Below are 281096 nucleotides of genomic sequence, written 5' to 3'. Positions count from 1 at the left end.
TGGGATGATGGTGCCAGTAGTGCTGCCTAAGAGGACAAGGAGGGACTCAGCGACGTCTGTTATAAAATGCCTGTTGTATAAGCATGTTGTCTCCCATCAGTGGCAGCTTTGATCATTTGGAAGGAATACAATAAACAGAATAAAAATGGTAAATAATTTTAATCATTGCGCTCAGAAAGATCTAGCGATATATTAAAAATAGGTGAAAAGAGATAAAAAGCAAAGGAAAGAAACAAAAAGCTATCTAAAATATGTTAGATGGGTTTTATGCCATCAACAAACTCAATTTTAGAGATCTTCAGAGCTAGAGAGAGATGGCTCAGCAGTTGGAGGCATGTACTGCTCTTTCAAAGAAACCAAGTCCATTCCCAGCACCCACACTGAATGACTCTCAACCACCTGTAACTTCAGCCCCAGAAAATCCTCTTCTGGTTTACTATGCACTCACATGTAGATACACAGACAGACACATAGACACAGACAAACACACACACACACACACACAGGCACACACACAGGCACACACATACGTATACACACATGTACATGCCAACACGCAGACTTTAAAACAATGCATTTAAAATAATAAAACTAAATATGTAAATATAAATTGGTGGCTTTAAAGTTAAACAATATTAACCCTAATAAAAAGAAAGCAAGGATAGATGCTTTAATATCTTTCATAACACACTTGAGAATGAGGATCATGAGGAGTAATGGCAGTTGATGAAGTGTCAACTCTTAGAATAAATAATGATGTTTAGTATATGTGCATCTCATGGCACAGTATCCAAGCTTGTAACTGGAAACTGGCAAAGGTGAAACAAAAAAATAAACAAATAATAACAACTAGATAAACCCACTAGCACATCTGGAACGATTTCAACATTACTATTTTGGCAACTGATAGAAGAACAGGCAAATATTCGATAAGGATAAGAAAACTCCTAAGCAAAACTGTATTATTCAGGGTTCTCTAGTGTCACAGAACTTATGGATAGTCTCTATATAGTAAGGAAATTTGTTATGCTGACATACAGTCTGTAGTCTAACTCCCCAACAATGGTCATGAATATGCCTAACATGATATTCCTCTTACAATAGCAAATGAGTTTGTAAATTTACAATGGGGCAATGTCCCTTGGGAACATCTTTTCGCATCTGAAAGTAAATTCCAATTGATGTTAAAGAAATTGGAAGACATCACAAATAGCTATTCAAATGTGTTCTTAACAAAATAAAACAGATTCATATTACTTTATAATCCTTGTTTCTGCAACTGGCTATGTGATGTGGCATTAGATGCTTTTCACAACTACCTTCCTCTACTACCCATTCTGCATTTCCTCCACCCTCTGCAAACACCTCAGCAGGTCTTGGCTTTTTTTTCCCTGGAAGAGTGACCCATATCTTCATTCCTGATGGGTCTGCGTCCTTTGTCATCCTGTTTGGATTAGGCCATTGTAGTTTCCCCTTGACTTTAATGACAGGTCATGGTAGCACTAAGAGATACCCTAAGGGATCTCATGCACTCAAGACATACTCCTTACCTCCATTGTGGAGAGGCAATTCAATTTCCCCATGGTCCTCTGGACCTATCACCCCTCCTAACACTGTTACCCCTTTCTTAAGTTGTTGGTTTAAGGGCATTAGAAGCTCACAATGACCAGGGGAAAGTCTGAGCTTCCAGTTCAGTGGAATGTTTGTTGTGACTCCTAGTAGGAGCATTCCCCACTCTGAAACCAAAACTTCTGGGTCAGCAGAACCTAGGACTGTGGGGACATGAAGCAAAAATTTTCCTAGATGGTCACTAGGGGTAAAAGTAAGTGGAATTTTCCTAGATGGTCACTAGGGCTAAAAGTAAGTGGAACTATTTCCTTTTCCACCCCTGGTTCCTGGACCTGTGGATTCTGGCTATGGGAGGAATTGATCAGATGCTGATTCAAAGCATATACTGCCTTCTGAAGGGCTCTTTCCCAACCCTCCATGCTGCTGCCACCTAATTGGTGGTGAAACTCTGCCTTCAAAAAGCCATTCCATCTTCATATCAGAGCAGCTGCTTCAGGATGATGGGTAACATGATAAGACCCCAGTGGATTCCATGATCCTGTGATCACTGTACTTCTCTTGCTATGAAATGAGTTCCTTGGAAAGAAGCAATATTGTGTGAAATATCATCACAATGGATAAAGCATTCTGTAAGTCCACATATCCTGGTTTGGGCAGAAGCATTATGTGCGGGAAAGGCAAATTCATAACAAGAATAAGTATCTATTCCTGTAAGAACACAATGTTGTTCTTTCCACGGAGGAAGGGTTCCAAAGTTGTCAATCTGCCACCAGGTTGCTGGCTGGTTACTTTGAGTAATGACATCATATCTGGAACTTAGTGATGGTCTCTTCTGTTGGCAAATCTGGCATTCAGGAGCAGCTATAGCCAGGTCAGATTTGGTGCATGTAAGTCTGTGCTGTTAAGCCAAAGCATAATTTCAAAAGTAAATTTAGACCAACTTCCAGCATCCCCATAGCATATAGCAGTCTCAACAATGTTAAAAGTTCAAAGTCTCTTTTGAGATTCATCCAATCACTTAACCCAAGGCAAGACAGGAAAGCAGCTGGGCAAACTCCAGACTCCAGACTGCATCTCCATAGCTGATGTCAAAGCAGTCTTCAGATCTCCAACTACTTTTTCATATTTGTTGACTGCAATAAAGTTCTTTCTCCTAGGCTGATTCTACTCCCTGTTAGCAGCTTTTCTCAGCAGATAGTCCACAGCTTTAGCATCTCAAACACCTTGGGGTCTCCAAGGCAACTTCAATGTTATAGCTTCTTGTTTCTATTTCTGGGATCTACACACGATCTCCTGGGTTCCTCCAAAAGTCTGACATCACTTCTCTATCCCTGCCCTCTGTAGCACTCTAGGCTCATGTTGATCCACTCCACTGCCATTGCTGTTCTTGGTGGTCATTCCATGGTGCTGGCATCTCCAATACACTGGGGTCTTCTGCTGAAAATAGGCTTCACCACCTTTCATAGACTCTCTTCATGGTGTCAAGCCTCAAATCCTTTGCATGACCCCTTCAGTCCTGGGTCATCAACTACAACTGAGGCTATACCTTCACCAATGGCCTTCCATGGCTTCTCACAGTGGCAAGTTCCAGCTGTTTATCATGACCCCTTCATGCCTTTAAAACCAATACCACCTACACATTACCAAGTACAGCTGCAGCATGATGTACAACTTTGGCTATTTCTGGAACACAGCTTCTCTGTGCTCTCAGAAAACACTTCCCAGAAGATTTCATCTCAATGATGCTGGTCTCTTCTTAATCACCACTAATTTCTTAGCTCCAGCTAACCAGCGTCAATTGTCCCAGTAGTCCCTTCTGTTTTTCACTCTAAAGCCAGAGCCATATGGTGGAAGTTGCCAAGTTCTGCTGTTTGCAGGAACTGGAACATGTTTTATTAAATTATCACTAGCTTTCTGTTTTCCAACTTCTTCACTGTCCTGGATCTTGTTCTGTAGATTGACCTTGAACTCAGAAGTCTGTATGCCTGTCTCCTGGGACTAAAGGTGTATACACCATGCCTGGATCTAAGATTAGCTGGGTAGGATCTTCCCTTAATTTGCTATCTCCTAGAACACAGGATTCAACTCCATGTCACTCCCCCATTCCTCTTTAATACTCAAACCATATATTTTATATTTTCCTTTCTAAGCTTACTATACTTATTCAAAATGCTCTTCATGAGACTTAAAACAGAGAAAGGAGTCTCTGATGGGCATTTCTGAGACTTCCTTTGTCAATGTAATTAATCTGAGTCTCTTTACCTTAGCCTCAGGCAGACTCTTCAGACAAGGGCAAAAAGCAGACATGTTCTTCATCAAAATACCACAAAAATAATCTCCAGGCCACATACTGCAGTTCTTCTCCACTAAAATGTCTTGGGCAAGGTCTGCACAATTTAAATCATTCTCAGTAACAAAGTCTTCCATATTCCTACTACGATGTCCCACTAAGCCCCATTTACAGCATTCCACTGCTTTCCAAATCCAAAGTCTCAAAATCCGTATTATTCCAAACAAAAGCATATTTAGGCCTCTCACAGCAATACCCCTTACTGGTACCAAGTTCTGTATTATTCAGGATTTTACTGCTGTCAACAGACACCATGACCAAGGCAACTCTTATAAGGACAACATTTAATTGGGGCTTGCTTACAGGTTCAGAGGTTCAGTCATTATCATCAAAGTGGGGAGCATGGCAACATCCAGGCAGGCATTGGTACAGGAGGAGCTGAGAGTTCTACATCTTCATCCGAAGGCTGCGAGCAGAATACTGACTTCTAGGCAGCTCGGATGAGGGTCTTAAAGCCCATACCCACAGTGCCATGCCTACTTCAACAAGGCCACTCCTCCTAATAGTGACACTCCCTGGGACAAGAATACACAACTATCACAAACACTGTCAATCAATGTGATCTAGCTGACTTTTAAGGAGTATGCTAACAGCAGCACAGTGCCTATACTTTGTTGTTTTGTATGAAATACTCACCAGGAAATATAACATTCTGAGCCATAAAAAGAACTTTTACAAATTTAAAGGAAAAAAAGGAATATGAAATCTGCTTTCTTAACTACATTAGAATTTTTAAAAGGTCACTTTGGACCTGATGGCTCAGGCATGTAATCAACACTCAGGACACTGAAACAAAAGGATCATGAGTTGAAGTTCTATCAGTTCCACACAGTACATTCCAGGTCAGCCTACTTTATTTAATACCAGGAGCCTATTTCAGAAAACAATCATAGAAACAGAGAAGAAGAATCTCCAAGCATTTGGAGATTAAACACCATATTTCTAAAAGAAGAACCATCTCAGGAAGAACTTCAAAACATTTTAAGTCAATGAAGATAAAAAGAAAACGTATCTAGGTGGAAGTTGAGTAAGGATCATGCTTGTAACACCATCATTTGGAAGGAGAAGGCTTGAATTTGGAGCTAGCCTCAGCTACAGAAGGCGTTCAAGGCACACTTAAGCTGCATAGCAAGATCTCGTCAACCAAAACAAACCTGTCAAGATTAGTAGACTGAAAAACACGCATTTCAGGGAAAATTTATACAATTTCATGCACATTTTAGAACACACATAAGATCTTGAATCAATAACTTTATCATCCAGACAAAACACAAGCTAATGAAAGAAAACTAGGGAAAGAAATGAAAGCAAACAGGTAATGTAAGAATAAAGCAGGAAGAAGCCAAAAATAAAAATGTGAAGAGTAGTCTGTGAGGCTGAAAATATGAATGAGATAGAAAAATATGACTAAATATTGATTTCACTGGAAAAGGCAACAAAATTGACAAACCTATAGCTTAGGAAAATAAAGAGATATGGAGAAGAGTTAGACTACATACAAGTCACCACCATGGGAAATGAAATAGAAGTCACTGTTGGACCCCAGGACATCAACAGGGCCATCATGAGATGCTATGGCTAACTTTGGTTAAACAGACAGATTTTATAACGTCATCTTACAAAACTCCTACAAAGGGAAGTAAATTTGTTAATGGGCTTGCTTAGTAAATAAATGAAGTCAATAAAAAGCTTCCATTAAAGTAACAATAAGCCACTGTGGCTTTAAATATTAAAGAATAAGTTATTTCAGTCCTCATTTATTTACTCCAAAACAGAAACAAATAGAATACCTGACAATTCATTCTATAAGGCAAATATGACTCTAATATCAAATCCTGGCAAAGGTAGCACACAGGAAGGAAGACTGCATGCCAAAACTTCATATGCCCTTGGCACAATATCTCAGAAAATTATGAGCAAATTAAATACAAGTATGTATAAAAATATTATATATGCCATCAACCAAGTGAGATTTATACCAGGTACACAATTATTGGTTAAACATTTATAAATCAATGTAATTTACACATCAGAAGACTGAGGGAAATAATTATAGTATTCAAGAAATGTATTTGATAAAAGCTAATATTCATTTATGAATCAAAAACAATAACCAAAGTGTACTCATATTAAACTCCTCATAGCCAAATATATGAGGAACTTTCTCAGCAGATAAAGAAGGTCTATACTCATGTTAATGGTTGAAAACTGGGGACTTCCCTTTAGATCAAAACTAGGCACAGATGTGCTCTGCCGCCATTGCTATTCAGAATTGTGCTGAAATGTTCTGACCAGTCTGAGGAGACATGAAAGAGGACTATCTAGCCTTGTCTTTGTTTCCAAAGGGATTATTTTGACAGAAGTTTCCATGTGCACCTGACGAATAATCCAGCAATGGACAAACTATCAGGCTACTAATCCAAACCCATTGCCTTTATGTGAACAAGCATTAAACATTGAAATCACAAAATAACACCATTTTATTAACACTAGAAAATCAAAACCCATATCAAAGCCAGGCGTGGCCATCCGTAATCCCAGTTTTGGGAGGGAAAAGCAGATTTATTCCAGGGCTTCCAGGGCATCCAGGGCTTCCAGGGCTTCCAAGGCTTTCTAGGCAGCCAGTTTAAGCAATATAGTGATCTCCAAGTTGAGTGAGAGACCCTGTGTGTAATAATGAGATTAAGTACAAAGGATGAAGATAACATTAATCCCCAGACTCCACAAGTGCACTCATGGGCAATCATAATTGAACAAATGTGCACATGCACACACACATGGGCAATCATAATTGAACAAAACATGCAAACATGTGCACACACACATACCGTACACGCACACTTTCCATCACATTAAAAACGAGTAAAGGATATGAGCATAAATGTCATCAAACAAGATGTACACCTTCTAAATAAACACATGAAAATCTCTTCAATAGCATTGGTTAGTGGAAATGTAGATCACTGCTTCACTTCCATTTGGCAAAATTAAAACAAGTACTGATGGTATTGCTGTTCCAATTAGAGCAAATGCATCATACAAGAGATTTCATGTCATTTCTCCTGGTAGCCCCAAAGTGTATACTCATTCTGGTATATAGTGTGTATTAGATCCTTATAACTCTAAACATATCTCTATAATACAGTAGTCATACCTAGGTTTATACCTAATTCATCTAGGAGTCAGAGGTACAATCCAATCTCCACATACATGTTCATAGCAACTTTATATTTGCCAATGCTGGAAGCTAATAATATGCAAAGGGAAGCACGGATTGTGATGCAGGATTGTCAACATACAAGGATCTAAAGTGTCACACATGGGTCTAATTTCACAGTTTCCAACGGTAAAAGTAAACAACTCCAGAATTTGTATAAAGGCAAAGATCCTTCAAAGACAAGATTGCAGAAATAATAAAAACTCAATGTTGTTTATTTAGCCATCAATAGAATTATAAATAAGCACTCCACACTGAACTGGCTCAGTGGGATGTGTTTATATGTTAGTTTATTATATACATATTATAAACATGTCTTTATGTTTGTTTATTATATACATACTTAGCAGCAATGGTAAAAGAAGAGGAGGCTGCTAAATTCTGGAGAAAGCATGGCAGAGGCAGAAGTGGGGAGGGTAGGAGGGAGTAGAAGAAGGTACATGACGTCTTCCATTTCCATTCATTTCAATCCATTGTTTCAAGAATGTGATTTTTAAAAAGCCAATGCAGGTTAGAACTAGAGAAGGCAGAAGATAAAAAAAAAAAATCAGTGAAGAGCTGTTGATCTTTAGAACATGGAAACTATTTTGCTGGGTCAATATGATAGGTACACCATATCCTGTGCTTATCAAACATACAGAACCTTCCAATCAACAAGATGAACCTTAATGCATGCTATGGTAAACTTCATTTATGTAGTTAGAGAATTGCAGAGGCTGTGAAGAGAATAAACTGTGTCACAAATGCATCAAATAATTTTACTGAAGTGGAATGCACTGAATGACCTTTGGGAAATACCTGAGTGTATAAAAGTAAAAGCAAGAGAAATGCTACACATTACATCTTAATCTATAAAGTGGCCAATGAGAGTAGGGCTGCATTCTGGTATTGTTAGATGTGTGTACTGGAATTGAGCAATTAAATAAGTAGGTTGTGGGCGTGGAAGCCAGTGCTTTAACTGGAGGAGTGGGAGTTCACAAGAAAGCAATGGAAGAAGGCTTTAATTATCCAGAGGCCAATCAAGAATATTTAAAGACACCAGTTCAAAATGTCTAGCTTAACTTATGGCTCAGGAAGTGTGTGAGTGAATGAGTGTGTGTGTGTGTGTGTGTGTGTGTGTATGTGTGTGTGTGTGGTGTGAATGTGTGTGTGGTGTGTGAGTGTGTGTATGTGTGTGTGTGTGTGTATGTGTGTGGTGTGAGTGTGTGTGTGTGTGTATATGTGTGTGTGTGTATGTGTGTGTGTGTGTGTGTGGTGTGAGTGTGTGTGCGGTATGTGAGTGTGTGTGTGATGTGTGTGTGTGTATTTATATATCTTCTGCTCTATGAACTGAGATCATGGACAATGCTCTTAAGTGATACAATTTATCAAAATTGAAACAAAAGAAACAGAGACTACCCCAAAAGACATTAATCTACTGGAGGAAATGAAATTGCAATTAAAAACCTTTACCTGTGTAAAGATCTGGTCTCACATTCATTAGTGAATTCCTCTTAATGTATATCTTTTTTTTCTTTGAATTTTTAAAGTGTTTTATAAAATTTAATATTTTTTGGAGAAATACAGTATTCTAGTTTTTTTCTTTTTTTCCTTTTTTCTTTTTTTATTCAATATATTTTTTATTTACATTTCAAATGATTTCCCCTTTTCTAGCAGCCAACTCCCACTCCATCCATTTGCCTAAGAATTTCATGTTTCTAATGACTGAATAGTACTCCATTGTGTATATATACCACATTTTTTTGCATCCACTCTTCTGTTGAGGATACCTGGGTTCTTTCCAGCTTCTGGCAATTATAAATAGGGATGCTATGAACATAGTGGATCATGTATCCTTATTACATGGTGTGGAATCCTCTGGGTATATGCCCAGAAGTGGTATAGCAGGATCTTCCGGAAGTGACGTGCCCGTTGTCCCTTGAGGACATCGCTACAGGGTAAAGTTTCTGAACAGATCACCAATGGCGTATGCTCTAAGATCAAGAATTGACAAATGGGACCTCATAAAATTACAAAGTTTCTGTAAGGCAAAGGACACCATCAAAAGAACAAATCGGCAACCAACAAATTGGGAAAAGATCTTCACCAATCCTACATCAGATAGAGGGCTAATATCCAGTACATATAAAGAACTCAAGAAGTTAGACTCCAGAAAACCAAATAATCCTATTAAAAAATGGGGTACAGAGTTAAACAAAGAATTTTCACCTGAAGAACTTCGGGTGGCGGAGAAGCATCTTAAAAAAATGCTCAACTTCATTAATCATTAGGGAAATGCAAATCAAAACAACCCTGAGATTTCACCTTATACCAGTCAGAATGGCTAAGATTAAAAATTGAGGAGACAGTAGGTGTTGGTGAGGATGTGGAGAAAGAGGAACTCTCCTCCACTGCTGGTGGGGTTGCAAATTGGCACAACCACTCTGGAAATCAGTCTGGTGGTTCCTTAATGTACATCTTAAAAAGTAAATTAAAAACCCTAGACAAAATCATAGATAAAATGCCACCTCATTTTAATGAAGCTTTAGGATTGTCCTCATATGAAATTATATGGGAATATTATAAAAAAAAAACTGGAAAGACAAACACTAACGAGAAAATTTTGCAAATATTCTATCAGTTTAGCAACTTGAACCCAGCACTATATAAAAACCACAAGATATCTTAACCAAATGCAGTTAATTCCAGGAATGTAAGAATGCAAGAATTCGACGCTTAATGAGTGGAAATTGTGACAGAAGCAGATAAATGAGAGAATTTTAACTTATTTTAATGTATAGTAAGCTGGAAAGATTCATCAATAAGAGTATCTACTGCTCTGTATAGGACCTGAAGAAGGTTCCCTTCACTCATGCAGGTGTCTCTCCACAGGCTTTAATTCCAGATCCAGAAGGATCTGACATCTCTGGCCTCCATGGACACCTGCTCTCACTTGCTCATATCCACACAGACACAAATACTCAGATAATTTTTAATATAGAAATAAGATTTGACAAGACCAGTAAGTACCAACTCATATCAACGTAATTTTGACCTCATCAAAGTAGGAATAGAAAATTTTAATTTGATGAAAAACCTTTAATAGATCAAAAGTTGACTTTACATACAATAGTGAAAGAGAATCTGACAAAATTATAGACTTGGGGCAGAGATTTGCAGTAATTAAGGTCATTTCTTTGATTAGGGCTTATTAACTGACAATAATTATACTCTTTGCCATGCCATATCAATTAAAGACTTTAATAGTTTTCATGGAAATATAAATTGGTGTAATGGTTTAGAAATTGGATTGAAAACAGATTCAAAGAACTTCAAAATGGTCATATCCTTTCACCTAGAGTTCTTATGTCCTAAAATCTACTAGGGAATCTTATCAACAGTATAGGTAAATATTTATGTGTAAGAAAGTTCACTGGACTTCTTTGTTTTTATTTGTTGAACTCTGAATTGGACTTGAACTTTAACATTGTGATAACAAAGACTCTCCCAACTTCCCTTCTTGAGTACACAATTTCTTTCCAGACCATCTAGGAGCTATGTTGTTCTCTACTTTTCTCTGAAAGAGAAAGGACAACTGTATGTTACTTGTCTTTAAAACAGTGAGAAAAACAGTCCACACTGTGTACAACACACATATGTATCTATATAGCAATGGTCAGTGTATATGCTGTTTTCCATCTGAACAGAAATACACATAAACATTTTACAGAATTGTCAGCTATACTCTCAGTGGAAATTTGGTATAAATGTATAAGAGGATTTTGTCTAATAGTTATGCTTATAAGCAAAGGCAGTAAGAGCATTTCAATACAGTGTCCAGTAGGTGATACATTTTACAAATTAATTCATATTTCATCTGTTGTCTAAATTTAGAAAATCATATATGTGCAGAAACTATCATTAAAATGTTGGTTCACCTTTGAACCAACACTTTGAAAGTACACTTAAATGACCTCATAATACTTTATTATATGTTAATAAACATATCAATTAATTATAAAAATATTTTAAATTTACCTCATGTTAGTGATAAATATTATCATAGGATGTGCTGGAGAGATGACCCATAGGTTGCAAGCACATATTTCTCTTCCAGAGGACTCTGAGCCTTCTTCTGACTTCTGCAAACACTAAGTATATATGTGATGCACAGACATATAAGCAGAAATGATATTCACACTCATAAAATAAAAATAATTTAAAATAGATTATCAGATAAATTGATTCTTCACTGATTGGTTTATACAATGATTATCTACAAAAAACAGACTCCCTGGAAACAAGACTTAGGTATAAGACCAGCAAAGAGAATTCATTGGATTAAATGTAACATTGTTCTTGCACCAAATAAATTAATTTATAAAGACATGTTACCTTGAACTCACCAAAAAAAAAAAAAGAAAATAATGGTTCTTCTGATAGGGCTTCTGAATCTTGTGTAAGAGTCATAGAAATTCAGATTAAAACTGCAACAGTGGACAATATAATTTGACAGTATCAGAATTGTGTCTATTGTATTGTCCTGTGCTTGATATAACCACTTTCTCCTGTTTCCTGCAATGAGAACACAGTCTATTAAACAGGAGCTGCTGCAACTGGAATCAGAACATGGACTGTTGACTTGATATAGTCAATAAACAGATAGAAGAAGATCTGCTTGCAACAACATATGAAGCATTTGCAGAAATTCAAATGAATAACACATGTAAGGAGGCTTCAAAAGTAGAGTTTGCTTCTGTGCCTTTTGGCCAAGATCCAGTGGTGAGTGATTTGGCCAACAATCATAAAATAAAGGAGAATTTACAAAATTAGCATGCCTGAACCTGATTTGTAAATTATAATGGAACCTGGGGACCTTTTAAAAAACATTGATTACTACATTTTAATATTTTTCAACATTTCCCAAGTGATTCAACTGTGCAGCCAAGTTTATGAACCAGGAGATTGAGTACATCCTTATATTTCCACCTTGGTAAAGACTCAGCTTCAGTAGACCAAGCCCAGATAAAATCGTGCTGTAAAGCCAATTCATTAGATTCTATGGAATCAACTCCACTCTCACCATAAATCAGTCATAGTTGATGATAGGCTAAGCAAAACTGCCAAGAGGACCATTTTCCTATTATCCTCTGACATGATTTCTTCTGTGTAGCAACTGGCCTTCACTTAAGGAAGTTGGCAACCAAATTAGAGGAGTCTCAGAAAACCAGCTGCCATACTGTACCTTGCCTTGGGGAATGATCAACCCTTCACTTCTGGGAAGAGTTAGTCATCAAGCATGTCATCAGCCTTAGCAAGCACTTAGTTCCTTTTCCCCTTGAGGTAAGACTGACTCACTTTTCCAGAATGACAGCCATAGATGGTAGAAAGACTAGATATGTTAACCAATGCAAGGATAGCTTATCTCACTTAATTTATTCAACGTACATGCCTCTGGGTAACATTAAGTCCAAAAAAACCATTAAGCCATCTGTGTACAAGTCTATATAGTGTCCTTTGCCTCATAAAAGATTCATTTGGGTATAAATGCAATCCCTTTTTTTCTGGTAGCGAACAGCAGGATTAGCCAAGAAATTCCATGTGGGGCGGGGGGAATGGAGTCAGGAGTTAAAATTCCAGGTGCACAAGTATAGGACCTGAGTTTAGATCCGCTGTATCCATATGTTCTGCTAATTCTACAACTGGGATTTAGAGTCAGGAGAGTGAGACATCTGATGGATTCTAGGTCAGTGAGAAGCCTTGTCTCAAAAGATATGGTGAATAATAAACGAGAGAAGAATATGGCTATATCAGACTTGGGCTTCTACAGGCAGTATGCTCACATTCACATGCACACACATACAAGACACACACAGGGCACATGTGCACATGCACACACATATGGGCTAACACATACAGGGCATACACACACAGGGCACACACATATAGGGCATACACATACAGGGCACACAGGGTATACACAGGACACACATACAGAGCACACATGCACATGAACACACATATGGGCACACACACAGGGCATACACATACAGAGAAAACACATACAGGGCACACATGCACATGCACACACATATAGGGCACACATACAGGACACACACATATAGGACACACATACAGGACACACACATGCACACACATACACACACATGCACACACATACACACACACACACACACACACAGAGAGAGAGAGAGAGAGAGAGAGAGAGAGAGAGAGAGAGAGAGAGAGAGAGAGAGAGAGAGAATAGGCCAGAAAGAAGGGAGGGTTTCACAAGGCTGAAGAAGCATTTGAACTAAAACCACTCTCTGGGACTCTATTCCCATCAACCTTCTGACATCTTCAAAAGTGCCTGCTATTTGCTGACTTGATATAATAAATAAAGGAGAGAAGCGGCTTTGCCTGGCCAATGTATTAAGGGCTTGTAGGGATTCAAATGGGTAATAGGTGCAAAAATGCTTTCCCAAGCCCTTTCTCATCTTCCTCATGACCTACCTGCTTCAGAATGTTAATCCTATTGATGCCTCCCCTTAGTATGTCCTAATGTGATAGTTTGGAATTGTCTGTAACACACCACTGCAACTCCCAACCCCACCAATAAGTCTCCCTCATATCATGGACACATTTTTCCCTCATGTAGCAGAATATGGCATTCTTCAAATTTCATTCGATGCCATAAACATGAAAAGGTATACATGCATATCACCTTTGTGTGTGTGTCCTGTATGTGTGCCCTATATGTGTGTCCACCAATGTCATTGTCAGTTGTTGGTGTGTCAGCATCCCTACTTACTCCATAAAAGTGCACTCAAAATTTCATCCTGCAAGGTCCTGGAAGATGTTAAGGTAGAGAAACAGGTTATGAAACAGTGGTTCTCAACTTGTGGACTGCAACCTCTTTGGGGGTCAAACAACTCTTTCACAAGGGTCACAGATCAGATATATGCATTATAATTTATAGCAATAAAAAAATTGCAGTCATAAAGTAGCAACAAAAATAATTTTATGAGTGAATGTTACCACAGCATGAGAAACTGTACTAAAAGCTTGCAGTGTTAGGATGGTTGAGAACCACTGTTCTAAACCATACTACTTGTTGGAGTAGCTCATACTGTTGGAAGTATTCAGATATGTTAATATATAGGCATGCTGTCTTGTGATGAGGTCCCAGTGTACCAGGACTATTGTGTATGATGCAGGGCAATGCAGAGTTCATAAACGGTGTGTCAGTGATGAGGGATCCTGATGTTACTGAACCAAGAGTCTGGCTTTCTCCTTGGCTTTGAAGACAGAGTCTACTATCTTCCCTGCCAATCTCTTCTTTTCTTGTGATAATTCTGACTCCTAGAAGTAATCTGTAATACAAAGTTCCATGTACACCCTTCTCTTCTACACAGTTTTATTAAAGAGGAACTCCTCCAATTTTAAAGTTTTGGCTAAGGTGAATTTATTGATATAAAATAATACAGGCCCATGGTTCTATACAAAACTTTAAAATTAGTGCCTTTAGCATTATTTATCTGCACTGCCAGTTCTATGATAACTAAATCCTCGTTAGACATCTCATAATATTCTCTGTCATTGCTAAACTGAGAACAGAAAAACAATTCTATTAATGGTTCCTGAACTCAAAATCTTTGCCTAACTCACTCAGCTCCTGATCTTCCCTGGGCTCATACAGGTTTCCTGACTCTAAACACATCTTTAACGAGTACCTGTCAAACCCCAACAATACTACATTCAGAATATTTCCTAAATGTACTTTTTCTTTTGTATTTCCCCTGAAAGAAGCTTAATTGATGCAGCCCTATCTCTCCCCCAGATGGTTGCACAAGTATGCTGATAGACTCCGCTGCTTCCAGAGGATTCATTTATACTATCCTATCCAATGTAGAATGTTCTAGACTGCTCTAGAAGGTCATCTTTGATGGGCTTGATTTCTAAGGCTCCATGTGTTGTCCCATCACTCTCATCTCTATATTTCACCTCATTCCTAGAACTTCCACCTTACCTAGAATTCTTCTCCCTCTCTTCCTGTGTCTGATGTCTAAATCTAGCTCCTTTGTCTTCACTAACACTTGGTTTATTCATTGAATCTCCAGGACCCTTCCAGACTCCTCCTACCTGGAAATAATCCTAGTATCATTAAGCTGTCAAGGGTTAACTGATTGTATAATATCTAATACCTTCTAGCCTACAGGCGTTTATGACTGTAGTTTGAGACTTCAGGGAAAAGGATCATGCCTGATGCATCTCTGATTCTCTTAAACATTTCTGTTATCATTAAAATGTTCATGGGCAGACACTTAACTAATTGGAAACTACAATATTAGATTTTCTCATCTTCAGAGTTAAGACCCTGTCTTGGTCTGAGCAATCTTACATGCTGCAAAATTTTCAATGTGTTTGCTGTTATTGTCCCCTCACTCCGCTCTGCCTGGAAACCATATTGTTTTGTTAACTATTGTTTGGTGATGTCTATGATATAACACGATTATAAAGATCACTGGCTCTAAGAACTGCAAAAGAAAATCACCCAATCAGAAAGTAAAACTTACCTAATTTTTTGATGGGAGAGATTTCATCTTGTGTGAAAAATCCTAAGGAAAACATTATTATTTATGGCTTATATTCCTAAGAATTTCCTTTATATTTGACTTAGAAAACTGCTTTATTTCTTTGTTAATTGCCTACTACAATTAATGATTAACTATTTTTGGTAGTTTCTGTGTATTTGTCCTCATATTCACATCCTTTAATTTTTATTATTGGCATGTTGCACTAGGAAATCTATTACATTTAACCAACTGAAATCACATCATTGTTCAAAGTGTATACTTTACATGAAGGTTCATTTCTTGTTTTTTTAAATCACATATTCTTTCATGGCACATAGTGATGTATCGCCATGATTTTCAGTACCCTGAGCAGCCTTGGTCTTACTCACCAAGTTTCTCTAACTGGTTAGGTTTAGGGTTAGGTTTAGGTTTAGGGTTAGGTTTAGGTTTAGGGTTAGGATTAGGGTTAGGGTTGGGGTTAGGGTTAGCCCCTGACAGTTATTTATCTTTCCATTCTCTCCATAAACTATCCTTTAAACTAAAGCATCTTTTTCTGGAATGAAATGTACCTAGGAAGATGCAGGAGTTAAGGCTTTCAAATTGATGGCTTTCATTTCAAAATGCATTTAGCACCTATTCATTATCCTTGTAGGTGGACACCCTGCTTTTAACATTCAGTAATATTCCATTGTAAAGGCCTTGCATGGTTTATTTGTTTTCCTATTGAAAGATATCTATTAAATATAGAAAATTATAAATTAAATGATTACAAATACTTATGTGTAGATGTTAGTATGGATATTTGTTTTCAATTTACTTAGTAAATTCTATGCTATATGATTTTTATCACTGGTGTCTTAGGGTTGTATTGTTGGGAACAGACACTGTGACCAAGGCAACTCTTATGAAGACAACATTTTATTGGGGCTGGCTTACAGGTTCAGATGTTCAGTCCATTATTAAGATGGGGAGCATGGCACCATCTAGGCAGGCATGCTGTATGAGGAGCTGAGAGTACTACATCTTGTTCCAAAGTCAAACAGGAGAACCTGTTTTCCAGGCAGCTAGGAGAAAGGTTTCTTAAAACCCACCCCCATCGTGACACACTTCCTCTAACAAGGTCACACTTCCTAATAGTGCCACTCTATGGGTCAAACATATACAATCACATGTTTGATAAGAGTGTAATTCTTTCTATAAAACACTTCCTAGATGTCTTTAATAGTACCACAGTATTCCAGAAATGATGAATGAGACTATATTTTGTCTTTTAGCAAAGTCTACTATTAGAGTTTTTGATTTTTATGTAGTCTACTAAACAGGTTGTGGTTGTTCCTTTGTTATTTGGAGTTTTGATTTCCTTGTGTAACTGATAATTTCTCCCTTCCAGTACAATTTTATAGCTCCATGATTGATTAGGTGTCTGTTCATAAATGTGTACTATCTTTTCTTGAATTTTTTGGCTCCTATAAGTTTTATCTATAATTTAAGATGCTATTTTATTATCTATTTTGTACAGATATTCACTTCAAGTCAGTGGTCTGTAGTTTCAGTCTCTGGACATGACTTTCATAGAGAAAATTTTATTATAATGAGCAACTTACCATTTTATTCTTTCATAGATTATACTTTGGATGTTGTACTTGAAAAACCACAATCAAAATCAAGGTAAAGTAGATTTCCTTTTACATTATTTTCCAGGAACTTTTTAATTTTTATTTTTAATTTATTTTAACTTTACATTTATTTTATGTCTTATTCCAAATTTATCTTAGTAAATTGCATATGACCCATGTGTAAAAATTTAGTAGGATGCATGAGTGTCCAGTGTTTTCAAAGACAATTATTGAAAAGAACATTCTTTCTCATCATCCTGTGTCTGCTCCACAGTTAAAGATGCATTGACTGTGTGTGTGTGTGTGAATTTACACTTTGGTCCTTTACTCTGTCTCTATAATTAAGTTTTCTTGGTCCACAGTCCATTGTCTTACCGACTGTAGCTTTACAATAATACCTCTTAAAGTTGGGTAATTCCAATGTTTCAACTCTGTTATTATCTTTCAATATTGTATTGCTATCCTAGAATACATTACCTATGGATTTGGAACTGCAAAAGAAACTATGTGATTATTCCATGTAATATATTTTGTGCTTATTTACCCACTAGACCAGTAGTTCTCAACTTCCCTAATCATATGGACCTTTAATACACTTACCCACGTTTTAGTGACCATACCCAATCATAAAATTATTTTGTTGCTACTTCAAGCCTATAATTTTGCTACTGATGTGTATCATAATGTAAATATCTATGTTTTCTGATGGTCTTAGGTAACTGCTATGAAAAGGTCAATTGATAATCAAAGAGGTTGTGACCCACAGGTTGAGAACTATTGCATGTACTAGACTGTGAGAGTAGTAACTGACATGTTTGTTTTGTATTATTTGAGAATGAAACAAATTGTGATATGGTGTTACATAAAGAAAAGCATTAATAAATCTCTTGTTTCATTGGTAAATTGAATTTTCAACCATGCAATAACTAAATACATATTTAAATTCTGTTCTGTGTTCTAATTAGGCCCAATACAAAGTTAGTAAACTTGGACTGTACTCTGATTAATAAAATACATCAGGACATTACTTGAGACACCTAATATATACATACATACATACATACATACATACATACATACATGCATGCATATATATTGCTAAAATAACCAACCAAGGTAGTCCTGACCCAACTCCAAAGTCTTTGGTTTGAGTACTAATTATCTGTAGGAAAATCTAAATTTCGTAGTAGATGTAGAAGGTATTCAAATATCTCAAGCGACCAGTAATACCTGTGGGCTGAGCAGACAAAATGAGATAAGGGTACAGATAATGAATATGAAATTCCTCCTAATCACTCAATTTAATTTCTTCCACCATGACCCTTCCCTCTGCTCTCTCTTTCACTTATCTCAACTCCCCAGTAGACATTGAAATGAATACTTAAGAGTGTGGCAGTGTGCTTGCAGATGTGGTGTTAGGCTAGGTATGTACTTTTCCACAGAAGTACAACACAGAAATTCATTGCAGGGATCTGAAGATGAGTGGAAGAAAGAAGGCAGGGTTTTTGTTTATTTTTGTACACATTTTTACATGTGTATGAGTGTTTGCCTGCATGTGTGTATGGACACCTTGTGTATGCAGTACCTGCAGAGGACTGAAGGGGGCATTGGATGTCCTGGAAATGGGGTTACCATTGTGAATGTTGAGTACTAAGTACTCTTTTTATTTTTTTACTTTTTTTTTATTTATTGAAAAGGGAAGTAGAGGGAAGTAAAAACACTTTGATAAAATTAAAGATTTACATAGAAAATATTTTAGATAAATACATTAAAATTGACAATTTTCATGGAAAATTAAGGAGTAAAGTAGTAGACATGTAATTGCTAAATTATTTGAAATATGGGATAGAAATATTTTATGATAGAATTGAAGATTTATGTGGAAAATATTAAGTACTCTTAATTGTTGCACCATTTCTCCAGCCCCAGAAGATTATTACTTAAGAGTTAACAGGATATTGGGAGGAATTAGTCATTTTGGAAATATACCTGCACATCCTTTTCTGAAGATGTGTTTGCAAAGTTCTTATTATGCTACGAGCACCATCCTGAGCATATCAGAGAACTCAGTTCCTTCAAGTGATATAGGGCCTCTGCAGAAATAAAATTCTTCCCTAGTCTCTATCATAGTGTATGTGTTGGAGGAAATTTACTGAAGCACAATTGATTTTAAGTATTTATTCAACTGTCAAACACTGTTCTAGGTGAGCAGCACATATAACTACACCAAACACACAATCCTAAGACTCCACTTTCAAGTTGTTTCTATCATAAAGGGAGAAAAGTTTTAATGGTACAGGGGAGTGGAGATCCAAATAGCTTAGTGGGAAGAAGACAAAATATTAGCACCTCCTGCTGAAGAACAACAGAGAGTTAGGTTGGATTATGAAGGATCAAAGCATATGTTAAGTTATATGCTTTTTCATATTAAGTGCAGCTCAGGAGAGAAAGACAGATGACTCACTTTCCCTAGTGATGATGGGATGAGTGTCACTACAGCATCCTGAAGTACTTTGCTGTGTTTGGGTATGTTGATGTACAGCTGGGGTTCCTAAGGTGTGGCACTGGCAGTTAGAGGAGCCTGTGAGCTCTTAATGAAGAGCTGAAGATATTTCAGTTATATGTTTGGAAAACTCAGGGGACCCAGAGGATTAAAAAGAGGTGGATAGCATCATTATAGTGAATGTTGTTTCTAGAATAGTAAGTCTGGCATTATCATGGATGCTAGAGGAAGGAATTGGAAGTAAAAGCCTCTTTCACTAGTCTAAGAGAACATATGCCTGGGAGTCTTCATAAACAGGAGATGAAGCTGGACCTCATACGGCATTCCTTATAGCTTGCAATCTTGCCTTTTGATGGGCACCAATATAGGGTTTGTCCCTCCTTATGTGCCTTCTGAGAATACTGTTAGTGTAGTAGAGGCAATAATAGAATACTTTGGAACTTAAACATCATGGTTCCTTCCCATGTATCTGTGCATTCCTGAGCTACAAAAAAAAAAAAATCAACTCAGAACAATGTGCTATCATGGGACATCTGACTCTCTCCTCTCACATGGTCTCCAGGAAAATGGAGACATATTGGCTCTCCACATCTAACTCCTTATCATCTCCATGGTTGATCATACACAGCTGTCCAATCACTGTGTGCTGAAGAAATGATCGTGGAGTAGGGAGATTATGAGGGGACACTGCAGCCTTGCTAGAGATGGCAGAGCTCTTTGGGGCAGTGAATTCTGGTAGAGTATAGGCAGCCATGACAAGGTAACATTCGACCTGTAACTATTCCCGGGTAATGTCAACCAGTAAAGTGTAGACTATTTTTTCACACTCAAGGTTGGGGGGGGGTGGCATTAGGAAACAAAAAAAGGCATAAACTGAAGAAAAGATAATGCATGCATTCAGCTGTAAGTGGTTCCCAGGCATCCAGTAAAAGATCTGTCAGGTATGAGAACTTTGGAGACTAAAGAAAAAGCCCCATCCAGAGCTGCCATTGAGCATTGGCTTCTTGTCTTGTTTTAGACTTTATATTCTTCAACTCCTGCTTTCCTTTTTGATGGGCTATTGTGTAGGTGTAGACAGGCTAGCTTCACTTATTTTCAATGGAGCAGTAATATTTGTACTGAAATTTCAGTGACATGGGCAAGAACTATGGGATATTCAGGAAATGATACGACCTTTGGGAGCTGTGTGGCTTACTCTGATTTACTTGCTCCCATTTTCTTACTTAGGGACCCTTGTCCTTCTCACTGGCTTGCTTTACACTACCTAACAGTTCTTATTTGTCTGCTAAGACCCAAAATAGAAGCCTGTGGTTTCCTCCTCAGGTTCTGTATTCTTTATCTTTTATTTATAGCAATTGCAAAGCTTTTTGTACTTTTAGGTTTCTGTTGTCTAGACCTATCGTTGAATTTCAGGGATGCATGATTCTTCCTTTTTTTTCTCCCTAGAAAATAATGTGGCCCTTGGTGCATTCAAAATAGGCACTGTATGAAGGGTGCAGACAAGACATACAATCAGGTAAACAAAGGAGTACATGAGATGCTTCCCCCTTCTTTGCTCTTCCTGGTTTCTTTGATATCTAGTGCTTTCTAGAACACCATAGGGTCTGTTGCTAACTTGACCTCACCTTTTGATGGCTCTGTGTGAATTTGCCTTTGCCATATAGGTCAGCCTTTTGTTGAATTGGAGAGTGATGCAGCCTGGGTGTTGGGAGACAGCTCCACCCCTGAGTCACAGTGCCTCTGGGTTCTGTGGTTCCACTCCGTGTGAAAGGTCTTTCTGTAGCATTCTTGCAAGGTGAGTTTTCTAATTAGCTTTCCCTTATAAGGTGCCAGAGGGGACGATTGGTCAGAAGTAAGGTCCATAGATAGGGTAACAGTGGCCAAGAGTTTTTTGCCTTAGGCTGCTGGGTGGGAAGAAGTCTTCCAGTTGACATCTGGTGAGAATTTAATGACTCAGAACTCTACTCTCCACCCCTGGTCTCTCACCCACCAGCTCTCTTCACTCAGCCAGGCCTGGACTTTGAGAGTATGAAATCATATACATCATGATTACACCTGCATGGTAGCTATACTCAGTGTTAGAGCACGTGTTCTTCAAATGGCCAAAAGAGGACGAGATGACTCCTGAATACCCTTTAGCCCCCACATCTCTGGGAGGAAGCTGCCTTCCAGTAAAAGCTGAGGCAAAACCAAAGAGTTTATAGAATGGTCAAGAGATTAAATAGTAAATAAACAGCAAGTACAAGCAGACATGGGTGGTTTTCAGCTATCTAATGGTTTAGATGCTATAGCATACAGGCATGTTTAACACATATATCTTTAGTATAGAGTCAATATTACAAGATATATTTGTGAAACAAAAATACTGAATGATAAATTTATTTATAATTATAACATGTAGCAATAACCTTTGTTTATTACTGGGCATTTTTCTTTTTTAATATGTCACTCAGAACTCTAAAGAGGACTATGATTTTTATTTTGCACAGTAATAATTAATGTGATAAAATATGTGGAGGAGTCATTCAGGAATGGAGGGATTCAAAGGTTCTTATCTTATGATCTTCGCAGGTTGCATACGGAGCGTCCAGTCATTCTTTTCTAATTTCCTGGTTCTTCAAGTTTCTCCCAGTCTTAAATTTCTGCATTCAGAGAGACAAATAGGATTCAGACCCAATGTTAATATAATCTCATTCCTTTTAGATGAACGCAGATCTTCGTATTAGTCTAGGTGTTGTTGTAAAAAAGGTTTGTGTATAGTCAGTGAGCAGAGACATCGAACTAACTCGGTTCCAAGTATGTGGCTAGGATTCTGGTAAATGAAGGACAGCTTTCTATGCTAGTTCTTTAACCTGATCTATTCTTTAATCTGATCACTCCAATCCAGGAACCAGGAAGAGAATTACAGCCTCCACATTGCCTATGCTAGTAGTTAAGTGTGGTGTAGAGACAATTTCAACATTCAAATTACATCACATCTTATGATTAGACACAAATTACCCATAGACCAATTCTTTTCCTACCATGCCCAGACACCAGGACAGGAAAAACCTTCCTATAATAGAAAAATATTGAAGAATATTTAAAAATGCCCTCATTTCCAGGAACAGATTTTATCATTTGAAACTACATGCACCTTCAGATTGGGAAAGCAAACCTGTAGGGAAGGAAAAGGATTTCTATGCTTTGCAGGTTTATTGCTGGCCTGTTATTTTGGTACTGTAGGTTACCCTTTGTCTAGGAGAGAACATTGCTTCAGTTGGACCAGAGGAATGGCTAAATGAACCCATGGAAAGGTGAATGGCTTCTGCCTTTTTGTTGACATGAAACTCTCCTCAGGAAGCTAAAGAAGAGTCTTTGGAACATGTGTACCATTTGGAAATAAGAATTTGGCACTGGTAGAAATATTCTCTGTGTTGGGTTTAATTGTGTTGTACTGTGGATTATCAGAGGCAGAGACTGGCTCATGCAGGTGACTGGTAAAAACACCCTTACAGTATTATTTAAAGCCTGCTGAGAAATGATGGCAGTTAAAATGGAAATGATTATAACTCCTGCTCTCGGCGCAACCTCTGCACTGCTCAAACTCCTTATTTTCTTCATAGCCCTGTAAAAGAGGTTTCATTTCTTCCATTCGATGCAGGTAAAATTGAGTTCACAAGAAGGCAAACAACTCTTCTAAAATCACTCAGCTAGTCATTAAGCCTACTAGAGTACAGCTTATGAAATTCTTTCTCTGCTCACTCTTTTGTGCTAGCATCTTGGGTTGGGTGCATTATGGAGACTACAGGACTCAAAGACTGAACTGTAGAATCTAGACTGCAGATCTGAAAGGCTCTCGAAGGCAGACCAGATGTTCTGGCTGACATGGCTGAATGTCCTCTTGCAGCTAAGGGTGGTGTTCTAACACAAGTTGTGTCCTCATGAATTATTCTTATCATATCCTCTAAGACAGACATTCTCAACCATTCTAATGCTATGACCCTTTAATACAGTTCCCTTGTGGGGATTCTTCTAGACATAAAATTATTTTTGTTGCTACTCCATAACTATAATTTTGGTACAGTTATGAATCATCTCTGTTTTCTTATGGTCTTAGGTGACCCCTGTAAAAGAATCATTCAACCTCCAAAGAGGTGGTGACCTACAAGTTGAGAACCACTGGTCTAAGCGATGCTGGTAGAAACTGGTATCCCAAGACCTGGGGTAGAATTAGGAGGACTGTACCTGTTTTCTGAATCTTTCAGGGCAGATCAGAAGTCACTTATCATTCCTCAGTCTCTAACAAGTCATTTTGTTTAGAAAAAGGGATTATCATTAGACAGAAATGGCACCAATATCCTGACACCTGATTAAAAGCAGAATGAAGATAAAGTGATTTCTAGCTCCTTCCTGGTCTGGGAAGCCAGCATCCCTCACCCCCAAACCCCCAGGGAAATGGCTCTGTCCCAGCGGCAGCCTGCTCTTCACTTTGAAGTTGCTTCTAAACCTGTTTGCATTTGGAGCTCCAAAAATGTTTGTGCTCGCTGCTGCAGGCTGGCCCAGCAAAGTTGCTCATGCTGAGACCATGGCTGGCTTCCCGGGTGAAAAAAAAAAACCCACGACAGTTAATTACATCAACCCAATTAGCAGAAGCACCCACCTTGTGCAAGCAAGGCTCACCTGCAGACTCACCCGTCTGGCAAAGGGCCCCCAGGCTTTAGTGTGGAAGCTGCTGAACTGAGAGACTAAGTGTTTACCAGTGACCTCCTTTCAGTACCCTCTTGTCTTACAGATAAGTAAAGGAACTGGAAAAAGACCAATCTCTTACACCATAGTCTGCTGTGCAGCCGGCAGATAGTAATGGCTTTCAGATTGTTCCACTGGGGAGGAACAGAGTCTTCCCTCAGCACCTACCAGTGATCAGAGGTGGAACACGATCAGATATTGCCTTTGGTAATGAGGTTGTTTGCTTGCCTCTAACAGAGCCCTGAAGAGACAGAGCCCTCTCTGAAAGGCAGGCTGGGGAACGTGACAGCTGTTTTCCTTGGCTCCAAGCTTACACTTTCCACCTTCACAAGGAATCCACAGTTCTGGGCTCAAAGATGAAATCCAGTCGTCTATCAGCTGCCTACCAGGAGCAAGTTGCTTAAACTCTTGGAGCCTTGATATTCTGTTTGCTCAAGTTGTGTGTGAGCACACTGTAGGTCTGAAGAACCATCCAGGGATTGTCATCAAGTAGGGAGAGAATATCTCCAAAGGGCAGAATTGGGGTAGAACTGTTCTGTGTTGTGATTGGACTGCTGGCTAAAGAACAATGCCTTTGTCAATGGCAAAGGGCTATATTTTGAGACATACAACTTTTGCAGAATGATCCCTTTACAAAGTTGGTGAAAATCCCTTTCAAAACTCAGTAACGAGAATAAGGATGACAATAGATTCAAAAGTACCAAGCAGAATGTATGGGCCGAGGATGTCGTATATATGTACCAAGGGCTTTCCTTTCTCCCCAAGCCTGCTTTCCTTATCTTTCAAATAGGAATTCAAATATTATTTCCTCTAAGCATAAAAATTCATCTTCTTTTTAATCATGTGATGGTAGTAGTGAGATTATTTGTGTAAATATTTTCTCTACGTTCATTAGTTGACATGTCTTGAATTCCCTTGTTGAACTGGGTTCTGTTTCCAGCCCTGCTGTAAAAGCATTGCGTAACCAGTGTCCCCCACCCCTCTTCGTGCAGCTCACAGCATAAGGACGGAGATAGACTAAACAGTAACTTCATCCAGATCATGAATACTACTGTGTGAAGTTCAGTGGCAATGGAAGGCACCTCTGTGCTGGGTAAGGGAAACCAAGAAGCCATCCTGGGAAAGAGGTTGTCCCAAATGAGAGTTGAGTGAAGGGAAGTAGCAGAGAGACCCACAGAGAAGGTGGAGAAGCAGTCACCGCAGGCTAATAGATGCTAGAGCAAGGGAGACTGGGAGACTATTTAGGAATATAGCATCTATCCATCTGCTTGAGGGCTCAGAGATTTATCTTTCTGGTTACCCAAGGTGGTTTGCCTTGACCCAAGACATGGGAGTGTCTTCTATTCCCATGTGTTTCAATTCTTCATTTTCCTTTACTGGGGCCTCCGTCCTTAGTGTCTGCTTGGAAATCTGGACAGAACTTAAGGGAAAGCTTCTCTATTGAAGATCAGGACCTTTTAGCTTTTTTTTCATTTGTTTTGCATAATCAATCACTCACCTGCAAACCTGGGGGTTTCCCTATCAGATGACAGGAGTCATGGAAGGGATTAAAATCCTCTAAGGTGGCTCAATGATGTCAACCCAATTACCCGAGACAGCTTATCTGCACAGCAATGGCCCTCAGGTGTCAGTACCTGTGTGGACTTGGATGGAATTCTTTGCTGGGACACTTGGCTGACAGCAAGTCTGATCATTCCTGCCTCTTTTCCTCCTCCTGAACAGAAAGCAGCAACATCTCCTAGCCAAAGCCCAGAGACCTTGCCTGAGTTCTAGAGAAAACAATATGCCCAGCAACTTTAATATGCTGCTAAAGAAAAGCCTCAAGGGCGGAGCTGATATTCCACAGTCCTGTACCGGGGTTAATCCACTGGTTAAGTAATTTCAGCATATTCCAAAAACAGTTGCTTCTCTTGCTGCCACCCCCCTGTTGCCTCACCCTTTCCTGCTTTGACTACCTCAGGTCTTTTCTAGAACTCACGTGGCTTCTTCACATCGCAGACTGAATGGATGAGGCCAAGCACAGAGGGTCTGTGCACTCTGCACTATGCTTTTATTTGTCTTGATAGAGTAGAATGTAGTGGTTGTTAGACATCACAGATAGCATCCCTTTGGAAGACAAGGGGCAATAACCATATGGATTTAGTGGGCTTGAACATTCCTAAAGGTGTTGTCTGCCTTTACCTGTCTGTGATCATGTAAATTCTGAGTCTGGATATAGGACGATCTGTTCAGGATCCTACGTCCATGGCTCATTAAACCAGGGTATAGTAGCATACGATACAGGAGATGTGCCACAGAACCACAGAAAGTTCTCCGAAGAAGAGGGGGTTCAGGAACTTCCTATCGTAAAATACCAAGTCCCCACTGCAGTTCTGTAAAGAATAAGGAAAATGATAAACACACACACACACACACACACACACACACACACACACACACACACACTCAAATCCTGCACATAGGGGGAACTTCCCAGAGGATATTTCAACAACAGCTATTACACTTGCAACAGTGGCCCTCTGCTGTGTTACCAAACTAGATGACAACAAAGTTCTATTCAAGCACACAGCAAGGAGGAGATTCATCTGATAACACAGCCACATTGTAGGTTGGTTACTGAAGAGGAAGGTGCTAACCTTACTGGGCTCCTTTGTCTTTACAGGGAATTAGACAGAGGAAGTGGAATAACCGGTTTAGGTCTTTGAGCTTGGGGTGTGGCAGCCTTAGCACTTAAAGCATCTCCTTTAAATTTACTGATTCATCTCTTTGTACCCTTTCCTCTTGTCTAAGATGGTGGAAGAAAAAAATTCCCCCCTGGAGACAGCATAGCAGTGGACAGAATATCATAGACATAATGGAGGGAGGAGAGACCACTTCCCTTTTCAGAAGGGATACTATTGTTTTCAATGAGACAGACTAGAACCCTTCCTCTGTCTTCTCTAAAGCTCCCTTGTCTTCATGACTAACTTGGGGTCCCTCTATTCTTAGGACCACTGGGCTGGTCCTAAGGAAGAAATCTCCCAGACACTTCCCTCACCATAAAGAGTATTGGTGTAGGGCTTTGATATCAGAGGTGAGGGCCTCCCTCTGTACCATTTTCCAGGATCTTGGGGCAATTTAGCCCTGGGCTGTGACTCGATTCCTGCCCTGTTATGAAATGCCTGGGCCAGCTTGGCACAGTCACCTGCCTCATTTGCATCTACATGTGGTGTTCTCATGCCTCTGTGCGCATTGCTCTCCTTAGCTGCAGCTTGTGCAATGCCTTCCTTCCCTGCATTAAGGTCTCTGGCTTTTGTCCTCCATTTAAGTTTAGCCAGATTCTGCCCTCTTATGTGCCATGGCCTCATGGACTATGAGAAGAATTCTGCTTGTAGCATCTTACTGAGTTTGGTGTGCTTTTTCCAATGTTTCTCAAGTCTCAAGTCACTGAATTAGAATGGGTAACCCTCAGTCCATCGCTTCACACAGCTTGCTCATGTCTTTCTTTAGTAGCATGTGCATGAGTTGAGGTATTCATTCAGCGAGCACTTCTGATTTCCCTCTGTGATATCTACCTCTTCATGCACTGAAAATAGAGTAGTGGTTATATTTCAATCCATCTCAAAAGAATACAGTCAGGAAATAAAGTGAATCAAGTCAATTCTATGCAGAGGGTTTGAGACAAAAGCAGGAAAATGTTAAGAAGAGAAAGGCTATGATACTGTTGACTGCAGAAGTTCAAATGGAAACAGATAACATGGCGAGGTGTTCCAGGAAGGTAGACTATGGTTGCCCACTTGCCACAGATGGGACACATGGAAACCTATGAGCATACTTCAGGTATAAGTAATAAAAATGTAAAGGCAGGAATATGCCAATACCAGGAACAGTAAGGAGACCAGCACCACTGATTGGCTATAAGGTACAGAGTATTGGAAACAAAATGGAGAGGTCACTGGCTCCAATGTCATGAGAAATTATAATTACTTGACTGGTGAGTAGGAAAAATAGGGAATGGTTTTGTAGAGTGACAGGGACTGACTTGCATTTTTTAAGTAGTACCCATTTCTTTTTTTTTCTTAAGATTTATTTATTATTATATCTAAGTACACTGTAGCTGTCTTCAGATACACCAGAAGAGGGTGTCAGATCTCTTTTTCGGATAGTTGTGAGCCACCGTGTGGTTGCTGGGATTTGAACTCAGGACCTTCAGGAAAGCAGTCAGTGCTCTTAACCACTGAGCCATCCCTCCAGTCTCAGCATTACCCATTTCTGTGCTTGAAACATATTGAATAGAGCCAAGAAAAGAAGCAAAAAGAAATGCTAATGGCTTACTTTCAGATAAGACATGTTGATTGTTCCTAACAAGGTGCTAAAAATTGTGATAACAGAAAGGTGGTGTCTGTGGAGAGCAGAGGTGGACACAGCTTGGGAATCATGGGTGAGGACGGGCATAGATAGGAGAAGGGTAGGGCAGCCTATTTAGGGGAGAATCTGGAGTTAGCATAGGGTGATAGGCAATCATAGAAGGCTTCCTAGAGGAAACAGAATATTATCCCAGAGTAAAGCAGATACATCAGGTAGAGTGACCCCACTGTCCATGCTCCCCCAGGACTGCGCTGCTTTTAACCCCCCCCGCCCCCCCCCATCCTGTGGAAATAAGGGTGGTGGAAAAGGGATGAGAATGTTCCAGAATCTATGGGTTGCCCAAGACAGTTGTCCTTTGTTCAATATGACTGGAGGAAGCCAAAAGGTTGGTCACCCTTGTCATCAAACAGAACAGAATAGAAACATCCCAGCAAAAATACCTGGAGATTCTAGGCAACAGAGAACAAAGGGATGTGAGCAGACAGCAGAATGGGTTGGGGAAGTAGGCCAAGGATCCAATATGCTGAGTTCTTTACACCAGACCAAAAATATCTGATGTGCTTTAACATCACTAGAAGTGTTCTAAGGAAAAAGTGAAAATAGAAGTAACTTAGAGAGGTCAATGGGACCCTCAATTTATTTATGTAGAAGTCTTTATTGAAGATCATATATAAAGGTATGAGGTAAGGTAAAAAAAAGCAAGAAGGATAAAATCAAGAATCAGAGGAGAAGCTATATTTGCAAAAACACTTTCCAATCAAATGTTCTGTAGCTACATGGATGTACACATGCCTAGTGGGGTCACATCCCTCCAGAGCAGCATCCCTTAACCCTCCTAATCCTGTGACCCTTTAATATAGTTCTACAAATTATAGTGACCCTCACTCATAAAATTAATTTTTTTGCTACTCCATAACTGTAATATTGCTACTGTTATGACTCATAATCTAAATATATGATATGCAAGAGATCTATTATGCAGCCCCTCTGAAAAGATAGTTCAACTCCCAGATGTGTCACGATTTGCAGGTTGAGAACCCACAGGCTCTAATGCCAAAGGAGTTGACCACTGTTGCCCTATTTGCAAGGATGGCATGAATGTTCTCATTGGCTCTCCATCAAGAACCCATTGTCTTTGTCTTTTTCTCCTTGGTGACCAGCCTCCAGACCATTTCTTTTTCTTTCAAATGTCTCCACATAGTCCTCAAGCCTGAAGTCTCTCTGTTGCAGTCTGATACAGGATAGTTGATACAAAGATGTGTATTGGGATCAGTAGGCATAAACTCAGTTGGGTGCAGGTGACAGTTTGGGAGAGGAGTGTCCTCATGGCAAATTTAAAAGCAATTTTTAATAAAAGTTTGTTTGCTCCATTATTTCTACCTGCCATCAATCATAGGTAATCACAATGGTAAATCTTCTTCCCACTGGGGCAGACTAATCAGGTTCCTATTCTCGGTCAGAGTCACTATAACAGATTCTTCATTGGTTTCCATAAGTCCTGTCTTTCTCCCTCAACACCACAAAAGCCATTTTTGCTAGTAGGTCAACTGAGACATAAGAGCGTGCATTTCTGACTTGCCCAAATCTCAGTCATCCCGTCATTAAAGCCCAAACATCTCATTCTAACCTGGTCAATGTCACAGTGCCCAGACAATAGCTTAATAGGTGAAACATGTTCCGTTTATTCAACATCCCAAACTCTAATTCCAAAGACTATGTGTGCCACAATATTCAGAGTTTCTGTCTGCATTAGTAAGAAGGAAAACTAGCTTTGATTCTGGCCCTATAAGGGATACCTTGGGTGACTTTAAGCAAGCCACTTTCCCTTCAAGAGGTTCAATTTCTCCTTAGTCAGATTAATCTAATACCTACAAAGCTGAGGTGGCAGGGTTGCCAGGGCTGGATGACATCATGGTTGTGAAAGCCACCACCCTTATAAGCCACAGTGGAGGCTATGAATGGTAGGTATAATATTCTTTCAAGATGTTTTGATTTTTGCTTGTATGTCTCATTATATCCACCGTGCCTTTTATCTTAGCTATGCTACATAATATGGTGAACAGCCATAGTCTTGCAAGGTTTAGCTCTCCTCTACAAGCATAGCCCAATTATACATCCTTAGTATTCGGGCAGGTACCAGCATATCATCTTATTTGTGCATGGTCATCTCTCTTGGTCTATGAGTGCTGCTACATCTTACATTTATTTAACATCCTACCTAATTGAAAACACACAAGGGATATTAAATCAAGTCTTGAGAAAGTGAATGTCCAAATGAACTAACGAATGTAGAGCCATCTCTTTTTTAACCCCTCAATGCAAAACATGCTAATAGTGCCCTCTGCTGCTGACCAGTGAGTTCATGTCTGCTGTGCAGTAGAAGAGAATACACTAGAATAATATCAGTAGAACAGTGGGAGAAATAGGTAAAAATTGCTGAGCCTTTCACAATGTATGTGGGGCTGAGTGGAACAGAAATAAAAGCTAGAATGTCACTGTTTTCATGAAGCTAGGGAGGGAGTCAAAGGGCACTGTGAGCTGGCTGTTGGAAAATCAAGTTTCTGCTTTCTAGATATGTGGCAGACATCCAGTGGGGAGAGAGACTACCCTTCAATTTTACGTAATGAGCATCTCTTTTCCTGTGTTTATACCAGGGCAACAAATATGTTCTTTATGGTTAGAGCTTATTTCTACACATTATTATATAAAAATTGTTTTGAATCTTCTGAAGTTGATCATGGACAATCAGCAGCAAGTCCAGCCATCTGTCAAAGTATCACTAGGGAACGAAGCTCCGGCCCTCCTCCCTTCCCTTGCTGCTTTGTCTTAGATAGTAAAAATGGCCCCTAGCCCCCACATTCTTGAGATCTCATGATAAATTCTGGGCATTTCCCATCTGCAATCTCAAATAAACCTCTTCGTAACTCCTGAGAGAGGGTTGACTAGCCTTTTCTTTCCACATAACCTGAGAAGAGTAGGAACATCTATTATTATTAAGAGCTGGTCCAAAGCACCAACAGGTGTCAAGGGAGACCTGGGTATGAGTTCGTGTTCCCCTGCCAACCTTTAGTTAACTTCAATACATTGTGAAATAGGGAGTGTGTTTACCCCGGCCTTCCTCTGCTGGTCTGTAAACACCAAGCATTGCCATGGTGATGAATCTTTCTTAGTGTCTCTATCATCCTATCCTGAGCTTGATAGTTCTCCCACTTGCCATAGAGAGACAAAGATTGGCTTAAGCTCAAGGACAGAAAACACTGTGACCAACACGGATGGCCAAGCATTCTCTTTTGTAACTTGTCCATCTTTCTGCACGCAGAAGCTTTATTCCACGGATGCTAGACTTATGTCTAGCTGATTCTGATACAGTCTCCGATGATTCTGAAGGCAGACTTGTTTAAAGTTTTCAACACAACAGTTAGTCACATGTGACAATTGGATCTTAGTGGGCAATGTGATCTGGTGGATAGGCACACCTCAGACCCTGCCAGGAAGCAACCCTTTCTGGTACTGAACCTTTTGAAGTGGCTCAACAGTGCTTCAAAGCAAAGTTCCCGGTACAGGGAGCACATCTGATGTGCTTTTATTACCCTTCGAGACAAAAAAACTTCACTCAGAAGCCAAATGTCTGGAAGGAAAAATCTGTACCCTGCACTCAGCCCTGCGGCCTGGAAGTTCAGAGCGGGCTGGGAGTACTCTGTGAGGAAACCAGGGCATGTCTGAACAGAAGCGCTATCGGAGGCCCCAAGCCAGGGCGGCTGCCATCTTGGGAGGAGTCGCCCTTTCAGGATCTCTACAGGAGTGTGTAGAAGTGGGTGAGGCCTAAGGTCAAATAACTCTGGGTTACTCCCCTGCCTCCTACTTATCCCAGTAGCTCAGAACTCTCAGAACTGCAACACATCCACTCTGTGCTTCTCCTGAAACTGACTTCAATCAGATTTTACCTGCCTCAGATTTCTTTTTCTCTTATGTGGAGTACTAATCTGTTGTACCTACGTGTTAGGAAAAACTCAGTAGTCCATTAAAGGAAGCAGGCGAGTGGAACATTGTCCCCAGAATATGCACTCTCTAGTCACAGGAACTCTGCATGGTAGCTCTTGATACACGGCTGAAGAGCAAAGTATTTTAAGACTGCTCAGAAGCCAATTGTGTAAAATGATGTGATGTCGTTTATGTTGAATACATAGAGGGAGGTGGGAAATACAGTTGTTATTTAATTACCAACATTAACTTCAAAGAAATATAAGTAATTAATCTTCATATTATCTCACAAGAAAAACATACCCTGAAACTCTGAGCTTTAAAAATAGGATGGGAAAGCAGGGGTATATTTAGTAGACGTTGCTAAATAGCACTGGATACCATGAGAAACCAAAACATTGTCCCGGTGACCAGAAGCCTTGAAGTCAGTTTCTGAGCCTCCGGCACTCTGTGATTTCTTCAAAATCTAAGGAATACTGTTGCCTAAGACCTTCAAAGGCACTTGTAAAGGTGAACAGACCAAAAACAGGCAGAGAGAAGAAACAAAATGGGTTGGACACTAGTTGTGTAATATTTGACCATTTGGTTTTAAATAAGGCAAATTGGCTCCATTAAGTCCCGTTGAAGATAATTTTCTGCTAATGTTTCCTAAGGACTCTGAAACCCTGTTGTCTGTAGATGCCAGGAAAGATGTCCTTAACAAGGCACACATGGCCCCGACCCTCTGAGTTTATCAAATGCTTTCAGCTTTTCAAACATTGTACTTCATGGCTAGAATGTCTTCCTTAATCTGCCGTGAAAGCGGAAGGGGTTGTGAGAGTAGACTTGCCCCAGGCTGTGTGGGGCAGAAAGATCTCTGGGATCCTAGGCAGAGGAAGCACTGCAGGTGAGGCCATGGGCTCCGGCTGTGTGAGGGCCTCTCTGAGCCACTTCTGACAGGAGCTTCTCCTCTCCTCTTGGATAGGAAGCATGCTCCCCCAGGGCTCCACTCCACCCACTTAAATAATATCTCTCTTGCCAGGGAATGAAATAAAACTTCCTCCTTACCTGGTATTTATTTGGATTTTCACAGCACTCATTAAAGTCTTTTTCCTAAGGCAATCTGCAGTACAGATCCTATTTCACCCCAACCCCTAACAACAACTTCAATTTGAACTCTCAAAGGCTCAGTGTTTTAGACTTCCAGGAGCTGCCCCATTCACACCTGGGACTTCTCCAGTGGGTACAGTGGTGCAGCGAGAGTTCGGGGCCCCATCAGCTTATATGTAACAGGTTGAGGCTCTCAACAAACAGTTCAGCTATCACCTCTGTAACCTGTTCACCAACTCCGCCTCCCACTTCTCTGAATTCATCTGGCCTTGCCTTCCTACATCTAGTATAACTCATGCTCTACACTATTTATTTTATGTTGCCAATTCATTGACATCGGGTTTCTTTCACCTCACTCTGGGTTCCTCCACTCATTCTGAGTATCCTCCTGGCCTTTTTTCTTAGCCACTCAAGACTATCTGAGAAATGAACTCAGTAATGATCAAAAGCTTTGTTCAACCCTCTTCCCTGAGACTGCCTCTACCCCCCTATCTACAAAATAAAGATTGTATTAAATGTCTCTCATAATTATGTACTTATATACGAATGCCAAGTGCTTCAAGACCATAAAATGTGTTATAAATGCCAACTGTGATTATAAGTCTTTGAAACAATGGGACATATGGTTAGTGAGTGGAAAAAGATGAGACATGGCCAGTAATTCTTGCCCGGTCCCTGTTTCTACCCCACCCACCAGTAGATGTAACTCAAGGGTGAAAACATAAATCTGCAAAGGAGAAGTCTACCTAAGGTCTATCGGACTTCTTGGACTTATGTCAGGGGTCTGCCTTCATGGGGGACAGCATTGAGTCTGAGAAGAGCCTAGGGAAGGGTTGCCATATATAAATTAGACTAATATCCAGTTTGAAGTGGACGTGGAGGCCATGGTGAAAAAGGCTCGTTCTTTTTTGTCACGGGCAGAGTGGGTTGAGCAAATGTCAGGGCCAGTTAGCAGAAATAGCCCCAAGCTTTCTCCTGGATGCTCTCTACTGTCCTAAGGAGGGAAGAGAAGCAGGCCATCTTCTTCTCTTGGTTTCTGCTTCCTTCAGATGTACAAATACCGTGGCCAGAGAAAGCTATGTTTTACAGTGAATAAACAGCCAGTCATACTCACCCGCACCTCACCCCCCACAGCCTAGTTTCAGGAAAGTGGAGAGCAGGAAAATATTCTTCAGTTATTGTGTTATGGCTTCTTAATAGGATTTCTGAAGAATGGGATGATTCACTAATTCAAGCACTTCACATGGCCTCGGCCATCCATTCTACAGCATACCAGGATCAAGCACTTCACATGGCCTTGGCCATCCATGGAATAGCAGAGCAGGATTAATGAACAGATTGTTCCATGCTTTATCATTGCTGGCTGTCAGAGGTCAGGGCAGCGGTGGGCACAGCGAGCATTGTGTTCTGCAGGGAGGAGATGAGGAAGAGGAGGAGAAAGAGAAGGAGGATGAGGAAGAGGAGGAAGGATTAGGATGAGGAGGGGAAGGCAACAGAGAGTTTGACAGTCTGACAGAGACTGTTCCAGTCCAGCAGTCAGCTCAAAGGTGGTTGACTTGTCTCGATGTGTCTGAAGCTATCAACCAGGTAAAACAAACAAACAAACCAGGCCCTCCATCTCTGATTGAAAGCATCAGATTGTCAAGGAGCAGAATATTTGTGGGTGGGCTGCTGGGACCCTGTGGGGAGGTCACTTCATTCCACAGGTTTCTTGGCAAAAAGTGGAAGAGAACCAGGTTTCAAATTTTTGCCAAATGGATTCTTTTTGCTCCCAAGAGCTCAGGGTGTGGAATCAGTCTACCTTTCCCCACTTTTCAGCTACAGCAATGTCAGCTTCCTCAGAATGCTTAATGCTTTGGCATGAGGAGCTGCTGAGGTGGCCCATTACTCCTTCCTTGACGTCAGTAAGGGAGTTGGTTCCCTGTGGCTGTCTTATGTGAAATAATTCAGCATTTGTACTTCAATTAAAATTCATAGGTATATATTATTAAATGGAACTGACTCATTCCGTGGCTCCTCTTCAGCTGAATACATGCCAAAGAAATGTTACATGGGTGCTAATGATGAAAAGCTAGGAAAATGGAGCGTTCCCTGTCAGTTGAAAGGCAGGCTGTGCAGAAAACTCTTCACATCCCAGGTCACACTGTCCTAGGTCAGTCCTTTCTAAATTTAAGTCAAAGACGATCTCTGCCTTTTAGGAGCAGGAAAAAAGACACCCATCCGTGACCCACCCATGATCCACCTGTGTCTTTCATGAGTGTTGCTGGGCACTAGGCACGTCTCATGAATGAACTGGAATCAAGTTAAATTAGGGACTTGTGTCCAATGCAGCTCATGGAACAGAAGGAGATGCATGTCTTCCCACAGCTGTTAGGAGGAAAAGAGAAAACGTTTACGTGCATCTATAAAATCAAACCTTCTCTGTTAGCAAATTAGTTTGGCCTGGGAAGATGGTGGAGGAAGCAATGGTTCTCATACTGTTTCTCTTCTCTCTGGAAAGATCTCGCTTCTTCCTTCAGCTTCATGCTCTTGAGCCAAGGAAGTGTCTAGAGGCTGTCCCTACACACACAGTGTTCAAGGCTCTCTCCATCCTCCCCTATTAGATGGGCATTGTATCCCATGCTTGGAACACGAATGGATTCCTTAGGTGTGAGCATTGTCTAGTGTTAGATCCGTTCAATACAGTATCATGGCGATGAAAACAAACCTTTGATGCATAGAACTTCGAAAAAGGAAGGGACAAATGGTCCTTAAGTAAGAAAAGTAGGACTTTGGTATCTAGTCTGCTTTGAGCAGTCCTTCTCTTGTGTAAGCAAGAGAAAAGGCGCCCCTGATGGAAGGATCCAGACCTGCAGAGGCATGGATGATGGAGCAAGTTCCACATTTTGCCAAAGAGATAAAGGTACCCATTCTCTAGGTAGAGGAAGCCCCGCATCCACATCTCAGCCCCACGGGCAAGGCATTCTTGCATCCCCTAGTCCATCAGCTCTGGTTATAGTTCTGCTCGGGTCTCTTCAAACTCAGTCATAGCAGGATCATGTCTGAGCCTCAGGTTTTGCCCAAAGTGAAAGAAGGAATTGGACTGTCATTTCTTTGGCTTTCTTCAGCCCTCATAACAACAAAAATTCGAATGGGATTTTCCACTTCTTAGCAAAAGGACTATTTAGCATATAGACTCTAATTTCTGAGTTTGGCTTTCCTAAGTCATCTGATGGCACTCCCTAAATATTTGAATGAAATTATGCATGGTTTGATGCGGAGCAGATTAAAAAAAATGAATGCTTTAGTGTATCTTCGATGATCCAGGTGTAAAGCAACATGGCCAACCAGCAGAACGGGAACAACCACTCCCTGCAGTCAGTGTGACACATGATGGGATGGCACACAACAGTGGCGGCATCTACTGAGGTGCTTGCCCTCTCTCTATGGGCTGGGTGGCACATTCTGTGCTGAAGCTGTTGCCTCTCCCAGGGCACGAGTGCACCCAGGAAACAAGAACTGTGCAGAGCCAAGGCCTAATGTCTTTGTTGATGTCTTGTAACCAGAAAACAGAAATTAGATCCTTGCCCAGATCTGTCTATCGTGGAGTCAGTGAGCCAGCAAGTGCTCTGCAGTGGAGAGCAAACACATCAACCTCTTCCCATATCACGAACTGCTAACCCTAAAGTCGGAGCAAAGGTTTCTTAGTTGCGTTACGCCTGTAGTGATGTCACTTGTCTCTCTCAGATGTTAGCAGAAAGAATTCTGCTTGTATTTTTCTATATTTCTAAAATTAGTCTTGCCATTGGTTTGTGTTTGGTTTGTATCTTGAGCAAGACATTGGGAAAAAAATGATAATGAATTACACCATTTTTGGAAAAGGAACTGGAGGCCAGAAAGCAAAAGGGAGATAGTTGCTCTGGGTCACCTGGGAATTGAGAGCTTTTCCCATTCTTCCATGGCAGAGATGCACCCAGAGTTCTGGTTTGGCAGTGATAGGCCAACGGCACACAGCACTGTAGTTACATTTCTCAGTTTTAGCGAACAAATGTTCTTAGCACTAACCCGATCACAAGCAGCAGAAAGTGAGCCTCACCTTTACTGGAGCACATTGCAAGAGTGGGTGTTGTTGGTTTCTGCACAAAAGGTCGGCCTGCCTACTCCTGCAGCACAGATTGCTTGTCTGCCCACCGCGTGTGCGGCCACGGGGATGTGGTAGAGACGTGGGCCGCAATGAGATACACCAGGCCAAACAGTTCCACGTGGGACTTTATTTAAGATGGAGAAAGGGGTAGCGGGCGGGAAGGAAGAAGAGAAAGAGAGAAAAGAGGGAGGGGGAGAAACGCTGCCCAGTTATATACGGGTGATGATGTAATTACAGGTAAAGGTGGGCCATGGAATTCTGGGTATACGGCGGCTGTTGCCTTGGCAACAGACCTATACATTGTCTTAATTGTCACTTGTATGACGTCACAAGCCTTGCAGGTCCCGGTACCTACAAGTGTGGTCTCCTGTAGGCTAGAGTAAGACAGAGCAGAGCCTTTGTAGTGAACCCCTCAGTCTTTAAGTTCTCTGAATTAACACTCCAATTTGCTGGCCAGTCCTGTTCCCTCCAAAGCAAGCTACCCACTTTCCTGCAGCCCACTGTCTGCTGGCAGAGTTGTCATGGTCCATTGCTTCCCGGTTGTCCTAAATAGTTACAAAGGCATCACTGGAAGATAAAATGGGTGTGCATCAGAAGACAAATGCTGTAACAAGGATTCCTTTATTAAACACCTCAGACACAGCATGCCTCTGTGAGCTGACAGCAGAGCAGAGAAAAGGCTGCCCACCAGAGGTAGCCTGTGAGAAACAGTTCTGAATTTACCCCAGCAGCAGCCCCTCTCCAGCAGCTTAGCAAAAGTGCCCGGGGCAGGGGAATTAAAGATGTCTCTTCTTCCATTATCACTGGTGTGCACCTACCCTGCCGGAACCTCTTTGTGCCTGTTTAAGGACAACTCAGAGGTGCCCTTGCAGAGCACTGTGGAGGGGAATCAGAACTTCTGCTGAAAATACCAATCTTTACATTCTACCCAAGGGGGTCTTATGTCACAGTCCTTATTCCAGTGGTGGCTTCCTCAAGCTTGAAAGATGCCACTCTCTGTGATTCTTGGGGCCTGGAAGATGGTGTACCAGGGGCTCCTCAGATACAAGGCAAGCTTGCTGTGAAGAGTCTGAACTCTCAGCCATCAGTACCATGAAAGGTGATGGGGGAAGGCAGCAAACCACAGAGGCCTGAGACCAATTCACAGTCCATCTTTAGACTCAGGGTGCACTCTAGCTGTGGGGGGCTGAGGACCAGCCTATTATGTTGAGTTTCTGAATACACAGCAGCAATTTAACTGTGTGTGTGTGTGTGTGTGTGTGTGTGTGTGGTGGGGGGAAAGAGAGAGGGAGAGGTAGAGGGAGAGGGAGAGAGAGACAGAGAGACAGAGAGACAGAGATGTAGTGTTTGTATATCTGGGGGGCATGTGTTTGGGTATGTTCATGTATGTGTGATGTGTTTTGGAGTTTGTGTTATGTGTAAATGGATGACTGTGCTTCTGTAGTAAATTTATGTTCTTCATTTACCTGTGTGGCATGTAGAGTATGTGTGTTGTGACTCGGTGTGGTGTGTGCTTGAAGGTGTGACTGGGCTCTGAATGATGAACTGAAGAAAATCAGTTAAGACCGAAAGACAGCAAAGCGAGCAAAGGTAGGAACAGAGGGGGAATCTAACGACTCTCAGTATCCTGTTAATTCATACCACGGCTCTGTACAAAAATAAAAAGGTTCTCATAAGATTATCTATTTCAATAAATAGTCAATAGAACACTCTCTTTTCTATAGCTCATCTTTGGGGTTAATATTCAGCCCATGCTTCCCGCGCTGTTCTTGATCCAAGATGGCAATCACTTCATCCGCCTGTATCCGCTCCTGCAAAAAGACAATTGACACATTTCTGGTACAAGCGAAATAACCAGCCCGGGCAGCAGATGCTTCTCCAACATTTTCAGCCAGCCATCTGTGCACAGATTGGTGCAACACCCTGTCTTGGATAAGCCTACTTCAGGCAAACCTGCTTCACACAGCCCCACGTTCTAAGCAATTACCTTCCGAGGTGACTCCTAAGGAAGACGTCTCATCCATTCATCGGCTTTCTACCCTTTCTGTCTCTCAGGCCCATCACCGTCTTGGCTTATCTCAGTGTCTCTCAGAAAAGACTACTCACCTTTTGCCAGAAAATCCTGGCCTTGGTCTCCCTCACTTGATAAGGTTTTTGGCCCTATCTTTCTATGTCCTGTTTCCGCCCTTGTCTTTTTATGAAGAATGAAGGTCAGAGTTTCTCAGACATGGCACTACTGGCATTTGAGGGAAAGAGAGACAGAGACAGAGGCAGAGACAGAAACAGAAAAGTCTTCCTGTATACTGTCCATGTTAACATCACTGGTCTGTAAGATACACCCTCATTGTGGGAACTAAAACTGTGTCTGGACATTGTGAAAGGTCCCGTCACTAGCTAAGTACTACATCTTAAGAGTAAGTGATTCAGATTCTTCTCACTCCTAGAAGGTTCCCAACAAGCTTGACTCCTTGCTCAGGCTCCTGGTGACCAGTCTCCCTTAAGTCTCACGGCAGCACGGTCCCACACAGGTCTCTCCATTCTTCAGTTGCTTCCTGGTTCTGTTTTCTTGGTGAGCTGTCAGGTTTTTAATATTTTTTTCATCCTCAGTTATATTGTGCACTGCCCCTCTCTGCCCACCTTTTACTGCAACGTTTGGTTACATCAAAGTCTTTGAGTAGTCATTCTTAAAATAGCTCCCCAGCCCTGATGTGAAATGCTCCCCAGGAGGCTTCCAGTTATATATAGCATGTTTTCTTTTACCCCTGTACCAGTCCAGCATATGACCATGAGGTCTTCCTTCAACTTCCAAGGCAACCTCCCCTTAAGGTTAAACCATTGTTTCCCTGTGATACTCCTCTAATCTAAGTCCACATGTTGGCTGACACCATCTTTTCCGTGTAGGTATTGCCCAGGACTAGGAGAGCTTACAAAGGTGTGAGGAGCGGAAGATGTCTGCAGTGACTTCTTCGCAGCTAGAAGAAAACCCACTAAATATGAACTGTGAAACATGACCCCTGGCTCCTTCTCACCAACACATCCAATGCTCACCTTTTAGAAAACATGCTGCTTTGACTACTTTGGTCTTCTTTCTGTGGGCTGTGTTTTCAGTTTATTTGTTTTCTTAGTGCTAGAGATTGGACCCGGAAGCTTGCATGTGCAAGGCGTGTGCTGCGACGCTGAGCTTTCTCCCTGGCCATTTTTGTTTCCTGACTACCCCACTCCAAACCTCTGCTCATCTCTGGTCTTCTGCAAGCCATCCTTAGCTCAGAATCCCTCTCTTCCAGTGTTCCTTTTAGTTGGCTCCTCCTGACACTCTGGTTGCAGCTCACATATCATGCATTTGTAGGTAGTTTGTCTACTATGCCCTGTTAATTCAGTTATGATATTCTATTTTCTATATATCACTTATTGCTGTTGAAATAAATCTTCTGATTATTTACATATTTTTGCTTATTTGCAATCTTTCTTCTTTTAGGTTGTAAAAAAGAGAGAGAAGGATCTCATCATCTTGGTCACTGATATATTTCCAGTGGCTATAAAACCTACTACCTCTTGTCAAGGGCCCTATTATAGTAAAAAAGAAGTATTTATGGGAATGAAGGCCTGACGTGTGTCTCCACAGGGATGCTCATCTTATAAAGTTTATTGCCAACATTGTCTCCAAATTAAACCATCCCTAACTCACTCTTGATGTCCCTAAGTGATCATTTGCTGCAGCAGACAATTCTTATAAAATTTGCCTAGTCTTTTGATAATATGGGTCCCTGTGATCATCCCTCTGGCTTGATGTTAAATTCCACGAAAGCATGAATTTTGTCCTGTCCAGTGTATATTGCCCTTTGCCAGGTCCCAGTACAGTTTCCTGCACACTAAATTATAAGAGTAACTATATTCTGCCTTGAAAACAAAGCTCTTGCCAGGCAGTAGCTGAGAGTTAGTAATGATGTCACATATAGGCAAAAATACTAAATAAGGGAAAACTACATTGTGGCATCCCAGGGCTCAGCAAGCTAACACGCATGCAAAGATTCAACATTTGATGGCCACAAGAAACTGTTAGCACATGCTTCTCTTAAAAGTGCTGGGACAGACGTCTACCGACAATCTAATAACTTATGTACGCATGTGACTGAATGCTTCCTGGAGATAAGACTTTTCTCTTTCTCTCTATCTCCTTTCCTTTCTTTCTTTTGATCTATCATCTATCAAATATATATCTTGTGTAGCCCTGGCTGTCCTGGAACTCACTCTGTAGACAAGGCTGGCCTCGAACTCAGAAATCTGCCTGCTTCTGCTCCTCATTGCTGGAAGTAAAGACATACACAACCATGAATATTCAATAAATGATATAGAGAATCTGTTTCTTACTTTCTTAGACAGGCTTTCTTTGTTCAGGAATCTGATTTAAGCTGGAGTTTAAACCAGGGATTCACAAACTTTGTTACATATTAGAATCACCTGGGAAGTTTTAAACTCCTGGAATTTAGAAAGCTCTATACATTGTTAGATCTGCACATCTGAAGGTGGGAATCAGGTGTTCTAGGCATCAAATTCTCAGGTGATTCCTGGAGTTTTTCCAGAAGAGGAAAATGTTCAATTAACCACATCGAGCTGCTTGTCATTTCCTACTGTGACCACTAGATGCCGCTCAAGCCTGAACAGTTGAGCCGTTTCTAAGTACTTTTCCATGAAGTGTGAACACTGGTGTTGAATTATCTTGAGCAGGAAGGAGCAGAGAACATGGTTTGCATTAATTATTTTAATAAAATGCTACAATGTATTGTGAGGGAGTGTAGGATATAAAATGGTTTTAAATTAATACTAAAGTGGTGTGCTGATTTTTCCACAATTTGCTGTCTAAGCCTTCATACAGGGACAATGGTGCTGGCATTTGTAGATTAAAAACCAAAGAAAGAGAAACTACAGGCTAAGGAGGATGCTGCACATCACACAACGTTTTCTGGGTTCTCACCATTGGTGCCTTTTTTGTCTTTCTGTACCAGGCTGTTGTCTTTGTGTCTGAGCTAACGCAAGCTGTCCTTACAGTGTGGTTTCAGATGCTCCTGGGGTGTGTTCCTTTCCTGGCTGCCAGACCCTTGTAGTCAGTGCCTATCTTCTGTTCACTACTGACGTAAAACCCTACCTAGCAGTGGAGAAAGTGCTTTGAGGGTGTAGACAAAAAGAAAATGTTTCTACAGTCCTGCTGCTGCTGCTGCTGCTGCTGTTGCGGCCACCGTCATTGGATTCAGTTTAGAAACTTAAAGGGAAAAATATGCACAACATTTTAAGACTAGAATTTCAGGCCCTGGGAGAGGATCTTGGTTAAGATGCATAGGGTTCTCACAGAGGCCTGCTTTTTCAGTCCCCAACTGCCATGTCTGGTGTCTCACTCTAACTCCAGGAGGACAGGTGGCCTCATAAGAACTCCACTTGCACTCATACATGCACGTGCACGCACGCGTGCACGCACGCGCGCGCGCGCACACCCCCCCCCACACACACACATAATTAAAAATCAAATCATCTTTAGCTGTATTTAGTGCATGCCTTTAATTCCAGCACTCTGGGGTGGGGTGGGGAGGAACAGAGGCAGGAGGATCCCTGTGAGTTCAAAAGTAGCCTGGTCTACATCGTGAGTTCCAGTACAACCAGTTCAACATAGAGAGATCCTGTCACAACCACTAGATACAAATCTTTAAAGGTGTAAAATAGTTTCACTTCTTCACATTCAGTCTTCAGTAGACTCTGAAGTCATCAGTAGACTTCTGTGTCGGCCTCAGATCTACCCTTAGGGACCATTACAATTAGTCTCTTGAGCTATGCTGAAGCTCTGATGGATATTTTTAAGCTGACGAGAGATATCACTGAGCTAAGAGGAGGACTTGGAAGTTACTCCCTAGAGAGAGCCTCACTGATTTCTCACTGGAGTTTCTATTCTGCCTGATAGTCTGAACTAGGACTCTTGACAGATGGAAACAGTAAAGTGACCCAGACACTCCGAATATAATATTATTTTAACTTTCAACTTAATAGTGTAACAAATAACAATGATCTTCCAGGTCTCTTTCTCCTTTCCCACACATGCTGCATGAACTAGTCAGAGATGTTCTGACGCTTTTCTCACCTTACTAGTGACCAGCAGAAAGTCGCTGGCTGCCAATGGTCTAGTGGTACAGTGGTGTCAGTGAGTTCTGTAGTCAACGTCTGTTGTGATAACCAAGGTGTGCTAATGGATCTATTTCTGCATGTGTCTTCATGGTTAGAACTCAACTGGGTAAATATTATCTTCACAGCCCCTCTTCTTTCCTCCAAATCTTACTACAGAAGCCACTACAGGCTTAGAAATGATGCAAAGGACTTCACAGAGTGGTCAATGCAGAGGGCAGGGTGTGGACTCACCAGTTCTCGGTAAAGAGGGTCTAGGGTAAACCACAGTGCCACAGCACAGCGCTGGCCTCTGGTGACTGCCTTCACCCCATGAGGGTTCTCGCCTCCAGAGGAGAAGCTGATCATTCGCCCACACTTTGGTTTTATAGAAGCCTGAGAACAAAATATAAATTAGACTTTCGGTTCCTGTACCACGTGACCTTCTATCGCTCCTTCTGCGCCATTACTCCTTTTGGTTAGAATTCGAAGCAAAGAACGATGGTATCTTCATGGTGAAATACAACACAGATCATCTCAAAAAGTTTTACCGGTAGAACATAAATAGTTTCAAAGTAACCTTTTCCTTATATAATAAGAACACTTAAGCAGCCCGTGTGGCACACCCCATGCACGCAAGGATCACGTGGCACGTGTTCTGGTGACAGCCCGCTCACTCAAGAACAAAAAACATCCACTTTACTGCACTATTTCAGCTCCTGGCGCTATCAGCTCATTGATACTTAATGTGGGTGTGCGTTCTGAGACCTGGAAAATTGGAAGGAAACTAGGACACGATGGATACCACAGAAGTTTTTACTGGTGGCCCAGGTCGCGGTCACGTGATTGTACACCCTTGGCAATTCTCCAGCCTACGGTTTATGTAGCTGTCACTGTATGAAGCGTTGACTTCACTTCCTTTACATACTTCTTGTCCGTGGGTCATACAGGCATCACGTGGTTTCCTCTAATGACGAGAGCACACCACCCCTTGAGCTGACCCACTCATGACTCCAGAGGTCTGAAACGACGACGGAATCCACAATTCAAAGCTCGCTCGCTGCTCAGCTGTCTGCTGGCAGTGCAGGCAGTGCGGTCAGCAAACTGCTGAGAGCCTTACGTCTGAGCAAGCATGGGCTGCGGAGTATTGGAGGCTGTGGTCCTATGTCTTACAGCGCATGGAATAGGATTAGACGCCATTTTGCATCCTTTAGGACATAATGAGAGCATACTCACTCCACTGAGGTTGGATAGGTGCAGATAGCACAGCAGCAGCCCTGGCCAGGGTGTGTGGGGGAATACAGGGGCATTCTACAGCTATTGGGCTGTTTCTTTCTAACCCTCTTAGGAACATATCTGAGTTTTTTCTAAAGTTCTTGAATGTTATGTAAGGTTAACTCTTATCCTGTGACTGTGCATGGGAAGCCAGAAGTTGGTGAAAATCAAAATTAAGAACCCAGTGTGTGTGAGTATCTGTGTGTGTGAGTGTGAGTGTGTTTGAGTGTGTGTGAGTGGGTATGTGTGAGTGTGGTTGTGTGTGTGTGAGTGAGTGTGTGTGCCTGTGTATGTGTGAGTTGTGTGCCTGTGTGTGTGTGTGTGTGTTTGGTTGTATGTGTGTGGGTCATACACATATGTGCTGGTGTCCATGAAATCCATAAGGAGGTCCTTGGAATCTGGAGTCTGAGCAGGTGTCAGCCACCTGATGTAGATGCTGGGAACAAAACGACCCTTCTGTATCCGATGCTGGGAAGGAAGAAAGGGCCCTGCCCACTTCTCTTGACATTGGGTTAGGTTTGTTAAGGGAAAGCAGATACATGAGAATTCCTAATTTTCAAGAATTCCTACCTGATAATTTCAATCATCTACAATAGCATTAAAACGCTATTGAATGAATGAACGTGAAGTGTTATTGAGCATTTTCATTAAAAAATTAACAATTTTTTTCATTCACTTTTTGGAAGGAAGTAGATTCTGAGTGTTTTGGTGGATGTCTCAGTTATTAGAACTGTAGAACTGTGTAAGGGGAACATCCCTCTGCCCTTTTGGCTTTCACACATAAAAACAGTAGGATGATATTTAACTTAACACTCAACAAAGACAGCACCAGTCCCTGTGCCATCAACCATGGGGCGCTTCCAAATATGGCCACTAGATGGAGTAGAAGCAAAGGAATCTTCAACCATCGGTCTGATTTTTTTTTTTTTTTCTTTCAAGTGATATAAAATAGGAGCCCTTTGCTTCTTCAGTTACCATGTTCCAAAGCTTGGAAATAAGGTGTTTTGTGCACAAAGCTCCTTCACAAGTGAGAATACTTTTCAAGGATTTAAAATCCAGCCCAGATCATCAATCCTGGTTTATACTCTCAGAGTCTGAAGCCGCAAACTACTTACTGATTTATCTTACTTTGGAGTGAGTCAGCACGTCTGTTTGAACATAGGTTATTGTGCTCAATTTCCTGAAATATTTTAAAATTATAACTGTGTTCCTGGGTTCTATTCCAACAACCCTCATAGGAATCCTCTTTAAGCCAATGATATATAGCCTGAGGTATCACTCACTTATACCACCACAGTGTTCCATGAATATTTCACCACGGAGGAAAATGGGCAAGCTAAGACTGAATGCACAAAACAAGGAGAGAGTTTAAATTTTCTTACCTGTGCCAAGACCTTTATGCACATGTCTTAGCTGCTTAGATTTTGCAGAAAGGAGACTTGCTAATCAATTTATAATTCATAAGTTCTTTTTTGTCATTTAATGTTCTTATAGTGAGTTTTCTTTGGCGTAATGATCAAAAGAGTCTAATTATATTGTCAGTTCGTGCTAAGGATGCTGGTTTCTGAGGGTATTTTTTTTTTTTGATTGTGAATAAAATGGTTGACTGTGAGGTTTGATTTAAACATTTGTGAATATAAATACCCATTTGGAGGTAAAGGTTCATGGCTTATACTTAATAGTATATACCATTTTGCATGCACATATGTGCTCATTTGGAAGTTCATGCTCAGTCTAAGCACTCTGGCTACTGGAAGCCATTGGTTTGTCCCTGATGTGGGTGACTTAGGGACGGAGGCTGGAAGATTCCCATCCCGTTACTTGACAGAACCTCCAGGCTTTGAATCCACTTCTAACATCCTTTAAATGACTGTGATGAAGTGCTTAAAAATCCATATATTTCAATTTTCTCATCTTTAAAATGGGTTAAATGGTGACTTATGCTTTAGTATTTTTATTATGTATAATCCATAGGAACCCTTTTTATTTCTTGAGCTCAAGAACTCTTTGAAATTCAGCAATCTGTAAGATCCTGGGAAAATGGTAATGCTGAATTAAAAATACTAAACCAATTTTAGGAAGAGGGTTACTTACAGTCACAGTTTTAGCATCCATTTCCGTGAAGATGAATTCTCCTCCTTCAAAGTCGTCATTCATATACAGGAGAGCACTGTAAGGGGGGGCGGGGCAGTCAGTGACAATACAGCCCTCAACAGCATCCCAGTAAAACATGAACGGATGACTAGGGATGAAGGGAGTGGTCTGAACCGGGAGCTATCTTTGATGTTGGCCCTCCAAACCCTTGAAATTACACCCAGGGGTGTCTGGGTTCTGCCCCTGGTGCTTACTGGTTCCATTTCCATATGGTTTTGTCCTCATTTCAGAGTCACTTGACACTGTCAACAGCTCATCAGGCTAGACTTCAGATAGCCCTATAAACCCAGCCACACTGCTTGTAACTCTCTTCTTGTGTATGAAAGGACCCCCAGGGGATGGTTTTTTCTTACCTTTAGCTTAGGTAAGGAATTGTTTGTGATCTAGCCTTGTCATGCAAATAGGGACTGCTCACTAAATGTTTTGAATAAAATACAATATAGCAACTGCCATGGTATTAAATACTAATAATCACTACATATTAAGATATATTGTTTCATGCTAGGATATCTCCTTTTACTGTACTAACATGCCTCCTCAAACTATACAGCAGTATTCCCTTTTGAGTTTCTATTTTCTTTTACTCTTCACAACACAATATTTTCATTGAATATCTGGGAATTTCACATCATGTACTCTGACCTCCCAGGTCTTCCCATCTCCAGCTTTTTGACCCGGAAAAAAGCAGGAAACAAAAAACAATTTGTGTGGCCCATATCCTGCTCACTGGAGACTGGTCACACTCCCAGTGGCCAGTCCCTTAAAGGAAATGGAGTTCTTTCCCAGCAGTTCTGCTTTCATAATATAAAAATGTAGGCACAGTTCTTGGTGAGTGTGAACAATACACATGCCTGTGATAATGTGTTAAGTATGTTCAGGGGTCATGCCTGTGTACTCTCGGGGTGGGAAACACATGCAAAATGATATGTCTTAGTGAAACAAAGCGAGTTAGAGAGTGGTTTGTCTAATTAAATGGAGGGAAATGTACATGATGCTTAATATAAAAATGAGACGGCTCCTCCTCCATTGTGGCTGCTCCAGGTGACTCCTGGAGAACTCTGCTTCGCGGGAATGAACAAGGAAGCAGGCAGAGCAAAGCAGCTTCCCAATCCCCACCAAAGCCTGCTTAGGAGCAGCCCCACCTGTAGTCCCGGAAGGTGTAGGCAGGAGGCTCCTTCCAGCACTCATTGGCTTCTGGATCCAGCAGGCAGTTGTCTGCATGGATGGGGTGACTGAGGTCATTTCTTCGATCCTGCTGCCCTGCCAGAAGAAGGAACAAAGGAAAATGAGATTAATCAGGATGGAGAACGGCAGAAGAATCACCGCAATGTGCAAGTTAAAAGCACAATTTGGCAGTCATCTTCCGTTTCTGCCTGTCCGTTGCAAAGCCTGAGAGACAGAAGGTAGTGGTGTTATATCAAAAAAGCCGTTGAGGGACTCCGGTGGCTCAGCATGACCCTGATATGGAACTTGGGCCAAGCCACACCTGTCTTTTCAGCTATAAAAGATGGACTGCATGTATCTGGGTAAACCCTGTGCACTCTGGCTTGCAGTGCCTGTGGGGTAGCAAAAGTTACAGAAGGACATGAAGATATAAACCAAGGGTTTTGGCTCACTCTCCTTGGGTGTAAAGTGCTCTGACAGCTAGTTCTTTTCACTCACACTGAGGTGGGTGAGGAGAAAAACCAAAACTATGAGGAGCAGGAGTGAGGGGCACCTGCCTGCAGAATGCTCCTCTGTGAGCATTCTACACACTGTCTACACAATAGGATTCTCCATTGACTTTTATTCTAGTCAGGGCTACTCTCCTAAGAACTAGACCAGTGAGAGTTTCAGATCATTCCAACCCAAAAGCTACAAAAGCACCCCACAGTTACTGTCTTCCACCTAAGCAAGTGAAATTCCAGCCCATTTCTTTAATACTACTCTATTTGTAGCCACAACTGTATTTTCCAGGTTCCAGTGTCCCTGAAACCCAAAGCAATGAGGCAGTTTTCTTCTGTCTTAGCAATTACGAGAAACGGATTTGAAGACAGAAAATACAGAATGAGAGTCTTCCAGAACTTTAAGAGTCAAAGGGGGAGAAAACGAGTTAGTAAATTTCTGTTGTTTTAGAAAGTTAGAGTCCTCCTAAGTGACCATTCTGGAATGCAATAGAGCTTTGTGGTGCATTGTTTTCTATCCTGTGGCATGCTAGGAAGAAGGTGACAAGTTCAGGTTCTGGAAACCTACCAGACAGGGCTGTTCTGCAGACCATGTGTGTATAGGAAAAATACAGGGTTGAGTTCAGCATGAAATAGGATTCCACAATCTTCCGAGCCTTCTCGCTGATGTCATAGAACAGCCTTGCACTCTTGAGTGGCACCCGGCCTTCATAACCAAACTGAAAGAACAAAAAGCCAAGGACATTGGGGGGACCGTGGGATTGACTGGAGGGCTTGAGACAAACAGGCTCTAGGTTTCATAAAGAGAATGCAGATGAGCCATCTCTGCACCGGCTAACAGGGAGAATAGCTTCTTCATGCTTGTGGGCTTAGAGGGAAGTGAAGCACTGAGGCAGGTCTTCCTGACTACAGCTCACTGCTCTCTCTCCCCAGCTCCTGCGATATAGTCTTCATTGTTCTCTAATATTATTTCCAGAGAAGAGAAGAACGACCGATTTTAGAACGTTTCCTTCATTAGCTCGTGAGCTCCTGGAGGATAGCGGCTGCATAGTTTTGGGGGAGATAGAAACATAGGAAGCACGAAGCTTGGTGAATGCATGCTGAAGGAAGGAGTTGCCTGAAACAGCAGCGTGGCCGGGCTGTAGCTCAGTGGTCATGCATCTGCCCAGAATGAACCCTCAGCACTGCAAGCAAACGATACAGCCACCAACCGTTTCATGTTGTGCCCTTTTAGAATCTTCTCTCTGAACCTGCCATTCGCAACGGCCGCTGCCATCCCCTAGGAACCCAAGCTAAAGGCAAACGAAGAATTTACTTTGAGTGCTTTCAAAACAGTTGCTCCTTCAAACTTCTCGTTGGGTGTGTGGGGTGACGTTTTCCCTCGGTATCCATCACCAACCAGCATGATTCCCTGAGAATAAAACGAATTAAAAGACTTCATTAGTGACAAGCAAGACAATCCAGCACTCAGCATCATTTAACAGCACCGTCCCCAACGGAGTTGACAAATGTGTTCTTGTATTTAGGGTAATTATTGTTCTTCATGTGAGTGTCTCTATATAACCAATTCTAACCAATGGGGCCAATTTTCTTTGATCATCAGTCCATTTTCATTGGAAAAAATTACTGCCTTTTCTTAAATAGAAATAATTCAAATTATTCACATACTAGTTAATTGCTGGTTAAAATAAAGAGAATTCTCCATTGACTTTTATGCTAGTCAGGGTATATGCAGCATGGCTACTCTCCTAAGAACTAGACCAGTGGGAGTTTCAGATCTTTCCAACCCAAAAGCCACAAAAGTACCTCCACAGTTACTGTCTTCTATCTAAGTAAGTGCAATTCCAACCCATTTCTCTAATACTGCCATCAAGACTCAGGACACTTGAACACAGGGGCTGCCTTCCTCCAGGAAACTGTCCTACAGGTTGAGGACCGAATGGCAAAGGGTCTTTTCCCCCTCTCGGTCACTGCCTCCAGGCTCAGGGTACACTAGCTTTAAGGGCTCCCCTTCTCTAGTCCTTACACTCGCCACACTGTGGAGCTCCCGGCACTGCTCTTCCGACAGGACGTTATCTAGAAGAACCCGTTGAGTCCCGTTCAGCTGTTCGGAGTTGTAGACGAAGGTGATGTTCTCATAGAGCAGAGGGCCACCTGGAGGGACAAAACAGAGTGTCCTCCTGCTATTTCCACTTTCTAAGAGGGAGCACAGAAAACCCAGTAGTCATTCTGCAATGTAGAGCACCGGAGAAGCAGTCTCCATAGGAACACAGAAAGCACAAGACAAATCACGTAGTATAAAGCTTGATAAATGTTTAGGTCTCAAACCTGAGGACAATCCGCTAGCTAATTACCACAGGTGCTGATTACCACATCAAAGTGGATGGTCTGTCAGCCAGTCTCAGGCATATATGTCCCCTGCTTTGAATTCTCCTGTGCAGGGACTAGGCTAGGTAACTCTTGTCCAAGCTTCCCTTTCTTATATAACCCAGCCATTTTAGCTAAGCTAGCCTCTTGCCCTCTGGGCTGACACTTATCATCCCACTGTCCTGGGGTTTCAGCCTCTAGCACTCTCATGCCTCTTTTCCTCCTCATGTGTCCGGTTTACTTTGTCATGTTCACTCTGGACTCTCCCAGAAGCCTCTGCCTATGCTTTCCCTTATATCTATAATAAACACCTCAACCCTTTAGGAAGGGTCACATCCTCCTTTTCCTTCTTTCTTTTTTTATTATTCAAAAAACAAGATAGGTTGAGGGGAAAGTAGATGTTTGGGTACCAGCTCTCCCCACAGGTCTATGAGCATTATATGTACAATGGTTAAGCTGTTTGTTTTTTATTCGATTCTGATCTTAGAAAGCAGAATTCCACATGCTTTGGCATGTCGTCCAGGAAGATGCCCTTCTTCACGGCCCCTGATCTGAAGCTCTGATACAGCATCACAGTCAACTCACTGCCTGCAGATTCCTGCGCTCTAAGAATAGTATGCATGCTTCAGATAGGGCATGTGGAATCCTTCCGCATGGGACTCAGTCATCAGGGAACACAACATCCCCTGGTGTCCCCAACATGGTTGACAACGAGCTCTTGTATTTGTGCTTACATGTGAGTATTGTTCTTCATGTGAGTGTCTCTTTTAGTGTTTAAAAAACATTAACCCCACATAGGCTCCTTGGAGAATGAGTGGGGTAGAGGGATACAGCCTCTGATGGTGAGAAAGATGAAGAAGAGACTGAAGAAGAAATTGAACAAAGAAAGAGAACAATTCCTGCCCCCATTACAGTCATGAACATAAGAACCTGATGCATTCCTGAAGGTACCACAACTCCCCGGAGCGAGGCCAGCTACAGAGGGCACAACAGTCAAAGGGCGCTGTCAGGGGAGTGAAAAGATATCCACTGAAGGAAGAGGAGATGCACGAATCAATGCTGATAAGAGCAGATTAAACTGGAGGATAACACTATTTGTTAGTCCAGTTTGGTTCTGAGCTCTGCCACAGTCATGGTCAATGGAACACTGAAAGAAAGAGGCAGAGCTCATCTGTCTTGAGCTGTGCATAGCTATTTGTTAGAGCTGTTGCTCCTGGAGGAACACCACTGCTGCCTAGCTATCTTGGATGCAATTTTTCTTGCATGTGTGCAAGTATGAAGCTATGCCTGTATTATCTATATTTATGTCTCATATAACTTAGTGCCAAGAATTATGAAATCAAAAGAAAGCAGGAATGCAAAAGTAACTGTGGCCAAATCAGCAATATTAGTGGAAAAGATTGATATTACTTTGCTTAAAATAAAATGCCAGATTCCACAAGAACATTCTCCTTAATGACTGAGACAAAGTTCTTTGGAACTTTCATTTCTTGCAGTATGTTGCTGTGTAATGCTGGGTTTTATCCCATGCTTTAAATATTGAAACTACTATGAAATCTTAGTGAATATGATGAATTTTACTTTTAATCAGGCTTGATCTGACCACACTATCTATTAGCTTATCAATTTGATTTATTGTTAATCTTTAATAATTAAATCAAGCAATCAGTGTGAATTGACCTTAAGTGCCCCCATCAGGATATACATTGATAGTAGGACTCAGCTAAAACACAGTCATTCAGATGACCTAATCATTGCCTCCATTAATTTAAAAATCTAGTATCAAAATTTGTAAATGTAGAATTTCTTGGATTCTGAGACTAAACCCCTAGGGTCCTAGTTTTCGGAATCACATATTTTATATAAGTAGAAAAGGAAGTAGTTTTCTTTATAAATTGATGCTTCTTAGAATTTGTTGTACCACTAACTTATAAGTGGATATTAGCCATAAAGTACACACTATGATTGTATCAACCACACTATGATTTACAGACCCAAAGAAGCCAAATAACAAGGAGGGCCAAAGAGAAGAGGCTTGAATAAATTAGACATCAGAGGTGGATTGAGGGAGGAAACTGGGTGGGAGAGGGAGTGAGGAAGGGGAACAAGGAGGGAGAAACAGGTATAAGGAGATGGAGGGAGAAGAGGATGGATATTAGCAGTGAGTAGGGGAGGGGGCAGATACCTGGGTCAGGGAGGCAGCACAGAGTCAATGGGGGGTGACACAAACTAGGACTTTTAGCACTGGGGTATATGGAGCCTGAAGTGGCCTGTAGTCTGTAACCAGACAGGACTCCCAGTGGAGGGATAAGGACACCAACCTACCCACAAAACCATTGACCAGAAATGTGTCCTGCCTGCCAAAAGTGCAGAGACAATGATGGAGCAGAGACTGAAGGGATGACCCACCAATGACTGGCCCAACTTGAGACCCATAACATGGGCAAGAATCGATCCCTGACACTATTAATGATTCTCTGTTATTGCTTGCAGAGCCTAGCACAACTGTCCTCTGAGGGGCTCTACACAGCAGCGAATGGTAACAGACGCAGAGACCCAGATCTCAGGGAATCTTGTGAAAGAGTTCGGGGAAGGACTGAGGGGCTTGAAGGGCATAGAGATACCACAGTAGGACCAACATGGACCCTTGGGGGCTCCCAGAGTCTGAACCATCAACCTAGCTCCCCATACATTCATAGCAGATGTGTAGCTTGGTCTTCAGTCAATCTATAAAACCTATTTTTATGGACAATGTCACATGCAACCAATCTGTAGAATCCATCTTTATGGAAGATGTAGTCACATCTGATCTTTATTTATTGTACTTTGTTCTTTCAGGAGATCATATAAGCAATTTGGTTCACATGGGATTGAGTTAATTATCACCTGGAAAGTTTTCAGTAAATTGTGCTGTGCTTAAATAAACGACTCAGGGTCAGACTCCCAACGCTTGAATAAATGCTGGCTACTTAGTTGTCCTGAACTGAACTGCCATCTTGCCTCCTGGGGATTGTGACTCTGCTGGCCTCGGTGGTGGCAGTGGTGACAGAGATCTCACACTCTGCTCTTAAGTCTGCCCTGTCTCCCTTCCATGACGGATGTGGTGGCAGAGATCTCGCACTCTGTTCTTGAGTCTCCCCTCTCTCCCTTCCATGATGGACTGTGAAATGTGATGTGAAACTACAAGCTGAAATAAAGCTTTTTCCCCACAAGTTGCCTTTAGTCATGGTGTTTTATCACAGCAAGATAAACCCTAACAAAGACACCAGCCAAGCCTCAACTGAGATGTTGGGATAAACTTTGTGGGAGACCATGAATTCCTGGCCATATCTACACTGTCACCAGATTGTGACCCACAGAAATGATGAGATAATAAATGGCTATTGTCTTAAGCAGATGAAATTAGATAAAACAAAGTAACAACTGCCCCTTCAGAAGCCTTTTTCATATCGTTTGGAAAAGATTTTCCAATCTATGTAACTAATTTGAATTAGAAATAAAGGAAGATACCTTTAAAATCAGAAAACTGCATATTTACTGTAACTTAGGAGTTAAAAAAATATTCTCTGAGCAAGAAATGCATAATAATTGTAGATTTATGAGAAAACATTTGATAATATGAAATTGAAATAGAAGTAGAACAGTTTAGTGAGCTACATTGCTTTGCAAATATTTATTAAATATTCATTATTTTTTAGTTTGAAATAATTTACTTGAATATAATAAGATTATTCTTAAAATATGAAATTTAAGATTATAATGCTAAAATATTTAGAAAAAAGTGTACCACTCAAATTCTGTATAAGTGTTTGCTGCTATTATCATTACACTGAATTAGTTAGCTATAATTAGAATACTAAATTAGATTCTGGTATTGATATTATTAAGCTTGCCATAATGGAGTATATTTAGAAGAGGGGTTTAAAATATTGGCAGCACTCTCAGTCCTGCAACAAGTAACATTCAAATACCACATGGTACCAGTATTAAATATGTATTAAATATGAAGTATTAAATATGTAGAATTGAAGACACGAGAAAAATTGGTATTTGAAACATGTTTTTCATGAGCTTATATAATTACCACAGATTTTGAACAGAAAGTTATAACACTTAGAAAACAAATGTGTAAGGGAGAGAGAGAGAGAGAGAGAGAGAGAGAGAGAGAGAGAGAGAGAGAGAGAGAGAAAGAGAGAGGGAACCTTGGCATTCATGAGAATTCAATCCATCCAAAGATGACTAACAGTAGCACACCAGACAGAGGAAGATGTGAAAATTATAATAAAAATGTACTCCAATAGGTTGTGGTTCCTAAGGCCTGGTTTGATGGCTGTAGCCAACTGTTAACCACCGTGCAGGGAGATTTAGTTAACCAACTTAATTCTTCTCTCATTCATAAAGTATGTGCCTGGCTCCAGCTCCCTGAATTTTACACAGATCATGTAGAGAAGTGCGCCCTTGTGCTCCCTGTTTGTGGTTCATGGCGAGGAGCAATGGTATTCCCATAAATATCACATGTCACTAGACATGGGGCAGGGTGCAAGATAATAACCCTGCCTTCACAGATGATGACTGCAGGGCACAGAGGGATTAAGCAGTGACAGTTTCATAGTGTGCTTCCTATTGTAACACACCCTGAAACCAAGGCTTCAGAGTCCAAGGGCAATATTATTTCTGCTGTGTCCCAGGTCACTCTGGAGTCATAAGTGAGTATGGTCTCTGGAAAATGGGTGTTAAAAGAATGTGTGACAGAGGTATCTTCAGAAAATCAGCATGAATGTTCCTTACTTGGGGGTAGTTTTAGGGTTGGCCCCCAAGTGACTGTTCTCTTGGTACTGAAGAGCTGTCCTGTGTGAAGATTATTTAACACTAACTCGAATAGATGATAGATTCTTTATTTTATGGCATGTTCCTCCTGTCTTTTCCCCTTGGCATCTGCTTTCTGCCAAGCCACTGGAGTGCTCTGGGATTGTTAATTTTATAGCTTGCCACTGTTCTCAGTTTGGATTCTATTCAAGTGTTGGGGACACTACAGTCATGGTGTAATAAGTAATGTATTTATATTTTGTTACCAGTTTCTAGTTCAACACATAAAACACTTAAGTTTCCCTAATAATAGAAGTATATTTTAATATTTATAGTCTTCCCAAAGCTCATGATTTATGCCAGTGAAGTACCTTATAGTGTTTCCCTTGTATAGACTCAGAATGGGTCTTGTCCTTGAAGGCCTAATGATCAGAGGGTTATAAGCACCAGGTTTATATAAACTTTCAGTGGAGATGCTGGGAAGATAGGAATGCAGAGAGTACAGGAAAGGTCTGTTTCCTGGTATCCTTAGATCAATCAGCATAGGTGACTGCCAGCTGTGACTTTTATCATCTCTAAAGTGAAGTGGGGACAAGACCTAAGCCGTTGGGATCTAAAGCAGTCTCCAGGTATAGACACTGGCGTTGAATCTATGATGTCATGTCGGTGGCTCCCAGATGTCTGCTCAGTGACAGTGATGGAATGCATCCCACGTACCTTCTCACAGACATAGTCTGTCTTCATGGCAACAGTAGATACAAAAAGGAATGCAGATTTATTTATCTTTCATATTGGCATATTTCCAGAAAACATCCTGAGATCCATTTGTTAGTTTAATCAAGAGAACTATAGAAATGGTAGCTGTGGCTAACCAACCAATCATTACAAAAATTCGCCCGTCCACCCTTCCTGCTAACCTTAGTTACCAGACATTGGATTCCTTGGTAGCTGAAAAGAGGAAAAAGCTTTGAAATCTGACAAGTGCCCTGGAGTTTCTGAAACATTTTCAGTAAAGTACTGGTACATTGGCATTCCCTTCCTGGGTGGCTTCTGAGTTTCAAAAGGAACTTGAACTCTGGGTGACTAGGAAGTTTTCAGCTTCTGGGTTCTGTGGCTACACGCTGAGGTCTAGGTCAGAGCAGGTGGGCCTATTATCCTGTTTACTGTTTCCAACCAACTTGATGAAAGTACAGGAAGGAAAGGGCTGGGAAATTCAGGACCAGCAAGGTCAGAAGTTTCAGAGAAGCCAGGGAGGTGCTAACCAGTTCTCCTGAGCACAGAAGGCCAGAACCCTGGATGTATGTGCTTTGGTCTCTTAGGGCTGTGCATAGGCAGCTCCACCTTTGTAGGTTCAACAAAACTTGAAACTGAAAGAGTTAAAAAGAAATTGTGGGTTCATTTCTGGAGGATTCCCCAGCATGCAATAAAGACACATGCTATGTTAACAGCAGCCTTATTTATAATAGCCGGAATCTAGAAAGAACCCAGATGTCCCTCAGTGGAGGAATGGATACAGAAAATGTGGTATAGTTACACAATGGAATACTACTCAGCAATTAGAAACAATGAATTCATGAAATTTTTAGGCAAATGGTTGGAACTAGCAAATATCATCCTAAGTGAGGTAACCCAATCACAAAAGAATACACATGGAATGCAGGCACTGATATTGTAATATATGTAATGTTGTAAGTGGATATTAATTAGCCCAGAAGCTCTGAATATTCAAGACACAATTAACATATCAAATGATTCCCAAGAAGGAAGGAAGGAGAGGTCCCTGGTCCTGGAAAGGCTCGATGCAGCATTGTAGGGGATTACCAGGACAGAGAAATGGGAGGGGGTGATTGGGAAATGGGCGGAGAAAAGGGCTTATGGGACTTATGGGGAGGGGGGAACCGGGAAAGGGGAAAGCATTTGGAATGTAAACAAAGAATATAGAAAAAAAAAAGCCAGGCAATGGTGGCACACACCTTTAATCCCAGCACTTGGGAGGCAGAAGCATGTAGATTTCTGAGTTTGAGGCCAGCCTGGTCTACAGAGTGAGTTCCAGGGCAGCCAGGGCTACACAGAGAAACCCTGTCTCAAAAAAACCAAAAAACCAAAAAAAAAACAAAACAAAACAAACAAACAAACAAAAAGAGAAAATAAAAAAAAAAAGAAATTGTTTCTGCAGCTGTGTTTTCTTACCTGTGTTCTTTAGAGAATACACTATGGCATATGTAAAATTGCAATATGTGCATAACACATTATATTAGATAGTATAAGTAGTTTATGGGTGATTTAAGGGATGCAGGAAGCTGCAAGGTGTTCTGTCAATCCTATGATATTTTATCTCAGGGTGTCGAGCATTCTTAGACTCCATTATCCTTAAGAAAGTGTCAGTCGTGGGATCAATCCTTGTACATACTTATACCTGTATTTTGTCCATATGGCTTATACTTTATGCTATACTTTAGGTACAATTATTTATAATCAATGAAGTAGGGATAGAAGAAAATATGATCATCCGGTTCAAGTGCTTCTGTGATGTCATGTGTTGTAAGACATTTGAGAAGTGACTAAATTGCCTCTTGTGAGAGACTGTTACTGTGAAAATGAAGGTTCATGGGTTTGCTTGAAAAATAACAGGTGTTAAGTACTGGTAATATTGTCAGTGGTACTCTTGCTATCATTACAACTATGCTTGACTATGTCAAAACTGCTTGGGGCAGTCCTCTGCAATTCTACTAATTCTGTCCTTCTGTGACCAGGTGTACGGCCTTCTGTTCTTCTTGTTCCTATGCCTGTGTCCCACTAGTTTTACCCACTAGACCAGCTCTCTACACACGTCTAATAAATCACTCTGAACTGTCTTTAGGCTGACATTGTAGATCAGTTTTAGGTTACTTACACAGCATGTGCAAGGCTCAGCACCAAATTTCCACCATATCCTACATATTTTAAAAGTGAAATTTATTTTGGTCCAAAGCCTCACTCAAATCTATATTATTTAAGGATTTTAGAAGCATATGCATGACTTACATCTTCTTCAAGATCCTTAGGTATGTAGACTACTCCGCACTATCTACTACTTACTCACTGGCTGAGCAACAGAAATAAATCTAGTGACCTCTCTATCCCTCAAGTATTCAGCGGAGAATGGGGAGGACCACACAGGTCCTGTCTAATCCAAATTATGGAAGGCGTATTTGGAAACATTCCTTCTCAATGACATAGAGATCTGATGCATTCTTATGTTTTAAGTATTGAGTTCAGATGTTGGCAGATGTAGTCATAATATTACAGAGAAATGGCTTAACTTCAATCTCTTAAAGGATTTCCCCATCTCATGTCCTTCCTTGATCATTATAGATGTAAAAGCTTACAAGGGCTTACCTTCTCTTAGATCTCGACCTATCTTGGGTGGTGACTTCTTTCCCATTGACAATCCATGAATTTCTGTCCCATCCATATTCACTCCTGAAGGGACTCTGTCCATTCAAAAAAGTTGAGACTTATTATTTCTCACTGAATAAAAATGTTCTAAGGCAGAGAATACTGTACTTAAATAGGGTTTGATTCTGAATTGCATACCATTCACCTATCTTCCTAAATCAAGTTCTATGCTATGCCTCTGTCTGGGTCTCTCAGCTTCCTCCAGATGCTGTGTTTTTAAGTCTTTTCTCTCAACTTTTATTACAATTAATTTTACTCCCTTCATATCAGCATATTTTTAAAAAAATAGATGATTGGGTGGACCCTTAATTCTCCACGTTGCATTGTTTCTTGAACATGAACTGCATCACTGAATAATGCTCTAGTAGAGATGAACCGTGTCCTAATGTAATAGTTGGTTCTTGGCTAGTCTGAGGAGAAAGACACAGTTTTTGTCAAGCTTTTCAAATGCACCAGTGATAGCAGAGAGCCTTTCAGACTACACAGACTTGGTATGTCCAAACACTCCTATATATCTTTGATTTTTCCCCAATCATATTATGTCATCCAGAAACTGATTGACTGCAAGATTCTAAGACATGAAACTTTCACTTTATTGAGGCAGAACCATAATCTAGTGCCATCTATAAACAGAGGTCCCTTCCACTGACAGGTGTCCTTTCCACTGACAGGTGTGCCTTCCATTGACACAGCCTTTCTCAATCCATTGACTGGACTATGTGATCCCAGACAGGCAACTCAAACCTGGATAAGTTTGACTTACTTAGAAACAGGTGAGTTGACTTCAATTATATTAAAAATGGGTTCTCTTAGTTTCAATTTGATTAGTAATAACACATAATTCACTATACAGAAACCTTTATGACCTTTATTTCAAATGAATAGAGTAAAGGAATTTACTGTCAACAGGCAAATTTTGAATATGATCAAAGTGTGTTGTATGAAAATCTCAAAGACCCAAAATCATCTTAAAGTGCAAATTTTATAATATCCATTAATAAAAATAACATCCAGCCTTATGCAATGAGTAATCACAGAAAATTAGCATTTGGAGAACTCTCAGGAAAGTTTCTTCTTTTAATAAAGAATCTCCACACACAGGAGAAAAGTAATCCCTCAAAATCATACAGAAGTGAGTGGGAGAGCTGGGGCCAGGACACATCTCCTAACATGCAACTCAAAGAATAATTCCATAGCTTTCTCTAATCTACTGGAGTTGAGTTCCGGGTACCATCTCCCTCCCTGAGCATCTCATCTCACCAATAGTCTGTTTTGAAAATAGAGGACTCACCTGTTCTCATCCTGCCGTCCTCCATAACTGACCCAGTAATTCTGTTTACAGTTGAAGAAAAGGTATACATTTATTACCAAAATGCCACCAAAATGGAATAAAAATTTTAAATACTCCTAATAAAATACTTAGAAGACCTGAAATATTCAGAAACTTTTACTGTGTATTGACAAAGAGAAGACTAATGGAATTTTGCCAAAGGCACCATGGTTACCAAGTACAGCAAAAGACCATATGGAATTAGGTGCTCTGGCCTCTGGTTCTGGATAGAGACTTGGAATCTGGTAACAGAAAGGGCTTCAAGGGTCCTTCAATGCAAGTGCTTTGTGGATCATGACTAAAACTTGAACAAAGAAACCAAGCTGGATTAATTATCTGAACAGAACCATGGAGTAAGTGTTATATGTTGGGGTCTCTTGCAATCCCAAAACATAATTCTTCAAAATACTAAGTAGGAACACATATATATACTACACCAGAAATAGTACCTTAAAATAACCTAATTTTAAAAAGTATTCTGTTGCCAATAAGCCATAATTAAGAACCAATTAGAAATATGCTATAATTAATGATTTCACCAACACATTAATATGAATACTGCATAAAATATTCAGTATTCAATAGGTAAGTGGAAAAACCTATACCTAGTTAAAGAGAAAAAAAACAATAGTATGTGAAAAGGAGAAAATAGTATAAACTGCCATCAGAAAAACAGAAGTTAAAATAGGAGTGATATAGCCAATTGGCACTTAATATATATGAGGAGCATGGATACTTTTCCTCTTGTAAGGTTGGTAAATTGGTACTTTCCTATGTCACTAGAAACAATGAAGTTATCAGAAACATTTTCCTTAGAAAAAAAGTTAAGATTCAAGAACTTCCAGACCTGTATTTATCATGCAACAGAGTCCACTCCTGACATTTATTTGAAATAATAATTTAATAACAGTGCTCCCTGGACTATGCATTTTCAAGAGAAATTGGAAATAATTGGAACATCAAAAGAATCAATCATATACTAATTCTATCTACATAGCCAAAATATTTTAAATCCTTAACAACATGAAGAACCAGGTAAGTATTTCATTAAATACAAACAAGAACTTGAATTTATCTACAGCATGGATTCCGTCTGCAAAGGGAGCTGTGAAACGGGCTAGTCAGAGGACAATACAGGAAGCAGAAAAGGACAGGACAGAGGCTCGCTCACCACTCAGCCAGTGTCTTCTGAAGATGTGGTATATTGTTTAAAGGATGGCATGTGTTAAAAACATGAAAACTTTTACATCTAAACGTTAGAAAACTGAAACAAGACAGACAAATGAATCGTGCACAAAATGTTTGCTTCGGACTTTGGACCCCAGCATTATGAGAATCTATCAAAATCTTTTCAAGTTCATCACCTGTATAACAACGTAATGACTTCTTTCAACTGGTTTATTTAGAGAGATTATTAGACTCTTCCACTAATGGGGGGGTAGGACATTAATAGCTAAATATCCACCAAAAAGATCTTTTAAATGGTAGCTTTATTATTTTCCAATATTTCATCATTATTTCCTAAATTAATTAATTTATTTACTCACTTTATATACCTACTATAACCCCCTTCCCTGCTCTTAATGGTTAAGAGCTCACTGTGTGCCCTTCCAATGGACCTGGGTTCGATTCCCAGCACCCACATGGCAACTCATAGCTGTCAATAATTTCAGTTTCAAGGGATCTGACACCCACACATCAATGCACATAAAACAAAATTAAAGAAGTCATTTTTAAAAAGATTTTATGTGACAGCTCATTTTCTCATTTTATTCTTACCGGTTCAGCGTATGAAAATCCCAGGCCTTCTGCAGCTGACTTGATGAGTTCAGCTTCAAGTTTATGACGTTTGACAAATGCTGTTAAATCCTAGAAGAAATAGAATTCATATTTAAATAACAACTAAGAAATGTGATAGATGATCAAGCGTAACTTTTTGTTATAATAGTCAGAACCAACCTAAAGATCAAAGTTGCAAATGTGGTCCCCTTGGCAACAGGTTTGTCACAAGGTAGCATCTATAAGAAATATGTGCTTCTGGCATAGAGAAACCGTTGAAAGAATTAAGATGTGGAGCAGCCACTGAATCTCTATGTGTCCTTAAGGACTGTGCTCATTTTTGTCATTGTTGTTTGTTTTTAATCAGTTCTCCCTGAAACACACTACAGTTTAAAGAGATTTCTCTCAGAACTCACCTCTCGGGCCTCAATGGATGCTGGGTCAGTGCTGTCATCCAGCAGACTCTCATAGAAGTCTACATTGTCCAGGACATCCTCGTCGTCGGGATGGAACATCAGGTAGGCTTTGGCACACTCCAAGGCTTTCACATATTCACCAACTGAAGAGACAAGGGGTGGACACATTCGAATCAGCCAGATCTGCCCAGATGATTTCAGAGGAAGACTTCAATGTGTCTCCTGATGTCAGCATTGATCACAATAAATGGGTGACAAACTAAGGTGGAACAAAAATGCCAGAAGCATTTACACAGAAGGTCAGACACTTTCAGGTCCTTAGATGGGAGGACCTTTTGTGGCTTTGGTGCTGGGCACTATGCAGAAATCCTCTAAAATCTCTATTAGAAAGTTCTTATTGGTAATTCCTGGAACACTACAGAAAAAAAATGTGTGAATTAACTGAGACTTGTTTTGTACTGTGTAGCCTATGTAAATATTCTGAGCTTGGGTTTCTAATATGTTGATGATAATAAGCAGCTGGCTTACCTACTTTGCATTCATTGGTCATGATGTACACATGTGTTATCACTGTCATAGTACCAGGACAAAGAGTAACACTTTACTCTTGGAAAAATCGGGAGTTTGCCAAAGCAATTTTAAATTATTGGTCTGTATCACCATCACCACCACCACCACCATCATCATCATCATCATCATTTTTTTAAAGGAAAAATATTTCTTTATGGCTGACCTCATAAAAGACATCGATGTTGAAGACAGGGAGAAATAACAAGAAGTGCATTGAGCCAAGCGATCATGGACTGTCAAGCAGCCAGTCACTTCTCCACAAAGTGAAGATGTGGACATCATAGTGACTTAGGTATTCTGAATACTACTAATTGCTTTTAAGTATAAGAGGGGATATTCAATATCTCCTCTTCAATAAAAAAGGAAACTACTTCTGGTGTGTGTATGAAGATAGCTACAGTGTACTCATACAAATAAAAATAGATAAGTAAATAATAAAACAACAACAACCTATTAAAAAAAGAAAACAAAAGCTATTTTGAATTACTAAACTTTACCTAGGGGGTTATGGGATATCTAAACTTTTTATAATGTATTCTGACGATGAACAGTGGAAAATACAGTCCATATGGGAGGAAAATTTGGCTTTGTGAATCAAAACTACAAATAAATAAACTATGTGACCCAGTAAATGAACCTCCAGATATTTATGATTAGAAATATGCATATAGATATGTACAGACATGTGTAAAGTATTATCCACTTGAAAGGTCACTGCAGTCACAAATGAATACAAATAACACACTGTCCCTCAATAAGAAGATGTATAAAATAAGTTCTAATACAATGGTATACAGGCATAAAGAAAGAGAGCAGAAAGCTCTCTCTGTACTCATCTATTAAAGTTAAACAAGAATATACTAGAATTTAAATTTGGCCTGTAAAATGATAATTTCCTATGTCTAACTTAGTAAAAGTCATCTGGCAAGTATTAGGTTAAAAAAATGATACAGAAAATAGTATAAATAATGCCATCTTCATATAGAAGAAGGAAAATTCTGCGATTGTCTTTATGTATAGAATTTTGGAAGTATAATAAACTATACAGAAAGGGAGGCATGTTTTAATTGCCTTGCCTTGGTTCTTTAACATAGTCCTACTAAAAAGGAGTTGAAAAAGCATCTTGGCTGAATGAGAAGATATGCAAGTTTTATGACATGAACACAGGAAATCCTGTGTTCCAGTACTAGGGTCCTTCTGCCTTGCTCTGAGCAAGCCCAATTTCATAGAGGAATAAAGAGTGCCTAAGCCTGCCTTACTTTGGTGATGAAATGAAAGAATGCAGGAGTCTGGATGGGGGCCACATGCATACAATGATGGAGAACCCACAAGGGTTTTTATGGATGACCCCCACACATTACCTCTGTAGTAGGCAAACTGGAGGTAGTCATAATGCAAGGGAAGAAAGTTCTCGATTGGTGAGAGGCGGCCTGGGCGGGTGGCGAGTTCCCTCACACACTCATGCTGACAGACAAGAACCTGCATGTAGTGATCTGGAAGGCAAGAGAGAGAGAGGTATCCTCTAGCTGCTAAGATCATACCTTAGTTGGGGTAGCACTTCTACAGGGCATGCTTTATTTACTGCACCATACTCGGAGAAAGAGAAAAGAGGACTCTCTCTGTATTATTTCCAAGCCTGAAAATCTCATATGGACGGCGACATCATTTTCTCAATGATCACTTGAAAGCACTTGGTCCCAAACCTTTGCAGTATACCAGGCTTTCTGGGCATAGAGCTGAATATGGACTGTCTCACTAGACATGTAGAGCTTCTTTTTGGATACTTCACAAGGTCTGAGGTGCCCTGGAACTGAGATCAGACTTTTACATCCTATGGATATTTAGAAGCCATTCAGAGACAGAACATCCAGCATGCAGAAAGTTCAGTAGGTGAAGGGGAGACCCAAACATCCTTTTTCAGGTCATATCTTTCTAAAGGAGGAAATAAAATATTTCCTGATACCTATTGCTCAGAACCTTATGCTACCTAATTATAGACTTGACTAATACTGCATATTTTAATACGTGGAACACTGTTTGGATAGACAGTGGCAAAATGGCAGAAAGCAAGACAGCTGAAGTATTAGAATCAACAAAGTCCTCCTTGTACCTGATCCTGTGGTTGCTATTCTCCTAATGAAGATGCAGAAGTGCAGATGACTCCATGCCCCTTAGCTCTCAGCTCTGTTTTGTCAAGGCAACAGCTAGAAAAACTAAATAGCTAATGACACGGGGGAAACTCTTCTTCCTCTTTGCCTAACTTTGAATTCTATCGAAAGATGGAGGCTCTATTTTCCAGGGAGAGAATGCTTCATTCATGCTTGGGCTGAGCGGGCTCCCTGAGGATTGAGAAAATCACTTGGACTTCACAGCTACATAATTTAATTGGCCACAACAGCTTCTTTCAAGAGGTTCTCTGTTTAGTCAGAGTTCTTCTTGGATCTGGGAAACCTTGCAGACTGAGGTCAGGACACAGGAAGGAAAAGGACATTTGGAGGGTGGAGGCAAACATTTTCTATAACCTGGCTAACTTGAGTCCACGTAGAACAGCTTACAGAATCAACACCAAAATCCACCATGTTTTAGCCCTGGTCGAGGCTGGTGAGAGATAACAAAGTCTGCATATACAATCAGCAGGTTGGGACTAAAACAAGAGCCATGTTTCATATTTTAGGGGAACAATGAACAGTCCATAGACCGAAATCTTCTTTGCCTTCAAACCTGTTTCCTCTAACATCAAGTGACAGAGAAAGGGAAGGATAACATCAACAACTCAAGATCTGAAGGAATATATTGTCAAGACAGTTATAAATAGCAAATACGAGCAACCGAAGTAGCTTTGGCTGCAGAGAAAGAGCCGATGATGGGAAAATCGGCACCAAGCAGCCTCCAACTTTAAGTCTCTCCTAAGTCAATTCAAGCATTATGGTTTTCCTAATACAGTCTTCACTGCAAGTGCCAACTTAACTCCAAATTGAGGTCACCTGAATCAAACAAGCATTTGCAGGGTGAAAATTGTCATATTAATTTTATTTGTTGTATTTTCCATTCATTATCATTGTGTAATTAATACATTTTTAATGCATTTGGGGTTAAGATCAATTGTGTGACAATACTTACAGGTTTTTGCTACAATAAATTGAGTATAAGATCTTACCACAACTGTGGATATTTGGCTGGGACTAGAGAGACTAAGACTTATTTTCATCACTTTTTTTTTCTGAGAGACAGAATGCTGGTTGTGGTAATTAAGAGCCAAAGATACTGAGTGTGGATTTGTCTTGTTCGTTCATCTGTCCTTTCCTAGCAGCCGATGGGTTATGGTAACTTGACGAACACTAAATACTAACCCACAGAAAGACTAATTTCTGTATAAGGTTCTAGGTCATTTGCTGAAACTGTCCCATGGCCACTGACAGCACAGGTGTTGAGACAATGCATCAGGGGCACGACACATCATCCCATTATAATACAGCATAGTAAACTGCTAAATATAACAAAGAAAAGGCTAGCTCATTACCCTTGCAAAAGAATATCTATTGAGAAGAAAATCAGTAATTACACAGTAAAAGACACACAAAATTGACTTTTAAATGAATTACCATTAAGGTTCACGGAAATACTGAGGAGTTAAAAATGTCAGCATGCAAGGAAACAAAACTTTTGGAAATAAATCCTCAAAATAACTGATACAAGTATATTGATTTTAGGCAACTTAAATTTATGTTGGGTAACAGGTCTCTTCAAAGGGTGATAATTTAATGTAATGATTTTGATCGTAATAGACATATTGATTCTAGTTTATACTTTGTAGCTCTTCTCTAATTAGCTTCTAAAAACAATCCACCTTTATTTATGGCTGACATTATCACAAGCACAAGGCATTACTAACACATTGATCTGTGCATAGTTATGGGAGTATATATCACATCCTTTATTTTAGACTTCACCAACACATTTGTTTAGCCAATATTCAGTAAGTAGCTCAGAGATTTGCTGAAGATTGAGCCCTGAACAAGTTAGGACACCAGCCAAGTGATACCGGAAGACATACTAAAGGTTTGCAAGGGGAAGGAGAGCGAGCTGCTCATCCAAGGGATTCAGAGTACTTATGAAAGCAAGAATGAAGAAAGAACGTGAATGTACACATTGAAGGCCCTTACACTGTATGGGCTTTATTCCAAGTGGAATGAAAGCCACCAGGGGAGGGAGTCTGTGGACAATAACTCCGTTAGTACAGAATGTAGGCTCTATATTAGAGCTCAGTCTACATTGCACACCATTGTACACCAGGAAGGAAGTAGTCACGGAGGCTTAGTTGAAACACAGTTGTGATTTAAGCCTTGGCAGATGGGGAGAGTCTGTAAGCATAATGTGCCATTTGAAAGATCCATTTGTCTAAGTTTGGCAACCAATAAGAGTTGAGGAAGATGTCAAATTGACAAGCAACTTCCGTGGATCTAGTTCTAGCTACTAGGTAGGTCCTTTGGGGGAAGATAAGGACACTTTAGGCAGGGATAACTGGCTATAGTAATTTCCAATTCAGCTGAACTTCGTTTTTCCTTATATATGTCTTGGAACATAATAGGTCATCAACACATATTTAAATAAAGGATTGTTATTAAATAAGTTACTGTTTACTTGTGTTTTGATTATGTTGACTTTCAAAGTACCAGATCTCCATTTTAAGAAGCCAGGGTCTGATTTTTAGATTGTTTCCAGCCACATCACATCAACCAATTCCTCACCAAAGGGGAACAGAATCCCCTCAGTGAGGTACCTGGGCAGCATAAAGAGGTGCAGATCTTTGTGAGAAAGATCAGCTCCCTTTAGGCCCTTGTGATATTGTATAGAACAGGAAAACCAGCCCTTGGCTGGGGGGACCACAAGCCCAGGTAGAACACCTACCACTGTTGAACCTACTATATTGCCATAATATTTGTTTGTCAAAGTGCCTTCTAAATACTGTTTCTATCCAAGGGTTAGTACTGCACCCAGCTTTCTTCACAGATCTTCTTATTATGGTGGGACAACAGTTAATGAAGGAGCCCATGAGTGGTCAAAATGCAGACAATGTATAATGATGGAGGGGGGGTTAGTCTATATGGGGCAGAATTCTATCATTCTTCCAAGGCTCAGGAAACATCATGGAGGGCATGGTAGATATCATAAATAATGTAAGAAACACAGGAGAGAAATGGAGTTTTTAAAAAAAGATGTCTTCAGGAAATAACATAGCCAATGTACTTATGAACTCACAGTAGCTGTGTTTATTCATACAAGATAAAAAACTGGGCTCCTCAAAATTTCCTCAAGGTTGCAGGAGGCATCTATGAGATCAGTGGAGGTTAATGATTATTGGGTTTGGAGGTCTCATATTAGTAAAGTCATTGGAAAGCTATTCTTCTCAAGTAACATTCCATTCATGTTCCAGCAAGAAACTCTAAACTCATTGGATCACACACACATTAAAAAGAAGTAGGATGGGATCCACTGAGAAGAAGGGTTTCAGTTATAGAAGGAAATGGATGGTGGATGGAATCAAAGGCAAAAATGGCTAAAAATCACTAGAAGTTTCAACAAATTAAACTAAAAACTGAATATAGAAATCAAAACTCAGCACAAGGTTTGTACCCCCTCCCCACCAAGCAGCATCTAATACCTGTATGCTGACCACTGGGGAATAGCTACACATGCTCAGACTCTGACATTCACTGAGAGTCTACTGTGTACATGGTACTTTACCTTTACAGAGGCCTCCTCAAGCCTTCTGCATCCTAGCTTCTAAAACTCAGTCATAGAAAACTATGCTATTGTACCTGTAGGCTTGCCTACACTGCTGTGGCCAACTGAGCCAAAGGAGGAGACACATCAAGAGCCCCATAGCTATAAAGACCTTCCAGGGGTCTCTACTTCCCAAGGTCTCTGCAATTCCCATGACCACGGGGCATCCAACTTTCCATTTCACTGACTGGAGATGTACGCAAAGAAAGAGTCATGGCCTGGTGCCCCCAACTCATCATCTCAGCTACCTGGGGGCCTGCTGTAGGAGGACTGTAGAATTGATGCCTGCTAAAAAGTGCTAGAGTGAGTTCAAGGCCAGCCTGGGCAATTTAGTGAAGCTTGAATCCCATGATAATAAGAAGAAGCCTGGGTAGAGTTTTAGCACAATGATATTATGGTTTCTTCTTGTTCCTGCCTTTGTGCTCTGTGAAAGCACTTCACATCTCCTGCACTGTAGAAACATACTCCTAAAGTTTCTCCCAAAAACCGTATTCTTAAATTTATATTGTTAACACATAGAAGTTCTTTTCAAATATAGTATATATAGAAAGCTCAGTTCTTCCAATAAAGGATTACTTACCCAGCATCAGCAACTCTTAAATATCACACATTACCTAGTTTTTTCAAAAACATTCTCAAGTATAATAAGCCAACTAATTGCACAAGAATGTATCGAAGGGTTTATTGCTAGATTACTTACAATAATGAGAAACTTCAACCCTTTCTGTTATGTTCGGTAAAGGCTAACATTTAAAATTATGGAGCCCCACATTATGGGTGTTATCTAGCCACTACATACAAAAATGTGAGTCCATGTGTACTTACATGAGAAGTCCACATTTTGTTGGCATGCATGAAATAAAAATAAAAAGCAATATGTTGAAAAGAAATACTTATAGTGCTTTCTTCTAATATCGATGAAACAAGTAAATATGCAATTGTTAATCAACTCAACTGAAGAAATTGGGAAGAAATAATCAACAAAATTTTAACTATAAAAATTAGCAGCAGAAGACAGGGTGGACTAAACTCATGAAAATCTTTAACATTTTACAATAGTTACTACTATGCACTGTATTGTCAGAATAGTCACATGCCTATAGCATTTTAGAGTAAACACTCAAAGAACAAAAGCAAGCCTTACCTGCGATTGCCTCATAAAGACCACCTTTATACCCTAAGTACTCATATTCCTCAAATCTCTGAGGCCCCTCACATAGAGCACGGCACTCCATATCTTCATTGAAATATTCTCTTAAAGCTTGTTCAAAGTACTTGATTGCTGCTTCAAAGTTATCAGCCTCATAATGTTTAACGCCAGCATTATAACTCTCCTGCAAAAACACAGACAAGATCTTGTTTGTGAAGAGTGGTATCTACACAGACCTAGGATCATTTAGGAAGGTAGGGGCAGCATTTTATACTGCAGAAGTATAAAACCAGGGTTTTGTTGGTCAATCCACTGTGACTATTCTATGACAAATAAATGTCAAAGTAAGGGAGACTTTAGCATAACTGGAATATGGTAGAAGTAATCAATCAACTTTCTTTCCGTAAATACATGGAGCATATCATATAGTCTCTCTACTATAAGGAAAGCACAGAAGAGTGGTGGCATATTAAATAGGGTTAGAAGTGCGATCACCTCAATATCTTTTCTCTCTTAAATCTTCCATATAAGATATTTCTCTATCATTCTTCTCAGCAGTGATATTGGAGGTCATACATTGAGAACATTGATATTAAAAAAACTAGGGGAGGGAGTCAAAAGTTTTTCCACATGTGATTTCAAATAATATTTTATTGTAAGAAAAATTCTGAGGCATTTTCAAATTCTAAATTGAATACTTCAAGTACACAGGGATCCTCGAGATTGGAAGCGGGGGACAATAGTGTAGCCATGAACCACTCACACTGGCTTCACTTCGAGGTGAACAGTGTGTTTAATGTCAGAGCTGACAGATGGCAACTGTTGAGGTTAGGTCTATTGCTACATGCTGAAAGGCTAAATACTGGCTGCCAAGGTCTGGCTGCCCTCGGGATAAAGAAGTCCTCATGTTCACCAAGTGATGCTATTTAACCTTGCTCCTTAATTTAAAACTATTGGTTGAATAAATACGCTGACAACCTATAGCTGAGCAGAAGAGCGGTAGGTGCAGTTTTAGGTCCTGAGCTTGGGATCTGTTGGAGAGACCATAAGAACGAGAGGAAACGAGAAAAAAGGAGAGGATTGGATGCCATATGGTAGGTGAATTGTGAGAACATGGCCAGAAGGACTGGCCAGTTGGAGTAGGAAAAACCCAGACCGAACATGGAAAGTTGTAATACAGGGTTATTGACAGGGAAGGGGACCTAATAGCATAGAGGGTTGATATCTGTCTAGCTTTAGTACTGTTGAGGCTTATTATAAATAAAAGGGGTTTGTGTCTTTTATTTGGAAAATAAATGATAAAAGGTGGGATAGAAACCCCCGTTAAATATTTACCACAACAGATACTTATAGTCCTAGATATTAAAAAGGCTGAGAGGCAGGATTACTTGAGAGTTTGCGGCCAACCACAGTAACATAGCAAGATGTGGCCACCTAAATACTAAAGAACACACTTTTTTTTAAGGTAACTCATAGAACTTTTATCAAAATAATATTTATAGTAGCATATAAAGAAAGCCTCTACAAATACAGGAAATTGAAAGAGCATTCTGAATTCTATCTGACCACCTAGAATAATGTTAGATAGCAACAACAACAAAAACAAATCAAGGCACAGAAAGTCACTGATATTAAATGACACACTAATAACATGTGGACCATTTATAGAGAACCTCCTTCCTGTAAGGCTCAAAGAATGTCAAGGAAGAGAGGACAGAAAGAACGTAAGGGACAGAAATCATGAAGGACTGGGATAAAGCAGTGTCTTATGTACATGATAAACTTGCTGTCCTCATGAGGTCAGCATCAGTGACTTGAAGTGGAAATTTCTGGTTTCTTTGAAAACTCAGTTGTGTCATGTGATGTATTTTCTGGAAGCTGTCTTATGAGAGGATGTTTTGCTGAAGCAGATATGTGAGAGGATGTTTTTCTGAAGCAGACTCTTGAGAGGGCACGTGATGTTTGGAAAGAGTATAAGTCAAACACCACAGACAGAGAAGGGACACTAATTGCTAGCTGTGCAACACTTGCTGGTCTTTGTTGGTCTTTGCTGGTCTTTGCTGGTCTTTGCTGGTCTTTACTGGTCTTCACATCATAGAGAGAAATTTGCCAAAGAATTTCTTGTGGTATTCCAGCTTATTCTTGCCACTTCCACTGACTTAGGCCAGTTTGGCAGAGCCTTGTAATTTCTCCTGGGTTGAGCGGCTGCTACTGATTTGGATTTGGTGTTTGCTATTGGACTGAACTGCTAGTATCATGACAATGAAAAGTGGAATCGCTCCAAAGAACTACTTCTAAACAGGTCCACAAAACCAAACCGTTACCTTATTAATTATTTTTCTTACTTCCCTTTGGTCAGTAGACTAGAAGGGAGGTTGAAGTGTTTATGAACCCTAAATAAAGTAGGCATTGAAAAATCTAAGCCTACAGTGGCTGATTTCACAAGACCTGCACAGAGATCAAGTGACTAAACATTCTACCATGAACTGGGGAGGGTATAATTGTACCCACATCGATAGTGGGGGAGTTATCAGGAGTCACTGGCTGCCAGGAGGGGGGAGGGGTAGAGAGTACCTTTTCTCTAGAGCAGTGGCTCTCAAACTTTACAATGCTATGAACTTTTAATACAGTTCCTCATGATGTAGAGAGCCCCAGCCATTAAATTATTTCCACTGTTACTTCATAACTATAATTTTCTACCTTTGTGAATTGTCATGTAAATACATGTGCTTTCTAGTCATCATCTTGGGTGATCCCTTTAAAAAGGTCATTCAATTGCCAAAGGGGCCACAAGCACTTAGAAGTACTGCTTTGGTCACTTATAGATGCTATAGTGGGTGCCCCATGTATGAGGGCACTAATTGTTCTCAATGGTTTATCCATTTATGTTTTTAGAAAAGTACATGACGATGGAAAGAGGAAGTTCAGGGAGGGTGATCAGGGGGTCCAAAAATGGCTGAAAGGAAGAAGTAAGAGTGAGTGTGATTTAAAAAAAAATAGTCTATGCATGTATGACATTCTTAAAGAAGTCATAAAATATTGCATTAAAGATAAAATACAGAACTAGACAGTCTCAAAATAAAAACAAAATGTCTAGAAAACACTTAAAAGCACGCTCATCATCTAGCAATCACAGAAATTCATAATAAACTAAGATTCCATCTTACCACAGTCAGAATGGCTATCACTAAGAGTCCCAACAACAGCAAATGCTCAGGTGGATGTACGAAAAGGGGAACTCATATGTTGAGGTTAGGAGTGTAAATTACTGTACCCACTCAGGAAATCAGTCTGGAGGTTTTTTCCAAAAACTAGGAATAAAACCACTATCTGGCCCAGGCATGAATTAGCAACAATTGACAGATTCTGGAATCAGGGAACCGTTGTCACCCATTGTATATCTAGTGTTCAGCCAATAGAAAGTTCTAAACCCTGGTCACACAGACTGACATGGTTAAACTCTGGTTCACAAAGCAGACATGAACATGAATGTGAGAAAGAGATTTGTAGGGAAGACGAGAGATACACAGGGCAGGAGGCAGACAGTAAAATCTGGGTAAAAGTGGTCAGTATGCATTATTTTTAGTTTACATTGTGTGAAGCTGTCAAAGAATAAATGAATAACTAAAACCCCTACACTGTTGCTGTCTCCAAGAGGCGCTTGCTGACAGGAACCTGGTGTGCCTGTTTCTTGGGAGGTTGTGTCAGCAACTGACCAATGCAGATGTGGATGCTTGGAGCCAATGATCAGACTGAGCTCAGGGACCCCTATTGGGGAGCTAGCAGAAGGACTGGAGGAGCAGAGGGGGATTACAATTTCATAAGAAAAACAGTGTCAACTGGTTGGACCACCCAGTGCTCCCGGGGACTAGACCACCAATCAAGGAGTGAACAGGGAGGGATCCACAGCTCCAGATACATAGGCAGCATCCGATGGCCTTGTCTGACATCAGTGAGAATGGAGGCTTTTAGTCCTGTGTAGGTTTGATGCCCCAGTGTAGGAGGATGCTGGAACGGTGGGGGTGGGAGAAGGTGGGTGGGTGGGGGAGCACCCATAGAGGCACAGGGGAGGGGAGAGGGCAGACGTAACATGGGAGATTTGTAGAAGGGTAAGGTGGAAGTGGGATATCATTTGAAATGTAAACAAATGGAATGATTAATTAAAAAAATTAGAGAGCCCCACAGGAAAAAAGACGTTTGGAGTGGAAAGTGCTGAACAGGAGCTGAAGCTTCACAGACGGACATAGATCCTTTCATGGGGCTCTAGGCTTTACCATATCCTTGTGTTTCTGAGTGAATTTTCATTTCCCTCAACTTCAATTTTTGCTTACTGAAATTTTAACTTAGAACATCAAAACTGCATGTACTTCTGGCTACAATACGTCGTCTGAGAGTTTTGATCATATCACAGTTAGTGCACACTGAGAGCGAGCTTGCTCTATCCACCATAGGATTGAGCTTGGACTCCATGAATCAAGTTTAGTTAGAGCCACAGGGCAGGAACAGGGTTCCCCAGGACTCACCAGGTGCGGCCTGGCTTCTCTGTCTACCAGGGGCGCTTCCACTCTTGCTGTCGCTTTGTAGTCCTCTATGCTCTGCTGCATTTCCATGTGCTCGGGGTTGGCCATGAAGAATGTGTGAGCCGCTTCCATGGCCTTTTCCAGTTGGTTGAGCTGTAGGCGAAAAGGACACAGCCAAGGAAATGCTTTGTAGACTTGGCTTTAGAAGACTAAAGATTCTAGTCGAAGGTCTCAAAGTAGAGAAGTAGTGAGAACAGAATTCCAGGTAAAACACACATGTGTGCACACATAGATCCACAGTCACACAATATATACAAAAATGTTTTCACTCTATTGTATTCAAACTCTGCATTTTTCAGGGCTGTTAATAAAAATGTTCATAAAATTGCATGTGTATATTTTGGTCCTAGTAAAAGAAAAAAGCCAAGTTTGTTCGAGTTTATTCTTTTTTACATATCCATGTTTTAAGGAAAGTGTATTTAGTTTATGGGTATCCGAAACAAACAGATTGGTAAGATTTTTGCCCTCTAGTTTACATTTCAACACTGAGGTTTATACTTCATGCTAATGATGGAGGTGAAATACAGCTGTGGTTTTCTGAGTGACTGAATTGAGTAAACTCTTCCTCCACTGTGTTTGTGTTTTAGCTTTAGAGAGTAAAGAATAGGACGGTAAAAAAGAGAATCTAGTCCAATTCAGGAAGAGGTTAACTTTGTACCTTTGATTTTCACTAATGCAAGACACTGGGTGGATGAATTTTAGTTACATGTGAACGTGCAGAAGTCCGTGGTGAAGGACTCCCTGGAGCCGGAATAATAGGCTGAGGGGGCAGTCTAACCTAGGTTCTGGAAACTAAACTCAGGTCCCCTACAAAAGCTGTCCATGTTCTTAGTCATGAGGCCATTTCTCCAAGAGTAGAAATGACAACTTTGGAATAATCACTTTGCTGACATGGCAAAGCCTTTTTGTGCAGTGTTTCATGATGAAAATAAAGAGGTGTTTTTTAACTAAGTGGAATTAAATCAACTTAATGTCAGCATGAGTTGGCAAATGCTTAAGTTACGGAGAATCCTTACAAACAGATTGATTTTCTTCATATTAGAAGAGGAAGCACTTATATTAGTAATCTTTTTTAAAATAGGAAAACCCAAAGATGTTTGATTTAGTGATTCAAAAAAAAAGCAAAAAACAAAAAAGCAGAGAAATAATGCTTTTCCAGGTTCCCAGCATGTGGAACAAAGAGGCACCACAGAAAACAAATACTGCGCTAATCTACGATGGGACAGCCTTACTTTTCCTATTCAGGCCAAAGCCTTTAATTTGTTCAGATCCCTTTCACAATGGACTTTCTCTTAGTTATTACCTGAAATTAGGTTTTGCCATCGTGGTATGCAACCAGAAATATTTTGGCTGCCCATGTGACTGGCATTGTATCTGCCCTCTTGTTCAATTCTAATTTTCTCCACTTCCCCAACCCTAGTACATAGAAATATAAAGTATGTGAATATTTACATGATGCTATTTATATGGGAACCAAGAAGATGTGTAAGTTCTAAATTGTGTAGAAATCCAAATGTATTGTTCAAGTTAATATGGAAAAAGTTATTTAAATGTTTATGCTTTGATCATGTAGTAAGCAAAGACGTATTCATTAAAAGCAAAGTTTTTATTCATTAAAAACTTCATAGGTGGGAGAACAGGGGGAGAGAAGGGGGCTTACGGGACTTTCGGGGAGTGGGGGGGCTAGAAAAGGGGAAATCATTTGAAATGTAAATAAAAAATATATCGAATAAAAAAACAAAAAACAAAAAAACAAAAAAACCCAACAACAACAAAAAACTTCATACCACAATAGACTGAGTGGGATTCAAATGGTTTAACTGTGTTGTATATGAATATGTTTCAGAAACAGTAGCTGTGGTGATTTAAATATGCTTGGCCCAGGGAGTGGCGCTATTAATAAGTGTGGCCTTGTTGGAGAAATTGTGTCACTGCGGGGCTGGGCTGGGAAATAACACCCTCCTCCTAACACCATGGAAGCCAGTCTACTTCGAACAACCTTCAGATGAAGATGTAGAACTCCCAGCTCCTCCTGCACCATGCCTGGCTGGATGCTGCCATGCTCCTTCTTTGATGGTAATGGTCTGAACCTCTGAACCTGTAAGTCAGTCTTAATTGAATGTTATTCTTATAAGAGTTGCCTTGGTCATGATGTCTTTTCATAGTAGTAAAAACCCTAAGATAGTGGCATATGATTTATGAATGATCTATCAAACAAGTGGTTTTGTTCCCACTATCACAGTGTAGTGGATAGTGTGCATGAACACATCATGTATAAAGATACAGTATGTATTTGAGCTACATGGAAACTGCCTCCAGTAATAGCCAAACTTCCAGTAATAAGTAAAACTGGTAAGCTCCAAAACACTGGACCGGTAACCTGAGGCATCAACACTGACAGAAAAGTTTGGTATTTATGTTCCTCACTTTCCCACCCTTCTGGCTTAACTCAGGCTGGTGCCCTGATACAGAGAGGATTTGTCCATTCATCTTTTCCTTTTGAAACCTAACTTGACTATAAGGCTAAGTGTGAATCCTGCCTGAGGAAATGTCTTTTTAAACCTATTGTGACAATAAAAGGTCCTCAACATCATCTTCTCTTTCTCTCCATACTTGAATGTACCATACACTATCCTATGATAGACAAGTTTATTTTCATCCCAGTTTTCTGTGGAAAGGAACCAATAACTTATGTATCTTTTGTATTATTTTCTACTTACATGCCACATACATGATTACCTGTGCAATGAAAAATAAGTATATGATATACTCATTAGCAATTAACTGAAAGATATACATGTGAGTGTCCCTTGTATGCTAAGCACTGCTAACAGCATGAGAATGTAATGAAGACATCTCTGACGTCCCTGAGCCCAGTCCAGTTCTCAGTGCAGTGGCTGTGTGCTTCCTTATTTTTCTTCCTTATAACCCAGGACAACACATCATTTTGAATATGTATAGGATGTATATGCATGTGTGATTCTGTGTTCTCAGCACTGAACCATAAAGTTTCTTCATGCACTGGTACTCGGCCTGGATTTTAAATTACAAACTAAAATTGTCTGCCAGTATATATAGACTCAAATACCATCTTAACTGTAGGTTCTATGTACTTGTACTTTTATTTTAGTGGTACAAGGTTATAAATGTCCAAGTGATAATGTATATACTATATAGAATGTCACTTATTGCATGAAGGTTATAACAAAGTGTCATAAACATCAGATTTTAGTTTAAGAATGAACTACCCACTAAAACAAAACTGCATTTACAGGCCCCATATGGGATTTCCTTTAAAATAGAATTGTAACAAACCACACAAAGAAAGAACTTTGATGAGGTCACTCTGTGGAGTAGAAACATGCACTCTGGGCCAAGGACAATTGAGGAACTGGTGTGACAAGAAGAGATTATCTAACATTTAACACCCACTGAGCTGAAAGAATGTAGGGAAAAATGTCCTTCTTAAAGTGCTGTATTTCCTCACTCACGTCAAAGATTGAGACCTGCCAGCCCAGAAGCCACACAGTATGGCCACTCATACCCATAAAAATGAGTGTTGATGTAGTCGGCACCCTGTGCACATTGAGAAGACACACTGTCATAGGCTAGCGAGGAAGTGCAGCCTCAACACAGCTCCTCCCCCACAGGGCATGCCCTGAACATGCACACACATAGAGGAACCATCAACTAGCTCCAGCGAGGCTTCAGATACAGCAATGTGACAGTCAAGAACTTGACTCTTTAGTTTAACTTCTCTGACTGTCATTTAGCAACCTTGCCCAGAGGAGCTGTATAATTTACATGTAAATCACTCATCTACAAGTTCTTTACTTCATCCATGCACATGTTTGGCAAATGTTCATTTTGCACACTCTGTCACAGACTCAGTGGATGAAAAACACTGGTGGCCTGAAGGGTAAAAAACACCCTGCTTTCCAGATACTTCCAGGAGGAGATAAATTTCAAGTGATAAAATAATTTTTGAGCTTTCTAAGTATTAAAAGGCAAAAGTGACTAACATTGTGAGCATGAGCATTTGGGGCTAAAATAGGAGTGCTGTGAATAAATTCTAGGAAGATTTCTCTGCAATCCAGCTTCTGAATTAAGAACTAAAAGTAGAGGATCCAGCCTGGTCTACAGAGTGGATTCCAGGACAAGCCAGGGCTACACAGAGAAACTCTGTCTGGAAAACCAAAGGTTTGGGGAAGAAGAGGAGGAGGAAGGAGAAGGAGGAGGAAGAGGCAGAAAAGGAGGAAGACCAGAAAGAGTTGAGTAATGGGTCCACATGGCTGATAGGTGCTAAGAGTAGCAGGAAGCTAACTATTAAAGAAATGTACGAAGGGCTGTAATGAGTGCTTATTCATATCTTTAAATGGTAACCAACTGTGGCTGCTATATGGAGAACAGTTTTTGTCACAGTCAGAAAAGCATTGGAGTAACAGGGTCAGGGTGGGGATTTTACAAAATCAACAAAGCAGCATAGGTGACTCCTCCCCCAACGCCTACATGGTCCTTTCCCCTCTCTTCCTCTCACATCCAGGTTTCAACTCTGGAACCAGATAGGTCAAAAGGAAACAAATATGCAAGCATAGGAAGCATCTGATTAGAAGAAGCATAAGTTTGTGTGTGTGCCTATGTGCCTGCCTGTGTGTTTGTGTGTGTATGTGTATGTGTATGCGTGGGTGAGTACATGTGTGTACATGTGTGCAGGACACTGGTTGTCCCTCCATTGCTCCGTGTCTTTTTTGAGACAGGTATCTCATTAAACCTCTGCTTACAGAAGAGCTATGCTAACTGTCCACTGAGTTCTGGGTTTCTGCCCATCTCTGCCTCACTAACACCAGACTTTGAGATCGGCATCACCTACCCAGGTTTTACACAGGTGCTGACATCAGATTTGTGTCCTTCTGCTTACTTGGTAAGTATTTACTGACTGAGTCACCATTCCAGCCCTAGCTGTCATCATTTATTTAATTTATGTACAAGATATAGATTGTGCCACAAGACATTTTTACTTAAAATTTTATTGATATAGGTTAATTTTTCTAGATCTTATAGGTAAATGCACAACTCAAAAATGATGAACATATTTAAAGAGAATTTGGAGAAAATATAAACTTTGAAATAAAATTTAGTAATTTGTTGGAGCTACTGAACTAAACTAACCTTATATGTTATAGTCTAGCAAATGTAAAAATTGAGTTATTTAGGAGAATTACATCTTATTTTATGAGAATTCTAAAGATTTAATAGAATAGAGTCAACCATTTAATGAAAAGGCAACCACATAAAAAACTTTGTATTTTATTTCCTAGTGATGAGATGTTAGTACATTAATTTAAAAAATATCCACATATGGAATTATTTTCATAATACAGTGCAGGAAATGATAGCTTCTGACAAATTTATAAAATTAATTTCAGCAAACCTTAGGAATACATATTAACTTGTGTGGTTCCTTTAGCTTTGACTTTAGGAATACTGAATTTTGTATCATTAACAATAGGTAGAATATATTGAATTTGCAGTAGAGCAGAATGCAAGCAGAGCATTCATCTTCAAGTTATTCAATTTTTCATTTTGAAATGTAACTATCAAGATAACTTCTCTTGAGCCAGGGAACTCAAAGACCTCTTGGGAACGGGAATTATTTCAATTTCTAGACATCATATTTCTTTCCTACATCACATGTTGAATGTTCAGAAATTTCTGGTGTTAAAGCTCTTACAGTAACTCAGAAAGTAGGTGCCTATGCTAGTATAGTAAATGAATTAGCATTGTATTTGTGGAATGTTAGCTTAGAATGTATCCATGGTTATGAGTAAATATTTATGACTTTCAAAATGCTATTTGGTGGGGATTAGGGGGAATGGGATTTCTGAAGAGTAGCATTCCCCTGTGAAATAAGCAAGAAAGGAATGAGCTGTTTAGAGAGCTTTTGCCTGCCAACTGCTTTCCTTCCGCTTCTTAATATGCAGAATCTGATTAGTCTGTTGTAGGCAGACTGTTGTAGGATGCCTGCTATTTTTACACTATGGAGATGTTCTAAGCTTACAGGGTAACATTAAATACTAATGATGATGGTGCCATGGAGCATAAGATAGCCTATGATCTCATTTGAACAACAGACTCGAACCATCACCTACATTTTCTGGGACATTCTTATATAAAGGAGACCCATGCTACCAGGAGATGCAAATGCTAAGAGGCACACCAAGAACTTTTTGATGTTAAAGAAAGTTAAACTTTTGAGCATTAGCTGAAATTAAGTCCATGCTTATTTGGACAACTTCCCTCAAGGCACTTGCAAGTATCTACATTCATATAGAAAACCCAGAACATTGCAAGACATCTGGGCATGTTGATCTGTCTCAGTACTTAGTGTGAACTTGTCATCCTGGCTTGACTACAGTAAAATCAGTTTGTGTGGTTTATTGGTATGAGGCTGTCAGTTTTGGTTCTAAACCCAAGGGCCTAGGTCAAATGAGCAATGCAGCAGGCATCCCAGTCTCTGTGGTGTTTGGCCAGCAGTCTCCCTTGAGGTGTCAGAGGCTGACTAAGGATTCCCGAAAAGACAGTTCAGGGCAACACCTCTCTGACACTTGTTTCCTGCTACTGTTCTTGGAAGCAAAGCTCTAATGGTCTCTGGAAATTTCTTCTGGAAGTATGTACTACACATTTTATAACACACTTTGGGCAGTGCTCTGTGAATGTTGTAGGATGCCTAGCTTAAACATACAAAGAACTTCCCCCTTGTTTATTTCTTTAAAAACACAATGTTAATCTGGTAATGCTCTCTACTATATCAATCCTGGACTCCTCTGATCATGAATAGTGACAGGGAGAATATAGTTATGAAGTTGTTAATAAGAAATGATCCTTGTGTATCATGGTGTAGTGTGCAACACATATTACGATGAAATTCAACGTGTCTACTTTGATAGACAATCACCTGTGGATTTCTTCTTCTGAAACATTCCTTACAAATCAACAGTGCAATAGCTTCACACAGACTTTGAACTGTTTTTTACTAGTCTTGAGACTATTTTAAAAATAATTCAAAAGTTTTTTGTTGTTGTTTGTTTGTTTGACTATGCCTGTGGGATTGACAGTCCCAGGCTTAATTCCTTTTCATAGGTAAGGGAGGAAGGGAAGCCGAGGAGTAGAAAGCAAAGTGTCCTGTTGGCTCATTGTCTCTATTTTCCCCTCAAAACCCGACTTGGGTTCTCCAAGAGTTTTTCAGAGAAAGGCCTGCAGGCCAGGGTAAGTAAATGACCAGTTGAAAGTTGGACCAGGAACCGCTGTCACCGTTCTAGGAACACACTGGGAATGTTTTTGTCAACATCATCATTGAAAGGTCCTTAAGGGTTTGTGAATACACAAATAAATACATCATCACAATTTCTAATGTGCTAGATTTCCTACGTCACAAAGAAAATTTAAGATTCCTTAACTATTCCCCACAGAAATGCAGGAAATGCAAGTCCATGATGCAAAATTTTTCCACTCATGACTTTAGATAAGACAAAGATGCCAAGTTCTTCTATGAAATATAAACCTTTGATCTTGAATGAAGGGAGAAATGGCCATCAAACCTTACTTATTTCCAAGCACTCATTTAAGCTTGCGAGAAGGAATGCACCATAGCTGACAGCCAAAGAGAGATTCACTTCCAGACTCCTCCTGGAGAAATCTTCTAGATCAGGCCAAGGTCCTTCTGAGAACTTAAATCATCCAGCTGCCTAGAGTTTGTTTCAACCCTGCTGGGCCATGTAGCCTCACTAATGAAATGATGTCCATGACAGAGTGTTTCAGTGGTTCCTGAGTGCCTCTGGCTTCACATCTACTGCTTCCTAAACATCCAGCCACGCCAATGAACTTTGAGGTGGAGAGCAAATGAAAGATCCCCACCATAGCTACAGGTTATATACAAATGAAATGCCCCAACCATACTTATAGGTAATACATAAATACACGTTTTCTCTGTTCTTTAGCCAAAAGCATCTATTAGAAAGAGAAAGTGGAAAAAAAAAAAAAACAGGTGCTGGCAAGGATGTGGAGAAAGAGGAACACTCCTCTACTGCTGGTGGGGTTTCAAGTTGGTATAACCACTCTGGAAATCAGTCTGATGGTTCCTCAGAAAACTGGGCATGATACTACCGGAGGGCCCCACTATACCACTCCTGGGCATATACCCAGAGGATTCCCCAGCATGTAATAAGGACATAAGCTCCACTATGTTCATAGCAGCCCTATTTATAATAGCCAGAACCTGGAAAGAACCTAGATGTCCCTCAATGGAGGAATGGTTACAGAAAATGTGGTATATTTATACTATGGAATACTACTCAGCTATTAAAAACAATGGATTCATGAAATTATTAGGCAAATGGTTGGATCTGGAGAATGTCATCCTGAGTGAGGTGACCCAATCACAAAAGAACACACATGATATGCACTCACTGATAAGTGGATATTAGCCCAGAAGCTTGGAATGCCCAAGAAGCAATTCACATATCAAATGATGCCCAAGAAGAAGGAAGGAGAGGCCCCTGGTCCTGGAGAGGCTCAATGCAACAGTGTAGGGAAATACCAGGACAGGGAAGCAGGAAGGGGTTGATTGAGGAACAGGGGGAGGGAAAAAGGCTTATGGAACATTGGGGGAGGGGGATCCAGGAAATGGGAAATCATTTGAAATGCAAATAAAGAATATAGCAAAAAAAAAGAAAGAAAGAAAGAAAGAAAATGCATATTATCTGAATTTCTGAGAATGTTATATTTTAGAAACTATACTTATGGTCTAAATGTTGAAGGTAGTGTTAATTCTCTTACTACTGTTACAGTGAATTCTAATAAGCCTAGATAAATTGGCCTGAAAGCATTTTTAATCATATAGTCTCATGGGCCCATTGGCAGGCAGTAGAAGATTTGTCCAGAAAATTGATGATAGGACCATAATTAGGTTGTACACATCTGGGCTAGCAAGAGGAGTCAGAGACTAAAGACATGGGCCACCAAGCCTAGACAACCTGAGGTCGATCCCTGTGACTCATATGGTAGCAGATGAGAATCAGCACCAGAAAGTTAGTTGTCCTCTGACTTCCATTTGCATACATGTCACAGCAAAATTGCCCCCACCACTTCCTTTACACACACAAAATAAACATGTGGGGAAAAATCTTTAAATAAGTACAAAAACATGAATTTATTTACTATGGTCTCAAACTCAAGGTGAATTAGTGCAAATTTCATCCATGTAGCAAGATGTTTCTCAACAAAAGAACTTAGATAGTTCTTTTGAATATAGATACTTTGGGGAATATGAAATAAATATGGCATGGTTTGATACATTACTTTTTAACGCTGCCATAAAATACCTTGGCCAAAGGTGACTTACAGTAAGACCAGTTTCTTTTGGTTTGCTATTGCCGAGGGAATGTTCAGAGTGGCCAGGAAGGCATGGTAGCAGGTAGCAGCCAGCAGGAAGAGCAGGCAGCAGCTGGTAGGAAGAGCAGGCAGCTGAGAGATTATACTTTATCACACATAGGAAGCAGGCAGCAAACAGTGAGATGAGGCTACAAATCCACAAAGGTGGCCCAAAGTGAACATTTCCCCCATCAAGGCTGCACTTCCAAAAGGTTCGATAAAGGCTGAAACAGTATTACCAGTTGGGCATCCAGGGCTCAAATAGAGGAGCCCCATTGGCAGCATTTTTTTTCATTCAAACCACAAAGATGGTCTTGGTTTCTTGTTAGATACAATCCCTCTGAGAAGACCTTGGGCTAGGCAAATGGCTCTGGAGACAAAGCGTTTACAGTTTAAGTGTTTCACACTAAAGCTCAAATTCCCATCATCCTTGTAAAAGCAGTGCAGCCATAGTGCCCATCTGTATCCTTATCACTCAGAGGCAGGGGAATGGGTCACAGGGGCAAGGGGTAGATTAGCTGAAACTGGTGAATTTTGAGTATAGGTAATGACTCCAGTTCAATAAATAAAGTGAAGAATGGTTGAGAAAGACATACAATGTCAACTTTGGGCAACATACACATTCACACAAGTTCACATGAACTTGGATACACATATATGCCCACACAAATGAGAAGATACACACACACACAGACACACACACACACACCACAAAAAGAAGGAAGGAAGAAAGAAAGGAAGGAAGGAAGGGAGGAAGGAAGGAAGGAAGGAAGGAAGGAAGGAAGGAAGGAAGGAAGGAAGGAAGGAAGGAAGGAGATAAGGTTGCCCAGCATCAGTAGCAAAGTGAATAATTGGCCACCAACACTATTATAGACAGAAATGTCAAGAAACAGTAACCTTCATGGAAAGGCCTCACTAGAATGTAGGACAGGTTGAGGATCTTGAAGAACAGATGTGTGTGTCCATGTGGGTAGATCAGCTACAGAAGGACATAAGGAAAAACAAACACATCAACAAATGTGTTGAAGTGATTTTTTTTGGTAGACTCAAAAAAATTTTGCGAGTTTGGAATACAGTTGAATAAAACTAGATAACTGGAATCACTGCACACAAAGCTGAGATATTTAATGTATCATTTCTGGAAAAGGGGAAGTGATTGGCCTATGTATGGGGGGGGAGTGTGTGTGTGTGCGCGCGCGCGTGCACACACACACACCCAAGCCCACACATGGTTACACATGAATGGGTGCACAAACATATCCTGTTTCATTTTTAAAAGGCTTTGAAAACAATAAAGTAATTGTGTTGGCTAGTTTTATGTCATCTTGACACACAAACTAGAATTATCTGAAAGGAGGGAACCTCCATTGAGAAAATGTATCTGAACGATTTGGTGATAAGGTATTTTTTTCAACTTGTGATTGATGAGGGAGGGGCCAGCCCATTCTCGGTGGTGCCTTCCCCAGGCTGCTGGTCCTGGGTTCTATAAGAGATCAGGCTGAGAAAGGCTTGGAGAGCAAGCCAGTAAGCAAGAATCCTTCATGTCATCTGCATCACTTCCTGCCCTGTTTGAGTTCCTATCCTGGCCCCCTTCAGTGATGAACAGTACTGTGGAAGTGTAAGCTGAATGAATCTTTTCCTCCCCTACTTCCATAGTCCTGGTATTTCCTCACACCAATAAGAGATCTAATTGATATATTAATATATCAGTGCCTGCTAAAGAAGGCTACATTACTCATCAGGTGAAGGGAGATAGATTGGGGTTATCTAATCAACTTTATGATATTCTTTGAGTTCTGGAAAGAGCCTGCATATCTTAGGATCAACTGAGAGAAGAGTCAATTTAGAGTAGATTAACTATTTTAGGAAAAGAACTGGAATTCACCTTTAAAAAATAAAAAAAAAAACAGGTTAACCAAAACAAATATAAAATCAAGGGTAGCTTTAAATTTTCAAAGGTAATCAACTAGGAATAGGGTGGAAATAGCAAAGAAATTAGATGGGATTTGTAGGGGTATATAGATTGTTAGTGGGTTAGAAAAATTCATTATTTCATTTTGAGAAAGGTTATGCTCGATACCACATGGAAATGTTCAAAGTCATCCTTTTTCTTAGCAGTTAATCTTAACCTTCATGTGGTCAGTTGAGTAGCAGCTAGTGTTCGCTTGAGACATATTTGAGGTTTTTGAACCAAAGGACTGCAGAAAGAAAATCTTCCAAGATGAGGACCTAACTAGTGATTACACATGTGATTATACTGAAACACAGGAAGTAAAAACAATTGCAGACTTACAGATAGCTCTTATCTTGCTAAATACACCCCCTGGATGATTAAAGACCTACAGAAACATGTTACCATTAAAAAAAAAGTGTAAGATAAACTGGTGAGTGAAACATATTACTTTAGGACAGGGTATCAGAGATTTCATTTTACTACTTTGTTGTGAATCTTCATAAGGGGAATAATGTATTCTATATTTTTTTCTAATGCCTTTGCCCAAGAACTCCTGTTTGCTTCAGAGTATATCAAAAGACTAATCAAATTTCTCAGTCTCTATTTGACTAAGATAAATGTCACTAAGTCTTAAGAATGACTTTAATTATATATTTGTCACAGAATTGTTACCTGAGTCCTAAAATGTGACCATTGGCAACCATCTGGTGAAAGACTGCCTCCCAGTCTATGGTAATGTGACTAAAGCAATCAAAGGTCTGATTAGGACAAGCCCTGTGGCCCTATGCATCCTAACACAGGAGATGGAACCCATCATCTTGCTTCTCATTCCAAAGTCAGTGACTTTTGTAGTATACCACAACATCTAAGGGGAAATGGACGGCCCACCTTTTTCATTGGGAAAGAGAGATCTACCATTTTAAAGCAATGAATATGTTAAAAAGTTATATCTAAAATATATCCCTTGAAAACTGACAGGCATAATAAGTCAAATTGAAGCTTCCCATATACCAACTAGAATAAGTGAAATTAAAGTTGCAAAGTGGTTGCAAATGAATACAGAAAAGGACTCTGGGAGTGTTCAAATGGGGAGGCTGGTTTGAATTATTTAAAAAAAAATAAGCCAGGAAAAAATTCATATCAAACAGACTGTGAAATTATATTCAGCAGTTAAAAAAAACTTAGGGTTTCTGATTTGATTTTGTGTACACTGTGGGCTGACATTGCTTCACTGCTGCCTTGAAATGTGACACTGTGGAAGAGGTCAGCTGTTGAATGTTTGGTTTTCGCTAATAAAAGTTTGCCACTCCAGAGTTCCAACTTTGTCTGTCCATGGTACTATTGACTGTGATTTCCAGATGTCCTGAGGTTCAGTCCCAACTTAGTCTTTGAATTCAAGCTGTTCTACAATTAAGAAAGGTCCTGTGTTGCAAATGGGAAAGTAGCCATGTGTAGTAATGCATTATGCTAAATTTTTTCCTTAAATGCTAAGAGATTGGAGCTTCGACCTGACCTCACAGACAATGATAATACATCTTGAGATTACTTAAGACTGAAGACTGACATCCTACTCTGTGTTCATCCTGTTTTATTTTTACCTTCTTATAAAAGACTAACAAAACAAACCAATGTTACTTGCCTTAAATTTCCTATGCAACCAAATCTTATAGCTTAAAAAATGCACAGCTCTAATTTTGATGGGTGTTCCATGCCCCTAACCCAAGACTAATCTGTGTGTATTTGTATTTGTGTTTTAATAATCATTTGCTAAAATCAAGCAAATTTAGGTCTAAAGCAATCTTATAAAATGGATCTCCAAGATAAATGTTGAAAGCATCATTTGGAAATTGCTTAATCATGGTTGCTTATTATCAAGTCAGTTTGGATGAGTAGGAGGCAGTGACTAAATCCATGGTAAAACTCTTGAAAATTTTTGGAACAAATCCCTTATTCCTTCTCCATGTGATGCTCTCCGTGTTGTTCAATAAAAGAGAGAAAGAAGCTCTTTGTTAGACACATTTACTCAGATACAGACAGATATAAACTCAGAAGACAGATACAGACTCAGAAATAAATTCACCAGACAGCCTCAGGTCCACACATACTCAGACCACACAACAGACAGACAGGGACAAGTAAAGGCACAGGAAACCTGAACACAAGAATTCAACTTCTCTCTTGGTCAAATGGTATGAAGAAAAATATACATTTTTTTAAAATTTACATTATTGACTCCTGTCCCAAATGTAACAGCAATACATTATTGGTGACTATAAGTTTATTATTAATGTGCTTAAACCAACACAGGATAATAGGAAGAAAACTGAAATAATCCCTACTTTCTATTAGATAATCTAGAGGATAGGATGAAAAAATAGTTACTATAATTTAAGGTTAACTAAATGCTCTTAAGAGAAGTAGAAACATTTACCATGAGGACTCAAAATGCAAAGTAGATTTGAAAGGTAGGGTTTGAATCTGGAGATCTGCAATGGATCATAAGGAAGATGACATTTCAACAGGTCTGGATTCTATAATGAGTTTACCATGCAAGAGAAGTAGGTAACGTCCTGGCTCCTAGTTAGGAGGAGTTTACTTGAAGTATATGTGAAGAACATACTAAAAAGAATACTGAAAACTTCTGTGTAGTCTAGGCCAAACTAGACTAGAATTTGAAAGTTAAGTATATATTACATTGTTTGTAGGCAAACATGAGAATTTTAGAACAAGAGGATCATTTGACTCTTTTTAAAATTCCTTTACAGAAACATTTGATTGCAGAGGACAGTCTAGAACACTAGTTTTCACCACAGCATAAGATGGTAGTGAGATAAATCACAATGAGTGGCTATTGGCTCCATCCAGATTTCACATCTAGTTCTGAACCCAGAGTATTCTAGAACAGGCCATATGATATCTCACTCAACAAGGAGCTACACTGACATATTTCCTTTTTCTAAAGCCCACTTTTGGTAAAAAATTTTACATTTACATCATGCCTGCCAGAAAACTAGGTAGGCTGCCTAAAGACATTTTCCTGTCTCTTTTTTCTCCCAGATTTAATCCCACAGTCTCATCCCTACTGCTGCAACAGAATCTAGCTCTGGTCTTTCCTCACCCCTGCCCACATCTCTTGAGAATCCTCCAGACCTTCCCTTCTAACCGCCCTCCCCCAACTCATCACTATATCCTAGACCGCAACTGTGGTAGACATCTCCAGCTAACTTAAACGTACTCCTACCAGGGCAAAAGTAGGCTGAAGTCAAATCCATACCTTTCCTATCTATTTCTTTTGAGATCCAATCACCACATTCCCCAATGGATCACAGATACACTCTCCTCCTACCTTCTTCCCCAATACATCTCAGTTATGCAGCTTTCAACATGAGCAGACATTCCCAGTGAGTACTTCAGTTGAACAGATTAGGAAAAGAGGCAATACACAGCCATCACACTCTCTGAAAATCCAGGGAGAAAACAGAAACCAAGGAACAAAATGCCAACCCAACAAAGACAAACCTATTGCATTAGCACCTAGACATTAAATAACCATCAACCCAAATCATGAGATGTTAGTATAAAAACACAATTGACAACATACATGACAATATGACTCCACTAGATTTCAGCTATCCTAGCACAACAGGTCCTGAATATTCTAACATAGTTAAAACACACACACACACACACATACACACACACACACACACACACTTAAAACAGTGTTAATGAATATGATAGAGGTCCTTAAAGAGGACATTAATAAAACCCTTAAGAAAATATAAGAAAAGAGTATAAGAAAATAAGTAAATTTGTTCAGGACATGACATTGGAATAGAATCAATAAAGAAAGCCTAAACTGAGAGAATTCTGAAAGTGAAAAATTTAGGAACATGAATAGGAACTATAGAGGGACGGATGCTTCCGCAGGAGAACATGGAAGTGGGAATCTCAGGCATTGAAGATACAAGAGAATAAATTAATATATTAATCAAAGAAAATGTTAAAACTAAATAACCTCTGACACAAAACATGCAAAAAATCTGGGACACTATGAAAAGACCAAACTAAGAACAGTGAGTATTATGAAAGGAGGAGAAACCCAGCTGAAAGGCCAAGATTATGTTTTCAACAAAATCACAGAAAAAAATCTTAGCCAAGGATATGCCAATAAAGGTTTAAGAAGCATACAGAACACAAAATAGATTAGACCAGAAAAGAAAGTTCCCTTGCCACATAATAATCAAAACATTAAACATATAGAACACAGAGAGAATAATGAAGCTAAGACAAAAAAGACCAAGTAACACATAAAGGCAGACTTATTAGAATTATACCCAGCTTCTCAGTAGAGACTCTAATAGTCCAGAGGGACTAGACAGATGTGCTGGAGACTCTAAAAGACAAAGATGCCATCCCTGACTACTATGCAATAAAACTTTCAATCACTATGGATGGAGAAAATAAGATATTCCATGACAAAGTCATATTTAAACAATATTTATCCACAAATCCAGCCAAACAGAAGGTACTAGAAGAACGCTAATGTAAGGAGCTTAACTGCACATATGAAAAGAAAAGATAGGACTAAGCACTAAATAATCTCATAGTAGTGAAATCAAAATACGGGAAACACACATCACCACCACCACAACTAACACCACCAACAACAACAAAGTAACATGTATCTATAACAATTATTGGTCATTGATAGCTCTCAGTACCAAAGAGACTCAGTTCCCCAATAAAAAGACACAGACTAACTGGAATGGATGTGAAAACTAGATTCATCTCACTCAAATTTGTGAAAGAAACACTACTACAAAAATCACATATTGACCCAAGACTGTGTCACCTTATTCTGAGACCCTATTCTCACCAATGGGCAAGTCATCCAGACAAAAGCAAAGAAATAGTGTAACTACCAGACACTATTAACCAAATGGACTCAACAGACCTTTATAGAACATTTCGCCCAAATACAAAAGAATATATATATGTTCTATTCTGCACCTCATGGAACTTTCTCTAAAACTGACCAAATACTTGGACATGCAGCAAGTCTCACCTTATACATAGAAATCGAAATAATTCCTTGGATCCTATCAGACCACTAAAGATAAAAGCTGAATATCATCAACAACAGGAACATCAGAAAGTTTGCAAACTTAAAGAAACTGGACAACTTTCTACTGAATAAAAAATGGGTCAAGTCTGAAAGAAAAACAAACAAACAAGCAAACTAAAGACTTCCCAAAATTCAATGAAAATGAATATCCAACATACCCTAACTTATGAGACACAGTGAAAATGGTGCTAAGAAGAAAGTTCATAAAACTTAGTGCCTAGAGAAATAAACTGAAGAGATCTCATACTCAACTTAACAGCACACTTTTACAGTCTAGAATAACAAGGAAAATCACACTCAAAAAGGGTAGATGGCAAGAAATAATCAAACTCAGGGCTAAAATCAATAATACAAGGGCAAACAAAGAATCAATGAAACAAAGAGTTATTTGCATGAGTAGAGACAAGGACTTAAATAACAAATCGCATTTAAAGACAAGCATAAGATATAAGACTACCATATAAAGAAAACAAAGTGGGTGTAGAATATGTAAATAAATAAAAGGATAAACCAATCATGCTTTTCTATATGAAAAAAAAATGTTTCAGGCATACTGAAGGAAAAGTGGTGTCTCAGAAGAAGGTCTCATTTAGTTTTGCCCATGTCATTCACTGAATCTGCTCTGAGTTTAAGTGTTTATTCTCTTGGAAAATATTCTTTCCAAATTTCAGCTTCGCATTTTCCACTTGCCTTTAGTGGTTACCTTTGACATTGTTTCTTTGGCTATGACTTGCACTAACATGTAAATGCTATCATCTATTTCCAAAGACCCCTAAAGATGGCCGATTCAGCAGGGATCCAACAATCATCTTCTACTTCCGAGTTTTCTACTGGTTCTCTTGGGATAAAGTTTTGAGGATACTGTTTACCAGCATTCAGAAGAAAATTAAAATTTTAGTAAGTTTAAAAAAAAATGAAGTCAGAATAGCACACACCCATAAGAACAGCACTCAACTATGCACGACTGGGAATTCTAAGTTTGGAGCCAGTTTGGGTTACAGAGTAAGACTACTTCTTACAATAACTTAAAAGAAACAAACAAGAAAATTAAAAGATTAAAAAAAAATGAAATGATGTGTGTGTGTCTCTGTATGTGTGAGTGTGTGTGTTTAAACGATATAGTAATGATCTGTTCAACTCAAAAGTCTCTGATTATTCCTTTCCAATGACTAATTCTCCTTGGCATAACTTGGAATTTATTGATGCAAAACACACACCTCTCACCTCAAAGGGAATAAGGACAGTTTATTCTAGAGCCAAGGATGAGTAGCCAGTGCCTGAGAAGACACTTAGGCCGCCCAAGGTCATGTTCTAATGGTGGAAGGAGTTTCATGAAGTTTTATGGTAGAAGAAAAAAAAACTGTCATAAGTCAAAGCTAGTTTAAGATATGTTGATGGCTTCCTCAGAGAATGCAGGCAGATAGGCCTCAGATGCTTTCTGACATTCTTTCCCATACGTGGAGAATAGGGTTTTGTTAAATGAACACATTGCACAGGTTTTTATCTGATTATTAGGCTGTTGGGTCTGACATGAGTGGTCAAGGAATAGCTATTTGGTAGGCGAAAGATCACCCAGACAAACGCTAATTTTCTCTCTGCAACTGTGAAATCCCAACCTCTCCTTGTTTACTGTACTTTTCGTCCATTCATCATTCAGTCTTGCATGTGTATTCACGGCTTCCAATAGGACGTTGATGAATATGCATACATCATGCGGTTGTGTTATATAAAGAATGTATAGGTGAAGATATGCCCTTGTCTCTGTCCTTAAGAGTTAGTCGAATTGGGTAGGTTAATTGCTTGACCAAGGGACCAACTGTTAGGATGTTGAGTTCACCTTAGGAAATGCTAAAGGGATATTAGGGGTAACTAGCCCTTTAATGAGATTATGTACTCTTCCTCCTGGAATTCCCATACTGGAGTTCAGTTTCTTACAAGGCTGCAGGCATCAAGCTTTATAAGTCTGCCCAGTTTGCCAAATTACTCAGAAAGGCTAACCTTTCCGTTTATTAATTCTATCTCTTTTCCAAGCATGCTTTCCCTAATACTTTAGGCTTTATTCTTTCACTAAAGCTCTCTTTCCTACTGTGTGGCAATGTGTCTGCCATTTAGCTGGCTTCTATGCCTAAAGCAATGGCTTTGTCACATCCTCTTCTCTATTTCCTTCCTCACAGCATCTGCTTAGGCTTACAGCTTGTCTCCTTTGAAGTGTTGTTGTTGTGTTGCTTTGTTTTGCTTTAATTCTGATGAAATTGTCTTAGAACTTCTCTTTGAGCCTGTTCTTAAATTCTTTTATTAACAATAATCCTCTAGAAGGGACCCTGATAGCCCCATATCACTTGTCCATTCATAAAACATTGAGAGCTGCTAGTATATTGAACTAGCCACCAATTATACATGATGGGGCATGGGACATGAATGTGTCTTTTAATCCAAATCAATATCAAGATAATAAGAGGACATTGCACAGCAAAGGCTTTAGTAAGAACATAACTATAGTCAGGTATGGCTAGTTAAATGGGAAGAAAGTGACAAGTGACTTGATAACATACTTCCAAATCAAGAAGCCTTTTGCTACATAAACAAATTATTTAAATTTGTATTTGGTTCAATCTTCTAATAGCTATTTAAAAATAATACAACCTACTTAAATTGGAACTAGTAGATCATTTTTGTGATTCTTAAAACATAAAAAATAAATCACTAAGGCTGAAGATTTATTTTCAGAGTTAGATTAATGCAAGAGAGTTCATATGAAAAGCTGCAAAGTTCGGTGAGCTACTGTAAGAGATAAGTCTGTAGAAGAGCAGGTGGGTCTGTGATTTGCCACGTGGGATAGACATGCAAGAAGAGGAAAATAGACAAATAAAACCTGTAAAGTCCAAAGAGAAAACAGATTTTCCTTGTAAATAGTTCCCTTGAGGACTTCTGACATCTTTTAGGGATATGATGATTTTAACAACCTTGGCTGTGCCGCCTGCTGGGTTTTCAAATCTCTTTTCCAGGACCAGAGAGTAATGGACAAGTCCTGGTTGCCACATACTAATGACTTGAAAATGCTCAACAAAGGAAGAAAATGAGACTAAAATTCAATTAAACAATCACCTCCTCCTTTAGGCAAATAAAATATTGCACTGAGACCAAGAATTAGAATTGAGAAGTTATCAGTAAATGTCGTTTGTTCATAATTTTAAAAAAAGAAAAGAAGTATGTGTTGGTATTTTTGTTGGTGTTTTTCTGAAATAAACTCACTGTTTTATTAAGAATGGCTCTGATGCTGAGTAGAGACAAACAGTCAATTTGTGAGGAGGACTCATTACTCCCAGGGAAGGGTCCACAGGAATTTATTATTTGCACTACCACCTGAAGAAAAACTGCTGCGCTAGATAGTTTTATGCCAACTTGACACAAGCTAGAGTCACTGGAGAAGAGGGAACTTCAGTTAAGAAAATGTCTCCTCTGTCTCTGACTCTGTTGCCTACCTGTGGATCCCTTTCCCCTAGCTGGGTTGCTTTGCCTGGCTTCAGTGGGAGAGGACATAACTGGCCCAACTATAGCTTTATAGGCCTGGAGAGGTTGATGTCCAGCGAAGGCCTCCCATTTTCTGGGGAGTGGGATAGAAAGCTGGAAGGGAGGAGTGGGAGGAGAGGATGGGTCCTGTGATCAGGCTGTACAATGAATAAATAGATTTCTTGACGAAATAAAAGAAAAAAATGAAGGAAAGGTGGGAGGGAAGGAAGGAGGAAGGGAAGGAGGGAGGGAGGGAGGGAGGGAGGGAGGAAGGAAGGAAGGAAGGAAGGAAGGAAGGAAGGAAGGAAGGAAGGAAAGAAGGAAGGAAGCTCGGGCTGTAGGCAAACTGTTGGACTTTTTTTAACTGGTGATTGATGGGGGAGGGTCCAGCCTATTGTGGGTGCAGCCATCACTGGGCTTGTGGTCCTGCTGAAGTTTTCCTCGGAGGAACTTTTCAATGATAGTCAGTAAACGTGTCTTTTCCTTTCTACCTCTGCAGTAGTGTTCCTATAAAGACTCATGTCTCCCTAGATAGGTGGATGCTACCCTTTGTAGATTACAGATACACAAGACTATTTATCTTATTTTATCTTTATTAGATTGAAAACTTATGCTGGCTAGTTTTATGTTAACTTGATATAAGCACGAATCATTGTAGAGGAGGGAGCCTCAACATTTAAAATGCCCCTATAAGACTGAGCGGTAGGGAAGCATGTAAGGCATTTTCTTAATTAGTCATTGACGGGGGAGGACCCAGCCATTATGGGTGGCATCACCCCTGGGCTGGTAATCCTGAGTTTTATTAGAAAACAGGCTGAGCTAGCCATGGTGAGCATGCCAGTAAGCAGCACTCCTCCATGGCCTCTGCATCAGCTCATGTCTCCAGGTCCCTGCCCTTTTTAAGTTCCTGTCCTGACTTCCTTTGATGATGAACACTAATATGGAAGGATAAGCCAAATAAACCCTTCCCTCCCCAATTTTCTTTGTGTTTCATCATAGGCAATAGAAACCATAACTAAGACAACGGTGGTGCAAAACTGAGGAGTGATGCTTATGGAAGGCTGGGTAAACTAAGGCCCGAATGAACAGCTGCTGTTAGCCTCTACTATAACATAGCAACAGGGTATTTCTAGCTGAAGATGGAGAGGACTGAAGTCTGGAATATCTGGCCAAAACTGTATGGAGCCAGAATGGAAGACTGCTCTAAGGCGGAGCTGCCATGGCTGAAGCTGACGCTGAAGACTGGGTAGCAATGGGTGCTGAGAAAGAAGGGAGAACTAAATCCCACATGTATCTAATCAGTGTCAGCACTGAGCACTCTCAAGGCTGGAGTCAAGCTAAGTATCTGAGGCTCTGGTTCACTACACCCAGGAGCCTTGTGGCTTTCCTAGGTATGTCACCTCAGCAAAGGAGCTTTCTCCAGTCTCTCATTCTCTTCTGTGTCGCTCTGTCTACAGTCACATTGACATCGACTTAGAATGAAGGAGGCAGAACTGGGAAAGTGAACGCATAAGACTAGGAGGAGTCCAAGGAGGAGGATCTGGCTCAACTGATGCCTTCGCAGTGGCCTTTGTAAGCCTCTCATTGCCTTTGGCCTGTGTATATCATGTGAACCCATGGTACTGGGCCAGTTATCTCTGTCACACATTCTAACTCCTAGGTACACACAGTGAATTTGTATAAATTTAAGAGAAAAGCATCTTTGGTATAACTGGCTTAATATATCCGCAAAACTAAACATAGATATTCAGAAAGACTGCCTCCCTATAATAATCTTTGCTTTGGGCCTCTGGGCCTTCTTCACTTACAGGAGAGCAGCTGGTGCCTATCTTTAAACCTTCCTCTGGAGCAGCAAATGTTGGGGTTCTATGTTAAAAATACAGACTTGGGGGATTTCATTAATTCTGTCTCTCTCACCCTCTCACTCTCATCTTGTCTTGGCTACATTATTTCTCAAGACAAAGAAGTCTATAAGAGAGAGGGTCCAGAACTACTGTTTTTTCTCAACCTGGCAATGAGAGAATCAAGATCAGTCAGCGACATTGCACCCTCCCCGGGCAGTGCCTACAAAGGTCGAGATCCTGACAATAATCTTTTTTTTAAAGGCTTATTTATTTTTTTGTATATGAGTGCTCTGTCATCATGTACACCTGTATGCCAGAAGAGGGCATCTGATCCCATTATAGATGTTTGGGAGCCACTGACTATAGTGTGTTAGGTATTCTCTTAACAAGATACTGGTGGGTCAGTGCTGTTTGAAACTGCTTTGGACAAGATCACACTTGTTGCACTCAGGCCTGCAACTGTTCTCTAAGAATGTATCTGGTAATGAAGGGCCCATGGTATAAGGTAGCATAGCAGGATTCTGTGAATAGACTCCTGCTCTTTAGTCGGCTCTTCTGTGTTCTGCTGCAGATCTCGGTCATTACATCTATGTCCCCTTGATGCTGGAGGACAAAAGAAATCCATTATTAGTGGTATTTCTTACTCTATTGTTGTCTGGAAGCTGTGAAACAATCTTAACCTTCTAGAACTGCATCTTAACTTTTATTATCTTTTCACTGTGGAATATAATTTTGAAGAGAATCATGTTTGTAGATTTAAAACCATCTATAAGTCGAAGAGATTCCCACACTACTTTCTCTATTTCAGTCTTAAAACTTCGTAGTCATCTGAACAAACACCACCCTCTACACAAATGTTTGAATCTTCTACAAAGATCTCTCAATTGTTCTGCAACTTCCTGAATACACCAACTGATATAAAATTTATTATCTTCTAAAATAGCACCTTCCAGCTTTGGAGAATCCAAACGTTCTGCTTAAAGTCTGCCTTCTTCAAGTTTCTGCCCATTGGTCTTCATATCAGAGTGTTAAAGATAAGTCTAAAAGAGCAATGTAAGTACATAAGTTGAGGTTTTTTTCTAAAAGAAACATTATATGCCGTATTGCACGTAGCTGAGTCTTAATCCAAACATATGGTGTGAATCTCTCTGCACCTGGCACTTACCATACCATGTCTGTGTCCATTGAATTTGCTCTCCAGTCACTCTCACAGCTGTCCTGTCAGAGAGGAGTGGTCTAATAACCCTCAAGGATTTTTGTTTAAGAAAGTTGTGATATATTATGCATAGGGTGATGTCATTGCATTTTTCCACAAGTCAGCTGTGACTGGAGCAATGAAATTCTATTTAGTAGTACAGGTTTAAGCCAGCTCAGCTGTTCTTGCAAGAAGAAAAATAAAACACCAAAACTATTTTGCTGGTAGTTCTCCAGTTACAAAAGTTTGGCAATCATCCCCCAAATATTTAAAAAAACAGATATTGTTTCCAGAGGCTAAATAGCACACACATGGGATGTGTAAGAACTGTTGATTCTAAGGAGCCAGCAACAGCACATTAAATATATCTGACTCCTGACAATAACCATGTCGAGTTCCAAAGAAACTTGGACAATGGGAAATAGATTTCTGAGGTCCTCTGGATTTCTCCTTAGCAAGTTCGATGCCAGCAGCACACAGCTTTGTGTTTACTTCTGAGCCACACCCCCCAAGCTCCAGTGCTTTTTTCATGTGGTCTGAAATGCAGAGCTGCTGATGCTACAATCCTCCTTAGAAATACGCTTTGTTTGTGGATTCACAAGAGAACAGATGAACATTAATTATCTCTTAATCCAATTCATTTTCTGAAAGGGTTTTCTTTTTAGCTTTCATGATCTTGTCTATGTCTCAGGATACCAGAATTTTGCAAATTGGCCCCAAGGGGGCAGAAAAGTTCTTTGAAGTTAGAGAAAATTTCCTAATGTCACAGGTAAAGGCAAGCTGCACACACACACACACACACACACACACACACACACACACGCATGCAGGCATGTGATCACACACACAAACTAAGTCTAATAACTCTGAATAGACTTAGTAAAAAATAATGTTTAGGTTATATATATATATATATATATATATATGTATATACATATATATATATACATATCTTTAATTGTTTGGTAATAGGTTCTTTGGTTTATTTTTATACTTTTTAAGTATATTAATATATTTCACCAAATATTACTCTGTGACAGGCTCTTTATAAGTAACAGAACAAAGACTTGTAATAGGTCCAGCAGACATAAACCATGCTACCAATTTGTGTAATGCAGACAGACTTAAGGAAGGAATGGGGTACAGGTGGTTGCTTATTATGTGTGTGTCACGTGGGATCTTTATTTCTCCTATCCAAATGACTCACTATGTCCAGGCAGAGACAATAGTTATGAGGTTTCCTCTAACACAGCCACCTGAGGCTCCTTCTAAGCAAAGACCCAAACTATTAGGAAAACACAAGCAGAAAGCTTGATGGGACTGTGGCACATATAGGATGAAAGTTATGAATTCTGCAGCATTCCTCCTTCTCCAAGACACAGAAGGAAGATTCAGCACCTTCACTTTTCTGACCTAGTATTAAGAGAAACTTACGGAACCAGCCAATAGGGAAATTACAAGAAGGAGAGGGATTCCCAGTGTCGTCACAGGCAATGGAGATTAATGGAACTATGTTTTTACACATTTCCTCCTGGAGTGAATGCCTCTTTTTATATCAAAGGGCAAGGTATTCCTTCCCATTACAGAAGTCCAGCATTAGAGCCTCATAACCAGGCATCTAAAGAAAGCAAGGTTGGTTTTCAGCTCTGAGAGGATGATACGCTCAGTAATCCAGGCTCAGTGAGACTTTCTTCTTCTTCCCTGAAAATCCTGCTTGCTTGATATAGCCAAGGATGCTTACACACATTTAGAACTTGATAATATGGCATTTTGTAAAAATATAAAAGACACATAGCCTGAGACTGTCTTACTTACAGAACTGTAGCCAAGTTGCCTCACTGCCTTCAAAATCTAGAGCAGCAGCCATGACCCCAGTAGAGTGCATTGAGGACTAGCTACAATGAACAGATGTGAAAATCCACGCTCTTACTCTAAAACTTAGCATACATATAAAATATGACAATAAAACATTTAGTAGACCCAGAAATGTCTCTGAGTTAACTCTTTATAAGCCTACCTCCTCTCTGACTGCAGCAGAAGGTCTCCTTATATGTTTCATGTTACTGTGATGATGTTGAGTAAGCATCCAATAGATATCTATCTTAATAAGAAAACAATGAGGAAAAAAAGTAGCATATCTTCCCAGGGGACCCTGATCTGACTATAGTCATAAACCACGGGCAGCAAAGAGGGGCACAGCATGAGATTTTGAGTAGGAAGTTATAGGACTGGAATACTTCCTCAATAAGATGGGAATTCATCAAGGCCTCTCAGTTTCTTCCATTGGCTTCTGTGGCTGTCACCACTCACAAAGGCTAAAAGGTATTCAAGACCAGGCTTCTAGTAAGAAATGCATAGCAAATAGCAAACCTACACCAGATATCCCAATAGCACTTCTCATAAAATTAGGGTTAAGCTTTAGCACATAAATATCTGCTGTTACAGATGTGAAATAGTGCAAAAGTCAATTTCCTTTTTAAAAAGTAAACCAGAATATCATTTTGGAAAGAGAGGATTTTAGCAGTTAAATTGGCTCCTTTTTTTTTCTATCTTAATGTAGACTATAAAAATATTCCTGTTTTTTGAAAATGCTAAGCAGTTGAGTGGTTGGATCCCCAAATATAGAATCAGTGGCAACTTCAAAGAAGCCACAAGGAGTGCTTCCAGGTCCGGCTCTTACAGTACCTGTGTTAGTCTCAACAGTCCTGACCTCCAGGTCTCCTCTTAAAAGCTAAAGCTTTCCTCTGTCATGAAAGCCTCCTATTTTAATCACCTCCCAGAGACACAGCAGCTACACAAGGTAATAGTGTGAGAGTCCAGGGTGAAGTCCTTCCAGGGGTGGGGTACTTTTTTGGTGCATGGTCTGGCTGGGTGGGTGCCACACATGCTGATTGCTTTAGCCTGCCTTAGTGTCCAAAGGCCAACTGGCTCTTTAGAAAGGCTTCCCAAGAAGCCACTTTCCAGGGAGGAGTGGATGCTCTCAAGATGTAGAGCAAACAGAATTCTAGTTACTATGCTAGGGGGAAACTGGGTGGTTACGGGATGTCTAAAGGCTTCAGGCAAATAAAAATCCAAGTCCCTTGACTTACTAAAAGGAGAAACTAAGAGCCAGAAAGGGAAAATGACAGTTACTTGAGAAGCATCAGTTACCAGGACCCTAAATGATCATCTCTGCCTCTCAACAGGCAAGCATCTTCCCAGTGCTTAGCTAAACAATACCAAACAACAGACATCTGGAAGCCTGGACTCAGTAACACCCAGTGGGAACTGCTTCCACACAGTCAGAAATTTGCTTTGAGAAGCTAATACGGCAGAATGCGTTTGGGAGATTTCCGAAACTTCATGCTATTTCTGCAGATGTTTGAGTCTGGCAGAAAAGAGACAGCACTGGGAAGAACAAACGCTGTCGCTGTCTTACTCACCACCATAACCACTGAAAATAATTTGCATTTGTCTCTGCCTAGTTTTTGGCATTCGTCTGAAGGCTAGATAGTTGGCCTGGCCTGAACCACTTTGTTTTGAAAGTCGTTCTGTACTTTTTTTTTTTTTTTTTGGTTTTTATAATATTTGAATTTTCAAAACTGTTTTAATCCACAAACTGAATCCCAGTATGTTTTTTCCTATCATTTTTAAAGGACTTTCTTTTCTCTCAATTATCTAACATTGTTCTCATCCAATTTTTAAAATTAACGTTCCTACTTTAGACATTTATAGAAATTTGTAACATTCCTTATAGTAAATAAGAAGGAATTCCAGGTGCTGCTAGGCATGACCTTATAAGGTAAAAGAAAGTTTACCCAGCTATGTGACCTCTTCTAGTGGAGCAAGGGTGGGGACAGGACTGTACCTGGGCTAGGACTGGCAGGCCCAGGGCATGGAAGGAGGAGTCCTATTCCTCCTGGTCTCAGAATGAGATTTCTGTGGTTTGGACACATCTCAGCCCCACTCTTGCTCCAGGCCTGCCTCTCATGGCATTATGGCTCCGTGGGCCCTACAGAACCTTAAAATTTATAATTAAACAATCACAATTCCAGCTCTCTGGAAATGACTTAAAGCGCATTAAGAAAGCAGTAGACTTGTCATTAAGCTGAGGTACAGAGATTCCCACAGAGAAGATGAATGGAGGAAGAGCACCCAGCCTCAATCCAATGGCTTTGCTTTCTAGACTTACAGGAAGTAATAAAGCTGACCTCTGCATTTGATATTTGTATCTCCTAAACTAAAATTAAATGTGGCAAAAATTTTACCTGAAGATTTTATACAAAAGAGCTAAATAGATATTTAACTCATTAGTCCCAAAGAAACTTAATTTTTTAAAAATTGGGTCGTGCCTGTGTATATTTCTCTGTCTGCAGAGCTGGGCTGTCGGAAGATCTCTTAGTAGCTCAAAACCCCAAATATCTGTAGTAGCAAGTCAGGTAATGTCAATATATAGGTGGTCACTTTGCCAAGCCATTCACCAATGCCTCTCAAACTTGTAGATGCCTCCAAAACACCTGAGTATTATATCCAAAGAGTTTGCTGATCCTAATGTTTCTGATGAAGTAGATAGAAGTTGGGACAAGAAAAACGGAACTTGTAACATATTCCCATGTAATGGTGTAGCAGCTGATCTCACGACTACCCTGCTATGTCTCTTAGGAGATGGCAGGGTCATAATGAATTTACAGTCTTAGCAACAAAGGCTGAGCTTCACAGGTGCTATAGTTTTTATAGAGGCAGCAAGAAGCGAGTTATATGTGCAAAACTCACTGACAAATACTAAAATGTGATGTTAAGTCTATATATGGTAATCAAAGAAACCATAGCTTACATATGCCATGAAGGCTACAGGGCTTCATGCTGGTAAACTGCGTGTGTTTTTTCAGGGCATGATAAAAAGTTTTATATGGTATTTTAAAAATAACATGATGGACAGAAAAATGTCAAGTCTAGTTGTTGTTGTTGTTGAGATATAAAGCAAGTGATTAAAGCTTTTATATATATATATATATATATATATATATATATATATATATATATATTCATATATATTATGTTCATTCTTAATTTAATGAACAAATTCTTTATCCAGTGATAAAGGGATCTGGTGCCTAACACCCTAGCAGACATTGAATATAGCTACACTACTTATTATAAAAGAAAACACGGTATAGATACTTTTAACTTTTAAATTATCTCCAACAGTGTTTGGTACCCAGAGCAGGCATCCACATATAAACTTTGGCAAATAAATGCTCTCTAGAGCTTGTCTTTTAGAACTGATGGTTTAAACACTGGAAACGTATTTGTCTCTTTCCTTTGCGCAGGGGGAACACTTGGGAGATCTGTTCTGTGCCTTCCACGACTTTAAGATTCTCTACTGGTGATTGTACCCACAGAGTTGTCAAATACACAGCAGTGCAGAAATATTTAGTTTTCCTAAACAAAAGAATTCCCAGAAGACAAAGGAAGATTTCAAACAAATGGGAAGAGAAAGAGGCAGGAATGGTATTTTTCCTAAAGGCGGTGCTAACTGAAGTCATTTAAGCAGGCCTGCACAAAGTCATTCACTGAAGCCATATGGCTCTGCCCTAACAGCTGCCACCAAGGGTGCCAAGTGTTTGTGCTTGATATCTAGGGGGGAAAAGCACAGCCAATAAACAGATGGACTCATCAAAGATGAGAAAAATCAAACACACAAACCAAAATCACTGTATAAAAAATTGTCGGGGCAGTGGTAGCGCATGCCTTTAATCCCAGCACTTGGGAAGCAAGACAGGCAGATTTCTGAGTTCGAGGCCAGCCTGGTCTACAGAGTGAGTTCCAGGACAGCCAGGGCTACACAGAGAAACTCTGTCTCGAAAAACCAAAACCAAAACCAAAAAAATAAAGGAAAGAAATCGTCTCTCCAAAAACAAAACACAAAACAAAAAATTCTCAGGGATACTGAGATGGCAGAGAACGTTAAGGCAAGTGTTGCAAAACTTGCCTACCTGGGTTCAATATGTGGGACCTGGATGGTGCATGAGGTGTCTTTTGACCTGTGCAAGTGTGTGTGTGTGTGTGTGTGTGTATGTGTGTGTGTGTGTATGTATGTGTGTGTATGTGTGTATATGTATGTGTGTGTATGTATATGTGTATGTGTGTGTGTATGTGTATGCATATGAATGTGTGTGTGTATGTGTGTGCGTGTGTGTGTGTGTGTGTGTGTGTGTGTGTGTGTGTGTCCCAGACACAAGCACACCAAGAAAAATAGAGATGACAGGGACTATATAATAGTCATTGTATCAAGCCTTCAATGTTTACTATCTTAGCAGTTTAAAAAGACCCGTGCATATGCAAAGCACAAAGCATGCTTGGTGAATCATTTTCTCTGCTGAACTTTTCATTGATAGTCACTAAAGTTTTTTTTTTCCCTTTCTGATTCTGCAGCAGTGTTCTTACAGAGTCAAGGTCTCCATAGACAGTTGGGTGTTGTGTTTTGTAGACCACAGACATATTAGGTTATCTCTCTTATTTATCTTTATTAGATTGGAAAATTTTTTTGAGTGCTTTTATGTCAACTTCACACAAGCTAGACTCATCTGAGAAGAGGGACTCTTAATTTAAAAAAAATTCTTCCATAAGGTTGGGTTGTAGGCAAACATGAAGAGCATATTCGTAATTAGTGATTGATGGGGGAGGGCCCAGCCATTATGGGTGGTGTCACCCCTGACATTGTGATTCTAAGTGAAAGGCTAATGCACCAAGGAAGGGGGCTAAAGAAGAGAGAATAGAGGTTAAGGGAGATGTGACACGGCGATGTGGGGAAGGGGGTGCCCAGGTGGGCCCTTGCCCAAGCACCTCTTTCCCCTGAGGGACCACATGCACACAGACATGGTATAGAATAGAGTTTATTCAAGGTAGAGGTTGGGAGTTAGTGGTATAGTGGAAGTAGAGAAAGGCAGAGAGAGAGAGAGAGAGAGAGAGAGAGAGAGAGAGAGAGAGAGAGTAGAGAGGAGTGGAGACGGGCCATGGCCATGTAAAGAAAGGGGGAGGGGAGGAGAGCCCAAGGGGCAGAGAGGTGAGAATAGAATGAGAGAGAGTGGAGAAAGAGGGGCAAGCAGCCCCTTTTATAGTGGGCCAGGTCTATGGGGCAGGGCATGACTGGCTATTGCCAGGTAAGTGTGGAGGGAGCTTAGACCGAATACCAACACTAGGTTCTATAAGAAAGTAGGCTGAGCAAGCCGCAGGAAGCAAGAGAATAAGAAGTACCCCTTTATTGTCTCTGTATCAGTTCCTGTCTCCATGTTTCTGCCCTGTTTGAGACCCTGTCCTGACTTCCTTTGTGGATGAACTGTGATATGGAAGTGTACTTGCTTTGGTCATGGTGTTTCCTCCCAGCAATAGTAACCCTAACTAGGACCAAGGTCAAACTGTCTTTTCCTCAGAGATCTTTATTCTTCATCTTTCAGTCAGTGATAGGAGGCTAGATAAATTCAGACCAAATATCTTTAACTAAATTGATTGAATTTCATCTTAAATCGTCAATTATCTCTGTTGCCTTGGGCATATTGGTAAGCTTTTCTGTCCCTCAGTTTCCACACTGGTGAAAAAAGAGGCAATATGTCTACTATGCCTAATAATTATTTGATAAATCAACCAATCCTTCCTCTTATCTATATCTCTTTTGCTTATAGCCATCAACTGAATAAGTACATTCATCAATGAAAAGATAATTGTGAATTCAAGCTTCACAAAGTTACATATGTAGAGACTGATGGATACATCTCCTCAGGGGGTCTGGGTTATCTTCTGGGTCTTTCAGTAAAAAGGAAGACTCTGTAAGACAGGAGCAAAACCCTGACCCCACACGAGAAAACAAACACTCTACTGAATATTTTCTTCAAAACCTAATTGTAGAAGTTCAGAACTGAATTTAAAGCACCGGAAAACAACAAAACAAAATAAAATACATATTTGTCTTCCCAGTAAGTGAATGGGCCATTTAGAGTAGCAATTTTTATTTGACTGTATTTTTGTTGCTATTCATTTGAATATTTGTCAGGCTCTTTAAGAGATTTTCATTAGACTTCATCTCAGCCCCTTGGTATAACTATGTAGATTTTATTTTATTCAATTGAAATTTAAAAGAGTTTTATCCCAGGTTTCCATGATGAGTATGAACTTTAGCACACTTATTTCTCAAAATCTTTTCACTCAGAATGGGGATTCCCAGAAACTCTTATGAGCTCTTACTAATAGACTGCTTCAGGGTCAAGCACAATTGACCCTAGATTATGAACTAATCCCACCATACAGGGTAAGGCTGTCTATATACCCAGAGGTTGCTTTCCCATCAGTGACATCCCACCATATGCCTCATCTGTGCTCAGTGAACTTGTATTTAGGATGTGAGATGACAAACTGAGAAGGACTGGTACAGGGGCGAGTCTCTCCTTTCATGTCCTGCATAGCAGACAGTGCATTATGTATGGAGAGTGTTTAAAATTCCTGTAGAAGAAAGACTATTCTTTTTTAAACGTTTAATTTGTTCATTAATTGTTTCATACAACATGATTGGGTCATCTTCACCCCTCCCCAAACTCCACACAGCTCTATCTGCCATTTCCTACTCTCCCAACTTCACCTCCCTTTTTATATCCATCAAGTTGAATTTGTGCTGCGCATGTCTACCCCCAGATATACGTGTACTGGAGCATCGCTAATTTGCCAGTGGTTGCACTCTCAAGGAAACCTGACTCTCCCTCTCTCTGCAGCTATCAACTGCCAATGTCTCCTTTGCTAGGTACGGGACTTTGTGCCCAACTAACTTCTCCATAAAGGCTATTCATATCAGGGTACCTGTAGCCACAAGCCATTTAAAAGAGTCTAAAAAAGTACATCCAACTTGAAATCCCAAATTGTTCATTGATTAAACCACAAATGAGTCATATCCACATTCTGTCATCTAAGTTTGAAAGTTCCTCTCCTTTCTTCAGCTTTTTCTTAGAGTCAAATAATGAAGGAATAGAAATTTGCCTACAATGTTTCCATTGGCAACCATCTGGGCTCATATATTTTCTGCTACTAAAAATAATTTTAATTTACGACGAGGGGTTTTGCTATAATTTCAAGCTCATGTAACAACATACTTTCTGCAGAGATATTCAAAGTCAACACAATGTTAGCAAACACTGTGGCTTTCTATTGAGGCAAATATAAAAAGTACACAAGAAGTAAAGGCATTTAAAACTTTTCATAGAATTTGTATACAAATAATGCTTAGCAGTCTAGATAAAAAAGGTAGTTGAAAGTCCTAACCATGTATTAATAATAATTCCTCAAAGAAAACCAGCTCCTGGTTTTGTTGATTCTTTGTATCATTCTCTTTGTTTCTACTTGATTGATTTTGGCCCTGAGTTTGATGATTTCCTGCCTTCTACTCCTCCTGGGTGAAATAGCTTCTTTTTGTTCCAGGGCTTTCAGGTGTGCCATTAAGCTGGTAATGTATGCTCTCTCCATTTTCTTTTTGGAGGCACTCAGGGCTATGAGTTTTCCTCTTAGCACTGCTTTCATTGTGTCCCATAGATTTGGGTATGTTGTGTCTTCATTTTCATTGTGTTCTAAAAAGTCTTTAATTTCTTTCTTTATTTCTTCCTTGACCAAGGTATCATTGAGTAGAATATTGTTCAGTTTCCACGTGTATGTGGGTTTTATGTTGTTTTTGTTGCTATTGAAGACCACTTTTACTCCATAGTGATCTGATAGGAGGCATGGGATTAGTTCTATCTTCTTATATTTGTTGAGGTCTGTCTTGTGACCAATTATATGGTCGATTTTGGAGAAAGTACCATGAGGTGCTGAGAAAAAGGTATATTCTTTTGCTTTAGGATAGAATGTTCTATATATATCTGTTACATCTAATTGGTCCAAAGCTTCAATTAGTTTCATTGTGTCCCTGTTTAGTTTCTGTTTTCCTGATCGGTCCATTGAGGAAAGTGCAGTGTTGAAGTCACCCACAATTATTGTGTTAGGCGCAATGTGTGCTTTGAGCTTTAATAAAGTTTCTTTTACGAAAGAGGGTGCCCTTGCATTTGGAGCATAGATGTTCAGGACAGGCAGGAGGATCAATGGAACAGGATTGAAGATCCAGAAATGAACCCACACACCTATGGGCACTAGATCCTCGACAAAGAGGCTGAAAACATCCAATGGAAAAAAGATAGCCTTTTCAACAAATGGTGCTGGTTCAAATCCAAATGGATCAAGGACCTCCACATAAAGCCAGACACTCTGAAGCTAATACAAAAGAAACTGGGGAAGACCCTTGAGGACATTGGTACAGGGAGAAAGTTTCTGAATAGAACACCAATAGCATAAGCTCTAAGATCAAGAATTGACAAATGGGACCTCATAAAATTACAAAGTTTCTGTAAGGCAAAGGACACCATCAAGAGGACAAATCGGCAACCAACAAACTGGGAAAAGATCTTCACCAATCCTACATCAGATAGAGGGCTAATATCCAATATATATAAAGAACTCAAGAAGTTAAACTCCAGAAAACCAAACAACCCTATTAAAAAATGGGGTACAGAGTTAAACAAAGAATTCTCAACTGAAGAACTTCGGATGGCGGAGAAGCATCTTTAAAAAATGTTCAACTTCATTAGTCATTAGGGAAATGCAAATCAAAACAACCCTGAGATTTCACCTTACACCAGTCAGAATGGCTAAGGTTAAAAATTCAGGAGACAGCAGGTGTTGGAGAGGGTGTGGAGAAAGAGGAACACTCCTCCACTGCTGGTGGGGTTGCAAATTGGTACAACCATTCTGGAAATCAGTCTGGCGGTTCCTCCGAAAACTGGGCACCTCACTTCCAGAAGATCCTGCTATACCACTCCTGGGCATATACCCAGAGGATTCCCCACCATGTAATAAGGATACATGCTCTACCATGTTCATAGCAGCCCTATTTATAATTGCCAGATGCTGGAAAGAACCCAGGTATCCCTCAACAGAAGAGTGGATGCAAAAAATGTGGTATATCTACACAATGGAATACTATTCAGCCATTAGAAACAATGAATTCATGAAATTCTTAGGCAAATGGATGGAGCTAGAGAACATCATACTAAGTGAGGTAACCCTGACTCAAAAGGTGAATCATGGTATGCACTCACTAATAAGTGGATATTAACCTAGAAAACTGGAATACCCAAAACATAATCCACACATCAAATGAGGTACAAGAAGAAAGGAGGAGTGGCCCCTTGTTCTGGAAAGACTCAGTGAAGCAGTATTCGGCAAAATCAGAACGGGGAAGTGGGAAGGAGTGGGTGGGAGGACAGGGGGAGAGAAGGGGGCTTGCGGGACTTTCGGGGAGTGGGGGGCTAGAAAAGGGGAAATCATTTGAAATGTAAATAAAAAATATTTGGAATAAAAAAAAGGAAAAAAAATAAGAATGTTCCTAAGCTAAAATAATAATAATAATTCCTGATAATTTCAAGCAAAAATGAGGTTCTGCCTCGATGACAAGACAGTAACTGATGGACTTATAGTGTATAGTCATCACTTGACTTGGTCTCTAAGTGATAGAATTTGCATTTTGCCTCAAAATTTGGATATCAGGTTTTCACAATAAACATGAGAATTCAGAAATTTCCATGGGACTGTTTCATTGGTGCATACAAGTTGAAAATATACTGAAAATTGTGGCATACTCTCCATGTTCTGTCATCAGAGAGACTCCTTAAATATGGGAAGAAGACAAGATTCCTCATTTACAGACATTTTAAAATATAGACATTTGAAATAAAGACTCCTTTGGGATATAAAATATGTCACAATTATCACAGACAGGAGTAGAGAAAAGAGGTATTTCTAAAAGAAAAGCATGTGGGGATTCTTTGCAATGAAATTTCCATATCTTTATGGCTAGTACATGAATATGTATCTTCTGAAGTGGTAGATGTGTACATTAATGATGAAAGAATGAATTTTAATGTTTTAGCATAAAAACAAAACAATCATATATACATGCAAATAACTAAGTAAAAGAGTCTCCTTACATTGCTGCTTTCATAGTTAGGGACAGTGGATAGGTCAAAGGACTTGAGATGAGATCTGCTTTGTTTCCAACAAAGCTTAGTTGTTGCATGGGGAAGGGAAAGGCCTTCATTTCCTTGGGTCCTCAAACTTCAAGGCTTTAGAGAAACCTGCACCCTAGTCCACATCATGTTTGGCAATTCAGCCAGCCATAAACTCACAGTAAAATTTTACATGAATTTAAAATCCATTTAAAAATGCCAAAACATTTCAAATTCTTTCACATCAAAGTTTCTTCCCTCCTGAAAAAGCGCTGCTCAGCGCCATTGAACAGTCCACCTGGTTTCTAAGAACATTCTGGCTGCCGCTTCCCTGTAATTGGCTAGCTTTGATTTCTATAGCAGGTTTCTGTTACCTCCAGGCTCCACTTGTGATACCCCATGCTGCTAATCTGCAGTACAGGACAAGGAAACAGGAACACTATTGACACCTCAAAGTTGTCTGCATTTATATACAATGCAAAGGCCAAACAACTCCTTGGAGCTCAAGGGAACTAGAGCTTCTAAAGCAACCCCACACTCTAATTGCAGCATCGTCAAGACTTCCTCCTTGGGAACACATTGTTGGTCAGCAGTCAGATTTGGACTCGGGGCAGGGGCACAGAAAGGGTGAACAGCATATGTGCATGGTTGCTAAGTATTATAACTCCAATACAAATGTAAACTGCAAGGGAGTTCCCGGAAGCCACGTGTGGGATGAGCCTCTGTGAGCAGTGCTTTTCTACTGTGACAATCTCCACTCTGCTACATCACCAAGCTTCCTTCCGGTTTCTTCCACATCCAGAATGACAGTTTCCAGAATGATACTTCCTTCTTAAAGTCCTAGTTGCCAATACCACTTCCTTCCTAGTCCCCTCGCTCCAGAAGACCAAGTAGCACTTTCTGACTTTTTTTAAAAACCACAAGATTCCTTTCCCTTAGTTTTTCTCATGTTTTACATACTCTCTGGTGTCTTAATGGAGAAATCTGTTTTCAATGAATGACATAATCCACTGCACTCTTGCATCTCCAAAATAAACAGTAACTTGTACATGTTTCACAGAATAGTACATACACACACATATATATGTATGTATATAAACATATATATTTGTATTTTGCCTATTTAAACATATATATATATATATATATACACACATATATATATATATAATCACTCTAAGGGAGTGTCAAATTGTTTTTTTCTATGCATTTGGTTGAAATAATTATTCCTCAATAATCAATAACTTTACAACTGGCATGTCACTCCACAATGAACAAACTGTATCCCACAGGCCCACAGACAGAATTATTTCAGATATAAGCTTGGAATACCCAAGACACATTTCACATATCAAATGATGCCCAAGAAGAAGGAACAATGAAGTATGGATCCTTAGGTCCTTTGTAGAAAGGGAAAAAAGTACTCTCAGAAGGAGATACAGAGACAAAAGGTGGAGCAGAGTCTGAGGGAAAGACCATCCAGAGACTACCACACCCAGGGATGCATCCTATATAGAGTTACAAAACCCAGACATTATTGTGAATGCCCACAAGCATTGGCTGGCTGGAGCCAGATATAGCTATCACCTAGAAGACTCTCCTAGTGCATGATAGATACAGAGGGGGACATTCCAGTCAGTCATTGAACTGAGCACAGGGTCCCTAATGGGGGAGCTAGAGAAAGGACCCAAGGAGCTGAAAGGGTTTGCAGCATCACAGGAGGAACAACAATATGAGTCACCCAGTACTCCCAGAGATCCCAGGGACAACACCATCAACCAAAGAGTATACATAGAGTTCCCTATGACACCAGACACCTAGGCAGTAGAGGATGGTCTTGTTAGACAACAAAAGGAAGAGAGGCCCTTGGTCCTGGAAAGACTTGATGGTCCTGGAAAGACTAAAGACTCCTTAGTGTAGAGGAATACCAGGACAGAGAATTGGGGGAGGGTTGATGGGGAAGGGGAGATGGCTTACGGGATTTTCGCAGGAGGGGGGAACCAGGAAAGGGGACAGCATTTGAAATGTAAATAAAGAATATATCTAATGAAAGAAAGTAAACAACAACAACAAAAAGAAAACAACAAAAATTAAAATCATCTCATGAAATCACTCTGTTTAATATCTATTCCAAAAACAAGAACTTTGAAATTTATAGGAAATAGGACTGTCTTAAGATTGGCAGCCGGGCAGTGGTGGCGCACAACTTTAATCCTAGCACTTGGGAGGCAGAGGCAGGTGGATTTCTGAGTTCGAGGCCAGCCTGGCCTGCAAAGATTGCCCTATGGTAAGGTAATGCGAAGACAAACATCCTCATTCTTTTCACTCTGTCCTCAACTCTGCTCCACTTTTCATTTTAACTCAAAGAAAATAAAGTTAGCTCCTCTAATGTCCATCAAACTGAGGCCAGGGGCGGGCAGCCTTGTTCTCTCCCTGAGTGGTGATCCCTCTAATCCACACTGATCTACATTAGAGCCCAGCCCTGAAAATTAGACACTTACACATGAAACAATGCAAGAGAATGCTGAACTGTTCGATATTCTTGGAAACACTAAGTGGAAGACACTGGCATGACATGAAGATATTTCAACTGGTTATGAAATAAAAACTATATTATTAGGTTCACATGTCCAAACAGCATTAATATCATCTGTTTAAAAACAGCTTATAATTTATTCTGATCATTTGTATAGCCTGTCTGATTTGGGTGTGAGAAAGGAAAGGCTTAGCTTGTTTGCTCATTTTATATATAAATACATTGTAGGTGAACTAGGTAGGTGATAAATATGAGCTAGTATTAATGGCTTTAATCCTCTTCTAGAATCTTGCCCCTAAACATGCTGTCTTCCCTACAACTCAAACAGGAATGATCATTAGTTAGTCTAACAGCATTATATTATCACTTCATAACCTGGACTAAGGCTGTAATTCTTTCCCAGAAAGATTTTCATGTGTGCAGAATTTTCCACAAACTTTATGGGTTTCATATACCACTAACTCTGAAATTGAAGCCCATGGAAGAACTGCTTCTTTACTATTCCAGATAGAGTCAGTGGAGGTGCACGCAAGCACACACACACACACACACACACACACACACACACACTAGCAAATACTTTGAATTAATAACTCCCCATCAATCTTTTTTTCTTAATCTCAATGGCTTAGTTCCCTGCAGCTATGCTTGTTACCTGAATGATATATCTTCATGTAATAATTAATGAATTTGTGTCTGCATATGTGTGAACATATGTGCAAGTCAGTGTATTGTATTTGAAGAAGGTCCTGGTTTCAATACCCAGATACATGTATTAGTGATGTACAATATAAATTTTGACTCTACAGTAGGGAAAGATAACTTGTAATTATTTCACTATTGAAACTATGTCTAATATGATTTGTTTTCCCTTAGTGCCACATACTTACTCCAAAACTCAATTTTTGTTCCATAAATTATTATTTATGACATGATAATTGATTATTTCTATAACAAGCTAATCAAAATATGGCTTCAAATAATATAATCTAAAATTCATTACCAACATTATTTTTGTAAGATTTCATTTTCTATCTTTACTAGGTTTAGATTTCTTTACTCAAAATTTGCATCATTTCCTAGGTGTACTGGTAAAATAGATGCCACTGGTGATAGAAAATGGGAAAAAATAAAGCTGAATTAGAAGGTTGCAGTCTTGTGATACAGCTAAATATATGGAAAAAATCTTGGCTAATTCCTATATAATCTTTTACATATTATTCTCATTGTTTCTAAGAAAACACATCAAATTAATCATTGTCCCCAAATCAAGAGCCTTCACTGGCCTCTAAGCTTCCTGGAGACTAATGATGTCATGGTGAGATGCTCAGGACCAGGATACTAGGGCAGCTGATGTCTCTCCTGAGATGCTCAGAATAAACTTGACCACCAGAGAATTAGCAGCAGCTATCTGTCACCAGCATCAGCTCCACACTCTCCTAAATTAAAAACACCTATATCTGGACAATGGATACTATCTATAGAGAGAAAAGAATGTGGGAAAAAAACATAGATGGGGAAGAGTCATCTAAAACAGAAGCTGGTGAATTCTGAGTCTAAAACTCACCTAAGACTTCAAGAGCAATACTGGCATTAAAGCTCAAACAACATTTTCCTCCAGGACAAATTAATCACTGAAACCCAGAATACAAACCACTACATGGGCCATTTACTTCTTCCTCTAAAGCAGACAGGAACATACCTTACAACTTTCCTCCAAAAATCCACTCAGATCTATCATGCCAGGAACAGAAGTATTTGCTGTAATAATTCATACTTTATAAACAAAATAGAAGCCAAAAGTTTAAAAAGAAATGAGGCGTTGTCTTTCATTACAGATGATCTTTTAGTTATTTTAGTCATTATCTTTAACAATTGGGCAATTTAACAACTTGACAACTGTCAAGAATTGAAAATTTAATAAATGTAACAATAAGCACAAAACCATTGGGATTTCCTAGTATCATTTATTGCTATAAAGCAGGTTGGGTGTTATTTCAGCTTACAGTTCTAGGATACAGTCTATCATTGTGGAAACATCAGAGCAAGAGTTTCAAATAGTTAAATCATATTACATCCATAGTTGAAAGCAGGCAGAGAGAAATGAATGTATGCAAGCTTCCTTGTTTGCCATGTCAACCTCATACTGAGATTCTTTTCCAGGGTGAGCTGAAGTGGAAATATCTGGCTTCTTTGAAGACTCAGTTATGTCATGGGATGCCTTTCTGGAAGCTGTCTTATGAGAGGATATTATGCTGAAGCAGACACAATGAGAGACTATTTTGCTGAAGCAGACACTTGAGAAGATGTGTGATGTTTGGAAAGACTCTAAGTAGAACCCAACAGACAGTGAATGCTGCTCTTGCGTTGGTTCACCTTGCAATGCTTTGCTGGTCTTCACTGATGATGATCTTGCATTGGTTCACCTTGCAACAGTTTACAGGTCTTCACTTGTGATGACTTCATAGAGAGAAACACACCAAAGAACTCGTGATATTCTGGGTGCTTTTTGCTACTTCATCAGACCTGTGCCAATTCTGTGGAGCCTCGGAATTTCTTCTGGATCAAGTAGTTGCTACTGATTCATGTATGATGCTGGCCAATTGGACTGGACTGCTGATATTCTGACAACAATGATAGGTATCACTCCAAAGAACTACTTCAAAACAGATCCACATCCCCCCTTATCCTATTAACAATCTTTCTCCACTACATTTGGTTTATGGGCTAGATAGAAGGTTGAATCATTTAAGAACCCTTATTAAAGTAGGTTTTGAAAAATCTAAGCCTTCAGTGACATTAGGTGGTGTCAACTTGACAGTTAAAAGCATAAGACAACAGGGGTGGGCATATGCTAACTGAGTTGTCTACTAATAATAAATTCCCACAGAACCCTTTAAACATAAACAATGGCAGTAAAGCATCAGAAAAAACTATCAATTAAATAAGAGTGACTTCATGGCTTAGTACATTGCTCACCAGTTTGCATATTTTCAGTTCTGTTATTTTAGTATCACATACTTATGAGAGGCAACAGTGTGTTATCCTTCCAATTGAAGAGACAGGCCCCAGTAACTACAAACCACCAATGAAATAAAGGTCTTATGGAATTTTAATTACAAACCCTTATATTACTCAATCAGTTCTTAAAACAAAACAACAACAAAAGGAACCCCGAAACACCGGTTAAGTACATAGTGTATCACAATAAATGTATTGGTAAGCAGGAAGTGAAGTGGAAACTTCTCATTTTTTGGAACGTTAGTTATGTCAAATGATGTTTTGCTGGGGCACACACATGAAAGGATGTTTTCCTGAAGCAGACACAGGTAAAAGGATGCCTGATAAGGGAATATAAATATAACCTCAAAGACTGTGTGGGATGAGCACTGATTACTGGTTTGGTTTGCTCTGCCTCAATATTCTTTGCTAATGACACACATGTATTGGTTTGCCTTAGATAGCATTGTTAAGCTCAACTTGTGATAATACTGCCATTGAGAGAAATTCACCTAAGAACTGCTTGTAAGGTTCGTGTGGCAGCTTGCCACTTTAGCAGCCTTGCCTCAGGCAATTTGTTAGTTTGGTAGTTTCTTCAGGATTGAACTACAGTTGCTGGTTTGTGCCTGGTGTCTGCCTGCCAAGAGGACTGAACTTTATCTGCCAGTTCATGTGTGGCATCTGCCGAGAGGACTGGTCTGCAGCTGCTAAGTTGTATTTGGTGAACAATTGCTGAACAGGTCTATTTCCCCCACATCCTAATAACTTTTATCTTCTATTACCTCTGTTGGGTGGTGGCCTGGAGGAGAGGTTGAACCCTTTTTAAAAGAAGGTTGTAAAAACTGTATGCCTGCAAGGGAAATAGACAAGGGAGATATCTTTTGCCTTTCACAAATTCAAAGTTTTCATGAGAGAATGTCAGAAACAATACACAAAACTGGAAGGTCACAGAGTATGGTAAACATCCCAAATAGCTTCTAATGTACATGGAGAGTCAAGGGAGCCAGATAAGGAAAGATTGCTGGCAATTAGTTTCTACTGACTGTAAAGATGGAAATGGTGATTAGGGGGTATATACATTCATACTGAGTCTCATAGGGTCACTTACACTTTTTTGGAGTTCAGCAAATATTGGTTAGGCAAAATGAATAAATGAATGCATTGGTTATCTGCTCCATATTTTTTCTTATGATATCCACTACTAAAACTATTATTTTATACTCTACAGGAAAACCATACAATGGAAACATATAAGATATAACAATGGTGGCCGTAGACAATTTAGCTACCTCCTGAGGTGCTTTGACTTTTCTTTTAACTGTGTGTCATGATGCATAGCAATGGACATAACAGAGATTTATTATGTTATTGAATGACACACAGAGCACAACCAGTTTGAAGACAACAGTTCATGGGGCAGGAGAGATTTTGGCAGATCTCTGAAACATCTGGTATAAACATTTGCAAAGCACTACTGGACATTTAAATAGTGTTTTATTACACCTATAAACCACTGTGCTACACATTTGGTTCACAATCCAGGTGTACAGAGAGGTTACCTGAGGCTCTGAAGGAAAAATGCCAACTGATGAATTATAGAATCTGCCATCTATCAAACAAGTCTGGAAACCCAGCCTGTTGTATCAGTCAGAATGAATTGTACCAGGCTCTCCAAGAGCATGATAGCTGATCTGCCTGGTCACCTGAAGATACCTCACTACAGTCTATAGCACATGCACTATGATGTTTTCCAGGAATGGTGATGATCTTGCTTTGAGTAATACACTCTTCTTGTTTTCTTTCTTTCTTTCTTTCTTTCTTTCTTTCTTTCTTTCTTTCTTTCTTTCTTTCTTTCTTTCTTTCTTTCTTTCTTTCTTTCTTCCTTCCTTCCTTCCTTCCTTCCTTCCTTCCTTCCTTCCTTTCTTTCTTTTTTGGCTTCACAGTTTCTCTAATAATGCAAACTTCATTACAATCCATGGGAAGGCTTTTGCACATTTAGATAGATTAAACAGATCTCTATTAAACTCTATACAAAAGGCTGAGTAATCAATATATGATCAAATCACCAAACATTCAAGGAACAGTTACCTGAAACAACACTAGAACGCAATAGCAAGTAATTAAGCTCAATATGGTGGAGTGTGGCTTTTCAGTAAGTCCTACATTCTGTGTTTAACATGAGTTCTTATCCAATTTCCTTTAAGTTTACACTGACTATTCACAAAGAATTTAGGAGGGAAAAGAAAAACAAAAACAAAAACTTTTTGCAAACTCAGCAAGACTTGAAACTCTCACTCCAGTAAGGAGGTCCCGAGAGAGGCTTACAGCTGGCTTCCACTACAGGCAGTTTCAGAATGCTACCCAGCTTACAGGTTTTCATGCCCGACTTTCAAAAGCTAACTACAGTACAAGCTACTCTGCAGACTGAAGGATCCTAAAGACAGGTCAACAACAGTTGACATCTGGTGTGGTCTTTAAGGCTCCTCTGTTATTGTGGTAAAAACCTAAGTGAAACAATTTCTCCCAAAACTTTACTTGTTCTCAGTTTAAGAAGTTTTCTTTCCCTTGAGAGCAATATATTTATGTTGTATCCACCCATCTATAGATATATTATGGTATGTGTCACAGACGATATTTACTTTGATGACAAACATCTAAGAAGTTCTTTATAGGAAAAGATGGAAAAAATTAAGTGTATCTTCTTCCTTTGGAACAGAGCTTAGCTTGTAAACACTGTACTTTCTGTTTGTATTCACATGTAGTCTTACACTAAGCCCTTGGCCTGAATTCAAATGGAGAGTTCCGTTTTGACACTAGCATGGTTATGTTCCCTTTTAAGGATAAGTGGGACTCGCACATGTTATCTGTTCCAAACAACAGGAGGTAAAAGAAGGCATTGAAAAATCTGTCCCCCGAGCACTGTTTTTTTTTTTCTGTCCCCTTAGAAACCAGATTAGTACTTCGATTTGCTTTTTACTCACCAAAGAGCATTAGGTAGGAATTCAGAGTAGGAGAGAAAATGAATTGGCTTGACTACTGTAAAGAGAAAAGCTGTAGATCTCCTTATCTGAACAGTAACTGTTAAAGATTATCCTTAACTCTTTCTCTGAAATAGCATCTGGTGGGAGAACATAAGTTAGATGCCCTCTTAGTGAAGAGTTGGAATGAATATGGGGAAGTACTTGGAAACACAAGAAATGAGAGTCACCAAAATTACTCTCACATCTTCACTGTCACAATAGTGATAGAATTGTGTGTGTGTGTGTGTGTGTGTGTGTGAGAGAGAGAGAGAGAGAGAGAGAGAGAGAGAGAGAGAGAGAGATGGCCTTCAGATTTTACACTGCTAGTTAGTTATCTTCAAAACCCCTTTTTAGTTGTACAGAAAGTTGAGAGTAATCCGGGGGAGCAGGCTTGACTGCACCCATGTTTTCTCATGTTCTTTCTGTGTCAGCAAACATACTCAAGAGCCACAGGAGGAAAGCAAAGGCAAGGAAAAACATTATCCCTTGAAACCACAGCCTAAGCTTCAAGAATGCTTTATTAAGGACAGAATGAAATACAATTCCTCTTTGGTCTTTACTCATGTAAAGTTCTTCTGGGATCCAATGGATGCATATAGTTTGTCTCTGATTTGTATAGATATAAATTTCACAGAGCAAGTGCTCAGTGAATGGCAGGAAGGAAAGAAGTGCAGGAAGAAAGTCTGTGGCTTTATAAACAGTCCAGCCAGTTTCTTTATATCTGTCCATTTGCTTACATGTTTACTGCACATGGCCTGTTCTAGCTTTGGGGGAAATCTTCAGAAATGACAAACTCAGTTCCCGTTGGGTTGGATCAGATTCTGTCCTTGGTACCCTATGGCTTTGGAAGAAATCTTCAGGAATGACAAACTCAGTACCCAATGAGTTGGATGGGTTCTGTCCCTGGGATCCTATGTTACCTTCCAATTTGCACTGCTTTTAACTTTCCCAGCCAGTCACGTATATCTTCCAATCTTTGGAGAACTAGTGGCAGGGCAGGGGAGATGATCTAGTTATTCTGTACTAGAATGAGAAGCTGAGTTCAGATCCCCGATCTCCTGCTAACACCCCTCTGCTGTGGCACATGACAGTAATCCCAGCACTGGAGAGTTAAAGAGAAGTGGATCCCTGGGGTTTGCTGACCAGCAATTCTAAATAAGATGAGTTCTGAGCTCAATCAGAAAGCCCCATCCCAAGAAAGAAATGGAAGCCACTAGAGATTTCTGACATTCACCTCTGGCCTCCACATGAATATCTACACACAGAAAATGTAAAATGAAAATAATAAACTAAAGAATATAACAACAGTTTTAGAGTTCTCCTCTAGGTTAAATTTTAGAGATTTTTTTTAAGTTCAATGAATCTTTTTGGCTTTCTAATTGGTAATTATTATAACTGACTTGACTTTATTGTAAAGCCTAAGGTTAGAGCATACTGCTAGCATGATTCATTATTTTATAGCCACCCAGTCAGGAGAGTTGGAAGAAAATTATTTGTTTGCTTTTTTGTTTTAAATCCTATTCATAGTTAATTCTCAATTGGTCTCCATAACACGATCCAATTTAGATCTCTCTGTGTAATATTTCTTTCCTATAGTCCTATAGGCTTGTAATTACCAAACCAGCCACAACCACAAAGGACACTCTTTTGGTAATTTATGAAGGTTGGCAAAGCTCCTGACCATGGGTTAAAGTCAGTCTCCTAGATACTAAAGGACCACATTGATGAATATCAGCTGATAGACAATCTGTGTAAAAGTCCCCCATAAGGAAGTGAGAACTAGTCACTAAATTATTGTATAATCAATAAGACTAGTGATATTGGTGGTCTTAGCACATTAGGTTACAGCCTGAAGGTGGGAGAAATGACTTGGTGGCTAAGAGCACCAGCTGTTAGTCCAGAAGATGAGGGTCCAGTTCCCAGCACCCTGATGGCAGCTCATACCTGTCTGTAACTCCAGTTCCAGGCCTGCTGACACCTTCATGCATGTACACATGCAGTTATATAAAACACCAATGAACACAAAACAAAAATAAATTATTCGTTAAGAAAATATCTTCCTTCTGCGACTGTAGAATTCATATCTGCAAAAAGCAATATATCGTAAGTATCATTTCTTGATAATTATTTTTGGAAGAACATCATTATCTTTTCAGAGTTTAATCATACATGGTACCTATGGCCTGCTGTATTGTACATCCTGTATGATCATGAGAGGAAGAGCTGGTGACATTCTGTGGAACTCCTTCACAAGTATGAATCCATAATTCATTGCTAAAATCTGCCCCAATGATCAACCATTCTCTATGCATGTCCATGCCTTCCCCAGACAGTAAAATAGACAACAGAGAAAATATTTAAGCCATTTTCATAGAATACATTGTATGTTAGCTATGATATCCAGATTCTAAATAAATAAATCCTGAATAGAAAAATAGCTATTTTTAATATCTGCATCTAACATAAGGAAATAGTGGCATAAATGATTTTCCTTTTTAAAGGAACTTTGAGAACAAATTACTGGCTTTAAAATACTTTTTTTTCTGAAGTAAGAGTTTAGGACAGTTATTTGGCTGAGTTCCATATGGAAATCAAGATAAGACAAACAATAAAAATATATTGCTTTCCCAAATTTCCTATGTAATAACGCACACTTGGCATATAAATATAAAATGAAAGCAAAGTTGTGACATCTTACTTCAATTTTAGTTTACATATCACACATCTGTTAAAGTACATGAAAGGTCAAATAAGCAGCTTATTAAATGAAAACCAAGCAAAAGCACAAACAAGGGTGTAACTAAGTGCCAACCCCTTTCCTGACACACTGAAAGCCATCATCTGGTATTGTTTGTTGCATGCGTTAGACGTTATTCCCAGGTGTTCAGCCTTCCCCACACTGCCTTAACACATGGCTCTAGCTTCAGCTAAACCAGATGCCAAATGGGAAACATTTTACAGTTCGGAGAAATCAGCACAATGGAATGATCCAGAAGGCTCCAGCCAAGGCACATCCCCTAGGCTCCCCGTCCCTTCACAGCTGGCTTGGGGCTTCCCAAGCTTAACTGCACACTGTACAGAACTCTCACATTTGCCTCCCTTGTGGTCTCCAGAAGAATTATTCGACACTGACAGATTATATTCCATTTAAAACTAGATTATGAAACTCTGCTCTAGGGACTGGATTGATTCCGCAAAAGACACATTTATCAATGGAGCACATGCCAACGATTTCCAAAAATAATATTTTAAGGACGCTTATAATAACATGTAGAGTCAGAAAACATAGAAGGGGCAACAGACGTGATGGGTTAGGTCTGGCAAATGAACCAGGATTCATCCACTTGGGACAAATGCAGGAACAGGCCGATTTGATAGCAGGTAAGATGGCCACTGGGCTTTAGAGAACAGAAGAGAGATTCTACTTTCAAAGATGTGGACAAAGTGAAGCTAACACCTGGCTGACCACTCAGCCAGAAGCCTAGGAAGGAGGGACCAGGACACAGGCATTCATGACAGAGAGACCCAGCACTTAGAAGACTCTGGGGGAGCTTGTAGTGTTGGAGGAGCTTGCAAAAGCTATGCATTCCTAGAGGAAAATAATCTGAAGTTAGAACGATTCAAATCCGGAAGGACAAAATCCAGATGTAGATAGGTTTTGCAAATTAATTTATCTTAGATTTTTTTGATACAGATCCTGGAATTCCAACATAAAATCTACAAATCAGAGCCTTCTGGAATGGGCTTTGAAAACAGTATATTCGTTAGAAAGTCTTACGAAGCCTGGGGTCTTCTATTTTACTTACTTGGGATGAAATGATAAAGTGAAAAAGAAAACACATGATGACTATAGTATTATTTTAAAAAGAGGTAATTTTTTCATGTGAGACAGTGTTTATTCTAGATTTTTCTATTTCATCGGAGAAACCTCATCTTACCCTGTATAACATGGAGAGACCTTCTGTATTCCTAGGTCCCAGTGCAGTCTCCCCTGAGTTCCCAGTAGTGGGGTGGAGGCATCATGATGAAGAGACTGCACCCTAGCATCTCTCCTTATTCCTTTCCACAGTGTTCTCTCTTTAAAAAAAAATCACAGTAACTCAAGGATGCCAGTTTCAAAAAGACTTCTGGTAATAAAAATTGTTCAAGAAGGCCTAGATATTTTTTTCTTTGTGGTAAGTTACTATCATATCAATAGCCAATTCATTAATAAAGAACACATGTAAACAAAAACCAAACCAAAACAAAAAACCAGAGCAATAAAAAAGACAAATAAAAATGTAGTCATAAACTTGACATGTTTACATTAAGTCTGGCTACAGAAACAGCATTTGCTCTAGCCGGATCATTTTGAAAACATAACTTTCTTGTCTTGGGTTAAATCTACTGTGATATATTATTTTAAATAAAGAGGGTTGTCAGAACTGAAGTGACCTAGTGTCTTTTGGAGTCTAACAGAGAGAGAATCTATAGCAAGACTCAAAGCAGTGAAAAAGAAGGGATGGGCAAGATAAAGGACCCTGCCTTCCATCTTGCTCTAAATCTTCAAGCGGGTGTGGCGGGGAGGGGGACAGTTTCACAGGTGTGTGTGAATGTGAGCAGATAGCATTTTAAGAAGAGAACCAGCTGTCTGTGACAGCTGTGCTGGGATATATGTCAGGCCCAGCCTTCGCATTACAGAAGACGTGAGCTAGGGCAGGTCTGTGACTCAGTCCTCCACCCTTGCCAAAGTAGTAGTTCTCCAGATAGCAAACCTATCTGGAGATAGGAAAAGCAGAGAGCCAAGAGAGAGACTAGGAAGAGAAACTGCACACACAGCGAGCCCCGTTGGTCACTGAATGGTGACGTGTGCTAAGAAGAACTGCTGTGCTCAGGAGGGTAAAAAGCATACACCTAACATTTCAACAGACACGTGGTTGTTTTCAGTCACACTAATTACGTCCCCCACATGGTGCTCACGGATAATTAAATCCAGATGTTTAAGATGTGGCTCAACCATTACCCTGTATCCTCTCACATGCCCCTCGGCCTTCCTGTACCACTCTTAAGAAACTGGCAGTTTGCCTAAATGTAAAGGAGGGGTAGATGAAAGAAAAACTAGTTATAGGCTGTAGCATTCCTCTCCTGCTGATGAGTGGCTGCTGATGTGTGGTGAATACAGCTGGCTTTAAAGACCTCTCTCAGGGAGAGTTAAAAATCGCAGGGTTTTGGAGGCAGTTATGATTCTTAAAGGATTATTTATTCAATGTGCTATCAATTTATAATTTTTTTCAGGAAATTCTTTCAAAATTGTCAGCTACATATTAAAAAAAAAAAAACCTCGATACCCATTCTCTGTAACACATGTGTGTGCCTGAGTGCCTGTAAAAAAATACACTCTGACATACAGAGAGAAGTGTTTCTTGGAACCCACTTGATCTGGCCTGCTTCCCGTGGCTGCCTTCTCCAGTGTGTGTGCTGAAGTTTGCTTGTTCCACAATATGGGGAAAACTTCTGGAGTTTAAACAAACGTGGGAAATGCAGGCTCACATAATATCAAACAGGTTTCTCCTTAGACTCTTCAATATGCTGGTATTCTAGACACTATAAAATATCTCTCAAAGTTAGCTGACCCAGAGTCTTGCAAATTACCTTAAGAGAGGAAGGATCTGCAGGTATCAAATGCTGATCTACATTAACCCATGGTGTCCCTGCAGTCCCTGTTTAAATGTTCCCTGTGTGAAGGAAAAAACACTACTTCTTAAGACTTCATTGCCATATGATAGATCTCAATCAAAATGTATGTTTTTGTGTCCTCACGCAGAACCCTGACCCACCTCATTCCCAACTTTGTGCTTTTAGGAGAGGAGAACCAAGAGTGATTTAATTCATTTTTACTGTTATAGCTTCTCAAATATCTGAGAGCAGCACTCATCTCCACAAACTTCCCTTGCTCTCATAATCAGAGATGTCATCCCAGCAGCAGCATACCTGTTCCACCCTGTCCTCTTTCAAATATGTCACTAGGAATTGACTTCACATTTATAGATGTGGCCTTGGACCTTACTCATTTGTTTGTTCCTTGAGAACACTACGTGGCCTAAATTTTAAATGAATGATTAAAACTTGAGTTCTAATTCTCGAAATAATTCTGAGTTCTAATTGTATCTAATTCTTTGTAGTTGTTGGTCCCTATCACTGTTTGCACAGACAGGATTGTTTTAAGACTCTTGCCTGAACAGGAACCCACTGTTCTTTACTGGAATTCCTTAGCTGATAGTCTACCGTTGGATCAATTGTTCTATCTTTCCTTAGATGCCTCCTCATAGAAAATTACCTCAGTTCCATGTAGATTTTATAACTCAGGAAATGTGGGAAAGTTCCTTATACAGATCTCCTCCAGGCAGACATGACATCATGATTTGGGTCTTCCAACCCACACCATATCAGTCAGAAACATTATTCTAGACTGGTAATGGATATCCAAATAGAATGGAAGACATCCTCAAGTTCTTTCTGTAATTAAGACACTAATACGACCTGCAAATTGAGATACCCTATGTCTCCTCTATAAGGGCATCCACGGCGCAGTGATGTCACTGTACATGGTGAATTTGGAATGGTAGTGGAGTAGGTACAGGCTAGGCTCTGAAGAGAACAGACTATCCACAGCAGGGAGGTAATGTTCCATCACAGGAGAGTCTAGAGGTTACTAAGGAAAAAAATCACCACTGCCATGCTCAGGGGGGCATGGGCTCATTTTATTTTGGTTTCATTTCCATAAAATGTGTGAGTTGTGGGGAAATGACCTAGCTGCTTACGTCATGGAGATGATCCAATGGTCATTTTTAACCTGTGCCTAACTGGAGTGACTTAACATGGAATAGATGAGGTGAGCGTTTCAAATCTCTGCAGCACAGAACTCCTGTTAAAAAGCAAACCGTGCATTCCGCACAGTTAGTGGCTTTTCTGGGAGGAGCTTGTTTAAAGAAGAAATGACCTTTAAAACTGTAGTTCAGTTCATTTCTATTTAAAAAAATTTTTTTTAAAAAAAGAAACAAAAGTCCCTACCATTTGGCAAGTCAAAATGTCTTGACTAATTTTCAAAATCCCTAACAATTTAATTGGAACACAGAAGAGAACAGAAGCCCTCGGAGCTTGTCGTTTTAGGAACAAATATTACTTTCAAATTGCTTTTCCTCCCTCGGCTCTGACCTGCCAGATTTCAGCCCACAGTGAATTCTTGCAGCTGAGCTGATGCAGCAGAAAGGGTGCATGTGCTCAGGGAGACCCTTCACTGTGGGCATGAAGAACAGGACAGGAGGACATAGGACAGCTTCCCTGAAGGGAGGGAGAGCATTTCAGAGCACTGAATCACCCATGGCTCTAGTCTCTTCCAGAGGCACCAGATCTTGGAAAGACAATAAAAGAAGGTGAAGTAGGAGATGGTTCTTGAAAGTGCACAGTGTCATCCTAAGGTAACAGTTTGGAAAGTGAAAGTGGATCGGGGCAACAAGATAAATAAGTGAGGCTTGAGGGAAGTGGTTCACCACAACAGCCCAAGTGTCAAGTGTTGCTGATCTGCTCACAGTCTTGTTCTCCATGACATGGTGGACAACCCTTGTACATGCAAACTGAGGATAGAAAAGTCACTAACTTATCTAAGAATATACATCTCTGCAGGTGCACACACATGTGCATGCAGGTAAATATGCACATGTAAGTGTCTTTACTGTTCACTAGTTAAGTGAAGACCAGTGAGCTGTTCATGCTAAAACAAAACTTGGGGAGTACGGACATATGTGTGTCATCACCCACAAACTCAAAGCACAAGATGATGAGCATATCCATTATGGATACAGGTTCATTTCAGAGTGGTTCTCATTCATCTCTGAAATGAACCTGTATCCATAATGGATATGCTCTCTCTCTCTCTCCATCTTCCATGTTCTTCATCCCAAGGCAACCATTGATTATTAATCCCAAATTTAGAAAGTCCCATTTAAGGAATCTCATGGCATGTACTTTTTGTCTGTCTAACTTTTTAGTTCACCAAAAGACCTGTTTGAGAATCAATCAGGTTACAGGTTATCAGTTTCTTACTACTTAGCAAGGAAAATGTAAACCTAAACACATTTGAGTTGTTCTGTGATGTGGGGTCAGTACTTTCCTTTGCATGGGTCTATCCAATGTTTTCAGGGTCATTTGTGGAAACGATCATTCCTTATTACACTAATTGGAAATCATAATAGACATGCATGGGGTTGTGTGTAGATGTTCTTGTCATGTCTGTAGACACTGTACTTTCCACAGCCACTGGTGAAAAGCTGACTATTGTCTAATCAGAAGGTCACAACTCCACAACTATACCTTAGTTCCATTAGGCCTAATTTGTTCCCAATAAAACAATTCAAGCAACGAAATAATTTAGCTTATATAATTATACTGACCATAGTCTTAGGTACATTGAATAACCTACAGTGAGCTGCCTTATCACTGGGTATATAGTGAAGGACTATGCCCTGTCAGATTTACCTGACAACCCACCTTGGAGGACACTTAGTTTTATGTTATCTTTGGAATGTAAGTCTTATTATTTCTGTCTGGGAATGGTATTTTTGGCTTGAGGTTAAACTCCTTGGACCTGGAATCCTACTTATCATCTAAATAGCCATCCTCTGACAGCAAGCTCTGACTGGATCTTGAAGAGACAGGTCCCATCTTCTCTTGCTACTCAAGACCCCCCAGTGAACCCTGAGAGTCCTCGCTTAAAGTTCTCTCACATGTGTCTCCTATCATTCTAAAGCCAGCTTTTCTAAATCCACATGGAATCTATCTGTCTAACCTCCTAACACCCATGCACTAACCCAGTATTCCCAGTCTAGCCACTACTGCAGATAGAAACAATGAGAACTATGCTTAAAAGAAGCTCTTATCCACACTGCTGAAGCCCTTATTCATACCTTGCCAACCTCTTTTCTGTTTCTTTATTTTTTTTAAAAAAAAAACTGGATATCCTATGCCCTTCTTAAAATATCAGTATCAAAATAAACACAAAGTTCTGTAAAATTTATTTTGCAGTAAGAGGAAAGTTTGCTACTGTTATTAGCCCTGCTCAGGCCCTGATTCACACATCAGTACCTGAGGTGGATGCACACTTACTTGTTCTCCATGGAGAGTCCCAGTCCATCATGAAACTCACCCACTTTCCCAAGCAAACCCAGTGCTATTTAACCCTGACCTCTGTGCTTCAGAATGAACTTTAATGATGCATTTCAGGGTTTCAAATCACAATGTCATGAGCAGGCCTATGATCAATAGCCTCTTTATTCCCTCGTGTTTATTTTGGTTTGCAAACTTCTACAAATTTCCCAAACTGAGTTTTGTCTGCCAGAGTCTTCAACTTGGATCATATTATATTTACTTGAGGACATGCTATATGAAAAGAGCAATCCACACTTGTACATTCTTTTGTGTAAATCACAGGCACAATCATGAGCCACTTCAGTTCTGTATAAGAACATTTTGATGATAAACGAAACACAAATGCAATCCTAAGAAATGAATGTTTGCCAAATGCAGAACATCATTTCCCCTTTCTCTGGTTTTACTGAGTACCAGCAAACCCCATCCTCACATATACGGTATCTAGTGATTTCATCTCCAGAAAGAGTAATAGCTATAATTGAGGTTCCAGGGATGATCATACACTTTCAAAGGAAGTCAAAGATTATTGTGTGGGTGCTGAGACAACGCATAATCAAATAGGGTTCAATTTACTGGCTCTTCTGATTTCTATTTTTAATGAATAGTGGGAATTTTTAAAAACAATTCAAGGGGAATTCATCTCTACAAAGAGTACTCATCTTTGCATACTTTCTAACTGGGTTTTATTTGTGCACTGACCTTAGTTAATGGCTGAAGATCTGTCTACTCAATAGATATGTTAAAGTCATTCGACAACATAGCTTTATTGAGAGAGGTGATCTCTAGGAAAGTAAGTGTGCTCAAAATGAGGTCATGCAGAGAAGGCTCTGACATGATTATTACTGTAAGAGACACATTAGAGATGCCTTCTTACTGCGCAGTGCCTCTGTCTCAGAGAGGAAGAGACTATTTGCAAGCCAAGATTCTCCTTATCAGAAACCAGAGCCTTGGACTCTTAGCTCTGGGATGTAAGAAAAATACATGGAGGCTGTTGAAGTGAGCCAATCCCTGTGACTTTTGCTATGGCAGCAGGAGTGTCTTGTCATGGCCGAGGGCCGTGAAAGTAGCTGCCCCCCCTCCCCGCAACCTCCAACCCCCCACAGCTCCCATACTTTGGATCAACAATGCATTCTCCTGGACTCAACAGAAGGGACATAGTGTTGAATAAGCATCCTATGGATCGACGTGGACTTTAAAACTGAGTCTTTAAAAATGAATTAGGTAAGCATTAGTATTTTTCATTGACTTCAGAATATATAATATTGAAAGTCTCTCTGAAAACCCTTATCTATGAAAGACAAAAGCTTTAGAAGTCATGAGCATTAATCAGGTTAACTATCCATCTTCAAAAGTACTAACTGTACTACTGAAGCTTTGAGGACAGACTGAAACAGTGGAGCCTTTCCCAGCAGCAGCCTGGGATGCCCTAGAGTCTGAATTATAAATGCACACTCTGCTGCTAAGGGCCTCCCCATTTCCTCTGCCTGGGGAATGTCCTCAAATCGGGCTTGGCCCAGATTCTTGTCTGTCTTAGGAAGGACATGCTTCCCTGTCCTCAACTGTTCAAACAGAGCCTCCCCTTCACCACAGACTAAAAACACGTTTTTGGAAAATGTGACCTCATCCCGGGGTAAGTTAGGTTCATTTATAGCAATGAAGACCCAGGAGCTGTTGCCAGCCCTGCAGACATGGGAGGAGAAGGGGGAAATCTGAGAATAAGGATTGGGTATATATGGGGTATCTGTACTACCTACAAATTAATTTTGAAAAATTTGTATGTATTAACTTCAGACTTCTGCTTGGCTTTGAGAAGACACCAGTCGGGAACTGGCTATCAATCCTGTTCTAAAACTCCATCCCAGAGCTACTGGAGGTGATTTGCAGGCACATGACTGCTGAAAAGCACAGGTTTTCTTTAAGAGTGAGGTCATAAGATGTTGAGTCATAACCCTATCTGTGGCCACTGGTTCTGAGCCCCACTGGGACCTGGGATGACCTTCTCTCCATCTCAGTCCTCTACCCTGCCTCCCTACTGCTTAGGGATATTTTCCTCTCCTACTCTTAGAAAACAAAGTCCTCCTGCATATGAAGCCATGGGGTCCTGTTACATCCCCATGCCTGTCTATGGGGATGATGGGGTGGCCCGGGTAACACTGTAGCTCTCAGTTCACTCTTGAGGCCATAAGGGCAGAGAATGCAAAGGTGCTTTATATTTTAAAGAAAGAAAATATTGGCAGCTGGAAGCATTCTTCCACAGAAAAGAAGGAGCAATGAGAAAGACAAGAAGGGGGGATTTAGGGCAGAAGCCTACTTTCTGAACAGGAGAAAGATGGGGTGAGGATCACTCCTAGAAATTCCCTTCCCATTTTGCTCTCACAGGTACTCCCAACAAGGATATAGAGCTTCTATTCAAACTGGGATTGCCATAAAGAAGAAAATGTAAGTCTAGCAGAGGAAGATGGCATTAATAGAGAGAACAGAAACAGCTGAGGCAGATCATAAGGAGGCTGAAGGTCTTTACCCTTCTGCCCCATACATCCAAAAAGAATATATAGAAGACAAGGTCTGGAAGTTTCCAGAATCACCCTGCAACCACACTTGGTCTAATTCTGAAGAGGACATATTGCTTTAGGTGGTCTCTCAAGGGGCCAACCAAATGCCTTGAGGATTTTAATCCCTGGTGGTCTATTAGCTTGCTGAAGAAGCCTTTCTCCAAGGAGGCAGGGATGAAGGTTGATGACTCTCCCATGACTGGTCAGCAGAGCCCATTGTATGACTTCCTTGTCACACTTCTAATCTCCCCATGAAGACAATGGGTTCTGATGACCTCACTGCCCACCAAGGAAGTAAAATGTCAGCAAGATGGAAGAGAGCCATGCTCTTTTGGAGATGAAAACAAAGGTCAAAGTTCAGAGATGGAATGGGGAGGAGGACAGAGTCCCAGGAATGCTAACAGCAACTTGGCAGTAGTAAGAGAGTGAGCAGGGCAGAGGGGAGTGGGAAGGGATCAATGCGTGTGACTTAAAGGAGTAATTGTCTTGACAGGTTCAACAGCGTGCCTGGAGGCAGAGGGGAGCAGGGCCCCTGAGCTTTGCTGAGGCAGACAGTAAGTTATAGCTGGTACATAAACAGTCAGCACAATCCAGCCTTTCCCTTGGGCTACTGCTGTTATTTTAACCCTGTGCAAAGGGTCATGGTGTTCTTGCTCTGATAATAAAAGGATGCTGGGAAAGGACAAGAGAAGTCACAAAACCAAAGGAAATTCTCCAAACAAAGGCCAGATTTAGTTCAGGGAGAAAACAGCCGACTCTTGCCAACGAGTCTTTACAGTGATACTGTGGCTTCCTCCTCCCCCTCCGTCCTCTTGCTTAATGGATGGGGAGCCACTGCTAACAACAACGGACAGCTGCATGGACATTCTGCTTTCATACCTACATTTTGGGATCCCTTTCTGCTGCATAGAACTAGCCTTAGACATAGACTGAGCCTCAGGGAGGAAATCAGGTCTGACAGGCAGCAGATACTTCATAGCAAACGACAAAACTGTACTTACTGGCTTCCTACTCGGTTTCTACAGTCCTGTGGCATGTATCTATTATACTAACTGGTGCTGCACTGGCATAGTTGTCTTCGATCTGTCATCGGTATTGATTGTGAGAGCCTCACAGTTCTCTGCAACATCCACACTTGGACTTAGGAGGTGTATGGTATGCGTTTGACTAACACAGCTAGCTTTCTTTGGTTGCACTAGGTAGCATAGAAAGTGGGTAACCACTCTCTGACAGTAGGGTGGGACACTGAATGGTCATTGGTTTAAGACGCAATTCCTTCACTACAGCTCTAGCCACAGTGTTACACTGAAGGAAACAGGGGCCAAAGAGATGAGAAAGAGAGAGAGCAATGTCTCGCCAGAACTAGAACAAGTGACGCTTTCCAATATATCATTCCACACATCACTGCTCTCTGGGGTCTCCACTATCAGAGTCCTCCACTCTGTCTACTGGCCACCCTGTCTGCTTCCCTCACTGATTCTCACTGAGGTCAGAGTCTTCATTCTGGGATCATCATTTGGTGGGAAAGAAGAACGAAATGCCAGCTAAGGGATAACAGCAAAGGGATTCTGGCCATTTCTGTGGTACCAGGCAAAGACCCTAACCATGCTGACATCTACCCTTTGTTTCCACATGGTGTGAGGCTGCAAGGATTCTACTAGTAATCTGAGATTTGGCAACACAGGGTACCATCCAGACGCTGTGTAAATTATATTTGGGGAACCCTAAAAGTGGGAAAAATAATAAATTTTTTCAGGTAGAAGAGGATCATGAGAGGGAAACTCAGAGGAATTTTAGTTTCCTGGGATACTAAGACTGGGAACAAAATTAAGAATTTTCTTCTGGGGACTGGAGAGATGGCTCAGCGGATAAGAGCACTGACTGTTCTTCTGAAGGTCCTGAGTTCAAATCCCAGCATCCACATGGTGGCTCACAACCATCTGTAATGAGATCTGATGCCTTCTTCTGGTGTCTCTGAAGACAGATACAGTGAACTTACATACAATAATAAATAAATCTTTAAAAAACAAAGAACTTTCTTCTGAAACAGTGGCTTTATCTAAGTCACTTAAACTTCAAAAATTTGAACATCTTTGCTTAAGGCTCATCTAATCTCTGAGAAACACCTGGGTTCTGTAACCAAAATCTGGAAATGGTTGGACAAAACAAAAAATGGTTTCACCTTTCTAACTACCACGTTTTTGTTGCAACACACAACTTTGAGATACTTACGCCTCCTGGAGGTGAAGGGAACTATGGCGCAAGCACACAGCATCTTCCACTGTGGGTGAAGGATCAGGTAACCCAAGGTCTGTATTTGAAAAGGAGGCTTAAGATTTATAAGGCTTGAGTTGTGCCACTCCTTCACGGGTCAATGTTGCCAAGTTTCTGAAAGTCAGAAGTGAACCTGGAACTGTTTAAATTCACATACCAATTTTGTGGGAATTAGAGGAACCATGAAGGCCAAATCTGAATTGCGGGATCTTTCCTGGCTAACGATCAGCGAGGCACAGACACATTTCTCTCCCAGTTGTTCTAACTTCCAGTGCTCTATGGCTGCCTCTGCTGAGTCAAGTCCAGGCTCATTTGCTGATGTACTATATCTTAGGCACAATGACCTAATTTTGGCCTATGCTTTCTGCTTCCTTGGACTATTCTCCCTGCGGACAAAGAAATGATTTCACATCATACTACAATGCAGTGCTATTTTTATTTCATCAACGGGTGAGCATTCTCATAAAAGCTTCAGACAGTGGAGCAAAGGGGTGTAAAACAGTCTGTCCACTGACATACTGTAGTTGTCAGATAGCAAGCAGTAGGGAGGGCAAGGATGACTGAACTGTGTGTTCTCCTTTGACCTCCCTTGTACAACACTAGCAGCCTGCTTCATCCTTGGAGAAATGCTCATAACTATCCCAAGGCTACTGTTCCTAAAACTAAGACACACACAAAGTAAGCCTGAGCTGTACTTAAAACATAAACATAAAATGTCTTCTCATGCTATCTTCTCTTTTTATTCATCCATGATGTCCTGGGACTCCCACCTCCATTTTATTTTCTCCATATATCTGGATAATATGTACCTATGTACATGAACGAGTCTGAACATGGGAGAACAGCCATCTGTAAAGACATACAGTCCAGTTAACTACGAAGCCTGCTCATACGGGTACATTTGGTCTAGTATAACCGTGTTCTGTGCTCTTAAAGTGAATCCCTCACAGAAAGCTAGGAGTAGGGATGGCCACCAATGAAAAGCTAAGAATTACACAGAGCAACATCAGGATGCTAGGGATATGGAATCACACACACATGTGTTTACAAATGCCTCCTACTGTACTTCGCAAACGTTGAAGCAACATTATCCTGGGAGCATTTAATTCCAGGGACTTTTGTGAGCTCAGTGAGTTTATTTCTGCATTGTTCTACCAACCATGTTTTTACTCTCCTTTCCACGTGTCTGTCCACTCATTAAGATATCAGATCCTGTTGGCCGTGCCTGCTCGAACTCTTAGGCACCCAGGTGTATGCATACCTTCCCTCAGAAATCTTTAATGGCGCCTTATGCCTCCAAAAGAAGGATACTGCAAGGAGCTGGAAAGAATATATGTTAGGACCCAACCACACTTGCATTCTCCCTTGTGTATTACTAACTGACCTTGAGAAAGTCTCTCTCTTCAAGTGTGTCCTTTCTCTCCTGGTGATATGGGAAACACAGGATTATGAAAATTCCATGAAGAAACCATGTGGTGTGCCTGGCATTTATCTGGGACTCAGCACATGTGAGCTGCATTGTCTTTCTCCCCAAGGACCTCTGATATGCTTGCTTCCTGTTTCCATCGCAGTCTGCACACCACAAATAGAACTATACTCTTTCTTTGAAACATTAACTCCCGTTGCCATACTACCCTTCAGCCCTCACTCCGGCCCATCTTATGCCACTTATAGGTTGTCCCCTTCGAACTTAGATTAAAACACTATCACTGCCCGCAAGCCCTCTCTGCTTCCCTCTGCCTTCACCTTTCTCTCTGTGTCCCTTGTGTCTGCTTTCAGCTTGTTCTGATTCTACCCCCAAAGGGTTTAACCCACGAAGCAAATGTCATTTATTTCACTATCTACAAAATGCCTTACACACGATATTCCCATTTAGTAAATTCAAATTGAAGGAATGGCCATGATTCAGCTCTACTGGGAAAGGCAAGTTGTTGCATATACATCATCACACTGCACAATGACTGTAGAATTTTCATGCATGTAAGCCATGGCTTAGTAGATGTGTAATGAGTACATGCTGATTATTAATTACATCACTATTTTAAGTGTTAGCACTGTATCATCCTTTTATAAGAAACACAATCCTGTATAGCCAAGACCAGGTGGCCTTGAAATTCACAATCCTCCTTAATACAGAAAGATGCTGTAACTCTCAAATACACCTCTCACTTCCTATGATGGAACTTCAGCTTTGTAGCTCATTTGCTATGTGATCTTGGGCAGTAGCTTAATCTCTGTCTTTTATTTTTATCATCTGTGAAATAGGGCTGGTAATACTATGTTGCTTCTGTGTGGGTGCTTTTCTTCCATATATATAATGCATTGTATCTGAAGATCTCATTTCAATAACCATCAAGCACTTAAGAGACTGAAATCCCAACATACTATTCAGCCATTAGAAACAATGAATTCATGAAATTCTTAGGCAAATGGATGGAGCTAGAGAACATCATACTAAGTGAGGTAACCCAGACTCAAAAGGTGAATCATGGTATGCACTCACTAATAAGTGGTTATTAACCTAGAAAACTGGAATACCCAAAACATAATCCACACATCAAATGAGATACAAGAAGAAAGCAGGAGTGGTCCCTGGTTCTGGAAAGACTCAGTGAAACAGTATTTGGCAAAACCAGAACGGGGAACTGGGAAGGGGTGGGAGGGAGGACAGGGGAAGAGAAGGGGGCTTACGGGACTTTTGGGGAGTGGGGGGGGCTAGAAAAGGGGAAATAATTTGAAATGTAAATAAATTATATCGAATAAAAAAAATAACAATTAAAAAAAACACTTATTGCTAAAAAAAAAAAAAAAAAAAAAAAAAAAAAAAAAAATCCCACTCCTGGCGGGAGAATAGACAAAAGTAGTAAACAGAGCCTTGTACAAGTTCCAATGGACTGTGGCATATCTATTTAGTTCAAGCTGTCATTGAGAATTTTAGACCCATAAAATGGTGAAACTGGGCCAGAGACATAGTAATTGTTGCTCTCAGAGAGAACCAGGGTTTGGTTTCCAACACCCACACAATGTCTCAGAATTACCTTTAACTCCAGAGGATGCAGTCAACTTCCTCCAGCCCCATGGGTACCACATGCACATAATATAGACAAACAGTTAAAATACCCATACATGTAAGATACAATAAATAAATCTTTTAAAAAGTCAGACCATGCTTTTGTTGAAATAAAGCACTTGGTCTTGAACTGCATCTGCCTCCAACCTGCTGCTAAGATGTTTTTATTTTACATGTTCATATATGTATCTGCATGTGAGTCTAGTTGTTCTGTAGAGGCCAGAAAAAAGGGATTGGATCCTCTGAAGCTGGACTTATAAGCATTTGTGAGGAGCCTGGCATAGATCCTGGGAATCAAACTAGTGTCCTCTGAAAAAGCAGTACATTCTCTTAACCACTGAGTCATCTCTCCTTCTCCTTCCTGAGATGTTTTGCTATCAAGTTAGGCATTTTCCTTTACAAATCGATTCTTTTTTTAATAGAACGTAAGTATTTTTTTAGATACATTATTTTTTAATTAGGTATATTCTTTATTTACACTTCAAATGTTGTCCCCTTTCCTGTTTCCTCCCTCCCCCCAAAATCCCATAAGCCATCTCCTCTTTCCCAATCAACCCACCCCCACTTCCCTGTCCTGGTATTCCTCTGCACTACCTTGTCAAGTCTTTCCAGGACCAAGGGCCTTTCCCTCATTTGGTGTTCAACAAGATCATCTTCTGCTACCGACGTGTGTGGGGCCATAGGTAACTTCAAGTGTACTCTTTGGTTAATGGTTTTGCCCCTGGGAGCTCTGGGAGTACTTGGTTGCTCATATTGTTGTTCCTCCTGTGGTGATACAAACTCCTTCACCTCCTTTGGTCCTTTCTCTATCTCATCCATTGGGGACCCTGTGCTCAGTTCAATGGCTGGTTGAGAGTGTCCGCCTCTGTATTTGTCATGCATTAGCAGAGCCTCCCAGGTGACAGCTATATCTGGCTCCAGTCAGCAAGCACTTGTGGGCACCCACAATAATGTCTGGGTTTTGTAATTGTATATGGGATGGATTCCTAGGTGGGGTAGTATCTGGAATGTCTTTCCTTCAGACTCTGTTCCTCACTTTGTCTCTGTATACAAATTGATTCGTAATCTATGAAAAACCTGCCCATGGTGGAATGTAGCCACTAATAAAACTCAAGCATCCTCCAGTTTGTCTGTAGTAAATAGTTAGGAGATAGCATGAAGTATAGATGGTTTGCAGATAGCATGGGCTGTAATGGGGTCTAGATGGTTAGAACATAAACAGGCAGGCTGACATGAAGAGACAGAATTAATCATTTCCATGTCTGGGCAGATCATTCTACTTCCCAGGATGCCAAAGACAGAAATGAGTGCTCAGGGAAGTTTGCTAGTCCATGTCTGGATAAAGCATTTGGCCGTTGCATTCGGGACAGGATTAATGGTCCTCATTGAATAGGACAACCACAGCAGACACTTTTTGCTCCTAAAGTTGTTTTTCTAAAGTAATTTCTGCAGTTGCTTCCAGGCTCCTGTTTTATGTTTTTGCAAGATTGGAAGGTTCTGTTTGAATGTTAAGCTCACTAGTAAGCATGTGTTTCTCATGTGATTCAATAGTCTCCCAAAAACTTTGTAACTGTGATGTTCTGTGATACATACATGTGCCCATATCCCCTCACCTGTTCTAGGCATTATTGGTATTAGAACTAATTTTATTCTTGGAGTGAAGCCTGAAGGAACTATTAGAGACCCTTTGACCTAGCGTTGGATCTTAAGTTGTCTCTTCCCAGGATCTGCAGAATAAGAACCAGGAATGGAAAAGGAAAAGCTTTAGTGGGTATCTAGTTTCTTCTCTTCAGCAAGAAAAGAATTCAGGGAATTCTATCAGAACATGAGAGTGTTTACATTTAACTACATAATGACAGGCTTAAGTTTAAATAGACCTTAGATGAAAACCAAAACAAAATAGTTTGGGCTATATAGTCTTAATAACAAAATTCTAGGATACACTTAGGTAATATTGTTCTGATTCCTTTTGTTAAATGTGTCAGCAGAAGAAGCAAGGCTGACAGATGCTACTCAAGTACCATCAAGCCATGAATATTGATAAGGGTGAACTTGGCAGATTGAAGCAGGCTGCACTTCATAACTTGATATAGAGACAATGAACATCTCATATACATCTCAGGTTTTAAGTCTACACACTTGTATTCCTGAGCCTATTTTTACTAAGACTGGGTAGTGTCCCAGGAATACCTAAGGTTCTAGAAACAGGTCAGTGCCAGGTTTTGTAAATTAATAGATTCATAAAAGCAAAGATGTTTTCATGCAAAGAGGTAAATCTGCCCATGGTGCCTTAAGCATGCTATGAACAGAAGATGTTAAGTGGAGAGGCACCAATCAGAGAAATTAGATAAGTCTTTCTTGTTCTGTGCCATTGAATCTTCAGATACAGAATAAAATCAAAATACAGAGGAGATCATTCAGCTCAGCAAGTTATTGTCTTTCACCCTTCACTGCTTCACAGTTCACTTTGTAAACCTTCCAGCCTAGACACCACAACATGGAAGCCAAAACCACAGATATTATTAGAATATCTAATAATTAGAATGTTCAAATACAAAGAAGAATAAATGAGAAAAAAGGGAGGGAAAAGAACAAACATTTGGGTCTGTAATGATCAACTCTGTCTGTCTATCTGTCTGTCTCTCTGTCTCTTTCTGTCTCTCTTTCTCTGTCTATTTGTTTATCTCTTTGTCTGTCTCTCTCTGTCTCTCTGTCTCTCTGTCTGTCTCTCTGTGTCTCTCTGTCTCTGTCTCTCTGTCTCTCTCTCAAATACACACACCAACTACCACCACCACCATCACTACCATCACCACCACCACACCACCACTACCCTATGCACAGTACTATACTAAAACCATGAAAAAACACTTCTTTAAGTGAGTATTTGATTAAGTAGCATCTTCCCTGGCCCAGTAAAATTCTATTTTCTAGAATAGATAATTATTCAAATCAACCTCCTGTATAATGTGCAAGATTATTTAATTAATGTGTAATTTATTAATATGCTATTGAGAAATATCACTAGCTTCCATGTATGTGGTTTCCCTTCCAAGACATGGTTAAGATTTGTATTTTAATAAAATCAATTGCCATATTCAATACGAGGTCTTACTGACTGACTTAGCATCACCAATTTAAGAATTAGAAACTAGAGATGCAGACATGAAAATCTTCCTCAGCTCAATTAAATATAAACTATCTATTTAATATGACATGTTAAACCCCTTCTATAAATGAACCTCCTCATCACTATCTAGTCAAAGAGAAGTTCCCTGTAGCATTTAAAGCATGTTAACTTAATGAATTCACCTCTCCCTTGTTTGTTTTCATCCCTGAGTGTTACAATCCCACCAATCTCTTCAAGAAAAGAGATACTCAAGCCTATGACTCAAAGAAGAAATAGAGTCAGCAAAAGAAAGGTATGAGCTTTTTGCATGGAAGGAAACTTAGCAAGAACAGGGTAACTGATTCCTAAGAAAAGGTGGGGTCTCGTGATGAAATATCAGAGGAGAAAAATGTTACTACAAATACAAAAGCACTGCAAATACTTTTGTAGCTGACAGTGGACCTCTGGTTCTAGCAGAGTGTGGATAATCAGGATAGAATGAATGACATTTCAGTGCAGAGGTAAAGAAAGGAATAAAATTAGCATGAGCTCTGGGAAAAACTGATGAGAAGGGGGAGTATCAAACACAGACAAGCATTTTAAGATGGAAGAATATGGTAGTGTGATAAGATATGGTTTCTTGTGATAAAAATGGGCGATAGGGATACATTTGTATACTGACTGGCACTACAGAAGCTACTAATGCCCTGGAAGAAAAAAGATATTTCGAGTACTGGTCTTGGGATTCAGGTCAGCTGCAACATGTTTCCTTAACATGTGCAAGGCCCTTAGCTTAATCCAGAGTACCACACACTCACAAGTAAATGTTATTCTTAAAAAGAACATTACTAGCATTACAGGTGTTACAAGGTTAAAGGAGAAAGGCTAGGACCAGAGATCAGTCAAAGCTTATGAACCTCAGAGCTCATAGACAGACCTGACATGCCCCAAGCTGTGCCCTCTATAAGAGTCCAAAACCTTCTCAATAATCCTGCCTCCCTTCTCTGCCTTCATGGTGCCCTCCAGAAGAATCTCCCTATGGAAGGGGGTGGGGCCACAGCCAGAAATCAGGAGCTTATAAGATGCGGAAATTTAACTATTTGTGTATGTGAAGCCATTTTCTTACATTATAATTCCTTATTACTATTGATCCATAAAGAAACCTCTGCTTAAGAGAAAGAGGTTGTCCGATGAAGTGAGAGTTATGTTGCCTCAAACTTGCCTCAAATCCCAGCCTCTGGCTACAGCTCCAATCCTCATGTTCACATACTGCCTCTCTTCCTCAACTCATGTTAGGAGTCAACAATGTCCATCTCTATATTGACCAGAACATAATGATAACATGTAGAATGCAAAAAGGATATGTAAGTGATTTTAAAGCAGAATAAAATAAATTGAGAAAAAAAAGTGGCATCTTGGAGAACTTTCACTAAGAAAATGTTGGCTCTAATTCTGGATTTTAAAATATTTTTCCAGTAGCTTCCAAAAGATTGATCAAGTCTGCAGGTCCAGATTTCCCCAGTGACTGCCAGCATGCTCTGCAGTGATGCATTTCCCCTGACAGTGAAGTAGAGCCCCTGGCAGGACTCAAATGCTCGCTGGCTTTATAAATGCAGAGCATATCGGAACACTTACATTCGCACTGCAGTCTCTCAGAAGTCACAGTAGGCAGGCATCCCAATGCCAGTCCCTAAAAGGAAAATGTTACTTGGAATAAACACTGACTTAATTTTGGCCGCTTAGTGAGGTTTTTTTGTTTTTGTTTTTTTTTTGTTTTGTTTTGTTTTGTTTTTTTGTTTTTTTGTTTTTGTTTTTTTTTTTTTTTGTGGTAGTTGAACCCACTTTCAGCACTAGAGGTAAATGAAACATTAGTCAACACACATTGGTTGGTAGTCAGCCAGCGTGAACTTGAGTTAAAGAGTTAAAAAAAAAGGATGCTTGTATTTGTTTCATGTTATCTAAATGAGAATTTTAGAAGGTTCATTAAATTATTTTATTACCATCTACATCCATGCTTCATGGATTTTTCTAGTAACTCACATTTGAAATGAGAAAGAACATAATGTAAGCAAGGGGGCATGACCTAATAGTGGAGAGAGAGAGAGAGAGAGAGAGAGAGAGAGAGAGAGAGAGAGAGAGAGAGAGAGAGAGAATAATATTCTTTAAACAACCATTCCTAGCACTACATGTAGAGAAAGAGAGAATTTTTTTCTAGTATTCTAGTATGTAGAATTTCTTTGCCATTAGTTCTAAGTAAATCTGCTAACCATATGTCAGCCTTGGTGTATAAACAATTCAAAGGACAGTAATGAGCCAAGGAGCTCTGTATATGTTTGGCCCTAACATAAATCTCACACATCAGTAAAGGATGTCAGTAGTGCACTAAGATGGACAGATACTGTGGGTGGTAAGTCTTAAGTGCATATAAGGAATACTTGGTAAAATACATAGTAATACCAATTAATATTTCCATTGTTTAAAATGTAATCCAGGAAGTCAACAGTGATTCAAGAAATCTGGTGGACCAACTTTTTAAAGGCGATTTAGCAATAGGCATATGATATACTGTAAATTAGATATACTATTTGATCCAGCAATTCTGCTTCTAGGGGGCAGCTTTTCAGAAATAATGTGATTCCTATTTAAATGTAATAAGGATATCAAGAATATTCATGAGTATGTAAATTATGAATAACTATAGTAGTAATGTGTTAAATAGATGCCAATTATACACATAGAAATTACACTTCATCTATTTAATGAACTAAAAGTATGTTTTTGTAGATCTTAATAATAAAAGATACAGAAAACCATAAACAATGTGATTCAGAGTATATTTAAACACAGATGCACATACCGCTTGAGGGAACAAACAGGCACACAGCCAGATGGTATCAGTGGTTAGACGACGATGAACATTCATTTGATAGACTCTTATCTCCACTTTGCTTCTTGTATTTTGCAAGCTATTAGTATTTATTATTTCAGAAAAAGTCCATAATTTTACACTATTATAAAAGTCTCCATATTATAATTAGCATGTCTTACATTGTTACCATCATACTTAAGTCACTTTGCAAATAGCAAAATAAAAACCATAGGATACATACAGAAATAACAGAAGCAGTGGCTTGGCCACTACCAAGCAGGTAGAAATATTTAGCATCAACAGCTGGAGAAATGGATCAATCAGGAAAGGGGCCTGCTGTGCAAATGTGAGGCCATGTTTCCTAGAACCCATGTAAAAACTGGACACACTGATGCCTGGCTGTAATCCTAACACTGAAAGGTAGAGATAGCCAGGTCACTGACTGCCAGCAACCAGTGAGCCCCACGTTCTGCTAGAGACTCTGTTTCATAAAATGAGATGGAAAGTGAAAGCTTATTATGGGTTCGCTGGGAGCAGGAAGGAAACTGGAAGGTCCTTTACTTTAGCATCCCTCCACACTTCCTAAGTGCACAGATAAGCGCTATCAGAGGCCACTCCCATACCATGTGACAGTGACAAAGCCCTCCTTCTCATAGCTAACCTCCTACAGCCTGCTTCCTTAGAACCTGGAAGCCAGTCTGCCTTAATCTGCAAAGACATGCCTAAGTACAGACGGTGAAAGGAACACCCATGAGCCTAGACAGAGAACCCTGTTGTTGAGTCAGGTGGCTGTGGCTACCATGGCATGTCTGGGAGGTGTGACTGAGAAATGATGACAGCATGTGCCTTTGGACTGTTCTGTGGGCAAGTGAAGTAGGGACTTCCAAGGCTCAGCTCACAACGAGTGGAATCTCATCTTCAAAACCAGCAGTGTGGAAATGCCCAATTGATGTGTCCTGAAGAAGGGTGCCAAGCACAACCAAAAAAGTTTGCTCTTTTTGCACTAAAGCCATACCTCAAATAAGCTACAAATAGGGTAGCTTGGTGAGTCATGTCTGCATCTGCACGGACTTTGCCAGAAGTTCCTAAGTGATAAACGGGACTTACAAAGAATGCTTCTGATGAGAGACCACTCCTTTTGAGAAAAGTCCAACTACAGAAGCAGAACATGTAATTAGATGAAAAAGCACCACATGGGTAGGGGACAAAACACTTAATATGGAAGTCAGAACCCTGGTTTTACTCTTGAGTCTCTATGGAACAGCTACGTGATTGTAAGTCACTCAATGTAGTGCCAATTTAGTTTCTTAATTAGGAAAATGTAATTAGATCACTGAATCTTATGATGTCATTCATTAAAGCACTGGGAACTAAAATGAAAAACACTCTGTTTATAAGCACACACTGAAAGCATCATTGTAAATAGAAAATCTACCTTTTGAACTACAGAATACAGGAGACGACCAAGGAAAGACCAAAGGAGAGATTAAAGGACATGGACAAACGAACAGCTTAGAGGCTCCTTAGCCAGTTTCTCCTCCGATTTTCAAGTTTTCATTTCATAACTCTGGTTTTCAATCTTGCGTATACCTTAGTTGACTTTAATACATTATGCAACAAAGTTCAATTGGAAAGAGATCTTAAAGCACCAATAAAGAGAGAGAACTCATACTCAGTCAGATCCTTGGAGAAATAGAATTCTTCTGTTTAGAGTCACCTTTAAAATCCTTATTTTATTTTTGATGATATGTTTGTAAGGGGAGGTGTGTGAGCAAGAGTGAGACACTTAAAGGTCAGGAGAGTCAGATCTCTCTGAGAACTGGGCCTGGAGGTCATTGTTAGCAACCCAACGAAGGTGCTACGAACCAAACTCCATTCCTCTGTAAGAACTACATATGCTCCTAACTGCTGGCTACAAATGCATCCACTGCTGTCATGTTGTGAAGCCTCTCTTGCTTAGGGTCTTGTCTTCTCCTTCTGCACAGTGAAATCAGCACTGGATCTGCATTTGAGTCCTGATATCCTTTTCTTCCTGCAGAAATCTGTCCTCCATGCCACTCCACCCAATTCCACTCTAATCCACCGCACTCCACAAAACTCCACTCCTTACTGAACGTAGTAAACAGTGCAGCACTGGTGCTCAGTAAATCAGAGGCCTTGTTCTCAAGGAGTTCATCGTCCAGTGGCAAAGTCAAGGGTATAGAAAACAACTGCCATTCAAACCCCAAAACACAATTGGGCAAGATGTTAGGGGTGCACACAGAGAATCGTATGGGTCTTCTGGGGAGGGAAGCCTTTCTTTCTAAATTGTAAGGGTCAAAGAAAGCTTCCTGGAAAATTTAGAACACCATTGGAAAATATCTATGATTTGGATATGTGGACTATTTAGAACACCATTGGAAAATATCTACAATTTGGATATGTGGACATATAGACATGTAAACATAAAGGGAAGGAAAAACCGAGAAAGAAAGAAATTAGAGAGATATCTGTTGGTGTGTAAGATACTAGAATAGAATAGTGGGAGATCAGAGCTAAAGAGATCTAGAAAGATGCTTAGAGGTAGAGGTCTCAGGTACGTGCCATCAGATTCTGCTTATGTAAGAATTACTGCAGACTTATGGAGGGGCTCCATCACACAGTCCGTATGTTAGCATAATTTACATTTCTTTTTCATGTGCATCAGTTATCTTTCAGGGACAATCCTCTGAGGAAATCTGGAAACAGATTTCTGCATCTTGAGCTGCTCACAACACTGAAGTCCTTCTCTTTGCAGGCTATGGGATATGAACTGAGGCATGCCTTATCTCATCTCTTCAGTTCATATCTCTTGGACAACTTTGTTCACTCCTGGGTTCAACCTTCAAAGTCAGCAATGATGGTTTCCAAGCCCTTTAAGATAAACAAATATCTAATAGAGAGAGACATGCTGAAACAATTAAAAATGGGGATATTCATGGCTTTGAAGGGAGCACACTCTGAATATAGAGGGCCACGTGTTCCCTGCTCTCTGGAATTTTGACAAGAAAATATGCTTGACCATAAACTATCAGAAGTCAAACCAGTCCCTAACATTCTTTCCGGGCTTTAGAGAGTGGAATGCTGGGCAAATCTTCCATATAGGAAGTGGATCACCTAACCACACAAACATGAGGCAGCTGTCAGTATAGCTTCAGCAAAACAAACAAACAAACAAACAAACAAACAAGGCCTAGTCACTCTCCAGACATCTCTTTCCACATCTGCCTGTGACCCACATACACACGCTGTGAGATAAACATAAGCTAGTGAATATGAAGCCAAATGTTTCACAAGATTTTATAATCTGCAGCCCTGGCCTTACTCATATGAAGAAACTGAGATCTAAAGGAAAATATAACATGCTAGTTTACACATGGAATATTAATAACAAAAACATGAAGTCATAAAGTTTTCAAGTAAACTGATGGAATTAGAAAAAAACCATCCAGAATGAGGTAACTCTGACCTAGAAAAACAACTATGGTATATATTGTCTTATATGGGGATGTACACTGTCAAGTCATTGATAAGAAGATGACAATCCTTCTAATCACACACTTAGGACAAGAGTAAGGACTGGTAGGGAGCAACTGATAAGAAAGATAAAATAGTTATGGGTGGAGAGAAAGAGACTGGAACAAGAAGATCAAACAGGGAGGAGAAGAAGGAAGAGGGATATAGGGAGGAAACACATAGATAGCTAAAACTGAGGCATCAGTTGAGGGTCAGTAAGGGTTACAGTAGAAGCTTCCTAAAATATATATAAATATACAAAGTCAATCTAAATGAAATCACCAAATAACGGGAGAAACAGAGGCCTAACTGGACATTTCTTATCCACAAATGAAGTTTTTCCAACACTGGAAGTGAATTACATCGAACTGAGTTGTGAGCCAAAGGGGTCCCATGGGAACCCCCAACAACTAGACTAAGACTATAGATTGCTTTCTAAAAACTAAGAGCAAGGTCCTATTACTGCTACAACACCTACACAGTTCATTGAACATGAAAAGAAAAATGAGCTGACACCTACCTAATTCTTTCACCCACTATGGACTACTCTTACTATTCCTGGAAGGTACTATACACACTACCAAAGGAGAACTGTAGACACCAGCTACAAACCCTGCAGTCTACTATGGCGTCCTACCTTCAAGGTATGTTGGTCTAATAATGGCACAACACTTCCAAGAGTAATCAACAAATATTTGATTTAAGGCTCACTCCATGAGATGGAACTCATAACCAACATTGCTTGGGTAGCCAAAAACCAGAGACTAAATAGCCCAGGGACCTCCAATAGAACCAAATACTGATAAAGGAAATATAGCAATAAAATGACCCTCCTAAGGATAGTTGCTATACTCATAGATCAGTGCCTCACTCACCCATCATCAGAGATCCTCCTCCGCCAGAAGATGAGAACAAATACAGAGACCCACAGCCAGACAAAATGTAGAGTAAGGTAAAGAAGAACTTATAATGATCACCTATCAATAAAACAGCAGATGGCCAATGAGCTGAGGCAGGAAAAAGAAGGTGGGACACGGACAAGAAGAGAGGGGATTCTGAAAACTAGTAAGAGTTAAAGGTGAGACAGGAGAGAGGTTAAGAGAGATGGACTGAGGAGGCACACAAGTTCCTCTAGCAGGTAGATGAACTTAGAGAGATGGTGAGGGAGACACTGAGGAAACAGAAGGAAGAAGAGGGCCTGGACTGAAGGAGAGGTAACTAACCACATGCTAGATATGCAGTAGTTTAAATGGGTTAAATAAGTTAAGAGCTAGTCAGGGAATGACAAAGCATAGGTATTTTGTATACATATTATGGCTTCCGGTTTTGTGTTTTTATGAGATTCCTGTGTGCACAAATGTATTTTATCTCTGCATCTATATGCATTTCTTGGATTTTTGTTCTCTTCTTATTTGGTCCTATTCTGTATTCTGATTTGTTTCTTTTTGTTTTACTTTATTTTTTATTATTCTTTAGATGTCTGTTTTCTCGGGAGAGACAGAAAGGGTGTGGATTCGATGAGAAGGGAGGTTGGGAGGGACTGGGAGGAGTTGGGGAAAGGGAAACCATCATCAGAACATATTGCACGAAAAAAATCTATTTTCAAAAAAAGAAAACAAATGAACAATAAGAGGAAAAACTTTCCACAGGATTAGCAAAGAAAGGTACATCTGAAGATGAACTTATGTTTGGAAGTTGCAGAGTCCATAGGGCCCAGCACACTAGATTACCTTGTAAAGAACTTTATTCTTAAATAATGGTTCATTGGATCAGTTTCTGTCTCCTCAGATACCAAGCAGGTTAAACCTACCTTTGCTTACTATTTTGAGGAAAGGATGTCCATTCTGAATGGAAACTTAAGAGCGGTTATCATCTAGCTCAGGGCACCCCTAAAAATGTTCCATGGATCTGGCTTGTAGTGTGGGCTCTTCAATTAGGAGCTAGTGAAACAAAGAGAAAAAACGTAAAAGGAGGTGGGAAAGCTTTCCCTGTGCTTGGCCCTGACTCCGCTGCCCTGGCTTGTGTGGTTCATGTCTGACAGATTCCACTCCAGTGCCCCCCTCTCAGCATGCTCTCATCCCAGAGAGGACAGCTGTCCTCATCTCCTAGCAACACTGACCATTTTCTCTGCCTATCATAGGCAGCAAGTGGCTCCTTTTCAGGCGTGTTCTCTCCTCATCCTCAGGCGAGACATACCCAAACCTGCCACAACCCCCAAGGATGTCTGAGGCCTATGGGTGTCTGAGGTCTAAGATCTGGATTCAGAGCTGGAAAATCAATTGGAATTATTTTTTTTCTTTTCCTTCCTGGTGCTCTCCCTCTCCCCTTTCCCCCTCCCCCCACCTCCCCTCCACTGAAATAATCTTTTCTGTGTTATACTAAATTACACTATCTGTTGTGTGCAATTTTAAAAACAGGCTGGCTCCTTTGCTTGGAACTGCAGCCTGTACTGGCCTCGCTCCTAGATGGCTGCCACCTCCAGCCTCATTCCCAATTTGCCCATTCCTCCCAGTTTACTTCACCAAGGCGCCAGCTATCACCAGGCCTACTCTCTATGTCAGCCCACCATTGCTCAAAGATTGGAAATCAATAACTGGTGATGTATTGGATCTCAAAAGATGAGAACCATGGTTGAACATTGGATTAATCTCTAGTAAACACTGAGAAAGTAATAAAGTCAATATGCACAAGAGTGGTGGGCAGTGAGGATAGAAGATTCAGATCATAGAAGATGCCTTGTAAAGGGCCTTGGGAGTCACAATATCTCATTGTCCCCAGATGGCCACCCAACTTGTAATCTTACTTTAAGGAAAGGAGAGCAAAACTTCTATAGTCCCCACAATGGCTGGCCTTATGACATGCAAATTAAAACTAGCAACAGCAACAAGCACTTAACAAAAAACAAAGAAGTAATAAAGTGTAAACAGTAATTAATGGCCTTCCCATTTTTAGTATTAGGAAATCTAAATAGGCATATCCAACCTTTTGACCTTATCATATGGTACTGTCATTTAAAAAGTTCACTCTTGAGAAACACGCTACAAAAAAGAATCACAAAAAGAATCGAATGATTTAGCTAAGTTTATAATTATTTTTTGTTGGGCTGCATTCAGAGTTCTCCTGGAATTTTTGCAGATCAAGACCTGCAAGTTGGGCATACCTTTTAAAACCTCTTAGTTTAAAAAGATGTTTCTTTTCTGCACAGCCAATGATTTGCTAAAATGAAATTCATGGCTTATATCGCCATGCTGATATGAACAGCTATGGGTGATATACACACCAGTCATGGTTATCTGATGCTTAGGTTAAAACCATTGGCAGACTCAGCTTGTCCATCTGCAAAGCAGAGAAAGCACAAATGTCCAGGTCTTTTAATAAACCTAAAAAATTATCAAGTTATCTGAATCAAGTTCCTATCAACTAGAGAGACTATATGTTTTGTGATAAAATGTATTATTATTATAAGCAGAAACAGACTTTTATACATGAAATTTTAAAAACTCATACAGAATTATATAATTAACCAGGTACACACATTTAAGATTTTCTTGCATTAATTTTCTTACTTTGATATATTATTAGGATGCAAAATATCGACCTTCACATATAGAACAATTAGGCAAATCTAATATACCACTTGGTTTGGGCTAGACACATTTTATAATAATGCACTATGTAGAATGACACTCTCTCTATATATACACACACACACATACACACACACATGTATAAACAAGAATCTCATTTTCTGCAATTTAGAATAAGAGAATGAAACTCTTATCTGCCTAAAGTATGCATGTACGCACCCCACTCCAAATGATGTACCTATCAATGTCTTAGCAATGCAGCACACACACACACACACACACACACACACACACACGTGCACCAAGCTGCATGAACACCACACTCTGAACAATGAAATAAGCTTCTCTTCTCCTTAAGAACTGTAAACGTGTAAACATACGACCCTGAAGCTAATCGTGGTTCTCATTATCACTGATGCCAAATTAAGTGTCTATAATGGAAAAACTTGCTACATTCACATGTATATCTTTACCAAACTTGAAATTGAATAAAAACAGAAGAAAAAAAATGATTTGGAAAAAAGAAAAGGGCCTTCAGTACTTTTCAAGGAAATGAATCATCTCTAAAGTAAAATACCATTCAGTCTGAACAAGTGACTCTTTCAAGGCAACCATTTTGGTCCAGCCAAGGACATGACGACAAACCTGCTATCCTCTGCAGTTTCCATGGCAGCCCTACAGGATTTTTCTATGTGCTCCATTATCATCCTTTAAAATATTTAATGGAAAGAATTTTAAGCCACTTCTGGTTAGGCCGCTTCCATGTTTTAGAACATGAAATGACTTATATGTAATCAGGTAGAGCTGAAGCTGTAGAACACTGTAGGGCTTGGGAAGGGGGAACTCTCAGCCACCTACTCTAACACAATTATAATTCATGAACTGCAGAAGTGCTCAGAATTGCTAAAGCTTTCAAAGACACCAACTAATGTTAACCACAGCTTTTAGCTGAAACGGATAAATGTGGTAAAAACCTTGACCTTGTTTTAAGAGGAACCTGGACACATGTCCTCAGTTACCTAATTGTGTGAGTGTGCTCAATGCAGTCCAGGTTTCCACAGCGGTAAAACTAGAGACACCCATCTCAGAATTTGTACCAGGAATTTGTAAGTCTATGAAGATGCTATCCTTAGCAGAATGTTTACATGGGGCAATGGTCAAGAAGGATTAACCACCACCCTTACAACTGCAAAAGAAAGACCATCACTTTTGTGAAAATGTTATTACACACTTATTTTTTTAAAAACCTAGAATTTTTTTTCGGGGGGGGGGGGGGCGGTTTCGAGACAGGGTTTCTCTGTATAGCCCTGGCTGTCCTGGAACTCACTCTGTAGACCAGGCTGGCCTCGAACTCAGAAATCCACCTGCCTCTGCCTCCCAAGTGCTGGGATTACAGGCATGCGCCACCACTGCCTGGCTATTTTTTTTTAAAAACCCTAGAATTTTATAATCTATTTTGCTGAAGAAATGTACACAGGGAAGGTAAGGGAAGGTAAATATTTGCATTTATTTGTTAGAATAATCAACCCACACAGAGACCATCACCACCACCACTACCACCACAGGAAGAAGCCGATGAGTGTGTCATGTCTTTTCCTTCTAATGACATTAATTCTATAAAATTGTGAAAATTCAATTATGAAAATAACTGGCAGTTCTTCTACATCAGCAACACTTTATCCAAGCACACACGGGGCTGAGGAAATGAAAAACAGCTTATGTATTTCATTGGAAAGACCAGAAAAAGGGACTGGATGCACCCCTGAAGTCCAAGAAAAAGAAACACTGGAGCCCTCAGAATTGAAGCCTGAACCTCATGCCCAGCCAAGGAGGTGCCCATACACCTTTTGTATTTTGACTAAGAGGCTCAGATCCCCAGTACTGTGCTCTTCACCAGACACTCCAGCTATACAAATCTCCCAAGATTTCTCAGCTTCTTCAATACAGAAAGAATCACAGCATTTTCAAAACTGTCCTAAAGGGTGATCTTTTAATTGGGTTGAAAATGAAGGGTTAGAAATTACACATATCACCAAACAATCCTCCCTTCTGAAACTGTGTCCTAGTGGTGTGACCCACCCCATCTCAGACACAAGGACAGCTCTACAAAAAAACGTTCTTTCTAAAATTCACCAACGATAATAATTTCCCAGACACCCAGAGACATCTAATCTGCCTTGACATGCTATGATACCTCTCACAGTCAGTTCAGATGAACACATTTTCTATTCCTTCCTTCCATCCTTCCCTCTCCTCACTTGCTTCCTTCCTTCTTTCCTTTTTTCCTCCTTCCATAAATCTTTCTTCCTCCTTCACTAAATCCTCCTTCTTTCCTCCCTCCCTCCTCCCATCCTTCCTTCCTTCCTTCCTTCCTTCCTTTCTTTCTTTCTTTCCTTCTTTCTTTCTTTCTTTCTTTCTTTCTTTCTTCTTTCTTCCTTTCTTTCTTTCTCTCTCTCTCCTGCTTTCCTCCCTCCCTCTTTCTTTCTCTCTTTCTCTCTCTTTCTTTCTTTCTTTCTTTCTTTCTTTCTTTCTTTCTTTCTTTCTTCCTTCCTTCCTTCCTTCCTTCCTTTTTTCTTTCTTTCTTTCTTTCTTTCTTTCTTTCTTTCTTTCTTTCTTTCTTTCTTTCTTTCTTTCTTTCTTTCTTTCTTTCTGTTGCTAAGTGTACTGAACATCAGCACTCATTTTTCCAGCTCTGTTGGGCACTTCGCTATGTTTAAAATAACACTTATTGAAAATGAACAAGCAAACAAGAAGCACAAACTTGATTAGATTTTTAAGAAATGAAGGATCCTTTTATTTTATAACAATTTCCACATTACACGTCTAATGTTCTCTATGTACAATCTTCTGGGGGAAAAAAACATCAAACCAAACATTTCCCAAAGTAACTGGCATGGGAAAAGGGTTGGGGAATGTAGCCCTGGGGGGTTGGGGTGGGGAATGTAGCCCTGGGGGTGGGGAATGTGGGGGTAAGGGGGGTGAAGTTGGGGGTGGGAGTAATGAGGTCCTGGGGGGTGGGGAATGATGCATATTTAATGATAGTTAACTTCTTGAAATGCTTCAAGCTGTTGAATATATGTGTTATGTATAGAAGCTAAATGAAAATAGACTTCTTGCCAGCAAGAAAAGATTGATTTCCTAATTGCTTGACAAGTAATTACACAAGTTACATAAGCATCTGCTGCTTGTCAGTCTAAACAATTAAAGATGCTCCTTGGTAAAGAATTCATTATTTAAAACTGTTTTTTCTATTATAATGACTATTTATGCTTTCGTTTATAGTACTTTCTTATTTTTCAATAGTAATTTTGTTTAATTTTTTTGTTTGAAAGATTGGAAGGCACACAAGGGAAAATGCCAATATTTGTATATAAAATGTCCTTAAATATCATTGTCATGTTTAATGATTTTATGATTTTTCATCTACTTATAAACATATTTCATGAAATATTAGTTGACTTTGTTTTGGAGATAACATCTTTCTCAACTTATTGTATCTCAAATTTTAAAATCCACATATTTTTGTATTAGAAATAGTTTTACAGAAGTAAAATCATGTAGTAACTTTGAGTTAGCAAATCTCTGGGATAACACTTTTTATTGGCCTGTTAAAGGTGAGATAAGAAAATGCATTAAACACAGACAGCTTTACTAAAAGGATCTTTTTGTTTGTTTGCTTGCTTGCTTTTTGTTTTGTTTTTCGAGACAGGGTTTCTCTGGTAGCCCTGGCTGTCCTGGAACTCACTCTGTAGACCAGGCTGGACTCAAACGCAGAAATCCACCTGCCTCTGCCTCCCAAGTGCTGGGATTAAAGGCGTGCACCACCACTGCCTGGCTACTAAAAGGATCTTATTAAGGTTTACTCTTTATTACTCAAACTGGCCTTTGCTAAATTCCCTCCAAAAGTATTATTTTGACTCATGATATCACTAGCTGCTCCATCGAGAAAGGAACAGATATTGCAGTTATCTTGAATTATCCAGCCTTCACCTAACTCCAAACTTAATTTGTATGATCCTATTCTTCTTGCTTACATCTTGTATCAATGGATCTTGGGTATTCTTTATTCTCCAAAGTCAATGTCCTGTTTTTGCATATTAATCTCTATTTGGAAGACTCTCCTAAGTGGTGCACTATAGCAGAATTTTCCCCAATTAATTTCAATATTAATACAACAATAAGCCTGTGATTGGATAGGGAAAGGGGAGGCAAAGCTTTTCAGAGACAGAGGTGGAGACAGGTAGAGAGGAAGGAAGGAAGGTGGAGGAAGAACAGGATAATCCAGATTCCCTGTGGCTTTAAATAGCCACAGTAAATTTTGATTATCTAATAAGGGATGAAAAATTATAAGATAACTTGTCTTACTTAGGCGGGCAATTTATATCAATATTAATTATTGATTATTGTGTGGGAATCTTCCCAATTAAGAATGTATTGATATATAAATCTGACTAGTCATAAGCTTCTAGAGTTTTGATTTTACCTGGTTACTGGGGTTTGGGCCCGCTGACCACAGCGGGTGGATGGCTGGGAATGGGAACAGAATCTGCAGCAAGAGAACCAAGATCAGTCTCTTCATGGGGCTAGCCTAGAGGCAGAGGTAGCAAGACTGAGGGCGGGCAGGGAGTAGCATGGAATAGCGTGAGATAGTGCCTATTTCTTCAATATTTCCCGCAACAGTACCCCACAATGGCCCCTCCCATGAGAGCAAGGAAGATGAAGAACCCTGTGGAACTTCTATAGAAAACAAAAAACCCAGCGCTCTGTAAAAGTACTTTAGTACTGCATACAGAAGTGTCTGCTTCCTTGGCTTTCTCCCAGGGCCACTGCTGGCTTCCACAAGCCCAGATCTGCTTTCCTTCACATCTTGCAGCTGTCCTCAGGGACCGCCCAGCTTGTGCGCAGCTGCAAGGAGATCCTGGAGTTGTCTATAAAGGAGTCATCTCAGAACTCATATGATTGGGAACAGCAGACATCCAAAGCCGTGTAGTCATGTAGTAAGATTTCAGTGTATACAAATAAGGCCACAGAAAGGCTGGACTACAAAATCCTGAACCCCAGGCCTTAGAGGTCAAGAGAGACCTCATAATTCAGAAATCAAAACAAACTAGTGCTAGAACAAGAGCTACAGGACAGCACACAGAGCAGCATGAATCTGATTGCTAGTTAGTCATACAAGATTGAGACACTATCCTAGAAAGGAACACATAAACAGAGGAGAAAGCTGAGAGAATTGAGTATTTTCTCTGAAAGATTTAAAACAGTTTAAGAAAAAGAGCAATGGCTAGTTATTAATAAGCCCAAAGCCCTGTACTTTGCTCAGCCAAGGGACAGCTCACCTCAGCCAATGGAAGAGAAAGAGGTAAGGGAGATGAGATGTTTTACAGAGGATAAGCTTCAAACTATTTGCATATATGAACACTAGTAAAGACTCTATAAATGGCATTTACTTCGTCTCAAAAATGCTGCAAACTCATGCACTGTGTGGGTCCAGACCCAGTTAAGAGCAACTGAAAACAAAACAAAACAAAGCAAACAAAACACCCGTGTCACCACATAGAGCTGATGCTACCTGCGCATCCTGCAGTATTATAACTTTACTGGGCATCCTGCAGTATTATAAGCCCCATCATTTCTGAATTAAATATTACTTCCAAGAAAGGCTCTGTGTCATCGGTTCCGGAGTTCCTCAATGCATACCCAAAAATTTGGTCCTCTATAGGAACTAACATTTGGTAAAAAGTAAATTATAGATGCTAAATTCAGACACACAATATTCCATGATGAGCCAACATAGGCTACTTTTTATCTGAAGCCTATTTTTGATCATGATTGCAGAAAGAAAGCTCAAGAAAGAAAGAGGAAAATTGAAGACAAAACTTATCTTCTTATAAATTAAAAGCAGAATTGACAGCCTATTAGACAACTAATATGAAAGATGCCTTGCTAATATTCACATGATGACATATTTTATAAAAGGAATGAATAAATGCAAGAGTTTTCAACAATTTCTGAAAAGCAATTGCTTTCTGGTCTCTCAACAGATGAAAAATGTCATTTATAGATTCTTTAATAGTGTTCATATATGCAAATAGTTTGAAGCTTATTCTCCATAACAAATCTAATCTCCCTTACCAGTTCCTTTTCCATCATGAAAGTATTCAAAATTCCTATGAAGGTATTTTGATTAATCTTACAGGATAGATTTTTAATTTGACTTTCATGGCAAGGCTAACAGAGACCATCTATGCAATTGTACAGAGAACATCTGAATATGATCTTTATTTCAAAAGATGCAGGATCACTTTTTGATAATTTATAAAACTTAATTCCATTTTTAAACATTCACTCTTTTGCACTTTAAATTAACACAAGTTTATAAAACCTCTGTACACTCCATCTCTTCCTCAGTCTAGAAACAAGTATAATAGTATGCATCTAGATGAGTGTATGGTACAGTATAAGTTTCTATACAGTAATGAGTGAAATAGCTAGACCAGACCGGTCTAGAATCATTCAAGACAATATCAGTCATCTCAAAGGTTGTCTTTTACAGGAACACAAGGCAAGTTTAGGCTCTTTTCTGCATCTCTGACGATTAAAGAAAGCACATGAAGCTGGGCATGGCGGCACAAGCCTTTAATCCGTGCAGTTGAGAGGCAGAGGCTAGCAGAGCTCTGATTTCAAGGCCAACGTGGTCTACAAAGAGTTTGAGGACAGCCAGGGCTACATAGTGAGACCTCCTCTCTAAAGAACCAGTGACAACAAAGAAACCATGTGCATGTCTCTTGAGACAAGACTGAACACCACTACAGCAAGTCACAGTTGTTGGGTGGGAAGATCAAAATTGAAAGCAAGCACCAGACTCTGCTCTCTGTGTGCACCAGATCGCTTCTGTGTTCCAGGCAAATTAGCTGAAAGTGGATGGATAGATTAGAAGGAACAGAAACTGAGTGTAGTTTTTTCTTTTTCTTTCCAGAATAGCTGTAGACTTAACAGCACTGAGTTCAAATGAATTCTCTTTTGAAAATTCTCTCTGTCTGTCTGTCTGTCTGTCTGTCTGTCTGTCTGTCTCTCTGTCTCTCTGTCTCTCTCTGTCTCTCTCTGTCTGTCTCTCTCTGTCTTTGTCTGTGTGTGTCTCTCTCTCTTTCTCTCTCTCCTAAAAATAAGCAAACTGGGGGCTAGAACTCATCAGTAGAGTAAGTAGAGCATTTACTCAGCATGGAGGAACCTCTGGATTCAATCACCAGAAACCCCTGACCCCCACCAAAAAAAATTTAAGATTCTTTTTGATTTAAATATATATTTGAGTCAGGGTCTCTTTGTCTATCCCATCCTGGTCTCAAACACATTCCTCTTGCCTCAACCTCTGAGGATTAGTGATAAAATTTAGAACTTTTAGATTGTATTTTTAGACACACTATGACCATAGAAAGCATTTCTGTAGTTGTTGGGCTATGGGGACCTTGCAAATCTCTCCCCATGGAACGAAGGGGCCTTTGACATCTGTGTCACCCTGGAACTTTCCCACCCTTTGCCCTGCTGAGTATGTAATGTATAGCAGAGCCGGGGGGAAAAGACAAGCAATCCCTGCAGAAGACACGGTGACATTCCACACCATCGAATCCTGCTTTAGCTTTTGATTTGATCTCCCAGGCCTGCTGCCAGCTCCATTCACACAAGATGACTGACGATGCTTCCAGCTGACTGAACCGTGGGATGAAGTTAATTAAAACTGCCAAAGTCATCCTTTGAAACATGTGAGGCACAGGATGGCCTCTAGGTCCTTAAGCTAAATTATTAAGGACTGTTTAATCTCCCCTTTCCTGTGACCTTCCGCTCCTACTCTCCAAGCAGGAGGGAGATCTGGGTGGTCTGTCCTGTCTACAGAGAATAGTCACAAATGCTGACCACGTCTCTCACCCTCCAGTCTGCTCCTTCTGTGCTCTGCCGGCACAGGAATGCAGCCTTGGTGGGGAGAGGCCATGGGGGTATCTGTGATACGTGTGAAGACACATGTCAGAAACTGAGAAACAAGTGCTGCTTGTCATGTTGGGGTTTCCTAAGCCCACTGAGTCATCACAGTATGGGTAGGACAAGATGGGTGTCCCATTTGTGGGGTCTGCTTTAAAAGACTCGACTACCACAAAGCTGCCACCCAAAAGCAATCTGAGGTTTTGACTCCATATTTAGCTGGTAACACCAATACCACATCACATTTCAATCCCACAGTAAAGACATGATGAATGGAGCCTTTAAGAGGGAGGCTTCTAGGCCGAGTGAAGACTTGGTGGCTGGTCTTCAAGTAAAGAACTCGTGGTCTGGTGTGTATGTCGCACAGTGGAAAGAATCTGCTCAGTAAGCCCTCCCTGCAGATGGGTGTATCTGGGACTTTCAGACTTCAGAACTGCTCCCACGCTGGTGTCCCCAAAGCATCTTTTCATGTCTTCATTGAGCATCTCTCTAAGAAACACGCTTCTTCGTGTACCAAAAGGAGCACGTCATGGCTGTCTCCAGAGGGGCTCTGCCAGAGCCTTACAAATTCAGAGGCAGAAACTAGCAACCAACTATTGGACTGAGCTTGGGGTCCCCAACGGAGGATCTGGAGGGTGATCCAGAGGAGCTGAAGGGTTTACAGCCCCATGGGAAGAACAATGACTTCAGACACCCAGACACCCCAAGACTCCAAGGAACTGAACCATCAACCAAGGGGTATACATGGTTCCAGCCAAAAATGTGGCAGAGGAATGCCTTTTTGGGCATCAGTGGGAGGAGTGGTCTTTGGTCAGGTAAAGGCTCAAAAGAGGCCACAACAAAGGGAAACAGATGGGGCGGAGTGAGTTGGAGGGAAGGCAGGACTGTGTCAGGTAGAGGGGCATATACATGGAGGAAGGGAGTGGGAGGAGGGGTAGGGAATCATTGGGGAGGGGGGTTTTGGGGAGGGTGGAAATTGGGAAAGGTTTTACCATTGGCAATATAAATGAAGAAGATACTCAATAAAAAAATGAAAAAAAGAAAGAACGAAAGACACTTTTTGCCTAACTAAACAGATCTATGGTCTCAAGGAGATCAGAAACTTCTTTTAAATACCATCGTTTGTGTTACCCCGATAACAACAAATATGTGTTAAGCAAAACATTGAAGACAAAATATTAATTGGTAGAGAAAGGTGAGGGGACAAACATTCTGGAGACTTAACTTGTGTGGGTCATACTACACATGATTCATCATCCCATGCATAGATCATCAGCACTTAGAGAATGGCCTGTCTGGAGAGCACGCACAGCAGTGAGTCTTCAGACACGCACTTTAACCTGCGGGACCCTCCCTTGCACATACCGACTAGTGCTAACTAACCTAGAAAGATTTTTCTTGAGATCATACCTAAGGTTAGCATGTGTGTCAGCTACTCCTTCCCCAAAGGAACAAGGTTCGTCTGTGTTCCTTCTACACCACTGTGGGAGGAGGTTGGCATGACTTAATATGTGATGTTTATACGTGAATGTCGGCATTAATTTTTATTGTGTGAGTAAAAAGGTCCACAGTATGAATGTTAACGTATGTTTGTATTAATTGATCACGCTGATAACAAAACGCAAGCCTTTATATAGTTTGAAAAGGTTCCTTTCTAAATTATGTTTGTCAGGGTGCACTACTGAGCTCCAATTTGCTGACTCCTTTTTTGCCTGAGGTAAAGCATACAGAGTGGTGGAGATCGCACTACAGGTCCTTTGCACCATGGCATTCGCTGGCTGAAAGTGTGTTCTTAGGTTTTCACATAATTTTGACGGTAAAGGCTAGATACGCAGAGGAGGAGATGTTAAAGAAAACCCCACAGAAGGCAAAGAAGGAAAGGGCCTGATGCTTGAGCACAGTTGCCACGTTCTATTAACAGGGTGCTGGATGCCGGACTGTCTGCGACTACAGATGTTAGTGGAAGTCTCAGCCCATTGTCTTTGCAAAAGCTAATATTTCTGTTTAACCAAAACATAAGACCACATGCCATAATTGGCAGCTAAAATTATCCCAAGGCCCTTTATCCATCACCAACTCTCAACCTGTGCCCTATACAAATCCCTTCCAGAAGGGCAAAACACAAAATCTAGAACCTGCTCCTATTCAGAGATGCGTCTTTCTTAGACAGTAAAGGGTCAAGGATACACCAGCACTTCCCAGAAGCCACCTGCTACTCTACTCATCTGCCATTAGTGACCTCAGATCACACTAGGCGGATTATTCTTCTGGAAGCCAGGTCCTGAACTCTTTTTAGTATCTCTGGTATGTGCCCTATTATTTTGAAAGTCCATTCATTTGAAGCAGTGATGTATTCTGTATTATGAAAGGCCATTAGGCACAAATAATTAGGCATTTACAGAGGGCAGGAACAAGAGACAAGGGAAAGTAACATTCTTTCTCCCTACTCTGCATGCTCTGCAATGGTTCTTCCTGCTCGAAGAGTCACAATATGCCAGTCACCCAGATTTGCACTGCTGAGCCTGCCCTTTATCCCTCCCATTCACTTACCTGCTTAGGATCTCTAATGAGTGCCCTCTCTTCCTTTCCTAACACCTCCTCTTACATTCATAACCCTCTTTAGATACTAAATAGACGTAGGGAGAAAAGCATGCTGCCGATTGATATCGACACAAGGACTGTAAATTATTCAGAACAACTTTGAAAGAAATGTATTAAGTGACTCTTACACAAAACTCCTCAATGGTTCTAAACACACAGCTATGATGACAAGGTCATTATAGCTAGTAGACATCTTAGTAGACATAGTAGACATCAGGATGTGTGTCATTTACCTGCAGGGTTCAATGGACAGAGGTGAGTACCGTAAATCCTGACAAGGCGCATCAGTGGTCTTGACTGCAGTGCAAATGCCATCTGCCTCTGTTCCAGGCATGAAGCTGGCCCAGATTGAGATGAAAACAGGAGGGAAGGACTCTGAGAGAATTTCCTTGGTACTGGGAGGTTTATAAGGGCGAAACAAGTTAAAGGAAGATAGCAGAATAGATAGCCTCATGACTGTTGGATTTCCAAGGTGGGTAGCCACAATAAGTAAAAAGCAAGAAAAGTAATCAAGCAGAAACTAGTAGTTGAGGTCATCAAGAAAGATGACATCGATGAGAATGTAACAGCTGTGGGAATAAACACAGTGTCAATACTGTTCAGAGATGACAGTGACATCCCAAGAAGAGATACGTGGAAAATAAATATTTAAATGTGAGGATTTGGGGATGTTGTAATACCATGTTGGCCCTTAATAAAAATTCATGAAAGAGCTTAAGAAAGCATAGGTTGCAAGCACTGGCTGCTCTTACAGAGGTCATGAGTTTAATTCCCAGTAACCACACGGTGGCTCATAAGAAGATCTGGTGCTCTCTTCTGGCCTGCATTCGTACATGTAAGCAGACATATAGGTATACGAGTATATGCATAATAAATAAATCTTTAAAAACATTCATGAAGGCTGAAAAGTAATTCTTTCAAGCTTATAAGGCTTATGGAACGATTCCAATAAGTTCATTTAGATTTCCTTTTGAATAATAAAAGAATCATTTCATATTGTCACCTCTGCTTCCCAGAAGAAGGTTTACCAGTTATGGTTTATACAGAAAGACCAGGACACCCAGGACCAAAACTGCATTTCATAGACTACAAGGATTTTTACTGATACTAGTGATTTCATGTTTGGATAGAGAGCAGTGTTTAGCAGCCTTGGGTGTCAGCCAGACTTCAGAAAGAGCTGCTCAGAAAAGTTAGCCCTGGTTTAATTGATGGGACTTGTGGAGTTTCACATATTGAATAGATGTTCTTCCACACCCCCAACATCAGTGTGAACCTACATCCAAACCCTGGACCACACCTTCCAATCTATAGCCATTTCCACTCTGAACCACAAACAAGGAAATCCCAAGATAAGTTCCACTTCCTAGTTATCTCTTTTTTTTCCAGCACTGTGACTAGCCTTGGAATTCTTCTGGAAGGCATTATTTTAGGAAGTTGTTTTCCACTTGCTTGTATATCTGATGTCCTTCAAGTCTATGACCCTTGTTGCTGGTAGCAACAAGAGCCATTCTAGACAGATTTGTCTTGGTCTGTGAAGCATTGGGCTAAATTTAGCAACCAAGTTAAATAGCTCACTGATTCAGATTTTCCCCATGATTTCCAAAGAACTTGGGCATGTTTCCCTAAGCTACTGGGACAGTGGTGGCCTTGGAAAGGCTGACTCAAGGTCACATCCCTGATATAGCTGTTTGGTGGTATCTAAGGACAATGCACCCACAACAATTGGTCCTGGGTGTCTCGGTCTTTCTGTATAAACCATAACTGATAAACCTGAGATGATGCATGTGTACAATTCTGTGTAACTTGGAAAGCACTGAACATAGCTACATAAAGGAATATTCTCCTGATGATACTGGCAGGGGAGGAGCCAGGCTTTAGCACCATTTCTCCTTCCACCAAGGAAAATCATGAGAACAAGAGATGCAAAGAAACAAAATTACTGGTGCACACCCATGAGTCTAGAAAGGGTGTGGCCAGGGAGACTACCAAGAGTTCCTTACCTATAACCCTGTATATATACACTGTTATATAAAGGATGTAAAGGGGGCTGGAGAGATGACTCAGTGGTTAAGAGCATTGACTGCTCTTCCAGAGGTCCTGAGTTCAATTCCCAGCAACCACACAGTGACTCACAATCATCTGTAACTATATGACAGTGTATTCATATACATTAAATAAATAAAGCATTTTTTTCAAAAGAGAATGTGAAGGAATACTGTAGATTCCACTGTTACATAAAGGATATTCCACAGCCACAATAAACAATACCAAACTGAAAACTTGCTATACGCCATGAACATTTTCCCAAGAGAGTATTGTTTTTGGGAGAAAAAGTCAGCCCAGGCTTCCTACCCATGTCATGCTTGAAATAAGGCTTACGTACACATTAGCTCAGTTAATGCGTACCCTCTGAGGAATTGCTTCTCTTACCATGAAACTCAGGCTTGATATTACATTCATTTTGTAGATGTTAAAACTGAGTATTAGGGACATTAAATACTCTTTCCAACACTATCCAGCTGTACAAAAGCTTGAATTTTACTCATATCCCATGGCCAGTTGTCTCACTCAAACATAAGGAAAAATTGCTAAAAGTGGTAAGCAATAAATATATATCTTCCTTACAAAGAACCATACAATGTTCAACATTTTGCTTATGGTTCCTAGTGTAAACATATAGCAAATTTCATTGAAAAAAATTAGGAGCAGAGATGCAAATTCAAGTTTTTCTCACATCCCATATAAATTAAGATTAAAGAGATGGCAAAAGTCATGCAGCTATGGCAAATTAAGCAGAAACCAAATCAGATAGCATGCTCTAATTCTGATCCATTATAGCTGAAGAAGAACTAGTCCACACAATATCAAAGACGATGGCACTAACTTGTCACATGCCATCCTAAACCACTGCTTCCAATGTCCTATTTTAGACTCTGAAACTCAGCAAGAGAATGAAATCCAGCATTAGATGTCTAAATCAGTGTTTACAGAGACTAGACCAAGGAAGTTCACAAAGTACAAGCAGATACACCAAGAGCCATACAGAGACGAGTTTGCACAGCTGCATTATCTGCTAAATGTGATAGCCAGTTAGGAATAGTATCCAGGCTCCAGTATTACCTGCTTCAGATAGAAAGTTTTTAGGTGATCCCAAATTTAGTTATGCCCTGTGCTAAGTTCTGATTGAAGACAGTATTTATTCTCATACCTACCTCCCCCTGTGACTGCGCCAGATGCTTGAGCATGACTGTCTTAAAAGGTCAAAGGTTCTCCAAGCGCTCAAGAGTGGAATGAATGGATTCAAATCCTGCCCTCTGCTAGAGATGTAATCCATATCCAGCGCTTCCGTTTGTGGTGTATAATTCAGTGTGTCTATCAGTATACTCGGAGATTGGTGCAACATCTCTGCCATATAATTATGTTATTACCTTTTCATCAAAGAAACCCACAGAGCAATCACATTCAACCCTGCACACTATTCAAGGCTCAGAAAATGTTATTTACTGCCTCTCTATTGCCCGGGTATAGATGTTAATAGATGTTAGATATTTCGTATAGATAGCATGGAAATATCACATATGAGAAAACACATGCAGAAGCAATATTAGGAGGGTTTTGAAATGGAAATATTACTGACCTTGTAACCTTAACCTTGTGTCTACAAAGCACTTCGGAACAGATGACTATTGTGGCATTTGAGCAAGAATGTGGGTTATGGGTCTGCAGTTCTCTACTTAGTCACAACTCTGCTGCACTCAGGGTCTGATTCACTGAATCTAAGCCTCTTCAGAGGGTTCTCATGAGGAACTAAAGACGTCTGTGTTAACACAGTTCCAAATTCCATAGCATGATGCAAACACAAGAGGCAGCTGTCTTATTACCCACCCTAACCCTCACTATTCGCAGGCAGAGTGACTAAGGACCTGCCTGCTGGATAACCTAGTTCCCATCCTGACTCACTGACTGTGTGATGTAGACAGTGCTTGCTCTGGGCTTCCAAATGCTGATGCTTTTCGTACAGCTAAAAAGCAGAAATTAATGGAGCTGTGTTCACATGCACTGTTCAGTAAAGAAGCCAGTAAAAGACTGAATCAACAGTCATCCACGTGCGGATGAGCTACACACACACGCACACACACACACACACACACACACACACACACACACAGAGAGTCACACATGGTTACACACAATCTCACATGCACAGACACACATAACTGGAACTCACATAAAACCTGTTGTTACAATGTGACATCCGAATCGCTCCCTTCATGAGAGAGGACAGTTTTAAGATATAATGCAAAACCAGAGCTCCCCTAATGAGACCCTTACCTTAGAAGGGCTAATCAAGAACTCTTGTTGTGGGCACACAAACCTCTTCACTTTGTCTCAAGCTTAATTCTTATTGCTAAATTGTCCACATATTGCTAGGTAATTCTGGGGAGTAGATGTTTTCATAGCAATTCAAAGCAAGAAAATACAAATACCCAATGACCTTCTCCAACAACTCCACCTTACCCCCCCCAAGTACACTTTCTACTCCTTCTCTGAGGATAAAGGTGTTTGTGAGTCTGGAATGTGTTAAAGGAGGTCAGAGGCATTTCAGGGGCAAATAGAAACTACATGTGTTCTTTTATATCTCTATTACCCATATCTGATTTATGTGAAGTAGGGAGGGTTGGGGTAAATTACTCAGCAAATCATAAACTTATGAGCTGGTGTATTAGAGCAAAAACTAGCAATTTGATGGGCTGAAAAATAAAAGAAACATTTCATTAACTCCTCCAAATTATTTTGTCAACTAGAATAAGCTTCTCTGTGATACAAAGTTTCCCAGTGAGAGAGAGAGTCATTTAGAGACTTTTACTAGGCCTACTTGGGAACACTGAAGGTGTCTAGTACATTTTCTTTCTTTCTCATAGCAACCTTGTGTAACAAATTAACACTGTTCATTTTCCAGAGATGGAAACTCAAGTTTCAGAAGCACTGAGATCTTAGAAGGACCTGTGAATCAGCCTTACTGCCTAAAAGCCAAACTACCCACCACTTAGTTCCCCAGGGACAACTCAGAGGCTAAATAATGAACCTCCTGCTCACAATACAAAATTAAAAGTTAGAGGCTTGCTTTGAAAATGACAGCTGACACACTTCTCTCTTGTTCTATAAGACAGATGTCAAGCTACTAGGGAAACAATAATGATAACACCAGCAATACTCATTATTCAGTGAGTTCTTGCCGGAAGCCCATGCTATTCTGGGTATCATGTATTCTCTAATGAGATCCTCATGATCCACTGTATCTTGCCCTCTTTCCAAGATTTGGGAAAGACTGGGCAGCCATTACATAACTCCCTCAAGGTCTTAAGGTATGTTGGTGCTCAAAAAAATGCAGTCATGCATGGCTTACAGTTTGGCCCACCAACAATTTCAGATGTAAAGAGATATTCAATAGAGGTTCATTTCACAAATTTGAAATGCATGCTTTTATTGAGATTTTCAAAGCACTCTCATAGGGTTCTTAATAATTATGACATTTTAAAACCTACATAAGCTTGTCAGTAGCTTCTATCAAGTGTTCCTACATAGCCATCAGTTAACTTTCAAGAAGCCCTTAATGTTTAGTTCTATATTTTTGCCCATTAACAATATTTTATTAAATTTGCAATTTATTATTTTTTGTCTGCTTGTTTTTCCAGATAGGGTTTTTTTTTTTGTTTTTGGCTTTTTGATTGTTTGTTTGTTTGTTTAAGGCCTCAACTGTCCTGGAACTCAGTCTGTACACCAGGCTGGCCTCAAATTCACAGAGATCCTCTTGCCTCTGACTGCTGAGTACTAGGATTAAAGTCATGTGCCACTATCACCCAGCCAAATTTTTTTACTTTAACAGCACTATTATATATTGCTATACACCGATTAAATAAATATAGTGTCTCTTAGGGCTAATGGAGGTCTGATAATCACAGTAAGGGTAGCAATAAATCCTAAAACTAAAGATCAGGTTACTGGCGAAAGCCAAGATGGGGCATTATAGAAAAAGTAGTTACATTAATTACTGTTGCCTAAATATTTACAAAAAGCATCACAAAGTTGGTATGTATTGTGATTAGAAAGTAAAAAGAATGAACGTGTAGAGAGGTTTCACTTTGGAATGCTACTGTAGGACATCAGAAAATAGCATGAGCTATAGAGATAGACCTTCATCATCCTGTGATTGGAGCCAATGGTGTTGCTCCACAGCTGGACGACCACTGTATGGAGCCACAGGTGCAAGTGTAGTAACTTTCTAATCTTTGTTATCTAAGCATCACAATTTTATGCTGTGGAAGGTAGGATTTATTAGAATCCAACCGATGAGCATACTTCTGCAACATTCAATATATTTTCAGAGAAAATATGCGACATATTGAACTATGAGTTTGGTTGAAAATTACAAGATTATACACTCCAATTCCCCTGTTTTGCAAATGAAGACATTAACTGGGGATATAGATCAGAGGCCAGGGACTTACTCAGCATCTGCAAAGACTTAGAATTGATTCCACTACCACACAAAGTACAATATAGACAAAGATTCTAAAGCAACAAAAAGGTTAAATATACTAGCAGGATACAGAACTTGTGCAAGGTTATTATAAAATCAGAGTCAAAATGCCCTGACTCCTTATGCCTCTCACGTGTCTCCTTATAGGTAATCATAAATTCATTTACTGAAGTCATGGTCTCCACAAAGAGGTATCTTTTGAGAACTATGATCACATGAACATACTATTTTAATTGAGTATTTAAATATACGCAATTCTCCAAAGAATCATAGAAAAATCTATTTTTTGTGAGAATGGATATTTCAAAGATAATAAATAGGTTTTAAATTTTTACTAAATGCTGAGATTACCTGACAATTTAGATCAAATATACATACTTTTGTTATTCCTAATCTGAATTGTCAGTTCCCATAGACTGTATTGAATGAACTGTTTACTGTTGGTTTGATGGTTTGTTTGGGCATGAATTTGTCCATGTTCCCAGTCCTTGCTTACTTGCCTCCTACATACACACACACACACACACACACACACACACACACATACACACACACATACACATACACAATACACACACATATATACATACATACACACACACACATACACAATACACACACATATATACATATACACACATACATACACATACACACATACATACGGAGTAAGTCCCTAGCCTCTGATCTATATCCCCAGTTAATGTTTTCATTTGCAAAATAGGGGAACTGGACTGTATAATCTTGTAATTTTCAACCAAATTCAGGAGCATAGTTCAATACTTGACATATGTGTGTATGTCTGTGTGTGTATGTGTGCACATACAGACATAGGTACATATATGCACATACACATACATACACACACCCACATACACACATATACATGCATATACTTACATACACACACATATGTATATACACACATACACAGATACACCAACATACACACATACACACCCACATACACACACTTACATATACACACATACACACATATGTACACACATACAACTCCCCCCACACACACACACAGATACTATTCTTTATTTGCTTATTTGTTTACTTTAAAGCCCTTGCGACAGAGCCTAAAGACTGATGCATGCTGGACAAGAGCTCTTCCACTGAGCATTGCTTCCCAGCTGAAAGCACATTTCTGTTGCCTGGGCTACACTCTTAGGCTGGGGGACCCTAATGACTTAGCTTTGAGTAGCTAACATGCAGGCTCATGCCTTCATCCTCAAGTATCAAGTCTTCGCTAACTGCTCTATTGGGAAAGAAGACAGGGATGGTGAAATATTTACTCATTCATGAAGAATTAACTCAAAGATTGGATTCCTGACAAGACTGCTCCATGTCTTCAGAGCCAGGTGAAAGAGTAGGTATACACAGCTCATAAGCAGAAGGGAGAAAGCATCCTTTCAGGACCTTACATGAACTACTACATAACCCACTTATCCAGAATTGACTTAGTGATTCTCAATTAAATTGGCTACACAATTTTATTTGAGATAAGAAAGACTTTGAGGCTGCTTTTTGTGGTCCAATATTATCAGTAAATCCTGTTTAGAATCCTAGAATTAGACTTATTCCAAGTAGTACTATCACGCTCATCACCCCACCATCCTCCTTCAAGCATCACCGCCATCACCAACATCATAATCACCACCATAACCACCATCATCTTTATCACCAATGCCTCTGCCACTATGATCATCAAACCTTTAAACCTTAAAGTCTGTATGAAAACTTCTGTTTCTGAAAATGATGGAACAAACCAACTCTTTACTATACTTTCTCTTAAGTACAGCTAAAAGTTGTGTACAAAACACAGTGTCCAATCATAGAAATAAACTACAACGAGGGGTTGGGGGATGGACTGGCTAAGGACCACAGCACCCGGTGGCCATAGAGGTTGTTTCCTTTTGGGGTTCCATGTCTCTTAAACTTGGAGAAGCCTACCACCTAGAAATATCAGCCAAGCGGATTAAAAAGGAGAGTATCTATAAACACGTCCTCTACTGTCTGCAGATCAGAACTAGTTTATCACAGCAGCCAAAGCTTCTGATATTTCCAAACAGCCAGAGTACACTGGAGCAAAACAACCTGGGGAAATGGGGTGTGCCAACGTAGGCTGCTGTCAACACAATGTTTAGAGAGCTGGGCTTTCTAGTTTCACTCTCCTGCCACCTCCTGCCAGAATTTGGTTTCAAGTTCCTTCCCTGTTAGACTTCTCCACTCTCCCCTCCTGTCACTGACTCTCACTCTGCCCCATACTGGGATCCAATATCCATCCTTTAGCAACTGAAACTACAAGGAAAGTTTTAGAAGATAGAGACTGGCAAATATACCATTTCAATATTTTTCATAAACTTCTTCAAATTGATGTTTTAAACTATCGTTCAACAAGACCACATTCAATGATATTTAATATCATTTGAATATTCTCATACACACAACCTGTTTAGAAACTTTTGCAGACCTTCCAGTCTGGGCTGGTTTATCTTGGGCGTGAAGCCAGTCCAATAACACCCAGAGGAAGTGACATTTCTAGGTGATCTAACATGCCCAGGATCATAGGCTCAGAGGTGAGGACATAACATCTGCCCCAACACCTCTGAGCATAACTGGAACCAATGGGATCCAGGGAAGCAGGAACTCTGCCTGACCAGTGGCACGGGTACCTTCTGGTCTGGGCTGGTTTACCTTGGGTGCAAATTCCGCAGTCAGTCCAGTAACGTGCAGAGGAAGCCCCACTCCGAGGCGCTCTAACACACCCAGGATCCCAGGATCCCAGGATCACAGGAGGTTGGTCACACCAAGATCCCAGGGACCAAGAGGAGGCTTGATGCCCAGGAGCTCTGACACACCCAGGATCTCAGGATCACAGGATTCCAGGATCTCAGGATCACAGGATTCCAGGATCTCAGGATCTCAGGATCACAGGATTCCAGGATCTCAGGATCACAGGATTCCAGGATCTCAGGATCACAGGATTCCAGAATCAAAGGACAACAGAGACCGCAGGACTCCTAGGAGTTCTGACACAACCAGGACCACAGGAAAGACAGGCTCCAGTCAGATATAGTGAGGGCAGTAGCACTAGAGATAACCAGATGGCAGGAGGCAAGCATAAGAACATAAACAACAGAAATCAAGGTGACTTGGCATCATCAGAACCCAATTCTCCCACCATAGCAAGTCCTGACTGGATACACCATCACACTGGAAAAGCAAGATTCGAATCTAAAATCACTTCTCATGATGATGACAGAGGACTTTAAGAAGGACACAAAAAAAAAAAAAAAAAAACTCCCTTAAAAAAATACAGGAGAACATAGCTAAACAGATAGAAGCCTTTAAAAAGGAAACACAAAAATCCCTTAAGGAATTACAGGAAAACAAAATCAAACAGGTGAAGGAAATGAACAAAACCATCCAAGATCGAAAAATGGAAATAGAAAGAGTAAAGAAATCAGTAAGGGAAAGAACCCTGGAGTTAGAAAACCTAGGAAAGAGATCCGGAGTCATAGAAATAAACATCACCAACAGAACACAAGAGATAGAAGAGAGAATCTCAGATGCAGAAGATACCATAGACACTTTTGCACATTAAAATAAATAGAATTGGTGCTGGTAAAAAGTTTTACAGTTAAATCATGGTGTTTCATCACATCTCAAAGTTTATACTTTGGCTTCTGCAGAACAAAGGAAAGGAATTAGAATAGGAATGATTTTCCTAGACTATTCTAAAGAGGGTTACACACACTTCCTTGTCTATGTAGATATGCTTTGGTCAGTTACAGGAAATGTAGCATTTAATTTAAAGCTTCCAGGTATCTCTATAATGACTAAAACCACTTTAGATGTTTTCAGAGATTGAGTCAGGGGTCAAAGGTCTGATGCTGTTCATCCAGGAGGTTTCTGTTACTGTTCTGAGAAGGCTGGCCTCTGTAAATGCTTAAAAGTCTTGGTTTTGGTTATCCACTTACCGTTTTGAAAGTTTGTAGATTACCTACAGAGAGTACATTGGTGACTCGGGTCTAAGGTCATACTAACTGGACTTTGAAAAATAAGATACAAAACTAAATGCCATTCCAATTTGAAAGTCTTTAATGACAATTGTTGCAGGATATTTGATCACACTGTAAACCCTGAGATTCTGTTTACTGGAAAAATCTATTTCTAGTTATGGTGTGGCTCACCCTTAGCACACACCTTTAATCCATCTGGCTCAAATACAGACAGACCCTTAACACAAACATTTAATTCCAGACTATTAAGGTAACATTAGTTTGTAGAAGGAAGCATCCATGTTTGAAAGTGATATCTAATTGAGGGGCAGACAAAATGATGAATCAGAGAAAGATTTGGCAGAATAGGATATGCTCTAATCTTGAGAAGACTGGAAAGGAAAGCTACTTAAGAAAGCAGTGCAGAGAGACAGAGGAGGAGGCAGTTTTACTGGGAGAACTTCACAGAGACAGGCTGAACAAGCTAGACAGAGGTAAAGATAGAACAAACCAAAGAATGAGAAAGTTAGAACAGTTCGCTAGAGCTGGTGGAATCAACCAGCCAGAGCTCAGAAAGAACTAGATGTAGTGAGTCTCAGAGGCTGAATCATTCTAGACCTAGATTACATTGTAGAGAGGCTAGAAGCTTCCAGGACTAGAGACCTAGGTTAGCAGAGAGGGGCAGTAAGCCTTTGGAAATAACAATTAGAGAAGGATAAAAGCTACAATTACAGACTAATGGATGAATAAAGGACAAATTCTGTAACCACAGAGTCCTACTAAAAAACTTCATCTATTTAGCCATCACTGTAGTGCTTGAAGCTAAATATTACCTCCCTGTGAGCATCCGACTGACTCATGTCTGAAGTTCTTCTGGGCCATCCTGCCTTATCTTGGAATATCTGCTAGTGTTGGGGGAAGGGAACTTTCCTATTAAACAGAACCTCTTCTCTCAATGGCCCCAGTGTTTTGATTCTTCATTGTCACTAAAACCAAAGGTCATTGTCTCAGATGGTTTGGGTTGTCCTTTTTCCTCTGTTAGCCTACTCACTGGTCTCATGGGTTTCTCACAGGCCATTGTTCTTTTATCTTTCTAGCTGTCTCTATTGAATGTGGCCTATGTTGTCTATTGAATTAAAGTGCCACATAGCTAAACATGAGTGTGTCTTCTTTGCAAACATTGCTTGGTACGATTCACTGTCCACAGGTAAGGACTGAGTGACAGGTATACTGGGAATTCTGCTCTCTCCTTTGCTTGTATATTTCATGTGCCATTAGCTCACCAGCTTTTTCTCATAGGTACATTTTTGATTCCACAAACCAGTACACTAAAGGATGTGAAGCTCTGGAGCCAGGAAAAACTAGAAAAGTTCTCATAGAGCATCTGGCTGGGATCTGATCTTATCCAAGGGGAGAATTTTACTGGTCAGAGAGAAATCCCAGTGACAGAGCTAGGGATGTAGCCACAGTTCCTTGAATCCTAGGCAGTTTTATCTGAGTCACTCCTTCATTACCTGCCTCTTATAGAAGAAAGAGTTGCATTACTGATACTCCTGATAATTGTTGATTCCCAAAATAAGCTTTCTCCAATGGGTGCAGGAGATTGACATGAGAAAGCAACTGATGGGGATTTAAAATTCCCAAGAACTGATGGTCCGTGGAAGAGATATGATCTATTATTGTGAGACAGAAAGGGGCTTTAAACAGGTTTGAGCAAAGTCCTTGCTTCAAAAGTGAAGTAACTAGAAGCGACAATCTGAAGGAGATTGTGGATCAGATAGTACGAAACTGGCACGTTACAAGAAACAGAGAGAAAGTATTTAAAGTTAGGAAAGTACTGCAGACACTCCCCACTTGGAAGAGTGTTTTTTTGTGGTACCAATGAAGAGGCATTTAACTCATAAACAGCCCCAGATACACCTATGAGTTCTCCAGGCTTCTCTGCCTGAGCAATTCTTTAGTAAACAGTGAAGTTTAGGTGTAAGTTATGATGTAAGAAACTATATCTATAAATATATTCCTATATCTGTATCTATATCTATATATATTCCTGTGATATATATATATATATGTGTGTGTGTGTGTGTATATATATATGTGTGTATGTGTGTGTGTGCGTGTGCGTGTGCGTGTGCGTGTGTGTATGTATGTGCATATACACATACTCTGTGACTTATGTATTATTAGCTCCATTTTTTCCAGGTAGGAAATTCAGGGCCTTATAAACAAACTTATAATGGTGTCTACTTATAAAGGTAGGACTCTTTTGTCAACTCAACACAGTCTGACATCAAAACTCACTTTGTAAAAAGTATTCAAGAGCACGTTCTCCACCTGGGTTCTCTAACAAGTAGAGCAGCGGCTGACTGACTCTATTGCCTGCTTTTGGATCTCCTTTCTCTAGCTAGGCTGCCTCAGTGGGCAAAGATGTGCTTAGTCCAGCTCTGACATGATATGCCAGGGTAGGTGGGTACCCATGGGGGGGGGCAGGGCTTCCTTCTGGGTGCGATTGGGCATGAGGGCGGTCCTGGGAGGAGAGGAGGGAAGGGTGTTGAGATCCATTAGGATGTAAAGTGAATAAGTAAATAAATTATGGGGGATGGGAGGCAGAGTGCCCAAACCCAGAGTTTGTGACCAGAAATACATGGATTAATATTTCAGATCTCAGCTCAGCTCAGTGCTAGAGCAGTACCACATCACGGGTACCATTTCACCATCCACTCTCAGCATCCTTACTGCACACTGAAGCGTTACTAGAACTTCTATCCAACGCTTGTAAGAAAATCCATATAAAAGACGTAGCACAGCTGGAGCCCAGTGTTAGTTAATACCCCACATCTACTCTCGCTAATAAATTATATCTGTAAACATACTCTGGCTCAAAGCTAAATCTGGCACTTCGTTTTTATGCGTGTTTGGGCACATGAGGTCTCTTTATAAACTGCTTGGCAAACAACATATATCAGGAAGATTATCTGAGATAGTTTTCTGGATTCAATTGGTGTGTTTTCTGTGGTCTGATTCTGCTTCACCCTCACAAAACATTCTTTGAGTAGTTTAATGACTATATATGTGTGTAAATATATGTAATTTAACGTATCTTTGCATATGTATTTACATTTTATAGTACAAGAATAATCTCATTGTTACTTTTGTAAAGTTGGGGATCCTCGGAGGTCTGTTTCACAGGCACACAGCAATGGAAGGTCACCCTTCAGAGAATCACAGTGGACAGCCTTTAAATTTCCTCCTTTTTCCCTTCATAGCATGTGTCTTTTGCGAGTAGTTTTCTCATAGACTTTCATATTTCATCTGTTCATTGCTCTGTGAGTTGGCAACTATTTTTCTTCAGAAAGATACTAAGACTCACAAGGGGTAAAGAAAAAAAGCCATAAAAATGGAAATAGCTCTCTCTGAGCTCCAAGGAAGCTTCAAGTAGGAAATGGTGTCTCCCCTCACAAATTTAAAAACAGTGAACTGTAATCCACTTGGACTTGGCTGTGAGGTAATTTGTTCTATAATTACAATACTCTTTAAAGATATCATTTATCACAAGATTATTTTATTAGCAATGAATTATATTTTTATTAAAAATTTTATTTATATGAGTATACTGTAGCTCTCTTCAGATACACCAAAAGAGAGTATTGGATCCCATTACAGATGGTTGTTAGCTACCATGTGCTTCCTGGGATTTGAACTCAGTATCTTTGGAAGAGCCGTCAGTACTCTTACCACTGAGCCATCTCTCCAGGCCAGGAATGAATTTTTTATATAATATATTTTGATTATGGACTCCTTCCAGGTCTTTCCCCATCCCAGTTCTCAGAGAAGTATACATTCTTTAGGAAAAGTGGCCCATCAGATTCCATTTTTAAACTACTGTGTTCTTCTTATTTATCTCACGGTGTTTTGCCATGCTTATGGAGACAAGATTTGGCTTGGAGCTCACCTCCTGCCTCAGTCTCACAAGCTCAGAAGTCCCGAGTTTTTCTTTTCTCTCTGCTTCTAACAGGGTCTCATTCCTTCTGTTCTCTCAAAATGTTTAAATGGCTAGTATTTTTAACTGACTTGTACGCCACCATGTCTTTGTGGGTTGGTTTGCTTATTTGTTTGCTTGTTTGCTTGTGGTAAGCATTTCCCATGCCTCACCCCACTGCTTTACTGTACAGTGCACTCTCACAGACACGGCATGTGCTGTGACCCTCTTGAAGGCAGATAAAATACCTTATTCCTCTTCCTACCTCCAAGACCTAAAACGAAAGCTACATCTAAAAGGGCTCAATATTTTTTCTTAAATGTGTGATAGGAAATAGAACGACATCCTAATGAAAGTTAACAGCTAATTGTTTTGGGGTTGGTTAAGTCTCCCTGAACTATTTGTTTTGCTGTCTGGAGAGGGATTATGGCATTTTGTATATATGCTTAGCAAATGGAATCTCCTTAAGAGGGTTCTGTTCCTCTTTAGAGGAAACTGGTTTTGCTGCTCTGGGCTCACAAGGGCAGAACTGCCTGAGAGGAACAGGACCTGTGGTGAGAAGGGACTGAAAACCTATGACTGCCTCTGAATGACTGGTTTTATTAAGAAGGCAGACATATTGGAATATGCAAGATCCACATGGTGTTTAGAGCAGCCTCCTCTTGTCCCAGACACCTGGCTTGCTTTGTTTCTTTTTTTTTTTTTTTTTTTTTTTTTTGTCTTTTTTTTTATTTGATATAATTTATTTACATTTCAAATGATTTCCCCTTTTCTAGCCCCCCCCCACTCCCCGAAAGTCCCGTAAGCCCCCTTCTCTTCCCCTGTCCTCCCTCCCACCCCTTCCCAGTTCCCCGTTCTGGTTTTGCCAAATACTGTTTCACTGAGTCTTTCCAGAACCAGGGACCACTCCTGCTTTCTTCTTGTATCTCATTTGATGTGTGGATTATGTTTTGGGTATTCCAGTTTTCTAGGTTAATAACCACTTATTAGTGAGTGCATACCATGATTCACCTTTTGAGTCTGGGTTACCTCACTTAGTATGATGTTCTCTAGCTCCATCCATTTGCCTAAGAATTTCATGAATTCATTGTTTCTAATGGCTGAATAGTACTCCATTGTGTAGATATACCACATTTTTTGTATCCACTCTTCTGTTGAGGGATACCTGGGTTCTTTCCAGCATCTGGCAATTATAAATAGGGCTGCTATGAACATAGTAGAGCATGTATCCTTATTACATGGTGGGGAATCCTCTGGGTATATGCCCAGGAGTGGTATAGCAGGATCTTCTGGAAGTGAGGTGCCCAGTTTTCGGAGGAACCGCCAGACTGCTTTCCAGAGTGGTTGTACCAATTTGCAACCCCACCAGCAGTGGAGGAGTGTTCCTCTTTCTCCGCACCCTCTCCAACACCTGCTGTCTCCTGAATTTTTAATCTTAGCCATTCTGACTGGTGTAAGATGAAATCTTAGGGTTGTTTTGATTTGCATTTCCCTAATGACTAATGAAGTGGAGCATTTTTTAAGATGCTTCTCCGCCATCCGAAGTTCTTCAGGTGAGAATTCTTTGTTTAACTCTGTACCCCATTTTTTAATAGGGTTGTTCGGTTTTCTGGAGTCTAACTTCTTGAGTTCTTTATATATATTGGATATTAGCCCTCTATCTGATGTAGGATTGGTGAAGATCTTTTCCCAATTTGTTGGTTGCCGATCTGTCCTCTTGATGGTGTCCTTTGCCTTACAGAAACTCTGTAACCTTATGAGGTCCCATTTGTCAATTCTTGCTCTTAGAGCATACGCTATTGGTGTTCTGTTCAGAAACTTTCTCCCTGTACCGATGTCCTCAAGGGTCTTCCCCAGTTTCTTTTCTATTAGCTTCAGAGTGTCTGGCTTTATGTGGAGGTCCTTGATCCATTTGGATTTGAGCTTAGTACAAGGAGACAAGGATGGATCAATTCGCATTCTTCTGCATGCTGACCTCCAGTTGAACCAGCACCATTTGTTGAAAAGGCTATCTTTTTTCCATTGGATATTTTCAGCCTCTTTGTCGAGGATCAAGTGGCCATAGGTGTGTGGGTTCATTTCTGGATCTTCAATCCTGTTCCATTGATCCTCCTGCCTGTCACTGTACCAATACCATGCAGTTTTTAACACTATTGCTCTGTAGTATTGCTTGAGGTCAGGGATACTGATTCCCCCAGATTTTCTTTTGTTGCTGAGAATAGTTTTAGCTATCCTGGGTTTTTTGTTGTTCCAGATGAATTTGATAATTGCTCTTTCTAACTCTGTGAAGAATTGAGTTGGGATTTTGATGGGTATTGCATTGAATCTGTATAGTGCTTTAGGCAAAATGGCCATTTTAACTATATTGATTCTACCGATCCATGAGCATGGGAGGTTTTCCCATTTTTTGAGGTCTTCTTCCATTTCCTTCTTCAGAGTCTTGAAGTTCTTGCCATACAGATCTTTCGCATGTTTGGTAAGAGTCACCCCAAGATACTTTATACTGTTTGTGGCTATTGTGAAGGGGGTCATTTCCCTAATTTCTTTCTCAGCCTGTTTATCCTTTGAGTATAGGAAGGCCACTGATTTGCTTGAGTTGATTTTGTAACCTGCCACTTTGCTGAAGTTGTTTATCAGCTGTAGGAGCTCTCTAGTGGAGTTCTTTGGGTCACTTAGGTAGACGATCATGTCGTCTGCAAATAATGATAGTTTGACTTCCTCCTTTCCAATTTGTATCCCTTTGACCTCCTTATGTTGTCGAATTGCCCGAGCTAGTACCTCAAGTACAATATTGAAAAGATAAGGAGAAAGGGGGCAGCCTTGTCTGGTCCCTGATTTCAGTGGGATTGCTTCAAGTTTCTCTCCGTTTAGTTTGATGCTGGCTACCGGTTTGCTGTATATTGCTTTTACTATGTTTAGGTATGGGCCTTGAATTCCTGTTCTCTCCAAGACTTTAAGCATGAAAGGATGCTGAATTTTGTCAAATGCTTTTTCAGCATCCAATGAAATGACCATGTGGTTTTGTTCTTTGAGTTTGTTTATGTAGTGGATTGTATTGATGGATTTTCGTATATTGAACCAACCCTGCATTCCCGGGATAAAGCCTACTTGATCATGGTGGATGATCGTTTTGATGTGTTCTTGGATTCGGTTGGCAAGAATTTTGTTGAGTATTTTTGCATCGATGTTCATAAGGGAAATTGGTCTGAAGTTCTCTTTCTTTGTTGGATCTTTGTGTGGCTTTGGTATCAGCGTAATTGTGGCTTCGTAGAAGGAATTGGGTAGTGTTCCTTCTGTTTCTATTTTGTGGAATAGTTTGAAGAGTATTGGTGTTAACTCTTCTTTGAAGGTCTGGTAGAATTCTGCACTGAAACCATCTGGTCCTGTGCTTTTTTTGGTTGGAAGACTTTCTATGACTCCTTCTATTTCTTTAGGCTTTATGGGACTGTTTAGATGGTCTAGTTGGTCCTGATTTAATTTTGGTATTTGGTATCTGTCAAGGAAATTGTCCATTTCCTCCAGATTCTCCGGTTGTGTTGAGTACAGGCTCTTGTAGTAGGATCTGATGATTTTTTGGATTTCCTCAGTTTCCGTTGTTATGTCTCCCTTTTCATTTCTAAGTTTGTTAATTTGGATACTTTCTCTGTGCCCTTTGGTCAGTCTGGCTAAGGGTTTATCTATCTTGTTGATTTTCTCAAAGAACCAGCTCCTAGTTTTGTTGATTTTTTGTATGGTTCTCTTTGTTTCTACTTGATTGATTTCGGCCCTGAGTTTGATGATTTCCTGCCTTCTACTCCTCCTGGGTGAAATAGCTTCTTTTTGTTCTAGGGCTTTCAGGTGTGTCATTAAGTTGGTAATGTATGCTCTCTCCATTTTCTTTTTGGAGGCACTCAGGGCTATGAGTTTTCCTCTTAGCACTGCTTTCATTGTGTCCCATAGATTTGGGTATGTTGTGTTTTCATTTTCATTGTGTTCTAAAAAGTCTTTAATTTCTTTCTTTATTTCTTCCTTGACCAAGGTGTCATTGAGTAGAGTATTGTTCAATTTCCACGTGTATGTGGGTTTTCTGTTGTTTCTGTCGCTATTGAAGACCACTTTTATTCCATAGTGATCAGATAGGAGGCATGGGATTAGTTCTATCTTTTTATATTTGTTGAGGTCTGTCTTGTGACCAATTATATGGTCGATTTTGGAGAAGGTACCATGAGGTGCTGAAAAAAAGGTATATTCTTTTGTTTTAGGATAGAATGTTCTATATATATCAGTTAAGTCTAATTGGTCCAAAGCTTCAATTAGTTTCATTGTGTCCTTGTTTAGTTTCTGTTTTCCTGATCGGTCCATTGAGGAAAGTGCAGTGTTGAAGTCACCCACAATTATTGTGTTAGGTGTAATGTGTGCTTTGAGTTTTAATAGAGTTTCCTTTATGAAAGAGGGTGCCCTTGCATTTGGAGCATAGATGTTCAGGATTGAGAGTTCTTCTTGTTGTATTTTTCCTTTGACCAGCAAGAAGTGTCCCTCAGAGTCTCTTTTGATGACTTTGGGTTGAAAGTCAATTTTATCTGATATTAAAATGGCTACTCCAGCTTGTTTCCTGAGACCATTTGCTTGTAAAATTGTCTTCCAGCCTTTTACTCTAAGGTAGTGTTTGTCTTTGACCCTGAGGTGTGTTTCCTGTAAGCAGCAAAATGTAGGGTCCTGTTTACGTATCCAGTCAGTTAGTCTGTGTCTTTTTATTGGGGCATTGAGTCCATTGATGTTAAGAGATATTAAGGAATAGTGATTGTTACTTCCTATCATTTTTGACGTTATTTTTTAAATTTGATTGCTTAACTTATTTGGGTTTGATGAAAGGTTACTATCTTGCTTTTTTCAGGGTGGAGTTTCCCTCCTTGTATTGGTGTTGTCCTCCTATTATCCTTTTTAGGGCTGGGTTTGTGGATAGATATTGGGTGAACTTGGTTTTGTCGTGAAATATCTTAGTTTCTCCATCTATGGTGATTGAGAGTTTTGCTGGATATAGTAGTTTTGGTTGGCATTTGTGTTCTCTTAGAGTCTGCATGAGATCTGCCCAGGACCTTCTAGCCTTCATAGTCTCAGGTGAAAAGTCTGCTGTGATTCTGATAGGTCTTCCTTTATATGTTACTTGGCCTTTTTCTCTTACTGCCTTTAGTATTCTTTCTTTGTTTAGAACATTTGGTGTTTTGATTATTATGTGACGGGAAGTATTTCTGTTCTGGTCCAGTCTGTTTGGAGTTCTGTAGGCTTCTTGTATATTCATGGGCATCTCTCTCTTTAGGTTAGGGAAGTTTTCTTCCATAATTTTATTGAAGATATTTGCTGGCCCTTTAAGTTGTAAATCTTCACTCTCATCTATGCCTATAATCCTTAGGTTTGGTCTTCTCATTGTGTCCTGGATTTCCTGGATATTTTGGGTTACAAGCTTTTTGCACTTTGCATTTTCTTTAACTGTTGAGTCCATGGTTTCTATGGAATCTTCAGCATCTGAGATTCTTTCTTCTATCTCTTGTATTCTGTTGTTGATATTTGCATCTCTGTCCCCTGATTTCTTCCCAAGGCTTTCTATCTCCAAAGTTGTCTCCCTTTGAGTTTTCTTAGTTGTTTCTACTTCTGATTTTAGATCCTGGATGGTTTTGCTTAGCTCCTTCCCTTGCATGTTTGTGTTTTCCTGTAATTCTTTAAGAGATTTTTGTGTTTCCTCTTTCATGAGCTCAGCCTGTTGACCAAAGTTCTCCTGTATTTCTTTAAGAGATTTTTGTGTTTCGTCTTTCATGACCTCAGCCTGTTGAGCAAAGTTCTCCTGTATTTCTTTAAGTGTTTTTTGCATTTCCTCCTTGTTGGCTTTTGTATTCTCCTGGATTTCTTTCAATGATTTTTGTGTTTCCCTTGCAAGGGCTTCTAACTTTTGATCCATTTTCTCCTCAATGTCCTTCATGTGTTCCTGTACCAGCATCATGACCAGTGATTTTAAATCCAAATCTTGTTTTACTGGTGTGATGGGGTATCCAGGACTTGCTGGTAGAGGAGAATTTGGTTCAGATGTTGCCATATTGCCTTGATTTCTGTTAGTGACGTTTCTGCGTTTGCCTTTTGCCATCTAGCTCTCACTGGTGTTACTTGGTCTTGTCAGTGCTGGACTCACCAGTGCAAGCTGCCCCTTCCCCGTTGGCCTCTGGTGCACAGCTTACACTCTGCACTGCCTATAGACAGGGTGCTGTTGTCCAGGCTGTTCAGATCCCGAAGCAGGCACCTGAAGGCTCCCGCTGGGGCCCGCAGGATTTATTGGAGCACACCGACTTCTCCCAGCTGGCCGCCCGGAAGCCCCCACTAGCCTCTTGAGGGACCTGGAGATGTGGCGGCCACCCAGGCTGATCTGAAGCGGAGAGAGTTGAGCTGGGGGCTTCTGCCTGAGGCCTTGCCCCAGATTGTGTCTGTGGACCAGGTGGAACCCGTGTGCTCCCCCAGGGAGCTCCGAAGGTGAATGTTGCTGTGACCTCCCCTGTGCTCCGCTCACTCCGCTGGGCAGCCGATTTCCCCAACCGGGCTGGCGCACACTAGGTTAGCCTTGTCGCCTGGGCCCTGAGTCCAGGCAAACGCCTGGGAGGCCAAGGTCCGAGCAAAGTTCCCCTAGGGCTATGTCTGTTATTTGGGTCCGCCAGGTGACCCGGATGGCGGGCGTGCGCGTCCGCGCTCCGCGAAAGCACCGGGAGAGTCTGTTGTGCTAATAACCTCCTGGGCGGGTTGACACACAGATGGCCCACCAAGCCGCCCAGTTCTTGGGGTCAGTCCTGTGCCTTTTGGGGCCTAGACCCCCGTTTTGTTAGCCTCAGGCTACGCTTGTTAGCAGTCTCTGCCCTCCCGAGCACTCTGGCTCCTGTAGGCAAAATGGCGGCGCGTGCACCGGCTGGGGCAAAAAAAAAAACTCCTGGCTGGGTTGGCGCCCCGATGGCCACTCGAACAGCCCAGGGCCTGGGTGCAGGCCAACGCCCGTCTGGCTCCGACCCCTGCGGTGTTGGGCCTAGGATTATGTTTGTGTACCTCAGTCTGACCGATCTCTGGAGCCCGGGATCAAGATGGCGGTGAGTCTCTCCTGACTGGCGGGCAGCCGAGTTCTGAAGTGGCTTTCGTGCAGCGAAAGGCTCCGCAGAACCGCAGTTGCTTGCCGCCCGGCTGGTCAGCGAAGGTCAGTGGTCGTGGGCGCAGGGCCTAACTGGACCCTGTGTCGCCTTGGTTCCACCGCTGATGGCCCTTCAACTGGAGCAGCCACTGCTACCGCCGCTGCCGCCGCCGCCGCCCCGCTTGCTTTGTTTCTTAATGGACAGCCTCATAATCTCTTTTCTTTCATTTTCCTTATCTCTATATATTCTCTCTCTCTCTCTCTCTCTCTCTCTCTCTCTCTCTCTCTCTCTCTCTCTCTGTTCTCCCTCACACCTTCCACCTCCCCCCTTTCTCCTCCCCCACTCTCTCTTCTCCCCTACCTTGATCCTTCACTGCCCTCCCAGCCTCTGAATTTTCTGCACTTCAACACTTGTGAGGTTGACTTCTCTTTTTTAGTTTGCTCAAACTACATGTCTAAATCCAAGAAACCCAAGAGTCACAGTAGAATACTGTTTGGGCAACTTCCAAGATAAAGGATATGTGTGTGTGTGTGTGTGTGTGTGTGTGTGTGTGTGTATAGTATATGCACATATTCGGAAGTCGAGTTCACAACTTATAGATATTCATTTACCTCACTAAAACATGTTGAATTATATTTGAATGAAAAGCAGAGAAAATGCAAAGTTCTAGTCTACCTTCCAATCTGAACTAGGGCAGAAATGCAAGATCATCCAGGGCAGGAAAGCCCAGTGCTCCTCACCTAAAGGAGAAAGCTCGTTTCCAGTGGATTTCCCTTTCAGTGGGTTGACGAGGTACAGCCAAACTTTTTCATAACTATTCCTCGGTGGCACAACAGCATGGAGTGTCCAGGGTCAGAACTTGACTTGAGAACGTTTTGCCTTTGTATGCAGTCATTCCACATATGGATAAATGCTTTCTCTGGCAGTTCTCACCCCAAGGCAGCTGGAACCACTGAAGAATACTTTACAATGCATAGGAACATTCAGTGCTTGTCATGTATTTGTAAAAGGGGCGGGATGTGTGCTACTGACAACTACTAAGTAGTTAAGGGCCAGAGAGGTTGTTCACCAGCCCAAGGTGAAAAGGAAAACCTCCCACTATGAAGAATTACCCTTCTCTAAACATTTAAGCCAATGTTGAGAGACATAAAGCTACTGACCTGAAATTTGTCCTTGACCCCATTGTTTAATCCCCTGGGTAATCCTTTAGAACCAAGGAATGACTATGAAAGTCTTTGTCCCTGTTCCCATTTGTAAATGGCATCTATTAGAATCTGAAAATAATCCAAGATTCACCCTTAAAATATTAAGAACCATGTCTTGCCTCAATTGGGAAATACTGGATTAATCTTGTGACAGCATAATTTAAGGTAAATTTTACATGCAAATCTGGTGGCAGAGGAATTCTCTGTGCCTAATTCTTAACTGTATGTTGACTTTAACATACAAGACTTGATTTTGGGAGAGGTAAAGCTAAATATTTAGCATCCATCAAGAATAATAATTTTTAATAGTGAATCAAGCAAGAACAGAAAGATTGGTTCAATTAACTTCCACATGCTTCCCTGTTTCTTACTCATTTGCCTATTGTATCTTTTACCTTTATCTGGCCCTTGTCTGGGTCTTGGCACAGTTCTGCTGCAATCCCCAGTAGAGTCCTGGCACTTTCACAAAACCCAAATCAATTATTTTCAGATGATGAATTCCAGAGGGATAATTATGATAGCCCAGACTTCTGGAAACTCTGACATCGTGGTTCTCTCCTTTTCTGGCTTGTATTCCTTCCTTTCTCGTCCAGAAAAGATTCCTTGCTTCACTCAACAGGGATCAGCACTGACCCAGGTGATACTGGTAAATGTTCTCCAGAAACATACTGAATAGTAAGACAAGCAATATCATTGCACAATGAGACTATGGCTTTTATTTTTAGGAACTCTCACTGATCAGACAATCTACATGAAAGGTTACGTCTTTTACTTTGGTTTTGTACAATGTGAATCTTCAGTGCGACCTGTGGACAGCATCAATGGGAAGGCCACAGAGGTGGGTGTCAGAGACCTCAGGTTTCAACTTTCCCCTTAAATTTCTGCACCAATTTGTGCATCTGCCATCTCTTTGGGGATTTATTTTCTGTTTGCAAAATAGGATCACTGAGGCTCTGCTACAACATGATTGTGGCAGGGCACCATTGCAAAAGCTGAGGAGATGACTGGTGTAGAAGAGGGTCACCTGCTTCTGGTCATGCCTTTGTATTTACTGGGAGTCACTGCTTCAGTTCCAATCCAAAATGGTTTTTTGGAGACTAGCATTCTAGAATCGACTCTTTGTACAACATTTCCTCCATGACAGTCAGTGAAAGGGTTAGCTAAAGAACTTTAGAAAGGTCATGGAACATTTGCCCCTCCCAGAAGGGAGAGGCTAAATTACTTACTCAGACCACAGGGAAGTCCCTACGACTAGGGGAAGCCCAGAGTTATTCAGAGACCATGGACCACCTAATTCCTTCCCTAGCAACCAATTAGTTTAAAGGTAACACTGTTCAGCCAATCACTGTGCCTAATGGCAGCTGCCCTGAGGACTGTGTAAAGGCCCATGCAGCCTGCTGCGAGTGGTCGTTCTCTCCCCATGCTCAAGTTGACCCCAGCATCCTGGGTTAAATAAAAAATTCTCTTGCTTCTGTATCGATTCCCATTTCCACGTTGTTCACTCAGAGGGTCTCTCCAGTAAGTTCAGGCTCCCCGAGTCTTACATTTGGTGCATTGGCCAGGAATCTGACGTCCTGTGGGGACACACTGGAGTAGTGAATTGGAGGTCTCAAGTAGGTAACACTGTGGTTTTTTGTTTTTGTTTTTGTTTTTTGGGTTTTTTTGTTTGTTTTTTTGTTTTTTTGTTTTTGTCTGTCTTGCTGTTTGTTAAAGTCTGAGTCTGTAATCTGTCTGAACTTTCAGTCTGCTTGCAAGCATCTGGGAGGCTTGGAGAGCCTACGGTCTCTGGTGCAGTCAAGTTCAGGCCCCTGGGAGAGATCTGGGAAGGCTTTGCTCGACAGGAGCTGATTCTTGCTATAACCTGGCTTATCTGGCTACTGCCATATAGACAGGAGCACCTAGTTTGTTTCAGCTCTGCTGGAGCTGGCTGAGCAACTCTGTTTCTGGTTCCTGCCATATAGGAATACCTAGTGTCTGTAACTGGGCCCATCAATGGGTGAACTGTATATTAATTGTTTTTCCCTGTGTTTGTTGGTATCTCGTTCTGTGTTCTTGGACTTAGACTGACCACATTGTTTGGACATTAGACCAACTGAAAAGCAAGTTAGTTACTCGCTGTTTCTCCAAATAACCTACCCGTAGGGACCTTTGACTTGCAGGTGATCAAAGCAGTAGAAGAGAAAGTCTTCATGGATACCTAGAGGAATCTAGTGGAGGATCCACCTCCCCTACTCATAGATAAAAGCCTTTCTTTCTCAAGACCCACCTCACAGGTTCTAGCCTTCAGGAAGAAGGAAGCACAAGCAGAGAGATCTGGACCTAAAAAGTCGATCCTCCAAGGCCCTTCAACAGCAGACCTGTTGCTACAAGACCCTCTCCATCTATATCTTCCTACCCTTGCCCCCACAGCCCCGACAGCACTGGTACCCGTTCTGGGATCTTTAGCCCATATGGGACCAGGAAGACGTGAGAACAGACCTGAGCGCCACCTCCCCTGATACCACGGGGGCTCTCTCACAAAGGGCATATTTTCCAAGGGGCTGATAAAACTTTTTGAGACTGTTTTATTTATAATGTAGAAAGCCAGATAGAGTACCCCCTTAGACCTGGGGACACCATCAATTGATCAGGAACTGTGGGCTTTTTCTGACTAGACCTAACTAGGAATTTAATATGGCAAAGGTTAAGGGGCACCTGAAGGTCTACTACCAGACTCCATTGGCAGGTCTCAAGGGGGCCGCATGGCAACCCACAAATTTGACCAGGTATGTGAGGTTAAACAGGGACCACAGCCTCTCTAGAGCAGATCATAGAGGCATTCTGCCAATATATACCTTATGACCCTAGGGGCAAGGAATATAAAACTACTGAGACAATGGTTTTTATAGACTAGGGTAGTAGAGATATCAGAAAAAAACTGCTTCAGAGGCTAGAAAGACAGGATAAGCCGTTGAGGGATTTAGTGCAGGTTACCATTACAGGGGGACAGAGGAGGAGAAAGAGCAGAGAAAGAGAAAGAATAATCCACTGATGGATTTAGTGCAGGTTACTAAGAAACTCTACCATTACTGGGAGAGAGAGGAAGAAAGTAACAGAGAAAGAAAGAAAAAGCTGTTGAGAGATTTACTGCAGTTTGCTGAGACAGAGGAAGAAAGGGAACAGAGAAAAAGAAAGAAAGACAAGTGAAAGGGAAGGAAGGTACAGAGTTCTGGCTACAGCAGTTAGGAAAAGCAGAGAAGAGAGTCAGAAAAGGAACAGTGTGTATATTGCACGGAGGGAGGCCACTGGACCCAAGACAAATGGAAGCCAGGGCCAGGGATTCTCCTGCCTTGGAAAAAGCACCCCCAAATGGCAAAGGTGTTAGCCCTGAGTGAAGACAGTGACTAGGGAAGATAGGGTTCTGTCCCCGAACACAGGGTAACTCTAACAGTGTGGGGAGAAACCCACTCAATTCTTGGTGGACACAGGGGCTCAACACTTGGTTCTCCAGGCAATGACCCCATTTCCAAGAAAAGATCTTGAGTCCAAAAAACCACTGGCACCAAAATGTGTTCATGGAATACACCAAGAACAGTGGACCTAGGGATGGGCTGGGTAGCCCATTCCTTTAAGGTCACCCAAGACTGTCCCTATACCCTGTTTGGGCTAGACATACTCTCCAAAACAGGGGACCAGATACACTTCCTGTCCAACAGCCTGAAGTTTACTGGCCCAAAAGGAGAGACCACTCTGACTGATGCCTGCTGAAAGCCGAAGCTACCTGGATTACAGATGGGAGCAGTTTTCTCCATGAAGGATAGAGACGAGCAGGTGCTGCTGTGGTGGACGGCACAAATGTCATCTGAGCAGAACCTCCAACCCCTGGCACTCAATGCAGAAAGTAGAGGTAATTGCCCTCCCCAAGACCTTGGAACTGGGATCCAGGAAGAAAATTAGCATCCATATGGATAGCAGGTATGCCTCTACCACAGCCCATGTCCACCGGGATATATGCCATCAGAGGAAACAAACAGGAAATCTTTGACCTCTTAGATGCCCTAATGAAGCTGGCAACTGTGAGTATTATTCACTGCCTAGGATATCAGAAGGGAAAGACTCAGTGGGCAATAACCAGGCAGATCAAGTGGCTCCAGAAGTGGCTATGCACGAACCTATCCCAGTTATGGGCCTGCAAGAGACACCCACTGGGAAATGGGACTGGACTAAGGGAGGGCCTCACTTAGAATATGCAGAAGAAAAAAGGACTCAGATTGCTAGCTACCTACCGACTATTACCAAGAAAAAAGGACAATGGTGCACACAAGAAGGGAATACTATATTCCCCAGAAAGTAAACAAAAGATTTATAGGCCAAATGCACAGATGTATTCATTTAGGGGATAAAAAGCTTGTCCACGCAGTTAAGGGACCTAAAGTATATATAAGACTCAGGTTTTGGGCCAGAGAGATAGGAAAATAGTGTTACCCTATTTTACTAATAGTGCTGATGTCAGCAAGTGAATGCTTGTGCAGCCAAGAGTAAACAAGGCAAAAGACCTAGGGGAGAAGAGCCTGGAGGATATTGAGAGATTTTATAGAAGTTAAGGCAGGAAAATATGGTTACAAATACCTTCTAGTGTTTGTGGATCCTTTCTCTGGATGAGTTGGGGCTTTCCCCACCAAGCAGGAAACAGCTGACATGATAGCTAAAGAAGATATTAGAAGAAATTTTCCCGAGTTTCAGAGTGTCCAAGGTAATTGGATCAGACAATGGTCCTGCTCTTGTCTCTTAAGGTAAGTCAGGGATTGACAGATATTGGGGACTAATTGGAAGCATTATTGGATGTACTGTCCCCAGAGCTCAGGGCAGATAGAGAAAACCCTACAAGAGACCTTAACTAAATTGACCTTAGAGACTGGCTCAGACTGGGTGGTGCCCCTCCCCTTGGCCCTATTCTGAGCCCAGAACAGCCCCTGTCCTTTTAACTTGACCCCTTTTGAGATCCTCTTTGTACCCCAACTCCTTTCGTGTCCACTGGGATCTCCTAGGAGGTATCCCACAACATGAGATTTAGCCCAAACTGTCTGCCTTAAATGCTCCAGGGATGCCAGAGACTCCTTATCACTTCCATACTGGCGACTGGATTTATGTAAGGAGGCTTCAGGGAACAGTCACTGGAACCCTGATGGATGGGACCCTTCCTGGCATTGCTAGCCACTCCCACAGGCCTCAAGGTGGACGGTATTTTGGCCTTTGGCCTGGGCGTATGCTTCCCATGTGAAACCTGCAGATGTCCCACACTCTCCAGAGACCCCCACTGGACAGTACAGAAGATAGACAATCTGCTCAACCTCAAGATCATTCAACCTTGATCATGACTGCATGATGGTACCCTTGGATTCTGGTTCCTTCACCCATCCTATGTGCCCATGCATCAAACCTGCTACAACACTCACTGTCTCCCTTCTGTTGGGGTTGGGGATTCCCGGGCCAGCCACCAGGACTTCCACTCTGGTCTTACAAGGGGAAGATTATGACAGTCTGAGGACAGCCATTGATTTAGATGCTGAGAGAATAGAAACTTTCCTCTGTCACTTTCAAGAATCACTGACTTTGCTATCAGAAGTAGTACTGCAGAATAGGAGGGCTATGTACTAACTTAGCTGAGTGGTGTTGATTTTATATAGACCATTCCAGGGTTGTTAAAGAGTCAATGGCCAAGGTGAGGAAAGGGCTAGCTAAACAGAAGAGAGAGAACAAAGTCAGGGCTGATTCAAGTCTTGATTTAATTCCTTCCCTTGTTTAACCACCTACACATCCATCCTGTTAGGAACCTTAATTGTTCTCCTGCTATTGTTGACCTTTGGCCCCTACATTTTGAACCGCTTGGTCACTATTGTTAAACACATAGGTACAGAACAGCTAGTGATTTTAAAGCAGAGATACAAAGAACTAAGATACAGAAGACCAGAAGTATGAGCTGTCAGAATCCCAACAATTACTTCAGGATTGAAGAGTGCACAAAGAAAAGGGGAAAATGAAAGAGTTAGCTCAGGAACTTTGGAAAGGTCATGGAACACTTGCCCCTCCCAGAAAGGGAGAGGCTAAATTACATTCCTCAAAGCACAGGGAGATCCCTGCGGCTAGGGGAGGCCCAGAGTTATTCTGAGACCATTGGCCACCTACCTCATTCCCTAACAACCAATTAGTTTAAAGGTAACACTGTTCTGCTGATCACATTGTGCCTAATGCTGCTGCCCTGAGGACTCTATAAAGGCCCCTGTGAGTGGTCCTTTTCTCCCCATGTGCAAGGTGACCCCAGCATGCTGGAGTAAAAAATCCTCTTGCTTTTTGCAATCAATTCCCATCTCCATGCTGTTCACTCAGAGGGTCTCTCCAGTAAGTTAAGGCTCCCAGAGTCTTATACCAGTTCTTCCTTCTGGGCACTTGGATATGACTTTCTCTTTCTGGTGAACTTTCACAAAGACAAAAGTTCAGGAACAGCTCTTTTTATGTGACTTCACTGTATACAGGAATGTATCACCAGTGTTCCTTGATAGCCTTTGTCCCAGAATCTCAGGACTGGGGGACCCTGAACAATCAAGTTGGTGTAACTGCTTAAATCATAAAAGCTCAGGGTCGAGAGAGTGAAGGTCATGGAAAATATTACTGTCCCTGGGGTTTGAGATCTGTAAACCAATCCTCTAATATCTATCATGGCTGGCAGCTTACACTGTGGGCCTTGTATTATAAATGTGCCATTTTCCACTTAAGCCTTATGTATGGGATGTGAAGATTGGGGTCCTATGTGGGCATGGATCTTACTGGAATCTTGGTCCTTCGAATCTATTCTTGGCTCTTCTAATTAACTGAATTCAACCTGAGCAACTTGGTCCTCTGGTGGGCTTTATTTTCTCCTCTGTAAAAAGGCTGGCTGGCGCACTATGTTCTGAGAGTGTGACATGAAGACTGTGGGAAGAGTCTTCTCCAGTCTGTGTTAAAAACCTGGAAGTAAAGGCGAAGCTCCCAGGAGATGCCCACAACTGTCAATCTTGTTAAGTAAGAGATACTATGCTTTTGATTTTAGTTGAACCAGAATATCCTGACCTTGCCTACTTGCCTGCTTTGATTAGTTTAATTTTTTCCTCTTCCCCCAAGAATCACCTTAACAAAGTACAAGCAAACCCATCCTCTTCTTCCAATAGTCTATAGTACTGAACACAGAAGAAAGGTCTCTCTCTCTCTCTCTCTCTCTCTCTCTCTCTCTCTCTCTCTCTCTCACACACACACACACACACACACACACTCACACACTCCGTGGAAAGCTGCCTCCTGTTTGTCCATTTGGCAAGAGATGGACAGGCCTGGTAGAAATTAGTTAGGAAGTCAGGCAGCAGGAAAGGAGGGATGAAATAAAAGACAGAAAAAGAATCGTGGAATAATGTTGAATGGGGGGAAAAAAAGGAAAAGAATTATTGTTCCTAATGAGAAATGCAAAATTTTCCACCAGACAGCTGTGACGGTTGGCTGAATGAAGTCTGTACCATGGGAATGAAAAACGCAAGGGGGAGGGGGAGCGGAGGAAGGCTGGTCTGCGCTGCCTCTGAAGGCAATAGGCTCACAGCACCATGGATTCCACAGGACGCCCTGGGACAGCAACTGTGCCCTTTATATGGAACGTGAAAACAAACAAACAAACAAACAAAAAAAAAAAAAAAAACACAGGGCTAGAGGGTAGGATGCCTGTATTGCAAACCCCAACCTTCCGTGCTTTTAACCAATCTAGGGTTGGTGACATTGTCTGTTAAGTGATGGGGAAAGAATTCTTCACGGGCTTTGGGAATCCTCTAGGCCAAAACATTTTCTCTGTCTTTGCTGGATGGCATTTCTAGAATCAAACGGCTTCTCCTACTTTCCTGTGCCAACACAGTTATTTAGCTAGAAGAAGCTCGCTCGCCTGGAGTCACTCAGCCCTGAGAAGAAGGTTCTAAAAGGTTCACACTTTTCTCATTTTGTTAACATTACAAAAGAACTGCTGCCAAACCAAATCAGCGTTTTTCCTTTCACAAGACAGAGTTCACCTTTCATAACTAACAACTAACATCGTCGTCAATCCCACCCAGAAGACACGCTGACATTTTCTCATCACTGACATCATCTGACACAATCCATTTGAGTCCCAGAGATGGAGTCTGTTTAAAAATAAATAAATAAGAGGAAGGCAGTTTTATTACTTCCCTTGATTAAAACCTGTAAAGGAATCCCTGATGCCCCAGGCTGAGAAGGAAGAAAACTTGTAAGCAGTCAGTCGCTTTGGATCTAATTGAATTGGCAGAGCTGGAGGCACGTAGCAGCTGCAGGAATGGGCTAGTGAAGAGCTGGACAGTCTTCGGCTGCACAAGGCAGAGCAGAAACAGCCGGGATGACTATGTGGGGCCAAGCACTGGCTACACAATAAATTTCACAGGTTTCCTTCCTAAGGAATAGAGCGTAGGATGAGGTGGTGACATGTTTTGATGATCCAAGGACAAAAAATGAAAAAGCTTTATGATGGGGTGGGGGACTCACTTTCTGAAGGATAACTAATATTTCAGAATAATATTGCAAGAAGATAAAACCACACTTCCTGATATAACTGAAGGACAAATGCACATGTTTCTGTAAATCCCCGAAAAGAGGTGTCCGGTCAGGACCAGGTTTTCTTCTGAACCAGTAAGGGCCACAGGAAGTATCCTTATCTAGCTTTCAATTCCCTTTGAAGGCAATCAATCCAGAAAGGAAAGCAGCTATAAACCAGAGCTGGAGTGAAGAAATACCTTGAGCTTACTTTTCTTCTTCTCTGTAAACCACAAATAGATTATGGTCCAAGGTAAAGGGATTTGAAGATGTCTGAGGGTGGGGCAGAGTTGCCTAACCTAATGCACCACCCCCACCTCCACTCAATCCTAGGAAGAAAAACAAAGGCCAAATTTCACAAAGCACCAATTCAAGAATAAAATGGGCAAGAGCAAGCTTGTTTTAAGGAAGAGATAAATGAAGAAAGAAACAACAGCTCTAACTTGTTGCTTTCCCTTTTTGAGCTACTAGGAACAAAGAGTAGAAGAAAAAGATAAAGAAAAATTCCTGATGTGTTGTAATAATTAATCTCAATTCAGTGTTTCTACCCTGTCTCTGGTTATTAAGTTCCCAGACAAAAGCACTATAGCTGGACAGGTATGCACCACCGTCTATGTCCCAACACATACATCTACTTCCCTGCCAATAACCCCAAGATATGACTTGCCATATTTTGCCTGAGCCACTCTCAAGTTCTATTCAGCCAGCCCTCACGGCCATGTTTACATGACTCGCAGATGCTATGGTGTCATCTCCTCTCTACCTTCTTCCCTCTCTCCTAGTAGTGTTTCTCTGACCCCAAGCCCAGGGGCAATACCTCACTTACCCCTCTTCTGCCCAGCTATAGGCTGCCAGCATCTTTATTCAACCAATAGTTTTAAATTAAGGAGCACAGTCAGGTACCATTACTTGACATAGGCAAGGATTCCCTCATCCCAGAGACAACCAGGCCCAGGATTTAGCATTTCAATGCATAGCAGCAGGCCAGATCTCTAGACAGAAGATTCAGGCATGACAAAGATAAGATTAATCTCCCTTGCTTTTGTTTAAAATGCCACAAATGCTCATAGAAGGTACAGTGGGTGGTGAGCAGCTTCCAGTGATAGAAACAAAAGGTAAATTTTAAAAAAGAGAGAGAAAACAAATCAAACCAACTATCTAAGTGGATAGAGCGGGAAGGGCCTTCAACAGCAGCCAGAACTTATAAGTGCAAAATAGTAAGAAATCCATCAGTCTTGTTGCTTTTCACACCAACTGACATCCAGGAAACAGACACCCAGCAAACGTGGTAATTGGCCTTCACAGAAATGTCTCTCATTTCTCATGCATAAAGCTGAGCTGGTATCCTTGCTGCAAATGGATGGATCCTGACCTTTGAAGTCTTATTTAAGATATTAGATATGATTGCTGATGACCCAAGGCAGACCTTTTGACATAAATGCTAATGTTCACTCAAGTTCTCATGCCCCAAAAGGTAACAGCGCCACCCAACTGGTAAGCGTCCATGCCTGACTACCCTTTCTTTGAGAAATGAAACAAAGAATTGGTGGTCCTTGATTCCAGGGAGCTCACAGAAGCAAGGGCATATAAACTTTTATAATAGAAAGACAAAAGAGGAACATTTTCTACCAGGAGCATTCAAAAGAGCTGCTGGGAGCTATGGAAGGACCCAGGGAGCTTAGCAGGAGTCTCTGTGTTAGGGCAGTGATGAGTTCAACGTGCAAAAAAGTGGGAATCCTTTAATATCTGCACTGTAGAGTCAGGCTCTGGTCTGTCTGAAACTGAACTCAGACTAAGCAGGCAGTATTTCCCCCATTTCACAGACAGGAAAATAGAAAGCTGGCGTAGGATACAACAGACTTGAATCTCTGATCTTTTCCTATTCCAGGGCCTTCAAGCTCCCCAGGAAGAATAGCAAGGCCAAGACCCAAAGTGTCAGACATGGGGAGACAGACCTATAAAGGAGAAAGGACAGAGAGGCTGTAGGTGTTGGGTCAAACGATGTAGGCTCCATGCAGTAATAAAGGGCAGCCCAGCCGCTATGCACTCTTCAAGGAACGCCACATGCCACATTAAAGTCACATCTTAGGGTTTAAGCTATGGTTGATGAATTATATCTTACGAGAGAGAGAAAGAGAGAGAGAGAGAGAGAGAGAATTATTTTTAAGTTGGATGAGTGGAGTCTTACCCTGCCTTTGCATACAAATGCAAAATATGCCTCTGTAGGATTACCAGCACATAACTGTTCAATTCTCCCACATGCCAGGTTTCTGTACAGATTGGATACAACAGCACTAAAGAGGAGTACCTGTGACTTCAGGGAACAAGGACTGGCTCACCCCTGGAGCTGTCCAAATCTGACTTCAGAGACCAGAGCACAGGCTGGAGTTCATTAGACTGTGAACCTAGCCTGATCTGGGCAGGTCCTGGGCTCACATTATTGGCATGCAGAACTAACAGCACTCAGGTGACAAGGAGCAAACCTTTCTCTCTTGCTGGGCATCCCAATCTCCATCTCTCAAAAAGGAAAGTTCAATGCAAAGTGTCAGAGTTTACAATCCTCACCTCTGCTTACTGTCCAACTCATGAGCATCAGGGATCGGTTACCCTCAGGAGTAACCTTATCCAGGGTGTGGGAGGGCATTACTCCTGAAAGCCAGTGCAGTGTGTTTATCCTCTAGTTGAAAATGGCTGTTCTTCCTTAACCCTGAGAAGCCTCCTGTCTCCACTGAGTCCTATCTGAACTAGGATAGACCTCTAAGTGCAAACTGGGTCCCAGATGTCAGGAGCAATTCAGTGTGGCTTTCAGACTATATAAATTCAGTTAAACATGGCACCCTGACCATATGCACATACACAAGAGCTGGTCACCCTGCTAGTGAATATTCCACAGTCCAAATCTCTTATTGCCCAAGAATGGACTTTATAGATTTAGTCTATATGATGGTGGTACTGGTGTGTGTGTGTGTGTGTGTGTGTGTCCCTGAGAAGGCAAGGCTACCTTTAGAGTTTCCATGAAGGACAGAGAAAAAAAGAATTCTAATGCATCTGTGCGTGGTAACGAGCAAATTCCTATAGGGGTAAAAATAGTTCCTTCTTCAGAATTTGTCAATTATGTGAATCAACATCATTAGAAAAGGGCTCTTAAGTTTCTGGGTGCATTGTCTTTGACCTCTACTTGGGGACCAGGGGCAAGGGTATGGGAAATTTATGTTAGTATTACATGAAAATATATACCTACAGAATCACAGCAATCCACATGCTGACTGAATAGTTATTTTTCACAGGATGAGTATGCACCTCCTCTCTTTCCCTGTTCTTCCTGAGAAGAGAAAATCTATTTGCCATGCACTACAGAACCATCAGCAAAAGGGCCACATCTCTTCGCACATCTCAGACTCCCAAGAGGACCACACATAGGGACCACACGACAGGATCACCCACATTCTCCTCTGGGAACCAGCTTAGAATATCTTTGCTCTTGGCTCTCAATGGACCCTCTCCCAGAACTGACTGATTTCTGGAAGAACGGGAAAATTGTGCCCTTTTCTTTTTAAAAAGCAGCATTATATGTAATGCATGTCTTAGCAAATCCATTGGAAAGTACAGGAGAACAGACAACACACAAATCCCGGAGAGTCAACTCCTGAACTTCAGCACCATGCACACTGCATGCTGGAGCGCTGAGATCTGGTCTGTTGTGACCTTATTAACTCCTCCCACCGCTGTGGGAAAGACCTGGATATATTGACTCAGAAAGTCAGAAGGTAGGAAGAAAGTGTGACCCGAAAAAAACATAAGTTTGTAGAAAGGGGACAGAGAGCTGGGGAATTCATTCTACATTTTTTTGTCTGCTATGCATCTAGTTAGGTCTTTTAAACTGGGCCTCTGGAAAATGCCAGTTTTGATTGTATACGTCCTGACCGCAACTTCGGGGAAGTTACATAGACGGAAATAAAAGCAGAGAGCACTGGGCCTCTGAGGTGAAGTAGCTCTAAATGGTGGGAACCCCGGGAATCTGAACCAGTACCAGAGAAATCCGCACTTTCAGTAGATTGCCCACACAGCCTCAAGCATTCTTCCTCCACACCTTTTCCCACTGCTCTTCTATAGTTGAAGAGAAATAACTTTTAGGACCTTTTAGGGCCGTTTCTGAAACTTAGAAGGTCAGATTGCAGAGTAGCAGGGGCAGCCAAAAGATCAGGAGTGGGCTATGCCAAAGAATTTACTCTAGAGTCTAGGTAGACCACTACCACCTGAAGTATTGAAAGACACTTTTGTTACAATCTTATTGGCACAGCCCACTTTTGCGAGTGAAGGCGATGCTGAGACAGAGAGCAAAGTTGATGTACCCACTACCATCTAGTCTCTGGGCGTCTACTTGCACTCAAAGCAGAACCACTGCGAAAGGCTGGATGGAGTGCAGAGCAATAACCGCCCACCGCTCCCCCCCCTCCCCCGCTCCCAATCCAACCCTAGAGTCACCAGCGATGGCCACAGCCGCGTTCAGTACCTTGATGTAGGCCCTCTGCAGGTAGTTGTAGGGCACTCTGCGCTGGAAGTCGCTGCGCACGTCCTCGCTGACGCTATGGCGGGACGCGGGGCCTCCCAGGCGCTGGCTCTGGCAGCTGCGGGAGCAGCGCGCCCGCTCTAGCACCGCGCGGAAGAAGGGCAGCTCGGCTCCGGGGCCGGCGCCTGGGGGCGCGAGCGGGCGGCGCGCCGCGCAGTGGCGGGCGCAGCGCGTGCGGATGTCCCGCAGGCGCCGGTAGCTGCGCAGGGCGGCTTCCAGGTCCCGCACCGCACGCTCGTAGTCGCCGCTGTAGTAGGCAGCCACGCCGCTGGCGTATAGTAGGTCGAAGGGCTGCAGCGGGCCGCGCTCGGGCTCCGGCTCAGGGGACTGGCGACCGTCCTGGGGGCTGCCCCGCTGCGGCGCGAGCAGCAGCAGCAACAGCAGCGACACCCACGTGCTCTCCCGCATCCTCCGCCGGACCCGTGGAAGGGGACCGCCGCGCTCTTTGCCTGGCCCGCCGCACCTCAAGTTCGAGCCCCCACGCGGACTCCGAGGGCTTAGTGCGCTGGTCCTGCCGGGACCCTGCTGTGCGACAGCCCCAGGTGACCGCCGGCAGCGCTGCGGTCCTGGAGGCGGAGGCTCGCCCGGCTGGCCGCTCTTAAAGGGACGCCTCCAGCTCACACGCTCCTCCTGCCGCCGAGCCTCCGCGAGCTGCGCTCCAGCAGTCTGAGAGCTAGCGCAGTGGTGAGAGGCCGACCCCGGGAGGACGAGTTTTGCGTGTGGGGTCCCTGGTGGATGGTAGAAAACAATGGTGTTGCTTTATCTTCCGCACGTGGGAAAGTGAGGCCCACAGTCGTTTTCTGGAATCTATGTGGACTTGCTCCTTGCGGTCTTTCACCCTTAGATGCAACATGAAGGGCCATTTCAGTCTGCCTGAAAAGCGCTAGAGAAGGGGAGGGGCTTTGGCCAGTTGAGTAAGTTTGAAGAGAAAGTGGTTTGCCCAAGTTTATACAGCAATGATGGACCTAGCTCTGATCCATAAAAATAGAAGCTTCCCGCCCTCCTGTAGGGCAGGGTCTCCGCCCTCTTGCCTTCTCCAGTGGCTGAGTGTGTATGTGTTCCAGCATTGAATGCGAAGACTGAGCAAGGACGATAAATAACCCGAGTTTCCTGTTCAGACCGAGGGAAGAAAGTGAAGCTGTACATAAGTTCGGCCTCTGGTAGTTTTCCAGATGCCTCCATTACTTACCTCTTCCAAAGCAGCCAAATGTACTACATGTCCAGTGATATTCAGGCATAAATCCCTATTGTGAGAGTTGAACAAAGAGTCAGTTTAACAAACCCAGTACCCCGGGACTTAAGCAATGAACATCAATCTAGAAGCGGGACCGTAGACAGGAACAGCTGCCAGAGTCCAAGGAACTAGCTGGAGGCTTTCCTGTCCCTCCCCTTCTGCTGGGTCATAAATACCCTCTTAGCCAAGGTGTTCCCCTCTTTTCTGTCCCTTGGCTCCACACTCTCAGAAAAAGAAAAAAGAAAAGTGCTAGAGTCTGGAGTCCAGCCTGCAACTCCCTGAGAGGAATTCTGTTTGTCTGGAACTGTCTGTGGGGATCTCGCTTTAGTCCTGGGCCACCAGAAAGATGACCATTGGGAAAGAACCACATACATTGTCCCCCTGACCCAAATTTCCCAAAGGAGACTTTTGTGTGAACTATGCAAAAAGGTGGCCAGGGTCACAACCTGTCCCTTGTTCTTCTTGAGTTTCTCACGCCTTTGGCCATGAACAATTATGGCTAATAACTCTGGAAAAAAAAAAAAGAAAGAAAAGATTCACATACATATTAATTTTTTTTCACCAAAATTGTCTATTTTCATTTACTGCAAAGTTCCGGTGTGGGGCTTGCCTTCAATAGTCAATGCTCCGAAATTAGCATAGAGCTTTTTCTCCTGGTGGTGATTAAAATATTCAGATAAAGATGGTAGAGTCTAAAACTATGGATCCACTTGGAGAGGGTTTGAAGCACATGGAGTAGAAAATGGTGTTTGGGAGACAGATCAAAAGTTAAGGTGCTTTTGCATGTCTCAGTTCTACATTATAGACATTCCTATATCACTGAATATGTGTCGCTAAATTAATACCTTTAAGTGCCTGCCCCTGGTGTATGCATGATAGGGGAAAGAAGAGGTGATTACACTAGTGTCCGTACTTCTGAAAGTTTACAGTGATATTCGGGAGATGAACACGGAAGACAGGAGTCTGATACAAACTAAGAATGCAGAACATATTAAGTGGAATTCAATGTGCTCTGGTAAAATAGTTGCTAAATCTTCTGGCAGGACAGAGCTAGAACTTGGGAGAAAAGACCCTGGACAGAATCCAAAGCCTATAGTCCATAGCTCACAAACAACCTACTGGCTCCCAGTCAGAGCATGTCTAAAAGACTTATGTTGTACTTCAATACAACATACGGTAGATAATTCACTTAAATAAACCTTCAGATTTTTCAAAACATTGGAATGACCTGATAAATATTTATATTTGGTCCCAGTTCTGAGGGAGTCTGATCTGATTGGTATAGTGTAGTTCTGAATAGGTTTGGCCCTGTTAAGTTCTTGTGTTTCAATGCTTGGTCCATGGGGAGTGGCACTACCAGAAGGTGTTGTCTTGTTAGAATAGGTGTCAGAGGGAGTGTGTCACCATGGAGGCCGGTATCCAATGCCTGAGCTCTGCCTAGTATGAAATCAGAGTATCCTGGGTCTTCTGACCCAGATACAGAACTCCCAGTGCCTTCTCCAGCATCATGTCTTCCTGGATGTTGGTTTTCTTTCCTTCAAAATGGCAATGACAAACCTCTGAAACTGTAAGCCAGCCCCCAAATTAAATGCTGTTCTTTGTTAGAGTTGCTTTGGTCATGGTGCCTCTTCATAGCAATGAAACCCTGACCAAGTTAGCCACCTAAACATTGGGACTTGCAGAAGCTTGCCAGTTGTTTGCTTTCTGAAACCAAGGTTGAAAACCACTGTCTGAAATGCCTCCCACCTAGGAGTACGTCTGTGAGGTAGGGCTCCATGTGGTATGGGCATGTTCATGGGCATGAGCTTCTGGAGTGCAGGGCTTTGCACTTCTATCTGTTTGCTGCAACAAGCTCGAGAGGTGTCTTTTAAAGTTGGATAAAAAAAAAATGAGCCCATTTTATAGTTCTTAGTTTATTAGATCTGTTGTAGAACCCCAAATTGCTTTTCTGACAGTTTCTATGCCAATGCTAAAGCTCTTAATGAAGGATTCCCCACTCCTTTTTCTAATTCCTTATAAATAGTTTTTTTTTAAAATCTTATTATCAAAAACTAAATTAACAGCAAAACCTGCAAAGACTCTAGCATCTAAATGGAATCAAGCCAGGCCCACTCAGATATAGGGGGTACAAAGTAAAGTCTGAAAGCCACCAAGGAGTTCTCGGCCAGGGAGTTTGTGCCCACTCAGGCACAGTTGACAATGGAGACTGTTTTCATTGTCAATCCAGGGGGATGGGGTGGGAAACATACAATAGGTGTCTAGGGGGCAGAAGCAAAGGATGTCACTGAATGTCTTGTAAATTACAGGACAAGTCTATCACAAGAAATGGTTAACAAGCCTTAAGAATAGAAGTGAACTCCAGAAAGCCTGGGACAGTATGGAATTTGACATGGAAAGCTTTGTCCAATTCCCATATGCAAATGAGGAAAATGAGACCCACAGGTCACACAGCACAGGGACAGACATGGAGGGAAGAAAATGTTTGCTTGCTCATACCAAAGAATAGAAAGCACACTGAGTGTCACAGAACACTGGGCAATAGTGTTTTTATTAACTGCTTCTTTTTGAAGGTGAAAGAAATAATATAAATTAAGAAGAGAAAAGAAAAGGAAAAGGAAGGAACTGGTAGTGAGGGATCGAGGGGGAAGGGAGGAAGAGAAAGGGAGGGAAGCAGAGAGAGAGAAGGAGGGAGGGAGAAAGAGACTAAGGTTTGAGGCAAGAGCTCCTGGAAACTAGTGCCATTTCTGCCAAAATAGGTAACAAGTGAGAACTGGAAACTGCACTTTTTATCCCTGTTCCTTACGAATTCAAAGAACAGCCAAAGCACAAGAGAGCCCATCCAAAACCTTGAAGAGACATCCAATCATCTCTGTTTTTATTATATTTGGACTGGTTCTTGACAGAAGCTCAGATTTCCATTGACTTCTGTTTATAAGTCGTCAGCAGCTAAGGCGCACTTGCTGCGGGGCTCCATCAGACGAAAGGAATTCTGGAAAGAGAAGATCTTCAAATGCTTCTTGGAGTCTCCAAATCAGCTAAGATTCTTGAGCTGACTTCCCTCCTTATAAAACCTGAAGGAACAGAAAGTCTACTCAGACCTCAGCCGGAGATTTAATCAACGCTTTCCGTAAGCAAATGTGATACTAGTTTATTTTGATCGTGTTTAAACAGCCAGGGCGTTTGCTTGCCCCAAACATCTGATTCCTTTGAAATGAAAGGAATAATTTTCACTGTGCAACAACTCAGCCCGTGTTCAGCTGCTGTTGATGCTGGCGACAAGGGAGTTGTTTGGAAGATTTTTTTTTCTTACACAAATAGGATCATCTGAAATTTTATTTCTTCTTCCAACCAAGTTAGTATGAAAGGCTAGTCCGCAGCCTGTCAACATCAGAGTGAGAGAAAAAGACCTTCCTAGAGGAGGAAGGAAGGGAACATTTTTTTTTTTAGAAAAAATTAATATTTAACCTACATTTAAAATCAAACAGGGCTACCACATTCCAAGACTCTCACTTTCTTTCCAATTTTTTTTTTTTTTTAGTAGCTCAGTCCCTGTGCTTACCTTCATTCTTGATGAAGCTTTAAAATTCCAAACTAAACAAATTGTGAGCACATTCCGCCCCTGCTTATGTCATGGAGACGCGACATAACTCCTTTCCTTGGGAGACTAATATTTTGTTAAACAACACAACAGGGAGGAGGATAAATAAATAATGCTAATTATTCCTAAGGTCATATAAGTGCCTGAAAGTGTGAGTCCCATGGAAATGCAGTCTGACGATCACATAGACTGCTGTGTCTTCTCACAAGTACTGTCTCTTAACTTTCAAGAGTCCCTTGAGTAAAGCACTTTTTTTTTTCCAATTTGTCACAAGCTACAAAGCTACAGTTTTCTGGGAAGAAAACTTAAATTGTGAAGTTGCTTCCATTAGATTGGCCTGTGGGCATGTCTACAAGGCATTTTATTAATTAATGATTGATGTAAGAATGCTGAGCTCGCTGTAGGGGATGCCTTCTCAGTGTTGGCGGTTCTGGGTTGTGTAAGAAAGCAAACTGAGGAAGCCAGTAAGCATCAATGGCTCCTCCATCCCCAGCCCCACCATGGTCTCTGGTTTAGTTAATTCCCTCCCAAGAGAGGGAATTACCAAGATCAGCAACAATGGTCTATAATGTTTGGGGGAATACATGGGTACCCTCCAGAACTTGACTGTAAGAACCCACTGTAAGATCCCCGTAGCTCCATCATAAAACGTGATAAAAATCAAACTGGTACAAATCTCTTAACTGTGACTATATAACCTGGAGAAGGCACAGAAGTTAAGAAAATAAAAAAGGGCAGGGTATGGCTGCTCTAGAAAAGGAGGTTATGAAAAAGGAAATGGGAAATATAGGAGAGGGACTTTAAGTGGGGAAGGGAAAGGGAAGATGATATAGAGGAAGAGAAAGGGAGGAAAGACAAATAACCTTGATAGTGACATCTTTGTCACTGGCCTGCATTTCAGCTGCTGTGTAACCTAAGTGTGGCCCACCATGCTTTTCTGATCATGTCAGAATCATCCCTCAGGCACTGGCCTGTCCACTTCAGGCAGGGCTCCCAGATGATGCTTGCCTTCGTCGGTCTGTCTAGAGCAAGACTGAAGTGCTTATCTTTCTGGCCTCAGCCCAGTGGGAAAAGTGTGGAGAAGTTGACTTCAAAGGTGTGATGTTTTGAACCTACTTCCAGAAAAATAGCTTAGTGGTTTTTGCATTTCTGGCAGTTCTAGACAGGAATCCAAACACGGGACATGTAGGAATAATCACACTTCTTGACTTGTAGAAAATTTGCATCAAGTGCCCCTGTTGTATTAAATTCCCATCTTTGATCAGATCCAACAAATACTAATTAAGGATCTAAGACTGATATACTCTGTTGTAGAAGTTATGCCTGGTTCTTCCTCCTAGCCCAGGCTCTCAGAAATAATTCTGACTCAAAGTACATTTACAAATACCTTGGCCATATAACTAGGCTCTTCTCTGACTAGATCATAACTTAGATAGCCCAACTATTTTAACCTACATTCTGCCAGGTACACTACATCTGCCTCATCACGTCTTCCTGCACCTGACTCTATCCCAGAATTCTTTATCCTCCCAGATGTCCTACCTTCTTTTTCCTGCCTAAGCCATAGGTCTTTTTAATTGACAGGTGATGCATCCATACAATGCACAAGATATTCTCTCTATGCTCTGTAACATTATTTGATTTTCTTTTTTGAAACAGTTTTTCTGGGTATCCCTGGCTGTTCTGGAACTCTCTCTGTGTACCAGGCTGGTCTCAGACTCACAAGAGGTCCACTTGTCCCTGATCCCCAAGTGCTGGGATTAAAGGTGTGCTCCACCAATGCCTGGCAATGTTATTTAATTCATGATGTTGGTGGATAGACAGAAGTTAAGAGTTCAATTATACAATTGTACAAATGAAGAGGTAGTATACTGGTTAGTTTTTGTCAACTGGAATCTCTTGAGAAAATGTACTTCAGGTCTAGAGATTTCCTCTAGCAGTGGTCTACTGGGCACTTTCTCTGACTAATGTGGAAGAGCTGAAACACTGTGCGTGGCATCATCACTAGGCAGATGGAGCTAGGCAATACTAGAAGGGTTTCAAGCAAGCCAGAGGAAGCAAGCCAATAAGCAGTGTTCCTCCATAGTGTCTGCCTCAGTTACTCCCTGAGGAGAGATGAAAGCACGGGCCCTGGTGTCTCTCACTGATGTGTGTGAGGAAAGATGAAAGTCCTGCCCTGATATCTCTCACTGATGTCTGGTGAAGTGGAAGAGTAAACCAAATGAAACCCTCCCTAAATTGGCTTTGCTCGGTGTTTTGTCACATCAGTAGAAATTAGCTAGAGCAGATAGAATATTAAAACAATAGTTCCAGAATTATGCTTGAATCTATACCTAAACCCATATTAACAAGGATAGTCTCTTTTCTGTACCAAAATCTAAGGCAAGAAACTCTCCTGACAACAGGGCATCAAGTCTAGTAACTTTTCTAACCATTTCCTGAACGGCTCCAAACCTTATGGTGGGATTAAAGAGAATTAAACAAAGCCAAGGGCAGCAAAGCTCTCCTTGCTTAGCAGCCATGAATTCTAGGGCCTGACGCTTGCATCTCTCATCCTAGACTGCTTTGCTGATTGGTTTCATTCTTTTTGACTTTGCTTGACAAGATCTGAATCATAAATGAGGAAACCCTGGTGCACTTGGCCTATCGTCTTGGCTTCTTTCATTTGATCCTCGTTCTTTTGTGTTTTGTGATGTGTTGCTGGATATTTGAGTGGCCTATCTCAACTCACTGCAGGATGGCTCCTTTCCAAGCCCCATGAAGACCTTCTCCACCCCTAGAAATCTCAACATCTTATCAGTGAACACCCTTGTCTGCTGGAAATCTAGAAGAATTGCTTTTAAGAAAGCATAAATTTTAATTTTATATTTTAACAAAATATGATTTTTTGTTACAAAGATTAACCCTCAGTAACATTTAGTATCAATAATAGCATAAAAAGTAATGAGATAGAGTAGCCTACACACACACACACACACACACACACAAACACACACACACACACACACACACACACACACATACACACGAAGAAAATCTAAGGGAAGAAAGAAAATAGATTTGTTTTCCTTTTGAGTAAAGAAATTGGTATTGAATTTATTTAGCAAAATTATAAACCATTCAACAAAATCTTAGGAACAAAATTAAACTTTCAAAGCAGAAGTACCAAATGTATCATATTAAAATTGATATTTTACTTGATGTAATGGTTTGAAAGAATTCATTCAAAAAACCAACAAAAAACTTGGTAGAACTCATTACATTCACCAGTATGGGACTCACTCATCCATGATAATTTCTGACTTTACTACTTGCTTTAGCTCCTCAAGAAAAGAAAGTCTAACATTCTGATTGCCGGTCCACCTATTTTGCACCAGCCTGTGATGTCTTCTCCCAGATATTCCCAAGGGTTCCTTCTACACTTTCAGATTGCTTCTGGGCCATAACCCGGCCAAGTGCATTTCACTCAAATGGAAACCTATTCAGAGAGAAACGTATAATTATCTTCCCCATAACCTCCTGGGAGAAAAGGTACTGCTCGGGTCTCAGGACTGTGTCTACATTCTAGCAAACGATATTTGAGTAAGAACAAACCAAACCAAACTTTGGTGGCTGGGGAGAAAAACACTTGTTATGCAAGTGTGAGAACCAGTTTCCAATCACTTATATAAAATCCAGTGCTCAGATCCATTCAACTCTAACCTAGAGTCTTATGAAGCAGAGATAGTGCAGTAGCTACCTAGACTAGCAGAATCATCAATCTCAGGCTCAAGATAGAGACACTGTCTCAATAGATGATCTGGAAAGCAATCAAGTGCTCTGACCTCAGCATGCAGATATATATATATATATATATATATATATATATATATATATCTGTACCAGTAGGCACCTATCACAGGCAGGCACATCACACACACACACACACACACACACACACACACACACACACACCACATATTTTTAGAAGAGAATTGACATCTTACAGAGATATAAATATACGACTACTCTGGCAAAAATACTTTAGCTTTGCTGCTTCTGCCAGGAGTTAATTAGTTTGGCTATGTTGGACAAGCCAGCTCTTTCTTGTCCTCTCCTACCCTGGGCAGTATAGGAATGAATGGAACTTGACTCTTGAGTCTCTTCCCATTTTCTGCAACCTCTCAGGCCATTCATTCAAAAACAATAATATTATCACATCCCTGGAGATATAAGCCAAAGTACTGTTCCTTGACACCAGACTCTGTGATGAGGTTAAAGGCTAATCCCTGAGCAAGTTTCACAGCTCTCCCTGAAATCATTAAAAAGTGTTTCCTTAGAGCATGTCCTGAAATCTCAGATAGCCTCAGATAACAGAGCAAGAGACTATACTTGCTAAGCCATAGTATGTGAACCACCTCCTCCAGAACCCTAAAAGCCCCCCAGTTCAGTCAGTCCAGAATTTCCTCTCTTTGTCAGTCCAGAATTTGCTCTCCTTTTGTCATTGCCACTTAAGTATTTTTATAAATAGACTTGTTAAAATGAAGGTCATAGATACTATGATTTGCTCCCTTCCAATCAGACACCTTAAAATACTACACACTCATTTTGTGATAATGCTAATGTTTTAGGAAGAACTTGAAGAGAGTCTTAAATACATTGCTTTATGATCAAAATTGATTTTTTGAAAAAAATCATAACTTATTTCACTTAAGTTGAAGTGACATTTAGATATTTCTTCAATTATGGTACATTTCAGATGATTCAGACTCACTCATGATTAAAGTTAATTGACTAAAGAATTATAGTTCTTATTCCTGAATAATAATGCTCTATGTAATAAGAATAGTCAGTCATTGGTAAACAATAGACTCACTTCAGGTTCTATAGCACTTGACCATTGTCAAAGCTTCTGCGCGCGTGCACGCACACATACACACACACACACACACACACACACACACACACAGAGAGAGAGAGAGAGAGAGAGAGAGAGAGAGAGAGAGAGAGACCAAAGCACATGAAATGATAGGGAGACACCTGTGTACTTACCTAGCCTGTTCTCCTGGGCATTTTCTGCACAAAGCTCTTGGGTTATATTGGGACGTAGAGGAAATTCATGTCTGTCTTCTCTTTTTTTCCACAGAGCCACCAACTCCCTCCCCCCACATGATTCGCTATCTATAAGGTAACATTTGCACTTCAAGCATTGCCCTTTGCTTTGTGGGGAAATCCTCTATACCCTAGAATTTGAGAAGAAAATTTCATGAAGAGTCACTGTTGAAGGTCTCTCCTTTTCCTGTCCCTTTCTTCATTCCTGACACCCCATAAGGAAGCCTGAGACATTAGCTTCAACACTGCCTCCAAAAAGCCTTTCAGACTTCAAGTTCTGTCTTGGTATGGGGTAACTGAAGATAAAAACTCACTGGAGCCCCTAGATAAGTCATATGTAGTCTTTACTAACAGCCAGAGGGACTGTCCTAAGCAGATTAGCAGGAAGTAGTCTCAACCTCCATTCCATTTGAGTTTTTAAGGGGGAAAATGTGATTTATACTGAAAGGAAGCTTGTTTACAGAAGCAGGGAAATTACAGTTAAATGGGTAGGCTGTTAGCCTTTAGCTCAAGGTCACATTGTATGGGAATTTAGGGTTTATCCAGAGAACAGTTTACCTTATAAATTTGAGGCTGGTTCAGAGAGCAGTTTACCTAAGGGTTCTTAGGAATCAACTTAATGCCACAGCTATAGCGTAGTAGTCTCTACAGACTGATAAAGGCAGACATTCTCCAGGGATTCCCTTCTGTAATTTTAGGAGAAAAAAAGACAAAAAAAATAAGATTTTTATCTCTGTATTTAATTCATAGCCTCATTTTAAATCACAAAATTTGTGACTCCCCCTTCCTTAAAAGACTATGCCAAATCAACTAAGTATTTCTGATAAGAATAATAAAACTCAGATATAAATTATTATTTATTCAGTTATTTCTTCCATTGGTTTTTCTTTTTAGATAGCCTTTCATCAGACATTTTGAGAAAGAAACAGTGTGACCAGAATATGTATGTATGTATGTATGTATGTATGTATGTATATATATATGTATGTGTAACACACACATACATACATACATACATACATACACAAACATACACACACACACATTCGTACACTATGTTCCTTCTCCTGGAGTATTTGTTTGTCCAAAATGCCCCAGTATATTTTGGCATGAGTCAGTAAGTCAGTGAATGAGGTTCAGGGGCTGGGTTTGTAACAGCGGCTAGCCAAGGGACATTCTATATCTACTGTAACTATCATTTTTGCTATGCCCCCTTTCGTTGAAATCATCCATGACCTGCCATTCAGAGGAATTGTCCAGTAAATGATTGCTTGGATCACAAGTCACACAAATAATAAGGACAGGAACACTGAGGTCAGAAATATACCCAAAGCAATTTTATGCTTCGAACCGGTGAGGGTCACAATCAGACTCGGGAGTTGACACAATGACCCTGAAAGGCCACGAGCAGTCACCTTTTGAAGCATAAATCCAAGAGCAGATATTCAGGGGATAATAAGGAGGAAATCATAACTTCAAAAATTAAGGGTTGGTTCCCAAGCCCACGGTGTGGTGGATAGCAGAATGGTGGTACAGGCTCAACGCTATTCTCAAGGCTAAGGTTTATCTCAATCATTATGGGGTTCACATAAGCCATGTGTTTTACTGCAACTGAAAAAAGTGTAGAGCTTGGGACGTGCAGTAAGATGGGCTTGGCAGACCAATGCCTGGAGTTACTCGGGGCTCTTCAGTGCCCATGAACTGGAAGCTCCACAGACACAAGCCTGTGGGTCTCTCAAGACACTTTATGACCCTCCGGTTGAAGACAGCAGGTTTAGATGGGAAAGTGGCTTGTTTACTGATAAACATAAGGTGTTTTGATACCAGAATTAACATCAGCAATCCCCCTCTTTGTCTTTCAGATTCTTTTGGATGGCAGGAAGGAGGGCGGTGGATTTATCACTCTCCTTTTCTGTCTTAAATCAATATCCTAAGAAACATGATAAGGAACTGAGAACAGAGCAGAGGAGAGAAACCCATGGAAGTCAAACGTGCTCAAGGAGAAAGAATTATTGGATATTATTGATTCCACTGGGTGAGAATAAGACCACTAACATCCTTTTTGAGGCAAATTTCAAGGAAGCATTATTAAATACTGGCCTGGATGATGGACACTGGCCAGGTCCATACTGAGGATTCCCAGAGAATGGCTGTGGTGGGTGTTTATAGAAGCACAGCCCACAAAGCTACATACATCCCATCTGTCCAACTGGGGGCAAGTATGCACCCTGATGTGCATCCTGCCTATGTGCCTTCCAACTTATCTGTGATCGGCACAACTTGTGCATTTGGGGCAACCAACCTTGTTTATGGAAGTGAAAATACATGGCCTGATATCTTACATGAATAGCTCCCAGCATTCTAGGAAGTTATCTGTCCTGGAGGAAGTGGGTTGCAAATGTTAGAGGCATTTTTCTTCTATAGATCTCTTAAGCACAGTAATTTAAACTTAAACCATAACTTTAGGCCTCACAATAAAAGCATGAGTGAGGGGTTGATCACAGGAGCAGAAATGACTCAAAGACAGCTACCTCACCAAAGTCCACTCCAGCGTGGATAAATCTATTGAAAGCTGGAACTTGCACAACTTACAGGTAACAAACCAGATTGTCTGTTTAACTCCAGGCAGCTCAGTTGGTCAGATGAACCTTTTCCAAGAAGCCAGGCTGATCTCTGCTAATTCCAGATGGCAGGTTGAGACTCTTCCTGGAAGCTGAGCTTGCTGAGAACATCTCCCAGCACTCCTTACTTTTCATATGTTGTTGAGGATGGACCAGACTAGTGTACTGATTATTTTTTAGGACGTTCTGAAGCCTTTGAGTTATTTACTTCCTAAGATCAAGGAGCTTCCCTACATGGTTGGATGTTTTGCTTCCCTTTAGGATACCCTTTGTCTTAAGGAGAAGCCTAAGATGGAAAGCTTTATCATGGAAGAAATTGTTACACAACAGACCGATTTCCCAAAATCTTAGGTAAAAGGAAAATCTATGATCTTTTTAAGGGTCTATCAAAAGTCCTTGAGGGCTTCAGATGTTTTCTTCCACTTCAACCAAAGGTCTTGGATTTCATTTGTATGCAGTGTATTAAAACTGCAATGTGCTACTGCTGCTTTGAAGCTCTGAAAGACTCTCATACAGCACACTCTGAGCTTACCTGTTCTTAGAAAAGGGTAGACAAGACCAATGGAGAAGACAGCCCTGCAAACAAAGAAAGGACAGAACTTTCTCGATGTCTCAAATTTGAAAACATCACTTTTGGAGAAAAGTTGTAGAGCAATATGTTTCTTTTACTTTGCTTTTTGGGTGTGGTGTGCTCTGAGCATTATAGGACAGGTTATTCTCATTTACTTCTAGGCTGTGGGTTAAGAAGAATGAGAGGAAAACAAAACCTATGAACAAACAATAAAGAGAGCAGCTGTGATCCAGCAACAGAGGATGCGGGAATAATCAATAGATTATCAATCAATAATCAATAATTATTATCAAACAATAAAGAGAGCAGCTGTGATCCAGCAACAGAGGATGCGGAGGATGAAGAAATAGCCAAGGTATAGTAAGTACTCAGAGAAGGACTATACACAGTGGTTTAAATACAAGGCATAGCTGGAACAAGCTTGCAAAATCAAAACCAGATGTGTGAGGCAGTCACAATCTCATGGCCATCAGAGAAATGCGGATGTGTATCTCATTTTAGCTCTGCCCCACAAATGTTTGTTTGCTTGTTTTTGTGTTTCAAAACAAGATTTCTCGGTATAGCCAGGGCTTTCCTGGAACTTGTCTTGGTAGATCACTTTGGCCTTGAATTGAAGTAGATCCACATGCCCCTGCCTCTTGAGGGTTGGGACTAAAGGCATGTGTCACCATGCTTGGCTAAATTCATCACTAAAGTTTACATTTATTTGTATGTGTATGTGTATGCATACATGCATGTGTGGGCATACATTAGGAGGTCAACTTGTAAGCATCAGTCCTTTTTATCATGTGGATTCAGATGGTTGGACTTGACAGCATCACCTTGAACAACTGATGCCCTTGCTGGTCATCATGTATTAGTTCAAGTCTTTCCCTTATCATTACATTTATCAAAAATCTCATCATTGCTCAAAACCTTTTGAAATTATTCCTCAGGTATACTTCTTTCACATTCAATAGCATGCACACACACACACACACACACACACACACACACACACATGCACTTATACATACATACATACACACATGCTTCACAAACACTATGTATTATTCTATTGTGTTTTGGATGATATTCTAAACTCCAAGATGTTTTCTACTGTCTGTATTGTCTTGATCATTAGTTCTTTAATATTAAAGTTAAATATTTTTTATTTAATTGTATCAACTACCTACCACATTTTATAAACATGTGTTTCTCAGACAGTCACACAAGGCCAGGGAGACAGCTCAGTGATCAATGGCTTTCCATGCAAAAGTTCCAGAGTTTCAGATTCCCTGGAAAAACATGTATGTTTAGTAAGCATGAGTTCACCTACTGCAGCCTGACAAGTGTAGGCAGGGGAACATCCTAAGAAGCTGTATAGCAAGACTAGCTACATCTGTGAGGTCAGTGTTTCAATACACTCTTCTTTAAAGGATAAATGAGAATCTATACACATACCACCCTACTTGTAGCTGATCTCCTCTGATATTGGAAGCTGATCAGAGTCAGGACTAGTTATCACCTAGATAGGAGAAAATGTAGAAAGGCAATATAAGAAATTATCAGACACCTACCTCAGGCACATATATGGGCCTAAATACATATAAACACACACACACCAGAAAAAAACAACAACAACAAGAAAAGAAAACCATATGAGGCAAACAACACAGTGATTTATAAACCTTTGTAAATGAAATGCTAACTGCCAAGATTGACGACTACAAGCTAAACTGTAATTATTCTAATTCTAGTCCTGTCTGTGGTGTTCCCTTACTAAATCATTTATATAGATACAAATCAGACTTACAGAAGCAGGGAGCATTATCATTGTATTATCTGGTGACATAATCCAACAGAATGTTTGGAGGTCTGACTATTTTTGAGAAAGAAAGAGATTTGGACATTGTGACTTCATCTTTTGCTAGTATAGCTTGAAAGTTAAGCTTGAGACATGTGTTTAATACAACCGCATGCATTCCTTCCATTGTCTGCAACATTTTAATTGGTGTAAGTAAATATCCCTGTTCCAGGATGAGTCTTCAGACACATTGCTTTAACTGTTAAATAGAAGATTAAAATCTTTTATTTACTTTATATGATATCACAATCAGCACTGGATAGTTTTTGTCATCTTGGCACAGAAAACATTGTATGAAAGAAGGGAACCTCAAGTAAAATAAAATATGCCTCAGCTGGACGGTTGTTTCATGTAGTTTTATGCTACTGCCTTTGCTCTAGGCCCAGCCATGTTACAACCCCACCAGGCTTTCTTTTATTCCTTGGGCAAAAAGCACACATACAGTATGCTCATTTATGACTTGCCTTCTTGGCACAATTGCTAGGTGATGATATCTCCAACCTAGAAAAGAGTGCCCTTACCAATTTATTATCTCTGTCTCTCCACCTGCCCTAAACTTCGGTGGTTAGTCCCACCTAGCCCTGTCAAACATCCCTGACCACCTGACAGTAGTAGTGGCCACAGGGCCTAGTCCCAAGACCTCACAGGGTTGCTGTGTTCTCCCTCCAAAGCAAGGCAGAAACTCTTCTCTTCTTTGCATTTCTTTTTTCTCTTGGGACCAGAAAGTCCTGCCTGTACCTTCCACCCAGTAATTGACCCCAGGCCTTCCTTACTGACAAATCAAGAACCAATTGAGGAAGAGGACCTTAGTATCAGAATTGCCCCATCAAGTGGTGGTAGTGGTAGCTTTTAATGCCAAGACTCTGGAAGCAGAGGAAGGTGGATCTCTGTGAGTTTAGGGCCAGCCTGGTCTACAGAGTGTATACTAGGATGGTGAGGATTACAGAGACAAACCCATTTTCCAAAGAAAATGTCTTCAGAACAGTGAACTGTAGGCAAACATTTTCTTAATTAGTGATTGATGGTTGAAGGCCCAGCCGTTGTGAGAGGGGCCTTCCCTGGTCTAGTGGTCCTGGATTCTGTAAGAAAGCAGGTTTAGTGAGCCATGTGGGGCACACCAGTAAGCAGCATCCCTCCATGATCTCTGCATCAGGTCCTGCCTCCACGTTCCTGCCCTGTTTGAGCTCCTGTCCCAACATCCTTTGATGACAGTTATATGGAAGTGTAAGCCAAGTAAACCCTTTCCTCCTATAGTGTTTCACCATAGCAATAGTAACCCTAACTAAGGCACAATATGATTTGGAAATTTATAATATACTCAGACACTTGATTCTGAGATATCATTGAATTGCTTCCATGGTTACATTTGTGTCAAATGTCTGGCTCGCAGTCTTCACTGATTAAGGTAAAGTCACAAATAGCAACATCCTTCCTTTATGGTCTCTACTTTCTTTTCAGTCACCCATGCATATTTCAAATTTCATTCTCTAATGGGAGTTTGGGCAGGAAAAAAAAGACAGCTATATTACAATTGCTTGCCTGGTAGATGATTTCAGCTCTACAGACCCAATACATGAGGAAAGCTGCAGCCCTTGTATGGGCTGGCAGATGATCAAATTGCAATCTTTCTGTTGGTGAAACTCTTTGAAACTCCTTGTCCTTCTAGACAACACTGTCAGGAAAGTCCAAAGGACCTGTGTAGGTCTTCTCTCACCTGACCTGTAGAAGGCCCTTGAATGACATGAGCATCCCTTACCTGATGTGAGAGCCTGAATACGGAAGCAGACACCCTTTCTTGCTTTTGCTACTTTGATTTCCCAGTTTACAGCTTGAGGAAGCTATCTCAGGAGTTAGGGAAATACAAGACTCCCATTGTCTCAGTTACTGAAAAAAAAAAAAAAAAACCCATATAGCTCTTACAATTATATCCTTGACTCTCTTCCCGATATGTTAGAGGTAAGAAGTTGGCAATCTCCCTCTGCAAGTGCAGGCCATAGTACTTACTCACAATCTGTTTCCAAAGAAGATCATATTTCATGCATATTAGATGTCATTGACTAGACAAAACTGCAGGGGTGGAAAATTATCTGTTTTGGTAACTGATGCTTATGGGTAACTCAGTCAGAAATACGGAATGTCTTATTCTATTTCCTGTACTACCTGGCCAAGTAACACCAACTTAACTATGCTTCAATGCCCTGAATTTAAAACAAGATAACAAGATAATGAGATATTGTGTTAAAGGAGTTAATACATGTTTTTCTTGCTATAAGACCTCAATGTTAGTGTTTATTATTTCTCATGAACTGCATAACTGCCATTTCTTTAGTTTCTTCTTCCTCCTCCTCCTCCTCCTCCTTCTCCTCTTCCTCCTCCTCTTCTTTTTCTCCTCCTCCTCCTTCTCCTCTTCCTCCTCCTCTTCTTCTTTCTTCAGTCTCTCTCATTCTCAGTTATGAGTCTGCAGCCATTGATATCATTGCAAAAGAAGCTTTCTTTCCCATAGCAGCAAGCAGAGGCAGAATGGATCATGTACTTCCACATGGTTTCTGGAGACATCAGGGACCATTAACATCTACAAGGCCTCTTGTGGCAGCATGGATCATGGTCATAAACATGGATACTGGTGGTTCTTGACCATCTTGTGGTAATATCCTTCCCTTTTTCACTGTTCAAAGAAACTGAGATGGGTACTGTGTTTTTGTGTTTCCAATTTTATGCATGACATTCCTACAAAGAATTTACGTCTATCTTCCTCTTAAGCTATTCAAAACAAGAACTTTGATATGTTTATTTTTGTTTCTTAAGCATTTAATATGGTTGAAAATTAAACAAATGGACAGTGCAGGTAGAATGATTAGGTATTCAAAAACAAATCAGTTTACATAATAGTGTTTCTGGATGGTTAACTTTGCTGTAGTAGATTAATAAATGAATGACCTGACATAGCAAATAAATCTCTGTAAATTCTCACACAGTACAAAAACACACTGTTTACCTTGACTGGGCCAATATTTTCTTTATTTTTTTTTTTGTCTTTTTTTTTTATTTGATATAATTTATTTACATTTCAAATGATTTCCCCTTTTCTAGCCCCCCCCACTCCCCGAAAGTCCCGTAAGCCCCCTTCTCTTCCCCTGTCCTCCCTCCCACCCCTTCCCAGTTCCCCGTTCTGGTTTTGCCAAATACTGTTTCACTGAGTCTTTCCAGAACCAGGGACCACTCCTGCTTTCTTCTTGTATCTCATTTGATGTGTGGATTATGTTTTGGGTATTCCAGTTTTCTAGGTTAATAACCACTTATTAGTGAGTGCATACCATGATTCACCTTTTGAGTCTGGGTTACCTCACTTAGTATGATGTTCTCTAGCTCCATCCATTTGCCTAAGAATTTCATGAATTCATTGTTTCTAATGGCTGAATAGTACTCCATTGTGTAGATATACCACATTTTTTGTATCCACTCTTCTGTTGAGGGATACCTGGGTTCTTTCCAGCATCTGGCAATTATAAATAGGGCTGCTATGAACATAGTAGAGCATGTATCCTTATTACATGGTGGGGAATCCTCTGGGTATATGCCCAGGAGTGGTATAGCAGGATCTTCTGGAAGTGAGGTGCCCAGTTTTCGGAGGAACCGCCAGACTGCTTTCCAGAGTGGTTGTACCAATTTGCAGCCCCACCAGCAGTGGAGGAGTGTTCCTCTTTCTCCGCACCCTCTCCAACACCTGCTGTCTCCTGAATTTTTAATCTTAGCCATTCTGACTGGTGTAAGATGAAATCTTAGGGTTGTTTTGATTTGCATTTCCCTAATGACTAATGAAGTGGAGCATTTTTTAAGATGCTTCTCCGCCATCCGAAGTTCTTCAGGTGAGAATTCTTTGTTTAACTCTGTACCCCATTTTTTAATAGGGTTGTTCGGTTTTCTGGAGTCTAACTTCTTGAGTTCTTTATATATATTTGATATTAGCCCTCTATCTGATGTAGGATTGGTGAAGATCTTTTCCCAATTTGTTGGTTGCCGATCTGTCCTCTTGATGGTGTCCTTTGCCTTACAGAAACTCTGTAACCTTATGAGGTCCCATTTGTCAATTCTTGCTCTTAGAGCATACGCTATTGGTGTTCTGTTCAGAAACTTTCTCCCTGTACCGATGTCCTCAAGGGTCTTCCCCAGTTTCTTTTCTATTAGCTTCAGAGTGTCTGGCTTTATGTGGAGGTCCTTGATCCATTTGGATTTGAGCTTAGTACAAGGAGACAAGGATGGATCAATTCGCATTCTTCTGCATGCTGACCTCCAGTTGAACCAGCACCATTTGTTGAAAAGGCTATCTTTTTTTCCATTGGATGTTTTCAGCCTCTTTGTCGAGGATCAAGTGGCCATAGGTGTGTGGGTTCATTTCTGGATCTTCAATCCTGTTCCATTGATCCTCCTGCCTGTCACTGTACCAATACCATGCAGTTTTTAACACTATTGCTCTGTAGTATTGCTTGAGGTCAGGGATACTGATTCCCCCAGATTTTCTTTTGTTGCTGAGAATAGTTTTAGCTATCCTGGGTTTTTTGTTGTTCCAGATGAATTTGATAATTGCTCTTTCTAACTCTGTGAAGAATTGAGTTGGGATTTTGATGGGTATTGCATTGAATCTGTATAGTGCTTTAGGCAAAATGGCCATTTTAACTATATTGATTCTACCGATCCATGAGCATGGGAGGTTTTCCCATTTTTTGAGGTCTTCTTCCATTTCCTTCTTCAGAGTCTTGAAGTTCTTGTCATACAGATCTTTCGCATGTTTGGTAAGAGTCACCCCAAGATACTTTATACTGTTTGTGGCTATTGTGAAGGGGGTCATTTCCCTAATTTCTTTCTCAGCCTGCTTATCCTTTGAGTATAGGAAGGCCACTGATTTGCTTGAGTTGATTTTGTAACCTGCCACTTTGCTGAAGTTGTTTATCAGCTGTAGGAGCTCTCTAGTGGAGTTCTTTGGGTCACTTAGGTAGACGATCATGTCGTCTGCAAATAATGATAGTTTGACTTCCTCCTTTCCAATTTGTATCCCTTTGACCTCCTTATGTTGTCGAATTGCCCGAGCTAGTACCTCAAGTACAATATTGAAAAGATAAGGAGAAAGGGGGCAGCCTTGTCTGGTCCCTGATTTCAGTGGGATTGCTTCAAGTTTCTCTCCGTTTAGTTTGATGCTGGCTACCGGTTTGCTGTATATTGCTTTTACTATGTTTAGGTATGGGCCTTGAATTCCTGTTCTCTCCAAGACTTTAAGCATGAAAGGATGCTGAATTTTGTCAAATGCTTTTTCAGCATCCAATGAAATGACCATGTGGTTTTGTTCTTTGAGTTTGTTTATGTAGTGAATTGTATTGATGGATTTCCGTATATTGAACCAACCCTGCATTCCCGGGATAAAGCCTACTTGATCATGGTGGATGATCGTTTTGATGTGTTCTTGGATTCGGTTGGCAAGAATTTTGTTGAGTATTTTTGCATCGATGTTCATAAGGGAAATTGGTCTGAAGTTCTCTTTCTTTGTTGGATCTTTGTGTGGCTTTGGTATCAGCGTAATTGTGGCTTCGTAGAAGGAATTGGGTAGTGTTCCTTCTGTTTCTATTTTGTGGAATAGTTTGAAGAGTATTGGTGTTAACTCTTCTTTGAAGGTCTGGTAGAATTCTGCACTGAAACCATCTGGTCCTGTGCTTTTTTTGGTTGGAAGACTTTCTATGACTCCTTCTATTTCTTTAGGCTTTATGGGACTGTTTAGATGGTCTAGTTGGTCCTGATTTAATTTTGGTATTTGGTATCTGTCAAGGAAATTGTCCATTTCCTCCAGATTCTCCAGTTGTGTTGAGTACAGGCTCGTGTAGTAGGATCTGATGATTTTTTGGATTTCCTCAGTTTCCGTTGTTATGTCTCCCTTTTCATTTCTAAGTTTGTTAATTTGGATACTTTCTCTGTGCCCTTTGGTCAGTCTGGCTAAGGGTTTATCTATCTTGTTGATTTTCTCAAAGAACCAGCTCCTAGTTTTGTTGATTTTTTGTATGGTTCTCTTTGTTTCTACTTGATTGATTTCGGCCCTGAGTTTGATGATTTCCTGCCTTCTACTCCTCCTGGGTGAAATAGCTTCTTTTTGTTCTAGGGCTTTCAGGTGTGTCATTAAGTTGGTAATGTATGCTCTCTCCATTTTCTTTTTGGAGGCACTCAGGGCTATGAGTTTTCCTCTTAGCACTGCTTTCATTGTGTCCCATAGATTTGGGTATGTTGTGTTTTCATTTTCATTGTGTTCTAAAAAGTCTTTAATTTCTTTCTTTATTTCTTCCTTGACCAAGGTGTCATTGAGTAGAGTATTATTCAATTTCCACGTGTATGTGGGTTTTCTGTTGTTTCTGTTGCTATTGAAGACCACTTTTATTCCATAGTGATCAGATAGGAGGCATGGGATTAGTTCTATCTTTTTATATTTGTTGAGGTCTGTCTTGTGACCAATTATATGGTCGATTTTGGAGAAGGTACCATGAGGTGCTGAAAAAAAGGTATATTCTTTTGTTTTAGGATAGAATGTTCTATATATATCAGTTAAGTCTAATTGGTCCAAAGCTTCAATTAGTTTCATTGTGTCCTTGTTTAGTTTCTGTTTTCCTGATCGGTCCATTGAGGAAAGTGCAGTGTTGAAGTCACCCACAATTATTGTGTTAGGTGTAATGTGTGCTTTGAGTTTTAATAAAGTTTCTTTTATGAAAGAGGGTGCCCTTGCATTTGGAGCATAGATGTTCAGGATTGAGAGTTCTTCTTGTTGTATTTTTCCTTTGACCAGCAAGAAGTGTCCCTCAGAGTCTCTTTTGATGACTTTGGGTTGAAAGTCAATTTTATCTGATATTAAAATGGCTACTCCAGCTTGTTTCCTGAGACCATTTGCTTGTAAAATTGTCTTCCAGCATTTTACTCTAAGGTAGTGTTTGTCTTTGACCCTGAGGTGTGTTTCCTGTAAGCAGCAAAATGTAGGGTCCTGTTTACGTATCCAGTCAGTTAGTCTGTGTCTTTTTATTGGGGCATTGAGTCCATTGATGTTAAGAGATATTAAGGAATAGTGATTGTTACTTCCTATCATTTTTGACGTTATTTTTTAAATTTGATTGCTTAACTTCTTTTGGGTTTGATGAAAGGTTACTATCTTGCTTTTTTCAGGGTGGAGTTTCCCTCCTTGTATTGGTGTTGTCCTCCTATTATCCTTTTTAGGGCCGGGTTTGTGGATAGATATTGGGTGAACTTGGTTTTGTCGTGAAATATCTTAGTTTCTCCATCTATGGTGATTGAGAGTTTTGCTGGATATAGTAGTTTTGGTTGGCATTTGTGTTCTCTTAGAGTCTGCATGAGATCTGCCCAGGACCTTCTAGCCTTCATAGTCTCAGGTGAAAAGTCTGCTGTGATTCTGATAGGTCTTCCTTTATATGTTACTTGGCCTTTTTCTCTTACTGCCTTTAGTATTCTTTCTTTGTTTAGAACATTTGGTGTTTTGATTATTATGTGACGGGAAGTATTTCTGTTCTGATCCAGTCTGTTTGGAGTTCTGTAGGCTTCTTGTATATTCATGGGCATCTCTCTCTTTAGGTTAGGGAAGTTTTCTTCCATAATTTTATTGAAGATATTTGCTGGCCCTTTAAGTTGTAAATCTTCACTCTCATCTATGCCTATAATCCTTAGGTTTGGTCTTCTCATTGTGTCCTGGATTTCCTGGATATTTTGGGTTACAAGCTTTTTGCACTTTGCATTTTCTTTAACTGTTGAGTCCATGGTTTCTATGGAATCTTCAGCATCTGAGATTCTTTCTTCTATCTCTTGTATTCTGTTGTTGATATTTGCATCTCTGTCCCCTGATTTCTTCCCAAGGCTTTCTATCTCCAAAGTTGTCTCCCTTTGAGTTTTCTTAGTTGTTTCTACTTCTGATTTTAGATCCTGGATGGTTTTGCTTAGCTCCTTCCCTTGCATGTTTGTGTTTTCCTGTAATTCTTTAAGAGATTTTTGTGTTTCCTCTTTCATGAGCTCAGCCTGTTGACCAAAGTTCTCCTGTATTTCTTTAAGAGATTTTTGTGTTTCGTCTTTCATGACCTCAGCCTGTTGAGCAAAGTTCTCCTGTATTTCTTTAAGTGTTTTTTGCATTTCCTCCTTGTTGGCTTTTGTATTCTCCTGGATTTCTTTCAATGATTTTTGTGTTTCCCTTGCAAGGGCTTCTAACTTTTGATCCATTTTCTCCTCAATGTCCTTCATGTGTTCCTGTACCAGCATCATGACCAATGATTTTAAATCCGAATCTTGTTTTACTGGTGTGATGGGGTATCCAGGACTTGCTGGTAGAGGAGCATTTGGTTCAGATGTTGCCATATTGCCTTGATTTCTGTTAGTGACGTTTCTGCGTTTGCCTTTTGCCATCTAGCTCTCACTGGTGTTACTTGGTCTTGTCAGTGCTGGACTCACCAGTGCAAGCTGCCCCTTCCCCGTTGGCCTCTGGTGCACAGCTTACACTCTGCACTGCCTATAGACAGGGTGCTGTTGTCCAGGCTGTTCAGATCCCGAAGCAGGCACCTGAAGGCTCCCGCTGGGGCCCGCAGGATTTATTGGAGCACACCGACTTCTCCCAGCTGGCCGCCCGGAAGCCCCCACTAGCCTCTTGAGGGACCTGGAGATGTGGCGGCCACCCAGGCTGATCTGAAGTGGAGAGAGTTGAGCTGGGGGCTTCTGCCTGAGGCCTTGCCCCAGATTGTGTCTGTGGACCAGGTGGAACCCGTGTGCACCCCCAGGGAGCTCCGAAGGTGAATGTTGCTGTGACCTCCCCTGTGCTCCGCTCACTCCGCTGGGCAGCCGATTTCCCCAACCGGGCTGGCGCACACTAGGTTAGCCTTGTCGCCTGGGCCCTGAGTCCAGGCAAATGCCTGGGAGGCCAAGGTCCGAGCAAAGTTCCCCTAGGGCTATGTCTGTTATTTGGGTCCGCCAGGTGACCCGGATGGCGGGCGTGCGCGTCCGCGCTCCGCGAAAGCACCGGGAGAGTCTGTTGTGTTAATAACCTCCTGGGCTGGTTGACACACAGATGGCCCACCAAGCCGCCCAGTTCTTGGGGTCAGTCCTGTGCCTTTTGGGGCCTAGACCCCCGTTTTGTTAGCCTCAGGCTACGCTTGTTAGCAGTCTCTGCCCTCCAGAGCACTCTGGCTCCTGTAGGCAAAATGGCGGCGCGTGCACCGGCCGGGGCAAAAAAAAAAACTCCTGGCTGGGTTGGCGCCCCGATGGCCACTCGAACAGCCCAGGGCCTGGGTGCAGGCCAACGCCCGTCTGGCTCAGACCCCTGCGGTGTTGGGCCTAGGATTATGTTTGTGTACCTCAGTCTGACCGATCTCTGGAGCCCGGGATCAAGATGGCGGTGAGTCTCTCCTGACTGGCGGGCAGCCGAGTTCTGAAGTGGCTTCCGTGCAGGGAAAGGCTCCGCAGAACCGCAGTTGCTTGCCGCCCGGCTGGTCAGCGAAGGTCAGTGGTCGTGGGCGCAGGGCCTAACTGGACCCTGTGTCGCCTTGGTTCCACCGCTGATGGCCCTTCAGCTGGAGCAGCCACTACTACCGCCGCCGCCGCCGCCGCCGCCGCCGCCGCCGCCCTATCCAATATTTTCTTTATAAAGCCATAAGAATTTCAAACAAAACCAGGCCAAAACAATGCTCAATTTTGATAGATTAATGACATTAGGTTGCATTCAGAATGGAAAGCAAATGTGTTTGTAATACTTTTATTGGGATTTTACAAGGGCATGTAAATTGATTTTCTTCCATATACAATCTGTTATTAGAAAAAGGAATCTTAAAGCCATAGTAAATTATTTTCGTAAATGTGCATGTGGTACCTTTTGTGTTTGTTGAATCACTTCATCTTTATTGAATTACATCTAAATGCTTTTCTCCCAGCTACCCTAAATGTAGTACTACTACTACGACTTCTTCTTCTTCTTTTTCTTCTTCATCTTCTTTTTCACTCTCCTCTTCCTCTTCTTCTATTATTTTCTTTGTGTTAAAAATACTTTTTTACATTATATACTCTGATTTTGATTCCCTCTTTCTCTACTCCTCCAGGTTCTTTCCCACCTCCTCTCATCTGTATCCTCCCTTTTTAAATCTCTCAATAGAAAATAGACGGGGCCCTATGGGATAATAAAATAAAATAAGATAAGGTGAAACAAAAACTAACACATTGGAATAGGACAAGACAAATCAAGATAAGAAAGTGAGCCCAAGAAAAGGCACTAAAACCAAATATAGATGCACAGACCCACTCATTTGCACACTCAGAGAATATAATTCTGAATTTTAGTAGCCAAGCTTCCAGATTACTGTTGAGCAATCCTAGCTGTTCATTATTCTTGGGAGCTCAAAGAGAAAAAAAAATAAAGGAAGCTTCTAATTCAGTCAATTACCTAAGTGATTAACTGCTGGGTATTTACATTGAAAGGAACAATAATCTTTAATTATAGTTTTTAATGAGCATAGAGTTAAATATGAAACTGCATTTTTTCCTTTGATTCATAACTCTTTGTAATGACCTTCTTCTCTGAGAATATTAAAGTTCTGATTAGAGCTGGAAAGCACCCACACTAAAATGAAATAGATTTCTTTGGCATCCAAAGATGATCCAGTTATTTTTCAAATGGCTTCTTCTGCAAGCTAAGGAAGTCAGTTGCCAGAAAACATTAGAAGCCATTAAGAGAACATCAGAGTGCAGGGCTGTCCTCATCATGGTTTTCCTTCCCATGCAACTGCATTCTATGTATTCAATTGTGTAAGATCTGAAGCATTTGCTTGTCTTTTGAAAAATAGAATCTCCTTGGCCCTCAGCACTCTTCATGGACTCTTCTCCATAACCTGGCTTTTGAAACACTGTGAGGGCAATGCTGAAATGTTGGGTGTGTTCTCCAGTGGAAGATATGGCTAGTAGCATCAGTTGTAGAGAGACCTGGGTTTAAGCTCATTTTGCCCTCAGTGTACTATCTAAAGTTGGGTAAATTATTCAACCTTGACTTTAATTATAAAATAAAACAACCATTTAGATGTTGATAAATTGGAAATGATTTCATTTGTCTTCAAGAATAGTTTGAAAGGTCAATATATTCAGTGTTAAAGTTGTATAATTTTCTACACAGCATATATAAAAATATTCTAACAGCACATTTTGCTTGCAAGTAAAAAAGCAAACCATTTTTTACTGCTACCTTCCTGTACACAGTTACTTCATCTGCTATGTTTTTCAGCTTCTTATGTATATTGTCCTTAAATATAAAACATGATGGTGATGATGATGATGGTGGTGGTGGTGGTGGTGGTGGTGGTGGTGGTGGTGGTGGTGGTGGTGGTAATATTGGTGATATTTGCCTCTGCATCATGATCTCTAAGTAAGAGACACAATCAAATTAGCTCAAATTAGTAGTTCTTTGTTTTATGGACTCCCGGAAAATGGAACCATGGTAACTTATAATGTAGGAATGTGACAGCCAGACCTAACCTGATGACACTGTGTTATTGCCTGCTCAATCCCAGTCAGTTAAGGACACATCCTCCAGAGTGTTCAGACCTATGTAATAATTTATACACAACTCTCTATGATGGGTAAAGAAACTTATTATGGCACCAGGCATCCCTTACTGCCCAGGAATGCTTGTGAGATCCTACTAGCTTGCAGGGGAGATAAGACAAAAATAATGCTGTTCTTGCTTAGCATTTAGCCATTTGCTTGGAGATGAATTGGCCTTCTTTTATTACTATGCAACAGTAAATAAAAACAACAGAGAGGATTAAAACATTTTTTCCTGCCCAGCTATGGACCCCTTAGATGGTTATAATGCAAACTTTTGATGCTTACTTCTAAAAACCCTTCCTTAGCTCACTTTAGCACAGCATACTATTTGGCACTAAGGCTCTGAGAATACATTCATTTAATCTGAGTTTGAATTGAATTGAATTGAAGTTTCTGGTCTTTCCCAGTAGATTTCCCACAACATAGGTTATCCCAATTACCTCTTGATCATTAACAGCAGGATCCACTGATTTCTGCAGTGATTGAAACCAGTACTTCCAAGTCCCAATTGCATCGTATAAGACAGATTAGAGGATTTGGATGTTGTCTTCAATATTATTCTGTTGTTGTGAAGAGACACCATGACCAAGACAACTGTCTTAGTCAGGGTTTCTATTCCTGCATAAACATCATGACCAAGAAGCAAGTTGGGGAGGAAAGGGTTTATTGAGCTTATACTTCCATGTTGCAGTTCATCACTAAAGGAAGTCAGGACTGGAACTCAAGCAGGTCAGGAAGCAGGAGCTGATGCAGAGGCTATGGAGGGATGTTTCTTACTGGCTTGCTTCCCCTGGCTTGCTCAGCCTGCTCTCTTATAGAACCCAAGAGCACAAGCCCAAAGGTGGTACCACCCACAAGGGGCCCTCCCCACTTGATCACTAATTGAGAAAATGCCCCACAACTGGATCTGATGGAGGCACTTCCCCAACTGAAACTCTTTCTCTGTGATAACTCTAGCCTGTATCAAGTTGACACACAAAACTAGCCAGTACAATTGACCCTTTGTCAACTTGACACACAAACACATCACTATTAAGCTTCAACCCTTACTTTCTTATTCATCCCCAAGATCTAAATTACTTTAAAAGTCCCACAGTCTTTACATATTAAAAGTTCAATCACCTTAAAAATGTCCAATATCTTTAAAATTCAAAGTCTTTTAAAAATTCAAAGTCTCTCAACTGTGGGCTCCACTAAAATACTTTCTTCCTTCAAGAGGGAAACATATCAGGGCACAGTCACAACCAAAAGCAAAACTCAAACTCCAATGGTTCAATGTCTGGGATCCAACTCACGATCTTCTGGGCTCCTCCAAGGGCTTGGGTCACTTCTCCAGCTCTGCCCTTTGTAGCATACAGCTTGTCTTCTAGGATCCAGCTGCCTGTACTCCATTGCTGCTGCTGTTCTTGGTGGTCATCACATGGTTCTGGCATCTCCAAAACGCTGCTATCTTCCACTGTGATTAGGCTTCACCAATAGCCTTTCATAGGCTCTCATCAGGGTGACAAGCCTCTGTTCCTATGCATGACCCCTTCAAGTCCTGGGCCATCAATTGCAACTGAGGCTGCACCTTCACTAATGGCCTTTCATGGCCTCTCACTGTGCCAAGAGCCTCAGCTGCTCTTCATGACCCCTTCATGCCTTCAAAACCAGTACCATCTGGGTGACTCTTACACAAGTACCAAATCCAGTCACAGCACAAAACACAACTGTGGCTATCTCTGGAACACACTCTCTGTGCTCTCAGAAAACACTTCCAAGAAGATTTCATCTCAGTGATGCTGGTCTCTTCTTAATCACCACTAATTTCTTAGCTCCAGCTAACCAGTATCAATAGTCCCAGTAACACAAAGGTTTGCACAGTGGTTCTGGTATCTTGTTACAGCGGATTCTTCAGCCCCAGCTAACCAAAACCACAGAATCTTCACAATCAAAACATGGCCACTGTAAGAGTCTTTAATCTTCCCTCTGAAATTTCACAAGCCAGGCCTCCATCTTTAGCACTGTTCTTAACATTGTCTTCCAAGCTCCTACAGAACTTTCCACTGAGCTATTAATATTCTAATGGCTTTTCTAGCTCAAAGTTCCAAAGTCCTTCCACAGTCCTACCCAAAACATGGTCAAGTTGTTACAGGAATACCCCACTATACTGGTACCAATTTGTCTTAGTCAGGGTTTCTATTCCTGCACAAACATCATGACCAAGAAGTAAGTTGGGGAGGAAAGAGTTTATTGAGCTTACACTTCCATGTTGCAGTTCATCACTAAAGGAAGTTAGGACTGGAACTCAAGCAGGTCAGGAAGCAGGAGCTGATGCAGAGGCCATGGAGGGATGTTTCTTACTGGCTTGCTTCCCCTGGCTTGCTCAGCCTGCTCTCTTATAGAACCCAAGAGCACAAGCCCAAAGGTGGTACCACCCACAAGGGGCCCTCCCCACTTGATCACTAATTGAGAAAATGCCCCACAACTGGATCTCATGGAGGCACTTCCCCAACTGAAACTCTTCTCTGTGATAACTCCAGCCTGTGTCAAGTTGACACATGAAACTAGCCAGTACAACCAATCTTATAAAAGAAAGCATTTCTCTAGTTTCTTCCATTGTCTCATGCAGGGTCATCCCTGATACATGCATACCCTAAGCAGATTGATTTAACCACAGAGGAAGATGTCTCAGTCCCTTTCTTGTACCGTAGACTCTAAAGTCAGAACCATATAGCTAAACCATATTACCAAATTCTACTGCTTCATGGGACTGGAACTGCCTTCCTCTTTCCATTACATCTGCCTCAGCTTTCTGGTTTTGATATTTTCTTTCACTTCTTAAGCTTTTCTTTAATTCCTATTCACAAATTGGAAACTCAACTGGGAGTGGTCTTGCCCTGAGGTTTACCACTCCCTTTATTCCACTTAGCATCATACTTTTCTTTAAATGTTTTATCTCCTTAAATGCTAAACTTGGCTCAAAAATTACATTTCCTAGTATTCCTATTCTCCTCAAACTGTATATTTTGTATTATTTCTTGCTCAGCTTGTTCCTTCTTATTATATACCTGCATAAGAGTGACCACTAATAAACACATAACATAGTCAATATTAGGCTGTCTTAAGTTCAGGAATGTCAATGCCATTAATCCAAAGCTCTTCAATTTAACCTCAGGCAGATTTTTTAGGACAAGGAAAAAAAAGCAGTCACCCCTCCCACTTTTGCCAAAATAGAAGAATGGTCTTTAGGCTACTTACTAATGTTCTTTCCCCAAAAAATGTCTTAAAGTGGACCCCCACAAACTAGTCCTCAGCCTTGTCTTGCATGTTCCTACTAGGATGGCCCACAAAGACCCCTTTAAAGCATCCAGTCACTTTTCTAGCCAAAGTCACAAATTATTCCTTATTCTTCCAACAGAGAACCTGGTCAAATCCATCACATAAATAACCCAGTGCCTGGTACCAATTTCTTCCTTAGTTGGGCTACTATTACAATGATAAAACACAATGACCAAAAGTAAGTTGGGAAGAAATAATGTGTTTGGCTTATGCTTACACATTAGTGGTAATTGACAAGGACCACCCTCAGCTTGGAGAGGGGTCCCTGAGAGAAGAGGTGATTGAGAGCAGGGAAAAACTACTAGAAGTCAATCATGGGTGTACAAGTTGACAACCTGTGTTCTCCTGAGACAACTTTCTCTGGAGATTTCCAGAAAGCTCATCCAGATAGATCAACTATCGCAGACCAAGGCCTAGTTTTTATTTGCATATCAAATGAATCATTTACTCCAGATTCCCTTTTTATTATCTCACAAATCAACATTCCTGGACCCCAGCCCCCTGATTTTTGGGAAAAAACAGCAAGCACATTTTTTTTTTAAACACTGTGAGAAAATTCAGAGATCTGCCTGCATTTGTAAGCATAAGCAATAAACTTATCTGGGTGGGATCCCATCCTGAGATTATCATTCTGACTAAAACTGGATCTAAATTTGCTCTGTCCCTGAATGATTTTGAACTCAGGAATCTGCTTGATTTTATATCTTTCTGACAAGCTGGCACTTAGTGCAGCTGCCTCTGTTCTTTTAAGTTCATGAAGCCCTTCATATAATACATACTGCATCCTTACATTTTGCATAGTTGAGAAATTATATATGTTTTTGAAGTTATGTTTTCATTGTTCTTTCCCACAGCCTTAAGGGCTCCCCTGAAGGTTGCAGCATTTACCATTTTTTCCTAAAGACATAGACACACCCTTACTTCTTAGACTCAAGATGTCTCTGGTTATTAACCTAGGCAGGAGGGATGTCTTAAGGAGGAACATAAAGTAAAATACACAAACAAGTCTCATGCCTAACAACTGTCAAGAATCACAGAGACTCACACCCTATTGGCTCTGTTCCAAGGATAAGAAACCTTGTCCCTTCCTACATTGTCCCTTCCACATGGCCAAGCAGAACTCAGTGGTTCATCACTGAAGGAAGTCATCACTGAACAAATATGGCAGGAACCTGGAAGCAGGAGCTGATGCAGAGGCCATGAAGGAGTGATGTTTATTAGCTTGCTTCCCATGGCTTGCTCAGCTTGCTTTCTTAGACCACCAGTCCAGGGGTGGCTCTTCCCACAGTTGAGTGTCTTCACCCCCTGACTAATTAAGAAAATGCCCTACAGGCTTGCCTGCAGTATCCCCCTTTAGGGAGGCATTTTTTTTCAGTTGGAGCTCCCTCTCCTCTGACAACTCTAACTCATGCCAAGTTGACATGAAACTCAGTATAACTCACCCCTTGTCAACGTGACACACACATATATCACTGTCAATCCACAACCTTTCCTTTGTTGTTCATCCCCAAGATCACACATGAAAGACATGTGAAACTTCTTACAAATGTAAAAGTTCCCATGGCCCTTCAAATTCAAACGCTTTAAACATTGTCTCTTTAAAAACATAAGGTGTCTTTTAAAATCCAAAGTCTCTGCAAAACTCCAAATTCTCTCTTTTTTTTGTGTAAATTTAAAATCTTTCAACTATGGACTTCTGTAGGAAACTAATAAACTAAATACAATTTTTTCTCCAAGAATAAAGAATAAATGCACACTCACATTCTGAACAAAGCAAAATCAAACTCCAGCAGTACAAATAACTCAATGTCCTACATGTTTGATTTATTCATTATCTTCTCAAGGGCACTCCCATGACTTGGGGCTTGGCTACTCGAACAGAGCTCACCCACCTTGCAGAGTCATGGGTCCATCCCTGCTTTAGTAACACATACAAGCAGGTATAGTGATATATACCTGTAAGCCCATCATTTCATGAGTAAAGGCTCCAGTAAGGGCCTTGTATTACATCCACACTCTACCCTATGTAACACATACAACTTTTCTTCCAAATAGAGGCAGGCTATAGTCCACCCTTGCTGCTGTTTGTTGTGGTCATCCATGGCAATAACATCTCGAGAACACTGGTGTCTTGTGCTGCAAGTGTCCAGCACTTTCACCAATAGCCTCCTTTTGGCTTTGCTCATAGTTCCACAACTCAATTTCTCTGCATAACTCCTTTGGTCCTAAGTCTTCAACTACTACAAATCCTACTTCAGCTGGTGAAAGTGCAAACTTCTACCTTAATCATGTTTCAATTGCTGTGAACAGACACCATGAACAAAGCAACCATTATAAAGCAAACCATTTAATTAGGAGCTTGCTTACAGTTTCAGTGATTAGTCCATTATCAACATATTGTGTATGTTGATATTGTGTATGTTGAGACTGCACACATGGCACAAGAGCAGTAGCTGAGAGGTTTACATCCTAATCTATAGGCAGAAAGAGATACTGGGATTGAAATGACTTTTAAAAACCTCAAAGATCCACATCCCAACCCAGGACACACATTTTCCAAGCCCATGCCTCCTAATTCTTCTAATCCTTTCAAAGGGTTCCCTTGCCTGGTGAATAAGCATTCAAATACATAGGAATATGTGGCCATTCTCATTCAAACCACACAGATGTCTAGTTTTGAGTGAGTATTTTAATGCTTGGGATAAATTTGCATTGGACAAGTTTGTGATATGAGTTTAAAGGTTATAGACATGATAATGGAGGCTTAACATTTTGAGAATAAGTCACAATTTCATAAGCCAACTGAAGTGAATTGTTTCTCTAAGAAAATGAAAAGAGGGATTGAAGGTAACAACTTAGCTGAAATACTCAAAAAACATTTTGATCCTTCTTATAAAAAAGAACAGTTATCAATCACATAGGGTATTCAAAGGAGTGACAGAGCAAATCAATTTGGTACTTAGATAAGAAAGAGTTAAAGTAGATAAAAAGGCACACCAATATGGAGGAGAAAAAATTCATGAAGAAAGGAAACTGAGATTCTGAAAAAATAAAACAAAAACAGAAATGCTAAAAATGAAAGTAAGTCAATCTGATAAAAGACACAGTAAGAAAGCATCATCAACAGACAAGCACAAACAGAAGAAAGAATATGATGGAGGAAAGACAAGATCCAGGTCACTATACAGTCAACCATGTAAAGAGCATAATAGGAACCAAGACAAATACACAAGGATGAGCAAAAATTCCAAGCATTCTAGGATAGATTTAAGACTCAACATCAGAATGTAAAGGGTAGATGAAAGGGAGGAGATAAAAATCTAAAAGCTCAGACAATTTATTCAAAAAAATTATATGAGAGACTTGCCCAAACCTAGATAAAGTAATATCCAAGTAAATGAAGCATTTAGAAGCCCCCAGAAAATACAAGTAGCAAGAAATATATTTATAATATATCACAATGAAGATATTAAGAATACAAAGCAACAATATTAAAAGTTGTAAGTGAAAGTTGTCAACTCATCTATAAAGGAAAAGACATGAGAATAACAGCAGATTTCTTACCAGCAAACTAAAAGTCAGCAGAGAAGGACATGATTTATTTAAGTCTATAGAAGTAAACAAATGGACAGGCAAGACGGGTCAGCATGTAAAAGGGCTTCCAAAGTACAGTCCACTATGTCAGGGAAGGAAGTCAAGGTGGAGGTGGTCATCCTAGATCTGAAGATGAGAAGCAGGAGGTGAAGAATGTTGGCGCTCAGGCTCTTTGTTGTTTTTCATTTACCCATGGCACGGTACCATTCAGTTAAGACGGGTCTTCATTTATGGATTAATCTTATCATGAAGCCCCCTCACAGTCATGTCCAGTGGCTTGTATCCAAATTGATCCTGGATCCTGTCAAGCTTATAGTCAGTATTAACCACCCCAAACATAGTGTGGCAACTTATCAAATGACAATATTTCCAGTCATTCCTGATAGCCTTAGGTCAGTGACCAGATACACAGACTGAACAGAGTGAACTGGTTCTTTCAAATCTCCCTCTGACTTCCATACATGTTCTGTGGGACATATTTGTCCCCACTTGGATACATACATACATACATACATACATACATGCATGCATGCATCTTTAAAAATAAGCATGCCTTTTGGCAACTATACATCGAAACACACCATTATTCATCCTTATCCTTCCACCTCATATCTTAAAGGCCCATTTTTATATCATAACACAAAATTCACCCAATCAGAAAGTCCTGCTCTTTCCCAAAGTTAACACTGTTCAGAAAGTCCAAAGTCTCCTCATAGAGCTTGTCTGGGAGCTCCACAAAGTCAGTATGAAGATATTATATATTTCCAATATTCAATGATGTAGAAAAAACATGCTCATTACAAAGAGGAAGAATGGGTAAATGCCAAAGAAAAAGCAAAATAAAGCAAGAAAATACCAAATCCAGAACCAATGGTTAGCATCTGGGGTTTATGATTAAATTAGACTCTGAAGCAGTTCGTTAGTCAGGTACTTACAGCTCAGCTGTGTACCCAAATATATCCTCTCTCTGGAGGCAGACCTACCTTAAACGTTCCCCCATGGTATCCCATGGGCTGGTATCTCAGCATCCTGAGCTCACCACTACAACATGAGTGCTATCTATACAACTTTGTATATTGGTCCCCCAGAACCTTCTTTAAGGGGCCTTGATACTACCATTCATTTCCTGGCCACAGTGGCTCTTCGAAACTGTGATGCTACTCTGCATTATTCCCCAATTCTTAAAAAGAATCAACGCCATTTGGAGGACTCTGCCAGATTCTATACCAGGTCTGGATGTATCCTGCCCCACTCAAAGGACAGTTGCATTGGCCTGTGCTGATCTTGGGGAAACATATTCTTTAGTAGTTGAGAGGGTCTCCTTCAGAAACAGTTTTTCTTTCAAATGAATGGTGGGGTCTATTCCTTAGGATGGCTTTCCTGCTGTTTCAGTGAAGAACACGAAGCTTCTAGTTAGTGGCACTAGTCTCTGTATTAAGTAAGCTGCTTTTGAACTTGCCCTGACTGGTATTGAACTTGTTCACAATTCCCCACTAAATTATCCATTTTTTCATTTTTCTGCTCTGCTTCCTTTAAAAATGGATAAGATCAGTGAGCAGTAATTATGACACACTATGACTGTTATCCTGTCTTAGAATTCTTTCTTCCAAATAAATTAATCTGATTTTTGATTTTTTGTTTGTTTGATTTTTTTTGTTTTTTGTAAATTTAGTCACACAAGAGTTCTTGGGTTATGGAGAAAAATCAGCTAGATTTTTTTTTGTTGCAGTATAAATGCTTCTGATCCCATTACTTATAGAGTCCTTGTTATTTTCTAAAATTTATGAGCTGGACCTCCACTCTTCAATTTTCCTTTCAGTATTCTGGTCTTCAAACTCTCAACAAAATGGACCAATAAATTCTGCTTGCTAAACTCTAGAGATTTTCTAGATTAAAATGTCATATTAATCTGCACATTTCTGTATTCCACAGACCAGTTAGAATGGCCTCCAAACTATGTGGTCAGATCGTCTGATGTCCCCAATTATTTGTGTTTACTTTCTAATTCCCCTGACAAGATGCAACTTACTGAAGGAGGGTCTATTTGGCTAGTATTTTAGGATTCAGTCTATCATGATGAGGAAGATGTAAAGGCATGAAAGTAAGGCAACTGGCAGCATACTATCTATAGCCAGGAAGCAGAGGGCAATGAGTAGTGACCGGTGCTTGGCTTATTGTTCCTTCTCATTGAGACCAAGACCCAAGCCCATGGAATGGTGCTGCAAATACTTAGAGTTGGTATTCATACTTAAATAAGACCCTCAGAGAAATGTTGTCTTCTGGGCATCATATGAGTCTTACACTCATAAACTCATACCAATGGTGGTTACTGCACATGACTAGACACATCATCATTAGATAATGGATGAGGAAGGGGCTTATGGAGATGAGCCTCTTCCTGAGAATTACCTCAGTTACAGACAGTTAAAGGTCGCTAAGGCAGGATAATCATAATCCTCCTGATGTAATCACTGATAAGTTGCTTTGCTCAAGCAAAAATCCCAATATTTATACTTATGCAAGCAACCTTAATAAAATATAATGTGGCACATATATACACATACACACACAAGCTCACACACAAATACACACACTCACACAAACCAACATATACAAATTCACTCACATACACACTGATACATGCTCACACATATACTCCCTCACATACTCACACACATGTACTTATTTAGAGAAACATTTACTCTCCACACGCAAACACATTCACACATATGCTCACAGACACACTCATACACATGTAGGAGGAGCTTTATAGAGAAGAAGGCTGCTAATTTAAAGGGGGTGGAACATAAGAAAAAAACAGTGGAAAGAAAATGATCAAAGTACAATATATATGTATGCATGCAAAATTATCATAAATAAATATGTTTTAAGAAACCTTTAAAAATATAAGGAGCAAATCCCTCACAGATATGCCCAGTAGTGTATTGGTTGATAATAAATTTTAACTGTCCTACATACTCTAAATCAGTCAGAAGATAAATATTGAGGACATATAAAGATCTGCAAAATTTATACCCCAAACCCTCTAACGTGTTGGAAGGAGGAAAGGGAAGAAGGAAACTAATGTAATTATATTTTAATAAAAAATGCTTCCATAAATTGGCCAAGATTTTTCACAGAGAGTTCTCAAAAAAAGGTAACAAAGAGCTCACAACAAGCAAATATGGGAGCCTCAAGCTAGTAATTCATGGAGTCCTTATATCCCTTTGAAGCCTCATGAGCTATATTCGACAATGACCTTTGTAGGGAAATAGATAAAACTGGAAATCATTATGTTGTTATGTAAACCAGATTCAGAAGGACAAATACACTGTTTTCTTTCATATGTGGAATGTAGATTTAGGTGTGTGTGCACATGCACACACTAACACAGAGGCAGGGCATGCCACTGTATGTGCATATTATATGCAATTCGTCAAATGAGGAGATGTCTTATCTACAGTTCTTATCTACAGTTCACTGAAGTTACTCAGTTGTGAGTATCTTATGCATAGTTTTCTGTTTGCAGTTCACAATGACCTCAGTGAGAAAAAAAGAGCATAACTCATCATACCTCAAACCATTAATTTTTTTTCTAAGAGAGGTACTTCAACATTAGTAAGCTTTTCCAATGACGCTTGTGGTCAGCTAGGATAGCAACCAGTAACTGAGATCTTCATCTGAGGCCAGGCTAGATAATATGTTGTTAGTGCAGTCATCCATGTGTGGTGATGGCAGGGGTGGTGGTAGCCATGGTGACTGTGCTAGAATAACTTGTAAAATTATGCTTGTTCCTTTAAGGGACTGTGGCCATAGCAGGTAACTGGGAACTTGTCTGGCATTGACATTTCTCATCCCAGGGAGTGTCTGTTCTGGCATGATTCATTCTATGCACACCCCACCCAAATATTCTGTCCAGGTGTAAACACCCTGGAAGTCAAAAAGACAGAAGCTGCCAGGACATGAGTTGGTGATGAACCTGTGTAGGGTGGATATCCCAGGTGCCAGGGCTGCTTCTGGTGACTAATGTGGGTGGAGGCAGTGAATGGAATCTTTTTCCAGGGTTATGGCCCAGGACTCCCAAAGAACAAATATTGAGGAGCTGATGTGTCAGCTGAACAGTACAGAAGTGACAAATTATGGTTAGCAAGAAGCTGGGGCAAACATCAGGGAGACAGAGAAGCAGAAGTGGTAGAAGCTTGTTCTTGAATGTAAGGGCCTTGTCAGGAAGTCAGACTATTAGCACAGGAAGTTCCTGTTGCAGGAGAAAAAGCTGGGCAGGAAGAGCATTTAAAGTACCTCGAAGAACATCACAAGGTGATGAATCTGCATACATCTTATCAGAGAAGACCAAAGATCCAGTCTAGGCACAGCTCTGGTTACTCAAAAATGGCAGAATGTTACGATTAGATACAACAGTCAATTAGGATGTGTCTTGGTTAGGGTTTTACTCCTGTGAACAGACACCATGACCAAGGCAATTCTTATAAGGACAATATCTAATTGAGGATGGTTTACAGGTTCAGAGGTTCAGTCCATCACCATCAAGCTGGGGGTATGGCAGCATCCAGGTAGACATGGCACAGGAGGAGCTGAGAGTTCTACATCTTCTGAAAGCTGCTAGCAGAATACTGGCAAAGGAAGGTTCAGCCCATTGTGGATGGTTCAATCTCTGGGAAGATGGACTTGGCCTTCATATGAAAAGTAGCTGAGGGAGTCATAGAAAAAGCAAGCAGTGAACAGCACTCTTCCACTGGCCTCTGCTTCACTTTCTGTCTATAGGTTCTTACCTTGAGTTTTTGTCACTATGGATTGTAACCTCTAAGCCACAAAAACCTGTTCCTTCACTCAGGTTGCTTTTTGTCTGTTTTTTTTTCCTCTTACAGAAATGGAAAGCAAACAAAAAGTTTGTCTCTGCTATATTTTTTATAGTATTAAAAAATGGAATAATATAACATAGAGCAATCTGGCTTCATTTACTAATCAGAAAATGATATAGCATCTATGGCATCTAGATATAACACCTAGATAAACTCTTTCATTTGTGCACCAGAAACATTTATAGTTTATTAAAGTGTTAACTGTTTATTAAAGTGTTAACTGTAAGGATTAAGAATAGACCATATGACTGAGAAATGATTAAATTAGATAAAACTTATATTTGGGAATATCACTCAGAATAAATAATTTAGGCTATAAGAATTAATAGTTATAGATAATAAATAAAAATATAAGTTCTAAAAGAAGACAGGTAACATGATAGCATTAAAATATTTAATAATAGCATAACTTACTCATTTGTATGCATATATTTATAAGTACAAAATACAAGCCATATATATATATATATATATAATATCCATGAGAATAATTGATTGTGAAGATATTATCATAGCAATACACAATATAATTTTAAATCTAAAGCTCATTTTATCTACAATCATTTATAAATCATTTATAAATTCAGGTGTTTCAACATAAACAATTATTATATATGGTCTTTTGGCTTTATTAATCCTATATCCAATCATGCAAAATTATATATGCAGATAAGAATAATAACACGCCATACAAACAAAAGGAAAGAAGAAGGCATGGTGCTCTTCACAATACTGGCCAAGCTGTCTGATTTTCTTTTTCAAGACATTAGGGCATTGAGAACACTGAGACAATACACAGCTAGTCTGTGCTCAAGGACTTCACAACACTCAAAGGAAAGAAGCACACAGACACACAGTGACATGAGTGGATATGGGAAGAGCTATAAATGTGATATTAACTTTTTATTAGTAAAACAAATCTACATTAACCATAAAGAAAGCAGAATATCATAGATGAGCAACTTGAAAGAGTTTTTTGCTGGGAGACAAATGGTATTTTTAAAAAATCCAACAGCATAAAAAAGTACATAGAAAATAAGTAGAAATTTTAAATAATAATGTTCAATATTACAGATGGGATCATAGAAATAATAGAGGTAAATGACAGAAAATGGAACCAGAAATCTTTAGTAAGGGACCTAGGATGTCATATTAAGAAGTTTGAAGTATAGAGGTAAATTTTGATAATACTATTAAAACTATAGAGGGTGGACAGTAATGTGTTTGCTGTTCCACCATGAGGTCAACACCCTTTTCTAGTCTACACACACACACACACACACACACACAGACAGAGAGATTCAAAAGAAAAATAAACCTTAAGATTAAAATAAACCAAACTATGGAGGGTAAATCACAGAGATGTTCATCTGGAAAAGGCATCTTGGCAAGAATTCCCATGTACAATGTGGAATACTTGTGGAATTATTGTTATGACACTTTCTAAAAATTTTAGCCTTGACATTTCTAAAGCAGATTGATGACCAGGAGCGAAAGCATTGATTTGTTGGCATTGAGGATAATCTTCAAAAATGAGCTAGTGTTGATGTTCAAAGAACCAGAAAAATAGAGATCATCACTGCTCACCTACAGAAAAACATCTCTGCTGACCACGTATTACTCATAAGGAATAAATAAACATAATGGTCAACATTCTTTAGGGAAAGAGGGTTTTATTTGTCCAGAAAAGTTAGGAGCACTCTAAACAGGGGCCCTTTGTCACTCCATCCTCAAGGGGATGATGAATCTGTAATGGGTGGGACACCTTGGCTGGAGTGCTAAGACAGACTGGCTCTGCCACAGGAAAATTGAGGATTTCCAATAAACCAAATACTAAGGATCCTGAAGTGCTTGTCTGAGAGACATTAGTAATGTTTGGTGTGACATTATTAATAAGACTTTTTAAAAAATTTAGTCAAGACTCTACCCTATTCTGTTTCGAGTAGAGAGGACACTGCTTTATACATGAGCCTGACTATGTCATTGTTAGAATCTTGTTTCATCTACTTAGTTATAAATACTTTGTATGAAAATAAGTTATTTATCTCAGCTAACTTCATATTGTCCTCAGAGCCTAGAATATGATAATAGTATCACTCAGTAGTTGACTACTTCTCTTAATTCAGTTCTATTTCCACTGTCTCCCATTAATTCAAGCAAAACACATGCTGAGGATAACTTGGAAATTCCAAAGATCCAGTCTAGGCACAGCTCTGGTTACTCAAAAATGGCAGAATGTTACGATTAGATACAACAGTCAATTAGGGTGTGTCTTGGTTAGGGTTTTACTCCTGTGAACAGACACCATGACCAAGGCAATTCTTATAAGGACAACATCTAATTGAGGATGGTTTACAGGTTCAGAGGTTCAGTCCATCACCATCAAACTTGTAGCTTTTGAGCAAAGTCCAACTCAAATGTGGTCACCAATCTTTGGGAGATTAAACACAGAGTGGTAGTTTAAGACACACTCAGCTGAAGCCATCCCCATGTATAGCCTACTGTTTCCAGTGGAAGTGGTAGCTTGACTCTTGGTGGCTCTCCTAGCACTGTGACTGAATGGACTCTGGCCTTTGTTGTGATTCTGCCTGCCTCCTTGAGCCATTTTTGCATTTCATGATTCTGTTCTGACATATAATCTTATCAAGCTCTTGTCTTCTGTGATAAAGTTGGAGGCTGTACTAATACTATACCTCTGAGTTTGGCTAGCAAATTCAAAGAAGAATCAATTTTTTTCTACAAAGTACAAGGTCGATACTTAGAGTGGGTTATCTCTAGGTGTTTTCAAAGAATTTCAGTCTTCCCAAGAGTTTTCAATTCTGAGCTTTGAATTTAAAATTAGAATTATTTTTTAAAACTCTGCCTATAAGGAAATGGCCAACCAATAACTGGTCCAACTAGAGACCCATCACATGGGCAAGCACCAGTCCCCAACACTATTAATGATAATCTGTTATGCTTGCAGAAAGCATATCTCATGCTATCTGCTGAGAGTCTCCACCCACAACCAAAGAGTGGATGGAGCTTAGGAACCTTGTGGGAGAATAGGAGAAAGAATTGCGGGGGGTCCTGAAGGGAAAAGGAACTCCACAGGAAGACCAACAAGTCAACTAATGTGGACCTGTGTGGCTCTCAGAGTCTGAACCACCAAACAAAGAACATACATGATTTGGACCTAGGCCTCCCACATGCATGTAACAGATGTGCAGCTTGGTCTTCATATGGGTCCTGAACAACAGGAGTGGAGACTATCCCAAAAGCTGTGACCTATCTGACTGATATGTTCTAGCTGGGCTGCCTGTCTAGCCTCAGTGGGAAAGGAAGTACCTAATTTCACAGGAAGTTGAACTGCCAGGTTAGGGGGGATAGCCAAGGGGCCCCCATCTGCTCAGAGAAGAAGCAGAGGAGAGATGGGGGAAGGATTGTGTGTGTGGGGGGGTGTCTGTTAATAAGTAAAAAATAATAAAAGTAAATAAATAAAACCCCTGCTTATAAAAGTTGTCATGGCTGTCAGTTGCTAGTAGAAGCTCACAGAGAACTGGGAGAAAGGGAAACTGTTCAAGGAGCAGCAGTGACACTGTCCCTTAATGTGACAGTCATGGGGAGAGGCTGCTGCCCTGAACCAGCAGCCTCACATTGCAGCCTGGTTTTAAAGGCACAAAATAGAGTTGCTATGAATAAATTGTAAGAGGCAAGGATAGAGAAGAAGTCGGAGTGTGGGGATGTGGAGGTGTGAGGGTCTGGGAGTGTAGAGTGTGGAGGTACAGGGGTGTGGTGTTGTTTGGGGTGTGGGGAAATAGGGGTGTGGGGGTATGTGGGGCTATGAGAATGTGGGGGTGATCTCCCTGCCTCTTGCACTCCTTTCTCCTTAACTAGACACAGCACTATAGACAGTTATCATGAATCACAAAGCAATGTCATGCACCTTTGTCTTTCCATTGAAGTGACTAAGGAAAATCCAATTTTAGGATAAGTGTGGGTTCAGAGTTGAGACTTCAGATGTAGATGAGGAATACCTCAAACATACTAGGAAATCAACTAAGACTCATGAATGAATACATACTCTACCTCTCTTTAGACATGCGATTCTGTGTTTGTTTGTTGTTTGTTTGTTTGTAACAGGGTTTCTTTGTGTGGCTCTGTCTGTCCTGGAACTTGGCCTGTAGACTAGGCTGGCCTTGAACTCAGAGATCCAGCTACCTTTACCATTCAAGTGCTGGGATTAAAGGCTTGTGCTACTACCTGGCTCTAGACACTTATGTTGAAACTTTTCCACATCCTCAAGTCTTTTCTGATAGTATAGGATTAATTTCACATTTATCTGAAAAAGCAGAAGCAATTAGAATGCAGCTCCATCATTTTACCTTGAATAAAGAAGGTATAGCTGAGCTATATCAAAACGCTGTTCTGTCGTGTCCTTGCCTATTCCTATTTAATGTCCAGATTGTAAAATGAATCACACTTCTTTCGTCTCAAACACTTACTCAAAATCACATTCATCGAAATAGTTCTTTTAAAACTACTCATATAGAGGCCTTATTTTCTATAAAGTAGTCTGTACATGTTTTTTATAAAGTAGTCTATAATACTTGGCTACCTCTTTCCTCCTGTTTACTTCTAAATATACTCTAATCAGCCCACCATTTCATACCTACACTAAAAAAATCACCAGATTTACCAACAAATTCATAAGCTAAATCTAATGACCAATTCTCAACCTATTATTCAACATCAAGTGGTGCCAGGGCTGATGGTTGCAGTTTTGAAATGATTATTTGAGTTTTCAATTCACAAAGTATTCTCAGTTCATGAGGATGATATACCACATACATTTCACATGTAAATTGAAATATAAAAATGTCTTTGAAAAATATTGTAGATATGACTTTAAGGATAGGCAATGTTGATCAGAGTGTCAAAGAAAATAAAAAAAACTGAAGAAAATTCCATTAGCTTTGACTAAAAGAAACTTAAAGGTTCCAAAGGTAGAAGTAGAAAAAGAGAAAGCAATCGTAGGTTTCTGTGATCAGGTAACTGACTAGGAAAGTCGTGGAGCTATAAGCATGAATCATCCTTGTTGGAAAAAGAAAAATTTCAAAAAGTGGCATTGTTACAGAGACGAAATTTGTACTAATGAACAATGGGATGGGGAACAATGGCCTAAAGATGTTAATGGTATTCCCTTAGTAATGTCAGCAAGATGGCAAAAGAGGAGTTTCCCAGCAAGCATCCCCACCGTGACAATCATTTGACAGCTGCCTATACCACAAAGTGTTTTTCTGGGAAACTTCTGAGATCCAGATTGGAGGCAGCAAAACCTGGTATAGCCAGAGAATGAAGAGGCATATTTTAAGAGGTCAGGCTCACAGCCAACATAGTAGCCTCACTGACCATGGTACAGAAATGGTCTTTATTCTCTGTGGATCTAGCTATTATTGCCTTACTTGGCTTGGCTCCTAACACCAGATCATTTGCTAACCTGTGCCTTCGTTGATAGGTCTACCAACTTAAGTCCTAGAAGATCACTCTATGGGGACGACACAAAATGGCTAGAAGTCCTTCTGCTATGAGAAAAGAAGTCCTTGCCACATCAGGGATTGCCAGGCTATGCTCATCTAAACTTCCTGAAGCATCAGTTCAGGCCTCCGTCTTAGCTGTAAACCTTGTACAGCCCTGAGACAGTTCCGGCCACATTCGGCAGTGTGGGATGGTAAAACCATGCCGGGAACCTTGGTAAGGTAGAGCAGGTTGAGACATGGAGACCCAGTGGGCACACACCTGAGAGTTAGGTGACTCACTGCTCCCTTGCATATTCCTGACCTGGAACATGTATGTGCCATACTACTTACATAATTATGGTCACCTAGGCCCAGAACAGGGTTCTTCATGCTACTGTGGTATCTAGAGGCCCTGAGGGCTTAGCCAATAAGCTTCCCTTCCCAGAAATTAATTTCTGGAAAAGGTATTTAACCAAGAACAGTCAATAAACAGTTTAGAAACATGGACTGTCTCTTTGATCAAGATCCACCACTGAGAGCCATGGAGAGAGCATTCACCTACAGAGCTGCAGCTTAATTCTCCCACAGAGGCACCTTTATGCTCCCAGCCATAACTGCCTCCAGGCTAAGGACAATCACTGCTGAGACAAGCCAGAGCTCCCCTTTCCCTTGGCCCTGGGCTAGACATCGTCCCCAGGCCGGTCCCTGAGTCTGCTCTAGTCTCTTCTGTAATTCCCAGCAGTGCCTGGATGTCCAAGGGACAGAGAGCTCCATGGCCCTGGTCTCAACACAGGTCTGGGGACCTCTGAATCAGCTCTGACTTTCCCACATCATAGACGGTGCTTTCTCACCTGCAGAGCAGTGGGATAAGCAAGCCAAACTCCCCTCATTCTACCTCCCTAAGAGGTTGTTCCCAATGGCACAGACCCAGACTCACGCTGCCACAGTTCTGGGACAGACCTACTGTGCTTCAAAGTAGGACTGCTTCTATGCATGTGCAAGGTCACTAGTCTGCAAATCTACTAATATACTTTCTATTCATAAACTCATCTAACAATTGAGAAATAGACATTTGTCCCTGCATCTCTCTGGCCAACCAAGCTCTGGGAGTCAACTGAGTACCCACAGGGTACACTCGATTCATGCTCATACAAACCCTTCATTGCATGCCCATCAACCTTGAAATCCTCCCACCATTCCTTTGCACAAGGAACAGGAGTCATATCTCACCACACTCCTGCTTCCTTGTAATCTTGGAGGCAATCTCATGACACTAGAGAGCCAACAGACTTTTATCATCCAGTCATTACAGGTTGACAAAGATATTTATTTTGTTCAATTGACATAAATACAACCCTAAAGAGGTCAAAGAGCCATGAAAATATGACCAGACAGAACTAATACTGGGTGAATTATCTGTTCCTGCAAAACGGCTCTCTACAGAGTACAAGGCAAACAATTCAAAATGACCACCTTTTTAAAGGCTCAACAAGATACAACAAAAATAAGACAGAAAACCAAAGTCCAAGAGAAACTGAGATGATCAAGATGTTTCATTAAAAATGAAAACTATTTAAAAGACTAACACTATGACAAATCCTGGAGATGCAATAGGAGTGTGGCAGAGTAGAGAGAAATCAAAGAAATACCTTTAACAACAGACATGATAGAATAAAAGAAAAAAATCAGTGACCTGGAAGGTAGGTCATTTGGAGTAACTTCACTGAGGAAGGAAAAGGAAAAGAATGAAAACAATGTTCACAGCACCTAAGGGATAATGGGGCATCAACAAGTGAAAGAAGAAAACATAGTACAAATTCCAGAAGGTGCAGAGTACAATAGCAGAGAGAGGCTGGGTTTTTAAAGGGAAGAGAAAGGAGAGAGAGAGAGAGAGAGAGAGAGAGAGAGAGAGAGAGAGAGAGAGAGAGAGAGAGACAGAGAGAGACAGAGAGAGACAGAGAGAGACAGAGAGACAGAGACATAAAGAGACAGAAAGACAGAGACAGAGACACACAGAGAGAGACAGAGACACAGAGACACACAGAGAGAGACAGAGAGACAAAGACAGAGACAGACACAGTGAGAGACAGAGTCACAGAGACAGAGACAGACAGAGACAGAGAAACAGAGAGAGGGAAAGACTAAGACAGAGATGAGAGATAGATGGCAAGACAGAGAGACAAAGAGACAAAGAGAGACATACCCAGAGACAGAGAGAGGGAGGGAGAATGATAAAGGGAGAGAGAAAATATTAACTGAACCAGTATCTCAAGAGTCATTACAGAATATAGACAGTAGCAAGAGGAAAGGTGCTTATCACACATAAAGAGAAAATTCTTACAGATGTTCAGTAGAGTTCTTAACAAAAAGCCCGAGAGTCAGGATGTTGTGAAATGACACATTCAAAGATCAGATTTTAAACATACATCTAATTACGAACACTACTCTGAGCAAAGCTGTCCTTTGTAAGTCAAGGAGACTTAGAAATTCTAAAGCATAAAGCCTTTGCACTAATGGGGTGGGGTGGGGTACAAACAGACCAACAGGCAGGTACTTCTGTCTCACTTGGGATTGTAAAGATTTATGTAACCAGTACCTTAAGCCAGTGTCTGGGATATAATACACCACAGTCACTACTTCTAATCACTACAGAGATTGCTGGGGTTACAGGTTGTACAAATAATGAGGAAAGGACCACTGAAGTAAGAAATAAACCAAAAGCAAATTTATTCACCTTTCAGAATGCTTCTAATGGGTTGCAGTTTCTGTCATTCTCAGGAGCTGACACAGTGGCCTTGAAGGGGGCTAGAAGTCTCCTTTTGAACCATAAACCCAGAAGCAGGTGTTCAGGAGATAATAAAGAAGAAAATCACAAATTTATAAATTGAGGGCTAGTTCTGGAACCCAGGGTGTGGCCAATAGCAGGTTGTTAGTACAGGCTCAGACTATTCCTAGGCAGCAGTCTTATCTCAGTCTTTATGAGACTCCCACAAGCCAGGTGCTTTTACTATAACTGAAAAGAAAGTAGATCTTGAGGACATGAGGTAAGATGGGGATGGCAGATCAGTGCCTGGTATTAATCTGGGCTCTTCAAGACAACTGGTCTTGAAAAGCAGGTTTCTGTAGAGACAACCAAGGCAGAAGCAAAGGACCTGGTCTGAACTTAGAGGACCATGTTTATTCACCACCAGGGAGCATCTTGTTACCCACATGAGCAGATGGCCAAAATCCCTACCAAGCAAGATGGACTGAGGCCCCTTATAGGGAAACTGGGAAATGTAGTCTTTCAATAGGAAATGATCAGATCTTAGCTATGGTAAGGTCTGATTGTGTATGACCTTGAGCAGTATATTTCAATTTCTGAAATTTCTCTTGTATAATATATATTCTCATATTTTATCATTTTATAATAAGTTATGGATACAAAAGCAACATAAAAATGCAAAATTTGAAATGATTTTTATAAATGGTTTATTTTATAAACATAGGAAGAATATCAACATATTTTTGAGAAAAAGAACCTAAAATATAAAGTGCAAGGCAAAGTCTTCCATGATGATTGGAGACGGTTCCCTTCCATTCCATTGAATATCTACATTGCTGGTTATCTATACTCTGAGCAACCTGGTGCTAACTGCAAAAGCTTTCATTATTAGTGGACTATCCGTGGATTTTACCCAGGGTGTAAAGGAGACTTGTTTTCAAGTTGAAGGTCTATAAACCTATGACAAGATAATTTGTGTAACCAGTTCTTAAACACAGATTTATAGACCCCAGTTCTTAACTGTGCAGAATATTAAAATTGAAAATGAAGAAAAGAGTCTTCAGAGACTTAGAGGTTAGTATTTTCTAAGTTCTAATTTAGAAAAATGTTGAGAAACTAACCAACATGAAAGCAAGCTAAAATGTCTCTTAGTTTGTTCAAATAGGAGTATATAACTATTTTAAGAAGATAATTTCATATAAAATTATTAGCTGAGGCTGCAACAGCAGCAGCAACAGCAGCAGTGGCTGGTCCAGACAAAGGGCCATCAGCAGTGGAACCAAGGTAACAGGGTCCAGGCAGGCCCTGTGCCGATGGCCACTGACCATCGCTGGCCAGCTGGGCTGCAAGCAGCGGCAGATTTACGGCGCCTTTCACCACACAGAAGCCACTTCAGAAATCTGCCTCCCGCCAGTCAGTTACGAGAGACTCGCCTCCATCTTGGTTCTCTGACGCCAGAGAGATCAGACTGCCTGAGGGAGCATGCGCATGCAGAACCAGTTAACACTCATAGCCCAAGGGGAACTTTGCTCAGAAGTTGGACTGCCAGGCTTTTGCCCAGATTCAGGGCCTGAGCAGCTAGGATAGCCTTGTGTGCACCAACCCGGTTGGGAGATTAGCTGCCCAGCAGAGTGACCAGTACTCAGAAAAGGTCCCGCAGCATACACCCTCAGCACTCCCTGAAGGAGCAAACTGGCACCATCTGGTTCACAGACACAATCTGGGGCAAAGCACACTAGGGCTGCAAGGGCACCCAAGAGGAGGACAGCACATCAGCAATCTGCAACAGTGTTGTGGAAATAGCCCTAGAGCCTCTCAGGAGGCTCAAACACCAGCCAGAGACAAGACCAACTAACGCCAGGGAACAAGATGGCAAAGGGCAATACAAGGAGGGAAACTACACCCTGGAAACAAGCCGAAATAGCCATTCTAATATTAGATAAAATAGACTTTCAACCTAAAGTCATCAAAAGAGACAGAGAAGGACACTTCTTGCTGGTCAAAGGAAAAATCCACCAAGAAGAACTTTCAATTCTGAACATCTATGCGCCGAATGCAAGGGCACCCTCATTCGTAAAAGAAACTTTACTAAAGCTCAAAGCACACATTGCACCTAACACAATAATTGTAGGTGACTTCAACACTCCACGCTCCTCAATGGACCGATGAGGAAAGCAGAAACTAAACAGGGACACAGTAAAACTAATTGAAGCTTTGGACCAATTGGATTTGACTGATATGTATAGAACATTTCACCCTAAAGCAAAAGAATATACCTTTTTCTCAGCACCTCATGGTACCTTCTCCAAAATCAACCATATAATTGGTCACAAGACAGACCTCAACAAATATAAGAAGATCGAACTAATCCCATGCCTCCTATCAGATCACTAAGGAGTAAGAGTGGTTTTCAATAGCAACAAAAACAACAGAAAGCCCACATACACATGGAGGCTGAACAATACTCTACTCAATGACACCTTGGCCAAAGAAGAAACAAAGAAAGAAATCAGAGAATTTTTAGAATTTAATGAAAATGAAGGCACAACATACCCAAATCTTTGGGACACAATGAAAGCAGTGCTAAGAGGAAAACTCATAGCCCTGAGTGCCTCCAAAATGAAAATGGAGAATGCATGCACTAGCAGCTTAACGACACACCTGAAAGCCCTGGAACAAAAAAGCTAATTCACCCAGGAAGAGTAGAAGAATAGGAAATCATCAAACTCAGGGCTGAAATCAATCAAGTAGAAACAAAGAGAATCAACAAAACCAGGAGCTGGTTCTTTGAGAAAATCAACAAGATAGATAAACCATTAGCCAGACTGACCAAAGGGCACATAAAAGTATCCAAATTAACAAAATTAGAAATGAAAAGGGGGATATAACAACAGAAACTGAGGAAATCCAAAAAATCATCAGATCCTACTACAAAAGCCTATACAAAACACAATTGGAGAATCTGGAGGAAATGGCCAATTTCCTAGACAGATACCAAATACCAAAATTAAATCAGGACCAAATAGATCATCTAAACAGTCCCATAACCCCTAAAGAAATAGAAGAGGTCATAGAAATTCTTCCAACCAAAAAAAGCACAGGAGCAGATGGCTTCAGTGCAGAATTCTATCAGACCTTCAAAGAAGACCTAACACCAATACTCTTCAAACTATTCCACAAAATAGAAACAGAAGGAACACTACCCAGTTCCTTCTACGAAGCCACAATTACGCTGGTACCAAAACCACACAAAGATCCAACAAAGAAAGAGAACTTCAGACCAATTTCCCTTATGAACATCGATGCAAAAATACTCAATAAAATTCTTGCCAACCGAATCCAAGAACATATAAACATGATCATCTACCATGATCAAGTAAGCTTTATCCCAGGGATGCAGGATTGGTTCAATATACGAAAATCCATCAATGCAATCTACTACATAAACTCAAAGAAAAAAACCACATGGTCATTTCATTGGATGCTGAAAAAGCATTTGACAAAATTCAGCATCCTTTCATGCTTAAAGTCTTGGAAAGAGCAGGAATTCAAGGTCCATACCTAAACATAGTAAAAGCAATATACAGCAAACCTGTAGCCAGCATCAAACTAAATGGAGAGAAACTTGAAGCAATCCCACTAAAATCAGGGACTAGACAGGGCTGCCCCCTTTCTCCTTATCTTTTCAATATTGTACTTGAAGTACTAGCTCGGGCAATTAGACAACATAAGGAGGTCAAAGGGATACAAATTGGAAAGGAAGAAGTCAAACTACCATTATTTGCAGATGATATGATAGTCTACCTAAGTGACCCAAAAAACTCCACTAGAGAGCTCCTACAGCTGATAAACAACTTGAGCAAAGTGTGAGGTTATAAAATCAACTCAAGCAAATCAGCAGCCTTCCTATACTCAAAGGATAAGCAGGCTGAGAAAGAAATTAGGGAAATGACCCCCTTCACAATAGCCACAAACAGTATAACGTACCTTGGGGTGACTCTTACCAAACATGTGAAAGATTTGTATGACAAGAACTTCAAGACTCTGAAGAAGGAAATGAAAGAAGACCTCAAAAAATGGAAAAACCTCCCATGCTCATGGATCAGCAGGATTAATATAGTTAAAATGGCTATTTTGCCAAAAGCAATATACAGATTCAACGCAATACCCATCAAAATCCCAACTCAATTCTTCATAGAATTAGAAAGAGCAATTCTCAAATTCATCTGGAATAACAAAAAACCCAGGATAGCTAAAACAATTCTCAACAACAAAAGAAATTCTGGAGGAATCAGTATCCCTGACCTCAAGCAATACTACAGAGCAATAGTGTTAAAACTGCATGGTATTGGTACAATGACAGGCAGGCAGATCAATGGAACAGGATTGAAGATTCAGAAATGAACCCACACAACTATGGCCACTTGATCCTTGACAAAGGGCCTGAAAACATCCAATGGAAAAAAGATAGTCTTTTCAACAAATGGTGTTGGTTCCACTGGAGGTCAGTATGCAGAAGAATGCGAATTGATCCATCCTTGTCTCCTTGTACTAAGCTCAAATCCAAATGGATCAAGGACCTCCACATAAAGCCAGACACTCTGAAGCTAATAGAAAAGAAACTGGGGAAGACCCTTGAGGACATCGGTACAGGGAGAAAATTTCTGAACAGAACACCAATAGCATATGCTCTAAGATCAAGAATTGACAAATGGGACCTCATAAAATTACAAAGTTTCTGTAAAGCAAAAGACACCATCAAAAGGACAAATCGGCAACCAACAAATTGGGAAAAGATCTTCACCAACCCTACATCAGATAGAGGGCTAATATCCAATATATATAAAGAACTCAAGAAGTTAGACTCCAGAAAACCAAATAACCCTATTAAAAAATTGGGTACAGAGTTAAAGAATTTTCACCTGAAGAACTTCAGATGGTGGAGAAGCCTCTTAAAAAATGCTCAACTTCATTAGTCATTAGGGAAATGCAAATCAAAACAACCCTGAGATTTTACCTTACACCAGTCAGAATGACTAAGATTAAAAATTCAGGAGACAGCAGGTGTTGGCGAGGATGTGGAGAAAGAGGAACACTCCTCCACTGCTGGTGGGGTTGCAAATTGGTACAACCTCTCTGGAAATCAGTCTGGTTGTTCCTCAGAAAACTGGGCACCTCACTTCCGGAAGATCCTGATATACCTCTCCTGGGCATATACTCAGAGGATTCCCTAGCATGTAATAAGAATACCTGCTCCTCTATGTTCATAGCAGCCCTATTCATAATAGCCAGAAGCTGGAAAGAACCCAGGTATCCCTCAACAGAATAGTGGATGCAAAATATGTAGTATATATATACATATACAATGGAGTACTATTCAGCCATTAGAAACAATGAATTCATGAAATTCTTAGGCAAATGGATGGAACTGGAGAATATCATACTTAGTGAGGTAACCCAGTCTCAAAAGATCAATCATGGTATGCACTCACTAATAAGTGGATATTAACCTAGAAAACTGGAATACCCAAAACATAATTCACACATCAAATGAGGTACAAGAAGAACAGAGGAGTGGCCCCTTTTTCTGGAAAGACTCAGTGAAGCAGTATAGGGCAAACCAGAACAGGGAAGTGTGAAGGGGTGGGTGGGAGAACAGGGGGAGGGAAGGGGGCTTATGGGACTTTGGGGCAGTGGGGGGCTAGAAAAGGGGAAATCATTTGAAATGTAAATAAAAATATATCAAATTAAAAAAAGAAAAAAATTATTAACTGTGAATTTATGAATTATTATGATCCCTTTATAACTTTTATAAACAGAAATGATATACAATGCCAAGTACAAGGATGGAAAAGGAAAACCACTCCCAGAGAAGGGAAGAGACAGAGAGAAGACTGAGGAAAGGGGAGAAAGGAAAGACATAATAGAGATTTTTGTCTAATGTGTCAACCAAGGACTTTGTTCAAAAGAGAGAGTGTGTAGTTAAAACTGCATTTGATTCCTGCCTAAACTCTTAATACAGCTGGAAAGAGCATATGGTCTGCTCAATTTCTTCACACTAGAGAGTGCCTCATTCCCTCTTTGATTTTTGTCTGGACAAGTTCATGTTAGCTGCTGTGCGCTGAGTTTAGATGCCCTTTCTTAACCAATGGGTTTGGCAAATGGAAAGAACTTCAGCTAAATCTTTGCCTGAAGCCATGTTTCCATGCTCTTATAAATTGTCTGCTACAGAGAGATGTGAGAGTTGAACAGATGCTCAACTCTTAGTGAACTTTCTGGAAATGATAAAGTAATTGTGTAATTTAGAACCAACAGGCTCTTTGAGAACCAATCCTTCTCATGTTTATGAAGAAAGGGCCAGAATTAGATTGTGTGTCTCAAATATGTTGATATTTTTGATAATTTTGAAAACGTAAAAATGAGTTCTTAGAAAAGGTATATTGAAAATTAGATATTAGTGCATTAAATCTAGCAGGAATAAAATTTCCATCAAGATATTGTGAAATATTTGATATGATTTTCTTTTAGTGTCTCTAGTAATCTCATTGTAGCCCAGTGTTAAGGATGTCAAAAAATTCTATAATCCAAGGATGACATGTTCATGGTGCAAACACATGTTCCCTCCCTCCTCTGGTATCTGTTGACCCAGAGAACATGAAGGGAGAAATGAGTCACTCAATATCCTACCGAGGACAAGGATTGCTGCTGGACAAGGCCATGTGACCTCTGGTGGAAAAGCCTGTATTCTTTTGAATTGTAGTGGACAGCCTCAGGTATCCAACTCAAACAAAACAAAACAAAACAAAACAAAGCAAGCAATGTTTAAGACTTAAATTTCTTTTGAATAAAAAGAATTCAAAACCAAAAGAGTCAAAGTAAAAACACAAGAAACATAGATATATAGAGAAACACATTAGTTGGGCCTGGGTTCCATTTCACAGAGCAGGTTTATATCCAATCAGATGATAGTTGGTTACTCCCGCAACATTTGTGCCACTGATGCCCCAGAGTATGCTGAATTTTTCTTCAATGGTATATATTCTTTATCGAAGTTGCTTTTAGTGTAAGATGTTGCAAAATAGAATAAAAAGACACATCAAAGGCATTTTTGGATATGTGTTATGGTTTAGATTTTCACTCAAAGTTTCCTAAATTTAAGGCTGTTTCCCCAGCTGGTAGTTTTGGGTTTTTTTTTGTTTTGTTTTTTTGTTTGTTTGTTTTTTGTTTTTATATAAGAATTGACTAGATCATGAAGGTGCTAATCTCCATCAATGAGCTAATAAATTGATAAGTTTATAGTTAAATGAGTTGGCTCTTGCAGCTCTGGTGTTTTGGATGAAAATGACCCACATAGGGAGAGTGACAATATTGGGAGGTGTGGCCTTTTGGAGTAACTGTTGCTTTCCTTGTTGGAGGAAGTGTGTCTCTGGTGATGGGCTTTGAGGTTTCAGAAGCTCAAGCCTGGCCACACCAAGTCTCATTCTCTTCCTGCTGCCCGTGGATCCAGATGGAAAGCTCTCATCAACCTCTCCAGCATCATGTCTGCCTGTGTGCTGCCATGCTTCCTGCCATGATGATAATGGACTAAACTCCTGGGCATGTGTGTGTGTGCAAAATGCAAGAAATGTAACTATTGGACTCTTGAAAGCAGCACCTCACTCTACTTTCCAGACTGAAATTCTGTGCTTAGACAGTGTTCCTGTGCCAGTCTCTCATGTGCTGTGACCACAGTAACATACCACTGTTCTTGGCTTTCCATGGTATTGATTGATCGGTCATATCTTTTACTCTGTCAGATGTCCCCCAGGTGACCTGTGCTTACACTGTCACCTGGGTGTGTTCACACATGTTTGTTTCCATTTCATGGATGTGGTGCTAGATTTAAACTTTGCCAAGTCTTAACTAGCTTTTTTATTACAATACTTTTATTGTGGTGTTCACTGCCTCCATTGACAGATGTACAGTATCTCATTCTATATTTTGATAATGTCAGAAATATCCAATGACTCAAACCTAGAACCTTCTATCTATTGACTGAATATATGTGATGTTTTAATTTTTCACTAAAATAGTAAAATAGTTTTATAGGATTTTTCCCTTCAGCTCTGATCATACTATGAAAGCCAAGATTACAAAGTTTATTCTTTACATTTCCTTTAGTTTCTAAATAACTAGTGGATTTTCACTGCTTTCCACAGGTGACTTATGCATTCATGATGATAATAATTATTAACTCAACAGTTGAAACACTCTGGCATGAGTGAATATCTCATTGAATGTCAGTTACCACTTTTGGTTAGCTGGATTCATTCCAGAACACTCTTGAATCGTAAGCCTAATATCCTTTTAACTGCTTTGTTACCATGTAAGGCTGGATAGCTTGGATGTGTGTTATGTGGCATAGGGTATGTTTCTACTCCAGTTCTTGAATTTTTGGTGTCATGAAAGATTATGGTCTATATACTAGAAGAGACAATTTAGTACTGGTTTTCACATCACTATTTCTAAGCCCTTTTGAGAGAAATAACTATTAGAACACAAAACACAGAGGATTCATGTGCTTGCGCACAGAGAGAGAGGGGGAGGGGGAGGAAGAGAGAGGGAGGGGGAGGGAGAGGGAGAGAAGGAAAAAGAGAGCTTCTACTTATGGTCAGTGGAGGTCTTTGGACAGGATTTACATTTTTGCTCTCAATCATGTACACCTGAAACCACATTGTTCAACAAGATTGATATCAAGCAACTAGGGCAGGGACTCAAAGAGAATATGAAGCCATAAATTGGTCTCTATAGTGAGTGACTCTAGTCTAGGTTGCTGCCCTAGAGTTTCCATACTCCACAGGAAGAGGATTTAACACAAGAATCTGGAACACAAACTGAAAAGAGTCAAAAGAGAAGTACACAGGACTCATGTGACCAATGTCACAGAGTTGATGGCCATGCACAGAAAGGCTGCAGGATCTGCAGAGGCTTCCTGGTTTTGCACTTCCAGCAGAGAACAACTAAGGGATAGGTAAGGCAAAACTAGTTGAGGCCAGAGACAGAATTTATAGGAACAGTATTTAGAGTTGATATGTGGCCAGAAAACATGCTTCTTCCCTCAGAGCCAGACTGGAAAAGCCCCTCACTTACACAGCATTATGCTTACTGCAGAGGGGTTTTCATCTCCAGGTGGTAGGGCAAGGGAGTAAAATCAGTCACAGAATAAATGCAGAACCTCTACCTCAAAGACATGTTTAACAGCTGATTAATTCAGGATACTGGTCCTGAGTATCTCAACTGCATCCTAAGAAAAGAGGATACTGGTCCTGAGTATCTCACCTGCATCCTCAGACAAAGCTCTGGTATTAATGAGAACACACATACATTCTATTCAGTGTGTTGGGCTCCCAAACCTACATGATATAACTCCCAAACTGGATGGATTCAAATAACATAATTTGATTTTGTTACAGTTTGTAGGAACTTGCAGTCCAAACTCAGTGCTCCCTCAGAGGATGGGGGTTGCTTATGATCTTGGCAGAAAGGGGCTGTGGTCTTGCTTCAGCACCTCAGGTGCTTGCTGGCTTGCAAGTGGATTGCTTGAAGCTTCTCTTTTTATGTAGTATTTCCCCCATGTTCTCTCTGTGTGTCCTCAGGAGGTCTTTCCTATGTCTTTCTATCACTTTCCAAACTCCCCATCTAAAGGAAATGGTCATATAGGTTGGTGGCACCCAGTAGGATCACTTTGAACTGTTGACTTTTAAGATTATTTTAAAGTTTTCCTTCCAGAGAGTACAATTCACATCACTGTACGAATCCAACAATGTAAATTTTACAATGTCTGGCATCCAACAAAAATTTATCTGGCATGAAAACAAACAGGAACGTACTATCCATGATAAACAGAAAAGCAGATTACCAAATCAAACCCAGAAATGATACACAATTTAAATTCATGAGACAAGGAATTGCTATGGTTATGACAAATGTATTTGAAATGTTCAAAGGCTGAAGCCAACACTGATCATATTAAGTTAAACACATGGAAGACATTTTAATGACTCAAATTGATATTCTAAAGATGAAAATGATATCTGTGATGAAAAATGTCTGTCTTGTCAGCAGGGGCATGCCAGGGAGATGAGCTTGCATGTAACGTATGGCCCTGAAGGAGAAAAAATTAAAAATTCAGAAAAATGAGCAAGGGGGTTTTGTTTCTAAATGTAAGGAAATGTAAAGTTTCTAAATTTCAGGATCCATGTGGTAAAGGGCAGCATGGCAGAGAGTTGGCAGCTGTGCACAGTGAATCTGCAGAGAATATAATTATAAACTTACAGATTCCATAGGTTGTATATATAAAATATAATGACCCAGAAGACAGGGGTAAATGGGTACCTGGTGGGCCCATGTCAAGGTGTCTCCATGAAAAATCACAGCATGTGACAGACTTCGTATAAGGTAAGTTTATTTGGGGACAGGTGGGGAGTGAGGACTTGGAGAATGGGTAGAGGCAGACAGACAGGAACAGAGCTATGGGGACAGAGAAGGGAGCAGGCAGGGGAGGACAGAAAGATAGGCTATTTGGGAACACTTGGGAAAACAGATAGAGAGATAGAGAGTGGGAGAGTGAGGTGTGTGTGTGTGTGTGTGTGTGTGTGTGTGTGTGTGAGAGAGAGAGAGAGAGAGAGAGAGAGAGAGAGAGAGAGAGAGAGATTAGTGCTCACCCAAATCTTTTTATCTAGTTTTATAACCATACTACAAAGGCAGAATCAAAGTGACTCATTAGAACATGTCCAATGACATGAAGAGGCAGCAGGTTAAATGCTTACATTTCTTTTTTTTTTATTCGATATGTTTTTTATTTACATTTCAAATGATTTCCCCTTTTCTTGCCCCCCCCTGAAAGTCTCATAAGCCCCCTTCCCTCCCTCTGTTCTCCCACCCACCCCTTCCCACTTCCCTGTTCTAGTTTTGCCCTATACTGCTTCACTGAGTCTTTCCAGAACAAGGGGCCACTCCTCTGTTCTTCTTGTACCTCATTTGATGTGTGGATTATGTTTTGGGTATTCCAGTTTTCTAGGTTAATATCCACTTATTAGTGAGTGCATACCGCGATTGATCTTTTGAGACTGGGTTACCTCACTTAGTATGATATTCTCCAGCTCCACCCATTTGCCTAAGAATTTCATGAATTTATTGTTTCTAATGGCTGAATAGTATTCCATTGTGTATATATACCACATTTTTTGCATCCATTCTTCTGTTGAGGGATACCTGGGTTCTTTCCAGCTTCTGGCTATTATAAATAGGGCTGCTATGAACATAGTGGAGCATGTATCCTTATTACATGCTGGGGAATCCTCTGGGTATATGCCTGTACAGAGCCATATAGGGGCAGTCATGTACATGGTTTGAATTTGACATTGGCCAAGGACAATCCCTGGCCTCCGGGCAGGAATCTGCTGTTAGGACACAATAGGGAAGTAGGTTAAAGAAGTAATTTTTATCCTAGGGTGGAGAAGCTCAGAGTGAAGGTTAAGCTCATTGTTCCTCCAGGTCTAGGAATTCCTGAATTAAGCAGGTGACCCACCCAGCTGCCAGAGCAGTTGAGACAAGAACCTCCAGGAGAAGCTAGACAACTTCCACTGGAACTCAACCCGGAGTCTGGGGGGGAAGGGTTTGCCCAAACTGTTAAAAGGTCTGACCACCATTAAAGTTTTGGCCTCGATCAGTGAAACATTGTCCTGGCCTTTTTTTCTTTTCGACCCTTCCCCATCCATCCCTCAACTTCTGTTCCAGAAACCCAGTTTGTAATAGCTGCAGGCAGCTATGGAATACAACATATGACCAGGAGTGGCATAGCAGGATCTTCCAGAAGTGAGGTGCCCAGTTTTCTGAGGAACCGCCGGACTGATTTCCAGAGTGGTTGTACCAAATTGCACTAGCAGTGGAGGAGTGTTCCTCTTTCTCCACATCCTGGCCAACACCTGCTGTCTCCTGAATTTTTAATCTTAGCCATTCTGACTGGTGTAAGGTGAAATCTCAGGGTTGTTTTGATTTGCATTTCCCTAATGACTAATGAAGTTGAGCATTTTTTAAGATGCTTCTCTGCCATCTGAAGTTCAACTTCGCTTGCTTGCTCTAGGTGAAGGATGCATATTGTATGAGTGTTATATAACTGTTAAAAAATGTTGAGAAGACTTCCAGTTTGTAGTGAAAAAAAAAAGTTCCAAGAGGCCAATCCCTAGTTCAAAGGCAATTGCAATGACAGTGGCCATGGGTATTAAAACCAACACACAAATGCTAAGTGAGAGATCTCCCTAGGAACTATTGGCCAGAAAAGTACAAAAATCCCTGTTTTAGTTACTTCTTTATTGATAAAATAAAGTACTATGACCAGTCTAAGAATTCCTAAGTGCTACAATACATGTTTTCTCACTAAATTATCTTAAGTATTATTTCCTTTTTCACTTGGAGAAATTGACTCAGTTATTAAGTCAGTAACTTTGAATCTGTACATTCTATTTCTTAGCTTTTCTGCTGCTGAGGCTAGAAAACTGACAATAAAAAACCATTTTAAAGCAGAAGGGCTTCCTTTGGCTCAGTTTTAGAAAGTTGGCTTCATGCTCACTTAGCTCTACAAGTTTGTGTCGAATTGGTTATGGCAGAAGAACACGGCCAAGGCTGAGCTTTGCTTCTTCATAGAAGGAGAAGCAGAGATGGACACACAGCACCAGTAATTAGACACTCGTGATAACATACCTTCATTGATCTACTTCCTCCAGCTATATCCAATCTGTGAAGTTCCCCAGAACTCCCCAAATACCACCACCATCTAGAGACCAAGTGTTCAAAGTGCACACCTATGGGAAGGATCTAGTGTATAGACCACCCTGTATTTAGTGACTCCCATGAAGGACCGTGGGATTATAACCAAGTGTTCTCTTTCTAACGATAAGACACTCCACATTACTATAACACAGAAGCAAAGAAGCAAGGTGCCATGGAAAGGCACAGATGTGGTCAGAAGAGCCTTGCCAACTTCCAGTCACCAGTCCTGGTATTTGCACTCCATCCCCCTTTATCTTATTCAGAACACATATCCTGACATCCAGACAATTCACTGACTAAGTTCATCCATTGGAGCCACAGCCAGGAACACTTACAGCAGACTGATACTTCACAAAGCTTGCCCAGGGGACCTTGGTATATTTTCCATGTGATATACTTCTCAGTAGAGGTTAGAGCAGGGGGTACTTATGGGGACTTATCTTTGCTTAACAGTCGCTGTTTGTCAGGCAATTCTTTTCTCCATGGAATTAAGCAGTGATGCATATGTAGTGAAGTACAAATTAAGCAAAAACAAACCACTTGAAATAGGACACAGAGTAGAGAAAATACACTTGACTGTTCTAGTTAGGGACGCCACTGGCTGCAAGAAGATAACTTAAATCAGCTGCTGTCTGGCAGACCAGAGCCTGCGGCAGACAAATAGAAACAATGAGGTCACACAGAAGTACTTCATTATTCAGAACTCAAAAATGGAAGCCTGACAACAGGGGTGGTGTGATATCAAAAAGGGCTGGTTAGATGTCCAGACATGTGAAGTCCATTTCTAGTCTCACAGCCAGACAGATGGAGTTTCACTCCATTGTTCCATTGGCCCCAAATTCTGTGTTTATGAACACATAAAGAAGAGGTAATTTTATATGATACCTATAGCCTTTTCCAGATTGGCAGGCAATCACTATATATTTCCTTAACACTTACTAAGTGCCAGAAACTTTATTATGTGCTAGGAACAAACACATCAGAAAATAAAACTAACTTGATTCCTCCCTTTGTTTCAACACAAAGAAAAAAAAATCCAAGAAGTAGCTTATCATAGGAAGTCAAAGAGTCTCACATACCATCCTGAGGAGTCTGAGTGCCCAGGCACTATTCAGCTGTACCCGTGCAGGGCTGCATATTTGAGCTAAAACTGTAAGTTCACTAACCCTTCCCACTATATACTGTTAATTTTATCTTGGTGGAGTTGACAGAAATTTTATCTTAACCACTCCCCCTCTTCTCCATTTTGAGGCCATTTGTATCACCATAAAAATCTTACTGGGATGGAGGGATTTGGCTAGAGAAATGGCTCAGTGGTTGAAGTACTGACTGCTCTTCTAGAGTTTCTGAGATCAATTCCCAGCAACCACATGTTAGCACAAAACCATCTATACTAGGATTTGATGCCCTTTTCTGGTGTGTCTAAAGATAGCAACATTGTACACACATCTGTAAATTATATAAATATTTAAAAAATGTCTTTCTGGGTATATCAGTCAATCACAGTCCAAGGCAGGCCCCATGCCCAGGAGTTATTGCCCAACCCAAAATGAACTTCATAGTCTTTTGTTTTTGTTTGTTTTGTTTTGGTATTGTTTAGTCTTATTGTTTTTATTTACATTGTTTTGTTTGTGTGCTTGTTTTCAGTGAGAGCAAGAGAGAGACTATGACCATGATGTTGGAGGGCAGGGGAGGTGGGGAGGATCTGGGAAGAGTAGGGAGGAGAAAAAGATGGTTAAAATACATTACATGACAAAAATTATTAAATTGAAAAATATTGCTTTCAGCCTTCCAGGGATCTGTCTGTATCATTCCCGTTTCAAATTTTTCTTTTCCCTGTACCACACAGTACCTTGAGCTGGCACTGGCAGCTTTCTACTAGAGGAGTCCAATTGTTATCTCATCTGCCAGCGTCTGTATCATAACCTGAGTCAGCAGTAGCAGTCTGGGACCCTCCGAGCAAAGGTGATAGCTTGTACAACTTAGTTCTCCTTGTGTGAGTCAGGACTCGGCAAGTGGTGAGCAGAAGTAGGTAGACACGCATCACATCAATCTTTCCTTCATTGTTGGAAATTAAGGTACATCACACAGCAAATCCCCAGGGCATAAAATCAGGTTAATTGTCTATGTAACAAAACTCATTAGATACACAGATTCTGAAAGCTTCAGGGTTCCTTTGAGGATGGAGATGAGAGGGAGATCTGGCTTCTTCAGAACTCTTACACATACTAAAGTAGCAAGTCCAAACCATTACTAGATGCTACTTTATAGACTCTGAGGAGAAAGTGACTCAATGTGCATTTAATAAAAATGTGCTTATTTAACCAGTGCCAAGACACTTGGGCTAGGCGGTGCACTGCTTGATAAAAATCATAAAACAAAGCCAGAGACAAACTTGAGGCCAATGCCAAGGATTTAAAGCCGCCCCGCTTATCACAGCTCCATTTGTAATCATTTCTCCACCCCCCAGCGACAAGCACCAAAACCCAACACTTGCTGATGCTACAAGGAATGATTTGGCTGCCTATGCTGTAGTATGGGCAAGGCTATGGAAGTGTTAGTATATCCCGGCAGACAATAATACTCTTTAGTTCACAATGTTGTCATAGTATCACTAGTTAGATACCTTATCATTAGTTGGATACTCCGATGTTTTAACTAGTGTCTACTGTAGCTCTGCCCAGTGGGAGAGTATTGGTAAGTATTGTGGAGTTACACTAACTATTCTAAAGTACAGTCTTTCCAGTCAAATCTTTAGCAGTGTCAGGGAGAAGCCTGTGTTGCACGTGCCATTTTCTAACAGTGCTCTTTGTACTGTCAGGAGTAAATGGTAGGTGTTGTCAAGCCAAACAAACTCTAACCCACTTTTTCTGGGATTTCAGAGGCTTCATAGAGGCATTGCTGTGCTGGCAGAGGCCAGTTCACCAAGGTAAAAGTGCAGAAAGACTTGGGCTGGAAATGGAGTAAACAGGTAAGTCCTCAGAACTGTGCCTCCGTGGGCTTAGGAGGCAAGAGTTCAGTCACTGGCGGGATGCTATCTGCCTGGATGAAACAAGGATTACAAACTGGAAGAAGAGATGACAGACCTAGGGCACAAGGTCAAGATTTTCGGAAGTCTGCTACTAAGCCATCTTCAGGTGTTTCAGCTGTGTCCTAATGAAAGAAAGAGATTAGATTGTTCTCAGGACAGACGAGTCAACAAAAGAAGGGAGGGGCTTTAACATAATGAAACCACCAGTTTCACTTCTATTTGGAAAGATTAGTCTGGCTGCAGCATGTATGATACTTGGGGGGCGGGGGGAGCAACAGAGGCCAAATCAAAATATAGTGGATGTAGTAAGGTTCAGGGGAAGACAGAAAGGTTAAATTAATATCAAGAACCTGTTGTCTTTCAATGATGCCAGATGTTGGCTGGGGTAAATGAACCAATGGCAGTACCCAGAATATAGCTTTGGGGAAACGTGGGTATAGGTTGCAGAGATAGTTTACTGGGGGGGCTGCAGTGTGGGGTGAAGCTGAGGTATTGGTTCAAAGGGGAATGAAGATGCAATCTGGGACTATCCTTTGAAGCCAGTGTCAATTGCTCTTCTACAGTATAGCAAGTGGAGCAGCTCAGCCCTGAGTGCCCCATGATAGTTCTGTGTAAATATGCCCTATCAGGTCAAAAGAAAAGGCTTTACATTCCAGCTAGAGGGTGAGGCTTTAGGATGAGATGGGCCTTGGTCCCACTATCAAGTTCAGTTAAGCTTAAAGGCTGAAGACTCGTAACTCCACGAGTTGTTCTAAAACCTTTTAGTTTTACCTTTTCAGTGAAATATGAGAACTATTGTTTCTCTAAGAAATTTCTCTTAAAATTAATAAAAAAGCTTTTGCTAAAATAATATGAACATGACCATGAATATATAACAGCGAGTTTCTGCAAAACTCAGAAAATTCTGACACTGTGAAACTTCTCACCAGGGTGGAACTTCACTCATGACGTAAGCCCTAACTTTTGTAAAGTGGCTGCCCCTGAAACAAGATCAAGAAGACATATCCTCTTGCTCAGATGGAATGCAAGCCACATGTTAACCACATACACCTGTTCTCTGAGGCTACAGACACAGAACTCTTGCTTTCCTGTTGCATGTCAAAGTTTTGCCATAATTGTAACTACTCTGCTTAAATGGTACATCATCCATCTTAATTTGAAGATGCTTTGGAGTAAAAGAACTGCAAAGTGAGGCTCATATAATTCATATTGAGCACCAGGTCAGGGACCCTTGAACAAGCCAGTTGGTCTTTTATCCTTCCGTTGCTTCATTGTGCGTCTATAGGAGAAGGTGGTCTGTGTTCTGCTTTCCTGTCAGGTATCACTTAACATTTATGTATTAAGATATCCTTAGTGCTTCCTGTGTGTTTGGCAGTTAGTTAGAAGTGGGGAAGCAGAGGGAATGCACAGTTTGGCCATGGACAAGCATGTGTTACTGAAAACCTTAGAAAGTATGATATTGCTACTCATTTCTTCAGAAAATGACAGAAGGACAAAGAACATAACTGACTACCTGGCCAAACCCAGAAAGCCTTCATAGTAGATAACCGATTAACAAAGTACTAAAGGAGGTCGGGTTAAAAACCAAAGATATATATATATATATATATATCACATGCGGTAATTAAACATAGGTATGCTTATAGATTATAAACACAATTGTTAGTATTTAGAGTCATTATAACGTAAGTGTATATTTGAATACCATTGAATGGGAAGATTCAAGAATCAAATACTATTTAATCACAGGGAGTCATATCCCATTGCTTTTCACTAGGTCTGCTACTCAAGATGTGCACATACTTCTTTATATAGTCAATACAACAGGCTGAGTGCTGCACACCAACTCTGTAGCCTGAAATGACAAAAAGTTTATGACACCAAGGAAAGTTAAGTTATACTAAAAATTTGAAGACTCATTGAAAACTTGAGTACTCGAGTATCTCATATTTCACTGAAAATTTAAAAGAAAAAGGTTTTAGTACAACACAAACTCTGTAGCCTGAAATAAGGACAAATTTATGACATCAAAGATATTTAGTACATGAGAGCCAAAGGCAGTGGATTGGTATGGTAACATAAGCTAAGTCTTCATTATTCATTAACAATAGTTAAAGTCAAGGCATTCAAGTTTGCATTCCATAAGAAAGAAGTCCATACCATGCCAAGGAACTCAAGGGATAGGTGCTAGGTGCTTGGTGCTACGTGTCATAGCACTAGATCAACAGACAAGGTCTTGGAAGCTGGTATTGGAATATTCAACTAAACTCCCCCTCTCTCCTCCCTTTCTCTTTTTGCTTCATCGCTTCCCTCTTCCCCTCCCTCCTTTCTTCCTTTCCTTGCCAACATTCTGTATCATTTTTTTGCAAAAAATACAATTACTTTTATTTATCATATAGCAATATTTATTAGATGCAGTAGGATTTTTAATAGCTATTTAATATATCAATGTCATATTTATGTAACAAGCGTATCTGTCACCTCAGATGGATCTCTTTATATTGGGACTATTTAACATCCTTTTTTATAATATTTTTATTTTCTATATTCTTTGTTTACATTCCAAATGATTTCCCCTTTCCCAGATCCCCCCTCCCCATATGTCCCATAAACCTTCTTCTCTCCATCCATTCTCCAATCACCTCCCTCCTTTTTTTCTCTGTCCTTATATTCCCCTCCAATGCTAGAACAATCCTTTCCAGGATCAGGACCTTCTCCATACTTCTTCATGGGAGTCATTTGTTATGCGATTTGTACCTTGGGTATTCGGGGCTTCTGGGCTAATTAATATCCACTTATCAGAGATTGCATTCCATGTGTAATCTTTTGTGACTGAATTACCTCACTTAGGATGATATTTTCCAGATCAAACCATCTGCCTAAAAATTTTGTGAATTCATTGTTTCTAATTGCTGAGTAGTATTCCATTGTGTAAATATACCACATTTTCTGTATCCATTCCTCCTTTGAGGGGCATCTGGGTTCTTTCCAGCTTCTGGCTATTATAAATAAGGTTGCTATGAACATAATGGAGCATGTGTCTTTACTGCATGCCAGGGAATCCTTTGGGTATATGCCCAGGAGAGGTATAGCAGGGTCCTCTGGAAGTGTCATGTCCAGTTTTCTGAGGAACTGCCAGACTGATTTCCAAAGTGGTTGCACCATCCTACAACCCCACCAGCAGTGGAGGAGTGTTCCTCTTTCTCCACATCCTTGCCAACACTTGCTGTCTCCTGAGTTTTTGACCTTAGCCATTCTGACTGGTGTAAGGTGAAATCCATGGGTTGTTTTGATTTGCATTTCCCTAATGACTAATGATGTTGAGCACTTCTTAAGGGTCCTCTCGGCCATCCGAATTTCTTCAGGTGAAAATTCTTTGTTTAGATCTGTGCCCCATTTTTAATAGGGTTATTTGGTTCCCTGGGGTCTAACTTCTTGAGTTCCTTGTATATATTGGATATTAGCCCTCTATCAGATGTAGGGTTGGTGAATATCCTTTCCCAATTTGATAGTTGCCATTTTGTCCTTTTAACAGTGTCCTTTGCCTTACAGAAACTTTGTAATTTTATGAGGTCCCATTTGTCAATTCTTGATCTTAGAGTATAAGCTATTGGTGATCTGTTCAGGAACTCCCTCCCCCCCGCCCCGTGCCCATGTCCTCTAGGGTCTTCCCCAGTTTCTTTTCTATTAGTTTCAGTGTGTCTGGTTTTACATGGAGGTCCTTTATGAGCATGTGACTCTCTTCTTAGCTGTAAGTATGCTACTGCACTATAAAACATTAGAAGTTATTCTTCCTATCCACCTGCACCCTGTGGTGTTAAACAGCATAGCATCTTTTCAGGGATTCCTTGGCCACAATTCCAGGTTCTGGAACTCTTCTAGTTCCTCTAGATGAATGATTTAGTCTCCTCATGTGTAATCTGTCTTCGATGGCTAGTTATCTCCCTTAGGACTGTACCCTTCAAATTTATTCATGTTGCTGCAAATGACAGCATCTCAATTCATGTTTATGGCTGAAAAATGAATATCTCACTGGTTTTAGTGTTTCTGGGTAGACATTCAAAGGAGAAGCACTAGATCACAAGTGGTTGTATTTCTAACTTTTAAAATTGAAATCTGCCCTGTTCTCCACAATTTAATTAGTGGTTTCTCTTTGCTCTCTTACTAGAAATTCTTAGTATTTCTAGCAGTTATTCTAAATGGCCTTAATTTATGTGGTTATAATGTGTATTTCTGTGATAAATACTTTCTTTGAGATTTCTTTTTTTTTTTCATAAATTTTCTGGCTACTTGAATCTTTTTGAGAAATGTCCACTAATGTACTCAGGCCACTTGCCCATTCTTTAGGCTTTCTATGATCTATGTTGGTACCTTTCTTTTATTTAATTTTGTTTTGCTACAGGTTTTGTCTGATTTAATTTTAATGTTTAGTTGTTTGAGTCCTTTATAGAGTCTGGATATGGTATTCTTTTTTGGATTTCTGTAGAGTTTTGTCTTAATTTTGTTATCTCTATGCTGGACATATAGATGTAGTCCTGCTTGTAATTTTTACTTTTATTTCCTGTACTTCGGGGGTCTTGATCTCTATCTATCTATCTATCTATCTATCTATCTATCTATCTACATAACTATCTACCATCTATATATCTTTGCCCAGACAATGCCCTTTAAGTATTTTCCCTACATTTCCTCCTAGTAGATTTATAATTTTGATTTTTGATTTTGAGTCTTTGATCATTTTGAAGTTGATACGTATACTTTCTTATTTTCTGTAGTACATAGAATGACCATGACAAAAACAACAACTAAGTATTTAAAAATAGCTGGTAAGGCAGATATTTTTTAATAAAATTATCTATATCTCAGTTGATACATAGCCTTGCTATTGTGACAGTTATATGGCAAGGTTTTTATTCTGCAAATAAATACTCAGTTTTCTAGGTACCATTCATACAAGAACTTTTTGATTCTTAAATGCAGGTACCTGCTGTTGTGGTGGTGAATAGCACCTTCCCCCATTTGTTTGTTTTCCTGTTCCTGTAACAAAATACTCTGGTGAAAGTGACTTAAAAGGGAGAGTCTATTTGGGCTCACAGTTTGGAGTGTGGCCCCATGACACTTAGGAAGTTAAGGCAGCAGAGACTTGAAACAGTCATAGTCATATCAGAAATCAGAAAAAAGAGAGCAAGGAACGCTAGTGCCTAGCTTACTTTCTCATTTTCATAAAGCAAGGACCCAGGTCCTGGGAATTGTACCATCTACTTTAGTGTGGATTTTTCCACTTGGATGAACCTAATCAACATAATCCCTCACAGGCATTTTTAGAGGTTAAGCAGTCCCTAGCACATGCATCAGGACCTGGCTCCTGATTTGAGATCCTGTTAAGTTGAAAATTAACACTTACTATCCCAGCTACAAATGTGAATGGATATCCAAGAGTTTGCTGCTCTGGCTAGGAGTGTGTGTTGATTCAGCTGTTCTGTTACTTTTCTGAAGGGTTTGAGGTCAGGTATAATGCCTATGGCATTCTTTTTCACTCAGGATATGTCTGGGCATTAGTTTATTTATGTTAAATATCTAAACAGAAAGAATAAACATATAAAATAGACATTTATGGCTTCAGTTTGTTTGGAGTTTTAAAATTTTATTTTTGGCATCCACAAACAGTATTTGCATAACAGTTCCAAATTCTACACCATGCTCTTTGTAAAAACTAAAGTTGGGCAATGGTGACCTTGGGCTTAAGTCCATCTGAATGTTTTCATGGTGGCATGGATTCACACTTCTCTTTTATTATTGTCTAACCTTGAGACTTTATATTTATTAAATGGTATTTTAAGACATTTTGATCAAAAGAAACTACACATGTTTAAGACAAAAATTAGGTAGCTTGGAGCTTAAGAATCCAACGTGGTCTAAGTAAGGACCAGAGATGTCCAAAATGCCACTCAGAAGCTCCTGTTATGAAAGGTAAACTAATGTAGGGACCCATGTCTACTGTCTCAGCCTTGGGAAGTTAAGCTAGGAAGATCAAGAGTTCAAAGCTAGCCTTGGCTACATATCAAGGTTCAAACTGGCCCAGGCTTTAGAATAAAATGTCCCTTAAATAAGAAACAACAACAACAACAAAAAAGTCCACCTTCAATAACATTTTATTTGAATTCTCTGATCTTAATATACATTTTATATATTATGAATTTTAATATATATATTTATGTATTTGCCTTGTGGTATGCATTAATGCTCAAGAAGTAATATTATTTATTTCCCTTAGTAACTATAAGAATAAAACTACAGCCGGGCGGTGGTGGCGCACGCCTTTAATCCCAGCACTTGGGAGGCAGAGGCAGGCAGATTTCTGAGTTCGAGGCCAGCCTGGTCTACAGAGTGAGTTCCAGGACAGCCAGGGCTACACAGAGAAACCCTGTCTCAAAAAATTAAAAAAAAAAAAAAGAATAAAACTACTTTAATTCTGTTCTCAGATAATGAAACTGAATCATAATGAGATTAAATAGCCTGAAGATTTCCTGGACCCAGCGTAGAATTTAGCTAAAATCTTCAGCTATTTCCACATCCTGGGATTTTGATGGCATTAGAAACCTCGGTGGTCTCCTGGGAACTAATGCACAGATTTTCTGTGCCCCCCCTTCTGGCAAGTACCTTTTCCTAAAGAGGTATCAAATGATTGTCTAACATGCCAAGGCATTTGGAAGATCTCTCTCTGGAGATTTTTGATTAACAATTATGTTTTTGGATCAACATTAGCATTCCTTCATTGTCCTTTTTCTCTATCCACTCTTCCTCTTCCCAAGGCATACACAAGAAATTAAAATATTGCATTTCACATTTTATTCTCTGGGAAATCATAAGACATTTCAAAGTGGAACCTAACATTCACTTCTCTTTTTCATGCCTTTCAAATGTTGCATGTGCTACACAGATTCCTGGAACCCAACTTAAAACTGTGTGTACTTGAAAATACAGTAGCATGCTGTCTGCCTTTGAGGTAGATGCAAATATGGCAGGGTACAAAATGTTTGTGTTTATAAAGACTGCACCAGCACTGCCAGATGCTCTTGAATTCCACAGGGCTATGACTTTGACCTAAAGTATCAAAGAACAATAATTTGCAATAGGATGAAGTGCCTGTGGAGTTGATAAGTTAAGTGCAAGCTCCTTCTTCCGATACGTAAGACCCTGGAGCGTGCAACTCACCCTGTTTTGTACTCATTTCCCCTGCAGCCCCAGTGCTTCAGTTAATGAGCATTATCAACTTCATTTCAAACATGGCCTTTGTGTTCATATTTTTTGTTTACATCTGCTGGCCCTTTGCCTTGGTAGGGTAGTAGATGGTTTATTAATGAGAAATGGAATTCACACAAGCATCTCTCCATTCCCTCTTCATAAGTGACTTTAAAAAAGAAAGTCGTTGGAGAAAGGCTACATTGCCAGGAAAGTACAGATCAGGGACTTATACATATGCTTAAAATTTCTCCATCCTTTATTGCCTTTTCGAGTGAAACTTAGCTGAAATTCAGAGAAATCACTTATAATAAATATTTTCACTTGTTATGTGATCTCATAAACGTAAATTAGAAAATGGATTAGAATGTTATTGGGATGGAACATGTAAAAAGTAAAACAAATAAAAACAACCATAGTTAAGAAGAGCACGTAACAATAATTTTATTGTTTGTGACGGGTTTTTTGTTTGTTTTATTTGTCAAGTTTACATTACTGAGGATTATCTTGGGAGAGGAAACCTCAACTGAGAACACAACTACATCAGATTGGTATGTAGACAAACTGGTAGGCACTTTCCTAATTGATGATTGAAGAGGAAGGATCCAGAACATTATAGGCAGTGCTGTCCTTGGGTAGGTGGTTCTTGGGTGTATAAGAAAGCCAAATGAGCAGGCCACACACAGCAAGCCAGTAGGTGGCATACCTCCATGGCTTCTGCTTTATTTCTTGTCTGCAGGTTTCTGATTTGGTTGAAAATGGGTTGGATGCACAAACCAAATAAGCCCCTTCTCCTGCAAGCTGCTTATTTAACCCAGCAATAGAGAGCAAAGTAGGAGAGCAGGGTACCATTCTAACTCCCAGTTTACTCTCAGACTACAACATGCCTTCCTCTCTTCATTTTATGATTCTCATTTATCACTACAACCAAAGCTTAAATGTTGTGTCATACAAAGGAAACTAGCTGGAACACATGGTCCTGTCTTAGATCTTGGGGAAGATCAGTTTGTGTCATAGCCAAAGTCACACTGTATTTCCTATTGCCAGTTAAATTGGATGGGTTTGGTGCTTTAGAGCTTCGTGGTTTGTGTGTGTATGTGTGTGTGTGTGTGTGTGTGTTCCATAATGAAGTGTCCTTCTCTCTGTGCTAAAACAACAGTGTATAGTTTTTGGTACATAACAGTCAGTTATATAATATGAATGATTGAGAGGCAGGAGCAAGGGACTGAGAACTCTGGTATCAGCCCAAATTTTGTTATTTGGAGGTTTTTATATTTTACAAGTACCTGTGTTTCTGAGTCTTTAGGTCCCTTTCAGAAGGCAGAGACAATAACTGTTCCTGTTCTTCCACTGTGGATTCCTAGCATCAGATTAAACTCAGGCTGTCAGGCTTGGATGGCAAATACATTTATCTGCTAAGTCAACATGCCTGCCTTTTTAAAAGAAATTATGATATTAGTATATATTATTTGAACACTTACTCAACTTTTCACAGACTTGCTTTCAGTACAAAAGCATCATACTGGCTGCAAATGAACATACACACTTAATGCAAGTGCACAAACACACTTATTTGGTATTTTAGAAGTAACCGGAACCGAGTGAATCAATGAAAATCTTCATTACACCTTTTTGAGATACAGTTTTATGGGTTTTTCTCAGTTATACATAACAAAGAACTGGGATTATAATCTAGTGGGATACTTCCTCTGCTTATGCTTTCACTGATCTGAATTCATTGTCTCTTTACAGAATTGCCTTTCCCATTTCTTTCCTGTTTCAACCAAAGGAACCACGCCTATACAGTAGTTTAAGAGGTGCCTAAACCAGGCAACCAAATACAACACCCCCCCCCCCCCCGCCCCATGATCTTTTGCTATGTCCTATACATCATTACAATCCTAACATCAATGCCATTTGTAGCCTCGCAACAGTAATAACTAGTCTTGTTATGGAACACTCATTTCCCCTTAAATCTGTGACACCGATTCTCAGCCAAGTGCAGGAGATAGCGGGTGACATTTATATGGTTTTACGTGTTTTATTCTCTTTGTTTGCTTTTTGTTTGTTTGTTCCAACTGCGAAAGGGAATTGGCATCCAGTGACTGAGAATTAGAAATTGTTTAACAGTCCATAGTGCCCAGAGCATCTGCCTACAGCAAGGAATTATTAAAGCCAAAGCATCTGGAGTACTGAGGCTGAGAAAGCTGTTTTCTATTGAGAGATGAGCAAACTTTCGAGATGTTATTCTTCTCAGCACTGGTCTTTAGGACTCCTGGGAGTATCCTGTATGTGTCTGTATGCATGTGGGAGTATCCTGGTAGGAAGCAGGCATCATCAAGCAGGCACTGTGTCAATTCCCTCCCACTCCCTACTCAGCAAAATAGAACATGTTTTCTGGGGAGAGCTGATACTGGCTTTTTTTGTAGAAAATGATATTGATTCCCAACTTATGTCCAGCATAAAAGCATAACAGTATACTACACAGAGAGACCCTTAGATATGATCATCTGTTAATACCCCTTGGCCAACACTGTGCTGGCTGGCGGTATCACCAGTACCCTGGAATCTCAGACAGGATGCAGAAGGTCACCGCTCTGCCTCCCAGCACCATGAAGGTCAAGGCCAGCAACCTTCCTGAGCACGAGGGATTAAAGGGGTTTCACATTAATGGTGTAACTTGATTTTCTCGCTTTCATTATTTTATGAGAGCAGAGTTTTCAGAGTCTCAGACTGAGTATGATGCTTGTTAGTGTAAATGATTGAATTCAGTGGTGACTGTGAACACCCACCTTTTGCTATTAAATCATACATAAAATTAATATATTAAACTGTATTACTATGCCACCATTGTAATTTTTCTAAATAAATAGCAAATGAATAAGTAAACAATTCCAAAATCTCCCAATTCATTTATAATATGCAAAACAGATACACCTCATGTAAAAAAGAACACACTGGGCTTTCAGTGATATTTAAGGATGTAAATGAATCAAGAAAGTTCAGGAATTGTGATCACAGCTCAGCACTTCCCAGACATTAATGATTCTGTGAATCACATTTGCATACTGCATCACAGCGAACTGGATTCTGTCAGGGCCATGATTCAGTTTATCAACATGATATGATCATGGTAGAAGCATTTGGCCCAATATTATTCTTGGTTGATCATGAGAAAATTTCTAGATGATATTAAAATTTAAGAAGATGATCATAATGATCCAGTCTGTGTCTACACATGCCTGCACAGTTCTCCTTCGTGGCCATACATGCCCTCTAGCACCACATGAATGGCTAGATCAATCCAATTCTTGTCAATAAAACACTGATATGTGCAAAGTCAGCCTCAGAGGTAATGATGCTCCTAGGCTATTTTTTTCCTCCAAATTGAGCCACCCCTACAATACCTTAGTAGGATGGTGGGCCTGAGCCAAAAGGACTCCTACATGGGTGATATTGATGATGTTGATGAATCTCAGAGTAAGGGGGCATCCTGCCCCTGAAATACCTCATCAGATATGGTTGTATCACCAACTGAGAAAATATGGAGAAGATTTGGCATGACACCTGAGTGGTTTTTGCATGGTTCTATAGAAGTGCCCAGTGCTGCTCAATGGGCCTCAGGAGCTGACCATGCCAGAGACTGTGGATATACTAGCTGTGTGTGGAGTTTTCCAGGAGGTGTTGCTGCTCTCTGATTCTGATCATACCAGTGGCATTGTGATGGACTCTGGAGATCTGTTCACCCACACTATGCCAGCTACTACACCTACTCTCCCCCATTCCATACCATCCTGTGTGTGGACCTCCACTAACAAGAGGCACTGTGGTGAAACTTCAGATGCAGTTTTAAGCTCTACCCTAGAAGACTTCCCAAAACTGTATGCCTAGCAGAATCACCTAAACATACGTATGTAGCTGTTTGAAGAGATTGAACCCAGGTCCAAATGCATGATAAGTAATTGTCCATTTTGCTACATCCCAGTTCTCTTGAGACAGGGTCCCACCATGTCACCATAGCACACCTTGAACTTCTTACCCTCCTGCTTCAGCTTCATGAATAACTACTATTTCAATAAGGTTCTGACTAACTTTTTTACACTGCCTACACTGCATTCCAATTCAGTCAGGATTTCAAAGAATGGAGTCTGGACATTTTTATGCACATATGATATTTATACACAGTCAGGCATGGACATGGTTCAAAGAAAAGATGTAAAATGAATAATTACAGCCTAAAGGCCATAATAAATTACCAAGAGAACATGATGAGAGTAAATGGTTTCCCAGCTCTTCTGGGGGGATCTGGGTTATCTAAGCCAAGTCCATCTGTCACAACTCATTCTCTGAGAACATTTAATGGATTGATTTAATATAGACTCAGTAACCAAAGAGCCAAACCCTATAATGAAACATTGCAGGAAATAGTGTACCACTGTCTATAAGAAAAAAAATATATTTTGTGCATGTGTATGTGGTATGTGGTTTGGAGTGTGTGTGTGTGTGTGTGTGTGTGATATTAGTTTCTGCAATGTGGGCTTTGCTTTGAGAATTAAAAATTCTTTCTCAGTATAGGGCTCTTCAATTGTTATGTGCTGCAATGCAGGTTCAGAGCTATATGACAAAGTGTATATACACATATAGATACATCATGTGTATATATACATATACTTCATTATGTATATATATATATATATATATATATATATATACACATATACATATACTTCGTTAAGTGTGTGTGTGTGACATTTGTAGATGTAGTTCTTATGTGATATAACAATAATTTAGAGAATTATTTAACTGAGCCAGGTTTCCCTTATTTTGGTGTGTTTTAATTGAGTAGCATACATCACTTGTGTCAGATGAAGGTGAATAAAAACTGAACTATTGACCCCGTCAAGGAAATAGGCCTGGGGCTCAGCTTTCCAGGTCTGTTATGGGCCTCTTTCAGCAGAGAAGATATCATTAGTATCCCCAAACTGTTCACAGCTTTTCCTTCTTTACCCCAACTTAAGAAAGGGGAAGAGAGAAAGTAAAGTTTAAAAAAAGGCACACTGTTTGATGTACTGTATGTAGGAGAGATTTGGAAAATTTTATAATGTGTTCTGTGCTCAGAGACAAAACTTTCCAAGAAGACATTTAGGCTATTTTCTTCCAAGAGTCCTTATCCTGTTAGCCTCTGGAAGAAGTGACCTCATGTGTTTCTATTTGTCTCCCTCACAGAACCGCTTTCATAGCTTTAATGCATGTGCAGATCTGAGAGGATGTACAAGGCACGAGGCTCTGCCTTCAGCAGGTCATTCAGTGAGCATGGGTGATGTCATCTCTTTCTATAGTGGCACCGGGGTGTGAGTGCTGCCTAGGAGAAAGTCTGTGCCAAGTTACTTGGAAAATATATGCCATAGCTGTCAAAGGAAGCTAATAAAAGTTCAACAATATTAAATAGTGATACATGTTACTCGTCTCACAGGGACCGGCTGAAGCTACTATAATCCCTTACAGTGTCTGAGAATTATAAGGGGATTGCTTAAACATTACCTCATTTGTACAACACTTTGCAGTTTATAAAATGCCTTCCTAGATCGCCTAACCTCTCCGAAGTTTATTGGGAATTCTGATAGAAATGTGTCATATCTTACTGAGAAAACTAAAGCTTCGAAAACAATCAAAATAGTAATCAGTTTGTATACAGAATCTAACATTAATGACTCTCATATACATGAATTAATTAATCGATTTCCACAAAAATATTGGTAGAAAATGCTATTTTCATTTATCAGCTTTGATTTACAGAAGCCCCATGACTGTGACAACACAGACTTTACAGCATGTAAGTTGTAATGAGGAGTTAGGTCCTGCATGACTCCTTATAAAGTGCTCTGTTGTGGGTAAAAATGTCCCCTTTTTAGACCATTGGCTTTGGTACTAGTCAGATCCAGATGCAAAACTTGGCTCCCTGAGTTGTGGACTGTGAGTGGAGCCTGAGAAGCCCCTCAGTCTGGCTACCAGAGCTTTCTAAGTTGTAAACTAGGAAAAGCAATTTTTACCTCAGGGGATTGCTTTGAGGAAAGCATGAGCTCATGTTTCTAAAATGTTTAACATGGTGCTTGACACAAAAAGGGCCCAGTGACTATAACTGAGTTAAATTCGCTCCCTATTAACATCGTTTGTGTTTTGCAGAAGTCATGTGCTCTTTCTGGAGCAGTGTCCATCTGCAGTCACAGCTGGAACAAAACAAAGCTAAGGAAAAGTTACATATTCAGACTTTCCTTTTGTGTCCCTAGAGCCAGCCTCATCTCTGGATTCCAGGTCTGCACCCAGCTGTGGGGCCCAGTGGCACACCAGATCAGCCCTTATCTCTAGATGCAGTGAGAACCAGTTTATAAAGAAAACAAATGGTCTCTGTCAAAACACATGGCAGACATTCCAGAGATTAGGACCCCACACTGAGAGGCTCCACAGGCTGGGACCTGGGGCATCTCAGTCAACCCCAGCTGTCCTAGCTGATCCTCCAAGAAACCAGACATCCTAAGCTTAACTGTGAGACCCAAATTAGTCCTTGATGTCAAGGAGTTCTGAAGAGCAGAGCCAGCAGTCCTAAAAATAGGTCAGCACACTTGTCCTCAGAGGAGAAAGGTATCTACAAGTCACAGTCCCATCCCCCACAGCCTTCACTCCTACCCCTCCCTAGATTCATGCTATCTTGAGGCTGACAGTCCAGTGAAGCCAAGCAGAGTGGATCCTGTCTGTAACCCCAGCCACTGGGAAGAGGAGGTATCAAGTTACTGCCATTTGTATTACAAGGTGAGATTCAGGCCACTGTGGGCTACATTCAGAAAGACCCTATTTCAAGAATATAAAATCAAAAACAAAATAAAGAAAAGAACAGAAGAGAAAGGTGAAGAGGAAAGAGGGAGATGGGGAGGGAGGGAGGGAGGGAGAGAGGGAAAGACAAGAAAGGAAGAGAAGAAAGGAAGCCAGAAAATCTGCCCATCCTTGGTTCTGCCCTGCTTTGTCAGGTAGGTTGGCTCTGCCCTTCGCTCACACACACTTAGCAGCCCACAAACCTTAGTCTCTGTTTGGATCGATCCAAATGCATCTTGCTTTTCAGAACCTAGTGCTTTTGTCCAAAATGGCTCCCTACACGTTTTCTCATGTAGACCTGGACTGTTTGCAAGGTGGTTTCTTCTTCCTGTTGATGGGGGGTGGGGGTGGGAAGAGGGGAGGTTGGGGACAAGGCATCCTCACTACAGAAATGTCTCTTTTTGTGTGTTTCATTCCTGATGGTTGGGAAATGGTAGTCAGTGACTCTTCTGTCTCATCTCCTCTATTGTAACCTTTAAAGCATCTAACTGCTATGTTTATAGCTGACATCCATATCTCTGCATTCATGACCCGTACTTCCTGCTTGATAGAGATTAAATTAGCATTTTAAGTCATTAGAGAAAAGGAGACTTTTCACCTTAATTTTTTAAAGGCTCCCTACCATTTAGTATTACTATTTATTTTGTAATTACTCATAGTTATATGTGAAAATTGAATTGAAGATTAGTAGAAAATGACATTTTTTCCACTTTAAACTATTTTTTATTGGATAATTTATATTTATTTGTTTACATTTCAAATGTTATCCCCTTTCCCAATTCCCCCATGATACCCCTATCCCATTTCCCTCCTCCTGCTTTTATGAGGGTGTGCCACCACCCATCCACCCACTTCTGCCTCCCCACCCTCAAATTCCCCTATATTGGGACATCAAGCTTTCAGGGGACCAAGGGCCTCTTCTCCCATTGATGCCCAAAAACATGTAGAAGAATGCAAATTGATCCATTCTTTTTGCTTTTTTTTTTTTTAGATCTATTCTTTATTTACATTTCAAATGATTTCCCCTTTCCTGGCTCCCCCACCACCACCACTACCCCACCCCCGCCCAAAAAAAAGCCATCTCCCTTCCCCTGTTTCCCAGTTAACCCTCTCCCACTTCCCTGCCCTGTTATTCCCCCTACACTGAGGCATCTAGCCTTTCCAGGACCAAGGGCCTGTCCTTCCTTTGATGTCCCATAAGGCCATCCTCTGCTGCCTATGTGTGTCTGGAGCCATGGGTAACACCATGTGAACTCTCTGGTTAATGGTTTTGTCCCTGGGAGCTCTGCAAGTATTGGGTGGTTCATATCGTTGTTCCTCCTACGGCGCTGCAAACCCCTTCAGCTCCTTGGGCCCTTTCTCTAGCTACTCCATTGGGGACTCTGTGCTCAGTTCAATGGCTGGCTAAGGGTGTCCCCTCTGTATTTGTCACACAATAACAGAACCTCCCAGGTGACAGCTATATCCAACTCCAGTCAGCAAGCACTTGTGGGCATCAGTAATAGTGTCTGGGTTTGGTAACTGTATATGGGATGGATCCCTAGGTGGGGTAGTCTCTGGATGGTCTTTCCATACTCTGTTTCAGACTTTGTCTCTGTATCTCCTTCTGTGGATAGAAAAATGACATTTTACCTGGCTCAGATTAATGTGGTATTTGTTCCCATATTATTAATTAATAATCTTGAAAAATGTAAAACAGGCTACAAATCCAACCAGAGAAAGGCTGGTGTCCCTTTAACAGTTGTACCATTATTGTACCAATGAGCACATGCTGTCTGGCAGGTGGGTTTCTAGAGCTCACAGAGGACCAGCACTGTTAATACCTTCATTTCTTCTAACAATCTGCTTAGCACCATCAGGTATGGCAAAAACTAGTCAGCAGAGAGCAAGCTTCTAGCTTGACTCTGACTTGGCTTCTCTATTTTACACCTAAGGAGTGTGTGTGTGTGTGTGTGTGTGTGTGTGTGTGTTTCAGCAAGAGTGTCATCCACTCCTGGTGAGCAAATACAAGTAATAGAAAGATGCTATTTTCTTATTGGAGCATTTATGGTTCTTCAAGGTCCCTTCACTCTTAGGGAGATATCTCACAGCTGGCACTGGGTCCTTGCTTAATGACTCATTGCTTTTAGGACCAGATTTATTGATTCTTGTTGGGTATCTGCCTCCAAACTCTTTTATGTCTTTTTTTTTTTAAATTGCATTACCAGGTCATAACTTTCCATGTAGCTTTTTAACACTCCCTCTATTATGATTAACATTCTCCTGTCTCTCTTCCCCCTCATCTCCCCCTCATCTCCCTCTCATCCCAATGGTCTCTCCATCTTCAACAGTCTCTCTCCTCACCTTCCTTTTGCCTTGACCTACCACTTTCCAATCTTTAAGAAAATTCTGTCCCTTTTGTCTCCATTCTAGTTTCTTGCCTTAAAGAGTTGATACTAAGATAGTGATGTGAGAGAAAAACATGTTCCATTTGTCTTTCTGAAACTTAGATATCTCATTCTCTATTCCTTTTTCAGTTCCATCCATTTACCTAAGCACATGATGGTTTCATTTTCCTTTGCAGTTGAAGTATATTCCATTGTGTATATGGAGAATATTTTGTTCATCAATTCATCAGTTGTTAGAGATCTAGACTGGTTTTATTTCTTAGTTACTGCAAATGGAACTGCAGTGAACATGGGCATACAAATGTGTCTGTCTGTCGTAGCAAATAAATTTCTTTGAGTATAGGCCTATGAGGTGTGTAGGTGGTTTGGTAATTCTACTTCTATGCTGGTTGGTTTTTGTTGTTGTTGTTGTTGTTTTTGTTTTGTTTAAGAGACCATTAGATTGATTTACAAACTTCCTGCATCAGTTCAGCTTCTACCAGCTTTGTAGAAACGTGCTCCTTCCCCCACACCTACACCACCCATATGTATCCTCAATAGTAGCCATCCTTGCTGGGTTGAAAATGATTGTGGACATCTTGGCTGGATTGAAGTAGAATCTTAAGTAGGATTAATATCAGTATTTACATGACAGTTAAAGATGTTGAAGACTTTTTGATGATTCTTCATCCATTTGCATATTTTCTTTTCAGGACTCTCTGTCTAATGACATTGTCCATTTTTAAAATTGAGTTTTTCATTTCCTTGAAGTTTATTTTTTGAGGTTTTTTTTTATATGCTAGCTGTTAATTTTCCATCTGATGATATTTAGCAGAGTCTCTACATTCTCTTGGCTGTCATTCACTAAGTTGATAAGTTTTCTTGATAGACAAAAACTTTAAGTACCACAAGATACTCTCTTAATTGTTGACCATATTATATGAACTACCAGAGTTCTGTTCAGAAAGCCCTCCCCTCTTTATATATTGACAGCTGACAGCACCCGTGCGCCAAGGTACTGAGTATCGGGCATAGGCCTGGGGGATTAACAAAAACTACAGACACGGGTTATTCTGCAAGGAGAATGCCAAAGCTTTACTGAGAGACCAGCAATATATATACTAGAGGCTAGGGAAGGGAACAGGAAAAAACAATTATAGTCATAGGTCAGGCCCCTGGGAAATCCGTACCATACCAGGCGGGAAGGCAGGAATCAAGCTAAGCCACGGGATGTTTTGCTCTCAAGAAACCAGTGCAAACAGCTCAGCTGCGGGCGTTGAGCCAAGCACTCTGGTTCCCAACAATCTATGCTAAAGTATACATTCTGCATAGTACTTTCAAGGTATCATGTCTTACATGGAGATCTTTAATACACTTGGAGTCCAGTATCATAAAATGAGATATATGATATTAATCTAGATTTACTCTTTTACATTCAGGTTTTCCAGCACTATTTGTTGAAGATGCTGAGCTTTTCTTAGTTTCCATTTTTTACTTCTTTCACATAATTTATGACTCTGTGGTTGAATGGATATCTATATAGGGCTCCTATCCTATTCTATTGGTCTATGTGTCATTTCTTGTGCCAATTCCATGCTGCTTTTTTTTTTTTTACTATGCTTCTAAATTATAACTTAGAGTCAAGTATGGTAATGATGTTATGTGTTAAAAGTACCTGGCTATATGTGGACTTTTATACTTTCATATAAATTTTAAGATTTTTGTGTGTTTCTATGAAGAAAATTGCTGAGATCTATTTTAGGATTGTACTTGATCTATAGATTACCTTTGGCAGAATGGACATTTTTCACAGTGCTGACCTTCTAATCCATGAGCATGGGAGGTCTTTCTGTCTATTGTCATCGTCAAAGTCTTTGTTTTGGTGTTTTAAACTTTTGTTGTAGATTTCTTCCATTTCCTCTGTTAGGTTATTTCAACCTTTCATGTTTGGGCATTTATATGTTTGTGGGAATGGATTCCTGATTCTTTTCCATTATGTTTGTAATTGATAAACAGGAAGAATACTGTTTTTTTTATGATAATTTGTTACTCTGTCATTTTGCTTAATCTAGCCATGCTAAGAGTTTTGAGTTGGAGTTTTTGGTTCCTCATATCGTTTTACTGGCTAACAGGGATACATTGACTTCTTTTCCTACTTGTTTATCTTGTGGTTTCTTTTTTGTAACATTACTTTACTTTCTTAGTATTTCTTAAAAAAACAAAACCAAAAACAAAACCCATGACCAAAAGCAACTTGGAGAAGAAAGGGTTTATTTCATCAAAGAGCTGTAATCCACCATCCACTCCAGAGATGAATCTGGAGGCAGGAAATGAAGCAGAACTCACAGAAGAATGTTGCTTACTGACTTTCTCCTCATGGCTTGCTCAGTCTGCTTTCTTATAGGAGCCAGGACTTAGGAGTGGCACTATCCATTGTTAGCTACACCTTCTCACATCTATTACCCATGGCGAGAATGCTTCATGGTCTTGCTCACAGGCCCATTTAGTGGGTCAATTTCCCAAGTGAGGCTCCCGCTTTCAAAGACTCAAACTTGTTTCAAGTTGTTGTAAATCTAACCAATACAACTGAGCCCCCCATCAGCCTGCCACACAAATACATTTCTTTCTTATTATCCCAAGATGTAATATTAATGCCAATCTCAAATATATAAAACATACTCCAAATGTTAAAGTTCCACAGTCTTCAAAAATTTGAACACCTTAAAAAATCCAGGATCTCTAAAACTTCCAAAACCTCTTTCAAAGTTCAAGTTTCTTTAAATAACCAGTCTCTCTAAAATTTCAATGTCTATAAAATTCAAAAATCTTGCTTAAACTTCAAAATCTTTAAATCCAGTCTCCAAGTATTTGGTTACTCCGATAACATTTATGCTAGTATTGCACCAGCCTAGTTATTATTTAGCTTGTAAGGTTCACAGCTGGGTAAGACATTTTAATGATTTTTCTCCATCAGTAGCATGTACAGCATTCTTTAAGATTATGAAACCTAGCCAACTCAGATTAAACTTCCAGGTAGGTCCCACGTTCATTTCTTTATGGCCTATGACTCAAATATGTGGTATCTTCAGCAATAGGGCCTTACCACCATTTTCTGGAGGGTAACCAGGAGCAGTCAACATAACCTATTGTACTAATTACTTTTCTATTGCTGTGATAAAATAGCAAGGTCATGAAAATTTAAAGAAGGAAGGATTTGTCTGAGCTTCTACTTCTAGGTGGATAGAAGTCCATCACCATTACAGTGAAGAGATGTTGCTGCAGGCAGTCATGGTGGCTGGAGCAGAGAGCTGAGAACATGGGTTTGGGATCAAATTCAGGTTGTCAGTCACAGGCTTCTATAACAAACCCTTTTACCCACTGAGCCATCTCTCTGGTTCTTGTTTGTTTTGAAGATTTATTTATTTATTTTACATATATGAGCACACTGTAGCTATCTTCAGACACACCAGAAGAGGCCATCGGTTCCCATTTCAGATGGTTGTGAGCCACCATGTGGTTGCTGGGAATTGAACTCAGGACCTCTGTAATAGCAGCCAGTGCTCTTAAGTGCTGAGCCACCTCTCCAACCCTGAGAGTCCACATTTTAAACCACAAGGAGGAAGCAGAGAAACCTCATTGAGAATGCTGTAAGTCCTTAAAAATCTCAAAGCCTGCCTTCAGAAACACACCCAAACAAGGCCACACTCTTCAAACCTCACCAAACAGCACCACCAGCTCGAAACAAAGCATTTAAATGCTGGAGATTATGGGAGTATCTCATTCAAACTATTATACCTATACATTTTTGTTTTGGAATGACCTAAGAAACCTAACTACTGACTAACAACTTTAAAAGAGGGATAAACATTTTTAAATTTAATTTATTAGTAGTATTATTACTAGTATCATTATTATCATCATTATTATTATTTGTTTTTTTTGAGACAGTGTTTCTTAGCCCTGGTTGTCCTGGAACTCACTCTGTAAATATGACTAACCTCAAATTTACAGAGATCTGACAGCTTCTGCCTCTTGGGATTAAAGGCATATACCACCACTGCCCACCAAATATATTTTTTTAAAATAAAGATTCAAAAGACATTCTAAAATAATTTAAAGGAAATTTGTTTAAATGAGCAAACCTTATTTCAATTAAAATATAGTTACCAAAAGGAACACAAATTTTTAAAAGACTAGAAATAATTTCAGTCTTCTTACTCTATTTCATTCATCAACTTCACACTTTTAACATACTAAGAATGCATGAATTAAAAACAGAATAAATAAAATAAAAAGCATGAATAAAATAAAAAGCTACTGAAAATTTTAAGTTCACAATGAATCCAAGGACTAAACACTGCTTAAACATAGATATGATAAGATCTGGAAAACCAAGGACAGATTGGCGATAGCTCAGAAGAAATACTAAATTTCTATTAGACTCTGTAGTTTTACACTGTGATTATTTACTGGGTATTATTTTCGCCTACCTGCTCAGCAAAGCCCTGGAGTTGGAAAAGCCAGGGTAGATAGCACATGTTGCCTGTGTGCACAAGAACTTAGGCCACCCCAGAGAGTTTATCCTAAGTCTCTTGTTGATGTTTAACATGAGAATAAAACGTTAACAGATGCTGTGTTTTTACTGTCTGCTGTCCTACTGTCCCCTATGGGGTCTTTCTTGGCCAGCAATCATTTGACTCTAACTTTGGAAAGCTGCCCGGAAGAAGAACGGGGGAGGGAAGAGGACACACAAGAGAGAGAAAGTGGGAGGAAGAAAGGAAGGGAAGGAAGGGAACAGGAAGAGGAATTATTTCACTCTGAGAATTGAGAAATTTGGCATTTATTTCTACATTGCTTCTAATTTTCTATGGGAACTTGGGCATCTTCTGTCTCTCTTTGTTCTGATTTAAGTATCCATAAAATGAAACAGTGTAATGCCGTGCTCTAAATGTCTTCCTGAAGTAACTTTGAGGTATGAAGTGCCAAATATAAAATAATCATAATCAACCACACAGCAAACCCTGGTGCATCTTTTGATAGGACTAACCTAGGCCCTGTATTGGCATCTTGCTAGACAATTAGCAATATGGAGGAAAAGAACAATAACACGATTCCTACCTATGCCTTGTTTTTATGTAGTTCATATTTTACACCATGATAGATAAAGTATCTACACACAGTTTAGAGAACACAATAATTAAGTTCCAGAGTCAATAAACTTGGCTAAGGTAGGAATATTAATTGAAGAATTTTAGACTTGATCTTTCAATTTTGTCCTTTTTTTCCAATCAATATTGTTCAAGGCACACAGGATAGTTACCCAGATGCAATTCTGCAGTGGGGACAGAATGTTCAAAGTCTTAGCTCTTTTCTATGTATGTGCCAGAACAGGAAAAAAAAGCAAAGTACTGAAGTTTTCCAAAATATATCAAATATTGAAAATATGTTCTGAGTTCCATTTTTGGCTACTTCTCAAAAACTTAAATGTTGTATCTGCCCATTTTCAATAGAGTTATGACATGTGTGATAGAAATGGACTTAACTAAGCTATTCTTTATTTCTTAAAGCAAACACAATGCTCATCTAACGCCCCGTACAGCCCACACCACAGGAAGCTATGTTAGTAGCACCATTTTAAGAAAAAAAGAATTTCACATAAAAGTCAAATATTCATGCTCAAGAATACTAGACGAAGGATAAGGTAGCTACAATATGTAACTAGAGAACAATGGGATTAGAACTGCAGTGATTGCTGTGCAGAGCCTTTTGTTGTTTTTAGGTTTGCTACCATTAGAATCAACTGCTTTTGTTGTACTTCCAGCTTAGCCAGAGATTGTCTTATAGCACTGATTCACAAGCCTGCACTACAGTAATGGCCACCTTACAAACAAGAAGTCTGAGCATTAGATGCTCACAAAGATCAGCGGGAAAAGCATGATAAAGGTGACATTCAAAGTCAGACACTTCCCAATGCATATCCCAAAACATATCTTCATATCCAAATACTCATTTTGAGAATTCCATTCTAATTAACAGAATAATGAGGATGCTGCTACAATAAAATTTAAGGTATGGATTGACAGGGGTCAACAAAAGTGAGTCAAGGTTAAGAGTGCTCACTCTTCAGAGAGTCTGCATTATTTATGAGTCTCTCACACTCAG

The 281096-nt window shown here is 40.5% G+C and overlaps 1 protein-coding gene across 1 annotated transcript; it reads right to left on the bottom strand.

The window, feature by feature from the left end:
- Window positions 1-38185: 38185 nt before the first annotated feature.
- P3h2 (prolyl 3-hydroxylase 2) lies at window positions 38186-196895 on the bottom strand. Its single transcript, XM_052158432.1, has 15 exons — window positions 195940-196895; window positions 75479-75628; window positions 70950-71139; window positions 65383-65514; window positions 63452-63594; window positions 63036-63125; window positions 61218-61258; window positions 59867-59961; window positions 51342-51469; window positions 50631-50726; window positions 49884-50034; window positions 48794-48911; window positions 47592-47667; window positions 44478-44618; window positions 38186-39889 (listed from the first exon to the last, which is right to left on the bottom strand). Exons 1-15 carry the CDS (start codon window positions 196402-196404, stop codon window positions 39797-39799), a joined length of 2109 nt encoding a protein of 702 aa, XP_052014392.1. The 5' UTR covers window positions 196405-196895; the 3' UTR covers window positions 38186-39796.
- Window positions 196896-281096: the final 84201 nt, after the last annotated feature.

Source organism: Apodemus sylvaticus, chromosome 15 (genome assembly GCF_947179515.1).
Source record: "Apodemus sylvaticus chromosome 15, mApoSyl1.1, whole genome shotgun sequence".
NCBI lineage: Eukaryota > Metazoa > Chordata > Mammalia > Rodentia > Muridae > Apodemus > Apodemus sylvaticus.
The sequence above is the reverse complement of the archived record's forward strand: the minus strand, read 5'-3'. Positions and strand labels throughout refer to the sequence as shown.

What these genes read in the sequence shown, in the direction of transcription:
- P3h2 (XM_052158432.1), bottom strand. Translation starts at nt 196,404, where the DNA reads ATGCGGGAGAGCACGTGGGTGTCGCTGCTGTTGCTGCTGCTGCTCGCG. An exon ending in GGACGGCAGGATGAGAACAG is followed by an intron (nt 59,962 to 61,217) that starts GTGAGTCCTCTA and finishes TTGAATGGACAG; the next exon opens with AGTCCCTTCAGGAGTGAATA. An exon ending in TACACCTTCCGGGACTACAG is followed by an intron (nt 47,668 to 48,793) that starts GTGGGGCTGCTC and finishes CCCCCCTTACAG; the next exon opens with TGCTCTCCTGTATATGAATG.